At 45.9% G+C, this 286735-nt stretch overlaps 7 protein-coding genes and 1 long non-coding RNA gene across 17 annotated transcripts; 6 read left to right on the top strand and 2 right to left on the bottom strand.

The window, feature by feature from the left end:
* The first annotated feature begins 3966 nt into the window (after positions 1 to 3966).
* On the top strand, positions 3967 to 16244 carry BNC1 (basonuclin 1). Its single transcript, XM_044438921.1, has 4 exons — positions 3967 to 4072; positions 4687 to 4922; positions 10676 to 12585; positions 15557 to 16244. Exons 2-4 carry the CDS (start codon positions 4776 to 4778, stop codon positions 16242 to 16244), a joined length of 2745 nt encoding a protein of 914 aa, XP_044294856.1. The 5' UTR covers positions 3967 to 4072; positions 4687 to 4775.
* Positions 16245 to 48269: 32025 nt separating this feature from the next.
* Positions 48270 to 90485, top strand: HDGFL3 (HDGF like 3). Its single transcript, XM_044438975.1, has 6 exons — positions 48270 to 48655; positions 80933 to 81009; positions 84954 to 85092; positions 86009 to 86167; positions 88997 to 89143; positions 90347 to 90485. The coding sequence occupies exons 1-6, from the start codon at positions 48572 to 48574 to the stop codon at positions 90350 to 90352; spliced, it is 612 nt and encodes a 203-aa protein (XP_044294910.1). The 5' UTR covers positions 48270 to 48571; the 3' UTR covers positions 90353 to 90485.
* A 5185-nt stretch (positions 90486 to 95670) lies between these two features.
* On the bottom strand, positions 95671 to 126031 carry TM6SF1 (transmembrane 6 superfamily member 1). Its single transcript, XM_044439022.1, has 10 exons — positions 125904 to 126031; positions 116581 to 116684; positions 115433 to 115530; positions 114477 to 114580; positions 113463 to 113545; positions 111463 to 111584; positions 103789 to 103893; positions 102162 to 102254; positions 100375 to 100494; positions 95671 to 96001 (listed from the first exon to the last, which is right to left on the bottom strand). Exons 1-10 carry the CDS (start codon positions 125993 to 125995, stop codon positions 95810 to 95812), a joined length of 1113 nt encoding a protein of 370 aa, XP_044294957.1. The 5' UTR covers positions 125996 to 126031; the 3' UTR covers positions 95671 to 95809.
* Positions 126032 to 129245: 3214 nt separating this feature from the next.
* LOC123027604 lies at positions 129246 to 130246 on the top strand. The gene is made up of 3 exons (XR_006415533.1): positions 129246 to 129556; positions 129671 to 129673; positions 130199 to 130246. It is a non-coding gene; the product is annotated as an uncharacterized LOC123027604 (long non-coding RNA).
* Positions 130247 to 135087: 4841 nt separating this feature from the next.
* Positions 135088 to 148684, top strand: BTBD1 (BTB domain containing 1). The gene is made up of 8 exons (XM_044438842.1): positions 135088 to 135513; positions 139916 to 140072; positions 141184 to 141289; positions 142384 to 142581; positions 143206 to 143398; positions 144644 to 144731; positions 146475 to 146621; positions 147960 to 148684. Exons 1-8 carry the CDS (start codon positions 135116 to 135118, stop codon positions 148116 to 148118), a joined length of 1446 nt encoding a protein of 481 aa, XP_044294777.1. The 5' UTR covers positions 135088 to 135115; the 3' UTR covers positions 148119 to 148684.
* A 3230-nt stretch (positions 148685 to 151914) lies between these two features.
* On the top strand, positions 151915 to 192094 carry CUNH15orf40 (chromosome unknown C15orf40 homolog). 5 transcript variants are annotated; one of them, XR_006415555.1, is made up of 5 exons: positions 151987 to 152013; positions 153663 to 153786; positions 155092 to 155219; positions 156813 to 156956; positions 191697 to 192094. XR_006415555.1 is itself a non-coding variant. In XM_044438851.1 (4 exons), the coding sequence occupies exons 1-4, from the start codon at positions 152002 to 152004 to the stop codon at positions 156903 to 156905; spliced, it is 357 nt and encodes a 118-aa protein (XP_044294786.1). In that variant the 5' UTR covers positions 151915 to 152001; the 3' UTR covers positions 156906 to 159276. The 5 variants fall into 5 exon arrangements, 1 of the variants encoding a protein (XP_044294786.1); XR_006415556.1 differs by lacking the exon at positions 191697 to 192094 and adding an exon at positions 167414 to 169115; XR_006415553.1 differs by lacking the exon at positions 191697 to 192094 and adding an exon at positions 165665 to 167407.
* RAMAC (RNA guanine-7 methyltransferase activating subunit) lies at positions 176411 to 186119 on the bottom strand. 5 transcript variants are annotated; one of them, XM_044438849.1, is made up of 4 exons: positions 186048 to 186119; positions 182272 to 182416; positions 179883 to 180050; positions 176411 to 177460 (listed from the first exon to the last, which is right to left on the bottom strand). In XM_044438849.1, exons 2-4 carry the CDS (start codon positions 182406 to 182408, stop codon positions 177262 to 177264), a joined length of 504 nt encoding a protein of 167 aa, XP_044294784.1. In that variant the 5' UTR covers positions 182409 to 182416; positions 186048 to 186119; the 3' UTR covers positions 176411 to 177261. The 5 variants fall into 5 exon arrangements, with proteins under 5 accessions (XP_044294784.1, XP_044294785.1, XP_044294781.1 ...); XM_044438850.1 differs by having other exon boundaries at positions 185913 to 186052; XM_044438846.1 differs by lacking the exon at positions 186048 to 186119 and adding an exon at positions 185873 to 186040.
* A 6086-nt stretch (positions 192095 to 198180) lies between the features above and the next one.
* Positions 198181 to 283364, top strand: HOMER2 (homer scaffold protein 2). Of its 2 annotated transcripts, XM_044438844.1 has the most exons (9): positions 198220 to 198496; positions 226011 to 226167; positions 251059 to 251190; positions 258918 to 259010; positions 260570 to 260709; positions 265843 to 265999; positions 269537 to 269647; positions 273617 to 273697; positions 275397 to 283364. In XM_044438844.1, exons 1-9 carry the CDS (start codon positions 198375 to 198377, stop codon positions 275583 to 275585), a joined length of 1182 nt encoding a protein of 393 aa, XP_044294779.1. In that variant the 5' UTR covers positions 198220 to 198374; the 3' UTR covers positions 275586 to 283364. The 2 variants fall into 2 exon arrangements, with proteins under 2 accessions (XP_044294780.1, XP_044294779.1); XM_044438845.1 differs by lacking the exon at positions 226011 to 226167 and having other exon boundaries at positions 198181 to 198496.
* Positions 283365 to 286735: the final 3371 nt, after the last annotated feature.

Genomic DNA, 286735 nt, shown 5'->3' with positions numbered 1-286735 from the left:
CGGAGGAAAAAAGGCCGGGTCTCAGTGGAGTATGGCCCCTGGTGATGATAACAAGGACTTCTTCACACGGTGCATCGTCGCACTATGGGACCTGCTCCCGCAAGCTGTAGTGGCTTTCAGAAAGGATGCCAGAGATGGCCGTCACTGCCGAGGAGCCCTGAGGCCTGCTTGCCACCCCAAGCCTCAGAGGCACCGTGCCTGTGTCGACCAGGTGCTGGGGACCATGGGCAGGAGGGACTGCTGCATTCACGCCCGCTGGTGCCCTGCTTGTCCAGAAGAGGGCAAATGGCGACTCACCCAGACACTGGCGTGTGTGTTGCCATTACAACTCCTCCTACTCCTCCTTTCAGTCCTTGCTGGGTTGCCTTGAGGGCCTCTTTGTGGACTTTCCTGTATACAGAGCGCTGCTCCAACTCTGATCTGATGGGACTGGGCACAATTCAGTCTGTGGAATATGCAGCATCTTTAGATGCCCAGCAAGGTAATACAATTGAGCCCCAGTTATATTTGGCAAGGCCCTGGAGCAATTCAGTAGCCTCTTCTCATTTTATTATTCATTTATTTGATATATATCCCACTTCTTTCCTTTTAAAAAAAGAACTCCAAGCCTCTTACATCATTCTCCTCCTCCTCCTCTCAGTCTTATCTCCACAACAAAAACCCTGTGAGGTAGGTTGGGCTGAGAGTCTGTGACTGGCCCAAAATCACCCAGTTGGTTCCATGGCTGAGGAGGGACTGGAACGCAGGTCACCTGAGTCCCAGTCCCATGCTCTTAACCACTACACCACTCACATACTCCACTGTTTGAAACAACTTTATAAAAGGAAATTTATGGCTTTTTGCAGCTCTCTTAAAATGTGCAGACAGCTTTGCTAACCGACTGTCTACATTAAAGCAAGGTAATTTTCATTGCTTGATTTATGGTATGCACTGGGGTGTGTTTCCTACCAGCACAAGCTTACAATTTTTTCCTCAAGGATGTATCTTTATTATATTTTTCACTGTGGTCCTAGTCTGTACACTTTTAGACTGGCCTTTTATTTCAACCTGCTACATGGGACCTGTTTGATTTTATTAATCCATATTCCCTTTGATGCAACACTCTCCCCTTCTCTCCCTTGAGATCCGGGCTGGTAGACATTTGGCCCTTTGAGAAACTGTCTTGGGCACGACCACAAAATGGCTGTCACGGCTACCTCCCGTCTTCCTTTCCTAAATATGTCTCTCATCCCCACTGAATAGCCCAGGGGGCAGAATGGGGAAGGAAATTAGAGTGACTGAAGGCTCTCACTTTGCTTTGAAGTTGCCAGTAAGAAAATGCATTAACCTAAACAGAAAAAGAAAAATTGGGAGCCATCACAGTGTGGAATGTGCCACAAAGGAAGCCGAGAGCATACTGGGGCCTGTGGACACCCCGTTGCCCACCCCAGCTCCGGAGTGGCCGGATGCATGAATGGCAGACCAGGTATTAGTATCAGTGAAGCTGATCATCCACCCTACTTCAGCAAATCTTCTGGTTTTTCTCATGTAGCTTATTTGTTTGTTTATTTAGACCTCATCTTTTTCCTGCAAGGAACACAAGGCACTTTACAGAATCCGTCTCCTTTTCCCATTCACATCCTCACAACCCTGTGAGGTAGGTTAGGCTAAGAGTTCCTGGCTGGGACAAAGTTACCCGGTGAGCTTCATGGCTGAGCAGGGAGGCTAGAACCACGAGCTCCTGAGTCCCAGCCCTGTGGGTGAGCCGTTATGCTACACTGGCTCTAACCACTAGGCTTCAGTGTATATCATAGATCCTGCCAATCTGAGAAAGAGCCAGAAACATTCCGAAACTTTAAAACTTTAAAGTCCAAAATATCAGAATCGTATTAAATAGTTAAATACCAGGGGTAATATGCTCTATGATGATGTCCTTTGTAAGCTATCCAGAGACTTTTAGTAATGGGACAGCACAGAAAATTTTTAAATAAATAAATAATGTGATCTATACAATTGTGTGATTTCAGGCTTTAAAGTGCAAGTTAAGATAGTATGATATCATTCAGCGCAACACTGTCTGGGACAGTTTAGGTAGCAGTGTGGTGAGTACATGTTAACTCCCTGCTGGCTTACGTATGATGCGTGTCATCAAACAGATGCAAATTACTCACTTGGTACTTATAAATTATACTTGGTAGGTATCCGTCATGTCCACCTGTCGACAACGCATGCATATTGTTTGCAAATACTTCCTTTTGGTATTTTTAAGGCAAGTTATTTCTCATTTCATTGTGCTGTAATTTTAAACCTTATAAAATGGGAAGGAAAAAGCAACAAAACATTTTAACCTTCTTCAAAAGCAAAAACAATAGTCAAAAGAAAAGTATTGATGACACGGAGAGTAAGCTGAGTATGAGTGTTTCAAGTTTAAACAGTGAAACAGTTTTAACAGTGAAAACAAAATGTGTTGATACTCCAGTAGGTGCAACAGAAACCAAAAAAAAAAAAAAAAAGGAAAGGAAAGGAAACTTTGTTAGGCATTATGATCAGGACAATTGAAACTTGGTTTCACTGTAGCCCCTGGTAGTGAACAATCGCCACATCCCTGGTGTGTGGCACGTTCTGAAATTTTGTCAAATGATGCAATGAAACCTTCAAAACTTGCTCATCATTTGCATTCAAAGTGCAGCAATCTTATTGACAAGCCACGTGAGGTTTTTTTACATAACCAAATGAAAAGTCAGAAAATTCAGATGAAAAAAGACAAAAATGATAAATCACTGCTTCAAGCATCTTATTTAGTTGCCCTTCGAATATCAAAAACAAAAAACGTAAAGAATTGGTAAAGTCTTGCATCTTATATGTCACTCGGGAAATCTGGGGTCCTCAAACATGAATTTGAATTAAATATTGCTCTCTAAAAATCTTGGTTGTATTTAATTGCATTTAATTTCAATATTTTATTCTTCTATTAGCATTTCACTGCTTGGTTTCTGGATATTTTAGAGAATTTTCATTTTTGGGGATTAAATTTAAAAACGAATACACAAAATACTATATTATGTATATAATGCTTTTTATTTCTGCATTTTTTATGATTACTAATGAAATTTGCTCTGGTGCGCACCCAACAACCACATGGCCCTGGAGTAGTTTGTGCACAATGGAAGGCTTTGAGCAAAATCTAATTTGCACAAGTTGGCATACACTCCTTTAAAAACAATACTTAAAAATGGGAAGAATATTTATGGAGAATTTGAAAATGAAAGGGAGAGAGGAAGTTAGGAAATTTATTTGAGACTGAAAGAGTTACATATGATATGGAATGTAAGACGAATGTTTCATCAATCAACAATGTACATGATTTTAATGCGTTGTTTTTATTCTTTTATCTGTTTTAACTTTGGATTGTTCAGCACTCCAGAAATTGTTTAGGTAGGAAAAGGGGTATAAGAATGCTGTAAACAAAATAAGTTATACACACACATGTCTGCAGTCAACCAGATTCCTTAAGCTGTATGGATTCTGCAGACTAACAGACCATTAAAAAAAGCTCTGTAATTTTACACAAGTAAAATTAGAAAAAAACTTCCCAAATACAAAACACTAACCAAAAATGTGCATTTCCTGCATTGGCTAAAGCATGAAAATATGCATGGCAGGGGGACTGATGTTTTCGGAGTGCAAATTTGTGCAAATGTATACAAATATATTTGTGCAAAAAACAGTTCCATCCATGAGCAGACAATGAAATGAAAAGCCCCATACAAACCATGATAGAACAGATTTTATATTTTTCATACATCCCTAGTCTAGACTTACATTAAAACTAGATTGATCTGTATATATGTGTGTATGAGTATTCCTAATTCTTCATTTTAATCATTTTAATGCACAAATGATCTGTTTCTCCTGCACACATTCTTTTCTCCTGCAGGACAAGGAATTTACTAACTTCTGAATGTTTTAAACTGTTCCTTGATCTTTCAGGCTATCAGGTGCACTCTGGTAAACTGTAGCTGTCAGCGTTTTAAACCTGGAAAAATAAACCAGCGACAATGTGACCTGTGTCGGCATGGATGGGTCGCCCACGGTAAGAAACCAAATGTCTTGAATCTGGGTTTTAGTCTCCACTCATCCCCAAAGCTCACAGGGTGATTGGGGGCCACTCTACCTCTCAGCTCAACCTACCTCACAGGGTTGTTGAAGGGTAAAATGGGGAAGAGGAGAACTTCGTAAACTACCTTGGGTTCATTGTAAAAGGAGAAAAGTTGGGATATCAATGCAAATGTGGTGATGATGATGATGATACAACTAATAAACAGGCATTCCCTATAGAGACACTCTAGGCAGCTGCAAATGAATGTCAGCGTCGTACTTGTTTTGCTATGTTTTTATGGTAGTTTTACTATGTATATATTTGCTGATTGGTGGTTTGGAGTCTATATAAGCTAATGGAAGTACACCCTGTGATAGTCCCAGTTTGACAGATCTGAAGGGAAAGAAAACCACTGTTGTTAGAACAGCTCTTAAAGCTGCAGCCTCTCCGAACATTGCTTCGTATATGGAATGAGTAGCGATATTCCCTGAAATTTCAATGACCTTTCCTGTCCTGTCCTGTCCTGTCCTGTTCTGTTTGTTTTTTCCAATTGTTTCATACCGAGTTATATATATGTTGTAACTCACGTTTTGTTTTCTTTTTTTCAGCTTTAAGTAAGCTAAGGGCTCCAAACTTGTACCCAACGAGCCAAGTGGAGATAGTCCAGTCTAACGTCGTCTTTGATATCAGCAGCCTCATGCTGTATGGAACTCAAGCAATTCCTGTCCGCCTGAAAATTCTCTTGGATCGGCTTTTCAGTGTCCTGAAGCAAGAAGAAGTCATCCACATCCTCCACGCTCTGGACTGGACACTTCAAGACTACATACGTGGATACGTCTTGCAGGTAGGACTGTTCTTCCTGATCCAACATCCCTCTAATAGCCAACAGGTGAGTGCCAGAAGAAATGGAGAGCGCAAATGCCAATGAGAACGGAGACATCAGCATGCTTGGGGGAACCCAGAGGTTTGCAGAGGGAAAGCAAAACATTAAAAAAGCAAGCCAAAGGAGGACGCCTGGCCCAGTGAGGACTGAGCACCCTCAGCGGCCATTAAAGGTTGAATGTCGGTGGGAAAAGAACAGAGCATGGAGTGAGTGGTGGATAGAAGAGTGTCTCAGAGGAAGGCATGCTTGACCAACTAGTTAAAATGCAAACGAGAAGAACTCCTGTTGGAAGGTACAGTACTTTGCTACTGGTTGCCTTATAGCTTTGAAAAGCAGATGGTGGAATAATATGGTACAATATTGTAATCTTTGCTGAATTTGACCATATGGCGTTAGTATTTAATTTCACTATATTGCATTGTTTGCTGAGGAAGCCCATGAACTATAGAAGGTCCCAGGCTCAAACCAGCCACTGACCCCAGTGCTAATCACATTATCTCAGTCTAAGTAACACTACAGGGTTCTCTGAGGACACAATGGGGAAGAAAGCAGCCGCGCAACACTGAGTTCCTTGAAGGAAGAGTAGGAAAAATGCCATGTATTCATCAGAAGAATTCCTGAAGGATTGCCCATTTGTTGCTTCCTCTCTGCTCAGGCTCTGCTCTGAGTCACCCCAAATCCTCAAAGTTAAGGACAAGGCAAGGAGTAGAATATTTTCAGTCTTGCCTAGGAAGACTCTCCAGATTAACCCCCTGAGTCTCACAGGAGAATCAAGGCAGCTTTTCCATTCTGGATTGCTTTCTTGGAGGCTAGTTTCCTAGCTAGTGGTAGCCCTAACATGATGCAGAGTAGGAAGGCCACATGAGGCAGCAAATGCTGGGAGGTGGCAGCCAGGTGTTAGAGGAGGGACCTGTGGGCCACGCAGCCTGCCCTGTGCCTGCCACCTGCAGGTTTTACGGACGGTGCTGCCCCATTGCCATTGCCAGTGGGAGATTCAGCTGCCAGCCCAGTCAGCCTGTTTGTATGCGATGCCATATTATCCTTTGCCTTGAACTTGCCCTGTTTCTTCTTCTTCCTTCACAGTGGGAGACTCTTTATTCTGCTGGCAGTTCCTGCTTCAGAATTTCATTTTAAAATGTAATATTTCATTCTGTTTAAAGTATTTCTAGACCCCACCCTTAATGAGATAGCTTGCAAAAATTGCAAACATTGCAGAAGAGAGAACAACTAAAAACATTGGGACCCAGTGTAGTGCCGTGGTTAGAGAGCTGGAATGGGACCCTGGAGATGCAGGCTCTCTCCCCCACTTGAAAGTCACTGGGTGACTTTGGGCCAGTCACTGACTCTCAGCCTAACCTACCTCACTGGCTTCTTATGAGGATACAATGGAGAGGAGTGCGAGTACCTAAGCCACCTGGGCTTCTTGCAAGAGGAACCCGCCAGATGGGCAAGGAGGGTGGCAGCACTCACTGCAGAAGGCTCAGGGCACAGATGGGCCCTTTGAGCTTCTGGGCTCTCGACATTTGCCCTTCTAAGCCAAACCCCACTTCCAGGCCTGGGAAAGGCATTCACTTATTGCAGTGAGAGTTCAGTACAACCTGAGCTCACAACTGAACCTCTACTGAATTATCATTTTTTAATCAATGGAACATCAGAATGCTGCACTCTAAAAGAGCAGCATAAAAGTCATCCAACAGCCAGCAAGCAGCCCAAAGGCAAAGGTACAGCTGAGGACCAGCCCCAGGTGTTCCACAACTTGAGGTGAAAGTAAAATGGGACCCCGCTTCATGTGCAGAAGCCAGCTGGACTAAGAGCCGGCTCTTACTTCATCACTGGCCATGGGGCAGCATCCGCCCCTACACTGAAAGGACAGTTGGCTAAATTAGGGGGCACTGAGCAGGCCACCTGGCACACACCCCTCTGTCCTGCAACAATTGCACCATCACACCTCCACCCCTCCAGTGGTAGGGCCAACCCTGTTACAACTTGGAGGGGCTCAAGTAATGGAGAACATGGTGGGCTTGCAGCTCTCCAGCCTACTGGGGCTTTTGCGGCCCATCCCTGAGGATGTTGCCATGGCTGTCATGGCCACTGCTCCTCCCCCCACCCCGAGTGTTTTCCTCAGCTCAGAGCCTTTTCCTACAGGTAATGTGGAAGCTGAATATGGGAGCCACCATTCGCCAGTGTGCCTGTTCCTCTCCTCTCTACGCCATGGGCCCAATTTGCCATGTAGCTGGAGCTCACGTGAAAACTTTAAAAAGCGTAGCCAGTGAGAAGTGGCACCATTCAAACTGAGACCACAGCAGAGAGCAAAGCGTTTGAGCCCCCCTAGCCTGCACCCAGGCTGCTGACGTAGACCAGACACTCTGCCCTGTTTTTCTGAGCCTGATTGCCTGAGCCGCTGGGGTGGCGATCAGCACTGCTGGGTTGTTTTGTTTTGCTTGGTTCCAGGCAGGAGATGGACCAGAGAGACACCATGTGGTCAAAGCGGGCACGATGCCTCACACTAGCCCTCAGCCTCCGCTCATGCACTGGCTTCGCTACAGAGAATATGGTGCCCTGTAACTTAATCAGGAAGCCCAGGGGAAAGGAGAAAAAGAGGGGGCAGCAGTTGGGCCACGTCCAAATGGCCTTGTTTGGGGAAGGGTTGGTTAATTAAGCTCAACCACTATGAATTGCCAGTTCCTTTGGAAACAGCATGTAGATCTGGCAACTTTTGCATCATTGAACCATGTGGGCATGGCCAATGGCATTATGCCCTCCTGCTAGAAGTGTGACCGTACCCCAAAAGTGGGAAATAATGTGAGGAGATGGTTTGATTGCGAGGTATTTTGAAGAAGAAACCTGCAGCCAAGTAACTGACTAGCTCATCCCAGCCGAACTGGCAACTTTCTCCTCTTCCATGGGAGCTGTGATGCAAACATTCTGACAACTGGAGTGTTTGTGAACATTCCACTGCCATCCCAGCAACTCAGCCCACCTTGGCAGAGCTTTGCTACCAAAAGGATAAGGCCATACTGATATTTGCAAGATGTGTTTGTCTGTCTGAGTGATTCCATTTTGGGCTTGACCCAGGCAGAAGTTAGCCTGGGTATATGCAGGCAGCCCTCCTTCCTCCTCAGCCTCTGTTCTTTTAAAATAATGTTATGATTTACATCATGACAGAAATAAACATTTAATGGCACTTAATAATCTTGCTTTTTAATGTTAGGTTAAAAAAATAGATATGGGCTCAATTACCTTGAACCTCTTTTGCATGAAAAATTGATGATAATACGTTCACCATCATCTTAGGAATGTCTTGCATGGCCAGAGCAAACTCCCAGTAGGCCATCAAATATATGTTCTGTGATAAAATATTTATTGCAGTTATTGGGAAAAGTTTGGTATGGCTGGAATTTGAAAGAACTCCAACACTCTAGTGTAATTACAGCTGTGCTGTGTGAACACTGGTGAAAGATCGATTCGGGTTCATTTGTTCTCTGATCTGAGTAGCTTGGAAGATTATTAAACTTGCAGTAAAAGAATACTTGACTTAGATGTGGAACTAAACCTCCTCATTGCTCCATCTCTTCATGCTATACTTACATGAAATGCCGCTCTTAATTTGTGTGGGGCAATGGCAGAATTCTTTGAAATCATGTGCCTTACAAAAAAAAACCCCTAATGTTATGGAATGATTGAAAGCCAAGGGTAATGTACCAGAAGGCCACCAATAAGTCTCTCCTCTCAGTGGTACCAATTGGGTAGTTTGGGCTGGGGAAAAATCCTTGATCTCAGAAAGCTAACATAGCCATTGTCAACTGGAGCCTGCAGAGCTGAATCAGCCCCCGCTGAAAGATGGCATTCGGTCTTGAATTGGTTGCTCATATTTTCTCCCTCTCCTCCCTCTGGGCTTCCTGAAATGAAACCCGTGCCAAAAATGTGTTCAACATTGTTGACTGCTCGTGTTCAGTTTGATAGAAAATCAATGTGCTGGACCAGAAATGGCCTTCAAAGAAACCAAGAAATGGCTTGTTCAGGGAAGAGGAAGGTTTGGGGGGATTATCATGGGTGGAGTTTGGGAGTTGTTGTCATATTTGAGGTTGCCCGGCATGTGTGAGAGGGTCCTCCTTCACTGTACAGCCAGCCTTCCTAGCTTCCCACACTTCAGCCATAGCCCAAGGGAAGACCCCACGATGTAACTCCTCCTCCACCAGATCAGGAGTCTAGAAAGCCAGGAGGCTGCAGAATAATGAATAGATCACCTTGCAGGTCTTAACACAGAGAGGGAGAGAGGGGGAAAGGGGTCTGTCCCTGCCTCAGGCTTACCATCTGAAAGTCATGGCACAAAAGAAAACAGTAATGAGGAAGGTGGAGGGGAAAGCAGCAGATTCAGTATGTCCTAGTGGTGAGAGTATGGAATGAGACTCCAGAAAGACAAGTTGCAGTCCCCACTCTGCCATGACACTTTACAGAATGACTATGGGCCAGTCACTGCTTGTTTTGTGAGGATAAAGTGAAGAGGAGGAGGAAGATATAAAAGCTGCTCAGGGTTCCTTGTGGGGAGCAAATATAACATAAAATATAAACGTAAAAATAAAGTATAAATGAATGCTACAGTTTGTCTAATAACCACTTGGAATGGAAACAGTTCAGGTAGCCTGATAAAATGGCTACTGCTAGGAAACAGGTGAGGAAGAAGAGAGAAGATCCAGCTAGCCTCTCAGCCAAGCTGATGGAATAGCCCTGCTCGGCCTCTCCCTCTGATGCAGCCTGATGGGACAGCTTTATGATGGCACATGGGAACTGAACTCTAGTTATGGAACTTGGGGTTCTGGTAAAATTCAGAAGAGGTCCCATGGGTGTGACATCCACCTGCCCCTGAACTTGGGTATGGTGGTGTGCTGAGAAAGCCGCTTTCACATGTTCACACAGAAATACCCCCGGAAAGTATTCCAAATTAGATATGGCAAGGAAGCTTGATGAAGTAAACCGTAATGCACAAATGGAAAATATATTATGAGGTGGCAGATGGCTCATCTGCTGTGTTTTGCTGCAATCAACTAGCACAGCTACCCTTCTGGAAAAGGGTGCAAAGTGGGTTGAGACGAGGAAGGCCAACAGCCAGGCATAGCTCTTCAAATCACCTGCCCATCCCGCATCCCCCGTTCCGGCAAGCAGGCCTCCAAGTGTGTTCCACAGCAGGTGGAGGAAACAGAATGCCACACTGAGCGGCCAAGCTGAGCCATGACTGTCCTGTCTCCCATGTGACCAGGAGACTGGGTGGGCTACACCTGGCAGCAGGCCCTTGTACGAGGCACGGGCAAGAGCATGGGGGCAGGTTGCTGATGGGCAGCACTGTGTGGCGGCTACCCCACAGTCTGCCCTGTGCCCTCAGGTGTACCAATGCAGCCAGCACCGAAGAAAGATTCAGTGGCCAGGCTGGTTGGCTTCTGCCCATGTGTTGGGTGGCATCATCTCGTCCATCCCTCAGGCAGCAAAATGCCTCGGGACAGCCCAGAATGTATAAGCCACCAAAACAGCCTTCCCCAGCCCAGCACCCTCCAAAGGTGCCATCTTACTCTCTGGCCTCGCTGGCTGCGGGTGGGAGTTGTGGTCCAACATGTCCATTTGTAAGAGCTCTGTGAGAGAATCCGTCCAAATCTGATGCCAGCACAAGTGTGCCGGTTTTTGTCCTTTGCGCTACCGTGGGGGTTTGCCTTGTTTTCCAGGATGCTTCGGGAAAGGTTCTGGACCACTGGAGTATCATGTCGAGCGAAGAAGAGCTGGCAACTTTGCAACAGTTTATGCGTTTTGGTGAAACGAAGTCCATTGTGGAGCTGATGGCAATCCAAGAGAAAGAGGGACAATCCATTGTGACCCCTGCCACTGGAACCAATATGGATATCAGGGCATTTATCGAAAGCTGCAGTCAGAGGAATCCAAACCTTTCTGCTCCCTTAGACAAAATGAACCCCGTTAACATCCATCACTTTGAGAATGTGGTCAACAATATGGCGTTTATGCTGCCTTTCCAGTTTTTCAGCCCCATGCCCCCACCGTTGATAGGCTCACCCCCAGAGCGGCTGCCAGTAGAGCAGCCGCGGGACCACGGCGATGAGCTGAAGCTGGATGCCCGCATGCCGTTTTCTGAAAACAGCTTCCTGACATCCAGTTCTGCATTTCAGGCTGAAAACGAGAAGGCTACAGCCAACCCAGGGACCACTTTGAAACCAGAGGACAACACTTCACCACGTGATTTGAATTCCCCAAACATGGTAGAAAAGCTCGAAATGGGCCAGGTATCTCCAGAGAGTAAAATTAAATCTATCGACAAAAATGGGACTGGGACACGGAAAGGACGGGTTTTTTGCACAGCATGTGAAAAGACATTTTATGACAAGGGAACTCTCAAGATCCACTACAATGCTGTCCACCTGAAAATCAAGCACAAATGTACCATTGAAGGCTGCAACATGGTGTTTAGCTCCCTACGCAGCCGAAATCGTCACAGCGCCAATCCCAATCCACGACTTCACATGCCCATGAACCGAAATAATCGAGACAAAGACCTTAGAAATGGGATGACCATCGCTGGACTGGAAGAGAGCAAACGGACAGACTTTGCCATTTTATCTCCAGACAACAGATCTCTCCCCAGCTATGGGAACTCTTGCAGCGATGCAAAGGTGCAGCCAAGTTTTCACGGTCCTGGGCAACATGGCGTCCTCTTTCCAAACTTGAAAACAGTGCAGCCAGTTCTTCCATTCTATCGCAGCCCCGTCACTCCAGCTGAGCTTGCAAACACGCCAGGTACGCTTCCTTCTCTACCTCTACTTTCCTCGTCAGTACCTGAACCCCTGGTATCTAATGATTCACCTTTCGATGCACTGCCCAAGAAAAAATCCCGTAAGTCTAGCATGCCCATCAAGATAGAGAAGGAAGCTGCTGAAACATCTGGTGGAATTCATGAAGTGGCCAGTTCAGAAGATGACATGCCTCCCCAGGCGGTAAGTGAAGGGCACTTTAAGATGTGCGCATCTAGGGTAGGAAAAAACCCAAACTACCCGATGGAAAACCAGTCCCCTTCAGGTCCATCATGGAGATCCGTCTCTGAGGTTGGAGGGCCAAAACATTTTAAATCTAGCGAGCCAAGTAATGTGTGCACCAAAGTGGATGAATTGCATCGGCCCGAGAAAAAGGATAAGCCAGAACAAAGCCAGTTGCTCAAAACCGTTTCTTGTGAAAATGCAGGCAAAGATCCAAACCAGCCCAGTGACATGATCGAAGCGATGATCGGACCCCGTGACTATGCTAAAGGGCAGTTGGATTCCAACGTGCCTCTGCCTTACTGCAGTGAAATGCACCACCACTTGCTGAGCGGGGGGGTTGTCGGCACTCTGTCCACTAGCAGCGTGGCCATACCTGGTTGTGAAGCTTTTAAGGATATGGATCATGCCAGCCAACATGCACTGGGGCTTCCACGGGAAGACAGTCGCTTCCACTGTGGCATCTGTAAGAAGACCTTTAAAAACCCTTACAGTGTAAAAATGCATTTTAAAAATGTACACCTAAAAGAAATGCATATTTGCACCGTGGAGGGTTGCAATGCTGCATTTCCTTCTCGTAGAAGTCGAGACAGGTAAGAAAATGACAAACGGAACCTCTCTGTGTGTGTATGTGGGTGTGCGCATGCGAGAAAGAGAGAGAGAGAGAGAATTCTTTTTCTGAAGTCATATAACAGGACTAATTTGAAATGCAAATCTGTTTAAAATCTGTTTTACAGAATGGTACAGTATATTCTCCTCCCCTACAATCATATCTTCCTCTGTCATGCCCCATACCTTATCAGAACATGATATAATAAAAATCCATTGAACAAAATAGTTTTACCCTGGCCAAGGCAGCATTAAATGAAGCACCAGTACCGTCATGGCTGGGAGACTACACTGGCTGATTCCTTGTTCTTTCTAGGAGTCTATTTTTTCCTACACAGAGAGTACATGGTCTTGTGCTTACCATGTATTTTCATAGCTCTCCTTATATTTTTTAGGAAAATCTGCAGGAGTGTATGCAGGTGTAGACACACATGTGTGTCTTTCACATACACCTAGGTGTGCTCTTTATTGCAGTCGTAAGTTAAAACACAAGGTTTTGAGGTTCAGAGTTTTAGTACTAGTGTGCAAAATTCTAAACAACTTGAGGCCAGAGCGAACAACTTGCTTTTTATCCTGTGCCATCCTGCCTCGTCATGTGTGTCACTGGAGGACGTTCTCCTGGAGGTTCAATCAGGACCTGTGACATGACTGGAGTCCACCAGGAGAAGAGCTTCAGTGATGCAGGCAGCACTGCTGGGCTGTTTTTGGCACTTGCTAAAGACAGTCTTATTCCTGGAAGCCTTTTCTTAGTGTTAATGGCAAGCCGTGGTATCAATGTGATTCTGTTTTAAAATGCATTTGATTCATTGTTTTCATTTCTTTATTTGGTTTAACTTCACTGTTCCAGAATCTGTTTGGATGTGAAATTGTTTAAAAATACTGTAAATAAATAACAGAACAAAACACACAACATACAATTTCTTGTGCATAGTCAGCCAGTTAACTCTTATGCACATTGCAAATAGAAAATATTAGCCAATATTAGCTCTAGTATGTAGGAATTTATCTGGTAGACAATGTATTGCCAATCTTTCATCTGGATGCCCTGGTAAATAAGAAACATAGAAACAGAGCGAGTCAGAAGGGGCATCCCGGGCCATCTAGTCTGACCTCCGGCACCAGCCGGCTCCACTCACAACATGCCCACCATGTGGACGTCCAGCCTATCCTTGAACACCCGCACTGATGGGGCCTCAACAACCTCTCGTGGAAGCCCATTCCACACCCTTGGGGTCCTAACTGTCAGGAAATGCTTCCTGGCATCCAAATGGAACCTTGGCTCCCTGAGCTTTGCTCCATTGGAGCGCGTCCTGCCTTCCTCTGCAGGGGATAACAGGTCTCTACCTATCTCCACGTGACATCCCCTCACATACCTGTATGTCGCCAACATATCCCCTTTGAGTCTCCTCTTCTCCAGGCTGAAGAGACCCAGTTCCCTCAGTCTCGCCTCATACCCCATCCCCTGCAAACCGGCCACCAACCTTGTGGCCCTTCGCTGCACTGACTCCAACCTGGCTATATCCTTTCTGTAATGAGGGGCCCAAAACTGAGCACAATACTCCAGTTGCAGGCGCACCAGAGTCGTGTAGAGTGATAGTAATACCTTTCTTGATCTAGAAGCCACACTTCTGGCTATGCAACCAAGGGTGGTGTTCACCCTCTTGACCACTGCATCACACTGCTGACTCATGTTTAGCCTGCAGTCAACCAGCACCCCGAGGTCCCTTTCACAAGTGCTTCTCTCCAGCCACTTGTCACCTAACCTGTACTTATGACACCTATTCCTATGCCCCAAGTGCAAGACCTTGCACTTACCCACATTGAACGCCATCCTGTTGTCTCCTGTCCACTTTCATAGTCTGTCCAGATCCTTTTGGATCTGGAGTACCTGCTCCTCAGTTGTGGCCACTGCTCCAGTTTTAGTGTTGTCTGCGAATTTGATCAGCAGACTGTTCACCCCTTCTTCCATGTCATTGATGAAAAGATTAAACAGGATCAGCCCCAGGACAGAGCCCTGGGGGACCCTGCTTGTCACTGGCCGCCATCCCGATGATTCCCCGCTAATGGTTACCTTCTGCTTTCTGTCAGTCAGCCATGCCCTAATCCACCGGACAGTGCAGTCCTTAATTTCCCAACCAGGATATCATGGGGCACTTTGTCAAAGGCCTTGCTGAAATCCAGGTAAACCGCATCCACTGCGTCCCCTCCGTCTAGCCACCTCAAAACCTTGTCATGGAATTCCACAAGGTTAATCTGGCAGGACCTGTTTTTGCAGAAGCCGTGTTGCATGGCCACCAACCTCCCTTCCTTATCTAGGGTGACTAGCTCTCTCACTGTTATAAGCCTCTCCATCGTATTTCCCAGAATGGACATAAGGCTAACAGGTCTATAATTCCCCATGTCTCTTCTACTACCCTTTTTGAAAATTATTCAGAAGAGGGTAAATTATCTGTTGGTAAAACAGATATGCCACTAATATTATAACACCAGAGTTCTCAAACCAGGAACATAAACAACCAGTTCAGATATCTTATGTTGGAGGGAGATGCTGGGCTCTTGCGTGTGACTGTTGGCCACCACCAGCCCAGTTGGCTACAGGCCAGTAGTGGTGTTGGTACTGGTATCCTACTCCAGCAGGTAGCAAGCTCAGGGCTGCACCTAGAAAGTCTTTGCTCCAGGCTGGCTTTCTCACAGGTGTTGAGGCTGAGGCTCACTGGGAGAACACACGGTTTTGTACAGAGGGGTCCAGTTTCAGTCTTTGGCATCTCTCCAGTGAAAAGGATTCAGTGGTGTGACTCACTGGGGTATGCTGGGAAGTGTAACCCAACATAAGTGGAGAGGATCAAGTGGGGAAAGGCTGCATTAAGAGCTTGTACACAGCCGTTGTCATTTCCGTTCCCAATAAACACGAAAGTAGTGCGTCAGAATCCCTGATTGTCATTCTCCTTTCTCTAGACATAGCTCCAATCTGAACCTTCACCATAAGCTTTTAACCAAAGATCCCTTGGAAACTGAGAAGAACCATTTCAATGCAATGCACATTCTGAAAGACATGGCTAAAGAGTGTCACCCAGATGACTCTTTGAAAGGACCTGTTGGGCAACAGACATCTGTCATCTTTAAAGGCATAAACCGAACTGGCAGCCTGGTTTTCCCAATGAGCAAGATCAGAGAGCCTTGTCCTGAAAGGTATAGCTATGACCCAGCAAACGATGGAGCTGTTCTGGATTTAAGCACTACTTCAAGTGTCAAGTCAGAGAGCAGTGCCCATTCTTCTTGGGATTCTGATGGAGGCAATGAAGGTGGTCTAGAGGCTTTGGAGGACAGTGATGAAAGCTGTGAAAGCCCATGTTTGATACCCAATGAAGAACTTTATCAGGATTGTTCTCTAATGGACAACCCTTATCTAAGTTTCTCAAGCATACCTTCCAGTTTCCCAATAACCTGTCACTTATGCCAAAAAAGCTACAGTAATAAAGGGACTTTTAGGGCCCATTACAAAACTGTGCACCTCCGACAACTCCACAAATGCAAAGTCCCAGGCTGCAACACCATGTTTTCTTCAGTTCGGAGCAGAAACCGGCACAGTCAAAATCCCAATTTACACAAGAGTTTGATCAGGTCAACAAACATCTCCCAGTAACATCTCACTGTTCCAGAGCAATTTACATTCTGCTCAATTTGCATCTTTCTGTTCCAGAGCAAGTTACAATATTCATCATTTCAAGTCCTTTCTTTTTTTTAAGTATTAGAATGAGATATCTCTCACTTGCTTTCTGGTTCCTCTATGCATTGTATGGCGCCCATAAAAATATGGGGACGGATTCTACTTCTGTTTACACATGCTTTTTTTCACTTAGCAAAGAGTAAATTAAAAAAAAATGGGTTTCACATTTAGATGTTGATCTTTGCTTTAAGATAATACAGTAACACTGAAAGAAAAACAAGATGACTTTATAAGCTAAAGGTGCTCCTGATAGTTTGCAATCTTAGACACAGTGAAAATGCTATTTCAATGTTTTGTTCTGTTTACATGTTAAATGTACACGTCTAGGTGATAAAGTAAAGACCGTTGGGCTGATTATGGAGTGCAAGGGTTGGACACTGTCATTTCCCTCTTTTGAGTACAGTGTAAAGATGGAACCACCTTTACAAGAAACATGAAGCCTCCATCATCAATGGCATCCCCCTCATAAGTTTGCCCCTTTGCTTTCCAAAATGCATAATGCAACTTGAGCAATACCTTTATCATATTCTGTTGCATTTCCCCAACTCTGCAAGTGTCAGCCAAATATTAAAACAAACAAGGAGGACAAACCAAACTCATGGATGCCATTTTCAGCCGCAGCATGGGTCCTCTGCCCTCAGATTGATTTTACAGTATTAAAGAAATGTGGGGTTTTCCCCACATAAGTTATTATTGAATGCCAGAAACAAAAATTTAGATTCAGAGAAATGTAGCATTCAGTTTTGGAGTTCTCAATGCTAGTAGAAATGTTGCTTGAAGATATAGCATAGGGTTTCATTTCACTGTGGATGATCCATTATTTTTGAGGGGTAGGGTATACAGGGTCCCCTTTCTTTAGAAAGAAAAAGGACAGGTCAATTTTTTTGTCCAGATGAATACTGGGTTTGCAGCAAGATGGATCTGTGAACGCAGTTACGGAGCCCCCTCAGCAGTGTGTGGATCTGCCTCAGAGACCCTGCATGATCCCATATCTGAAAAAGGTAAAGAGAAGATGAGCTCTGAGGAGTAGACTGAAAGAACAGAGAATGTTCTCCTTGTTGTGGCAGTGGTGATCATAATTTTTAAAGGACTCAAGTTAATTTTGGGAGCCTCTGAAATGTGCTATTATGTAACCTAGAGAGGCTAATGAGTCATAAGATGCTTCCAAAGATCTTTGAACCACATGCAAAACTTTTTTTAAAAATGCAGTGTGTATTTTTACTGTACTTTTGGATTGCTACATTTAAAAAAATGAAATTCTGAGGAGGAATATTCAGCATTTTTCATTGTTTGACAGGAAGCAACTAAGGCTGGTGGGTCAGGGGAGATGGGAATTATTAATAAACTGATACGCATTGTTTTGGTTGTTGCTGTTTATCCCAGAGGGGAAGATCCTGGTCTTTGTTGCAACATTAGCATCAAATGGCTCTGCTGACACTCTCTTTTATATTAAAGCATTGCTTGGTATAAATAACAATAATGTTCACTGTACGTACCAGTATTCTGCATTATGTTCTATGCACTTAATGAGATTGGTCTTATTTAAAAAAAGATTTATAATATTTAATTTGTATTCACATCATAGCATTGCTATGTTTGTGTATGTGGTGTGCCAGTGTCTTTGTTGGAATCATTTTGAGTAGCTGAGGAAAAGAAACACTTCTTTTTTCATTGGCTAAACCATTAGGGTCAAAGTTTGGTTTGGTTTTCCAGTGAAATGTTGATCCTTTGTGATACCCAAGCATGATGCCAAATGCACATCTTTGTGCAAGTATATACAAACCATAGAGTGATTCGTAGTTTCTAGGACTCCCTGCCACTGACATGCCCCCTGCCCCCGCCCCCCCCCCCATGCAACTTAGCTGAATTTATTCTTCTTTGTTCTTAGATTACAATCTTGTGTAGGGCGAATAGGAAAAGTTATCCACATATCTCAGCCCTTAATTTAGCCAATGCGAAAATGTTTGTAGCGAAGTTTCCTATTTTCACAAAGCAGATTGAAATGAACTGTGTGCATGTGCTGGGGTGATGCGCACCTGTTGATGGCCACGGTTTAATGTGCTGGAATTTGGGCTCAAATCAACCCGAGTTCATTTCTTGGGACAGTGAATGAGTTGTCTGATTTCCAAGCAGAGCTGGTTTTCAGCAGCGAGTCTGCCATGTGCAGAGCCATCAGGAATCTGCACTTTCCGTGTCTGAAGCTGCATGGCAGCCTGGAGAAAGAGGGAGAGGACTTCTCAGAAAACTGACGACAAGCTCTTTAAGAGAACGCAGGATGAGTATCTGGATTCCACCATGATAAAAGGGACTTATGCCCTAATCTTTTAAGAGCAAAGAACGGGCAGGGGAATGAGAGAGGCAGAGGGAGGAAAGGATGGTCTACGCTGCCAGCAGAACTCCCTTGCCTTCCCAGGTCACCCTGGATGCGAAGGGGCAAACACCTGCTAGCCTGGCTGCTGCAGCCTTTGCAGCAGCCCCAATATTTATGCGAAGGCACTGTGGCTGCCAATGCGAAGGCAATGGGACACGAGCCATTTATGCGAAGGCAATGGGACACGAGCGAAGAAGGCTGGCAAGGGAGGGTGGGATTGGGGTAGTGATGACTTGCTGCATCAGATCCTCCTCTTCTCCTGTAACTGTGGAATTGGCTGCACACAGGTAAGAGAGAAGGAGAAGTGAATGCTGTCTGTTCACACTGACCCCTGAAAGTCTGGGTCCTCATGTCCTGTAAGAGGAGAGGTTTATCATGAGCAAAGCCACCCCAGGGGATGGGATGATGGTGTGGAGAGGGGGCTCGGTGACAGGAGAAAGCTCAGCTGACTGGGTTCTGTTTTGGATTGATGATGCAACACGTGGGTCAAAGGGGCACATCTGGGGAAAAGAGGGCCTGGGACTTTCTCGAAGGTGAGCGCAAACCATGTGGGAAGACTAAGTGTGGCTCCTCCAGCTAACAGCACAGGATGCCTCCACCACTGGCTGCACCACAAACGGCCCAGTCCAGTTGCTGCAATCATCCCCCGACCAGGGACTCAGTGAGTGTGCTTCTGCCGCTGCCTGGGGCTGCCACAGGGCTGGTCCAGCTGAAGCGGTGGGAGAAATGCTTCTCCCCTCCCGGCCCCCGGTCACTGTGGCAGGGCGAGGACCCAGCACTGAAAGGCCCAGGAGGCTCCACCGCCGATGGGGACAGGCCAAGCATTAGCCCTGCCAGGCTGTTTGGTGGCCACAGGAGTGGCCCAAAGATGCCGGCTCCAGACTGCGAGCACTGGAGGGGCCGCATTCGGCTCAGTGGGCCACTCATCGTGCAGGGACAGGTGCTTTGGCCAGTGTTCTGCCCTTGCCACATCCGAGACTCCCATCTTGTGAACCAGTCCCAAAAAAGACAGGAAGAGTGACTGGCCACAGTGGCATGTTGCGATATCAATCATGCTTGGAGCACTAGAAAAGGGTTTGACAAAATCAGTAGACAAACATGAAATGATAGCCTATTTTTTTCTAAACTACATGGATGTGATTGTAGAACTGTTGTCTGGAAAACACTTGTATTTGATGCTTATTTTGTAAGAGAAATGTGAACAGTTTTACCTTTTCCCAGCTGAATATACTGTATATTTCATGTTGGAATCCTTCTCTGGGCACCGTTTTGGACCTGAAGACTGCTGGGACAATCTACCTTCTGGTCATTTGGTGGCTGAAAGGAAAAGCAATGGGCTTTTGCCTTGGCTCTGTGCAACTTCTTCTTGAAGTCCGTGTAGCTGCACATGGCATTGCAGCCGCAACATAATTTTCCATTTATTTCAAGTTCCTTTTTGTTGTTGTTGGTACTGTTGTATAAGTGTGCTTGCTCAACCTTTAAGATTTTGTTTTCATTAAAAAAAAAAGCAAGGAAAAAAATTGTGCCGTAAATGAAAGTTACAATGCCTAACTCCTTCAGGTTTTTTTCCACTGTTCTCCCGAAGTAATACCATTTTGTATTTCTCCAGAATTTTCTATGTGTTAATAAAAAATGTACCAGAATTTTTCTGAGTTGCTCTTACCAACCCCCAGCCCCTTCCCGGGGAAATCCCTTTGCCAAATTAGCATTCCGTGGGTGCCAAGGCATCATTGCTTTGAAGGCACTTAAGAGGCTGAGCTGCCCTGCTGGATCATACCTGAAGTCAGTCAAATCCAGCATTTGAGGCCGACGTCAATCAGACAGATTTTTAATATTTGAAGGTGGGACTAAATGAAACTGATGCAGAGCCATCCATCCAGATTGCTCGGAGTGCTTAGTTCTTAAAAGTCCGAGTCCACACCCGTGTGTTCAGCCATGCCTGGGGTAATAAATTGGGACCGCTCCTGCGCCTTTTCTCAATAGCTCTATGGCAGGTGGGTGCAGTGTGGCCGTCTCTGTGCCAGGAGTGGCTGTGCCACTGGCTTGATCGGTGCTTACTGAAATCTGCATATGGTTGGAAACAACTGGGCCTTAAAAAGAAAACGAAAAGATGGAAGAAAGGAAAATGGTCCTTGTCATTCCTAGCTAATGTCCAGGCCAATCCCTGTGGAAATGGATGATCTACCGGGTTTTGTCCAGAGCTGTGAAGACTTTAAAGCCTAAAATCTTAGTTCAGTTCAGTCTAGAAAGCAGCCCAGGTGAGCCAGTGTGGGGCTGTGGTTCGGTGTGGGGCTGGGGCTCAGGAGATCGTGCTTCTGGTCCCCACTTGCCCATGAAATCCACTGGATGACTTTGGGCCAGTCACTGCCTCTCAGCCTAGCCTACCTCACAGGGTTGTTGTGAAGATTAAGAGGAAAAGGAGAATGATGTGAGCTGCCTTGAAAGGGAAAAAAGGCTGGATACAAATTGAATGAATGAATACCGTATTTTTCGCTCTATAAGATGCACTTTTCCCCCCTCAAAAGTAAGGGGAAATGTCTGTGCATCTTATAGAGCAAATGTGTGTGTGCCCAATGCCTGGGACACTGCTGGCCTGCCTGCTCCACATGGCACCACCTGGCCGGCACACGCTCGGCGTGCACTGCTCCACCCCCCCCCCCCCGCGCAGGTGAGAGCTGTGCCGCTCAGGGGGAGCAGAGCGGAGGAGGAGGAGCCACAGGCTTTAACCCGCCGGCTGCACGGAGAGATGGACTGCTCACCCCTACCGCCCGGGAAGACCTGCTGCCGCCACGTCGCCCGGAAGACCACCGCCGGCACGCTGCTGGCCCGGCTGCACCACTCCTGGCCAGCACGCGCTCGGCTCGCCCTGCTCCACCCCCCTCCTCCAGTGCAGGTGAGAGCTGTTAATCACAGGTCGGTGTGTGTTTTCAAATGGCAACCCGTCTTTTAATGAAGCCCATGGGGAAGTGATGGGGCATGTGCCTGTGATTATCAGGAAGCTTTCCATGGATCCCTCCTCTAAAAACTAGGTGCGTCTTATGGTCAGGTGCGTCTTATAGAGCGAAAAATACGGTAAATGAGGTGCACACCTCTAATACCCAGCTGGCAGTCCAGCAGCTGTATTCTGAGACAACAGATACCACTTGGCCATCTGCAAAAGTAGCCCATCCATGGCCCCCTGCAGCAGTCAGAGCTGGAGGTCGCTGGGCACCATGGAGTGCAGCTGGGGAACGAGCCCGAACTGAGGAGAGGCGCTCTGTGCCCTGAATGACAATCAGGGCTCGAGGGGCTTGCCCCCCTCCCCAAATAGCAAAGCCCCGGGAAAATGCAGCCCCACCTGGGCAAGGTGACATCTACCCACCCAGGCAGACGAGCCACCCTCTGCCATGAGAAGGAAGGCCTGTGTGTGGAGCCGATGGAAACAGAATCCCGAGCGCATGGCACGGGCTGGCCTGCGTGGCCCTCCTCTTCTTGGACGCTGCAGCTGGGACAGGGAAGCCACGCGATACTGAAGGCAGGAACCGCTGTGGCATTCAGGAAAACAGCCCCTCCACTGGCGTTTTGCTTTGACGAAGCAAGCTGATCATCCCAATGCATGAAATCACGAAAGGTATACAAATGTATGTGGAATTAATAAGCATACACACAACTGAAATTGGAGCTGAAGTCCTGATAGCTTTGAAAGGCCACAACATCCTGTTTGGTTTTACTGCAATTCAAAAATGCTTTCTGAAAATTAATAACTTTGGGTGGGTGGGTGCTGTCATCTTCACTTTTGTTGTTTCTTCCAAGTGATAATCTGTGTGTTGGGTTACTGATTCCACATAATAGTCTAATGTCACCTTTAAAGTTATCCGTAATTATACTAGCTAAGCCACTGGTATTTCTCAACTGGAAGTGAGAAATGTAACTAATTCATAACGAGAAAGGGTGCACCGCTTTGTGCTCTCACATCAAAGGAAGAATCCCAAGGCAGAGAGATAAAAGTGCTCAGTTCGTGATACAAGAAGGCTCTCCAAGTGAAGCCAAGCCAAAAAGAGACAGAAGCTTCCCCATCTTTACTTTTTTGTTTGTGGGATGGGGGCGGGGGGAGTTTGGTGTTCATGCAAACAATAGACTGTGGACTCCAGAGGGCACAGGTAGAACAGGTATACAATCCGTGCTAATTTCTTTTCTTGCCTTATCCTCTCAAGTTATCCTGTTGTCAAAGAGGAAAGCTTTTATGAAAGATAAGCAAACAGACTGCTAATCAGGTTACCTGACTGATCAATCAGCCACAAGTTTAATTGATTAATCAGTGAAGAGATCAATTATGTTGAGGGCTCTACAATTATGTAGAAAGCCTACAGCTTAAGGATACGTTTGTTTGTTTGTTGGTTTGTTTGTTTTTTGGGGAGGCACATTTTGGTTTCAGTATGTCAGGGGTGGGTAACCTCCAGGGGTCCACATTTTGTTATCTCCGTGTCCAACTGTGCAAAAGGTGTCAACCCCATTTTCCAATACAATGCAGGGAGTGAGCGTTTTCCCCCATTCCTGCCTTCCTACCACTTCTTCCTTCTCTTTAGGCCTCCTGAACCCCTTCCTCATATTGCCCTGTATTCCAGGAGCTGAAGTTTGATGCCCACAAGTAAAAACGCTGAGCAACTTTGGATAAACAGTGAAATGCAAAAGATTAAAAATAATGAATATTAATAAATCATCTGCAAGGGTTTTGTCACGTGTGCTTTTTTGTTGGCCTTCACCAGTTTTGCAGGGATCATGATACTTTGCGTATAAAGACCATCTCCCCAGGCCAATTTTAATGTATGTTCTTTTGCTGCCGTGTACATTTTCATAGTGGCTAAAGCTCAACAGATCTCGAAACCCTTTTGTGGGGCGATCTAGCCCCCCTGGTGTGTTAGACCATAACTTCGTTCCCCAGTGACTTTGTGTGACTGTGGATAAATGGGAGTTGTGACGGGACTCATTTGGAGAGAAGGCCGATTTCCTCACCCCATTCCCTGATTGGCGCAATTCTGGATTTCCAGTGCAGTAACAACAAATATCTCACCATAAAATATGGCACTTTTCCCATTTTTATTTTCCTAATTTAGGTCACAAAGCTCTATGTATTTAGAAAAAAAATGAAGTCCCATCAGTCCTAAAATGGCTGGCTGGGGTATGGCTGGAGTTGCAGGGCTGTTTACTTCTGAACATGCACAGAATTGCTCCCTTAATCTGGAGCATAGTTAACAGCAGGCCCTTAAACTAGGATGCAAAACTTCTTAAACTCCTTCCACCTCCAACACCTTCCCACACAAAACTCCTCCAAGCATACTAGCAGGATCACAGCTCAGGTGCCTGCCCATCGTGTGGACAGACACAGTAAATGTGCGCGACACGATTCTCCATTTGCTCCCAATTGATTGTCCATTCATGTTATGGTCTATTAAGCAATGTCTGCTGTCACGCACACGCCACAGATTAACATGCAGGCACATGCTCAAGCGGAAGCATTATTCCATGCCTGCTTGTCTGTTTCAACAGGACACTGTTGGCTTGGAATGTGAGGGAGAAGAGAGGGGTGCACAGAAGATGCCGGACTCTCTCTGCTCCAAAGCAGGGCTCCCTTCATGTATGTACAGCAGGCCGTTCTAACCAACCTTTTCTGCTTCACAAGGATGCTACTTGTATTCACTAAACTGTATCAATTAAATTATGTTTTGAATTATGTTTTGAATTAATTACATTAGTAGCTGCCCTGAAATAAAATGTTACAGCTGGGTTAGATCATTAGACAAGAGAAATACAAAGAGATGCTTCTTAACAATGTATGTTTGCATTTGGGGACCCAATCCAGATTAGCTCTTTTAACGACTGTTGGTATTGGTAAGAAAGTCAAGACTTTGCTTACCTGTTTTTTCAATGAAATAAAGGGGACTTCACATTCTTAACGTTGCCTGACTCTTAATTTTAAATTATCGCAAGTTTTTCTGAAGGTGGGGTGGCTGCATGTCCTGGCCTGTGGGGGGACAGGTCCTCATTCAGTGCAAGCCTGGCCTGCTATGTGGGCAGCAGCCGCCCACGAGGCACTGGTGACCTTCCATCACCCAATGATGAGACGCACTGTGCCCCTCTGCAAAATGCAATTGTTATTTCTAAATGTGCATCTATACCTATAAATAACTCTTTGAAAAATCTTGTCCTTTTTTTTTTTTTTTTTTGGTGACGCATTTCCTTTTTCAAGGATAGGAGCCTGCCATATTGGTAGAACTACATCCCCTCCACCCCATCAGAAGAAGCCCCACAGGCCACAGAAAAGCACTGTCGTCTGGGGCATACTGGGAACTGCAGGTCTCTAAGCTGACTAAACATGCAGGGGAATGTGCTTGAGATAAGCATATTTTGTGATCATATTGGTGTGTTTTTCAAGATTAACTAGCAGCTGCTTTCCAGGGTTCAGACAGGACTACTTGGGCATATCTGGGGCGGGGAATGTGTGATCCTTCTGCATGCATAATGTAAAATTATATCATGGAGCTATGGCCTTTCAGAGCAATAAGGCAGAGTTCTGTAGCACTTACTCCTGGTGTATATCCAAGGCGGTAATGTATAGACAGGTGTGGATTAGGTCCATTCATCCAAAATATAAAACTAAGGACCTTACTGGCTGTTACTGCATTTGTGTGGCATGCAGTCACACCATGGTATTACTTACATTTAAATTTCCATGTGGGCCATGCTTACCCAGGAAGGGAAGTGTTGAACTTTTCCTCCCCCAGCCAAGATAACATAAAAACAAAAAGCAAATTCAGAAAACTGAAGGCAAAATCCTTATTTCAACAATACCACAAGAGCTACCATCTAAAACATCAGGAACATCTGTCAGAACTGTCTGTGCACGCTATTGACAGTGGCTGCTGGTACACGATACACTGAATGTGCTGAAAAGTATGAGTTGCACACCTGCACACTCCTAAATGACTCACGCTCATGGATTGTAAGTAGTCTTGTGGGTTGCCGTGGCACTGTGACAGCTGGGGTGCAGATGGGCCCTTCCGAGTGCTGAATAGTGGAAATGCTTTTCAAGTGCATGACTCCACAAATCGAAGGTTTCTCCAGCTCCCCAGATGGCCTTGCCCTGTTTTCAGCATATTTCAGCTAGATTCCTGTGGGAAAATGGCTGCCTCTTTTTCTGGGAGCTGCTAGTTAGAATATCAACCAGAATGTGCTTCCCTCTGCCCCTCAGAAGAGAAAATGCATCCCCCAGAGAAGATGCAGGTTTGCATAGCCAGATGTATCAGCAGAGATTCAAACTTCAAATAAAGGCATGATTTAAATAGAAACACAATACTTTTCACTGCAGTGGGGAAGACTGACTGAATGACCTGTAAGCAGTGATGCAGCAAAGCAACTGTAGGCCCTGGGCTCCTCGTATGCCTAGGTGGCCACACATGTCACTCCAGTTGTGCAGCACAGAACTAACTTGGGTTCCCTCTGGCCCCAATCACCACTGCATGTTTTTTGAAGTTCTTCTACTTTCCGGAGAATTAACAATAATAAAACTTCCAACCCTGTTAAAAATACTTTATGTTCAGTTTTGTCTTTTTAACTCATTCCCCCATAATGGAAAGAACTGTGAGCAGATGACTTGGGTTCCCATTCAGTCTACCGTCCAGATGCTAATTGTGGAAAGCCAAGTTCAAGACCCCTGTTCGTCCAGATTCTTGTCCCGCTTCTATATTATGGGCTTCCTTCCCAAGGAATGGTGAGATGGGCTCCTCCTTTGCGTTGCCTTAGCGGGGCGGTAAAGATGGAACTTTTCTGCTGGTCTTTTCTGGCTGCGCAATGCCTTTTGTTCTAAAATTAATGCTACCCTTGAAGTTTAGCACATGCTTTTGGCTCCTATGGTTCTTTTGCTTTCCTGATGTTGTAACAAGCTGTAAAAATACTTTAAAGTACTGCACCAGGACATGAGCAGCAGGAGACAAGATAGAAGCACCTGGACCAGGGCAACAGAACTTGAAGCAAGACAGAGGCCAAAGTCCAGGGGTTAAATCCAATAGCAAAGTCCAAGTGCCAGAGCAGGCCAGGGGAAGGAACCAGGGCAAGGACCTGGTCATGAGCAAGTCAAGGGTCAAGAACCAGGAAAACAAACAGAGGTGTGGGCACCTTAAGGCAGGATAAGCAGACAGGCAGGACACAGAAGAACCAGACGCCACTGGTCGGGCAAGGTGCAGGAGCCTAACTGCACCACAGCTAGCAGAAGGACCTGCACTGTTGAGATGAGACAGTGAGGTGGATCTGGGTGAGGCAAGATGCAGGCACTACAGTAAACAGGAATGCCTGTGCTGCTGAGGCTGGCTCTGGAGGGAAGAGCTTGCTTCTGCGGATACGGCTCTTCCGCCAGGGCTTCCAGCTCTGAGAGCTCCAGCAGGGTCTGGGACAGGGCATTCCGGTGATGATCATCAGATGAAACCTCAGAGCAGCCCAGATCCTGACCATTGTATATCCTGCCAAGCATCCAGGAAAATAGAAGACTGGGTGGGAGGGTGGACAGTGGAGATGCTACGGTGGAAGGGGGTGGCTCTCCGTGTTTGAGAAGCAGTGTCCCACTCAGTGCCAGCTGCTGGCGAGCAAACTGGCAGACAGTTCTTGCCTTCCGCTTCTTCGAGGCATCTGCTTTACCATTGTGGAAAACAATGCTGGGCTAGATGGATCTCTGGCCAATTGAGTAGAATGCAGGATAAAAAGTAATAAACATATATATCAATTATTGGAACTCAGCAATCAGAGATGGCAAAAGTATCATTTTACTGATTGCTCTCCACACTGTATAGCCACACATTCTGCTTTACTGCCTTATATTTGAAGGACTCTTCCATCAAAGCTCAGTTTAAAGTTATAAAACCCTAAGCTGGGGGATAACAGACTGAGCAGCAGGCGTGCAGTTCACCTGGACACAGTCTTCTGCACAATGGAGAGGTGCCACATAACGCCACTTGAATAAGCGCCGTTCTCAGCAGGCCAGGGTCTCTGCTCAGCCATTGCAGAACGCAGGACGTGGGGTGATGAACTCAAGGTTCCAGACGAACATCGGGAAAAGCTTGCAGACTGTTGGAGCAACATGACCATGGAACCCATGACCGAGGGTGGTGGCAGCCCACCCCATACTGGAGGCATCCAGGATGGAGCCGGGCGGCCGTCTGCTAAGGATGCTGAAACGCGGAGTGTTGCATTGACTCCAATGCAAGGGTTGGACTCAGCAGCCTTATCGGCCCCTTCCAGCTCTATCATGCTGTGATTTCCAAGTGTGCACATCTGTCTTATGCCGGGGAGGCGCAAGTAAATTAAAATGTGAATTAAAGTTACTTTATCACATTTAAAAGGACGTGTTATTTACACAAGCATTTGAGGGTTTTGAGTTGAGAGCATTGCTGCTGCGCTTCTTTTGAGCATGAACTCATGATTTTATCAGCACTTTTTCATTAATATTTGAAACCATCCAGCACTATCCTTGGAGGAAGACTTTCTCATTTATAAGCATTTTAAATAATAAATAAATAAATACGCAGGCTTGATTCGAATCTCCTGTCTTCTCTTTTGAGCCATGGCTTGCTTCTCTTTTGTGAATCAGTTCACAGCCTCGCTCATTTTAAAGCCCAGGCCAGAGCAGCAATCCATGGTGTGTGTGCGCGCGCGCGCGTGTGTGTGTGCGCGCGCAGAGAGACTGAGCGAGTGAGAGCCAGCCAAGCAACTGTTTTCTATCTCTGGAACTCTTGTCTAGCATGTACCCAGCTGGGTACAGCCTCTAAGCCTGCCTGTCTTACAACAACTACCTTGTCTCCCAGGTGGGGATTTTGCTTGATTCTGGAAACAAAGAAAGGAGCTTTTCTTTCCCCTCCTTGCTGTGTACCTCTGCAGAGTGTGTTTTTGTAGTTTCAATTTTCCCCCCACCAGCAGATCCAAAAACAAAAAAGACCACAGGAGTGCCAGAGAGCTGGTGTGCTTTTGTGTGCCATTATGTTGCTGTAAATACAGCAGCTGGAAGCAGATTTGATGCTTCTTCCTGCCCAGACATGGGCAGATTCAGGCATGCTGAAAAAATCCATTCATAAGAAGGCAGGGTTGCCAGGTGTCCTACTTTATAGTCCCTGTCCTCTATTTGAACATGACTTCTATTTGATATGTTGTCCGGGCTACATCTGGTTTGATGTCGAAGAAGGGAGACTCAAAGTAGCCTTGAAGCTGACTGTCAGGTGTGTGCAGCCTGAATGGCAGCCTGAGCAAGCACTTGGGCAGCAGTGTAGCTACAGCTGGACCTTGTGGCCAAGGACCACTGCCCTCCAGCCCATCGGGGACCCAAAAGGCCACCCTGAGGGCAGCGGGTGACTAACTGAAGTGAGCTGAAAATGCAAAACTGCACAAGAATGTGCATTTTGGAAAAACAGTGCAGCCGTTCTGTCATTGTTGCTCTAACTTGGCCAAAATGCACAAATGTTTTTAAAGGGTGGCCTGACAGTTGGGAGCATGTGAGTTGTGCTCCACAACTCAAGTCCTCCCCTGGCCATCCAGAGGGGAGGCCAAGAAGGCCCCTGACTCCAGGGTCTCAAAATACAGGGCTGCACCATTGCATACCAGTCTTCTAAACAGCCTATTTGAGGGATAGTCACTATTTCTAAATTTGTATCTAAGAGCTATAAGTTGGCGAATGCAAATGTTATGCAAATTGGTTTATAACTTTTTATTAACTTCTCTTCCTCAGGGATGCATATGCTCCAGGAACCCTCTTTGAAGGAGGTAAGGAGGGTGTCCACCTGGAGGAGGGCCTTCTCTGCAATGGCACCCAGATTATGGAATGCGCTCCCCAGAGAGGTCTGCCTGGCACCGACTTTATACTCTTTTCAGCACCAGGTAAAGTGCTTTTTATTTGACCATCATTTTAATTATTAAGGATTTTAGATGTTCTTCGTCGTGGCCTCTGCGCATCACACATAAGTGCTACGCCTGCGCAGTGCCTTTGGCCGGAAGATTACAAGCTAATGGTTGTTGGCGGGAAAAGCTCCACTCCTCCTCCCCCATGGCCTATAAAGAGCGGAGCATCCGCCATTTTGTTCAGTCTTTGCGACTGCCGTTCACTGTGCCTCGTGCTGCTTTCGCTATCACTCTGACCGTTGCTCGTCTAGCTTGTTCTTGTTCTCAATTATTCTCTCCCAGTTGTTATACTCCTCTTAGTTCTTGCTAGTTCTTATAGTTCTTGTTAGTTTCACAGTTCTCTATTGTTCTACCTTCTCTTTCGATCTTCTATTTAAAAAAAAAAACCCAAAAATATATTTTTACCCTCTGCACTATCTTCTGTTTCTTCTTTTCTTGCAATGGGGCATAGGACTGACAAATGCTCTCACTTCCTGGCCTTCTCTAAGCAGGCCAGGAAAAACGGTGAGAATCGCCTGCGGAGGCTCCTGTGGGATTGGGCTCTCATGCAGTCCGACCCACTCGTTGCTCCGAAGCCTGGCTCTGCTATGGTGGCTCCGCCCTCATGCCCTTCGGACGAAGGCGCGTCTACCATGGGGGCTCCACCTGCTTCTCCGAAGAAAAAGCGCGAGAAGCACAAGCATGCTGAACCCGACAAATCAGCAAAGAAAGCCAGGAAGGACAAGCCTCCGAAACCGGCGCAGAAGTCGAAGGACCTGGAGCGCCCTCGACACTGATTTGGGTTCGACGGCCCCCTCGGTACCGGCGGCAGTCACTGTACCGACTCCACCTGATCCGGTGCTCCAGGCGGCTATGAGGGTCACCCCTCCAGGGTCCCCTCAACGTGTGGCTGACCTTCCTGCTGAGCCGCTTCCAGCTCTTCAGCGGCGGTCAATTTCTGATGGGGAGATTCAAGGTTCTCCCGCCAGGGCTAGGTCGCCCACACCTATGCCCACAGCCACAATGGAGGCAGTTGTGGAGATGTCCCCGCCTAGGAGCCGAAGGAGTCGCTTGATGGAACAGCGATCCGAGGGATGGCACCATTCCTACTATCAACCCTGGGGCAATCCACAATCTGTCGGGTACTGTCCCGTGCCTAGGGGTCGGTCTTCACCACCTTTCCGTGACCGTCCACTGTCCTCGAGTCCAAGGCGCGCATCCCCAATACCTCCTCGGGATGAGAGTAGCCAGTCCGTCTCTCCGGTGGAGTCCTCGTCTTCAGCCCCTCCATATTATGGTGTGGACTCCGACGATTCGGAGGTCGATTCAACCTCTCCTGACGTCGCTGTGACCTCCCAGGGCCCTGCGTCACCGGATGAATCCCATGTCTCCTTCGCGGAGCTGATGTCCCAGCTTGACCAGTCCCTTGACATTGATGCCGTCCAGCGTCCGGGACCTACTACGGACAAGTTTTACGATGTCATCCACGGGGAGCAGTCCACCTCAATCGTCCTGTTGTTGATTACCACCTTACGACAGGCGATGACACAACTCTGGGAGTTGCCTTCTCACCCTCAACCCATGTCTCGGAGGTACGAATCCATGTACTGGGTTCGGGAGGAGGACATTCCCTTCCTCCTCCGCCACCCCAAGCCGAACTCGGTCGTGGTGGAGTCCTCCCAGGGTAGAGAGGCAAGAGGCCACACCGCACCGAGGGACAAAGAGGGACAGAAGATTGACTCCCTGGCCAGGAGAGTCTACGCAGCCTCAGGCCTGGGGCTGCGTATTTCCAACTATGAGGCGACTTTGGCGAGGTACCAATATTTCATAATGCAATGTCTCCACAATGTCATCTCTACCCTCCCGGACCACCAGGGTGATCTGGCGAAGGTGCTTATAAAGGAGGCGATGCAGGTCACCGTCCAGCAGTTGTCCACAGTCAGGCATCATGTGGGCACGGACTCGAGAGCCTTGGTCGGTGCCATCTCTCTCCGCAGACATGCCTGGTTAAGGAATTCCAACTTCCCAGAGGAGACTAAACGGAGGACTGAGGAAATGCCCTTTGACGGGTCCGGGCTTTTCCACTCCAGAACTGACCACAAGCTGAAGAAACTCCACGAGTCCCACATGACGACCTGGCGGATGGAGCTTCAGACTCAACCTAGGCGTAAGTGGGCATGGACCCGTCCATCCTATAGACAATCTTATCAGCTTAGGCAACAGCCCCAGCAACGCTATCAGCAGGGTCATTGCCGCTATGATGGATATAGGAGGCAGCGTTGACGGGACTGGCGAACCATTCCTCTGACCCCTTCCATACCCACCCCCCTCTCATCTGGGAACCGGCTGAGAAGCTGACTCCCCATTTGGGAGTCCATCACATCTGACCGGTGGGTATTATCCATCATTCAGCACGGCTATTGGGTAGAATTCGACATCGTTCCTCCATCGAGTCCGATCCGGTTTACATCACGCTCACCGGTATTGCTCGATGAAATACAACAACTTATTTGTAAAGGAGCGATTCGTCAAGTAACTCCACCTGACGCACTCCACGGATTCTACTCCAGATATTTTACAGTCCCGAAACGGGATGGTGGCCTACGTCCGATTTTGGACTTAACGTAATCTGAATCAATTCATGTGACAAAAAGGTTTTGAATGACCACCCTTCAAAATATTTTGCCGCTGCTAAGGAAAGAGGATTGGTTCGCCTCATTGGATTTGAAGGACACCTATTTCCACATTTCGATTCACCCCAGTTATAGGCGTTTCCTTCGCTTTGCTGTTGCACCCGATTTATACGAATTTACGGTTCTACCTTTCAGTCTGGCCACCGCTCCGAGAGTGTTCACCAAATGTATGGCCCCTGTCTGCACTTTCCTACGCCTCCAAGGCATACAAGTTTACCCTTACCTTGATGACTGGCTTCTGGTGTCCTGGTCTAGGGAAGGACTCCTCTCATCCATCCGTACAATCTGTGCCTTATTAGATGATCTGGGCCTATGCATTAATACCGAGAAATCTTCTCTTCTTCTGATGCAGATGCTTACATTCATCGGAGCCCATTTGGATTCAACGATGGGAAAAGCCTTCCTTCCTCAGGACAGACAACAGACTCTCGCTCGCCACATCCATCGAATGCAACGAGACGGAACGGTTCCAGCAAAGTCCATCCAGAGGCTTCTGGGACATATGGCTTCCTCTGATGCTGTGGTGCCACACGCCAGACTTCGACTTCATCCTTTACAACTATTTCTCAACAAGATGTTCCACCCACAGAGAGACCCACCATCGAAGTTGCTTCGAATCCCATCCTCGGTGCTCCATTCTCTACTATGGTGGTCAGTCCTGGCCAGTCTGACTGTTGGGGTTTCCTTCAGGCCCCGATGCCCATCGATAACCCTCGGTACTGATGCGTCTCTTCTGGGGTGGGGAGCAGTATGCTCTGGCCTATATACCCAGGGCACGTAAACTCATTGGGAATCCACGAATCATATCAACTTCCTGGAGCTGTTGGTGGTATTCAAAGCCCTACGTTCTTTCGTGGATGTTCTCCAACACCGGGTTGTTCAGATAACATCGGACAACATAGCCACCATCTTTTATCTGAACAAACAAGGCGGAACGAAGTCCCTGACTCTGGCCAGACTTTCTATGCAGATTTGGGACTGGTGCATTTTGAGAGACATTACACTAATGGCAGTCCATTTGGCTGGTACGGACAATGTGGAAGCGGACCTCCTCACATGCAGGCACATGTTCATCTCCACAGAGACTTTCTAAGTGGATAGTCCATACTATCACTTTATCCTATCAGCTGGCTAAGATTGACTAACCCACAACTCCTCGAAGTCATTCGACTAGGGCTATTGCTGCCTCATCTGCCTTCGCATCAGGAGTCCCGATTGATGATGTATGTCGAGCTGCTACTTGGGCGAACCCTTGCACTTTCGCCAAACATTATCGTTTAGATGTTCGGGCTCGACCAGATTGCTCCTTTGGCAGAGCCGTTCTTTCATCTGTTCTTCGTTGAGGACACCTCCCCTCCTCCATTATGGTAAGCTTGTTAATCTACCCATATGTGTGATGCACAGAGGCCACAACGAAGAAAAGCAGGTTGCTTACCCGTAACTGATGTTCTTTGAGTGGCCATCTGTGCAGTCACACAACCCACCCGCCGGCCCCGCTCGGTGTCGGTGAGTGGACATTTTCGTCGGTACCGAACGTTTCCATTTTTTCATGGTACCAATATCGTTTATAGTAGTGATATTTTTTTCCACATGGGGGCATACGTTCAGTCATCAAAGACTGAACAAAATGGTGGACGCTCCGCTCTTTATAGGCCATGGGGGAGGGGGAGCAGAGCTTTTCCCGCCAAAATCCGTTAGCTTGTAATCTCCGGCCAAAGGCACTGCGCAGGCGCAGCACCCATATGTGTGACTGCACAGATGGCCACTCGAAGAACATCAGTTACAGGTAAGCAACCTGCTTTTTAAAGATTTGATTACTCTTTCTTTCTTTCTTCTTTAGTTTATGGAAGTGTTTGTTCTATGTTTTGCTTGTTATTTATTGTTTTAATTATGGTATTGTTTATTACTATTTTAATTATTGTAAGCCATCCTGAGACATTTTATTAGAACAGACAGGATAAAAATGTTTTAAATAAATAAAATAAAATAAATGTGGTACCCTAGTCCAAATACTAAGAAAGCTGGCCTAATCCCCTATTTGCACTGAATGACAAACCAAAGCTGGGTTGTTAATGAATCATAGATTGCTGCTGAATCATGGATTGTTGTCAAAGTGTGGATTGTTGTTATGTGAAAACCCTACCCTATGGTTTAACTATGAGTTGTTAGCCATGAACACAGGAAGAGAACGCATGGTTTGTTATTCGCTTCTAAACTCTGGGTTCTTCATGGTTAACAACCCATAATAACACTGTTGGGTTCATACATAACTACAATCCATAATTTGACCACAACCCATGATTCAGTGACAATCCATACTCAACCCTTACTTCGTGCAGTAACAACTCCAGTGTAAAAATTTCCACCATGCTCTGAAGGAATGCTCTAAGAAGTCTTATAAAACATTAAAATGCAACTGCCCAGACCTGGACATGTCCAGACCTGGAAAACTGAGGCCTTTCCGGAGCTGAGCTAAGGAAGTGCCTGGTGAGCCTCATGCTGGTCTCCTTAGGAGCAGGAAAAAGCTGGTGCTAGCCCCTGCCTAGAGCAAGGGCTGGCAAGAAGCAGGACAGGGTAGAGCCTCCACCTGTCACACAGGCCCTTGGTCTGTACTGCTTCTGTTCGGCGAAGCAACCGCCTCCTTAGAGTTCCAAGATTCACTGCAAGGTTTTGCTAAAAAGTAAGGCTCCTGGTGGTGGCCGTGGCCACCACTGCTGCCGTGACTACTGCGGCCAGCGGGCTTTCTGCATCAGAAGAGGGTGTCCCTGATGTGGGGACAGAAAGCGCATTAGGGCAGTTTCAATTGGTCATATCTATTCAATTCATTCAGGAAGAAGGTGACTTTTATCGAAACAAGCATTCTCTTTGAGGATGCAAAGGAACGCCCTGCCTGAGTTGCTGCACTGGGATGCGGCTGGGGTTGAAGCCTCGCTTTGTTCTCCAGGAAACACAACACTAGTGGATTTTTTTTGTCAGCTAGAAAAATGGTTACATTAATAAGTTAATTCCATATCTATACCACCCATAAGTGAAGCTTTCTGTGTTGCGTCTGAGAAGTTGATCTCAGAGGCTAGAGTATTCAAAGAATGTTCCATATCTGTATACAGAATTCCCTGTATACAGATTTCAAATTACCTGGAACTGAACAAATGACACAGTACAAAACAGATGAAATGCACAAGATAAAAATGTAAGGAAACGAGGCATTATCTAGATCTGTGAGGGCTTTCTTCTCCCTCTTCCCAGTTTTTTCTCTCTGAAGAAATCTTTAAGGAACTCACATGCATAAAGTCATGTATTTTACTTTTCCCTCTGGAAAATGGCTTGAACTCCCGGCTGACAAAGAAGGAACTTGGAAAAATGGCTTGAGCTCCCAGGACTGCCGTCGCAACAGGATATACTTGTCGGCGGACAGCAGCCTCTGCTGGGAGCAGTGCAGCACAACACGAAGCTCTTCAGCAACCCGAAAAGAACACAAAGAGCGGGGGTGGGGGGGCATCTCACGCAGCATCCTGCTCGGGCGGCAGCCCACCGGCTGCCCGCAGGAGACCCACCAGCAGCGCACGCACGCAGCTCGCCCTCCCCACCACCCAGATTGCCAGCACTCCGGCTCAGACGCTGCCCGTAGCACGGAGCCATCAGTCCTAGAGCCATCGATGGCCTTCTTCTCCAGGAAATTGCCCTGTCCCCTTGCAAAGCTGTCCCCCAGCTCACAATTAAGCACCCCCAGATCTTGCCACCTCTCTTCACAGGAGACTGGCCAATACGTTCCAATTTTGGTCAACTTCCCCCTCAACGTGCTAGAAACCGGCAAAAGCCATGTTCACAGAACTTCCTGCAGGGCATCAAAATGCATGTTCCCTCCGTCAGCACGGAAGGCGGAGCATCTGCCTGTCCAGCTAGGTTTTGTTCATGGAGAAAAAAAGGCACTATCTTGTTCTTCACCTAAGGCCAAAAATGTTTTAGGCGGTTCCTGACTAACCCGGATCCAACCCCAGGCATTTTCAAGGCAGAATTGGCACTGTCAAATCATTCCCTACTTTTCGCATTTCTCTTCGCCATAAAATTACAAATCCCAATTTGAGACTAGTTTGTGTGGAGAAGAATGAAACTGGGTATAACAAATGAATTGGTTTGTATGCCCCATGGCCAGTTTCGTCCCATGGCCCACCTAATATTCCCCATGACTCCCGATTTCCAGTGCTCATCTTCCTATATATTGTGTGCATACATGCATACATGTGCACACATGTGCCTCTCAGTGACATGCAACATACCTCGGTGCCACACGTTGCGGAGAGGGGTTATTTTTGTTGTGGTAATCCTTTGAAGTGTGTTCAGCAAAGGTTGGCTCTCTTCGCTTTTTGATAGGCTGGGATTTATATGCTTAATTAAATTAGAAGCAAAGAAATAAACAGGCGCATCACAGGCAAAGCCGTGCTGGGTGAATACCAAGTAAGGGTATTGGGTGTCCCAGCAACAAAAAGATGTCCACAGAATTGCAATTTGAAAGATCTAAGGTGGCCCCGTGTCTCCTATTTGATAGAGAGCAGAGGACAAGCCTCTGTTTGAATGCGCCCTCTGTTTGAAGGACTATCCTGGACCAAGTAGCGAGCACCTGGACAGCCAACTCAGCATGCACACAGCTCACCTGGTCACAATCTGCATCGTATTTGCATTTAAATTATATAAATTGCTTCTAAATTGGCACCTGCACCTCCAATGCAGCATAAGCCAATGCCATGCCATGCAAACATGTCATTTTGATGTCGCACAAGTGTCCACTCTATTAAAATATCCAACAGGTGCAATATTTTATATTTTCTAGTTATTTATTGTGGGCTTTTCCATTAAGTAGCTGATGGACTTTTCCAGAAGTAGCTGAAAGGACAGGATAGAAAAGCTTTTCATAAATAAATAACAACTAAGTGAGCCGCCCAGAGAGCCCTCATGCTATGGGGTAGCACACAAATACACCCCATAAATAATGATTGCAACACATAACAGTCCGTCCCCAGCTGCACACCTGAGCAGAGACCAGCGCAGGACACGGTCCCTCTCTGACCAACTCTTGGGCCTTGCGCGTCAAGGGAAAGCTCCTCTGAGTAGGCTTGCCCCCCCCCCCCCGCCATAATTAGTCATATTCCAAAAGCGGGTTAAGGACTTCCGAGCCCTGGGCTGATGCCGCAAAGCACATACGGCTGCCCCATGTGGGGCTGAATCATCCGGGCTGCGTGGCTTGCAGTTCAGTGCATCCAGGGGAGCAGGCTTCCCCGCCATCAGCCCTGCCAGCCTGCTCAGCGGCCAGGAACGCTGGGAGTTGCAGTCCAGAGCATGCCGAGGGCCTGGCCCGGAAGAGCTGCAGCGCTGCCAGGTTCACACTGAGGGACGTTTGGGGGGGACGTACCCTGCAACTGGCCACATCTTCCCTAGGAGCACCCACCTCTCCCTTTACTCGCTTTATTTCCTGTAATATACAGATGTGCAAGAAGTGCATTGCCAGATGTTTTAGACTTCAACTTCCAGCTTTCCAGACAACTGCCCATGATGGCAGGGGATGATGGAAGCAGAAGTCCCAAAAGCCATCTGGGGATCTACCTTTCATCCATCTTTGCGGTAACACACCCGAACCAAAACAACATCAAAAGCTGAGAGCCAATGTGGAGCAGTGGTTAAGAGCACGGGGCTGGGACTCAGGCGATCTGGGTTCGAGTTCCCGCTCAGCCATGGAGCCAACTGGGGGACTTTGGGCCAGTCACAGACTCTCAGCCCAACCTACCTCACAGGGTCGTTGTTGTGGGGATAAGATGGAGGAGGAGAATGATGTCAGCTGCCTTGAGCCCTTTGTAGGAAAAAGGCAGGGTATAAATTGATAGATAGATAGATGGATGGATGGCTGGATGGATGGATAGATAGTGTGCCACATCAGGGCTACAAACCAGCAGATTTCTGCCTGTCCTGACAGGCGTTTTTGCCTCAGGTGCCTGGTTGAGTGGGGTGAACTTGGAGGGTTCAGCGCTTTTCCTGCTGCACAGCATGTGTGGAGCCAGTCCGCACCGTCCCTGGAGCACCTTCTCAGGCAGAGCTGCCCCCATCCCGTTGGCACCCCAGCGCCGCTCCCCGCAGCTCCCTGGTGCTAAGTCTGCAGGGCTCTGAAGCTGGAGGTGCACAAGCACCTGCCGTGGCAGCTCCCCAGCAGGCTAACCTGCACATGAAACATGGTTTAAGACGGCAATCCCATGCATATTTACAGGAGAGATTTGTCCTGCACGGAAGTTCTTTTTCATTTCAAAATGCCCCGAGGCACTGGATGCATTCATCGTTCATTCATCTCAGTACAAAATAAATGAAAGCAATTCTCACTCATTGTACAAGTTAACAACCAAATCATTCTTCAAGCATAGTAACATTATTTCCTCCAACAGTGAACTCTGACGGTTGAATGCTGACCGGGCTGAAGCCAAGGCAGGGCTACTGGTCTATATTGTGAGCTGTAGAGAAACAGAAAATAATTTGAACCATGCAAAAGGGAACAACCTTCCCCCACACTCCACACAACAAAAAGTGCAGACCCATGAGGACATGCGAAGTGTTGGAAATGTTGCTTATTAGGTTGAAAAATAGATTGAAGACGGGTGTGGAGGGAAGTCTTCCCCAAAATGGATTCTCCCCCCTCCCCCAGGTTTTAGACTACAATTTTCATCATCCCTGGCCAGTATGGCAAATGGTTAGAGATGATGGGAGTCTGGAGCAGTGGTTTTCAACCTTTCCACAGCTGAGAACCGGCAAAAACAGGAACATCACCTGTTTGGGGACCGCTGAGGCAGAAACAAAAAGCATCATACACATCATACAGTATTCTGTGTATTAGTTTCCAAACACAATTCCAAAAAAAAACCAAAGAAAAAATTCCCCAAAACAGCCAGAAACCCAGCAACAAAAAATGCCAACAAAAGAACAAAATACCAAAATCGGCACGACATGGCTCCCAGCCAGCTCCCCTCTCCCCAGCCTCCCTGGTGGAGCTGACACACTCCCGCAAACTCATTAAGTTTAATTTTTAAACATTAAGTTTAAAATCAAACCCACCAACCATTAAGAGGCGATGGAGCACAGCTAGCCCTCGTGCAGGTCGACGGTGAGTGGGGTGCAGCCCCCCCCCCCCAGACCAGCAGGAAAGCTCCTGCGGACCAGCACCGGTCCCCAAACCAGAGGTTGAAAACCACTGGTCAAGCGAACATCAGTTTGGAGAAGGCATGTTGCTATCCTGGAGGAGGTTGTGCTGCGTTTGCTCAGTGTTGCCCTGAACAGGTGTACCCCTTTTTTTCTTGAATAAGTTTTATTCTAAATAAACCTAATACAAAGAAAAACTAAAAACAGCATCAATCATCGGAAACATCGGACTTACTGGGTCAGCCCCCCACATTTTTTCTTTTTATGTTAACTTATGAACATAGTTAAATCTATGCAAAGCCCCGTTTCTCTAGCCAATAATAAAAAGAGTCCCAAGTTTGATAGAAGTCAGTATCTTCTTTCTCCTTCAGTGACAAAGTCAATCTGTCCATTTCCGCACAGTCCACGATCTTTTTTAGGATCAGTTCGTCGGTAGGTGGCTCTTCACTCTTCCATGTTGGGCAAATGCAATCCTCGCCGCAGTAATTACATGTAAAGTCAAGTGCATTGCCTGTTTACTAATATCATCAGGTATAATGCCTAATAAGAAAACTTCAGGTTTAAAAGCTAGAGATTTTTGTAACATTTCCTCAAGCCATTTATGTATTTCAATCCAATCCTTTTTTGCTTTATCGCAAGTCTACCACATATGATAGAAGGTACCCAATTTATGTATACATTTCCAACATCCATTTGACATATTTGGAAACAACTTGGCTAGTCTATTTGGCGACAAATACCATCTATAAAACATTTTATACAGGTTTTCTTTATATGAAGTTGCTAATGTTACCTTAATATGTCTTTCCCACAGCTTTTGCCATTTTTCTAATTCAATATTATATCCAAAGTTTTGTGCCCACGTTATCATAGTTTCCTTAACAGGTGTACCCTTGTTCAGTTCAGACCACCTGGGATCCTGGCTACTTACCGCCAATCTTGAGCTACCCTCTGACGGGATTCCTCCACGGAGGGAAGGGTAGCATCAGCTGGAATGGAATGCCCAGTTAGCTCCTTTCCCACCCTAGTAGGTGAGAATATACTGCAACATTTTGTTGCAGTACTGGTTGTTGTTGTTGCTGTTGTTTTTAATATGCTGAATCTGGTAGGCTTAAACTGATAGGTTTCTGCTTACTTAAGCTTGGACTAAAATTTCAGCATTTTTTAGGATGTTTTCTGATAAAAGCAACCAAGCATAATTTCTGAAGAACAACACTGGGACACATAGCTTAGAGGCCTACAAAATACATAAAGTTGGAGAACAAAACAAAACAAAGCAGATAAATGTGGATCATTTTGCATTTAGTTCCAGATAGGATCACTGGAATAAGAAAAGCACAGGGAGAGCTATAATGTTTCTTATTCTGTTCTCTCTTTCCAGCCTTGGACCTTTTAAAATGCTATTTCAAAAAGCATTTTTGATGGATGCACCACTGGGCATGTGACAGGAATCCAATATTTATGAAAGAAAACCACAATGGGGAAGAAGTCATAAATCTTGTCCACATTTTTCAGGTTTTTTTCCCTGTCAACTCCCACTGCATTTCTCATGCATATCTATCTATGGCTTCTGGTGACATATTATGATATATGAATATTTCACCAAAAGAAAAGACAGTCACGTACATCCAATGCAGTTTGCTTTCTTTGCCACTGTGTAGATGTGGATGACAGCACGGGACCCTCACAGCTATTTCTGCATAAGAGTGCTTCATGAAAATCGTCCGTGTGTGGACCCCCAACCTGGAGCCAGCTCACCACCATAGACAGCATTCCGGTTTAACTTGTGGTATTCCTGGCTTCATATGTGAGGGGGCTTTCAAGGAATTGTCCCCTATAGGTTCCCTTCCCTCCTACTTTGCTGTCCCCACTCAACCTGGCAGTGTCAGGCGGCTGTGGGCTGTGTTTTTGAATTTCCCAGAATCCTTTGGGGTAGCTGATGCAGAGTTACTTTCGGGGCATTGTGGGAAATTTGGAAAGACACCTGATAGGCAGCTGCCACTTTTCTCTGGAGGTAACAAGACAGGTGTCACTCTCTTCCCCCTGGGCCTTACAGAGAATCTCTAGAACTGCCCAAAGTTTCCAGGTACCTGTTTTCCAGGTACCTGTTTGCTATTATGTACCAAAAGATGAATTCTGTGTTTAGTGTCAGATGCACCAATTGAACTAAGTGCAGTCTGGGGGTAGCATGTGGCTGCTGACCCCCCAAACCCCTCACTTAATTTAAACTAGGATACCCTAGTTTAGTTTAAAACGAGCTGAAAGTTAGGCTAGTCACTTAAATTCCTCCCAAAAGTGGGGGAAATGCAAGAAAGGGGATTGCTCTGAGAAATATTTGCACTGTGGTGTAAATGCAGTTTAGAAATAATGGCAGCTATGTAAGTAAAATCCCAGTACAGCTCCCTGTGGTAGGGAAGAGCACTGCCTGTGTGCCTGCTCTGTCTGCTATCGAAGAAGATGGGCAGCTTCAAGACCCCTGTGCTTGGCCTTCTCAATCTGAGGCTTCGTCTTAAGCTGGACATAAACTAGGCAGCTCTTCCAACACAGGCTGTCCTCCGGCAGCCCTTCAAATGTTTGTTTGTTTGTTTATCTCCTTTTGTTCCGCCAAAAAGGCGGTTCCTCAGGATGGTTTACAGAGGCTTTTAAAATGGGTTAAAACAATGAAACAATAGATTGGAATACAGTAAAAATAGAAGACCATCCTCTGTAAAGAACACATGACCCTCTTAGTTGCCAACCAAGGCTTCTGCGCCCACTGGCCCTAGCCAGCCTAGACAATAGTGAGGGATGATGGGAATTGCAGTCCAGGAACACCTGAAGGACCACGTAGTCCCCATTCCTGCTGTTGATGTTACCAAGCAATACCAATGTACCAGTGTACCAAAAATACCAATGTACTATTACGATTACATGAGAACCAGTGTTGGGCTCTGGACCAGGAGATCCGTGTTTGAGTCCCGTCTCAGTCGTGAAGCTCACTGGATGACTTTGGGCCAATCAGTGCCTCTCAGCCTAACCTACCTCACAGGGTTGTTAGTAGTGAGGATCAGATGGAGTCGTATAAGCTATCTTAGCTTCCTAACAGACGAAAAAACACGGAATATAAATGCAATGTAGCAGTAGTAGTAGTAATAATCAGTGCTTTTTTTGTAAGAAAAATGGTGCTGAAACTCATGAAATTATTTACCTTTCGCACATAGTCAATCACTGTACACACACCCACTCATCAGTTGTGTAACGAAACATAACGGTTGCCACCCGCAGTAAGCACTCAGCGCGCAACCACACGACCCATCACAAGCTGAGCAGCGCCATCACACCCAGCACGGATGAAGTGCGCATGCACCGGATTCGACACACAAGCAGCCCACATGCGCCATTTTAACGATTTTGCCACCAACCTGCTACGCTCGACAGGGTGATCCGAATCCACGTGCACCAAACATCAAATTTTCAAAAGTTACTTTTAAAACTTGGAAAATCTGTCGAAAAAGGTGCTGGAACTCTGTTCCAGTGTGTTCTATGACAAAAAAAAGCACTGGTAGTAGTAGTAGTAGTAATAATAATAATAATAATCAGTGCTTTTTTTGTAAAAAAAAAGAGAAGGTGCTGGAACTCACGTCGCCACCGGCAGTAAGCACTCAGCGCGCGACCACACACACCGATCCCAAGCCAAGCAGCATCCCAAGCCGGGCGGCGCGGACACAAGAGCAGCCCACAGGCACTATGTTAATGAATGATGTTTGCTGCTGACCCGCTACGCCGACAGGCGATTCAAAATCACTTCGTAAAATCCATTGGAAAAAAAGGTGCCAGAATGCCGTTCCGGTGCGTTCTATGACAAAAAAGCCCTGATAATAATAATAATAATAATAATAATAATAATAATAATAATAATAATAATACATTGCAATTATACTCTACCATTTTCCTTTTGCAAGAAACCTAAGGCACTTTACAAACTTCTCCTGTGTTCCATTTTACCCTCACAACAGCAACAACCCTGTGAGGTAAGTTAGGCTGACAGACTGTTCCCGGCCTGAAGTCACCCAGACACTTTCATGGCTAGTGGGGAATAGAACCCCGACCACCTGAGTCCCAATCCAGCACTCTTAACCCCTGCTCCACTCTGGCTCCCCACAGAGCCAGCTGTGGCAGGAATGATTGGTTGCATGTTCAAGAGCTCAGCAAGAAGCTGAATCTGCTCCTGGCCCCGGTTACTGCAAGCGTTGAGAACTGAGCATACGCCACAGCCTAACATATTTCTCCACCCATTTGTCTGCCCCCACATCTCATCTCGTTATGGCTAATGGGGTGGGATAAAAATCTAATAATGAAGAAATTATTTATATTCCTATACTGTCCATTAGCTAAAGCTCTCTGAGCAATTTATGGCAAGCTGGATGACTTCGGCCAAACCCTGACTCAGTTTAATCTACCTCAGAGGTGTGGGTAAAATAGAAAGATGCCACCTTAAGTTCCTTGCAAAAGAAAAAAGTGAATAAATGTAATACATAAGTAAACAGTAAAGCAAAACAATCTACATACAAAAATATGAAACAATTTTGCACAACCAACAATAAAATCATATGTTACCATAAGTTGTCAAATGCTTGAGAGTAGAAGAAAGTCTTAAGCTGGTACTGGAAAGCTACAGTGTCGGCCTCACCCGGGAGAGGCTCTCCGAGTGACTGGCGGGGCCACCAAGGAGAAGGCCTCCCGCAAGTTGCCATCCCCACAACCTCTTCTTGGAGGCACTCGGAGGGCTCCAGATTGCAGGGGATGTCTGACTTCATAACTACACACATCCAGACCTAAACTTCATGTCTTGGTCACCTCTGCATGGCCAATGCTGAGAATTATTGGAGCTGTAGTCTTAAGTGTCTGGACGACACAGGGTTACACACCCTGATAAAACTTTGGAACTGTGGACATCGAGGTTCTCAAACTGAAGAAATCTCAGGGCCAAAATACACATTGCATCTGATGTGTCATGTGTGACTATGTCACCTTTTTTACTGTAATTAATTCCTGATGCAATAGGACAATTCTCACCAAGAATACATGGGAAGGGAGAGGGCTACCTCTTCCCCCACAAATGCAGGCTGCAATATTGTGTGCCTGCCAAAGTGGCGAGTCCACTTAGCGGGGGAAAGAGTCCCTTTGTGCCAATGGGAACATTGTCCCCTAAGGATGCTAGATGTTCATTTCAGGTACTACAGGGAAGGAGGAGATACCCCTTCCCTTCACACACATTGCATTTTATGGCCTTTCATATACTATAGGCCAGGCTATGGTCTGAGAACATATAAGGCATCCACCCTGTTGAAGCTAAGCAAGTCTGAGGCTGGCTTGAACTTGGAGGGGAGACCGCCTGTGGCTACCTTGAGTTCCGCAATGAAGAAAGGTGGGATATAAATATAATAAATAAATATTGTTGCATTTTATTGTCTGTTTTATGTATTACTGTAAAGTGCTCAGGCAACACTGGCTGTGGGCCACCACAGAAATTATTAGTAATAGTAATAATAATAATAATAATAATAATAATTTCCAACAAAGATCTTTCCTTCCTCATGCCTGCAATGAATTAAGAATAAAAAGGGAGCTGGAGCAACACAGTCAGCTTAATGTGCAGTGAAGCCCTTAGCTGATTCATTGTATGAGCTTAATTAAGTCAATCGAGTCAAAATCAATTAATCAAATCTCTACAGATTTGAATTATTCTGAGAAAAAGAATAATTCAGAAGACAAAAACATGCTTCCTTTGTTTTTCAGTGGGACATCCCGTCAACTCTCATGTACAGAACGGAATGGCAAGTGTGATGCTCCAGGCCGTCTGGGACTAACCCAAGTCGATCCTAACTGGATGGTCTTAGAGAACACCTTCCCCATGCCTCGGACCAGCCTCCCCAGCCCGGAGCCTCCCAGTTGCGTTGGACTATAATTCCCATCACCAAGATAGACCAACACGTCTGCAAGTGAGCAGCTTACTTCACATCTCTCATCCATAAAGACCTTACCCTACAGCACTGGTTTCAGGTAAGAGATACTGACATTGTCCAACACTTTAAAAGAAAAATAGAACTTAGGCAAGGAAAGGGATCTTGCATTGAGCAGGGGGACTGGCTGCAATGGCTTTATTGGTCCCTTCCAATATAATAGCTTGACTATTATATGATTCTGTGAAAGGAAAGCAACACAACCTTGGCATACTGGGGAGAAAGATTCCAGCCCAGTCCAGTCCCTGATTTGCACATGGTGGGGGAATCCAAAAGTGGTTTCCTCCACATACCATCTGAGTTGGTACAAGCCACTGGACCACCCCAGTCTACAAGAGTACAACGCAGAAGCAGGACTTGTTGGGTGTCAGCTCCTTGAGCTCCCTAAAGAGATGTGACAACGTATTTCTCCCTTGCCTTTTAGATTAAGTATCAGCTACCATATCCATCCCATCTCTGTAGAAAATTCAATAGTTTTGGTGGGGGTGGGGAGGTAGGGCCAGATTTGCCTGTCCCAAGCAAGCTCAGTCTAGGAAAATGTGATTAATAATATCCATTTGCTTCAGCAACTCAAATATTGTGAAAAGCATTAAATGTGTATACAAAAACAGCTACCTCTCACTCATCTCCATCGCAGCATTTGGCAAACTTCGCTGCTAGGAGTTCCATTTCAAAGATGAGGAATAAAGATGAATACAGAATTGCTGCAACCTGTCAATTTCAGGTCACTTGATGTTTCAGGAAAAATGCCCAGACCATCAGTTCTCTTTTGAGGCCTGTGTACCCCACAGCTTTGCAACATGTTTACTAAGAATTAAGAACCACTGTCTTTGACTTAGTGCCTAATAAATCTGTTTACAATTGTAGCATGAAACTGATCGAAAGCATTTCCTGTTCCCAGGGAATCCTGGGAACTGTAGTTCTGGGGGCAGTGCAAAAGACCTGTAACAGGAACACCCTTGACAAACACATTCCCAGGATTCTTTGAGGGGAAACACAAAAGCATTAAATCAGCCTTCTCCAAGATGGTGCCCTCCAGAAGTTTTGGAATACAACCCCCATTATCCCCTACCACTAGCCAAGCTAGTGGTAGCTGATGAGAGCTGAAGTCCAAAACAACTGCAAGGCATCATAAGTGGTGTACACAAGCCCATATACACAGGAAGGGGCTTAAAATTATGCCTGTGTGAAGTGCTTTGCCAGCTATTTACTGAGTCTGAGTCTGGCCTTTAATTCTGGGCTGATCTGGGGTTGAGATTTCTCCCAAGCCTGGGAGGCATTTTTTATTTAAAAAAATGACCTTAGGGGAAAATGTTTCAAAGCATCCCTGTGTATGTACCTAGCATCCCTTCCTTCGGATGCAAGAAGAGCTGCAGTATTGATGTATGTAGACAGAGGTTCTCTGAACCTGTGGAAAGTGAAGATTGACCTTGAAAGGCATCAATTTATTTTAATGCATCTTACAGAATATACATAACTATTAAAATACCAAATGCTCCTCATCCATACTGTCTTAGTGTTACAGGATGTTAGCAACTCAAAGCCACATTTCCCTGCTCCCCAAGTATTCTCCACCCCTGGCTGCCAAAGCAGAGGCCAAAGAATCCAAACAACAAATGTTTCGGGTAGGTGTGTGGATGAGACTGTGTGTGTAACTCCTTACCCCTTTTTTGAAATGTCCATCCAGAAAAAACTCTACCCAGGCCTTTCCATTTTCTCCCCAAGGCTTTCCATCCTTTTCTAGCAACTGGACAAGAGGATGAAAATCTGTCCAGACCTTTAAAGGAAGGAAGGAGGGAGGGAAATCTGGCTGGTGGGTTTGTGCCTTTCTCTCGCACATCCTCAGTCCAATGAGGTTCTTGAGGCTGCAAGTTTATTAGGCCTTTCACAGAGAACAGCCTCTCTCCACCCGAGAATTCAGAGGGGCCTAGCAGTTCTCTGCTCTCTCCCCCATTTCCCATTTTGGAACAGAACAATGGCCAATTTCTGCCAATATTCAGGTCGCCTGTTGTTAACAGGGACACCGCGTTATTTTTATTTTTTTCCTCCGTGACTTCCTTTGTGCGTCCAGGCAGGAAAAGCGGCATTTTTCTTTTGCCTGCAATAAAACTAAAAAAAAAAAAAAACCATTTTATTAAACGGCAAGATCCAGCAACGTTCCACCGCGGGCCTCTCTGTTCCTCCTCCGCGTCCGCGTCCAGGGAAAGGCGAGCCGACCCGCTCCCACCCCGTCTCCCCGCGCCGCGTCTTTGTGTGCGTGTGCGCGCGCGGGGGGAACGACCTTCTCGGCGCTCCTCTCTCGCGTGCGCCGTTTCTGTTTTCATAGAAACCGATCCGCGTACCTAGAAAATAACAGGAAGGGAAAGTAGGCAGCAAGCAATTTAAAAAAGAGAAAGAAAGAGTGAGGGAGGGAGAAAGGGCGTGTGTGGAGCGGGGCAGATCCTGTTTTCGGTCGCTGCCCGAATAATTTTGGAAGAGAAGGATCCATATTTTTTTCGCCGCTGCACCAGCAGCGCGCCGAGGTCGGGGATGTAGCGAGCTCGGCGCGGCGGGAGGCGGCGGCGGCGGCGGCGGCGCTGGCTGCATTCTTCTTCTGGCAACATTGTTACCAAGCCAGGGCTGGGGGAGGGGGATCTCCGCCTCCCCTGGATCCCCCTCCCAAATACCCCCCAGCCTTTCTTAGCCCCGCCAGCCTGCCGGATCCCTCGATTCTCGGGCGCTGCTGCTGCTCAGTCCAGGGCCGCCCCCTCCCCCCTTTGCGCGCGCACACACACTCACACACACACTCACACTCACACACACACGGGCGCCCCTCTTCTTTCCTCCACCTCCTTCTCCTCCTCCTGCCGCCGTCGCCGCTTCTGCTGCCGCGGTGCCCGGGGCCCGGTCCTTCTCTCCGGAACCGATCGCTTTATAATTCGTGCTCTTCCCCCCCTTTTCGCTTTCGGGAGGCGGGGAGGCGCGGCGATCGCATCCTCTCCTCTTTCTCACCCACCCCTCCCTCTCCTTCCCTCCCCAGAGTTTGCAGGATCGGGGGCATAAGGGGAAGGCCTGGCCGCGGTGCTGGGGGTTGCCTCGGACTTGGAGACGGGGAGGGGAGGGCTGGACCCGATGGCTCGTCCAAGGCCCCGAGAATACAAAGCCGGAGATCTGGTGTTCGCCAAAATGAAAGGCTACCCGCACTGGCCGGCCAGGGTGAGTACTGCCCGTGGGGGTGGGGAGGCGGGAGGGAGGGCAAGGAACCGGGCGAGGCGGGGGGAGCGATCCGTGGGCCTCGATCCCGGCAAACCTCCCCCACCTCCGCCGGCCCAGCCTCTCCCGCGGGGCCCATCCCTTCGCCGCTCCTCTCCATCCCCCACCCGTCTTGTCTTCCACCCCCACCCCCAAAACAAGGTTGGCCGCCGCCGCCGCTTCCCCTTTCTCTTTCCAGGGGCGTGATGGAGCCATTGCATTTGGGGAGAGGGGGGGGTTGCAAAAAAAAATCTCCATCCTTTATTCCGCCCCCACCTCCACCCTCCTCAGGGGGACGAAGCGAGGGAGGGGGATCCCTCTCTGCTACTTTCCCCATCGGATCGCGTTCCCCCTCCTCCTCGATCTCTGGTCTTCATCTTTTATCAGCAGGCGACCCCCCCCACACACACCCCTTGGTCGCGCGAACGGGAAAAGATGGTGGTAGGAGCGGTGCTTGTACCTGAAGTATTGCTATTAAGGGGGAGGAGGCAGGGAGTGCTGTTGAATGACAATGGTGCTGGTGTATTATACTCTCTTCTTGCCCCCCCGCCGCCCCGCGCTCCTCCAAACTCACTACTGAGAGCCATCACTACCGCCACCCCGCCCCCTTGCTCGTTTGCAGGCAGCAGAAAGAGCGGGGTGGGGGCAGGGGAGGGAAAATGGTGGCTTTCCCTGTCCCCTAATAAATTATGGCTTTACGCCGTACAGGCGAAAGTAGGCAATGTCACTTACAAGAAAGGAAAACATTGACCAGCGGGGAGAACGCTTATCCTCCTGCCGCTCGGCTTTACGTGCCCGGGAGCAGTGCTTCCGCAAGCTCGGGATTGTGGCCTAAGTTTAGGAAGCGACCTGCAGAAATGCAAACAGGCGCGGAGTGCCGGGCTGGTACCTGCACAATCGTGGCCAGGGCGTGGGGCCCGACCCGGCACCGTGGCAGTGCTTGACTTGCGGTGAGTGGGCCGGCGGTCCTCTGCCTCGCTGCCGTTTTTGGAAGGCTACAGTGGGCGTGATCTGACCGAAATTAGGAGAAATCAGAGGGTCTTCTGTGTGCATTTCATTCAGACGCCCCCCCCCCCCCGTACATTTTCACCATAATTTGATCAGGCAGTCCTGGGCTTGCTGTGCGCCTGAAGTTGACTTTTAACCTTGCCCTCAATCTCTCCCCTGCATGGAACCGTGAGTGCACAGAGGCCAGGGGCTGCCAACTTTTCACCCAGTCCATGTAGACATGCTGTTTTGAAGCAGCTCCACCTCCAACAACCGGGAAAAGCTTCTCTCCAGGTTGTGCTGCAGTTAAAGGTACGAGAGAAGGCCAGGCCAGGCCTGGGTTCATATCTGTGCTTTTCTGGACGGTTGGCAACCCTTGGAGAAGTGACTATAGCAGGGCATATCTGGCCCCTGTTTGTGAGTGGAAATGAGTGCTAATTGCATGTTTAGAATGCACTGTTCAGCCTCATAGGCCCACGGTGTTAACAATGCAACCATGCCTGCATTCAGTATCCATAAATCCAGAGGACAGGAAATCCAAAATATATTTTGGGCCCACTTCCATTCCTCAAACTGAATATCTACTTTTTGCCTTTGATCATATAAAAGAAAGAATGGCATTTGATCATATAACAACTATCTTCTGAAAAATCGAGGCACCTGCCATTTAATTACAAATTACTTTATTGAGATAACAGTGTCTGTGAGTGTCGCAAAACAGAGAGAAAAGACTGTTCCCACCCTCCCCAAAAGCGCCCAGACCCCATAGTAAAGGCCTTCATCCTCTGTCCACCAGCAAGATTTCCCAATCAGCCCACTTTTCCAATTAGGCAGGGGTTGTAGCTTGGCAGCAGAATGCCTGTCTTACATGGAGAAGGTGCCAATCCCAGTCCCTGATCTCTCCAGTTAAAGGGGTCAGGTAGCAAGGGATAGAAAAGACCCCAGAGATAGTGGGATAGGAGACCAAATGGTCTGACAGCAGCTTCCTAATTACTGTCTGGACTTTCTTACATCATATACATCCTATTAATTTTTATCTCACATGGCTAGGAATGAGATGGACCAAAGGCCTTTCTGATTTCAGCACCCTGAGCAGAAGCAGAACCTTCCATCCTGAAACATCTTAAGCAAATTAAGCCATATAACAGAAGAATACATACAGTCTGTGCCCATCTGGACTAATTCATCATGTTTCCACAAAACAACTCACCAGGCCTGTGTGCCACATAGTTTTTGCAAAAAAATGGATTTTAAATGGTTTAGAAATGATGTACTAGAGCCCTCCTGAGTGTGCAACTAATATATGCACACCAAAAGAGCTAAGAGAAAGTTTATTTAGCACATTGGTATCCATTGTCCTTATCTAGCATCTCAGCTCAAGCGGTGGCCCTGCTGATGTTGCTGGACTAACGCAACCAACTTCCTTGACCATTAGCCATGCTGGCAGGCTAATGGTCAAGGACAGAATTTGACAGAGTTTGCAGTCCAACAACAAGTGGAAGGCCAAAGATTCCACAACTCTGCCATAGAAGAAAGGGAGAAAATTTTAAACTCATTTTGGGTTAGAAGGACTGACTTCTTCATCACAACATACCATTGTGTGGTGGAATTCATAGAAACATAGAAACAGAGCAAGTCAGAAGGGGCATCCCAGGCCATCTAGTCTGACCTCCGGCACCAGCTGGCTCCACTCACGACATGCCCACCATGTGGACGTCCAGCCTGTCCTTGAACACCCGCACCAATGGGGCCTCAACGACCTCCCGGGGAAGCCCATTCCACACCCTCGGGGTCCTGACTGTCAGGAAGTGCTTCCTGGCATCCAAATGGAACCTTGGCTCCCTGAGCTTTGCTCCGTTGGAGCGTGTCCTGCCTTCCTCTGCAGGGGAGAACAGGTCTCTACCTATCTCCATGTGACATCCCCTCACATACCTGTATGTCGCCAACATATCCCCTCTGAGTCTCCTCCAGGCTGAAGAGACCCAGTTCCCTCAGTCTCGCCTCATACCCCATCCCCTGCAAACCGGCCACCAACCTTGTGGCCCTACGCTGCACTGACTCCAACCTGGCTATATCCTTTCTATAATGAGGGGCCCAAAACTGAACACAATACTCCAGTTGCGGGCGCACTAGAGTCATGTAGAGTGGTAGTAATGCCTCTCTTAATCGAGAAGCCACACTTCTGGCTATGCAAATAAGGGTGGCGTTCGCCCCCTTGACCACCGCATCACACTGCTGACTCATGTTTAGCCTGCAGTCAACCAGTACCCCGAAGTCCCTTTCACAAGTGCTGCTCTCCAGCCACTTGTCACCAAACCTGCACTTATGACAGCTATTCCTATGCCCCAAGTGCAAGATCTTGCACTTATCCACATTGAATGCCATCCTGTTGTCTCCTGCCCACTTCCACAGTCTGTCCAGATCCTTTTGAATCTGGAGTACCTGCTCCTCAGTTGTGACCACTGCTCCAGTTTTAGTGTCGTCTGCAAATTTGATCAGCAGACTGTTCACCCCTTCTTCCATGTCATTGATGAAAAGATTAGACAGGATCGGCCCCAGGACAGAGCCCTGGGGGACCCCGCTTGTCACTGGCCGCCATCCTGATGATTCTCCACTGATGCTTACTTTCTGCTTTCGGTCAGTCAACCATGCCCTAATCCACCGGACAGTGCTTTGGTGTATCCCAAAACTCCTCCGTTTCTCCACAGTAGATGCTGTTTGAACTTATGCAATATTTCTCACATATGTTTCTGATCCATTAAAAAAGGAAAAAGGTTATTTGGTCATAGGAGGTCAGAAAGGTTGGTTTTAATACTTTAGCATGAAATGATGTAAACCACTGTGAGTTCTTTAAAAGAGAAAAAGTAGGCTATAAGTCCGATAAAATAAAACATATGGGCGGAGTTGGTCCAGTAGACATTGTTTACTTGAACTTCCAAATGTTTTTTTTTTTACAAAGTCCCTCACCAAAGACTCCTGAACAAAGTTGGTAGTCATGGAATAAGAGAAGTCCATTTCTTTAGGATCAGTACCTGGTTAAAGAACAGAAAACAGAGTAGTGATAAATGGTAAATTCTCACTATGGTTGGAGATGAACAGTGGAGACCCTGTGGTGTACAGTGGCTTTGTATTGACACCAGTGCTTAGATAGTGAATAAATGAACTGGATTTGGAATAAGCAGTGATATTGCCACATTTACTGATCATGACATAATCTTATTTGGGGTGGTTCAAACAAAAAAGAGATTGTAAAGAGCTCCAAAGGGTCTCTCCAGACTGAGGCATTAAAATGTCAAATGCAGGTTAGTAGACCTATGGAAGTCGGGCCAAAAAATAACTTCATGTCTATCCTGATGGGTTCTGAGCTAGCCATGACTGACCAAGCAAATGAGATTGGGTTTATGATGGACTAATTAATGAAACAATCAACTCACTTGGCTGCTATGTCAAAGGCAAATTCCATGCCATTCTGATCAAAAAGAGTATTGTCGAGCTGGAAAAGGTGTAGAAAAGGGTAACCAAAATGATCAATGGTCTGGAGTAACCGTAGTGTAAGGAAAGATGATCACAGCTGAGACTATTTAGCTTTTAAAATGCAAATAAAGAGACGCAGGTTAGAGATGTATCAAATTAAGTATGGTGGATAGGGGGACATTTTTTTCCCTCTCCTGGAATTAGAACTGTGGGTCAGGCCATTGAATTGAATGATGGAAGATTCAGGACAGATGAAAAGGAGGTCCTTTACATAGCACATAGTTAAACTACAAAATTTGTTGCTGCAGGATGTAGTGGTGGCCACTACAGAAGTAGATAAACTCATAGAAAGTAAGGCTATCAGTGGCTACTCCTCATGAGGGTTGTCTGTTCCTTCTCATATCTGAAGGAGTATTCCATTTGCTGGACGAGAGACGGGGCATGGTGCTATTGCCTAATTCTTGGTGTCCCCCAGACCGCTGTAGGAATGGAAAGCTGCAATAAATTGGCCTTTGCTCATCTTCCGCCTGGATTTTATTCTTAAGTTCTTATGTATCCATGGTACAATCTAACCAAACTTGGGCCCTTTGTGTCTCCTTGATTTCAAGGGAAGAGAGGAGAACATATAGCTACTTGGACTGTAAAAAAACTTTACTGTGCTTTTACTAACCAAACTATACATGGGCAATAATCTAATCAAGCAGAGACACACCAAAGCCTGTTGAAATAACTTTATTTATTATTGCAGTGATTCAAATATGGCAGGGAAAATCTACCGGTAAGTCTCGAAAGTCTAGTAGTTAGCTTGCCAGTACTAAGGAGAATTAGTAAGAAAATAAAGGAATCCAGATTAAGGAATCAGCAGATGAACTTTGAGCCAAGAAGAATTGTCCCAGTGTAGCTCCTTTTTTTAAATTTAGAAGCTGCCAAAATCATGGGATTACTCCACTACTCTTGTTCCTATGGTATCTATTTCTCTGTATTCCACACTGGCAACCTGTTCTGATGATTTCTAAACCTGGAGATCATAAGGAAATTTTTCTTGGGCCTTTATCTCCATTAATATTACTCAGAGAGTCAGATATAATTTTGTTTATGACTGAAAACCTACTACAAAACAAGGCTCTGTGTTTAGAGCACAAGGAAGATACATGCTGTATTAAAAATACAGTCCCAATGAATACAACTATTCACTAGGATTACAATGGCCAAAGGGCTGTTATCTAGAACAGGAAGTGATGGAGACAGGAGTCAGAACTTGTAGAACAACCTTCCCAATCTTCGAATAGCCAATGAAGCTGAACGGAGCTTGGCCACACTTATCCTTAAGTAGGATGAATAACAGCTAGTGTGGAGAAAATTCAGCTGAAACTTTCAAGTGATGTTTTATGGATCCCTGGCCAGTATGATCATTGTATCCACGAGACAATATTCAAGGAACAGAAGAACCAAGCTACTCCTGAAGATACATGATTCAGTAATCTTGCTGACACAACTCAGACATGGAGAGAAGGGGGGATCTTAGCAGGACCCAGGCCGCAGCTCTGTTGTGGGGGGAACTTAGAACTAAATGGTCCCTGAGGATATTTATGAGAACGTATTTCCTGAATCTGCTTACCTTTTCTCCAGAGTGTGTAAGATTGCTAGAGGCCATCAGAGTAGCTATGCTAGAGCAGAAAAAGTGACATTCTGAGCAGGAATTTACTGGGGAGAGAGGCCCTCCCCAAGCGGGGGGAGAATGGGGTTAAAAGGCTTAACTCCAGCTTTGTGATTCCCTATAGGATATGCTTCTCAAGAAGTACCAGCCCCAGAGTTCTAGGAGCAAGGGTGGGGCAGCTGGCAGGAACATAAACACTGATCCAGAAATAGTGAGTAGGGTGGCCATGAATGGCTCAAAAAAAAAAAAAAAAAAAAGGAAAAGCATCTCCATCCAAGAGGGAACCAGTTGGTACAAAATTGGCATATGTTATTACACCTTTATTAGAAATCAGTTTTGACCAGGTGACCCATATGTCTGCTTGCTCAGACTGCTTTCCAGGCATTACCCACAGATGGGTGACTTCTCCCTTTCTGCTCTTAGGGTTCTTTATGTTTAAAGAGACTTTATTCTTAAAAACTTGGACAGAACAGTCCTTCAAACTGAAGACACCTTTAAATCAAGATCAGTCCTCTGGTAGCACTTCAAATAAGGGACTGCCCTCTGCAAAAAAGGATGCATGACCACTGTAACTGCAGGAGCCAGCATGGTTGTCTTCTTCATGCTGGATATCATAGTAATCAAAGATTAAGAAAAGATAGATGCTGGAAAGATAAAAGACAGAAAAGTCCCAATGTGGGCTGTATTGTAATATCAGAAGTAAAATAGAAATATTTATTGGCTGACAGTTGAAGCTCTGAGCTTCACAATGGCATATAAGGTTTCACAAGTACGTTGATGCAGAAGGTAGATCTCCAGATGTTTTTGGACTTGAGCTCCCAGGAGATTCTACTACCATGGCCAGCCACCAGGAATGCTGAAGACCATGACATTCACAGACCTACTTTCTGCCCCAACTTGTGCTAATGGACTGTTTGTGGCCATCGCTTTTGTGTGGTCTAGACTGCCAATGGAATGCAAGCCCTTGAAGACTAGCAGTTCAATGGCGAAATGAGCTACGCAATCTAAAGTTAAATGCAGGAGACCAATGGAGTTTTGCCTTCCTCCCCTCCCCCAGCCAGCTCATGGTCATCCAATGGATATCATGGCTTAGCAGGGATTTGAATTTGCTCTGCTAGTTACAGTGGGGCTTATGCCGTGCTTAACTTTAGCTGGACTGGAGCCAAGAGTGTGACAGATCCATGAAGCTCCCTTATTCTGAGTCACACCATCTAGCCAAGCATTATCTGCTGTGATTGGCTTGGCATGATACCTGGTAGAGGTCTTCATGCACTGTGGGCGCCTCCAGATGAGGCTTCATCATGTCATTGCCCGGCTCTCCTTCAGGGAATTTTACAAGGGGTTCAGATGATGCCTGTCATTCATCACTGGGTTTTCCTACGATTTCTCAGATTTTTTTTCTTTCTGCAGAAAATCCATAAAAAGAAAAGGTCAGCATAGCTGTCACATTAGGGACCCTCCATCGGGTCACCTAAGACCTCTTAAATGAAGATTCGAGGGATCAAATCCATGACTTTCTTCAACCACTGGCCAAATCCAGGCTTCCAGGGACCCAATCAAGCCCACCAGGGCTCCCTAGCAACCCACCTCCTCCTACCCTAGAGCTGGCTCATTTACCTCCAACTGCCCATCAGCTGATGGTTTCCCAGATTTTTGTGGCTCCTCTGCCCCAGCACTGCCATTCTGAAAAAGATGAAATGATTCCCCTAAGGCTAAGGGACAGGAAAAGTATCAAGCCAAAGTATGCTGCTGTATTTCTGCCTTCCCGTGCTCCACTGGCATGCAACCCCCGAGAGTGTCTGTGAAATTGAATTTGGCCTTGTTCTGAAAGGGGTTCAACATCCTGGCTTTATGGGAAGCATGCACTCCCTGTGGAGTTTTGACCCCTTCCCTAGTGAACAGGGCAAGTCCTACTATTAAAGTAGCAGCTCACCCAAGTCCTCGAAGGATATAAACATCATTCATTATTTCATTTAAGTTTGTTGTAGTTTTACTTCCTGGGAGAAGAAGAGCTACTTGTGGGATTTTCTCTCAGGTCCCAGAATAACTCGACAGTCCTTGAGTACTATGCAGTTTGACTTGTGGTGGACAAGATGGAGGGAGGTTCAATTGTTGCTCAGTCCCAGGTAGTAAAAAAAGTGGATCAGCCTTGGCTAATAGCCAGGACATCATGCGTCCAGACTTTAGATCCTCTGAAGGGTTCTTCTGTGTTGAGCAAAAACAGGCATGCTTACTCAGTCCCTTCTCACTGTTGTTGTCACTCTGCCGGATCTGGAGGGTAACCTCTTCAGCAGGGAGCCTTCTCTGTACACGCAGTTCCTTGCAACATGTGGAATCCTGGAAAATCGGGCACACAGCACCCGGAAGCCTCAGTGATGGTGCAACACGCTCCACTGGGTGAGGGGGTGTGTGCTCCAGCACGGCCACCACCTCTGGCCTCTGCCTGCCCTTCCCTTCTCCAGAGGAGGCAGCGTTGCGTGGCAGTTCTTGGGACTGTCTATACAGAGGACTGCCGCACTTTGAGGAAGGACCGCTCAAGGGGTGGCACTCTCTGGAGGGGCTGTGTATCTGGCCTCACCCAGGGGGCCTTACCCGAGTGAGAGGTGGGTGGGTACGCAGCCAGGTGGGTGGCCTCTTCCAAGATCCCCTCCGTGCCGTTTCTTGCCATGAGCCTTCTCCCAAGCCTGGGTGGGTGGCTCTCTCCAGAGGGCATGCCCACCTGATCCTGGATTCTCAGTAGAGGACGTCTGGTGGTCCCTCCTTCAATTATCTCAGCTTGCCCCTCTCCCATGGCAAAGGGAGGCAGGCAAAGGGAGGCGCTGCCAGCAGAGGCCCTCCCATCGGGAGGCCCTTTAACCCACTCAGTCTCCCCCTGAACAGGGGATTTGTCCTGCCTCATGGAGAGGGTAGGAGGGGCCATGTGTGGAGAAGAGCCCCCCCCCCCCCCCAATGCAGTGGAACCACCAGAGCAGGACTTTGGAAGTGGCCTTCAGGGCCCTACTGAGCAGGAGAAACAGAAGGGCCACGGTAGCTGGGCTGGTTCACTACATTGTGAAGTAATTCACATTATTGGATTACCGTAAGTTCAGAATAAAGCATTCCCTAAATTGCCACTGGCCTAGCTGTTACCTCTCCAAAGTGTGGAGACTAAAGGGAACAGTGATCAGGGAGCAAAGTTTTTTTGTCCTTGTCCCACGCTTCTGTTGGTTTTCCAAAGAAGCAAATTCTTGCATAGGAATACATGTTTCTGCAGGCAAACCACAGAGGAAGGCCACTGTACGCAGACTTGGTTTTCCAGCTTCCTGCAGGCCTGGTAGCAGAATACTGGACTATGGGCCCTCGGTTTGATCTAGCTGAGCCCTTCCACTTTCTTATTACGCTCTGATCCATGAAGACGGGCCTCACTTCTTAGTGTGGCTGTGAACTTACTCAGTTACCTTAGGTGAGTCCCTGCCTAACGGCATCAATCTGCCCTTCCCAGTTTACATGATGGAGACGTGTTGCTATTGATGCAACGCAAAAATGAGAAAGCCCTTGCACTCTGAGGGCCAAGTTCAATTTAAGAGGAGTTCTTGGGAGGCACAGGACTGGAGCCCAAGATTCAATACACATCCACAAGCAAACTGTATTTTAAAGTTCTTTCAACCAATAACCAAGCCTTAGGAAAGGCACTGCAACTTTTTAGAGTGAAGAAATGCACAAGAGCAGAAACAACCCACGGAATGATCAGTGGTGAGGAAAAGGAGTGGGAGTTTAGGAGAAGGGGACGTGGGCATCTGGAAAGTCCTGGTGGGCCAGATTTAACCCCCAAGGCTGTGGTTCCCCATCATGATTGTTATGCCACTCTTAGCCTCTGGTTACAAACATTTTGTTTTCTAATTGTTATGATGTTTTTACTGTAATGTGTATTTGATATTGTATTTCGGTTGTGTTTTATGTGCTGCTGTGGAGGAAAACAATGAAATTCAGGCATCCGTTTTTAATGTTCTGAAGATGTTATTTTCACTCGCAGACTCACTCCTGCTTGAATTTCTCTTGCTAGTACTAGCAAGGGAAACTTTTCCGTTACAGAGATCCCCTTGCTAATATTAGGGCTAATGCTGGCAAGAAACCCTGGTGTTTCTGCCTTGGACCTTTCCTTTCGTTGGTTTTTTTAATCGGAAACTGATGATAAGGGGTGTTTTCTCTTGCCAGTGCAGTAAAACTCAGCAGTGTCCCAGTGGGTTTTCTCAGTGGTGAAAGAAGATGCAGCAGGCTCAGCGCCCCGGCTTTACCCAGTGCGTTGTACACAGCACCTTGCAGAGCTACACAGACAAAACAGTTAGATCCCCGGGGGCCCCCCAGGAGCTTGAAATCTCCAGTCTCCTCACCATTCTGTTTGTCCAGTACTCCTCACAGTTATGGCGTGCCTGTGGACATGTGCAGCTGTAGTGGGACTGTCCCTTGATGCATTGTTCTTTGGTTTATTACAGCACAGGAGTTCAGTACAACTGCTTAAGCATATTAAAGCAAGCAGGGCTCTTGCAAAGCTGTTTCCTGGACTGAAGCCCAGAAAAGCAATGTGCCTTTTAATAACCAGCCAAATAATCAAGCCATCATTGGAAATGTGAAAACATCACAAGAGCCTGGCTGGATCAGACCAGGATCCACGTAGTCCCGCAGTCTGATCCCACAGCGGCCAGCCAGCTGCCCATGGAAAACCCACAAGCAGGAATTTAGGGCCACCGCATCCTCCTCCTCATGTTCCATAGCACCTGTGACCTGGAGGTAGCATATAGGCCTCCAGGCTAGTAGCTACGCATAGCCTTCTCAATGAATTTGTCTAATTGCAGTTGAATTTGTCCAATTGTCCTCCATTGGTAGCCTTCATACATCTTGTGGAAATGATTCCAAAGTTAACTATATGAGGAAAGTCTGTTATCAGCCTGGAGTATCCTATCAATTAACCTCATGGAATTGGGCTCCAGTATTATAAGATGGGGGAGAAAGGTCTCTCTATCACTTTTTCCATACCTCTCATGTCTTCTCTTGCCCACTTCTTTTCCAAATAAATAGCCCCAAGTGTTGCAATCTCTCTTCATAGGGAAGAGGCTCCAGGTTCTTAATTTTACTTCCCCCCCTTTTTTGAACTTTCACCAACTTTACAATATTCTTTTTATGTGCCGTGGCCAGAACTGAGCAGAATTCCTAGTGTGGTCACCCCACAGATTTGTTTAAGAGGAATGCGATGTTGGCAGTTTTAGTTTTAATTCCTTTTCTCATTTGCCATTTCCACAGCACCTGCACACTGAGTCTTCACACATCAGGCTGCCCACCACAACCCCAAGATCTCTTTAGTGGTCAAACACTGCTAGCTCAGATACCACCAGGGCAGATGTGAAGTCTGGATTCTTTGCTTCAGTGTGGATCACTTCACACTTGCCTTCGCTGAAGCACATTTCCAGTTTTAGTGCCCTTTCTCCAGGTTTGAATGGAGAACTCGTCACAATCTCTTTTTGTTTTAACCATGCTGAATAATTAGATGTCATCCACAAACTTGGCCACCTCACTGGGACACTCCTAATTCCAAATTATTTATGAATAAACTGAAAAGTACTGGTCCTAAAAAAGTACTTACCTTGGGGTCCCCATGGTTTGCACATCTTTACTGGGAGAATTTACCATTTATACTCAAGGTTATTTATCCAGTTACAGGGAGCCATTAGAGCTAAGGGGCAGGATAGAAATCAATCAATCAATCAATCAAGCTGAGCTATTAGAGGGCCTCTTCTGAGTCCATGACTGCTAGGTTTGTTCAGAAGTCTTTGGTGAAGGACTCCGGCAAAAGCCTTTTGGAAATCCAAATAAACAATGTCTCCTGGATCATCCCTGTCCACCCCTGAATAATCCAAATGTTTATTGACACTCTCAAAGATTGGGGAGAAATGCCTGAGCTTTGTGGAAACCTTTCCCCCCTCCCAACCCAAAGAAGGGCTTGGCCTTCTATATACTTGCTAATCTTTATTAATACTTTCAACCAAGTTACTTAGAATAGACATTAAACTAACCTGCCTATAATATGTTGGATCCTGTTTAAAAACTGGCACGTGTGTAAAAATCAAGCAGATCATGTGTGTGAGAACAAACAGGAGTGGGCAAGTTTCACAATGGATGCCACTACCTTTGCTAGGCTCTGGTTCCTGCTGTCCCATCAGCATAAACAGTTGGAGCTTCCTGTTTGCTCTTCTTTTCTCTCTCTGCTTTCCTTCTGCCAGGACCCTTTTAGCCTATAAATGAGTTTGATGCTAGGATTTTTCTGTAATTGTTACAATTGGATTTTAAAGTAATGATGTATAGTTCTGATCAATTTTGATTGGTTCTATAAGCCAGGGTACAAATAAATAGCTACTAAATGTTGCCATGATGGCTAGAGGAATACTCAGGTTAAATGGTGGTTGGAACAAGGATGTCAGACCAGAAAAAAAATTGGCCTGATTTAGAAGGGGGTGGGAATTCTTTTCTTGAAAGAATTGAACTTCCATGGGACTCCCATGGTTTCCAGGAGAACATCAAGAGCAGGCTCTCCTCTGTGATACATCCCCTTCCTACCTCCATAGTTTGGAGCCATTATGTGGTCAGCATAAACAAATAAATGGTCCTTTAGCATGCACTTGAAAGGATAATGAATTTATTGCAGCCATCAAATTATATCTGATTTACAGTGATGCTATGAATGAGTGCTCTCCAGAATGCCCTGTTCTTGCCAGTCTGTTTCTTCCTTTATGGAATCAATCCACATTCGGTCTTCCTCCCCTTCTGCCTTTAACTTTCCCTAGCATTATTGTCCTCTCCAGTGAACCTTGCCTTCCCATGAGGTGTCCAAAGCATGACAGCCTCAGTTTCATTATTATTGCTTCCAGGGCAAGTTCTGGATTCTAGGACCTACTTGTTTGTCTTTCTGTTGGTCCTGGGTGTTGGCAAAGGCCTTTGATTTGAGCAGATCTATTTTGTTCTTGTCAGCTTTTTTCGTTGTGCAGCTTTCACACCCATACATGATGAAAAGAAATACAACAGAATGGATGATGTTGGCCTTGGTCTCAAGTGAAATGTCCTTGTCTGTATGAACAGCATTGCAAAGATTGCATTAATGTAATGTATGAACATAGGAGTCCTTAAATGTTGGCTTGGCTTACTGTTCGAATGTTATTTGTGGCTGTCACCAATTCCCTTCCCTTGTTTTCCAACCTGCTCAGAAATTGTAGTCTCCAGGGTAGCAATCCATGTGTGTCCTGCTCATGAGAGGTCAGGGTGCTGATGGTGAGCTGACAGGTGCATACGCCTGTACGTGAAGCTCTTTCCAATAACCTTAACAGTACTCTCTGGAATGCCAAGTATTACCTTCTTCAACTTGAAGGCAGTTCTGCCATCCCCTTCTTCCTTCAGCTTTCTCCTAATTAATAATTCTTAAAGTTCTCTCTTTCTGCCTGATTCTCCCCTGAGCCCTAAGGATATAGTCAAAATAAATGTTAAATGAATGCAATACAGAGTTACCATTCATTTCAATCAAGAATTCCTCAGCAGGCAAGTGACATATTTCATTCTATCCTACAAATATTGATAGAGTTTGGTTTTGGTTTTAAGTCCCATATGCTCTGGAATAGGAATGACATGCATTCTGCAGAAGAATGCTTGTTTGTAAGCCATCCAGAGATGCATGGTGATTGGACGGGTTAGAAATATCCCAAATAAATAAAAAAATAAAATAAGAGCATTTGGCTTTTATTACGGTTTGTCTATAGTAGCTATCAGTGAACATGGTCCATTTCTTCTGTGACTAACTCAATGAGAAAGTTACCTTACTTGGAGACATTGAGTAAATCATAGCATGCAAATCATGAATAAAAACAAAACAGAAGAGAAAGGCAGTGAGCTCTAGATTCAGGGCAAGTGTTAAAGGTTAACATGGTTGGGACCTGCTGAAGCCTGTCACTTGGCAGAAGGCCCAGCACTGATCAGATCCGCTGAGCACGAACACTTCGCCCGTGCCACACGACGCAGCACAAGTGAGTTGAGCTGTACTCCTGCTGTCACCAGGTAATGTGCAGGTATCTTAGGAATTTTTCCAGCCTGCATGCACAACTGCACAGCAGCTTATAGTTGTAATTCGTGTGCATAGTCTGCACTGCTACAACAGACCTGTGCGCTTTCCTTGTGTGTGCTCTTTGTTGCTTCATGTCACATCCCATGACATGTACAAACCTGACAACCTAGCAGGGGATCCTAGGAATTGAGCACCACTCATGCAGATGAGCATTATATTCAAGAATCATCATGAATTCCAATAAAGCCGCATTTGGAGTTACCCAAAACTTTATTTGCTGCTACCTTTTTTTTGTTTGTTTGTTTTGGTAGACAGACTATTTCCCAGTCTCAGCCACAGGGAACGCCTTGATTTATAAACAGGGTTTTAAGCAGCTACAGTTGCTGCCTGAAAAGGGAAGATCCTAAGTGTCAACACACTCAGGAGAATTAACACACCAGGTCATAGGTATGTTAACCAGTGCTGTTACTTCATTGAATGGCTAAAGCACTGAAAGACAAGCACAAGGGAACGATGGAATGTTGCTTGCACATTTTGCATCATTTCTCAGGCTTTACAAGGGTTGGAGCCTTGCTTTTTAAATGAAAGCTGGTGATCTGGAGACTGGCTCGTCCCCAGGCTTCAGCTGTCCTTCCTTCCATCTTCCTGTAAATGCTCATGGGTGTGGGTGAACTCTGTGATGGCCATCCTCATCATGCGACCGTTAGCCATCTCTCCCATCCCTTAGGTCTTGCTTCGGCACTTCCCCATTCTTTGCCGGTGAAACTGCCTTCACATACCAACGTCAGCAGCCCAGTCCTACAGTGGAATGGGCAATGAAACCACAAAACCCACCTTATGTAAAGAACGCGTCTTTCTGCCTGAATTTGGGACTGGCGGGGATTGTCATTTCAAGTAATAACTGCCTTGCCCCCCAGTTTGCAGCTGGGTGACATTCCTCATTACTCCCCCACCTCACCTGGGAAGCACAGGTTCGCTTTAAATTAAAGTGAGCACAGGAAGAGTCCAAGCTAGGTGGATGGGACAGGAAGCCTGTGATTTGCATAGTCACAGCCATTTGCTTTAATAGGTAGGTGTTGACAGGCTGCCAGGCTGCCAGACCGAGGGCCCGAGAGGTTGCAATGTTACCTTGCCAGAAAGCTGCCCCTTTCCCACTTCCTGGTCCACATTCTGCTATTTGCAGTGGAGCCCCTTGCAGTGGAGGAATCCAACCTCCAGGTTTCATTTACTGGACCTCCCTGCCCCCCGCAAAGCTGGGCTTTGCAAGAAACTGGACAACAGAAATGGGTGGGGCAGGTGTGTCCAGCACAAGGTGCTGTGAGAATCTCATTGTGGCTGAGACGGAATTTGCAACTCCTTGACCTTTTAAGTGGTTGCTTCTGTGTGAAACAGGAGCTCTGCTCAGAGACTCTTGCTGGAGGGAAAGGAGCAGAGAGTAACTTCCTTGTGCTGCACTGGTCCAAGCATACCTCCCATTGAGAGATCGCCCTTGGGCCAGTGAAGAAGCCTCTAGGATGGTGACCTCCCATTTCCACTGAGAGAAGAACATGATTCTCCCATGCTTCCTTTGGCCCCTTCTTTTGGTGCTGGGGCTGTGAAGGGAAGGGCCAGTGGAAGTCCCAATTGCTGCAAATGAGGAGGGGTGGGGAGGGGGTGGCGAATGCTGTGCTGCCCACTGAAACCTACATCCAGACCCATCTAGAGCAGCGGTTTGCAAACTGTTCAGGGAATCACGAGGTTCCTCAGAGAAGGACATCATAGCAAAAGCAACAGCCTGTCTCTAATGACCTTTCTCTTCAATGGGCGACTGCAGGAGGCCAGCCGGGTGGGGAGGTGGGAGGTTTCAGGACACATTTTTAGATTGCCTAGGGAGATAGCGAGGCCCATGAAGCCTGCTTCATACTCTGCAATGATCGATGTGCAAGCTGCTCTCCTGAGTGAGGCACCAATATACCACTCTTTATTTTTTCAGACATAGCTCGTACTCTGTGAGAGCATGCTAATGAATACAGAGCAGGATCCACTGTGCTTCCAATGCGATCAAGTGCTGCACCAGTACGTTCTATTGTGGTTGTAGGAGAATAAGCAGCATTTTGGAAGATCCCTGGTTGTTTATCATGTGTGTTTACAGTGTGAGCGCACGCCACACGTCACAGTATAGTGGGAAGTCATGTTTCCATTGACTGCTGCTGCTTTTTAAATCCTGTTATTGCAAGCAAACTTTAGCAGCACTGCAGGGTATAGGTTCAGAAATAAACTTGTGATAATTCACATCTGTGCAGTTGTGAATCTAAGCTCATGCCATTTCCATGTTGTGAGTTCCATCAAAATTATTGCAAGAAAAGTGCAGGTCAGGGAAGAAGGAGGTTGAAAAAGCTTAGTGCCATTTCAATTTTTTTGTTTTTTATGAGTGCTTCCAAACAAGGGTTTTGATGTGCAATAGCCTTGCCTCTTCATAAAATTTTATTGGGGGAGACAGTTTCCCAAAGATGTTGTCTGCTTTGTTGGCTTTTTTTTCCCAGATGGAAATCTATTTAAAAAAAAATAGAAAAGCTGCTCAACGCCTTTTGATGGAAAGCACCCTCAGTCTAGTAAATGCATGTGCACCTTCTTGGCTGTGTAAAAATACAGGCTTAAAAACATGTGTGGTTATCACAGCTATGCAATTGCGTTGGTGCACAGTCAGAGAAGATCGCCTGCACAAACATCATAGATCTCATCGCCTATCAAGGGCCAGATGAAGAAGAGAACATGGCAGAGGGGAGAAGGCGGGAGTCAAATGCTTTGAAATTGATTGTATAACTTGAAAGCCACTCCCACTAGCATTGAGTTATAATGCTATTAGACTGGAGCATAGATAACTTGGTAGCACACAGAAAGGCTAGTGTAGATTGTCCCCTGTGTGTATGTCCTTCCTTCTTGCTGCCTTTCCTCTTTAAGTCAAATTGGCTGCTTTGTGGGGCATTGGTGACCCAATCTAGTTAATTTCCCCACTCCTGGGTCCCCCTTGGCCTCCTTTCTCCTTATCCCACGCAAGGAAAGCACAGCACCTCTGGTTTCTCTCTTTGGTCACACACCTGTCTTGAAATGTTCGATGTGGGCAGGACATGTTACAGTGGCAATAAACCATTCAGCGCCGCAGTTCAGAAAGAGGCGGCATCCACACAGGAAGCGCAGGAGTTGATCCAAGGCACCGTGGGAGTGGCTAGGATAAACATTCTTTCTAAAGCATGCAAAGCAGATATTCAAGGGAACGTGGATGAAAGCTTGGTTTGCCCACAGGACCTACGTTCTGTGTTGCTGGGTTTGCTCAGTTGTGATGTAGCAAATTAAAGGAGAAATGGAGATGCAGGGAAGACTGGATTTTAGCTTAGTACTGTTGGCACTGCTGTGGCATTGTAGTCAGAGACCCACAGTAGGTAGTTTCTAACAGAGAGGGCTGGGCAGAAAGTAGATCTCCAGATGTTTTGGACTTCATCTCCCAGCATTCCTGACCGTTGCTCATGCTGGCAAGGGCTTCTGGGAGTTTATGTTCAGAGCATCGTAATCTACCTTCTGCCCGCCCTTGGTTTATTGTACTCTGAGGGCAGTCAGACATGAGCAACGTGGTGTTCTAAAACAAAGGATTCTAGTTTTCTACTTTTGTAAAAAAACCAAAACAGAGGAATGATTTTCTGGGGCAGTAATGCATGATGATAGAGTAAGTGTCAGGTGTGTGGATCTTTACTATAGATTCCTGACGAGTATTCTCCAGCCTCTCTCCCTGCGATGCATGTCTAGAGAGGTCATTAGCAGGCATGATGGGAGCTGGAGGAGAAATGGAGAGTGAGGTAATGAGAGCCACCCAGACCTCAAAAACTGGCAGGATAAGTGAGGGAAGAGAGTTTTAATGACCCGTCCCCTGAGCAGTGGGGTGTTAAAAGCTTATTACCCTACCAAGCTTAAGAAAATGTCCATCTGTGATATGAAGGACAGCTCCAGGTTTGTAAGTGGTCAACACCACCACTTTTGCTAACCAAAAAATAACTTTGTGGTAGACCTTGCAGTGTGACTGCTGTTCCTACTTATTCCCTTCCAGAGGTCTCTGACTTGAGTCGGCTTGGATGTTACCATTGGCTTTTCCTTCCGTTGCTCACAGCAAAAATATTTTCATATTTCCCTCATTTTATCCAAGAAATATATTGCATACAACACTACTCAGAGCTGAAAATTCTTTCTAGAAGTTAGTATAAACTCTTCTGTACTGAGCTGACACACAGAAGTTGCCCACTGGGTTTTATATCTGGAGTTCTGAAAGTTCACGTTCCTCTCTCTGCCTTGTGGGTAGGCACTGCCCAAGGGGCAAGTTCTGGCTTGCAGGACAGTCGTTCCTGGTTCTGTCCAGCTGTTTGCCCTGCACAGTTCTTGGTCGGAAAACTCCTTGCCTCCCATTGGGCAGTTGGGTGAGGCAGACCTCCCTTGCCAGAAGTCTGGGCAACTCACTTGTAGAGGGTTTTTGAGACTAGGCCCAGAATTTCTTGTTGCCCATGCCTGAAATGGAGAATTTGCAGTTGGCTAATCATCTGCTTCTTAAACCAATTAATGCATTAAACAATCATGTCTGTCTGTCTTTCTGTCTATATCTTTGACTTCCACATACTTGCTTCACAGAAAGGAGTGTCTGTTGCCATTTAATGAGCAAAAGATGCTATATTTTATTAGATCAAAAAGACATCATTAATGCTTTTTTCATTCCACATTACAATGGCACAACAGAACCAAGAAGCATAAGAGCATAAGAAAAGCCATGTTGGATCTAGCCATCTAGTCCAGCACTTCATACACAGGGTGGCGGCCCACAGGAGCCCTGGAGCAGGATGGGTGCGCGCCCAAGCTCCTCAGCAACAGGTGCATGCAGGCAGGCCACCTCTGGTGAAGGAGGTCCCACATGGCCAGCAAGCCAGTAGCCACTGATAGCCTCCTCCTCTTTAAATCTTCCCTATCCTCTTTTCAGCCCTTCCAAATGGGTGGCCGTCTCTACTTCTCTTGGCAGCAAATTCCATAGTTTTATGTATACGTTGTGTGAAGAAGTAGCTCTTTTCATCTGTCCTAAACCTCCCACCAGTCACCTTCATGGAATGACCTCAGGGTTTACTGTTTAAATCTCCCCCTCTCCACTTTGTCCACTTTATGTGTTATTTTAAACACCTCTATCGTGTCTCTCCTTATTCGCCTTTTTCCCCAACAAACAGCCCCAGTTATTGCAGCTGCTCCTCCCAGGGGAGCTGCTCCAGCCTCCTGATCATTTTTGTTGCCCTTCTTCACTTTTCCCAACTCAATAATATCCTTTTTCAGATAAGGGGACCAGATTCTATGTGCGAATATGGTACTTTGTAGCTCCACTGATTATAATTTAGCCCCATTGATTAATCAACCCATTCTTCAGCTGATTGATCTAGGAGATCTAGTGTTTAATGCAAGACTAAAACAAGAAACTGAGAGAGAGTGAAAAGGAGAGAAAAAGAAAGTGTAATCCTTATATTCAAAAGAATGGTGCTAATGAAGGAAAAAGAAAGACAGAAAGAAAGATGTGATGGGACTACTGTGTGGCTGCATTTTACTTAATTTAAAATATGTATTCCACTTTTCTCAAATTTCAAAGCGGCAAACAAAAACTGAGGACAGCAAAATGTCCTAAATGTCAGTACAGAGTTTTAAAAAGACAGCGGGGGTGGGTGGGGGTGGATCAATAAACCACAGGCTGAAAAAACAAGAACAACAGATCCCAGAAAGTATTCCCCAACACCAGCAGGAAAACAAATAAAACAGGTGAACTTCAAATAGCTACTTTTAAACACCTCCCTAAAAAGCCATATTCCCATCTGTTGGTGGAATGAATCTAACAATGGGGCATATGAGCAGTGAACCGTTCCCTCAGAGGGGAAGACCCATATTATACTCCATCAACTTTCCACAAGTAATTTTGCTGGCAAACAGAGTTGGATCATTGGAAGAATGATGCACAGAACACTTAAATTATGAAAGCTTGTTCAATGTATAGATAATTGAGGGGAGACTTCACTGGGGGCTTCTCTTACTGTTATTTTTAAAGATTGTGTTCTGTTGTAATTTTTGATATTGTATTATTATTATTGATTTATTTCATTTCTATACCACCCATAGCTGAAGCTCTCTGATCAGTTTGCATTAAAGTATAAAAACAATAAAATTTAAAGATTAAAAACATTAAGAATTAAAAGTTTATTTAAAATAACATAAAACAGTTAGAAAACAACAAGAAGACAATAAAAAAGACGTGGCCAAGAGTAAAAGGAAGTCACCTGGCTAATTGTGTCAGACTGCTAAATGACCAGGGAGATCTTTAAAGGGCTTTGCAAAGAGGGCTGACTTAACCTGGTGCTGAAAAGATGCCAGATTTGGCACCAGGCTGGCCAAAGCAGAGAGGTTGTCCCAAAGATGGGGGGGGGCTACCACCAAAAAGGCCCTCCCCCCACTTGTCCACCTTCCAAGCCTCTTGAAGGGTTGGCTCCCAGAGGAATGCCTTAGAGGCTGAGTGGAGTGTCCAGGTATATCAAGGTTGGGAGAGGTATTCCAACAGGTATTGCAGTCCCAAGCCATGCGGGGCTTTATAGGGCTATATAGCACTCTGAATTGGTTCCGAAAGCAGAGAGGCAGTCAGTGCAGGCAGGCCACAACTGGTCTGGAATGTTTGGACCTCTGGGTCCCAGTTATTAATCTGGCTGCCGGATTCTGCACCCGCTGCAGTTTCCGAACCATCTTCAAGGGCAGCTCCACTCAGAGTGCATTTCAGTAATCTAATTTAGAGATTAGCAGAGCATAGATCATAGAATCATAGAATAGCAGAGTTGGAAGGGGCCATGAAGGCCGTTGGGTCCAACCCCCTACTGTTGTGGGATACCAGTTTGCACCATTTACTGAAGCCAGGCCATCCCCGTCCAGTAGAGGCGCAGGTGGGCCACCAGCCAAAGCTGGTAGAAGTCACCAGTCCCTCCTGAGCCTCAGGTGGCAGAGATGGATCAAGGAACAAGCTACCAACCTGCTCCTTAAGGGGGAGTGTGGCCCCGTCTAGAACAGTTGAGCACCCCACATCCAGTCAAAGGAAGCATTCACCAACAGCATCTCTGTCATGTCTGGACTGAGCTTCTGTTTGCTAGCCCCCATCCAGGCCATTATCGTAGACACTGGCTTAGCACATTCCCAGCCTCACCTGCTGACAATGAAAAGGAAAAAAAAGCCACCTGTCACCAGCAGACTGACGGCAACACACTCCGAAACTCCAGATGACCCCCTCCGTGCTTTCATGTAGATGTTGAATAGCATGGGGGGCAGAACGGACCCCTGAGAAACTCCCTGCTGGAGAATCCAAGGGGCTGAGTAATATTCCCCACGCACCACCTTCTGGAGATAGCCATCCAAGAGTGGAACCTAATTTTGCAGGTTCCAGCTGCAAGAGGTCTGAAGGAATCTGGTTAGGTTGTTAGGCTGCTCAAAAATCTGTGGATTTCCCATTCTGTGCACAGCAAATTGTCTTGTAGTCTGGATCCTCTAATTTTGCAAGAAATAACAGACACCCACCTTGAGGCTGAGTGATAAACAGGGCGGCATTGTGGAGTCTCAGCAAGCAGTTCTATCCCACATGGTCATGTGGGCGGTTGCTACTTGCCAGAGGCAAGTATTAAATCAGGCCTGCCTTTTGCTTTCTTATTTGGCAGAGATCTCTGTTGCTTCCCTGGCCATGCTGCTTCTCGTAGCTGCTGGCTGGAACTCAGAGCTCAAACAGAATCCCAAATATTTATTTGTGGTACTGCTGCCACTGTCTGTGTCTCTTGTTGGGCTGTGCCACTTCAGAATGTATCCGTGCCTCCCCTCTTGCTAGGCAGGAATGCCCGTGCTTGATCTACCATCTTCGCCCTGAAGTGAAGCAACACACACACACTACTATGTCACCCTGACGTGATCTGTTTCCCATATTTGTGCCCAAGCGGCCAGGGAAGAGAAGGGGTAGGGCTGGCCATTTCTTGTTCTATTTATTTATTGAATCGGTGAAAAGGCTGCCCACTCACAACATGCTTCGGGCATTCACTGCCCCCCCCCCCGCCCCCCAGCATGGATGCATCCCATGGGCTCCTCTGGTTCTATGTTTCATTTCTAAGTGCATGCAAAGTGTCTTTGTACTTGCAATCCTGTGCATGTGTAGACAGAAAAACTTCCTACAACTCCCGCCATCTCTGTGGCTAGCAACACTGACCAGGCCTTGCCTGGAATGCAGGTCCTTTTATCTGTCTGAACATGGAAACAGAGCGACTCAGAAGGGGTCTCCTGAGCCATCTAGTCTGACCCCCGCCTCCACTCATGACATGCTTACCATGTGCATGTCCAGCTTATCCTTAATAGAAATCGTGCATAGGATTGTGCCTTTGAGTTGGACATCCTAAGTATAAGCACAGGCTCCCAGTGCTTATGGTAAAGGGCCTGTTTCTTTCACATAGGGTACTTTGTTTCATATGATGCTGCAATCTTCACAGATCCTATCTTCATTCAAAGAATTTTAAAAATTGCCCTGAATCTATTTAATTTTTGTTTTGCAGGCAGTGATATGTTAAAATGTAGAGGTACGCATTTAAACAGCTCAGAACTGTGATTCTGACATAAGATATAGCATATAGACAAAGAGAAGGTCTTGTATCTTTAAGAAGAGGGAATTTTAGCATGTGCAGCTTTTCTCATCTTCCCACGGTCCTGCTCCTTCACAGGTACTATAAAGCAGAGGAAGGAATTTTGTTCTCCCGTGCAATCATCCAAGTTTCACACCAGCATTTTTCCACTCCCTACTAGCTTTCATTTGTGCTTATTAAAAATGCATTTACTTATTTGATTTCCATCCTGCCTTTCATGCCTATGGTGGCTTACAAAAATAATCAACTACAATTACAATGGGACTGATTCTGTCCCATCCAAACTAGAACATTGCTCTGATGTATCATTTCCCTGCCCCAAACTACAGTTTTTGTACATCATTATTGGTGTTGAAATCACCTATAATCACATTTCACTGCACTCTCTACTAATACAGTAGTTTGTCTGATATAGTACTTAGTGTGTTGGACTAAAACGTGTGTGCGTGTGCGTGTGCGTGCACGTGTGCACGCGTGTGAGCAGGTGCCATTCACTTATTGATGCAAGTTATTGGCTGCCTTTGGGTCAGGGATCATCTCTCAGTACCACCAAGGGATTACAGCATGAGTGTTTTGGAAGAAAAATAGTACATAAATCTAAACAGTCAATAAAATAGTAAATATTTGGCTAGTTCCTTGCTTAGCTGTGCAATCCTTACTCGCATCTCCAAGGGCTTATTGCACAAAGACAGGTATGTGCAGAAACTGTCTTTTAGGTGAACTTCTGAGTGATGCCTATTGGATGAAAATGAGCTGCAGTTCTAAGCATGCAGCAGCCGCAAAAGGGAAGCTGAAATCTTCAGTTGGTACTAATTGCTTCCTTCACTTATTTTTCTAGTCATTTTTTAAATTTACCACTTTGCTGTCTTTGCAAATCTGCAGTCTTTTCTTTTTCTTCTGAGTGATTCCTCTTTCTCATATAGCACTGCCACTTTTTCCCCCTCATCTCTGAAAACAGAATAATCCTGTCTTCTTAAGCTTTTACATCCTTCTAAATAAAATGGCTGGGAAGGAAATGTGCATACATCAGCATTTGTGGAGTAAGTGAATGCATTTGAAGCCCTGTGTTTTAAGCAGCAGGGGGAAAAAACTAACACTCGTGTTCATTGGGCTACAGTATCATTGACAGTTTGTAGATGATACTGTACAAAACAAAACAAACACCACCTGAGTGAAGTGTTTCAGAAAGGAAATAAAACAATTGAGAAATAAACCATGACAAAACGTTGAAGGAATGGCTGTAGTTTACTCCAAAGCAAGAAGTTGTTTTCCACAAGCAGAAACAGTCGGACATCTGGTCACCTTAGCAGCTTAGCATATGCTACAAACATTGAGTCTCTTTGGAGATGGTTGAAGCAGCTACTGGGGTCCCAGCTGAACTCTGGAAATTGTCGTTCTGTTTGGGTGCTGAATATTCCAACTCTGGACCGTCAGTTCCAAGACTAGATTGTACATGTTCTACTTCGAACACATTATACGAATGCAAGAATTAGTAGCAAAGGTGATGGTGTTAGGGAAAGTCAAAGACAGAGGGTGAAAGAGGAGACCAGGTATGAGATGGGCTGAATCCATGAAGCAGTTCCCAGCCTTGGTCTTAGAAGAGTGCAATGGAGCTGGAACAATGGACTTTTTCATTCACAGGGTCACCATAAGTCAGAAATTGCAAGTCACACATAACACATAACAACAAACGGGGGGTGTGGACTTGTGAGACTCTGCAGGGGCGTTGCAAGTGCTTGGACCCCAGAAGTGAGCCATGGCTGGTGGGTGCTGAATCGCAGCCGAAGCAATTTCTTAATCTGTTTGCCCAAGGTAGGAGCCTCAGGCCTGGAAGCCAAATTGGAACTGCCTGTGTCCCAGTCTGATGATCCGCATTCCCCAGAATGCCATGCCCCTTCCCTAGCGCCACCTGCTTTCCCCAGGCTGCTGAATAGTTGCGGGTCCATTGGCTTGTGTGCACTTTCTCCCCTGTTCTAAAAGGCTGAAATGCCTTTCCTAAGGTTTCATTGCTGGCAAAAAAAACCCTTAAAGCTACTATAGGCTGGTCTTTTTTGTATTTTTGTCCCCAGCCCACAGCAGAATGTGGCCATGAAAGCATCTCCAACATGAAATTTGTCCCTCAAACTGAAAGGGATTCCTTACTTGCTGCTCATCAGCTACCGGTCTCAGACCTAGAATGCATGAGCATCCCAGTGTTCAGGCTCCGGAAAGCACCTGGTGCAAGTGTGCATCCGAGGCTCATGGTGCTCATCAAGGTGCCCATTACTGAAAGGAAATGGACACTGACAATGAGAAGGAACTGACTGTCTTGCTTGCAGCTCTTAATTGGGTGGATGTGCACTATGAAGTTAATCATTTGTGGAATTTTACAGGACATCCAGATGTGATCATCTTCCATTTGTACCATTCCTATGTCTTGCCACCACTTTCTTTATCTTTTTTTCTTACCACGGGGAAAAAAACTTTCAAGGTGGGAAAAATAGAAAAAGTGCACAACTAGTTGTGCTAGGAGACCTCCGTCTGGAAGTCGCTGATGGAGCAATATAGTGTCCGGTCCAATGCTGCCAACCAGCCCTTTAGCACGGAATAGTACAATGAGAGCTGGTTTCAGGGAGATGGGAAGGAAAAATGGCATCCTTTGTGGATGGCACGCTATTCTACGCACTGGCCAGAGCGCTGAAGGACAAGCATTCCTGGAAGGAGATGGGATACACCACAATTTTGTTGCAAATCCCCACTGGTCACTTTGAATTTGGAGGCCTTTTCTACCTGCCACCGTTTCTGCAGTGTCCAGTCCAACCTCAACAAGGATCAGGGATTTTTTGAAGTGATCTGATTAAGCTTTTAGCTGTCTACACAGAATCAGCTGCTGCCATTTTTCCTTTCCCCTTCTGTTCTTTTAGCTGGGATAGTGAGAGAGATTGAAGGGCTAACTAATCGCTCAAAAATACCTTGCTCTGCTTCTTCAGTAAGCTGCGGTGCTTCATTTTCATTCCTGGAGTGCTTCCAGGCAAGAATTTAATGTTGTCATCACTTTGCCTCATTCACGGAATTTTACACGGGGGTCCAGGCACTTCAAAGATGGCCGCCTTCACACATTTAGGGAACACCTGGAAGAGTTAAGGAGGCCACGCTCGCTAGTCTCATCCTGAGTCTAATGTCTCAGTGTCTGTGCAGTGGGCACAGGGTCTGAAAGGAGAGTCTTGCACTGAAAAAGGAACTCTCTTCACTGGGGGCAGATACCCAGAAGCCACAGTCCTATTTCTCTCCGTCACACCCCCTACATGCAGAAAACATGGAAGGGCAACCATGTTTATAATTGTAATTTCCTCACAATCTTGGCTATTTTATGCACTATGGTATTTTATTTAATACTGAAATACAGGAGAATCAGCATTGTTTTTATTGGTATACACAGAATAAGAATTCTGATATATGTGAAGATTATTGGGTACATGGGGAATATTTAGAAATCAAATATGTTAACATGAGTTTCAAAATATCTTTTATTTCAAGATAGTTTCCTGAAAACTAGACCACTTTGGGATTTGACTATTGTATATTTGACAGTATCTTTCTGCTTACCTGCTACATGCCCCCCTCCCCCCAATACACACACATTTGGCTTTGATGGCTTCACCTTTTGTGGGAAGGCACTACTCAAATCAGAGCAGGACAAAAATCTGTGTAGTATGAAAGTTAAACATGTGCTCTCCTATAATTTTCTGGCTGCTGATCAATATTCCAAGCCTTGCCTGCACGAAGCTGCCTTGTACTAAATTCAGTCAGCACAGTAAGGCTTGAGTAGGGACTGAGGGTGGTCTATCATTAAACTGTGGGTTGTTGTTGAAATAGTTATGCTGTTTGAACCCAGCCAAGATAGACCGAGGTGAACAACCCACAGCTCACAAGAGACCATAGGTTCTTTTCATGGGTTGTTCGTAGTTTACAAGCCATGAGTTGTTAGCACAGCTGGGTTTGCAAAACACAGTAAGGCAGTGTGTCTAAACGCAGCCAGTATGGTTAAACTGTGCTGCTGGTTTCAGAAAACATGACAAGACATCTGGCTTATGTGGTATAATGGCTTATTGTGTTGTTTCAACCCAGAGATTATCTCTTGTTCCATCAGTAACCACAGTCAGAGGTTGCCTGAACCCTCTCAAGTCCAACCATCAGTCTAATAGCTCCAGGGCGACTTCTTTTCTTTTCTTTTCTTTTCTTTTCTTTTCTTTTCTTTTCTTTTATAACTTTCTTTTATATCGTTTATATTTTTTATTTATTTTATATTATTAATTTTAATTTTATATTGTTATTTTTGTATTGTATTGTGTTGTGTTGTAAGCCACCCCGAGTCTTCGGCAAGGGGCGGCATAGAAATGTTCTAATAATAATAATAATAATAATAATAATAATAATACTGCCTACACTGGGTGGCAGAGGCTGACTGCTTAGGGTCTTTCCCAGCCTGACCTGTAGACCCCAGAGATTCATGCTGGGGCATGTTGCATGCAAAATATGTGATCTGCCACACAGCTGTGGCCCTTCCCATTATACCAGTTTTCCATTGCTAGTCTAACACCTCCTGTGGTGATGAGGGGAGACAAAATAGATGGTGAGGGGAATCCAGTCTCTCATCTGGATGGATTATACCCTGTAGGAGAGGAAGCGGCAGCAGCCAGGGGAACATGGCCTGTCATTAGGCAATGTGGGATAGACTACTTATGACAGAAAATAAATACAATCTGGGCTCAGCTTCAGACAAAAACAGGGGGACATTGTTAAAGACCAACACATTTTAATTACATTTTATATTTTTGTCATGGGGTGGGCATTGCTTGTAGTTTGCACCTCGGGCATCAAATAGTCGTGGGCTAAAGCAGCAGAGGGGAGGGAGAATTTGACCCTGCTGAAGGCGTAATGGCTCTCCTCCTCTCCTGAGAGGGGCTGCAGAACGGTTGTGCGTGTTCTGGTTTCTTCACAGTTCTCTGCATCTGCTTGGAGAGACATCATGGAAATGGCTGTGCGCTGTGTTGTCAGCATGAATATTATATCTGTACACAGCAGGTTGCTGTGCCGTGAGGAGGGCGGACAAAGTCAATTTTGCTGCTTAATACAAAATCTCCTGTCTGTGGGTTATTCTTACAGCCAGCGCCTCAGAAGCTGTTTCTCTCCAGAAGCGATCTGAACGAGCCATGCGGGCTGTCTTGAGAGAAGGCGGCGGTGGTGCGGGGGGGGGGGGCGCTTCTGTCATTAGCTGAGAGGGCGACAAGCAGGCGCTGCTGCTTTCATCCCTTTTGTTCCTGGTTTCTTTTTTTATTCCCCTTAGGGTCTTTCTGACACTGAGAGAAATAGCCAACCCAGCTCAGGAGACCAGAGCTGTAACAAAAGTGATGTGGGGGGGCTGGTTCGCCACTGATTTTAGCAGCTGAGGTGGGGGGGGCAGTCTGCCATAATGGCTGCTCTTCTCGCTGTTTCTGAGTGGAAAATAACAGCAGGTTTCTGCCAACGCTGAAGTAATTCAGCTAGCGAAATAACAGGTAGTTAGTGGTGTCAGCTCTCAGATAAGATGGGGCCGTGGGGTTTTTATTCAAAGCAGGTAGATTTGCTGTGAGGGCTCCAGCACCGACACCCCCTCAGTCATGTCACTCGCTCGCTTGGTGAAGCGCAGACCACACGCATACAAAAGGGACTTCGCTGTACTCCGCCAGTCCCCCTTGCACATTGAGCATTCGCATGAGGACGAGAGCATGGCCGTACCTGCCAGCGCCTCTGCTGCATGAAGGAGAATGGCTGAGTAGAGCCATTTTTAGAGCATTGTGGTTTCCCCAATTAATCCTGTAAGGTGCAGTCCTCCCCCCACCACACACCTCGCAGACACAGCACCACCATGTTTTCAGGGGGACCATAGGATTGTTCAGAATCCCAATTTAAGTCTTGGAAACAGGCACATTGTCCAAGCAAGTGTTAGGGTGAATTAATAGACGTGGAGGTCCCATTACATGATACCATTGATTGATAGATAATACATTTTAATCCAGCGCTTCCTCTCAGAAGCTGAGAGGCAGCATGTGTATCAACTGACATGAAGTCAGCTACAATAGAGAGATACACTGGACAGATACAGATGGAATCAGTGTACTGATGTGTGTTAGTGAGCGCGTCTGCGCACAAACACCCCCCCACACACACACACACCCATGTATATATCAATTTTATAGTACTTTATGGCAGTATAGCCACATGGCAGGTATTTAAAACAATTATATGCTTTTTAAAACAATAGCTTAAATGTGAGACAGCATGTCTTGCAGGTGGTTGCAAGAGTGTTATTTTCCTCAAACTTATACATAGTAGCAGCGCCTCAGTACTGGTTCCCAGGGTAAACAAGACACAGTTGAAGAGAAGACTGTCCCTAAATCCCTAAAGCTGTAAAAGGACCTTTTATTTGTTGTTTATTTAAAACATTGAAAGATCTGCCTTCCTCCTGTTCTGATTTCATAGGGGTTTACAGTCAAAATGTATATCATCATATAAAATAAAATACTGTAAGAAAAGAGGAAGCATAATATTTAGAAGCAGTTCAGTGTTTAAAAGCAGAGGGTAAAATGAGAGCAGTTTAAATGTCTGTGTCACTGTAAGGGGTATTAGCTTTCTGGGCATGGGCAGAGGCTTCCCAGGGTCGCCATGGGGAATGTGGATGGACCTCATGCCCTAGAATTATGTGGTTGCTTCTTTCTGCATGGACAAATTTCCAGTGGTGAACCAGGCAGATATCCCTGCCTTAATTCATTCACAGAGCACACGTGCTCCAAGAGAGGGAGAATTCTCAGCAAGGTTTGGAGCCTGCTAATGAGTATATATAGTCAGGATTAAATTGCAGTGAGCAGCTCTTGCCATGAGATGGGCCTGTGTATGAGGTACAATTCAGCTCTTGGCTGGTGTGACACTATTGGGTATCCCAAGAGGGTGAGTCCCAGAGAGCAATCGAGCCCTGCATGGTTCTTGGGCCAGCGCGATCTCTGGCAACTCCGTTCCCCACCCCATTTTTTAAAATATAGGCCCCTCTAGTACTACGGAGTTGCTTGCTGCCAGATTTTATTTGTTTTGCCTTTCCTTTTTGGAGGCGATACCCACAGACTTCATGGGGGCCTCCTGTAGCAAGAGGCCCGCACAGGAATGAAAATGACCCAGAGAAGCCCCAGAGTGAAAATGGCCCTTGCAACTCCAGAAGCTGCCCATTCCTGCTTCAGAGGCTGGAATGGGCTTGGTGTCGCTGCAGCAGCCTTCCCAGGTCCCAGTTGCCTCACCCCGTGCCTGCACCCACCTGTGCCTGACTGCTCTTGGCAGGTATCCCACATCACCCCCTCTGGCAGCAGACCCAAGTGCCGAATGCCAGTGGAAGCGGTGGCAGTGCCGGGCCACTGAGAAACAAGAGGGAGGGAACCCAGGAGCACCAAATGTCTTTTTAACTTCTCCCCACTTTCCCATGCTTAATCACCACTGAATGCTGAATATCATTTGGAAAAAGGAAAACAGAAATGAGACTGGGGACTGCTTGGATGACATGATTAGAAGAAATGACGGGCAGCCGTGATCCTCCTGAATGGGAAACAACAGGCCCGCTTGAAGGCGTTCTGAGACCAAAACTCCTTTCTCCAGGCCATAATGATATCAAATTTGGGACAAACCTCTCCCTTTCTCTTAAATCTCAAACCAATTACAACCAAATTAAAATATGGAGATTATGATATTTTGGAGCTTAGGACTTAAGTATTTCTGCTTGATTAATCAGCCTTTTACCTGATTAACTGATTATGTAATCCATTGAATTTAAGTGGATTTGCATATTACAAAAAACTTAATATAGATACATTTTGAGTTGTTGGAGGAAGACCAGGATAATTTACAATGTCATAATGAAAGTTACCACTCATGGAATGATCTTTAATAATATATTCTTTAAAATGCCTTATTACAGCAGTATACTAGAAACAAACTAGTACACTTTTGCTCTTGTTTAATAAAATTGGTCCCTACCAGTTAATCAGATACAGGTGAGCAATGTGATGCTAGGCTAGAAGGAAAATTACAAGTAAATGCACATTGATACTAGGTAAAATGCACAGGGAGTCAAGTCCATTAACCTCAGTAGGACTTACAAAAACAGATATTTAGGACTGTCCTGTTTATTGATTACTCTGCTGATGAAAAGCTTACAGCTCTGATAATTGTATCAATTGAATTAATTTTGCAAAATGTGTTTCAGTTGCCCAGTGATCTTCTTGGGATGTAGGATTGTTCAATACGTTGCTGTGGTGTTTCTCTCAGCAATAGTTCAGAAAGTATGGTTCTGTGATATCCACTATGGTCATGTTGTGAAGTTTTACTTCTTATCACCCTTCCCCTGCCATGCTGGTCAGCGGAAGCAGGAAAGGTACTACAAATTACTGCTTGCTTTAGTTACAAAATGCTCCTAAGAACACCTGATCTTGGTAATTTCCCTTTCCCCTCTTAACTGAATGATTTGTAACCAATTCAATCAACTGTGCAAATAAATAGATACAATTAGTTTGCCAGTTCCTAGTCTTTTCCTATCTTTCCCTATTTATTTGATTTTTATCTGCTCTATTGTTATCTGAAATATACATGCCTCGCCTTTATTCTTGCAAGGACACTGCTGTGCATTCACCTGGAGGACCAACTGGCATAGGCTCACCCAGTGAACTTTGAGACTGAGTGGGGCATTCAGCCAGTTCTCCTTCACTCTGACCTCTATGTCACACTGGCTTCTTTTGATGTGGAGACCCGTTTCTTTATTTTTGTCGAGGGAAATATTGTGGAGGATTTTGTTTCCAATTTCTACCCACCCATGAAAATCAAAGAGTGGTCTTAGTATAGTCACTCTTCCTCGGCCCTAATTCACAGGATTGTTGTGGGAATACAATGTGTGTGGTGGGGTGGGGTGGCAATGTACGCTGCCTTGAGTTCCCTGGGCAAAGGGACAGATGAAATGTGACAAATATTTAAAAGAATAGCTATTCTGTGAATAGCAGCAACCCTAATTTCCTTTAGGTAACCAGACAGGGAGGGGCTTCTTTTAAATTTTCAAGAGACTTGGCCTTTTCCTCCTGAAGGCAATTAGTGTGTGCACTAGGAGGCAGACTACAGAAAAATTCTATCACATGTTGGTTGTGTGGATTTCCTTTTGCGCATCGTCATGTAGAGAGCGTTAATGTGTCTGACCGCATTGCCCATTGTGCCGCAAATTTCGAACATTCTGGCTCTTCCTTTTCACCATCAAACCCATTGGGCAATTGTGATGGCCAACATCTGTTTCTGTCCAACAGATCGATGAACTCCCTGAGGGAGCTGTGAAGCCTCCAGCAAATAAGTTCCCCATCTTCTTTTTTGGGACTCATGAAACGTAAGTGAACGAACAGCCTTGAACTGTGTGTGAAGCTGAATGTTATGCACGTGGTTCTTATGTCCATGAAACTCTTTCCTTTCGTATGTCCTGGCATGGGCTTCTTCACGAGAAGTGCTGCTTGTGAAGAGGATATGGATCCGAAAACACTCCACTCCATCCTCTGCTGGAATATTGATTTAATATTTTATAATCCCACTCATCCTCCGAGAAACTCAAGGAGGCATCCATGGTTCCACCTCCCCCTTTAACCTTCGCAACTTGTTGTGATTCTGTCTCACCCAAAGTCACCGAGTGACTTTTTATACTTGAGTGGAGATTTGAATCCCAGTCTCTTCCAGTCCACCACTCCACCATAGTTCCCATACCAAACATTAAAATTAACCCTTTCCTCATTTACTTCTTCCCTAGTTCCTTTCTCTGGAATCATCTATTGCTCTGTCACTATTGATGGAGAATCCCAGTTTGTTGCTGCCACGTCCTTTGAGTTTGGTTTCTTCTGTGTTGTCTTCCCATGTTCAATCAGAGCTGATTTGCAGTTCTTCCATTCCATTCTGTAAGAAAATGCACTTGCAGCGATAGTCTGTTAGCTTGCTTGCTTGCTGCTGAGTGTGTAGGTGGGAGGGTGGAGTTAGTGATGAGCGATCTCTTAACTGACCTCTTAAGAGCCTTTCTTAATCAATATAATGTGGATTCTCTCCCAATAGCAGGGGAGGCTGTAATTACTGCTCCCTTATTTTTCCTCTTGTCATTTCTATAGTAACCTAGCACTATTTTGCTATCTGTATAAACAATAAAAGGAGCCATGTGTTAGTCTCTCCAGTCATCTGTCAGTGCCACAGGTGTGAAAAATGGACAGCTGTTACTTAGCATGTATACTAAGAGTATGTGCACCTTGGGTTCACTTTGCTTTTTAAAATGCATCCATTTTAACATCTTCAGTCACTGGGCAGACCTCTGTAACCAGCATATCACCCATAGAGTCTGAGGAGAGGGGAATCCAAAGGCCAAGAGGGAAACTCCAGAGGCCTAGTGAGACCTTCCTCTCTGCAGTGGGTCACCCTCCCTTGGGGTAATGGAGTAGCCAGTCACCTCAGAGAACTATAGGGGTAAATCACAGCAGGGGGCATGACTAGAGATGGTTGCCATTGGGCATCCAATGCTTTCATTGAGATAGGGTGGACACAATGTGGCCAACTCTTGACAGCTGCTTAAGTTTACTTGAAGGCATTGCTGCTTCAGATTAAGGGTTATTCCAGTCCATGTGAAGCCAGGTGCATTGGCTAGTGTAAAATAAAAGCAAAAGTAATGGAAGAAACCAAATAAATACATTCTGGTGTGACCAATAGTTAGTCTAGTATAAGAATGACCTGCCAGAAACAGAACAAGTGGTTGGGGGATAGGATCTTCAGGACTCCATCAACCTCCTAGGACATTGATTATACTCAGAATTCTCCCTGTTGCTCAATTACTCCTGAAACAGCCACCATTTCCCTGGAGAAACCTCTGCAGAGAGTCCTGTGCTTGCAGATTCATTGGCCTGGACAGCTTCTAATCCACCAAGAGAACAAGTATCATTCACCAGATATGTGTTGCAGCATGGACTAATTAACATCATTCTGATTAACTGCCATATCAGAAGCTGGACTGTTTCTGTTTACATTTCTCAACTGTCCCTCCTAAAAAGATAAAGTACCATCCTAATACCTCATTTAACCAGAATAGGTAGAAATTCTCATAGGCCGTGTTGCATAGAATGGTAGGCCAGGATTCTAGGGAATGCTAACTTACCATGAACAAGCTTTGCTCTCATTCACACAGCTCGCTTGTCCCCGCTTGGTTCTACCAACTAGCACAAGCAAACCAGATATTTGTTACCTCAGCCTTCATCCAGGATCCTGGCTTAATGCTTCTGAACAAGCCACAATTTCTAAGCTAGGAACAAACATGGTTTACAATCATGGTTCTTCAAGGGAGCATCAAGCCAAGATGGACTGCCCAAGCAATACATGAAGCAATCTCTTTGGTTTGTTGAGAGACTAAACTGCCTCGCTCCCTAGCAGGAAGAGCCAATAGGCAACAAATAGGCTGCATGCTAAAGCACACAGCTCATTCACAGCACTCCAGTATTCACCAGAAAAACTGTGCACATGTGGCTGTACCAGCTAAAAAGTAGCTGGGAATCCATGTGCAAGGATGGAGTTAAAGAGTGTTATAGCTGACAGACATATCCTGCAAAACGGCCTGTCCTCCTTGGGCTGTACCATTTTAGAGAGAAAGTGGGAGATCATTTCCCTCTGTCACATAACCGTTATGAAGGCAGGAATACCTGTGAATATGTGCGGATGGTATTTCACTCATCATTAAGTAAGCACAGGAAAAGGGCAAAGGGGGTTTAGAATATCAGGCAAACCTGTAACAATTCAGTAGCTAAAAAACATCACCAGTGCAAACGTACGTGGTGAGCCCTCATAGTGCAGGCAGCTGCAATCTGTGGTTTGACCACAGGAGGGCAGATTTGCCTAAATGTGAAACCACAGCAATATTGCAGATTGTCTTTACCATAGAGATAGAAACAGAAAAGAGTAACACACATACACTTACTGTCTCTGTTAGGGTGATAAGAATGCATGTCTGCATGCCAAGTGGCCGGATTAGTGTTGATTGGCATCAACACTGCTAATAACACAGGAAAATAGCAGCAGCAGCAGCTTCATTTCTATACTGTCCCATAGCTGAAGCTCTCTGGGCAGTTTACAACAATGCATGACACAAAACTATACAATAACATAAAGCAATGTCAAAAGGATTTAAAATTAATTTAAAATAGCTTAAAATACCATTAAAAGACCCAGCAAGAAGAAGGACCATCAAAATAAGAATCATCAAATCATCTTTAAAGGCATCTGTATAGAAGGCATGATAGATAACATTGTCACAATACAGCAGAATTTTCCAACCTGATGCTTTCCAGATGTTTTAGACTTCAAGTACCAGCAGCCCCAGCCAGCATGTCCAAAGGTCAAAATGCTAGCAACTGTAATCTGGCAGGCACCAGAGAGGAAAGAATACAATAGTCTATTGACAAAACAGGAGTTAATGTACAGACATAGGTAAATACTCAGAACCTCACGTTAACGCCGTGGTTTGTGAACCCCTGAGCTGAAATTATGTCTGAGCTATGTGGAAATTATTTGGGAACTCATCTCTTGGAACAGGAACTGCTTGTGAGAGGAGCGCCCCAAGCACTCACCCCTAGACATTCCATCGCATACCATCCCAGTACAGCCATGGGCCACTTCAGTGGGTTGACTTCAGCAGCTCTCTTAGCCTCAGGGTCCAACCAGAAGGACACCATTTGCACAATTAGTAATTGTGTGAATGACTTGCAGGTGGGGCCCAGATCCCGATTTGGGGAAGCCTCAATGGTTTGCTCCCCAAAGTGGTTATAAACAGGGATTCAAAAGCCACACCTGCTATTTGCATTGGAAAGAAAAAAAAATGAATGGGAGTTTTCTTTAAATTTACCCAACAGGCAGGGTGCGGGAAAGCCAGGCAATGTAGACAGGAATTATAATGGGCAGCAAAGTCTTAAAACCCTCTGCACCCAACTCACTAGCATTCCAGTTTGGATTGCTTTACTGAGATGTTTAGATCGATAAACCAGTCACAGGTGCTGCTCCAACTCTGGACTGAAATGCTAAGCAGACAGAAAATGAATGTTGGCAAACAGTTCTAAGCCACTATTGATCAGAATGTTTGCAAATTCAAACCATGGTTAGGTTCTGAAATCAGGTTACCACAAATCGCATGCAATGTCTAAAATGAACCACAGCTAGTTTCCATGGGTTGCAACTACCATTTCAAGGAACATGATATTTTGGCTGCTTTAGATGGAACGTAAATGGAATGTCTGTCTGACTGTTGCCTTTGTTAAAACACAGTGCATTTTTGGGGCCTAAAGACCTCTTTCCATACAAAGAATATAAAGACAAGTTTGGAAAATCAAACAAACGAAAAGGATTTAATGAAGGGCTGTGGGAAATAGAAAACAATCCTGGTGTCAAGTTTACAGGATACCAGGTAAGTGTGGCTTCCCCTCCATTTCTCCACATGCCAGGATTAACTTACCTTAAGGATTAATGTACTAGGATCTCTGCCAGGATTAACTTACCTTAAGGATTAATGTACTAGGATCTCTGCCAGGATTAACTTACCTTAAGGATTAATGTACTAGGATCCAGATGTTAGCAGTAAACATCATATGCGAACAATGCCACTGGTTGTCCATTAGTGTGTGCCAGATCCATGATGGTAAAACTGGGTCCTAAGAGGTTGTCCATGTTCTCTGTTCATGATTTGGTGCTGGCCCAATTTCCATAACTGGCCCTTTTAGTGTTGGGGCTAAGAACATACCTTGAAATCTAGGACATTACTGCAGATGGTTTAAAAGCAGGGTTGAGAGAATGGCATAAATGCCTGGGAGAGCAGGAAAAACTGAATGTGGTAGTGGGGACAAAATGCCAATTCTTGACAATTGGAGCATTCATTGTTATAAAAAAAAAAAAAGATGGCAAGTTTCTAGTCCATTTGGCTGTAAAGCTATATCTGAAAGTTTGTGGCAACCAATGCTGAAATCTCAAAGAAATGGGTAAATAGATGTTAAATGGGGCAGGAGTTCAACATCCTTGCTGTTGTCTAGAAAAATGAGATTAAATTATATAAGCATCACAAACTGCATTATGTACCTATAACAGATGCTAAGATCAATTTGTAAAATTTATACAGGATGAAGTATTCAGCTTTTCATATTCCAAAATTTAGATTATGTCTGCAGATTTTTATAAACACATGTTAACATTATGTACTAGAGTACATACAGTTCTACTCAGAAACCCTGCAAAATGACTGGTACATGTTTGGATAGCCTCTGATAAATTTCTCACTCTGAAAAATTACAAAATCTAGGTGAGTTTTAATTGTCTGTTTTATTCTAAAGGCAATTCAGCAACAGAGCTCATCAGAAACTGAGGGAGAAGGAGGGAATACAGCAGACGCCAGCAGTGAGGAGGAAGGCGATAGGGTAGAAGAGGATGGAAAAGGCAAAAGAAAGAATGAAAAAGCAGGCTCAAAACGGAAAAAATCCTACACTTCAAAGGTAATTTATTAGCATCCTCATTTATCTATAATTATCACAATCTACAAAGTATGTCCTATAACCTCTTGCATTAAGTTACGGAGGGTTACGAAACACTTCATGCATATAAACAATTACATCCTAATACCAGCACTGCCTGAATTTACACACCCAGAAGAGTCATGAGGTTTCACCACGGCTGCATCCCAGACTGTGCACTGCTGGGAAATCCATGCAGGAGTTTAAACTTAGGATGACAATCTCCAGCCGTTATGCCAGCCACAAAGAAGTAAAGACCACCTAACACAATGCATTTTTGCAAGGAGGATTGGTTTACACATGCATTTGTATGACTTTGTTCTTCCACACCTAATTCCACTGTCCATGCAGTGCTCTTTTCACACATAGAAGCTTTAGCTTTACTCCTTGGTTGCTTCTTTGAACAAATTTGATAATACTGAATTTGTGTAAGCTTTTTGTGCAATACTAATTTGGTTAGTCGCTTGGAACATGGCAATGGGAAGGCAGGGTGTTGGTCTAAAAATCAACTGGTCAAACCAAAAGTAACAGGGATGCCTGGGAGCACCCTGGAAGTTGCACCCACACCTTTAAATCCACTAATTTCCCCTCTCTCCCTACACTACAATCCCAGTCCTTTTATGATTCCCTGCTCCATATGGTGTGCAGTATCTTTGCTCATTACAACAGAGTGGGAGGAAGGAGTGCAAAAGGCAAGGGCAGGGGGGAAACAAAGGAAGTTCTTCTCATTTTAATTTTTTTATTATTTTTGCTACAAATAAAACAAATAATCATTCAAAAGACATCAGACCTACTGGGTTATTATCTTACTCTCTCTACAATTACTGTATATTTCAGCCCTAAGTGTAATCGCGCATCTCTAGCCATTGATAAAAGAAGTCCCAAGTTTGGTAATAATATGTTTCTTCTTTCTCCTTGAGAGACAAAGTCAATCTATCCATTTCTGCACAGTCCAATATCTTCTTTAATATCGATTCTTCCATTGGTATTTCCTCATTCCTCCAGGGCTGTGCAAATGCAGTCCTCGCTGCTGTGATTACAAGGGAAGTTCTTCTTTGTGGTCTCTGTCCATCACACATACGGGGCTACATGTGGTGCCTGCGTGGGACCTGTTGTCAGATAGATAGAGGGAGATTCCCTAGCTGGGCGTTTTTGGTGGGAGCTCCACCCCTTTCCCCCAGTGGAGAAAGGCAGGGCTCCCGCCATTTTCTTCCATTTATTTTTGACCACTGCCTCGGATGCCTTGGATCCGTTCACTCCCTAGCTCCCCTCATGAATTAGAACTTTTCCCTTCATCTCTACTTCAATATCTTTATCTTCTCATTTCAGAAATATTTCTATTCCTATTCCAAATCTTATCTTTTTTATATTTATATATATATATATATATATATATATATATATATATATATATATATATATATATTTAAAAGTCTGTCAAACTTTACTTCAGAACTCTCCTGTTGTTACCCTTCCAACTGTCACTCCATACTCCTGCTCCCACTAATTGTTTCATATGTGGGACACTCTAAAGAAAACCCAATAACACTTCAAAGACTGGCCCACTGGATAGTGGAGACGATCAATCCAGGCTACCAACTAGCCAGACTGGAACTTCCACAACAGCCAAAAGTGCATTCCACCAGAGCGATGGCAACATCAGCAGTGATACATGCAGGCATCCTGGTGGAGGACCTATGGAAAGCAGCAACCTGGTCCGATCCATCTACATTTATCTGGCACTACCGACTCAGTGTTCGAGCATGAAAAGACTGATCCTTCAGACGGACGATCTTGTCAGCAGCTCTGCAATGACAACACCTCCCATAGTAAGCTAGCTAATTGCCCATCTGTGTGATGCACAGAGACCATGAAGAAGAAAATAAGATTGTTTACCTGTAACCAACATTCTTCAAGTGGTCATCTGCGCATTGACACAACCCTCCCACTGGCCCCTCATCGGTGTCTCATAGAAAGAACACTTACCTTAACATGGACACTCTGGTTCTGAGGGCCAGCCGACAGTCTCACAAGAACTGGAGAAAATGGTGGGAGTCCCACCTTTATATAGCATTGGAGGAAGGGGAAGGGGCTCTTGCCAAAAATGCCTAGCTAAGGAATCTCTCTCTTATCTGTCCGACAGCAGGGCCTGTGCAGGCACAGAGTCCATATGTGTGAGTGCAGAGATGACCCCTTGAAGAACATTGGTTATAAGTAAGCAACCTTTGGCTTGTCTTCGATTCAGCTGCAGATCCAAAAGTATAACAGAAATCACCAGGCTATGACCTGGCTATCCTACCCATTCTTCTACTTCACATGCCCCTTCTTTCCTTTTTAAAAAGTGAACAGGTATGAGCCTTCCTTGGGTTGGGTTGAATTATGGTTAGGTTGAACCGGACTGGACAAACCTCTCATGTTGTCCTTTTTCCTGCCCGTTGTCTCACCGTTCCTCTTCTTCTTCCTCACAACTTTGAAGGTGTACTTTTGCCTCCATTGACCATATTTGCTCATTTCTTCTAGCAAAAACCAGACCTGGCCACTTCACAATTCTCACGGGCTGTTTCCAGCTCTGTTGACCCCTTGCATGCCCATTTTTGAAAGCCTATATTTCATCTACAGGGAATTGACAAGCACCGTTGTGCTCAGGTGGCATTATCTTAGCATTTATAAGTGGAAAATGCATCAAGAGTATTAATGCTTCGCCCATTCCCCCCTCCCCGAACAAGACTTCTGATTTTCTCACACCCAACTCATACCTTTTAAAAGCAGGGGTCTGTTTTGTTTTTATTTTTCCTTGATGGATGTACTTAGAAATCTTCCAAGCAGTCACGGAAATCTCCCGGAGATGAAGATGACAAGGACTGCAAAGAGGAAGAAAATAAGAGCAGCTCCGATGCTGGAGAAGCAGGCAATGACACAAGAAACACCTCTTCAGACTTGCAGAAAACTAGTGAAGGGGTAAGGCATGTCATATGGTATGAACAGGCCTTGGTTGTTTTAGTAGGTTTGGACATGCTATTACTTGTAAACCATCTAGGAAGGCCTTTGGCAGTTAGAGGCACATATAAATATGTGAATGAATGAATTTCTGACCCTCTACAAAATGTTGAACTGAAACTCCCATAATCTGTCGCCATTGGTTGTGATAGCTAGGGCTGATGGGAGTTGTAGTCCAACACTGGGGGGTGATGACAAGTCGCCCACCCCTGAACAAATGAACAGTGATGGCACCAGGTAGGTAACAGTTAATGAATGATAGCTGTTGACATAAGCACAGGACATCTGGAGTCATGTGTGACATCCTTGTGCTTCGGACTGATCTCATATCTTTGGAACGAGGGTCGGTTCTGAACATGGGCCTTCCCTCCAAAGCTTCCTATGACTTGCTAACATTTAAGTCAGAACTACTCTCCTCGTGTGTTCATCGCTGCAATTGATGGTTCGATGTGGAAAAAAAAGATGATGTCATGGGAAATAAAGTCAGACAAAGTATTTTTCTGTACACCAAACAGATAAACATTTTTCCTATCCTAGAATCCCCCAAAGCATTTGAGGGACAAAAAGGGAATTCAATTAGAAAGGTATTGCAGACGGAAGTGCAATCCATTCTCTTTCATTTGCACTGTATGCTGGTTCTGATCCATGGAAAGCTGCTGCTTCTACAGGCAGATCTCATTTTATTTATTTATTAGATTTATATCCCACCTTTTTTCCTTGCAAAGAACTCAAAGCAGCTTACGTCAGTCTTCTCCTCCTGCTCTCAATCTTCTCTCCACAATAACCCTGTGAGGTGGGTTGGGCTGAGAGTCTGTGGCCCAGTGTCACCCAGTTGGCTCCATGGCTGAGTGGGGCCTGGAACCCAGATTGGCTGAGCCCCAGTCCCACTCTCTTAACTAGTACGCTTCCTTAGCTCTCTGCACTTGGTGCCTGCATTTGTTACATAATGGTGGCCATTGAATGGTCATCCCCAAATGATAAAATGTTCCTGTACTATTTTTTATTTTTTTCTTTAAAAATTTAAGTATCTCTGGTTGAAATCAGTAGAATATCAACGTACTGTTGGTGCCTGAATCATGCCCACACTTCAGAAATGTTGACATTAACATTAATTGAGTCCTTTGAATCTTTTTAAATTTCCATTTTCTTTCTGTTTCTCCTCAGACTTAACCAACATATTGACTGCTGCATATTAAGGGAAGACACAAGAAGGTTACATGTTTGGTTGTCTAATATTCTTGGATTTGATAGAAGTCAGCACATCTGTTCATCAGCAGCATATCTGTTTGTATGCACATTTAGTCACATTCCTACCCATCCTGTTCTCAGCAATGACTTTCAACTTCATTGTTAACCCCCTGCCCCCAAGGGCTCCCTTTTCTGAACATCCTTTTATTTAATCGCACAACAATGCTCTTTTCCAGCATGTGTGATGTGCAACATTGCCAATATCTAAACATGCCCATCTTTAGATACCTTTTTTTTTTCAAAAAGAATGGGCAAATCCTCCAAATTTTAAATCATTTCTTGAAAGCTGCCTTTCTTTTAAGAAGAATAAAGATCAAATGCTTGGAAACAAGTGCTCCCTCATAAATAATCACAAGAATCTCTATTCTGCTTACAAACCATTACTTTTTAAATTACTCCTTATCCATTCTTCCTTGTGTATTTTTAAACTTGGTTTAAAAACAGGGATGGCCAGGTGGCAGCCCGCAAGCTAGATCTGGTTTCCTGACCGATTCCACGTGGCTCCTTGTGCCCCCAGCCGCTCAAATTGCAGCCAAGGTATGGGGGAAAATTGCTCACCAGTTCATTTGTAGGGAAAAGAAAAATATTTTCAAGTTACTAGACATAGAAGATACCCCCCTTCTGGATTTTATACAAGCATGTAAATGTACATATTTGTATGTAACACAGCATCTGAGCCCCATAACTGTGAAGCCCTTAAGTCAAGATGGCACCAACATTCATATGGAGCCTGCCGGTTCATGATGGCAAGACCGTGGGGAAGCGAAATCAGTGTACTCCACCCCACTCCTGTACATATACTCTTAACAAATGAGATGAAATTACTCCCCTCCTGGAATATTAAAGGTGGCCATCTCTGGTTTTAAACCTGACAAAATGTACTTGAGTTACGATCATACTCAAAAAGTCAATATTGTAAGAAAATACCTTTCCTTATTAGAAATACCTAGCTAGCTATACTCTTAATACTTCTCAAAATCATGATGTAACGTAAATTTCTCTGACTTAGTTCCTATATGTGGAGTTAGTGAAAGTCTTTTGTGTTTCTTTAGATGAATACAAGGAGCTTTTTTTCAAATGCCAATACAAATTTGAGCTTAACATATTTTTTGGAAGCCTTCCATTTTTAAGCTTAATTGTGATACAAAAGTCCTATGGGAAACAAACCCAAAACATCCAATTAAAAACAAAAACCCAAAAGGCTTAAAACGAAAAAGGGGAAAAAAAAGATCCTGTCATCATTTTTGGGTTTTTTTTCTATTTTCAAAACTAGATCTAGACTAGCAAGTAAGCATTCCAACATCCATTATTCTGTGTACATTATTGTTGCTATTGTGAGAATAGAGAATTTTATTTATTTTTTAATGCCAGCTTTTATTGTGAAAACATATGGGTTTAGTCCGGTTTTATCAATCCTTGTTATGCTTGTCCTTGGAACATCTTTCGCGTACTCAAGGTTTGTAGTTGAAAAGTTTACTGTACAAAAAAACAGGAAAAAAATCAAAAAACAAAAAAACTATTGTTTTTACAGAATAAATTTATTGGAATGTGTATCGGGAGTAAGGTTTGAGGTTGTAAGCAGCTAAGTTAGCGTCGTATTTGGCTTCATACGTGTAAATGTGAGGTATTCATGTAACTCGAGTATTAAAGCAAAGCATTCTGTTAACACTGAGTTGGTTATAATAGAACACCAATGCAGGGGAAAGCTTTGTTGTTTCTGTCCCATTGCTTTTCTTACCTTTGACACTCCGGTTACATCCAAAATTTTAAGAACCAGGCCCAAAGGCCATAAAAAATCTTATTTGTCACCTAACCCTTTGTGTGCCCCCCCACCCCACCCCACATTCTGAGTAGGATAAAGCAGTGGGGAAAAACATACAGGTACTGTAGATTATCTAATAACTTGCACAAGTGTTGCTCTTGGTTTTGTAGCCTTTCCCGTTTAACTCCACTGCCGTCACCCACCCATTTTTGAGCAGACATCTTTAAAGAAATAGGAAAGCATGAAGCATTTGCTAACATGTCCCTTTCCAAGGAGCATTTTCGGAATTGACCTGTGTGTCAGGGAACCCCCAAGCCTCTGCCACAGAACCATACGCATTGCACTCATGTGGATCACATTCAGAAGTGCATTCAGGTCCCACCAGGAACTGGCCAAGTGTCTGGGGCTTCCCTGTCACTCCGTGTGAACCAGGCAGACCCCCACAGTACACCAAATTCCTCATCTACAGGCTGCTCCTTAGAGGAGAAGCAGAGAAAGTTTAGTGATGGGAGAGCTGTCTTGAGCAAGGATTGACTGCTGCTACCAGCATTCTAGAGGATTCTCTGATATGTTTCAAATCAATACCAGAGATCCATGGAACACAGTTGGCAAAGTGCTGGTATGAAAGAACATCTGGCTCTTACTGAATGGTCTGGAAATGCTTGATGCTATAGTATTCTTGAAGTTAAATAGATGTGATTTTGGTCAAGAGAAGAGGTTGCTAGGAGCTCCATATAAAAGCAGAATGCGAAGCTTGAAATATATGTATTTCTCCTCATCTGTTCCTCCTATACATGAACTCACTGAGCAAGCCTTCCTTGTATAACGCATAATATTTCCTTACAGAAATTTAAGTCCTGTTTAGGAAGGCTTATACAAGACTGGACCATTTGTACATTTAGCTCAGTATTAATCTGCTCTATTGAGTAGCAGGTTTCTGGCAGGTTCTGATCTTTTAAACTAGCTTGAAACTGGGACCTTCTAACAGTGCACTTTCTCACCAAGGTATGATCATTTCTCTTGCCAGCATGGGGGAAAAAGCACTGTCTAATGTTTCTTTTATGGGGTGGTGGGACTTTAAAAATTCCCATACAACTATTAAGCTTTATTTCAGTGCATTGTATCCAGCTATATTTACTGTATTCCATAACTAATTATATACAAGCTGTGATATAAAATTGCTCAAATGTTTGCTGGTAAGTAATACATGTTTGGGGATGCACAGTGGATCAGTCTGAAAAAGAGACTGTTGCATTCAAGTTTTGTGCATGGCATGACATGAGACTGCATGCTCACGAAATGTGTGAAAAGAACTACACACACTGTTACTGTGTGTGAATCAGATATAACAAACTGCTCTACTTGGCAACTTGATAAATAAAAAGCGAACAAACTCCTAATGTAAGCAGGCAGCCCAGCAATCCCTTCCCTTGGTTACAGGAAGTCAGTGGCAGAATGTTAACTAGAGTCACTGGAAGGGTGAGAAAAGCTGAGTCTCGCAAGGAAATGATTAAGAAGCTAGAACTGGGAGCAGCTATTTTGTAATGGGGTCTGGACTAGACAGGGCCCAAGCATCAAACTACAACCGTGTAACATCCACATGACAAGCTCAAGGAACTGGATCGGAGGTGGAATCCCTGCATTTTTGTACTCATCTGTCGCCACCATCACCCCCGTACTGCCATATTCCATCTAAGCTTTGCTTTTAATCTTCACAGTGAGGAGAAGGAAATGAATTCTTCTGACAACAATATATAGTTCCTGTTATAATGCAAAATGTTTCAGGGTGGTTTGGGCTTGGATGGGCAAAAAAGAATGTTAGCTTACGGAAGACCTGTTCTGGGTGCATCTGGAAACTACTAGAGCTGTTTCGTGTTGATAAACAACAAAACAGCTGCCTCGATTTCTAGACTGTCCTTGGGACATGTCTGTGGGCAATGTCATGATGAGTGCCTCCATTTTGAAATGTACTACTGAAACCTGCTGAAATTCCCTTTTCAACAGGTGGTCAAGGGGCTGCACCAACCCACTTAAAAGGAAAGGTTACAACATCTGGAATTCATTAGCTTAGGAATATGGTGAGTAAGAGGAGACATGATAGACATAACAAAATTATATCTGGTGTGGGAAAAAATGGATTAAGAGACATTTTTACCAGCACAACACCTGCTACTACTTAGCCAACTCTCTCCAGGCTTATTAGTCATTCACATGAATTAATGCTGCTTTATAGAGGAACATAAGTAAAAAATAGATCTCTGCCCTGATCAGCTTGCAAACAAGTGTGGCAGGAGTAAATAACAAAGGGTGGGAAGGAGAAACTTAGAAGCACAAGAAGCAGAGGGACACGTCCAGATTTCATACAGCTGGGCATGGTAAGGAAGGGGTATCGTGGCCATGGAGGCCACAGCACCGCTCTGTAAGAATCTGGTCCTTGTGGTGCAAAGCTAGTTGGGTGGATGGTGTACATTTCAGTCATTCTTCTGTTGCATCTGTAAGTGCCTTGTGGAGTCAGAGCAGCTTTTCAAGTCTGCTCTCGGCTTGCTACTGTGGTGGCCATGTCTCGCATCTGAATCTGCTCATTTGTGCTCTCCTGTGTTTGCGTGCACAGCCAGGAATGATCACTTTAAAATACTTCAAATCAGTCTTCTACAGCCTGGGGAACATTTGGAGGGCTGCAGTGGGAGGAGGCTGCTTTGAATAAAGCAACTTAATAGAACTGTTTCACAGTGATCTCTTCTGGAGGTGATATGCTGTGTTTGTACAAGGGAAGGTGAAGGAAAGAGAGCACTGCTCTTTGATTGAGGGGGACAAGGGACATGGACAACCAGCACAGGAAGCTGTCTGATCCCAAGACAGATCATGGCCAGCCAGCATGATAACAGGCATTTCAGGCTGCAGTTTTTCCAAACCTACCTAGAGAAACCTGAGAAAAATCGAGGCTGGACCATCTGTATCCAGAACTGAGCTAAGTGCCCCAAGGTGAGACTGCAGAAATCCTGCAAATGCCATGTAAGATCAGGTTTATTCACACTTTAAAATGGACCTATTAATCAATGTGAATTAATTAATTTAGTCATGGATAGACTGACCAACCGACCGACTGACTGACTTTATTTTGGTCAAAGACCAGCTAGTCATGGTTAATTTAAACTTTACTGAATTCAACTCCTGTCTCCTCAGTATGAAAAAGCTTAATCTAAACCACAGAATGCCCATTGTGTGGGGGCATCTGGTACAATTTCATAGCAAGATCAGTTCTACTGCCATGTGTTGTGCACAAGCCCTTGGCTGTATTAAACTACAAACAGAGACAGTGAACTTTCAGACGAAATCAGATTCTGCTCTGTAATAGCCTGCACCAAACTAGCAGTGAAAATCAAAAATTCTTATGATTTTAACTTGCTGTAGTCCTAATCAAGGACCATGTCGTGTACTTACAGTTACCCATAATGCTGTGAAAGCAAGCTCCCATAAGTGCTATGAAAGACAGAAGTAGTCTTTATTTTCAGCAATGATATATAACACCCGCTTGTGACACTTCTTCCCAATTGAGCTGCACAGAGTTTGCAATGCGAGTCCAGTTACACCAATTTAAGCACGTAGCTCCAATCACCCTATTCAGCTTTCTCTTCGGGCTTTGCCTTCAGGAAAAACTCTGGACTGCAGACACACCTATAAGCCAAAAGCTGGGGCAGGACTCCATATGTTATGTTGAGTATCAGGAACCACATCTTTCCTTCTTCAGGGACTCGGTAGACGTATGGAGTTCTAGCATGAAGAGAAGCACCGATGTGTGAAAACTGGGCCTAGACAGCAGAAGGAGAGGTGTAAATATAAGATACAGTTTAGAATTCACATATCTGAACTCATCAATCTTGTCTCTCCTTTAACACACAGACACAGAAGCAAACACACACACTCTCTCTCTGGCGGGAATGCACCTTTTAAGCTGGCTCCCACCATCAGTTGTGGTTGTATGTACTTACATTAAAAAATAATTTGCATTTAAAAAAAAAACTGACTGCATAACCAGTGGGGTGCATTTTCCAGGAAAGTTTGCATAGGAAAAATGCAATTTTAGGCTCATTTACATATGAATAATTTCAGTTTGCATCCAAAAAATATTCTGATGTCCTAGAAAGGAGTGGCAACTTGTGGTTCTTCAGAAATTCTGACCTATATAAATAAATTCAATACATTTCATCTATTTCAACAGAATTCAGGTTGTAGGAGCATCTCCAGTTTTACTACAACTCTTTATGAATTCCATTATATGGGTATTGCAGTGTATTTCAATTCATTTTAGTGATTTGCTTATTCTTTCACATATTTGCTAAAATAATCACCTGAAAAGGATTAGTTGAAGTTGCAAGCTCACCTAATATTGTCTGTATAATTGGCATACATCATTTTTTAAATCTATGAAATGGAAAGTTTTCCATGGGAAAATTAAAGGCTCAAAATATTTCCATCAGACATTGCTGTGCATGACTCATCGGCACTACCCTTTAACTGGTCAGAAAGTTGACCTAAGGTTGTAGATCTACATATAGTGAATCACTTTTTCCTGAAACACCATTTTCTACCTATCTTTAGAACAGCTTGTGGAGAAACTGTGGCCCTCCAAGATACTGCTACGTTTCCAGCTTCCATCGGCCCCGGTCAGCATGGCCTGTGGTCATGGCAATGGGAGCTGTAGTCCAGCAACAACTGAAGGACCACAGGTTCCCTGTCCCTGCTCCAGGATTAGCACATTGGAAAACCTGGATCTTTTGTACAAGGCAGAGTCAATGTTTATAATAAAATACTAAGATGCAGTAAAATCAATTAGCCAAAGAACAAGGCAGTGTGTATTTATTTTGCACAGCCCAGTCACAGAATCTGGCTCTGGAAGAAGTACTCGGCATCCTGGGAACTTCAAATTTCCATTAAAGAAAAACAAGTTTCCTGCCCTCAAGGCTACGAAGACAGGCATAGAAAAGTTGGTTGCTGAAGAAATGAAAGCTGGCTAGGCAGAGAACTTCCAGTGGGGTGTGTGGGGGTGATGGGGGAACGAATAGGCAGCGTGGTCCTTTGTTTCCTGTCTACCTGCATAGCAGGCAAAAGCAGGGCGGTGCACAAACACAGAATATGAATATGCTCAGCTGACTAGGCAGGATTTGGATTAGAAGCGTGGTCATCGTGATCTTGGTTAAATGCAGCCGTGAGCATCGCCTGAGCGGAGCAAATACTTGCAACATTGGATTCTTCTGTTTGGAGAATCCGAATACTGGAAATGGTTCGGTGTTCTCAGAATCTCTTCCTGACATACTGTCAGGGCAAACAGGCTTCCTATTACATGCAGCCTTGGCACAATGCTGAAAAAGCTGTCCCCACAGTGCCCAGGAGCTGGCCTGCTGTATCTCAAACAGGACAATAAAAAATATTTTGTTACCATTATTACAATAGGGGATTATTTGCTGTCTCTTCAGGACAGGGCTGCAGAGTTTTGTTCCCCCCCCCCTTCAGAGAAGGTGGGCTGAAGGCTTTTGTGCATATTCCCCTGAGACCATTCTGGAGCGCAGAGTAAATTTACATCTAAGGTTATGCACAGAGAAGAGATTGCTGAGCCAAAGAATATTTTTAGCATAAACAAACATTTAAAGATAGAAGCAATAGTGGAGCACTCAGGATTGTGCCATGTCTGTTTTGTCTCCCATCTGTTATCCTCTATTTCAAGTGACAGTTCATTTGTCTTTTAACAGTCTCGTGCCCAAATGTTATGGACCTGAATGCCTGTCTGTAGGCGAGTGGGATCGTGCCACCAGACTTCGCAGGGCCTTCGCAACTGAGCGAGAGATAGGTTTGTCCAGTGAGCTGGAAGTGGCCAGTATTGGCTTTGGTTCATGAAGGCACAGCAATGGAGAGAGGTCAGAAGAGGACAGCATGGCTAGAAAAGAGAGCCCGCAATCCGTATGTCATGTGAAATGTGTGTCTGTGATCAAGGACATGTGGCCTTAAGAACCACTGCCCCCCAGGGCCCTCCCCAGCTTTAGCATCTCGGCCCCTGCATAATGGTCTCTTATTAGTAAAGATTAGCTGAATGGGACCACGGTGGAGTTTTCTTGGCGATGGCTTCACAGTTGTGGAAGTTCTTCTGCAGTGTTTAGAAGCCCCCATAATTCCCAGTTTTAGATGAACTTTTTGTTCCACAAAAGAGGGTGTGTTTGGTTTGGTTTGTGCCCTGCCATTTAGAAACGTTTTCATGCTAATGCATGTTAAACTGCTTCGTTGTTCTCCCCCTTTGAAAGTCACCTTGTGGGGGAAATTAATCTTTAAAAGATGGGATGTAAATAATGTCTCCAAAATAAGAAACAAAAACAGCAGTGGAACCCTTCTCTCCATGACCGTAGCGATGGCAGATTTGCGCCAACATGTGATGCGACACCATTGCATTCAGATTCCCCTTGCACACGGGCATGCAAGCAGCAGAAGTGTGAGTGGGAAAGCTGTGAGTGTGATGGCACCGCATCCAAGTTGTCTTTCTCTAAATATTCTCCAGGGAATGTTAAGGGACTCAGAAGAGAGGGGTCAGAGTTTCATATGCATTAAAAGATATGGATGCAAATGGAAGGTATGGACATCTTGCATGAAGAACTTGGTGAGGGAGGAAAGTAAGCTCTGCAGTTTATAAAGGAAAGGTGTGGGCGGTAAGTCATGGACTGGTCATGCATGAGCAACATGGTTTGCCTTAGGCCTCCTTCTGCGACTCTTTGGCTACTGAAAGGGTGAGGATGTCAGCCTTTGCTTCTGAATGGACTTCTAGGGCTCAAGGCAGAGTAACTTTCAACTCTCCCAACTCCTCTCTCATATACTTATGTTTCCACTCAGTTGAAGAGAGAGTTAAATTCTGCCACAAGCTATTAATGAGAAACCTGCGCTTGCCATAGGTGCACGTGAGGATGCTTGCTGCATGTGACAGTCTCTGCACACACTTCCTACATGGAAGTAGCTTCATGCAGGAGATGCTGACTGTGTTAAAGACATCTGAGTGTCTTTTGCCTGATTGCTTTTTTGCTAGAAGTGGCTGGGGCCTTTCCTTCCTTCCTAATGCAAACCTCTGTCTCCCAGGCTTGATCAAAACGAGTCTTCAGGTGCTGTTGCCTTGCCCTGCTTTTGTGATTCTACAAGCTGCCTCAGCACGTCGTCATGTTCCTTCAGGTGTGAATTCGCCTCCTTTGCCAGCACATTTACACAATGAGGAAAATCTGTTAGATTTTCAGACCAAGGGTCCATCCAGTCCAGCACTCCTTTCACATGATGACATACCTGCTACCGGCAGGATTCCCCCCAGGCAGGATGGGTGCAAGAGTTCTGCCTGCCAGAGCTCCTCCGTAACTCGGGCACACGTGATGCCCCTCTGGTGAAGGAAGGAGAGCACAGCCAGCCAGGCTGGCAGCCATGGGTAGCCGCCGCCACCTCCTGAATCTGCCTGATGTTTCTGCAGAACCATGGGTGTGAACCCTGTTCCCAGGACCCTGAGGCCATGTGGGGGCAGGGTTCTGATGGCTGCTGTAATGTGTCTGAAGGGAGAATCTGTGTGGCACCATTTGGCACCCCCTGAGTCACTGGCACGGTAGGAACGCAGCTGGTTTTCCCTTGTTTTTTATTTTGGTGGCACAGTCCTTGCACGCTTCCTTTCAAAAAGCCGCATTTGCCAGTTTCCACCACAGCAGTCTTTTCTCCTCATTTCCAAAAAAAGGTGCACATATCCAGAGAGGGACACAAATGGGACAAGGGAGAGGAGGAGGGAAACTGGACAGAAGAGGTGGTTGGGCAGAGAGACAAGAGGCAGGGGACAGCTTGTCACATAAAAGGGCAGGGCGGACAAGAGGAAAGCTTCAACAGTGTTCACAGCCACCATGAAATTCTGCACTTTGAGAAAAAGCAGAACCCAGTTGGCTGTGCCCGTGAGGCGGCTTTTGTCAGATTAGCCCCTCTGTGCCTTCCTCTCCTTCTCTGACACAGACACACTGCAGAGCTGCTACAATTAGCCACTGGAGAGGAAGCATCTGGTTAGCTCTGCACATTGATGCTGGCACCATTTCCTCTCGTACAATGTGGAACTGGTGCAGGGAATAGGTTAACCCTACCTCCCCTCAAGCCCCAACGGTAAACAAATGAAAAACTTTGGGAATACCTGGGCTAGTCCGCCAGCATGAATAATGGTTAGATCAGGCATCCAAGAGCATCCAGGCACAAGCAAACTGTAGACCGAGATTATGTAGTATGGCACAGAGTAGAACATGTACACCAGCATCTGTACACCAGAGAAGAAGCTGAAAGATCCGTGTACTTTCCAGACTAGCTCATGCATTAGCCCTTCCTCTGTTTCTATGCCATTTGATCCCAGAGCTGCTGCATCTTTCTGCGTGAGGCTGTTTATTGGATGTTAATCCACTGTGTATACTTTGGTTTTGTCGCAGAATTGAGATCCAAGAGCTATGCTAAGGGCCTTTCCTGATTTTCTGCTACATGACCTACAGGCAGCATCGTGATATCACACAAGGGGGGGTGGGGGGAGTGGTTCCTTTCACTCTAACAGAAAAAAGTAAGTAACCGTTGGTAGGGAATTATCCATGCACAATAAATGCCCCAGAAGTCCATAGTTGTTGCTATGTGCCATCAAGTTGTCTCCAACTTATGGAGCCCCCATGAAAGAAAATTCTCCAAAATGTCCTGCCAGCCCAGCTCGCTTCAGCCAAGTTCTAGACTTTAACTTCCTTTATGTATTTGATTCACCGAATATTTGGACTTCCCTTTCGCTTTCTGCCTTTGACCTTCCCTAACATGATTGCCTTCTCCGGTGAGAAGCCAGAGACTGACCTCTAAATAAAAGCTGGTGGTTTGAAAAACAAAACCAAAGGGTCTGGTCAACACCATTGCTTGGACAACCCCATAGGACTGGGCCAATCTCCTAGTGATGAATAGCTTCCACGTTCCAGTACTAGATGCCGGAAACATCAAGGGGTGGCTACCGCTACCCTGCCCACTTGCCAGCATTATCTGGAATTGCTGTGTTGAAGGGAGCTGGGCTCCAGCCTCTCCTCGCCTCCCAGAAAGAGTGTCCTGGTCAAAGGGAGGCCAGCCTGGTTCTGCCCACCGGCCAGTGACAGAGGAGCTGCAAGGAAGTTAGAGTCCCATTTCCTGCCAGAAAGAAACGGCTACTAGTTTCCCCTCTCCCTGCTAGAAAGAGCACCCAGCACCCAACATTTATTCTGAAATGTCCTACTTGCTCTGGCATAAAAGCCAAACGTTACGGTGGTATAACATGAAATAAAAACACAGAAAGTTTGGAAAGCTGCCAAGATATTAAATGCACCGACTTCCCAGTGGCTTTGGGACTGCAGCATCCTCTGCTCCGACCATCCAGAGGGGGAAGGACTAGCGCTGGCCTGTGAGCTTGCTTTGGCACTATGCAAGCCACCTTGAGAATCATTTGATGCAAATGCAGGGAATAAATTACAAACAGTAAAAACACAACTGTGTTGGAAAGAGAAGCCAGGCTAGACAGTGCTTAGCACATTTTCCTCCGACTTGGTGCTCGCCGATGCCAAATAAGCCAGCCAGCCCAGCCTTTCCCTACAGAGGCAGGATCTCGCTAAAGAGGGTTCGACCACGGAAGCTGAAGTCTCAAGTTTAGAGAGAGAAACAGAAACAGGAAAAACCGAGACTTCAGAAAGAAATTCGATCCCACGAGAGAGCTTCAGCTGTTGGGTGGCACAGAAACTAACTCACTAACTAAATGACTGCCTTCTCTTCTGGTTTCCTGTCAAGTGTTGCCCAAGTCACAGGGCACTGCAGCCTTCCCCATCTGGGGAGCGGGGTTCCAAACGACCATGCTGACTGAGAATGATGTGAGTTGCAGTCTGACACAACCCAAAGGCACTCTGTTGTGGAAAGCTGCTGTGCAGTGCCTCGGTTTACCTGAAGTTTGGGATAGGCTGATGGATCCTTGATGTATGGCTCATGGAGCTGGCTGTAAAGTCGGCAGAGTTCCATTGGACAGTCTAAGGCTACCTAAAGAGAAACCAAACCTTATTTAAACAAAAAGCAGGTGCGGCATAAATGGCTGCAGAGGCTGAGCTGCAGATCAAGAAGTCCCTGGCTGGGATCTTGCCTCTGCTGTGACCCCCTAGGTAGCTGCAAGCACCTCACGCTCTCTTAAGGTGGCCAGTCACACACTGCCCCCAAAGGGGCCACAGGGCTTTCTCTACAGGAGGCATTTAACACCTCCCCCCAAGACTGCTCCTCCCCCATTCCTTGCACGAGGATCACACCCCCTTTCCTGTACAGCCGTTCCCCCTCTTCATCTGTTTCTGCATGCTCCAGTACATGAGAAGGCACTAGAGTAGAAATGGGAGCACGCGCAAGGCCTTTCTAGTGAATAGTGTGGCATCCAGGAAAATAATGCATTATTTCTGCCCTTTTAAAAAGCTGCAGGGATGGCTGGAAAACACAGGAGAGGCCCAGAGGATGACGAGGGTCCTGCAGTCTTCCATGAGGGAAGGATCACAAGCACCCAGTGATACCTCCTTTATAGATCTGCACAGAACTGGTGCAGGCGAGCCTCCCAGGGGAGGGTGGTCTGCAGATAGAGGCCCTGCAGCTGGAAAGCCCCTCTCCAGCTATCCCCTGCCTACATTTGGAAGGTGGTGGGAAGGCAGGGTGGAGGGCCGCAGGCAATGGCCAACGGTAGGTTGGGCCATGATGCAGAAATGTGCCCAGATAGGGCTCTGGCTCATCCCTAGTACATATGTTAGCTTTTAAGGAGCTGCACTGCCCTTCTTTGTTTTGGCTGCCCAGACTAAGAAGGCTGCCTCTCTGAATCATCCGCCATGTATCCTGCTCTTCTCTTCAGGATCTCTGGATTTGCTGGACCCACAACCAGAACTTTATGGACAAAGAAATTAGGGTAGTGGGCTGTAGGAACTGGGCTCATTCCTCCTGCAAAATGGCCTTCAAGACACGTGGAAACCATTTCCGGCCTGGAGGAGAAAAGGCAGCCAGAATTTGTGGCTGGGATGCCAGGAGACAAGACAGGGCATGGATGAGAGTCACTCGCCTTTGTGTGAAGGCAAGGGGAGCCTGCTGAGGAGGAAGAGGGCAGATCAGCCACCGCTAACCCCAGAGTCCTTCCGTAGCCAAAGCAGGCAGACCATGTCAAGCCCTCCAAGCCACTGGCTCTGAGGCAAGAGGAACCACCTTTGAGGCATGTGTGGGTTATCGAAGTTTGGAGTGGAAAAGGGGTTTGCAGTTCGAAATCAACTTCTCATGAATAGGCTGCAGTTCCTTCATAGCCAGTATCATAACTATGGTTCTTCCTTTGGCTACTGCCCTTTCAAACTGGTCTGATCCACTTGCGCAACCTTAAAGCTTTTAGTTGGACAGCCACCGTCTTGGTCTGCCTGGAAGGAGTGGAACAATGACAGCCTTTGACAGGGCAGCCTCTGATTCCACAGTTTCCATGGCCATAAAATTCCATTTCTCCATATTTGTATATGATTTGTTACCAACTTCATTCATTGCAAAGTGAACGCATGATATATCTTACCATGCCTCTAAACAGGCAAAATCCGGTTGCAAAGATGAAGTATGCAGCCAACAGCAGGTCTACAGGCCTTCTCAGAAGATTCCTTTGTTGCACTTCTTGGATTGCCTGCAACACAATTCCCGGAGCACAGCTACATTAGAATTTTTCTACACAAACGTACTTTAGCTTATTATGGCTTGTGCCATAATAACTTTGTTAGACTGTTACAGTGCTGTAAGACTCCTGTTTTGTTTTGTTTTTCCAGGACCAATTTAACATTTTTTCTACACAAAACATTATTCTTTATTCATAATGCTTTAAGGGCTTCGCAGTTTAATTGGCTATTAATTAGCTATTAATTTGTTCTATCTATTCTAGTTTCATCACAGAACTGAGATCTAAGCACTTCATAAGGAGCATTTCCTTTTCTGTTTTTCTTCTACGTAACTTCTAGGTGGCAGGATGGTGCCATGGAATAGCACAAATATACAAGAGGACACTACACTTCCTTTCACTTTAAGAATTAATGTTGCATTTTCACTGTTGTAAAAAACATGCAGGTTAGGCATGGAAGCACAAACTTTTAAGCAACTGTGAATAAAGAAGAACAAGCGCACAATAAATGCTTCATGTAGAAATACCCTTTAGTCTTATAGTATCATAACAGCCTGACAAGGTTATTATAGCATAAGCTTTCTTAGACTAAAGTACACTCATGCTATAACAAAAGTCTGCATCGTAACAAATAAATTAGCCTTCAAGGTGTCACAAGAGTCTTTACTGTTCTCCAATATAACATTATTTTTAAAAGTTCTCAATCTGGCTTGCCAACTTCTCTCCCAGGTGCCATACCCAATCTTCAGCAGGGAATTAAAAGTGGCATTTTCTGATGGGTCAGCACTAGAAAAAAGCAGCACATCCGGAGATAAAAGCCCTTCTCTACCCCTGGGAAGCCAAAGTCACTTTCTCCATACAGAGGGCGATGCAGGCTCGCCAGCCCAGGTTTCTCTGCCGGAAGAGGGGGATGCTATCGCATCAGCAGGTGCAGCTTGCCTGCCAATGGGCCCCTGGAGGTAATACACTTGCTAAAGCCTTTCTCCCATGGCTCTTAATTCCCAGCCAGGTTCCTAGTGGGACATGAGGCTCCTTAGATGGCCACTGGGGGCTTCTAATGATGAACGCCAAACCTGCGAAGTGCATGAGAAGAGCAACCGGCCGGCCACATAGGGCTTTCAAGACAGGTTGAATACGGTGCCCTGCTCAGGTGATGTCTTCTTCCCTTTGTAGCCTTTCCAGGGAAAAACATCCATTAAGAAGGAAAGTTGTAGATGCGGAAGGAGAGCGCCACAAGCTCTGCCTGGGAGCACCCTGGGACAGCCCTCCGCAAAAGACACACAGTGGAAATATGAAGACGCTCGCTCCAAGACGTGTCGCTGAAAGTCTGCAATCGAACGTACATTTCTGCCGGTGCCACAAGCCACGGGAGAGGGTGAAAGGGGGCCCAGTCAGAGCCGTGGGCAGCTTTGCCCAAACGGAGAGCAGGCCTGGGGCGTGTGGGGAAGGTGGCACAGCAAGGACGCTGGACGGAGGCACGGCAGGAAGACGGCGCCGCCCTCTTGGCCAGAGAGGGGCAGGAGGAGCAGGCCTGGCCAGGAAGACAGGCGCCCTGCAGCCTGCCATCTGAGGGGCCGAGCTTGACCGGGGCCAGAATTCGCACACAGCACCCTTGGCCTGAGCAGCTTCTGGAGCTCCAGCAGGCAAGCACAGCCCACTGCTGACCCCACACGGGTCTCTCTGCAACCAGGTCCAGGAGCTCTTTCCTGCAGTGGAGAATTAAATGGCAGCCCCTGGGAGAATTGCCAGTGTAATTTCCCACAGTGTTCCTAATGGTGCTGTGGATACTTAAAATCCAGGCTTAAAATAGCAGTTCCCAAACTCACACAAGTGGGGGACTTTCTGGTGCGTATCCCTGTGCTAATTCTCCCTGCCACGATTTCCTGGGAAGGATTCTGCTGCAGGGGCACTGACATGGGAGAGGGTCTTCGGGTGGATTCTGCACCAGGGCCCCTCTGTAACCCTGCTGCAGGCACCTGTAAAAAGCATGCAGTCCCCCATCCAGAGCAGATGGGGAACATCAAACTCTCACTTGCCTCAGAACCAACCACAGACCAATCATGGCTAACAGACCTGCTTGAATTTTGCCTCTACCATGGACATGCCAGGTGAGCTATTTCCTTGGCTTTGGGCCTCACCTGAAATACGGGGATGACCTTACGGCATTGGTATATGGACTAGGACAAGATAAATGTATGCAGAGAGTTCGGAACAAATCAAAGAGCTAAATAACAGCCACGCTGTTGATGTAAGGGCATTCCATTTATCAAAACATAAGCTCATGTTTGTCAAGAGCAGAACTATTCTGAGCTAAGTGGATATTTTGCAGAAATTGCTTCCTTCTCAATAAACAGAAAACAGCTACCTGCTTGGGAATAGTGCGTAGAGTTCCTGGGACAAAGCCAACCCAAGCGATTTCACTGCTCAGTTATTTTAGCTCTCAACAACAGGACACAAGAGCTATGCAAAAGGAAAACCATTCTTATAAACATGGACTTCCTCTCATCATAATCTCCTGACATGAAATGATACTCAGTTAGGAGAAAACCTACTTAAGTTCAGCAACAACACACAGTAAAGTTATAAGTGATGACAGGAAAGATTTGCACTTTCCACAACACTTCCAAGCTGAAATTAAATCAAGCAATACTAAACACTATTAAGGGCTGGAAATAAGAGTTCCTGACTCAGGGATAGGAAAGCGGTGTCTGCGGACACCAATGTGCCCCAAGCATCTTTCCTGAGGTAACTTCAGCTGATTAGCCTTCATCTGTGTTCAAGCCACGGTGTAACCAACACAGTCTATCCTGGAACACCATCTTGGATTCTTGGTCAGCTCCCAGGTAATAAAGGCGATCAAATACCAGCAAAGCTTCCTTCCTCCTGCTGATGTGTCACACCATAATCTCTGTGAGCGGTGTGGGCAGTTGCACAATTTCTCAGGAGACTTCAAGTGGGCGCTGAGGGGGCAGAGTGGCTCTTTCGAGAAAAGACGACCACGGAAATATAAAATCTCTTGCCAGCCAAGGGTGGGGGAAGGGAGAGCCAACACTGACTGGGCCCGGGAGGGGGGGCATTTTGGAGGGGACAGCTACGTGAGCATAACATTTGTTTATACCTTGGACGTGCTTGCAGAGAGCCCAGTGAGCCAAAACTACAGCAAAACATGCATCAATGCCTACAGAAGGAGAACGTGAGATATAAACAGTGGGGAGGCCTTCCTTTACTAGTTCCCTTCATAAGGCAAGTCTGAAGCAACACAGCTGCTGCTTCTGTCACACACAGATCTCCATGCCTTTGACACAGATGCGGGCTAACTCCAGCTCCCATCAGCCCCAGGAAGCACATGACTGGTCAGCACTTAAAGGACCATGGGTTCCCAAACTCCTGCCTTGGGGTCTTCAGATGAAGGCATGTAACGAGTGCTCCCACCATCCAAGGATGGTTCCACCGGCCTTCTTAAATGTGGCAGCTCACCTGAGCAATGTGTAATGCGCATGCACATGCATGCCCGAGTACACACGCATGTCTATCTCACTTCCCAATTTTTTTTAGGAAAAAAGTTACCAGCATTTTTTTAATGGCTTGGTTTCCTAAGCCATTTGTTTATTTTTAAATGTATATGCCACCCACTAGTCACAATGGATTCTCTAGGTGGCTTACAATACACTGATAATAACAAATGCTAAAAACAACTATAAAACAAATGATAATAAAATATAATAAAATCACACTAATTTCAACAGTAACATAATTATATAAGGCAAGCAGGACAACAATGTATCAGCATAAGTAACAGTTCTCAAATTAGTTAAAATACTCAGAGAACAGAAGGTCTTCACCTGACGCCAAAATGATAACGATGTTAATGCCAGGCAAATTTATTTGGGGAGTCTCTTCCATAACTGAGGGGCAACCACTGAGAAGGCCCTTCTATTCATTGCCCCTGCACCTCCTTATGGGACGGTTCTTTCGGAATGACCTCCTGCACAGACCTTAATGGGTGGGAGGAGACAGTTCTGTAGGTAGCCATGTCCTACGCCATGTAGGGCTTTATACATCAAAATGCGCACTTTAAATTGGGCTCGGGCTACAACTGGCAACCAGTGCAGTTTGCGCAACATTGGTGTTATGCAGGTATACAAACTGACCACTGCTACTAACCATGCCGCCCAATTTTGGGCCAGTTGAATTTGCTGGACTGTCTTCAAAGGCAGCCCCACATGAAGCACATTGCAGTAATCTAGTCTGGATGCTACCAGTACATGCGCAACGGTGGCAAGGCTCTATCCAACCAGGTATGGATGAAGATGGTCTATTTGCCGCAGCTGAAGGAAGGTGCCCCTGGCCAGTGAGACGACCTGGGCTTTAGTGATAGTCCTGGGTCCAGAAGCACCCTGCAAGCTGCAGAGTACAACTCCATCCAGTACAGGCTGAAATCCCTCCAACCTGTCAGAACAGCCACACACCAACAGAATGACCTTCTTGTCTGGACTGACCTTCCACGGATCGACCCCTCATCCAGTCCAAGCAACAGTTCAAAGCAGAGGCAGCCTCATCAGGATTAGATGTAAACAAGAGGTAGAGAAGCAGAGCTGGGTATCATCAACATACTGCTGACTCCTCAGCTCAAACCTCTGGATGACCTCTCCCAGCAGTTTCATGTAGATGTTAAACAGCATGGGGAATATTACGGAGCCCTGTGGAACCACATGGAGTAACTGCTATGGGGCAGAGCACCTATCCCCCAGCATCACCTTCTGGACATGGTTGGCCAGGTAGGAGTGGAACCACTGCAACACGGTACCCCAGACTCCCATCCCAACCAACCGGTCCAGAAGAAGGCCGTGGTCAGTAGTGTCAAAAGCTGCTGAGAGGTCCAGGAAGATCAACAGGGTCTCACTCCCCCTGTCTGTGTCCCAGCAAAGGTTATCATTCAGGGCAACCAAGGCAGTCTTTGTCCCAAATCCTGGCCTGAAACCTGATTGAACTGGATCTAGAAAATCTGTTTCATTCAAGAATACCTGGAGTTGCCCAGCCACCATCTGCTCCAACACCTTGCCCAAGAAAGGAAGGTTTGCTTCTGGATGGTAGTTGATGTCCAACCCTGGGTCAAAGTTTGGCCTTTCAGGAGTGGTCTTAATACCCCCTCTTCCAAAGAGGCTAAGACCACTCCCTCTCTCAAGGAGGCATTGATGGCACCCTGGACCAGGTCGGAACCCCCTCTACAGCTCCTCCAATAAGCCACGGAGGGCAAGGATTGACTGAGTGCGTGGTAGGATGGGCAAAGCCAAGTACCTTGTCCACATCCTTGGGCTGCAATAACTGAGACTCCCACAAAGGAACGGGGCCAAAGAATAGCACACTGGAAACATCCTGAGACTGAACTCAACTAACTGTGGCGTCCAGCTCACAGCAGACCTGAGCCCTTTTTCTTTCTCTGCCAGCAGGTGCCTTCCTGTATTGGAGGGCTTTTGGGGGGCAGATCTGGTAGTCCTGGAAGGCAACAACAGTGCCCTAAACAGTCCCAGGATCAAGCTTCTAGTTTCACTTCCCATCATCCCCCTCATATGTATTGCTCCAGGGCACTGTGGGAAATTATAACAACTAAACCAGGCTACCTAGTAGTACTTTGAGCCCCATGCTTGGCAGGGAAAAGGCCACTAAAAGCTGAAGCCCAGGGAAAGGGGGGCAGAGAAGAGCCATTCACGGTGGGCCCTGACAGAACTCTGGGAGTCTGGCAACTGCCCAAGGATGACTGGTGCCCACTCTGGCCTTCACTGTATGGCTTTCTTGAGATTTCGGAAAGGGAAACCACAGCCAGAAGTTTATCATGTCCTGAGAGAAGGATGTGTATAGAATAACTTTTTGTCCTTGCTTATCCAAACTCAGGAATTCAGACAAAACTGGAAGGCCTGTTAAACTGGAATTCTAAGTCACTGTCATCTGCAAACCCGAATCCATGTCTTCTGCACCTGCAACTCTTGAACTGAAACTGGTGGTGTATTCATGCACCAAAGTGCTACTAAAACACTTTGTCAAAGGGAGGACCTTGTAACAGCTTAAAGATTAATCAGTTATGGCCTAAGCTTTTGCACAACACCAAATGCAAGAAATGTTCACCTCAAGCTGGAGAGAGAGAGAGAGAGAGAGAGAGAGAGAGAGAGACAGAATGAACTACGAGCCAAAAGGTTGTGAGAGGCAAGAGGGATCATCTTGATCTCATAATTTCTTTCCCACTTCTTCCCTGGTTAGGTTTCCCAACAGTTCAACAGCCCTTATTTGGTGGCAAGCATTCTCACAATTTATAATACTATGAAACTGCTTTACTTTCCTACAGAAAATGCAATTTCATCACTGGGTTAAACTTTTTAAAACTAACAATTTTAGAAAAGAAAAGAAAAGAAATAGCAGCCCTTGACTAACACATGATCAAATGCAACCTATTTGTTGTTATTAAAATAAAGTGCTACATTTTCAAATGCAAAGGAAGTGGGTGTGCCATATGGATTAGCTATAATTGGTGAAATGGTCACACTCCAAGGTGAATTAAAATGACACATTTAAACACAAAAGGAAACTTCTGCGCATCTTCTCTCTGAAACACCCAGGCCTTTTAAACAACACGTGTTTAAAATGAACAAAATCTGGGCTCACATTGTGTAGGCTGTGCTTTATTTTGCAACTGCTAATTGACTGCATTTTCCTCCACCTGAAGAGAGATATTTTTATGCAGCATTTTAGTGTGTTGTAAATATTTTAGTAAGTGTTTTTAGTGTGATCTGCACTGCAGGCCTCCCAGGCAGGTCAACAACACCCAACTCCGTTTCCTTCAATCTGCACTTCCCAAGTTGCCACCAGCAGTCCAGTTAGAGTGAGAAAGGAGAGGGGACTTTCATGCCGCTTCTCTTTCTCAGCTGGCCAGTTCTTTAGATGCCAGATGGCATTTGGAAAAGGAGCCTCCCTATAGCATATGGGGCAGGCTACTCTGAATTCAGCATCGCTTGGAAATGAGGACGCAGAGACGGTGCAAGGTACAAGGGGTCGCCCAACACACTGGCCCTGCTGGCCAGGGCTGATGAAAGATTGGAACCACCCCAGGGATGAGAAGAGCCCAAAGAGGTGCGCCTGGTGCTTCTTTGTGTTCTTTTCCATGCCAGGTGAAGACCGTTTTATTTTCCCAGCATTTTAGCCATTTAACTTTTTGACTTTGTTTTATATATTGCACTTTATTCTGTACCAAGGCTATGCTTCTGTGCTGATTAAATTGCAGTTGCTGTTATGGCTTTGTTGCTTTAAATCAATGTTAGTTTGTTCGTTTTTTAAAACTTTTGCTTAATTTTAACTTCTGTTAAGAACTCAGCCAGCCTCAGCTATTGGGTGGTATAAAACTTAAATGGACAAACAAACAAACAAATAAACAATGTTTTACAAACACACACCCCTCTGGAGGATTGCAAGTTGCCTACCCATATTCTGGTTTCCATTAAGCTATTTTTGAGCCAGACAACAAATGCTCTTTTGAAACCCAACAACACCCCCTTCCATGCATTTCCTTAATAATGCAGATTAAACTATTACCTTGGCTGGAGAATCACCCATTGCAGAAGGCTGATGATAGATTTTGAATCCAGCCCATATTGGGAGACAAATGTATGGCATACTTAACAACGATGCAGCACAAACTCTCGCTCCGTATTTTCCTATTATGAATAACAACAACACAATAAGGTCAGGGCTGTCATCTAAGTAAAGCATTTTACAGCATGATCCTCTGCAGGCCTCCTCAGAAGTAAATCCAGCCAAGTCGAGTGGGATTTACACTCAGGACAACACAGGTATAACTGCAGCCTCAGGCTTAAGAGCTACAATTATGTAGATCCACTTACCTGGGAGTAAGCCCACTGAACTTAACAGGACTTAATTCCAAGTATAACCAGACAGGATTGCTCAATAACTTGCTCACTCATCTCTCTTTTAACTAAGTAATCATTTAAATAGCTTCAGAGATTGCCAAATTCTCAACATAATAGCTGTTTGAAATATTGACGGGTCTGCTTAGTGAACAAGGCAGTAGACAACATTGCCACGAAATATCAGCCGTATCTTTTTCAAGTGGTAGAGCCTGGAGAGGTAACTCATTTGTGGAGTCATTATTCAACTGGGAAGGAGACAGACTGCCATCTGGGCTAAGAAAGTCCTTAGAAGGTTCCAGCTGGATCGGCACTCTGCTCCCACTATAGCCAACCAGCTGCCAATAAGAAACCCGCACACAGGACAGGAATGCAAGAGTACCCTCCTGCCCATGATCCCCAGCAACTGGTTGGCTTAGGCATACTGCTTCTGAGACCTGAAGTAGCATATAGCCATGAGGACTAGTAACCACTGGCAGCCTGTTCCTCCACAAATCCCCCTTGGCTGCAGTAGACCAATACTTATTTCTGTATTGGACTACTATTATTTGGTCAGCACTAACTGGTCTAGTGGGGACTGCAGGTGGCACAGTGGTTTAAACCGCTGTGCTGCTGGGCTGGTTGATCGAAAGGTCTCCGGTTCAAATCTGCACAACAGGGTGAGCTCCCGTGCTCCGTCCCAGTTCCTGCCAACCTTGCAGTTCGAAAGCATGCAAATGCAAGTAGATAAAAAGGCACCACTTCGGTGGGCAGGTTACAGCGTTCTGTGCACTTCGGTGTTTAGTCATGCCGGCCACATGAGCATGGAGACTGTCTGTGGACAAGTGCTGGCTCCCTTGGCTAGGAAACAGAGATGAGCACCGCCCCCGAGAGTCAGGCATGACTGGACTTAACGTCAAGGGGAAACCTTTATCTTTACCTTTACTTTTACCTTTAAGTGTTCTAGTACTCACTGCTTGTTTTCATTTGCAGTCATTTATACTATACTATACTATACTATACTATACTATACTATACTATACTATACTATACTATACTTAAACACGTCCAAGAGTCAAAGCTCTCTGGGCATTTCTTGGAAATTAAAACCATAGGCATCACAAAATCCCTATCCATAATTCAAACCTGCTTGCAGGTTTGCCCATCTATACTGTGTATTTTCCCTCACCTGACACAGTTTTCTACCTTGCAGCCTTTTAAAGTCATTGCCTACACAGAACACGCTTCCCAATGCAGGAGCGATTTGTACCCGTGGATGACCCTGGCTAGGTGTTACTCCTTCCCAAGGGTGGAAGTCCCAGGAGGGCAAAGTTCTTTCTGTGAGGAGCAATTTACAAACATCTGAACCAGCCCTAAGTGAATTTTCTTTGAGGGTTAAGCACTCAAAAACAAAAGGGAAGAACAAAGGGAGTATTTGTGATTGTCCTCCTAAAAGGCAAACAATACAAATCCATGTGTACTTCAAGCTTCAGAGTAAAAACTATGGCTTAAGTCTGCTTTCTTTTGTTTACTGAAATTTCCAAAGAGGTTTTCAGTTATGCAACAATGTATTTCATTTAACTTGTGTTCTAAATCATTATTGCTATTGCACCAAATGCAAGAGCCTGAAAACAAGTCAAATTTCTGCTGGTAAAGTGAAGCAAAGCTGGTGAAGTGACATTTTCTTACCCACAATATTTCCCGGCACAAAGACTACAATACTCATCACAATGGATCCCAGCCAGTATAGCCCAATAGTCCGGTAACTTTCCCTGCAGTGGAAATACAGAATGCTCAATTACTATCTATACATTTCTGGAGATACATCATACCATTCTGCTCTGCATATCATGATATGTATGGGTTGCAGAATGCTGGGTTGTTGCATCCTACAAGCATGGCTGAGCCAGTTAACCATGGGTTGTTAACCACAAACAATCCCGAATGAGAACAAAGGGTCCATTGTAGTGTTTATTGATTTTGTTGTTGTGTTCAGCTGTAGATCTTAAGTGACGATGCTTTTGTGCTGAGTTTCTGCTCCACCACCAGAGTTCAGCAGTTGGGGACAGTTTTGTTCTAAGTCTAGAATGTAGAAAGGCCAGAGATGCTGAGGCTGTCGTCATGAATCGCACAGCATTTGTCCATTCCGTTGTATATACGCACTGGCCAAGCTTTTCCTTACAGGTTTGCCAACAATGTTGGCAGCTAGAACAAGGGCACTCGGGTGTTGCTGGGAAACCCAAGACAGTCCCCAACGGTTTAGGGGTGCCAGTTCATGAAATTGCGATTCCCCACGTCAGCTTCATCTCAGGTCTTGAAAAAAAAAAGTGCCATGAACATGAGAACAAATAGCTGAGGGGGAACCAAAACTATTTCTGCCTCCTTGCTTTCTTGGCAATTAGACCAGGTTTCTGCTGCTTTACGCTGTGCGGGGGTTTTCTCCTAGCTGGTTTTGTTTCTTGTTTTTGTAATTTGCCAGTCTATTTTTGTTGTGATAATGTGATTTTATTTAGTTGTAAATCGGTTTCTTCAGTAGACAAGCAGGGCATACAAATTTCCAACAGAGGGAAAAAAGGCAAACAAAGCAAAAGTCAAAGGCATTGTTATTTCCAGTTGCTCTGCAAGACTATTTTGAGCTGATGTTTTCTAAAGTGGGAAAGATCAACCAAGGCCTCTCCCCAGACAAGAGTTAAACCAACTTACTCCCACGCAATAGCTGCCACCATCAAGAGATACATCAAATAATGGACGGAACCATCCCAGTAGCAGATCATGTGGCCGTACGCAGTGTTCAGGTAGGGCTCTCCCTAAGGAAAGTAAGTGCATTTTCGAACTGGATCACAAAATCAGATCAGAAACACGGGAATAAGAATAACGTGTGTAAAAACAAACCTGGTAACATCCATTCAATCCAGAGGTAAACATGCCTTCTGATGGCATCTCCAGTTTCAGTTCACCAAAATTGCTATCGGAGTTCATACCAAATATGACATGTAAAATTATCAAATCCTAACACACCAGGCATCCGGGCAGCATTTTGTTATTTGCCTTGCGCACTGCCTTGTTTTTGCAAAATTCTATGGAAACAGACGGAACATGGATGCCTAGCGCAGCACAAGGGTACTCTTGGTGCAAGGTTCTTTTGCTCGAGCTGAAATGCAATTTCACCTTCGCTCCATACAAGTCCATTAGGAATCTTTGCAAGCGAATGCAGCAAGATTTGGATGAGCTCAAAGGAATCCTCCCGCTCCTTTGAGGCAATAATGTGACAATCACTTTAATGGATTTAGGATCCTGCCCAAAAATGCTATTTAGACACATAGTTATGCTGTTTTTTACCATCTGCTCCAATGAATGGCTGAGTCCAAGGAGTCAATACCCTGGACAGCATTGCCTGGTGGGAGGAAACGACATCAGCAAATGTTCAGCACTAGCACCCAAAGGGCACGCCCGTCTCCCACCGCTTCAGAGGCTCCTCCTTCCCCGTCCTCCACCCATTTCCCCAGCCTTGGTGAATCTGCTCCTCAGGCCAAGCCACCCCCACTGCAGCTTACGACAGCTAGTGATGAAGGAGCCCAGCCCTCAGATGTCCCATAACAAAAGGCAGGATACAGGAGGGAAAGGAACTGGGAGGGAGGGGAGAAGCAGGGGTCCTCTACCTCTTTCAAATAATGGGTCATGAATCCATCTATCACTCCATCATGTTCGAGCCCAATGATCAAATTCACAATGCTGGTGAAAGCAAACACGGCATAAACTGTGATGGTACAAGAAGAAAAGGAGGAGTAGACGTTAATACATACCTAATTAAGACTGGTTTTTTTGAACTAATGGTTCACTCTACTCTTAAAGGTTGATGAAGTGCAGTAACTAGACCAGCCCCTGCCCCCACCCCAATAGCCAGGTGCTCACTGGACTTCAACTCCCATCAGTCCTGTGCAACATGACCAATGGTCAGCAGTGCTGGGAGTTGTCGTCAAACCATGTGGAGGGCCCTGTACTGGGGAAGGATGGATTAGGCTGCTGGGTATGGATCTTGCTTTAGGGGTGAAACTCTTTGGGGACCATTGCATGTGCCAGGGCTGCTTCCTGCGGAGCTACCTTGCATAATGTCATGGATGCTCCCCAGAGCTTCTTGGGATGCAGCTGGGGCAGACCTTTCTCATATGACCTTCCCCAGCCCTAGCATTTGAGCTAGCAGCTTGGTGAAACTTGGATTATGCCGTCCAGGCTTAGCTATGCATAGGCTTGGCTCGGCCTGCTTTCCCACCATAAGAACGAGCCTCAACAAACCTCAGGCTTGTACCCTCTCTCTTTCATGTTAAGGAGCTCTCCCTCTTAAATTCTTCACAGTTCCCTGTAACATCTGATCATGAGGAACTTTGGTTTCTTAAACTATGCTTACCATAGTTTAAAGAAACCAACATCTCTCAAGTTTTAACATCAGAGGAAGTTGTGGGTCTTTTCAAATTTAAAGCAGGAACTTTTCAAACTCCTGCTCAGGGACACAAAGGAGGATGGAGAGCACAGAAGCGCATGGCTCACCACAGCCTGTATGCAGACTTCCCCACAATTCCTGGCCACCACGGACCCACAATTCCTGGCCACCATGGACCCACAATTCCTGGCCACCATGGTGAATTATGGGAGCTGAAATTCAAAACACCTGGAGGGCACCAAGCTGAGTAGCTGGATGTCGTACCAAACCACAGACTCCCATTACGTCAGAGATGAACCACTTTAACACCCATACAATATTATACAGGAGATGCTCCTATTTAACGTACTGCTGCCCAGCAATACATACCATAAAAGAGAGGGTCTCGTGGTGGCTTTCTTTTCACCAAGAACCGAGCAGCGAGGCCCACCAGGAGCAGAACCAACAGTCCAATCCCTACCACGACCCAGGAGCTGCGGCAGTCAAAACCGAAAGGGGAAAAGAGAGAGAGATTGAAGGAGACTGGGAGAGGGGATCTCCATGGCCTCTCGCTTTCTGCAAATAAAACCAATCTGACTGTTGGAAGCCCGGTGCTGCTTCCTCCACAACACACCCGCTAACAGTGAACAAGCTTCCCTGCAACTCCCCTTCAGAGCATGCACCAAATTTGCCCTTGAAGCATCATCAGCATCCTTACACTGCATCTATCTCCCATCTTATTCTCTCTTGCAAGGAACCCAGAGTAGCTTACATGATTCTCCTCTCCATTTTATCCTCATAACACCCCTGTGAGGTAGGTTAGGCCAAGTCTATGACTGGCCCCGGGTCATTCAGAGTTATGACCAAGTGGGGAATGGAACCAGCCCCCCCGAGCCCCATGCCAGCACTCTGCCCTCCACACCACTCTGGTTTTCATCCTTTTAGTGCAGAAAAATATCTCGCTGCATTGTAGGCTTGCTTGACTTTTCCTTTTGCAAAATCAGATGATGATTCTGTCGCTGAGTGGGCAAAAGGTATTGTACAAACTCATTAGGAAACATACCGTGCATGTCACTTCCTTGATTCTTTGCAAAAAATAATGCCCAAAAAAGGGTGGGGGGAGGTGAACTGTGCTTTTTTTTAGCGTTGTTAAATTTCAGATAGCGAGCCAGGGGTTAAAAACACGGGGAGAGCCACGCCGGATCAGACCAAAGGTCCATGCAGTGCGGCCTCCTGTTCCCAGCGTGGCTAACCAGCTGCCCCCAGGATCCCACAGGCAGGTCACAGGCGCCCTCCCGCCCAAGCTGCCCACATGCAGCATCCACTGGTACTGACTGTGATGCCAGAGGTGGCTATGCCAAGACTGATGGACACGGGTAGCCTTCTCCCCCTTGAATTTTCCCTGTCCCCTTTTAAAGCATCCAGCTTGGCGCCCATCACTTTATCTCATGATAGTGGATTCCACAGCTTAACTCTGCACTGAGTGAAGCAAATCCTTCTTGTTCTCTGTCCTGAATCGCCCACCAATCAACTTTGTGAGAAGACCCCTTGGGTCCTAGCATTATGGGAGAAGGAGTAAAATGCCTCCTCACCATGCATAATTCTGTACACCTCTATCGGGTCTGCCCCTACTTGCTTGCTTTCTAAACCAAACAGTCTCAACTGATACACCCTTGCCTCGTGGGTCAAGTGTTCCAGCCCCTAATCCTTGTGGCCACCGTTCTCTGCACTTTTCCAAATCTCCAGTACACTTTATGGGTGCCACAACCAGAGCGTTGCACGATCTGTTGCACGAAGGAGGTTTCACTGCAGCTCAGTGGATGGACAAAGCGACCCTGTGATCACTGGACAGCTGAAAAGGGGACGGGAAGGAGAAATGAGGTGCGGGAAGGGCTGAAAGGAGAGGAAGGAAACGGTAGTGTGCAATTCTATGGAAGTTTAAACAGGGAACAAGGTGAGCTCCATGCAGCCAGAGTGACTGGGCATGCACGAGGTGTGGGTCTTTTTTTCCGTCTCAACACGCAAGCAATTGCTCCCCAAGCTGCACTGCAGTTGCAGGAGCTCAAACCTGACCTCTGCCTTGACTCTTGGGCAAGTTACGTTTCTTTTGGGCTCATCAGCTTGCCTTCCAAGAAATGAGTGTTTCCTAACCGGCGGTGCTTGCCATGGTAACCTCTTCGTGAATGGGCAAGGATGCCCCCTCCATGGAAGCCATTTCCTGAGCGCACCCATAATGAGCTCAGCATTCCAAGCACTTGCCTCTCAAGTCCCATACTTGTCCTGCTCTCATGCTCAGTGCAGAGCTCTGGCATCTGTTAACTTTTTCTTGGCCCTTATTAAGTTTCCTGCAGTTCAAAAGCATGTTAGGAAGGAGAAAAACTCTACTTCCGACAGCCTTGTTTTCCAAACTACTGACAAAGCTGTTTGAGCTGAGCATGCTTCTCTTGCTTCAGCAACCGCAGGTGCACATTTCTGGAAAGCAACTCAGGTTAGCACGGAGGTGGCAGATGTTTATTTAGAAAGAAAGATTCCATATTCAAGAATTGAATGGGTAAGTTGGCTTTGCTGCCCTGCACCAAGCAGCCTGGAACTGGCCCTCCCCTTCCAATGGCAACAGCAGCATGATCAGGGCCGCCTCCGTTTATTATTCAGGACACACTGGGAAGTCAGTGCAGTGGAGGGTGGGGAGGAGCTGCCTTGGGGAATACCAGGTTCAACCCCCCCCCCCCCCCCGCCAGGACGTCCACTGGACCGTCTCTTCATCTGGCCTACCTTTCAGAGCTGTTGTGAGTGCCCATTTTATATATGGTGCCCTGAGCCCCTTGGAGGAAGGAGTAGAAATGTGGCAGAGGCCATCCTCGTTTCCGCACTTGGGTCTCACTGGACGTCGGCGTTCTGCAGCCAAATTCCTCCAGTGGTGGACTACAAGCTACAGCATCACCCAGCATGGCTGGGGTTGGGGATACTGGGAGTTGTAGCCCAGCACATCTGGACAATGCCGGGTGGGAAAGGGTGTGATGAGTTGCTATGGCTGCGCTCCAGAACCTTTCCAGGACTGAACTTTCAAAGAGACTCAGTGGACAGAGGGAAAAGAGGCTTTGTGCACCAGCGAGCACCCATAGCCAGCCAGCGCTGGGGTCGGATCTGGTGGCAGAGCCACCTCCTTGCGACTGTCCCGCTGCACCAAACCACACCATGGCCCCAGGTGAAAACGGCAGGTAAGTGGAGGGGAGCCACTCCGACCTCAGTCGGCCACCGTTCCACAAGGAGAGGCTGACTGAGCACACGGCCAGACGGAAAGGGAACGAGGCCAGGCAACTCTGAAGATCCACAGGGCGGCCCCTCTTGGGCTGTGGGCCCTGGCAGGTGCCCATGGGTGCCAGCACTGGCAGCAGCACCACAGCCTGCTCCCTGCCAGCCAGCAGCCAGATCTGGGGTTGAGGGCTACTGGCTCCCAGGTCAGAAGGCATCTGACTTCGGCAGGGCCCTCGGCCCTGGCGCTTGACCTTTGAAAACTGAGGATGCTGGCGCTTCTTCCTGAGAAGGCAGCTGCAAGCTATTGTTATGCCTCTCTCTCCACACAATGTCCCTTGCAGGCACCACAGCACAGTTCTAAAAATACCACCAGGGCTTATGCAAGCAACAAAAGGACCAGCTTCCCGTTTTCTCTCCCTCTGCGGCCTGCCCACCGGGGTCTTCCGAGATTGTTTCCTCACACGACACTGGAACTGAGCATTTCCCATGTCTGGCATCTCTATCGAGTAACCCACAACAGCCACCAAGGATAACCTGCCCCATCCATGAGGTTTTCCTGCACAAATGAAGTGAAATGTGCCAGATAGACAAAGGTGTAAGAACGGGTATTCCTTACTTCTGAAGCACTCTAAACATGACACGCATGTTTACAGCACAATCCTAGTCTTATTTCTGAGTAGACATATACTTAGTGGGATTTACTTAGGAATGCCCTGTGTGTTTAGGACTGTGTGTGCAGGATTTCAAGCTGGCTGCTCAAACCTGTGCATATTTACTCAGGCAGAAGCTCCAACTGTGTTTGGTGAGGATATTCCAATTAAATCTGCAATGCTACATTTTTATGTGGGAAAAACAGGTCAACAGCTGTAATCCTTTTTAAAATCTGGATATTATTTATTTATTTGTAAGTTTGTTATCCTACTAAGTATTTTTTAAAAAATTCTAAGTGGAATGAGCAGGTTCAACACTTAACAGGCAGATTTACCACCCTTATTTAATTATAAAGACCACATTTCATGAGATGCGGCTTTTCTCAGCACAGTTTGTAATGTTTTGCAATAAGGGATATTGCCATACACAAAGAAGGCGTGCAGTTTCTGTGCATGTGTGTATTCTTTTCATGTGGCATAAAAAGCGGGAGATAAAATTGAAACTGATCGTCCAGCGCAAGTTTTCAAGTTGACTCTAGAAAAGCGTTTTTAGAGCATTTCCGCTTAAGTCTGACCATTCTTGGCTGGGACTCATGAGCGATTTGCAGCTTCTGAAGTTATAGTAGCTAAAATGTGATCCCTTGTGCAATATTTATTCAGAAAAAAGCAAGGAAGTCACAAACATAGATCTCATTGAACCCATGAACATGTAAGCAACCATCACAGGCGAGCCAACTTCGAGTATCTCTCGGCTGTGCATCTATAATATGGGGGTCATTAAAGCCACCCTACCTAGTGGAACTTACCTGAAGCGCTGCATATCGGTGATGACAATTATGTCCTGTTGACAAGGATGCAACAGCGAATCTGAAGTGGGATCTCCCTCGTTCACCTCCCTCGTTCAGATGCTGGTATAAAACAATGGGCTGGATCTAGATTTAGTCAAGCTTAGGACAAACTCCGTGAAATCAATGGGACCAAAGTTGTCTAACTTTAATCTCATTGCTTCCTGTGGGTCTACTCAAATTATGACTAAGTCTGGATGCGACCCTATGGCAACAACAAATTTCAAGCTGAAAACTGCAAAATAGAAGCCCGCTAAAATTCTCATAATGTGAAAATGTATCTTCTCCTTTGGCTGGCAACTTAATTAAAACTTGGATTCTGTGCATTCAACACCGCGTTAACAGCAAGAAAGGGAACAAAAGTACCTTTGCTGTGAACACAGGAGGGTCAGAGTCTCTTCCCACATTACACTTTTAAGCTAGTACACCCACAAACTATCTGAGGAGCACGTGAAGGTGACAACCATCCATCCTGTAAGGAGCTAGGGCTGGCTCAGCACAAAGGCAGAGTTTGCCCTGCGCAGTGTACATGAGATCTGGGTGGCGCCCATGATCCTCCTTCCATGCTTGCGTGTTGGTTACGCTCAACGGCCGCTATCAGAGCAGGTGCAGGGAAACCTAAATGCAAACTGAAGCCACTTTAAAGTGGGCACCCAAATTATGGCGTGGCGGAGGCTGCGTGCCCCTTTCTGCCACAAGCATGGCGGGGCCCTGTATGTGCTTGCACAGCATAAGCAGATGATACACAACCCCTCCACTTGCTCCTCTCCCACGTCAGCATATGCACCATGGCTGCCACATAACACAATCTTATTTATTAATCTACTTCCCAATATCTGAGGCGCTCTGAGCACTTAACCAAGAGTTAAAATTAAGCAAATGTTAAAAAGATATACACATCAGTTTAAAGAATTAAAAACCAAGTTGGCAGCAGGGCAAAATAAAATGGAATATATAAAAACAAAGTTTGAAAATTAAGCTACTGTAATACTGGGAAAATAAAAAGTTCTTCACCTGGCACCGAAAAGTGCACCTCTTTGTGGACTTTGATTATTCCAAAATCAGGGTGCCACAACCGAAAAGGCCCTCATCTTGGTAGCCACCTGCCTCACTTCCTTTGGAAGGGGCTCCCAGAGAAAGAACCCCAGTGATGATCTCAGGGTCCAGAAAAGTACGTATGAGATGAGGTGATCCTTCAGATTACCTGGCCCTCAGCCAGTTAGGGATTTGGATGTTAGTACTAGCATTCTGAATCAGGCCCGGAGTTCAACCAGTGTAGTAGTGTAGAGGGCTGGTGTAATGCGTTCTCATGAGCCAGTCCCCATGACAGCCTAGCTGCCTTCTTTTGGAACAGTTGATCAGTTCTGGACCATTTTTAAAGGCAGCCCCATGTACAGCGCATTGCAGTAATCCAAGCAAGAGGTTACCAGGGCATGGATAAATGTAGCTAGGCGCTCTCTGTCCAGAAAGGGTTGGAGCTGGTATATCAGTTTAAGCCGATAAAAGGTGTTCCATGCACAAGTCCACTTGTGCCTCAAGGGACAACTCCAGAAGCACCTCCAAAGTGCGAACCTTGTCCTTCAGGGGAGTGCAGCCCCATCCAGAACAGGCTGAACATCCCCCAACTGGACAGATGGACCACCCACTGACGGCAGCCCCTTCTTGTCTGGACTGAGCCTCAGCTCGTTGGCCCTCATCCAGTCTACTGCCGTGCTCAGACACCGATCCAGGGAGGCCGCTGCCTCACTTGGCCTTGAGGGAAAGGAGAGGTGCAGCTGAGTGCCATCTGCATATGGTGTCGCCTCAGCCCATCCTCGGGTTAACCTCGCCCAGTGGTTTCATGCAGTTGTAAAGCAGCACAGGAGCTATTTCGGAGCCCTGCGGTACCCACAGCATCACTGCCATGGCACAGAGCAATCATCTCCCGGCATTACCTTCTGCAACGGGCAGGTCAGGTGGGAGCAGAACCACTGCAATGCAGTGCTTCCCACTCCTAGCCCAGCCAGCCTGTCCAGAAGGATAAAACTGTTGATGATACTGGAAGCCACTGAAAAGTCCAGGAGTATCAACAGGGTCGCACTCCCCAGTTTTCTCCCAGCAAAGATTATCCCACAGGGGGACCAAGGCACTTTCTCTTCCAAGCTTGAACCCTGACAAATGGATCTAGGCAATCTATACTGTGCAGCTTCACCCACTCAGCCACCTGGCCTGTACATCCTCTGGGTCCGGGTTAAGCTTTTTCCGGAGCGCTGATGAAAGCCTCTTGCACCGCTCCCTCTCTCAAGGAGGCCGGGGCCAAGTAGAAATCCCTTCCTTCGTTGCTCTAACGCGCCATGAGGGGGAAGGGCTGAGCACACATGACCAAGTATCTTATCTGCTTCCTGGGGAACTGGATAAGGTACCCAATACAACTGGATCAGACGGTGCTCCGGATGCCTCTGCTGGTGGAGCTGCATCAATCGCGGCGTCCAATTCATGATGAACCTGAGTGACTTTATCTTCCAAGGGCCATGCACATTATCTTCCAAGTGAGCTGCCGAGGGCTCCACAATTTCTTTGTCTGGGCTGGGATAGGATAGGCTATGAGCCACTTAGAAAAGCTCCGCTGGACCACACTGAGACGATGCAACGCTGGCAGGAAAGAACCTCTTCGCCACCCTCACCGCCACGGAGTAGGCTCGGGGTCGAACTCTGACCCACATTCGAGCAGACTCCGCACAAGATTTCCTGTACCTGCACTCCTGCTTCACTGCCCTCAACTCAGGTGGGCCAGGCCTTGCTAAAGGGAAGACGGACTTGGGAGTGATCGTATCAACCGCCCGAGCCATCTCTGCATTCCACAGAGTGACCTGGGCTTCGGCAGGAGCGCCAGCCATACCAGTCAGAAATCCTCCACTGGAACCACCTGGATCTATTAGCCTCTTGGGCAGAACATTTTAAAAGATCCCCCAGCCTTGTAGAGAGGAAAAGGAGCTGGAAGTCTAAGCCTGGGCAGAAAGTGATCTGACCATGACAAGGGGGTTGGTGTTAATCCCCCCACTTCCAGATCACCGCCCTGCTGCCCTGTTGAGAAAACCAGATCAAGGGGGTGTCCTTTGTTGAGACAGCCCCATGGTTGTCATGGCAGCCATGAAGTCCTGAGCTGCTCTGGATACAGCAGCCCCAGCAAAAGTTAATATCCCCCCAGAACCAGGACGGATAAACATCAATGATTAAAAAAACCAGATTTTTATTTAAATAGGATTTTTAGTTTTCTGTGTAAGATACATTATAGTCCAAAGGTTATTCATCACGAAATAAGGATTAGTTTTTAATTAAGTAACATGAGCTTGTATTCATGTAATTTTTAATTTTTTGGTAAATGAATTTCATTAATCCATTCACAATGTCATGCTCTTCCTGAGGTTTCCATAAGATCATTGGGCCATTTTTCTATCTAAAAGATATTATCACAAGATGCTTGGCTTTACAGTACTCAAAACTGTGAATTTTGTCTGCAGGAATCACATGCCTCTTCTTTACAGCAAGACAGTTATAAAACAAACATACAGAGTTGAGGGGAAAAAAACCCTTAAACCCATTGTTCCTTTGCAGATCTACATACACAGAATCAACCCCTTACCTCTGAAGTGCTACATTTCAAAAAAAAAAATCAATGAATAGAAGGATGTTGGGAGTGGAATAGATCTGCACAAGAAGCTAAGTGTGAAGAGGGAGGAGCAAACAGTAGAAATGAAAGTGAAACCTTTTAAGCAGACTATTCCAACAGTCTTTCCGTGTTTTTTTGTACAGCCTGAGGTTTATCATAGTATTATCACAGTTTATCATTATTTATTTATGTAAACTGTCCTGAGGCTCTGCGAAAGGATGGCATATAAATATTCTACATAAATAAATATTCTCCCCTGGCAGAAGAAAACCTATAATGGCAGGAGGCTATAAGAGAGACCCAGTTTGGGAATATTTTACTGAAGTTCCTCTACCTACAGGTAAGGCAGGTATGCTTGCAAAGCCATGATTTCAATCTAGTCTCACTAACTAGTGATTTAAATCAACCCCCCCCCCCTGCAGAATCATCATCCTGGGCCTTCATCACCAAGTCCAAGACCACCTCCATCAGCTCAAGCACAGAATCTGAAGGGCAGTGGGGTGGGTGGTTCCCCAGAAGAATCCTTCATCTGTCCAGGGCACCCAGCCCAAGGTCCAACCACTCAAGATCTACAGCTGCCTGAATGAGAAGCCCCGAATGGGAAGCAGTATTCCTGTAGACCTCTGCCACTCCCCTTCCCTGGCAACGTGAATGCTAACCCTGGCGTCGATGCTAGTGCTGTACCCATTACTCAGCAGGGCACAACTGAGAGAGCGTAAGCCCTCCCAGCTCACTCGCCCAGGTCAGTGAGTTAGTTCAGAAGGTTAATTTAAGAACACGGGGGCCTGCCTTCCAAGGAGTCAGACCATGGGTCCATCTAGCCCAGTGCTGCAGGCACTAACTGGCCGCAGCTCCCGAGGTTCCGGGCAAGGTCCCTCCAGCCCTGTCCGGACAGGCTGGGATCTCCTGCCTGCACTGATGAGCCACGCGCAGGCCCCACGCGCAGGCCCTCCACGTTTGCAACACGCGGGCATCCCCAGTAGGTCTCCCCCCCAGGCGACTCCCCGCCACGGAGCTCCGCCGCCATCCAGTCCGGGTTAGGCAGATGCGCTCTGCCTTCCTGGCGGAAACCGAACAGGCAGAGCGGAGCCCTGACACGCACGTTCCCCGAACAGCACATCGCCAACTCTTTATCCACCCTCGCGGGGACAGGTGATCGTGTGCGCGCGTGCAGCTATTCAGTGGCCCGATCGCCCTCCCCGCCCCCTGTCCCGCGCGAACAGAGTTCACACGTGCACGCAGAACAGGCACCGGGGCGCGCGCCGCGCCCTCCGTGCGTGCGCGCGCGGATGGGCGGCCGGGGCTCTCGCTCACCTGCCGGTGGCGGCCAAAGCGTTGAAGAGGTACGTGACGGGGATGGCGGAGAGGGACAAGACGAAGACGCCGGTGGCCGCCGAGGCGCTCATCCCCGCGGCTGGCGGGCGGGCGGGTGGACGCGCTCGCTTCCTTCCTTCCCTCCCTCCCGCCGAGGGCGCGCCCCCGCCTCGCCTCCGCGCCGGGCTTTCCGCCCCTGGCCGGCGCCGCCCGCCTCGCCTGCCCTTCACGCCCCGCTCCCGCGCGGACGGCCCATTCGGCGCCCCCCCCCCCGGTACGGCTGAGTCCGCCCGGGCGGGGCTCGCCGCCCGCGCCACGGGACGGAGCGGGACGGGGACGGGGCCGGGGCCGAGGCCGGGGCCGCCCGCAGCGCCGCGCACGGGGGCCGCTGCCCGCCTGGAGCGCGCGGCCCCGGGGGTCCCGTCCGCCTTGCGCTGGCCACGCCGGTCCGCCTCCGCGCTCGCCCGCCGTCGTGGTCGCGCCCGGGCAGCCCGGGAGTCGGCACGGGAGGCGGGCTGGGAGGCCGAGGGCCCTGCGCGCTCAGCGCCGGTTCCCGTGCGCGCCCTCCGGCCCTTCCTAGGAAGTTGACACGCGTCTGCCGAGGCTCGGTTCGAGGCAGGGAGTCTTGGCGGATCGAGCGCGCATTTGCAGGAGAAAGCCCGCGACGAACTCCGCGCCCCTGCCTTCCCCGGACCGAACATGTTGGGAGACTGGGAAACGGGCTGTTTTTGTTTTCTTCTTTCTAGTAGACACAGGGTTGCCTCTCAAGCTACAAGAAGCTTTGTTAAAAAATGGACCCACCCTTTTCCCACGTGCACCCAGCCTCGGAATGTGGCCCTGGGATAGCTGCCTCCAAATTGAGACCAGCCATAAGAGACTCCCAGCCATCATCCCCAGACAGATTTCCTGCACGTGCCTAGGCAGAAGCAAGGCCCCTGGAGTTCAGTGGTGCGTGTGGCCAGGTGGGCGATTGTGTGCATGGAGCGGCCACAGGACAGCCCTCCCTGCCGTGGCAGCCCCAGTCGTGCTGAATCACCCAGCTGCTGAGGAGCTTGGGCAGGGGGAGTGCTTGGCACTGTGTGCAGGGAGTGCTGGGCTGGATGGACCTTTGGTCTGATCCTGCAGGGCATGGCTTATGTTCTTGCATTCTGAATCCCCCAGGCAGTGTGGCAGCTCCCACCATGTACGACAGCCATACTACAGGTCCACATCCTTGGGCTGGTATCGGCCTCACTGAATTAAAGCACACTGCATCAGAAGCAGGAAATGTTATCTTGGATTGGCAAATAGCTCACTGGCTTGAGCTTTGGCAAGATGCTGTCAGTAGCCAGCTTTCCCCAGCCTTCAGTTATGCTGAACTACAATGCAATCAGACCTAGCCAGCATGGCCAGTAGTTGGGGATGATAGGAGTTGCCATCTGAAATGATTGGAGGGATGCAATATATCCTATTCTCCTGCCCTCTTTCTGTTCTTGCTTCTCTCCCTCTTTGCTTACCTGTACCAACCCAATTAACTCCCAGGCAGAGGGAACACGAGGCATGAAGGTTACGGTTGCTCCTTCTCAAGAGCATGAGCACATCAGCCAGGAAGATGAGCACAAGGATATGGCCTGCCAGGGAGAACTAGATTGGTGGGTACCAAGCACAGGGACTATTTGGTGGTGGCCCTGCAGCTTTACAATTTACTTCCTGGAGGAATATGCAGGTCTACCTTATGGACATTTGGTAATTGTAGCATTGTATGATTTTTTTAAAAAAAATCTATTTATTCTTGTGGTTGATTTGATTATTATTATTTTGTTCTTGCTGCTGTATGTTTCAACTTTCTTTAAAATGACTTCCAAGGACAAGGGTGCAGGCCAAGTAAATGAGCGGGGCAAAAAATGCCAGCATTTGCAGCTTCAGTCTCCAGGTAACTAAATCTCCAGAGAGGCATTTCAGGGGCACACCTGAAAAGCCGGGAAGCCACCAAGTCAGCAGTGGAGGAAAGAGGGAACCCAGGGGCGGGCTTTGTGCCCCGGGCCACAGGTTCTGCGCCCTTGCCGTAGGATGGTCCTTCCCGTGGGGATCCTTCAGCGTGTTGCTCCCTCTCTGTGTGCATTTCTTTATTTGGGCTGCCCACTGCGCACGTCCTGTGGTACACAGCCATGTGCCATCGGACATGTATTCCTGGCACTGCATGTGACAGTGATACGGGGCAGAAAAATACTCCACAGAATTTTTTCCAAACAACTTTTTCTGGTGCTTTATTTTCAGTGTTTATTTTTCCATTTCATAAGTCCTTTCATGACAATGAACAGATGCCAATTGCGAGTCCAGTATCAAGCAAGTTTTGCAGCTTTCCAAGCTGTGGATCACCGCATGCTAACATTTGGGCTGCTGAACTACCGTCAATCATTTTCAGTACCTTTGTTTGTTTAAATTTGAAGGGAAAAACAATGTCTGCTTTTTTCTTTAAGTTCTTATAAGTATGAAATAAAACAATCTACATACGTGCTTTACTTCTTTTTTTTCCAAACCTTTCAGGTCAAGTACTTGTGGGAAAAAATTAACATGGCATTACTTTATTGTCTGTTTCAGCTTTGCAGTTTAATGGTGCATGAGTGTCCTGACAGGTTTAGACAGCAAATGCATGGCTGCCGGGGGCACGCTGGAAGTTGCAGGGTTGTTACTATCTAAAAATGCCAATGATTGCATCCTAAATTAGATTACAGTAGGGCAAGGGAGCAAAATCTTTTTCAGTGCCATGGCAGTGTCCTTCTGGGAACACCTGAAGGTAGATTAGGACTCCAGAAGAGTTGGATTTGGCCCCAGTCCACAAAGTTCTGCACCCGGACATAGTGTATCAGAAATCATCCCCATGCGAATGGAATCACTTCTGAGACACACTGTTTTGAATGGCAGAGAAAGCCTTTTCTTGCAAAACAACATCTCTAGTATGCGGCTTGTTCCTGCTTGTGTTTGGAAACAGCTTGCTTCTGCGGATTTATCTGTGCGACAAGAGAAAGACCTGGCTCACATCACTATTCTCACTTGGTTTGGGGTCTTCGATAGCCCATGATTGACAGACAAATGGTCAAGGAATACCTAGATGGAATAAACACTTTCAAATCTCCAGGGCCCTATGAACTCCATCCAGAGTCATAAAATAGCTAGTGGAGGAACTTTCAGAGCCACTGGCTATTATCGCTGATAAATCTTGGAAAACAGGAGAAGTGCCAGACGACTGGAGAAGGGCTAATGTTGTCCCTATCTTCAAAAAGGGGGAAAGATGAACCTGGGAACTACAGACCAGTGAGTCTGACATCAATCTCTGGAAAAGTTCTGGAGCAAATTATTAAAAAATCCATCTGCAAGCATCTTGAAGAAAATGCAGTGATTAATGGAAGCCAGCATGGATTTATCAAAAATCCTGTCAGACTAATTTAATCTCATTTTTTGACTGGGTAACCTTCCAATTGGACAAAGAGAACACTGTGGACCTAATCTATCTATACTTTAGCAAAGCTTTCAACATAGTGCCACACGACATTCTGATAAGCAACTTAGCAAAAACTGGACTAGATGGAAAAACCATTAGGTGGATCCAAAAATGACTGCTAAATGGGACACAAAGAGTTCTCATCAATGGCACCTTCTCAATTTGGATGGAGGTAACTAATGGGGTGCCACAGGGTTCAGTCCTGGGCCCAGTGCTCCTCAACATCTTTATTAATGATTTCGATGAGGAAGTACAAAGATAATCAAATTTGCAGACGATGCAAAAGTGGGTGAAGTAGCAAACACCTAGCAGACAGAACGAAGATCCAGGGCGATCTTGATAAACTTGAACACTGGGCTGAAAGCAACAGAATGAGATTCGATAAGGACAAACGCTGAGTCCTCCACCTAGGAAAAAGAAAGCAAGTGCATCGATACACGATGGGGAATACATGGCTCAACAGAACTGTAAAAGAAAAAGATCTCGGAGTACATGTGGATGATATGCTAAACATGAGTCAACAATGCGATGCAGCCTCCAAAAGGGCAAATGCTATTTTGGGATGCATTAACAGAAGTGTTACTTCCAAATCACCAAGACATAATAGTTCCTCTATATTCCACACTATATTCCTCACTCTCCTCACTCATCTGGAATACTGTGACCAGTTCTGGGCACCAAGATTTAGGAAGGATGCAGGTAAATTACAAAGGGTCCAGAGGAGGGCGACAAAAATGATCCAGGGTTTGGAAACACTGACCTGTGAGGAGAGACTGAGATAATTGGGCATGTTCAGCCTTGGGAAGACTGAGAGGGTCATGATAACCCTCTATAAGTACCTCAAAGGCTGTCACAAAGAGGAAGGTCAAGATATCTTCTTGCTGATGCCAGGTGCCATTGTATGCAAGTGTCTATCTTTGGCCTTCCCTTGGGGGTGTGGGTACATAGAAGGAATAATCCGTTCAAGTTGCGACAACCCAGATTCAGGCTGGACATCAGGAAGGGCTTCCTCACTGTCAGAGCAATAGGACAGTGGAACCAGCTGCCTGGAGAGAGACATTCCTGGACAGCCATCTGAGTAGGGTGGTGTAACGTGGCGTCCTGCAACAGCAGCGGGTTGGACCCGATAGTCTTCTTGGCCCCTTCCAACTCTACTATTCTATGATTCCATGATAACAGTAGATGATGGTCCAGGTTTCTCCTAGGCCATTCAGTCTGCACATGAGCCCTGCTCTGTCTCCCCAGCAGCAACCCCAGTGGACTAAGTTGTGTGCTGTTGTTCAAGAGGAGGAAAAGACCAGACTCATTACCCCTCCCCACATGCACATACCCCTTGCTCGTCAGCTGGCTACTTAAAAGAGCAACCTAATTCTCTACCACCAGTCTTACCCCTTCAGCTGACGTCCCCCTGATTTTACCCTGACAACACTGCAAGGTAGATTAGTCTAAGACAAAGCAACTAGTCTAGCAGGAAAAACTTCTGCAGCCTACAGAAAAGGTTTTGTCACACCAGTGCCTTAATATGGCATTCTGTTTGCAGGACTTTTGCTTCCTGTAGGATGTTTGAGCTGCATTTGAACCTCCATTGAACGATTTGCTACTTACAAACTAAGCATCAAATCTGAAAGTTGGCATTGCCAGGATACACATATGCCAGCCTTCCCCAATCTGGAGCCCGCCAGTTGAGTTGGACTGTACTCCCCCCAGGTATTATGGGAGTTGCAGTCCGGCCTTTCTGCAGGGCACCAGGCTGGAGAAGGCTAATATATCACATGTGTCTGGGAAGTCTGAAAAATCGCCCCCCTTGAAAAGGTTCACAATAAATTATTGCTTGCCACATGGAAAACCAAGCTTGGATTTTTCTCTTTGGTGAAGAGGAAACACATGTAGCCAGGAAGAATGGGAATGAGTTCTCACAACATTCAAACATTGGTGACATGCTTTTCATGACTGTCCTCTTGGGGCAAGAAAGAACAGCTTCTTCAGGGCGAGCAGGTCTATCAGCCAGTGGCACCATCCAGGCAGGACTGTGGGACTGGAGGCCAGGGTCCCAGTTGGCAGAATGCACAGGAAGGCATCCAAATACACCAAGTCTGGGTCAGCACATTCCCACTAAGTGAATTAATTCACCTTACCATCTTATTGTTAACACCCTTATGCTCAGAGTCCACCTGATATCAGTACCTTTTAGTCACAAATTAACCTTCCATGTTCAGAAGCAGTATACCCCTCAGTACCAGTTGGCAGTGGTCCATTTGGAAGGGCAGGACTCACCAGGGCCTTCTCTGCAGCCACACCCCAAGGGAAGGCCAAAGACAGTTGTGTAGAAGGGTATTAACAAACCAGGCCCTTCAGTTTTCATCTCCTCCAGGAAGTAATTGGTCTTCATTGGCCAAGCTACCTCCAGAATATTTCACAAGAAGAACAACAAATGGGAGAACTACTGTGAGGGTTGCAGAGAATGTACTGGCCCCTCCTGCTGAAAGACAAAATAGTGCTATGCTGTATTCCTGCAAAGCCCAAGCACTTCTCTGAGATGGGCAAAGATGCGGGGAAAGAACACCTCTGCCAGCTTCATACCCTCCTGGTGGATTTCCTGGAGAGGACTTTTTGGTCCCTGTTGAAGAGACACTGCTGGACAGGTCCTGAAGGGTTTTTTTTACTTAAGAACTATATAACTGTACTCATTTGCCACCTCATGGCTGGGATGGGGCCATAGCAGCCTGCTCTCTAATCCAAGGTGTCAGACATCTCACCCATGGGCCAAATCCAGCCTGCCTGGTCACTGATCTTTGGATAGCTTCCTGGGTTTTGTGCAGTTTGTCCCTCATTCCCAATGGCAGAATGTCATCCCCTAAACTTCATTACTGCCAATAAGAGCTAGAAGACACAATATACTGGTATTTCATTCCTCGGACTGAAGGAGGCTCGGCTCCACTGCCCATGTTATTGCTGGACCATTCCTTGCTCAGAGCAAGATACAACAGAAGAACTTTTTAAAAAATGCTTGTATACTGTAAGAGCTTTGACAACAAAATAATTACCGTGTCCTAACAACATAATGGATTTGCGTTGCCATTGCTTTTCTGCAGGCCTACATAGCAGTATGTTGAGTTGTGGATTGTTCGATTGTTCACAACGTGGGGATTCCTCTCCCCAGGCCGAGAGAGAAGGTACAGCAGCAAGGGGAGGCAGGACTGGTACCAAGGACTGGCACCATACCGCCGCTGGAGCTCACGACAGGATGCAGGCAGACAAGTGTCACCAAGGATGCCACTGGAGGGAAGAGCTTGCCTTTGCCTAGCTGTGCTCCTGGGTCTCCCGCTGGGCTCCTCAGGAGGCTGAATGCTCTAGCAGGGCCTGGCCCCGTCCTGCAGTAACTATGGCAGCTGGGCCATTCTGACCACCAGGTGGAGCCCTGGAGCTGCCCAGAGATGACAAGAGGCCTGCAGAGGATGGCCGACTTTCCTTGCACCCAGCGGGGCAAATCACAGGACAGAGATAGCCTTCCCCTCGTTTCTGATGCCAGCTAGAAGTGCCATCCACAGAAAGTAAACTAGGGGTGCAAGTTGGGAACAAAAAGATTTGAACAAGCAACATCCCTTTAAAAAAACAACAAGCCCCTGGCTTTCTTGGTGACAGAGAAAATGGTGTTTCTAAGGTGGCACCAGGCATTTAAATTGTGCCTTTACTTTTTAGAGTAGATCCTCTGCATTATCTTGGAACAATGCAAAACAGAGGGGAAACTATATTCCTTCGCAGTAGCAAATGCTTAGATATGCTGGGCAAGGAGACTGTGCTCTGACAGGTGTTCCCTATTTTGCAATGGATTATATTGCAGAGCCTTGTAGGCCCTCTACATCTTATACAGGGAGAAAAGTCTGTATTTCAACTGGAATTGGAACCTGTGGGAGGGACTGTTTTTCTTTATATGCTTAAAAGTGAAAATAAATGCCCAGCCCAGAAGAACATCAGAAGAGCCTGGCTGGATCAGACCAGGATCCGTCTTACCCCGCATTCTGTTCACACAGTGGCCAACCAGCTGCCCATTGGAAAGGTACATGGGTGCAAAGCACCTTCCTATACATGTTCCCCACCAATGGATCCAAAACAAGGGGCAAGACTGTTTATGGGGACTGGCTCACGGGAACACATTACACTAGTCCTCTTCCAGCTACGCTGGCTACTGGTTGAAGCCCAGGTCTGTTTCAGAGTGCTAGCACTAACATTCAAAGTTCTAAACAGCCTCAGGCCAGGCTATCTGAAGGACTGCCTCCCCTCATAGGTACCTACCCGTAACCTGAGCTGGCCTTCAGGGGCCCTTCTCCAGGAGCCCCCTCCAAAGGAAGTGAGGTAGGTGGTCACCAGAAGGAAGGCACCCCTGGTTTTGGAACGAGTTCCCCAAAGAGCTGCGCCTGGCGCCCACTCTGTATTATTTTCAGTGACAGGTAAAGACCCTTTATTTTGCCAACTTTTAAACAATCTAACTTTTTAACCTTGTTATATATTCCATTTTATTCTATACTGCCACTATGCTTTTGTGTTGAATTGTTATTTTAAATTAATTTGAGTATGTGTGTGTGTCCTAAACTTTTGTTTAATATTAGCAAGGTTCTCTGGGCTAATATTAATATTAGCCCAGAGAACCTTGGCTATTGGCCAGTATGAAAATGAATTAAATAAATAAATAAACTGGTGAGCTAGGTATATTGACTCTGATGTTGAAGATGGCTTATAGCTATCAGGACTAGTAGCCGTCAATAGCCTTCTTCATGGATTTACTCAAACTCCCAGCCAGTCGGCATCACTACTTCTTGTGACATTGAATTCCATAGTTGTAACTCTGCACTGGGTGAACCCCTCCCTTTTATTCCTGACTCTCCCACCAAGCAGCTTCATGGGATCCAGTGGGATCTTGCATTATGGAAGAAGGGGAAAATCTCCCCTTCCTCTTTCTCTGCATCATGCATACTTCTATGCACCTGTTATATCTCTTCTTGGTCGCCTTCTTTCCAATCTAGGCAATCCCAGTTACTGTAGCCGCTCCGTATTGGGAAGCTGCTGCAAGCCCTTGATCATTTTAGTTTCCCTTCTCTGCACATCTTCCAACTCGATAATGCCCCTTTTCATGAGCAGCGGGCCGACCTGTGCACTCTATTTTAAGTGCCGCAACATCATAAATCTATATAAGGTCAGCATGATCTTGGCAGTATTATTTCCCATTTCTTTCCTGATCAGGCACTAAGTCTGCATTTTTCACAGCAGCCGCACAAGGAGAAAGAGCGGAACGCCTATTTTCCATCTTTTATTCGGAGGATGACAGGTTGGTGTCCCCTCGCACCTACGTTAAACCCAGGTCGGTGCCCACTCGCAGCTACGACTGTAATTACGATTTCTCCGAGGCGCTCTTCGCTCTGCAGCGTATTTTCTACATTTCTTAATGTGATCCAGGAAATGACCTATTCCTACAATGGAGTGGTTCTCTAATTTCTAGTAGCTCTGTGGACATTCACTTGCTGGGTGCTCAGGCGCCCTGCTCTACTACGTACGCGACGCTCGCGCTGTGGGCGGGGCAAGCTCTCAAGGCGGAGAAGGCGAAGCAAACGCCTCAGGGGTTTGCCCGGCGTTCCGTACGTGGCGCTTGCGCAGAAGCGTTTCGGGAAGCGCCCGCCCATTGTGTCGACAGGTCGGAGGTGCGCCTGCGCCTGCGCCTGCCTGAGACGGATTCGCCATGGCGGCCGCGGGCGGCCCTGAGGCGGCAGCCGCTGCGTCCGAGGGGGTGGCCGGAGCCGGGCTGGCGGCGTCCCCGGCAGCCGCGGCCGCTCCCGTGGTAGTGCAGCGGGAGCCCGTGTACAACTGGCAGGCCACGAAGCGGTCGCTGCGGGAGCGCTTCGCCTTCCTCTTCGCCAACGAGCTGCTCAGCGACGTCCGTTTCGTGGTGGGCAAAGGCGGCCCTCGAACCGGAGGAGGCGCGCCCGGGCCCGGCCAGCAGCGCATCCCCGCGCACCGGTTCGTGTTGGCCGCCGGCAGCGCCGTCTTCGACGCCATGTTCAACGGCGGGATGGCCACCACTTCGGCCGAGATCGAGCTCCCCGACGTGGAGCCCGCCGCATTCCTGGCCCTCCTCAGGTCTGTCGGAGGGAGGAAGAGGAGGGCCGGGGTGGGGAGGGCAGGGCCTTTACTTTTTTTAACCTGCGGGGGACAGTTGAGTGTTCGTAACGTTTTTCTACTGCCCCACGTTTCTGTACAGCGTTTGTACACCGCTCCACAAGGTCCGTCATTCCTTCTGCCCTTCAGGCGAAGGGAGGCTGTCTATTATGTATTACTTTCCACTGGTTGTGTACAGTTCCATAGATGTGTAGGATGTGACGATGAACAATGAAAAAGTCAAAACATAAAAACAGTGCAGTGGATACAGGATCCCATTAAAAACATGGTCCATCAAACAGGGAAGACTTTATGAGATAAAGGTATGTCCAGCAGGAGCCAAAAGCAACACAGTGTAATAGCCTCTCTGACCTCTAGATGCTGGGAGTTCCATGGAAATGGAGCTGCCCTACTGTGAAGGCCTTTATCCTTGCAGATTCCAGTCCAGTTCTGCTGAACCATCAGGAGACTGGTCTCGTTTGACATTGGTGATTAAGTAGGTTGATTAGAGAGGGGATGAGTCTGATGAGAATGGTTAAACATCATGCTAATTTCATAGGGAATGTAATTTCCTTCCAGGCCTTCCCCAGTCTGATACTTTTCAGATGCTTTGGAATACAGCTTCCATCATCCGCACTGCCCATGACCTCAAAACACATCCGAAGGATGCCAGGCTGAGGGAGGCTGCATTCTATAAAAAGCCAATTACAAATAAATGCAATGTTAAATATAAGTCATATCATGGGGAATGTGACCTTCAGACCTGTGGTATAACTTTTGATTTGATATATATAATCAAGGTAGCATGTCATCCAATGTGGCTGCCCATAACTCTGAGCATGGAAGGTGGGAAAAGCTCATGGAAAATCGGAATTGCCTCCACACTTCCCTCTAAACTTACTGGTTCTCTAAAAGTTTCTTCCTCTTTGTGAGGAAAGGCGGACACATCACCAGCATTCATCGGGGGGGGGGGGGCAGCAGTAACTCACTTTATTTGTTTATTATATTTCTATCCTGCCTTTTTTCCTTCCAAGTAGCTCAAGGTGGCTTACATAATTCTCCTCTTCTCAGTCTTATCCTAACAACAACCCTGTGAGGTGGCTTGGACTGAGACTGGCTCAAAGTCACCCAGTTAACTATGGCTGAGCAGGGTCTAGAGCCCAGATCTCCGGAATCCAGTCTTGCACTCTTAAGCATTATATCACACTGGATCCCTTATTCCCTCCCCATGCTATCTCCAAAGGTGGTCTACTGTTTTTAGAGTCCAGGAAGTATGGAAAGAACCACCCTAGTGATTAAAATAGCATTTGGGATAGTTATAATTGGTTTTCCAACATGTATTGAAAGCAGTTTTTGAGAACACAAAAGTGATATTATAATATAATACCATTTTAGATACTATCTGCAATTAAAACATAATGTAATAAAGGTCAGAAATGTTGCATTAGGGGAAAAATCTGAAAGGCCTCATGAGAAGGGAAGCGCTACCGCCAACAACGAAAGCATAGAGCAGGGGTGCAGAGCAGTGTTATGGGTGACACGCCCACTGACATCTTTGCTCTGCCCATTTTAGCCTTTCTCCTCATTGGAGAGGTCTGGTGTTGAGCAATAACAGGGGGTATTCTTCCAGATTTGCACCCTGGAGGAGCCTGTGGCTCTTTGGGACAGGGATGCTGCTCCCTTGGCATAGAGGAACAATTCTAGAAATGAGATGGTAATATGATGAGCTGCAGTGGGGTAATTCAGAGGAAGGTAACTTAAGGCCCTCCTGGTGATTGGGCTGCCCACTCCCAATGGCTGTAACCAGCATAGCCAATTGTAATGGATGATCAGAACTGTAAGCTGAAACTTTTGATAGGCCACAACCCCCCTGCTGTATTTGAAAGGCTTTTTTGCTTACCACTCATTTATAGGGTGGGGGAAATCATGCTCCAGTGAATTAACAGAATGTAGCCTTAAACCCTGGTACAAAGCAGTGTGGGTGAAATGTGTAAATGCTAATTTATTTATTTATTTATTTATTTAAAACATTTCTATGCCGCCCCATTCGCTGAAGCCTCGGGGCGGCTCACAACATAAATTAAAATATAATACATTAAAAATGTAAAACAAATTAACAATATAAAATAAGTTGCCCTGGCCAGATAAAATAAGCAAATAATATTAACAATTAAAATGACATTTAAATAAAAATTGATTTATACTTATCACAAGAAGTTTTTATAATAAAGTATAAATTGTAAATGCAATAATGTGTGGTATAACTGCGTTTGCCATGAATTGGGATGGGTTGTAGGCTTGCTTCTGTACCCAAAGCAGCAACCATGGGCTTGCTGCTTCCAGGTATTGGTGGAATGCTGTAATCTGTTCAAATCTGTTATATGCACTCCCTGAGATTACTTGGCTGATGGAGTCTTTTTTCCTGTAGGGCAGACTTCAGTAGATTTGCTGGTGTTAAGCATCTCCTTGGCATCTGCCCTGTGCAAGAATAGAATTGCATTCTTGTGATACTGTTTGATAAGGTAGAGGAAATTGTCTAGATGCAGTGCCTGAGTCTTCATTCAGACCAGTTATTGGAGAATAGAGTGGTGCTAGGTATTTGGAATAGAACATGGACTTGGGTGTGGAGGGGACAGCTCTGCTTCATACAATCTGGAGAATGCAATCTTAGAGCCTGAGGTGAAAAATACTGAAGTCAAAATACTTAATTTATATCTGGGCAACAGTAAAGGTCCTCTGAACCAGACTTCTAGGATTCCTTGTAGCATTCCTTGTTTTGTTTTTGTACCTGAAGGCAGTGCCTGACCTTTCAGGATGGGAACACTGCTCATTTTTTGCATATACTCAAGCTTCTCTGCAATTATTTGAGGTAAACTTGCGTTGCACATGCTGAGAAACAGCAGTTCTTTAGCAGAATGAAAAGTACTAGGAACTTGAGGCTTGCAGCCTATTGCTGTTTATGTTAATATGAACATATATTTAACAGGGATTACATGCAAATAAGAGTTTTTAGAACTGCAGTCTTGACTGCTGTCAAGTGTAGCAAACAATTTTTGAGTTGGGCTTGCTTCTTCCAAAGAAGCTTCTGAAATGGCACCTAAAGCTGCTAGTTGGTTTGTTGACTTGAATGGGAGGGAAATAAGATGCAAGAGGATCTGGATAATGGATAGGCTAGGGGAGAATAGTCTGGTTGATTAAGGGAATGAGATTGTAAGTCTTGCTCTGTTCATTAGAGTTCATCTCCAAGAATTTCTTTCCTCAGAACTAACATTATGTGCTTGTAAAATACTTTAACTTGGCTAGGATTCTGAGAATAAAGTGCAATCTGAATATTAGTATTCTACAATATCATTATTTATATTTACATAAAGGTTTCAGACAGTTTGATTTCATTGGATGTAATAGAATAGTCCAGTTAGGACTTCTTTTGCATTCAGGTTTTCTGCACTGGATTGTAAGTAGCCATTTTGTTTCAGTATTTTAATAGGCTGCTTGCTCTTGTTGTTCATCACACCTTAAGCCAAGGTGCTCTGCTTTACTATTTTTCCCTGTTAACCCAAATAAATAAATAAATAGGCCTCAGTCCACAATTTCAAGTTTATAATTTGGGCTGGGGTCAATATGTTTTCTTAATGTTCTAATTTACTGTATAATATCCTTTGTACGTCAAACTTCTGTCCCCAGAAGAAAATTACAAGTGTTGAGGCTTTTGAGCCTATTTGTTTTGCTAGTTTTCTGCAGAAACACAGCTGTTTGCACAAATAGTTCTGTCTTTGTTTTATGTCAACTACTGAATGAAGTAGTGCACAGTCATTTTGAAAAGGTGACCTTTCTTGTTTTGGTGGCTTTAAGTCATCAGTAACATCTTGTGGCTAGACTGTGTGCATGTTTTTGAAATGATGTTAGAATCACAGTAAATTACAGTGGTACACTTGGTTTAGATTTTATTGTGTATTCCTATTCAGTGTAGTTTAACAAATGAGACCTGCAGCAGATCTTATTGTGCTATTTAGAGCAGGTGGAAGGTGTTCAATTTCAAGAGCAGGAAGAGCATAATATATGACACCTTATGGGCTCCCCATCCCCTCAGCCTTCCTACGCTATGATCTATAGTGCCAAGGGGCTGCTACTCCCAAGTGTGAGCTTTACATAGCTGCATAGGAGAGGAAAAGATGCACACCTCATTTTCTTTTAATTCATAAGCATACATGGTTCTGAGTACCTGGGACATTTCCCAGGTATGTAGAAGTCATTAATATATTTTTGGGTGGACCTGTTCATTGCTAAACAAATAGGAACTCAGCTACTTCAGTCTGCTATTCAAGGGAATGAGGGAAGGAGTATGCATCACATAACCCATTTAACTCTTATCTTTCATTTCTAGGTTTTTGTATTCAGATGAAGTTCAGATTGGTCCTGAAACAGTTATGACCACTCTCTATACAGCAAAGAAGTATGCTGTCCCAGCTCTAGAAGCTCATTGTGTAGAATTTCTCACTAAGCATCTTCGAGCAGATAATGCCTTTATGCTGCTTACTCAGGTAACTGTCTTATTGCTGAACTGCTGTAGATCAAGATGTATATTTAATGAGCTAATTAGAAGTGCCATATAGCTGCCTAATTGTGTGGCTCTAGTCTGTGTGTGTGAATTGATATCTTGCAGCAGTTCTTTTTGATGTAGGTGTGAATGATGCCCAGAATAGGAATTAAAATACAAACAATTCCTCCATTGTCTACAAAAGATCTTGCTTAAGCTTGGGCTATTCCATTCCATATGAGTTGGAGGATCTGGTACAAGCCATGGCCTAGCAAACTTTCTTGTCCTTTCACATGTGTGACAATTTACTGGCTCTTTGGCTCAAGTTGTAGTTGTTCTTACATTTAATTGAGAGGTTTGACCAAGATCACCAAAGCAGAATTAATATAATGCTTTTTAGGTAAACAAATATGTCCCACATTAAGGGATACTTTAGAAATATGGCATGAGGTAGCCAAAAGTGGTGCTTAAAATGTGCTGTGCTCCCAGATATATCTTCAGAGAAGTTATGGAAATACACCTCTGGAATTATCAACCTCTAATATTTAAAAATCAAATCCAGCCACCTCTGAGCATGTTGGGAGTTGATAATGTTAATCCTAGAGACTGATGCTTAGTTACCCAATAAGGTTGCAACCCTGTGCAGAGGAAGTTCCATTAGTGGCATAAGCATGCACAGCAATTTATTGTACACCCAGGGTTTATGTTATCCCTACAGCAGTTAAGAAACTGTGATAAAGGTATGGAATTGTGCCTTTTCTTCTCTGTAGGGAATTCTCTTCCTCTACCTTAACAGTGGTAGTCTCATAAATAATAACATTAACCACAGATAAGGCTACTCAGGCTAATTGTTTACCAAGGTATGAAACCAATACTATTCTGGATTCAGATCTAGCTTAAGTGGAAAGCTTGACTAGATTGGTTAGATTGACACAGGTCTAGGCTGGGAGGGGTTGGAAGGGGTATACAGAACACTTGCATATTAAAAAGCAGTAACATTAACTTAGGGTTGTTTGACTAAAAATATATTTCATCATGGAAACCGTTTCTATTCATTGACGTGTCTGTCTTACAATACTGAATTTGTGTAATAACTCAGCACGTTCTTTGGATAGGCTCGTTTATTCGATGAACCACAGTTAGCCAGCCTCTGTCTTGACACAATAGACAAAAGTACTATGGATGCAATAAGTGCAGAAGGCTTCACAGATATTGATATAGGTAAGTCACCCCTAAACTTTTAAGGTTTTGCTGGAGGGAGTAGACAAGGTGTGGGGTAAGCCATCCAGAGACTTTTAGTATTGGGACGGCATATAAATTTTTTTAAATAAATAGCACATTGAAAGTAAACTAACTGAATTTACTCTCCAGGCAACACATCCCACAAATGAGATGCCACAATTGAAAAGGCCTGGCAGGCAGGGTTACTCATATAGCTTCCTCAGAAGAGGCTGAGATAAGGTGAGGGAACCTCTAGCACTCCAGATGTTGGTGGACCACTGCTTTCATTATCCCGACCCTTCATTGGCCATGCTGGCTGGAGCTGATAGGAGCCAAAATCCAGCATTTGAAAGATCACAGGTTCCCCTGCTCCTGGACTAAGCTGTCAACTGGTCTGATGGAGTTTGTTTTGATTGTCCTTCATATTTGTAGATCCCAAAAGATCCACATCTTTTGTGTATAAACATCAATAAGATAGCTCCTAAGATCAGTCTAAAATTAACCTAAAATGATTAATTATAAATTAGTCTGATTAACCATTTTAAGAGGGACTAATTATTAATAAATTCTGTACCCTGATATAATGCAATTTTTACTCAGAAGGCATTCCCACTGAATTTCTATTCAGTTAACCCCCAAAGAAGTGTGCATAGGATTGCAGTGATAGACCTGGCAAATTGTGAGTTGTTTAACTGGCAAATTGGGGAACACACACTGCCTGGGAGCTGCTTTAAACCCTCCCTTATAGCATGACTGGGTAGGTGACAGCTCCATAGAACTCCATCCATTCTCTTGCTGTAGCCAATGGGGAACAACACCCATTGTAGTTAGAGAGCCTCCCAATGGGAGTGAAGAGTGCTCAGTTTGCCACCCACGGGCTTGAGGGAGATCATCAGGTGTTTCAGTCTTCCTTGTTGTCTGTTTTTATTATCTGTTTTTGGCTGTTTAAAACTTTTAAATATTTTTCTGATATTTTTCTGATATTTTTATCATTTGTTTTTATGAACTGTGTAAACTGCTCAGGCAGCTTCAGCTGTTGGGGCAGTATAGAAATGAAATAGATGATGACGATATTTGCTAATGACATTTTTTAGATACACTGTGTGCCGTATTGGAAAGAGACACACTTAGTATTCGAGAGAGCAGACTTTTTGGAGCTGTTGTTCGCTGGGCTGAAGCAGAATGTCAAAGACAGCAGTTACCAGTCACATCTGTAAATAAGCAAAAAGTACTTGGAAAAGCCCTCTCCTTAATCCGTTTTCCACTGATGACAATTGAAGAGTTTGCAGCAGGTAACATTATGGCTTGCTTCATTGTTGTAAAAAAAATAATAATTTACATTCCATTTTGGACATGGTGGCAAATGCGTGTTTTTAGGATCCAATCCTATGTTCTTTTTTATGAACAGGTAAGTAGCTTTTCTGCATTTCTCAATATGTTCTTTGACAAATGTGCTCTTTACTCCCTCGACTAGGCAACGGAGATGAGCACCACCCCCAAGAGTCAGACATGACTGGGCTTTAATGTCATGGGAAAACATTTACCTTTTTATTTATGTGCCTAGTGGGTCTCTATGGATGTTTCTGCCTAACTGGGGAAAGCAGTTTAACTTTATTTCTTTTCCTCTTAAACAGTCTTGTACCTTATGGTAACAAGCAACTAGCATATTCCACAAACCAGTTCTGTTTGACTGTCTGGAATTACACCCCTTAATAGCAGTGACATTTTTTACTTATCAGCTTTCTTTTGAAAATTGCAGGCTTTTCCCTTTTACTGCCCAGATTAGTTAATCCAGATTGAATTGTACTCTGGATTACAGTGGGGTCCTGTACATTAAAAGTTGCCTCAGGGAAATTTTTCGGTTGGCTTTCTATTCTGGAATATGTTCAGCTCAGTTTCCCTGCCTTTTTTTCCAGGTCCTGCTCAGTCTGGAATTTTGTCAGATCGGGAAGTAGTAAATCTCTTTCTGCATTTTACAGTCAACCCTAAACCTAGAGTTGACTATATTGACCGACCAAGATGCTGTCTTAGAGGAAAGGAGTGTAGCATAAATAGATTCCAGCAAGTGGAGAGTCGCTGGGGTTACAGTGGAACAAGTGACCGGATCAGGTATTGGTCACCCATTTTCAGAGGACATCATGTGATTTGGCTATCACAGTTGGGAGAAACTTTCCAGAATACTTTTTCTCAGTCAGGAACTGACCCTGAAATCTTGCTTGTTTCAGTGATTTTATTTCACCTGATGGATTCCAGGAAGGCATACTATTAAAATATAAAATAATAAACAGTATATCAAGCTTCAGTAAAACTAAAAGGTAGTGAGACCATAATACAACTTGGCAGAACAGCTGTAATCAAATGGTGAGAATATGCACACCAAGTAAGCATGGAGCCATACATTAGCAAAGAGGCCCTTGCCTTCCTAATACCTTCCCATCCATGAACCAGTGGTATGGCTTGAACAGCACCCCACCCCAACCATGTCAAAACTGCTTCTGAAAGTAGCCTCAGTTTCAAAAACAGCTTGTCTTGTAACATGGGTGGCTGCTCTTCAGCAAACAATTCACAGCTTTCCTTGGGGGCACAGGACTCATACAACTGTTTGAATCCTGGCCTGGGTGTTTTCTGAAAAATATATAACAACTGCTTTTCCAGAGACAGTTGCCTAAAGAGCTTGCCAATGTTTAGCACATTATGGTCTAGATTCCTTTGCAGCATAAGACGCATCAACTACCTGCCTTCTTGTGTATAAATGTGAAGATTTGTTCTAAAGATGATGGGATTCAAATAATACTGTATAAAAGAATAATTCAAGGGTATGAAAGAGTATTGCAGTTTACACATAATGCCTAGCAGAATTTTAGAAACTCACAATTATCTCCACATCCCTTAAAGCTAGTAAACTTAGCAGAAGCAGGTTCTGATTAAACAACAGCAGTCCAATTTTGTTGTTCTCTGAACACATGCTAGAAATTAAAGATGTTGACTAGGGGATAGAACTGACCTAGTAAAAGCTTTTCTCGGAGGGAATTCAAAACAGGGCTTGGGAGCACTACAGAGGGGTGCCTATTCCTTGTCCTTGCCCATCAGACACAGAATAGCCACAGTTTAGCCTTCTAGAGATCTTGGTGTTTGGTAAAGCTGGTAGGAGACAAAACATTCTCCTATCACAACAGAAGAAAAACTAATTTTCTTCAAGAAAATTCTAAATCAACTCTAATCTTAAACCTTATTCCTAAAACAGTATTTATTTTTTAAAAAACAAGAATGTCAATTTTTCAGAAATCTTAAATTGGTCAATCATTTTTTCCCTCTACACTTAATAGACATTGACTTCAGTGTTTATTTTTCAAGGTTCACAGTCAACAGAAGAATTTCAATTGTGGGATTTGGATTGTATGGATCTATTCATGGCCCCACCGATTACCAAGTAAATATACAGGTAACCATTTCCTAAGTGTCTAAGGAGTGACATATTTACCTTAGCCATCAACATGTTAAATCATTCACTAATTTAACCAAATTGACCACAGATGTTCTACTTAGTAGATATCCTTGCATTATTTCAAGATGTTCGATCAAAGGGGTGATGAGGTAGAGTTTTCCTGTGAGGCCATGCGCAGTGGGCTGTCAACACACACGTGCCAGATCTCACCTAGGACACTTGTAGAAGTCTGCTCACTTTCCCTCTCCCCACAAACATTGCTGCTCAGAGATGGTTATTTTAATATTTCTGGAGTATTCAAGCTGGGGAAAAAACCAAGGTCATAGAAAATCATTTGAGTGTTTTGAATATTTTGAATTACTTGATATTAAGAGTGGCATGAGGGTTCTAAAGAAAAATATCTACTTATGAAAAGACTCACATAAAAATATTGTAATAAGAAGCCTTTTTCCTGTAGAACTTAGAAAACAAATGTATGTTAAGTATGAAATACTCCTTTGGAATATGTCATGATTTTTAGAGCCTAAAATGTGAGTGTTCCATTTGGACTTCTTCATAAGTGATTAATAAAGTAGAATACACTGTATTGTAGCAATTAAGTGGGTTCTGTCCTGAAAGGTGACCAAAAAATAAATTTTAAATTGCTGAACAGGAAATTAATATGCTTCCAATTTAAATTTCAAAATGTGCCCACAATTACTTCAGTTGCATAATAGTTTAATTCACTTGAGGCATTTTGTATTGATGCTTAAGGTTGTTTATCTTTGTTCCAAAACATGAGTTGCGAAATGCCAGATTTTCCCAGCATGCACTTCTGCAGTACAGATTTGTTTAGAGCTCTGCATCCAGTAGCTATTTTTTCTCTTGAAGGAAACTAATTTCTATATTAGAATCTGAACTTCTTTGCTTATTTACATATTAAATTCATTAAATTTGCAAGGTGATGTGTAGAGAGCTTGAAGTCAGCTATAAAAAGGGTGCCCTTCCTGAAGAGGCTTTTTCTCTGATTCATATCTGCCTTACTTATGATGGTGGGGTACCTAAAGAAAAGCTTCTCAAATTGGTTGTAAGCAGTGCTTTTTTTGTAAAAAACAAAACAAAAAGGTTGCCGGAACTCACCTCTTGGGGTCACACTTTTACACTAAAAAGGATTTTCAATTCACCAACTTTTTTTTGAAATAAAGAACTTATTTACCTTTTGCATGTAGCCAGTCACTCTACACACACATAAACATAATGGTTGCCGCCGGCAGTAAACACTCAGCGCGCGACCACACAACCGATTCCAAGCTGAGCAGCGTCCTCACAAGCCACGTGGACACACACAAAGCCCGCAGGCACTATTTTAATGCTTTTTGCTGCCGACCTGCTACCCGACAGGGTGATTCACAATCACATGGAAAAATCCGTCAAAAAAAGGTGCCAGAACACCATTCCGGTGCATTCTATGACAAAAAAAGCCCTAATTGTAAGCATGGCCCAGGAAAAATCTCGGAGCCAGTATTGATCTCTTATTAAGAAACAAGCCTGGATACTCTAATGTTAATCAAAGGTGACAAGTAAAGCTGCAATTTCAGCATGGGCTGTGAAACTTTGTGGTGTTTCCATGTGAGCCAGGACCTAGAAGATCTGAACAGTTTTCATTGACACAAATTCAGCTATGATCTTTTCAATAAAATGTCTGCAAATTGGTTTCTGAATTAAAGGTTTCTTTCTATGATTCTTTGATTCTTGCTACAGATAATAGAATATGAGAAAAACCAGACACTAGGACAAAATGACACTGGATTTAGCTGTGATGGAACTGCCAGTACCTTCAGAGTTATGTTCAAAGAACCCATAGAGATTCTGCCAACTGTGTGTTACACTGCTTGTGCAACCCTAAAAGTAAGAATTTTATTTTGTAGATACTCTAAATCAGGGGTCTCAAACTCGTGGCCCACGGGCCAATTGCCAGGATGGGTGGGGCACGGGGAAGGGGCCCTGCGGCCTTCAAAGCACTGGCGGCACCCGGGCCGGCTGCGGGATGAGCGGCCCACCACCACTGCAGTGGTGGAATACTTGATGCGGCCCAGCCTCACCCAGCCTCTACTTCCAGCGGCCCCCAGGTAAGTTGAGTTTGAGACCCCTGCTCTAAATAGAAGCAACTTGAACTGGCATTTATATTCTTGCTTTGCAAATGCACTCTGCATGGAGTCCAAAGCCTACAACTGATGCAAATACTCAGCTGCTAACTAGTATACAGTATCAGGATGACAATGACGTCTCTTGAAAGACATGGACCAGTTGCTAATTGCTTCCTTGGCTCAGTTTGAGGTGTTTGGTTTTTAACCCTTAAAACGCAAAATGGCTTACTAGCTGAGTGTCTGAGAAACTACCTGTCTCCTAATAAGCCTGCCTGGGTAGTAGAGATCAGCAGGAGAGACCTTTTTAAGAGAGCCATTACCCAAAGAGTCCCTTCTGGCAGACACATGCAAAAGGGTTTTCTCCCATTGTGCAAAAACCAGAATCTGCTGTATTGAAAATTATGATTGAAAAAGCCAAAAGAGTGAAGTCCAAAGAGTGAAAATTTGTTTTGTGTGTTTTTTTTAATTTAGCATTTTAAATTGTGTAGTTTTTAATTTTTATGGTTCTTAAATTCCTAATTCTTATGGTTCCTAAATTCCTTAAATTCCTACGAGTGTTTTATTTTATAATTTATGGACAGTGATTTAAAGGCTTTTTAGTATGTGCTAATAATATGTATTTATAGAATCCAGCAACTACATTCTTAATATCATGATCTATATGCCATTGCAAATGTTTCTGTGAATTTACCATAGCTTAGAGAACATTCCAGGGATGTGGGTGGCACAACAGGTTGAGCTGCTGGGCTGTTGATTGGAAGGCCAGCAGTTCAAATTCTGCAGGACAGGGTGAGTGCCCACTGTTTTGTCTCAGCTCTTACTACCTAGCAATTCAAAAAACATGCAAATGCGAGTAGATAAATAGGTACCACTTTGGTGGGAAAGATCACATCATTCTGTGCTCCTTGGCACATGACCACGAAAGCATCTTTGGGCAACGCTGGCACTTCCGCTTACAAATGGAGATGGGCCACTGAGTTGGACATGACTAGCATGCATGTGTGGGGGAGCCTTTACACCTAGAGAACATTTCATGTTTACTGCTTACTGCACAAAGTATTGCTGAGGAGTAAAAATAACTGTTTGTTTTTATATTTAGGGCCCAGATTCTCATTATGGCACCAAGGGATTGAAGAAAGTAATCCATGAATCTCCTGCTTCAAGCAAAACATGCTTTTTCTTTTTTAGTTCTCCGGGTAACAACAATGGTACTTCGATAGAAGATGGACAGATACCAGAAATAATATTTTATACGTAACTTCATATAATGGAAATGAAGCAAAATGTGGGATTGATTTTCCTAAGAAAAGACAGATGGGAGATAATGAATACTGTGAAGTTTTGTAAATATATAATTTCAGTCATGGTATGAAACTGAAGTATTGTACATGGAAGGTACTCAAAACTAGTATTCACTACTTCCAGTCGCAGTATGCAGCCAAATTTTTGAACTAAAATATTCTTACCTGTACATAAGTATTTAACTTGATCACTTTGAATGTGCTACCATAACCTGGAAGCTGGAGCAGAGTATTCATATCCTTTATCCACTCCACAAAATATACTTGTTGCAGATGGTAATATCTGTGGAAAGTATGACTGTGTTCCTGTACAAAACAACTCATTAAACTGAGCTTACATTCTTTCAAACTAAAAGTGAAATTATGACAAAAAAAGAATTAAGGTCGATACAAATTGTATCAGTGATTATACTCAATACAGTGTATATAAACTTAATCAGCTTTGTTGTGTACTGGAGAAAAAGTTACTCAGCAGTCAGTTGTATGAAGCTATTCTTAAACTATAAAGTGAAGAGTGGAAGAACCCTTGTCTAGTTCTGAATACTTGAGTTAAACAAATCTTGAATACTTCAGATTTACTTGGACACAGTTACATGCATATTCAAATATACTATGATAAGTATATAAGAATATTCACTAATCGCAGTTAATGTTTATAGTAGCCTACTCATGGATTTGTAGTTATTATGGAAATTATTGCCAATGGCCTAAGAAGACTTTGTTTTCTTGTATGGCAAATGGTGTTGTGAGCTGGCGTAGCATAGTGGCTGGAACCACAATTCTGTACATTTCTACTCAGCCCCAGTCATTCATACTGAAGGTAAAGGATTGTTGCAGGATTGCAAAGCAAGACTGAGCTATGAATTGGGATGGCTTTTTGTCATGTGTGCTCTCTGCAGTCTTAAAACTTTAAACCACTTAGGTGGGAAATACTATGACCTTGCAAGATACACAAGTCAATATTAAGAATCTTACCAGATGGGGCAAAAATGCTGTATAAACATTCTGAGTATAGGAGGTTTAAAAGCAAAGTTTGCTATAACCACACTAGTTGTCATGGAAGCCCCTTCTGTGATGCTCTGTACCTCTTTCAGTTCTGCCCATTCTATACAAGCCTTTTGGAGTCATTTACACTGCCCTTAATAGCAACTTTAGTATTACCATGCTGGAATTCTGATTCTAAATATTTTTACTGATGCCTGCAGTAGTGGCCAGTAGATGGTGATTTTCACTTAAGCAGCAAATCTCCAATTGCAAGTGGCAGCTTTCACAAAAAGGAAACCAATAATCCTATATGGATTTGTGCAGATAATTCAGAATTTGAGTAGATCCAGAAGTACAAAAATACAGTGGAGCTGGAAGGGATTAATAAGGTCATTGGGTCCAACAATCTGCTCAATGCAAAACTCAAAGCATTTCTAAGATACGGCTTTCTGTCAGCATCTTGAATGTTTCCCATGTGGGTCAGCCCACAACTTCCTTGGGTAATTGGTTCCATTGTCATATTGCTGTAACAGGAGGTTTTTCCTGATGCTCAGGTGGAATCTGGCCTCTTGTAATTTACTTGAGACCATTATTCTGTGTCCTGTACTCTAAAATGATTAAGAGATCCTGGCCCTTCTCTGTGACAACCTTTCAAGTATTTGAAGATTGCTATTGATCTCCCCTCAGACTTCTCTTCCCAGGACTAAACATACTCATTTCTTACAGTCTCTCTTCATAGGACTTTGTATCCAGTCCCCTAATCACCTTTGTTGCCTCCTCTGAGCCTTGACCAGTTTGCATATCTCTTAAACTGTGATACCCAGAACTGGATGCAGTATTCAAGCTGGGGGCTAACCAGTTCAGAATAGAAGGGAACTAGTAATTTATGTTATTTGGAAGTGACACTTCTATTAATGCAGTCCAAAACAGAAAACTCCTTATTTGCAATCACATCACATTGTTGACTCATACTCAGCTTGTGATCTACAGAATTTCAAGTTCCTTCTCACTTGTTGTCTCTCTTGTAACAGTCCCCCCCACCCCCGGGTGCCAAAATTGGCATTTGTCCCTATTAAATTTCAGTCTGTTTTCAGCCTGGCACTTGGGCCTATCAAGATCACTTTTAATTTTATTTCTGTCTTCCAGGGTATTAGCTATCCCACCCAATTTTGGGTCATCTGAAAATCTTATAAGCATTCCCTGCACCACTTCATCCAAATTATTAATAAAAATGTTGAAAAGCAGTAGGCCTAGGACTGAACCCTGTGGTACCCCTACCTGTTACCTCTCAGTCTGAACAGGAGTCATTCATAAGCACTCATTCTGAGTCCAGTTCATAGCCAACTGTGGATCAACTTGATAATTCTTCCATTCAGCATTTAGCTAGTTTGCTAATCAGGATTTCATAGACATTTTGTTAAAGCTGTGTTGAAGTCAAGATATAATGTCCATCTGGTTGCTCAATTACAGCATGAAATCAGATTAGTGTGGTAGGAATAGTTCTTGAGAAATCTCTGTTCCCAAGTTCCTCGTTTTTTCCCTTTTTGAAGAAAAGGACAATGTTATATCTCCCACAATCATCTTTGTTATATGTCTTTTCTTTGACATATATTGTCATTTTTGAAAGGAAATACTGATTTAAAATAAAATCAAAGTGAATATGCATAACACATTAAGTGTTTAGCTCTGGATACATTCAGAGCTATTGTTCAAAGAAGTGAGGAAGACTATTGACTGAGAGGAGGTGGTGGCCTCTCCCAGATCCTGTTAGATGAAAGTTCTACCACTTTCTTCCAACTAAGCATGGGTAAGATTGTGCCCACAGTTAATAAATAGATCATGGTCTTGTAAAGAATGCCTTGCCTGGAAGCTATTTTGAAATCTTTTTAGCTGCCCATAAAAAAACCAGCACAGTCAATCCCTAAACACGTAGTAGCAAATAAAGGAATTAATGCATTTTCAACTGAGGATTGTAGTTTTGTGTGTTTTAGGTGGGAAAGGGAGAATCTTAGATATGCGTAAAATAGCCCTGCAAACAAATAGCAAGACATCTACATTCCATTTGATTCAATGTTTCAGGAAAACGGCCTTTAACCGCAGCTGATTACAGCCTTGTGGTCTTTTGTTATTAATGCTGCAGTTTAAAAATGGAACAGAGGCTGCTTCATGTTTTCAAAACAAAATCGTTCTCTCACTCCCTCATATTGTTGTAAGCCGCCCCGAGCCTTCGACGAATGGGGCGGCATAAAAATGTTTTAATAAATATGTACATCAATTTACTTCAAATGCTCCCACCACACTACCAGGCCCAAATCCATTGCTCAATTACACAAACTTGAAGCTCCATTGACCTGCATGGCAAGGGACGCTGGTGGATCCAGTGCCTGTGGGCAGTGTTTCCGCTCCGGCTTTGAACTGAAGCGTTTAAGGAGCGATTCACAGTGCTGAACCCCATTCCCAAAATAGTTCGGGCTGAAAATCGGAGCGGATACAGTGCCCCACAGCCATTGGAGCCATCAGTCGCGTGCTGGGGCAGGGTACGCTTTTCGTAAGGGGCAATGTTAAAACAGGGATGAGGAATCGGCGCGGGCTGGTGCCCAAATTACAAAATTGCTATTACAACATCCCTGCCTTCTCCAAAGCTTTCTTCAGTGCCGCTATCGCTCAGAGAGAGCGGCACTGGGATCGTGAGTGCCACTCTAACCTTACTACATCTATGAGAAGCGGCCGCGGTTGTGCCGGAAGTCCTCCGCGATGCTGGCGCTGACCCTTCCCGCGATCCGTCGGGCTGCGCGGCGATGGCCGCCCGCCTGGGCCGCGACTGTTGCGAGGGGGCGGAGCGGCGGTGGCGGGGCCATGCCTCGGAAGGTCGGTATGCCGGCGGCCGCGCTCCGGGCCTCCGGGCAGAGTTGCCCTTGGGCTGGCCTTCCCTTAACGCAGGGAGTGCCTGCGCTTGCTGTGCGTCCTGCCCCGCTTTTCCCGCAGGGCCGCTGCGGCGGCCGGCGGGCCTTCGCCTCCATGCGCCCATAGTGCGCGCAGCGCGGCGGCCGGCGGGTGGGCGGGCGGGCCGCCGTGGCAGAAGCAGCGCTGCCTCCCTCCCTCCCCTCGAACGTTTTAGTCGTGGGAGGGCGAGTGTTCAGCGTTCAGGCGCGAGGGGTGAGCCCCTCGTTGGGAACGAGTGCCAGCTCAGGCGGTGTGGTGCCACGAAAAATGGGAGCGAGTTTATGCATTTCTTCTATAAATAACGTTCTGGATACGTGATGTATATTTTATTTCGAGGGCCAGTGTATGGGTGGCGGCTGGAGTATTCTACTGGGATCTGGTGTAATGATTAGAGTATAGGACCAAGCTTGGGAGATCCGCGTTCTAGGCCTCAGTCGGCCAGTCCTTAACTTTCAGCCTAACCTATTCCACACGGCTGTTGTTATGAAGATAAAATGCAGAGGAAAACTCTGTAAGCCACTTTGGGTACCTTGCAAGAGCTAAAAGAGACAGTATATACATATAACAATAAGGCCTTTCCATAACAGGGTCGTTACGGTTACTCATTAGCTACTAGTTGTAAGTTACAGTTTAAAATTGAAGCAACTTCAGTTTTATTTCGTAATGCCAACCAAAAACTAACAGTATTCTCTTGTACATGTCTACTGAGAAATAAGACCCATTGTGTTCAATTAGGCTTAGTTAGTTGCAAATTGCATCCTGAATTAAAAAAAAAAATCTAATTAGACAGTGACACAACTATATGTGATAAGGGAGAGGGAATGTTCAGGGAATTAGGAAACTCTTTACCAGAAGACTTGGTTCACTAGAGTCTGTTTTGTCAGTGTTAACCTCAGTTGTTAGATGTACCTATACAGAAACATAAGTATACAGGGGAAATGTAATCCCTAGGACAAAGAATGGGAGAAGTCCAGCCCATGTTTGTTTCTGGTCTAAGCTCAAATGATTGGACAATAATAGAATGATTATTCACAACAGTGTTAGTTGACAGTAGTACAAGTTTTCTTGTTTGGATATGCTAAGCACATCTGTCTCCCTGGGTGTGACAGAGTCCCAAGGATCACACTGGAGCCTCCCTTTGAGGTTTTTTCCCTTCATAAATGTTCACAGACAGATCAGTGACAAAGTGTCCATGTCCCGGGGTATGTCTCATATCTTCTCCATGGCTTACTTTGTTGTTCTCTGACACGGCACCCCATGTGCACTGTGGGGTTGATGACTTACATTGCTCTAAGGATTGCTATTATTGATGCAGTTAATGCATGTTCTAAAGCACATGCTGCTTATTATCTGGGTGTTGAACATCTAAACCTATTTGTTTTATCCATATCAGTAAATTCTTTTGCCCGTCTTAGCTGTTGTGGAATGTCCATCTGGCAAATAAAAAGTTCCCTTTATTTTTTATTTTTCGGAAATATTTTTATTCAAGAGTTAGTAACTTGTTTTTTCTACATTTCAGTATAGCTCTCTCTACTTTTTGGTGGATAATGTTTATTTCTTGGATCTATTTTAAGGGGAAGGCACAGATTAAGGAAGCTGTAAAACCTGTTCCTTCAGGCCCTGTGGCAACTGATAAAAGTGGTTCTGTTATCATCTCTATACATGCCAAACCTGGATCTAAGCAAAATGCTATAACAGGTATGTTGAGAATCTTTAAAAAAAAAACAACCCTTCATTTCTAACGAGAGGAAGTATTACACTAAGATTATGCTATTTTGCCAGAAGGATTCAAAAGTGCTCTGCAGGGTCTCCTCCATAAAAGCAGCAGGAAAAAAAAAAAGATGTAAACCAAGGTTTAAAAAAACTGAAAAGCTTAGGGGGAAACGGTCTTCATCTAGCAGCAGGATAACATGAAAGCTTTTTCCCCACTAGCCAAGGTGCTTTAGGTGGTGGGGCATCTGAATTAGAGCCTTTGATGGTGATCTTAAACTTATGAGCAGGTGCTTGCAGAGGAAGTTGATGCTTCAGGTATCCAAGCCATAAAGAGCTTTAAAAATCAAAATCAACACCTGGGAACTGACAAGGGTCTGGTGCACCAGTCTAGTATGATTGTAGCATCCAGTCTTAATAATCTGGTAGGCACATTTTGAACTAACTGGTATTCTTTACCATTTCAGAAGAGGCTCCATGTACAAAACAGTGCAATAATCTAATCTTAAGGTTACCAGAATATAGAAACAAGTCCAGCAATTGCTGTCCAGATAGGGACACAGCGTGCCCACCAGTCCAAACATGTAAAAGTTCACCTGTGCCACTGAGATGCTTCAAAGGTTGTCCATAATGTACCCCTGTACTGCAGGCCTGCTGCTTTGGAGGAGTACAAAGCAGAGCAAATGCCACTTGCTGGAAATCCACCTGCCAAAGAGCATTTCTGTTTTATTTAGTTTGAGCTTCAGTTTATGAACAATAGTCCAGTTCATTAGGCAGGCACTAATTTAGCTCTTCAGTCACTTGACCTGAACTAAATGAAAAAGAAAAGTCAAATCAGTTGTCATGATCATATGGATAGCACCTCACCTCAGCTTGTTGTGTTAGCAGACACTGGTGACATTGCACAAGCATTGGTTTCCAATAGCACAACATCAGTAGCACTAGCAGGAGCTCAGTGGTATATCCTTCAACTAGTTTTCAGATTGGAAACTGCCTTATAGTGAGTTAGGCCCATGTAGCCTAGTATTGTCAGCACAAACTGGCAGCAGCACTCCACCAGCAAGTGGAAGTTTCTGTAGCTTAACAGAAACATGCAGAGGACTGACCCTGGGACCATCTGTATGCAAGGCCTGTACTCCACCACTGAGCTCTGCACCCACTCTGCTGTTCTGTATATATGTCAGCTGCACGGAGATCTTAAAAGGAGTTTTGAGAGAAGTGTTTCACAGCTGGAGCTTAACAAAGAGCACCACAAATACCTTGAAGATAAAAACCCTGGACTGCTCGTTACAGATCTGACTACAGAGGCCGTGGGTGTGGCAATTGCTGCACCCCCGTCTGAAGGGGAGGCCAATGCAGAGCTCTGCCGCTACCTCTCTAAGGTCCTTGAAGTTAAGAAGAGCGAGGTTGTATTGGAGAAGGTACCGTCTCTTACATTCCTTTTGCTGTGTTGCTGGAGTTCATCTTGGGCTCTTGAAACTTTTTCTGCTGATCATTATTACTATATTACATTTATACCCTGCCTATTTTCATCTTACAAGGATCCCAAGGCAGCTTACAAGGTTCTTCTCCTTTTCATGTTCTCCTCATAACAACCCTATGAGGTAGGCTAGACCGAGAGTTAGCAACGTAACGTCATCCGGCGAGTTTCATGGCCAAGTGGGGACTAGAACCCAGATCTCCTGAATCCCAGCCCAGCTCTCTAACTGCCACACCACACAGATAAGTGGCAACAAGTCACTTTACCAACCTTTATTTTACCAGCATGATGTATAGCAGTGAACCCTTTCAATCCACCTGAAATTAAAGCTGGCACAGAGAAAATCCCTGTTCCATTGCCCTGCAAAAGCTCATCTTGAAGAACTAGAAATGACTGGGTGTTTTTACACGCCTCAGGGCAGAATGAAGGAGGGGAAGATGTAAGAGTTCATCCTGTATAAATCTCAATGAAAGATTACAGGGTGGTGCTATACAGTAGCACTGCTGTGATGTTATTGTTGTTTGATATTTGCATTTAACAATTTTAACATTGTTATTTGATGTTTTCATTTAACAGTTTCCATCCTGCCCTTCTCTGACTTGTTGCATCACCCAGGACAGCATATTGCCACTTAAATCACAATATCATACAAACAGTACATTCAGTAAAACTCAACAGAGGCAGGAATCATACATAAAATATAGCCCTTAAATAAAACATCAAGTACACTCCAGTGCAATGCCCGAAGAAATATTACAGAAAGAAAGAAGGAGAAACAGAGAGGAGGTTTTCTGAGCTCCTTGAGGCAAGGTGTTCCATAGAGCTGGTCTAAGCCTTGAGGCTGCATCTCTCATCTCCATCACAAATACTTCCACCCTCCATGGGACACAGGCAAGGCAGGGCCCTCTCCCTTATCTATATTTTATGTATTTATTTATTTAAAACATTTCTATGCCGCCCCATTCGCCGAAGCCTCGGGGCGGCTCACAACATAAAATTAAAATACAATACATTCAAAATATAAAACAAATTAACAATATAAAATAAGTCGCCCTGGCCAGATAAAATAAGCAAATAATATTAACAATTAAAATGACATTTAAATAAAAAGGTGGATTGATTGTGAAAAATTGGGGCATTCAGTTTATTCTCTGATCACTTCTGCCTGTAAAGTAACAATAAAAGATTGCTTGGGAAATACCCTATAACAGAATTGCTATCACTTCATCAGGATGTAAAGAGTCATAGTAGCTTTATATATTCTCTCAGTTCATCAAAGCATGAGGGTTTTTGTAAAGTGATGTAACCATTATTTTTTGTCATCTGGTATGTTATTAGCTGTATAGTATCAGGTTTCCTTAAATATTTTGATGAATCTCTTGGAGTACTACAAGTACAAATATTTCTGTATTCTAACAGATAGTAGTTTTGAGCAGATTTCTCTCTCATTGTTCTAATTTCAGTATAACTCGGTAACTGTGGATGATTTGATGTGAGAAACTCTCTAAAATTCTTTGCTTTGGTATTAAAACAGGGAGGTAAATCTCGAGAAAAAGTAGTGAAAATATTGGCACCACTGACTCCAGAGGACGTTTTAGAGAAGCTAAGAAGAGAAGCTTTCAGCTGAAGCAGTAAACAAGCCATCTAAGCAAGTCTTTCTCCAGGATGTGAAGAACAAGTAAGCTTATGCACGTAAGAACACATAAAAGGTAGCAAGGAATCTATCCATGCTTTCACAGGCCACTGCAAGAATTAATTTAAACCATACAGTGAGGTATGGTCACAGTGACATCCTAAGGCCATGCATGAATAGTATAATTTCATTTGGAAAAGCCTCAAAAGGGACTGGAAGACTCCTTTCATAAGACATTATGGTGTAACTTGGGTTGCTGTTTGAGGTCCTCCCAATCACATTTTTAACCCACCTAAACTGGCTGGGAATCTGTGGTAGCTTTTTTCAGAGCAACATTGATGGACATAAGTGGTGTATGTATATTCATCCCATTGGAGTCCACAGTAAACAGATTTTGTAATCATTTGTCATGTATTAGTAACCTTGCAAACCCCTATTTGACCAAAGGCAACTGTGAACCAAGTGTGTACAGCCAGGCCACTGATTTCACCTTTCTCAAAACTATAATTAGTCCCACTGCCTGGATGACATTTCAAAGATCTCTCTTGTTTCCATGTTGATAACAAACTTCTTCACCCTGTTGTACTAAAATTTGAGCTGCTTGTCAATTGGCATAATATATTTGATATCTTTATATGAAGGAGACTTGACTTTACTGGTATCTTGTCCACTCCTGTTAAATTGAGAAAACTACTCTGTCAGTCTCTCACCACTCCCCTCAAGTTGGGGAAGCTTTCTTAGGATGGTCTGAATTCTGATTTTGCTACATTCTGCCTAAGCATGTCCCAGGTCTCCTTTGGAATTAATGTTTTCTGACTGAGTTTTAGAGCTGGGTCTTCTCCATCATTGCTCTCCCATCATATTCTGCTTTCTGCTTTGATTGTGGCAAGGGTGCCTTAGGTGCTGAGCCACCTGTTTTAAAATAAAGTCGGTCTGACTGGCTGTCAGGCTGATGACGTGTGTTAGAGCCTCCCTCTTAATCCACTGGGAACACATCTAGCCTGTGGTTTGTCAGATGTGGCCACAGTACCCAAGGGCCACCGCCAGGACTTCCTGTGTAGCCGTCAGACTGGAGGGCTTTTGCTCCTGTGCTTTGTATGAGCAAAGCTTAAGGGCCTTCATTCAAGAAAATGCTGGCAGCAGGAGGAGGTTTAGAATCTCCCACCTTGGAAACCACGGGGCCTAGGGCAAGGCAGCAGTTTGTCCCCCCCCCCCCCATCCCATTGGCCATAATGGTTTAATATTGTTCCATGCTAGGATCATCAGGAAGCTTTTCAGTACAACCCTGTGCATGTTTGCTCAAAGTTCAGTCCCCCAGTATTCAAGGGGACTTGCTCTCAGGAAAGTGTGCTGCAGGCCAATACCAAATCTATCTTGCAATTCCACATTTCCAATAATCAGTTCAAAACCACAACCTACGCAAATCCACTCTCTCTATCCATGCTCAAACCTTCCTACAACAGCCTTCAACATTGCTGTGTGTAGCAGCAATGTCGCTCAGCAGCCTTAAACATTTATAATACTTCGCCGAGACATCACTTGAGTGACAGGCTTGTGTTGATGTGACTTCATGGCACTGCCACAACAGTAGGGCTTGTATCTGTTGGGAGTGAGAGGGGCAGCTGCTCTTGGCATGTATTTCTAGGACAGGTTGATCTGGAGGAGGAACAGGGGAAGAGCTTGGAATATGGGCCACGTCCAGACATTAAGATGAGAAGAGGAGGACTTAACTCAAGGCTAGACTCCTCAGGGGCTCTGGCAGCCCCTGAGAATAACCAAGACATGCTGCTATCGGGAGGGGGCTTGGGACAGGGGAGTGTCTCAGAGACAGATGAAGTCAGCATGACTCCCAACCCCATGGCATGACCTCAGCAGAAGAGGGTCACCCAATTATTTGTTTTATTTAAAACATTTGTATGGTGCCTGTTGAGCTATAGCTTCTCTAGGCGGCTCACAATTAAGCAATTAATAAAATAAAAGTTAGAGGATCAATGTGCAGAAACAAGGTGTGCTCCTTTTCAAAAAGGAAAATGGTCAGTTATCTGAAAGATGGTTTAACCTGGCGACTTGCAATAGCAGGGAGTTGGACGTGAAGGCCTATTTGGCCCCTTTCAACTCTACTATTCTGTGATTCTATGAAAAAGCCCCTCCTGAAAAGATGGGACTCAGATATACTCGGAAGGAGAGTTTCTAGAAGTGAATACCAGATTGGGTTCAATGAACCACTCTGCACGCTCAGAGATTCATTCTTGGTGAATGTGCTTCTGGAAAACAGCTTTGGTCAATAAATAACTTTTTGCAAGAACACTCTGTGGCTTTAAATGTGTGAAGGAATCTTTAAGAAAATAAACATTTACTCTTCTGCCTTGTTTTACACGACTATCTCTCAAGCACCTTTTAATATCTTTATTTCCAATTTAAATGGCAGCTGTGGTTTGCATGCATGCAAAGATTTTGTTGAAGGGATGAGTCCAGAGAGGGGCTCTGAAGCAAAACAAAGGAGATGTGGCACTTTGAAGGTTTTCAGAGAAGGAAGTCACATATAAGAGCCGCTAGTACCACCTTCTGACTGAAACTTAATTAAAGTGTGGGAGGGGAACTTGTGACCCTACAGATGTTTTGGCTCCTGAACCCCAGCCAGCATAGCCAGTGATGGAGGATCATAGGAGCTGAAGGCCCAAACATCTGGCAGGCTACAAGTGCACAGGCTAGTGGCAAACCAGATACCATTGCATATTCTGGCTACTTTCCCTGTCTGCACGTTGTCCTGTGATTCCTTTTTTTAAAGGGCCACAGAAACTCTTCTGTTAGTAAATATGCATGCTGCCTAATCCTCATACTTCCAGGGAAGAGGACTGGTGAGGGCCCTTCTTCCCTGCCTGTTAAAATCAGCAGACTTACCTCAGGTGGCCCTGCATATCTGTGAGAGCATCAGGAGGTAATGGGATACATCTGGCGGTCCTTGGCCCTTTATTTCTCCCCTGCACTTAACTCTCATCTTGAAGCTGTCTTTCCTTTAAGGTCCTTCTGGTAGCATGCAGCTTTAGAAGAACTTACTTTGCTTTATGCATCATAAATGGAAGAATGACTTGGTCTGCCTTTTAGAACCAAGCTGGGGTTTTGTGACTCCATGCTAGCATTTGCCCTTTAACAAAGTGCACCTCTCAGTACTTCTAATGCTTCTGACAGCTCAGAGTCCAGAGTACATTTCAGGTCTCAGCAGCCCACCAAGTTACATCCTGCTACACGGAAAATTGCAGTATGACTACCAAGGGGCACTTCTTTCACCCAAGAGAATGGTCAAGCAGCAGCTTAGTTAATCCTTGATGGTCATTCGTGTGTGTGTGTGTGCCCGCGTGTGTAAGAGAGAGAGAGAGAAATAGCATTTCTGACCCCAGTAACCTGATGCTGCTTCATTTTCCTCAAAAATCCAGTACTGAGCCTGCTACTGACTGAAAGGCATCAGCAGTTGTGTTTCACATGGGGCCCATTGAGTACATTTGATTCAGTTAATTTTTGCTGAATCAAATAAGGATGCTCCATTTTAGCTTAGTCACCTTGCTTCTCAAATCAGGTTACTCCTCCTGCAAGGCTATTTGGTGCACAAGGACATTTGAAAGTCGTGAATGCTCTCAAACCCTTCTTGTAGACTGGAAGTGGCCAGCTCATGGTCTGCATGATGCAGTTAGCCTCTGGAGTAATCTTCGACAGTTGGCCAAATTTTAAGGAGAGGAAAATATACATTTTTCAGGTAGTAAAATGCTGCGCTAGTCCATGTGTTTCTCTCTTGTCTTTAAATTATATGTGTTTCTGTTGTTATTAATATTCCACCCCTTTCCAGTGCATATACTTCATTGTATCTACACGTTATAATGCAAAATAAAATTTAAGGTGATGTTCAGAGGCCCTACTTATCGGCCTGCCACTAAGATCAATAAGGTTGATGGGAACTAGACAAAAAGCCTGTGTTAACTTAATCCTCTGTTGCAGAATTTCTTCCCAGGAGATACATGTCTGGCTTAAACTGTAACCGCTTTTGTAACCCACGTACATGGCTTTTAATTGAAACAAATATTAGTTTTTACTTCTGTAAATGTTTGGCATTTTAACTACTTATTTTTAAATTATTACATAGAATCATAGAATAGTATGGTTGGAAGGGGCCATGAAGGCCATCGAGTCCAACTCCCTGCATTACAATTAAGTAGCTTCTATAATTTGGTACTGAATTTGTTGTTTTGAACATTTAGGCACCTTGGGAAGACTGGTCTTGAAGGTAGCCAATGGTGCAATCCTGTGCATGTTTAGATAGAAGAAAGGCCTACATTTCCCAGCCGCCCATGCATGGGATTTCACCCTAGGAGATACCTTGAATAAAATCCCTGTATAACAGCAATAGCTGTTCATAGATCCTGACTGACTGTGAGGAAGCCTATGTCTGTGAAAACAAAGATACCACTGGCCCCCAAATCGTTGTTTAGTGGATAAAGTGGTCCTAGAGAACACACAGACATTCCCATTCCAACTGGCAATTAGGAGATGAGGGGACTCTTTCTGCACCAGACAGTTTTCCCAAGGTTATTGCAGGCTGCATCTCATTGTAGCTTATGGTGGCTTTCCTATTAATGTAGTTGCTGTGCAGAAATCGCTACTGAAGATAATGAGTCCTCAGTGTGAGATTGGAGCACTCGGTGCAAATGTACTTTGGATTGCTTGCAACTAGTGTAGCGCTCCAGGGGAAAATAGTACCTTCCCCAGCGTATTGAACTTGTGGCAAAACAAACTTCACAGTGTACTTTACACAGCATAGTGCATCTATATAGCATAGTGTATTTCTGGAAAGGGAAGCCTCATACGTAAACAGACTTGCAAACTACGGGCACACGGCATTTACATTTATTGGAGAGTTTTAATCCCATGTTTCTCATAGGACACTCTAAGCTTCCAGGCAGTACACGGGGGAACAATGAGCAGATGCGGATGAAAATACTCTTCATGCTACCTCTGTCCTGTGGAAGAGTGAGACAGTGGCCCTCAGAAAGGAGAGGAGGATTGAGATGACCCTGATCCGATCTTCATCTGTATGTAGCACAGGAGGCAGGAGGGACAGTGCATTGTGGCCTCACGTTACAGCATGGGCAGAACTTCCTTGGCGAGCAGGTCCACCCCGAGCCTGAGAGTCAAGGGTGAAGTGCCAGTTTTGCTGCAATGCACTGATATGACTGACCCTCTGGAAGCTAAGTGGCTCCTGGCCAAGAAGGCTGGTCAACTGTTACGGGTGGGAGAAGTAGGAGGAGGAAGGGCACAGCTGACCAGTCAGAGGCGTGGAATGGAGCAGCCCACATGGCAGCCTTTGGCATTGTCTGTGCGCGTCTGCAGAACTTTGGCAGACCAGTGAGACCAACAGTGAAGTGCCTTATAAACTGAGAAGCACGGTGAAATCACAAGACCGCCTGCTGCTAGAGCACGGATGAACTTGTTGGGGCAGTCATGCTGGAATATAAGATAAAGCTCCTGCGATTTGCTAAGGACTTCCAGTCGACATAGCACCTTAATTCAGTGTGGCACGTTAATTTGGGCATGCCTGTTAATCCAGAATGTTGAGGCAGCCCATTCTGCATCAAGCTTTGTTCGGAGCCGATGACGCATAACAGCGGGTGCAATGGCTTGCCCAGGCCGTCACCTCCAAAACAGAGCTGGAACTCTGCTGTGTGTCAACTGGCTAACCTCCTTACCCAGCAGCGGACCCCTCTTTTCCCCATTCAGAAAATGCCATGCCATGCTTAGGATACACGACCTCAGAACTGACTGGAGAGTTCAGGGCACGCTGCACTGGGTGGCAGGGTAGGCAGAGCTGCAAACATACATGGAATGGCCTCACTCCCTTGTCTGCTCGGTCTTGTCTAGGGAGCAACGTCTTTATGTTTACTTTTCGCTTAGTGTCAGCCAGAAAGGCAGGATTTAAAGAGGGTAGGTAGCCAATTGTACATAGCCCAAAGAGAAGAGGCAGAGATATGTGAAATTTGCATAGGCTCAATTTATTTGTCTGCATATCCATTAGCAATAATTACCATAATTGGAACAGAAGGCAGTAAGGCTGTGCTTGTATGGTCTGCTGGGCTGCTCTGGCTGCTGCTGGGGCCCTGCTTCTCTTCCTTGGTTTCTTCATCTTTGAACCAAGCTTGGACTTGGACAACCTTTCAAATAGAAGACCATATTTGGAAAGTAGAGCACATGTCCCGTCCTGCCCCCCCCCCCCCTTATAAATACTTAAAAGAAATGCAACCGGGCATCCTATCTCTAATTGGGGCAGTTGGTGATAACACCATCAGAAAAGGTGGGTGGAGAGGAGCTTCTTTGGCACATCTGAGACAGCAGAGTAAAAATCATTTAAAGAACCTCATTGACCTTTACCTTGAACCACATAACATTTTGCAGTTTTATACATTAACCCAGCATTTCCTGTAGAAAGCCTAATTTTTCCTCCAGCACTAAGCTGGATGGGCACTTCACTGTTATATGAGAAACTGTTTTCTAGGGTGTATGAAAGGAACAGCTGCCAGCCCTTAAAGGAGCCCAGTCTCTGAATGATTCACCATTCTGGTTGTTTGCGCTGTGGGAGCAGGGTAGACCTTAGCTGAGTCTCTTCATCTAGAAGTGATTGATTCTGGTGGGACAAAACATGCTCCCCCCCACCCCCATGGAGGTTGGGCTGAAGCAAGGGCGGAGCAATAGCCCATGAGTAGCCTCCTCTGAGGATGGATGATAATCAGGGAGTGATTGAATGATCCAGTTGCACCTGATGCAAAGATGCCAGGCAGTTACCCGGCCCAGCAAAGGATCACTGAAAGGAGCCAATCCTGCGAAGCAGTTGCTCATGCAGCAAAGCGGTTGGCCATCTCAACCAGTACTCTACCAGGGGTATCTTGGGCTGTCCAAAGGCTAGTTCTTAAAAATGAATTTATCCTTTGTGAGGCTTAGTTTAGGAGTAACAGCCTTGACCTGAAAGCCAGTTCTCCACACCATCTCCACCCTGGTAGCCTGTCAGAGTATGTGACCAAAGTAGGACATGATCTCCATGAGTTTGGTTTCTTAAGCCCGACAGGAAGAGAAAGAGGTTGCTGTTTTGAGTCCCCCAGAATGCCAGATATCTGGCGCAATAAATAGGCAGATTTATCCATAATTTTAAAAAAGGCCGTGAAGACCCGGCTGAGCTTAAATTAGGCTTTGCAGATTCCTCCCTAGCACTCTGTTCACCAGGCTCTTAGCAATTCTGGTTGGCTCGTTTGAGGTAATTTTACAGTATTTGCTACATGTCACAGTGTCTGTGCTCCACCAAGGGGATGCTTGCAAAGTACATGTCGGGAGCACACTGAAATGTCTCCTGGCAGCTGGCTTTCAGCTCAAGCGCTTGTGTCAAAACAGGAAGGACAGGATCTGTGATGGGGATGATATTATCCTCGGGTTTTCAGTGACCACGTACATCCCAGTATTCATGGGAACATGTAGCAGATTGCTTTTGTACATTTCTTATTTTCTTTCCCATTTTTGGAGAGTAATGTCTGTGACAGTTCTCTTTTGCTGAACCAGAATGCTGTGCAAATAATCCCAACAAATAGGCAATTAATGGGTCTATCTGGAGTGTTGGCTCTCCCCCCTCCCCTCCAACTACTGAGAACATTTTGATCAAGATGCCACATTTATTTTTTAAACACACAGTTCTGTTAAGACCTTAAGGCTTTTATACATATGGGCAGGCAATTTGTGGGATGGAAGATCCTATTAGGGTATGTAGGGGAACTTAAGCGGCTCTGATCCCTTCTGGACAGCTAAGAGACATCTGTGCCCTTGAAAAGCTTCCTGAGCTCTCCTGCAGGAAATAAAGGTTTATGTACCACAAGAGGGAGAAGGTGGGAAATGTGAAAACAACCCGGTTGGAGCATTGGTCCAGTATTGTCCACCGCACTGCTGGAGAACTTCAGCCTGTGCGGCTTCCCAGCATGGTTCAGTGAAGGCCCCTCGCAAAGCCTGGCCCTTCAGAGAATGGTACCGCTACTCAGTGATGTAGGAAGAGACTTTTTCTCCATTGACTTTTCTGTGCACAGAGGAAGAATTTGTCCTTTCCTCCACGCACAGAGAAGAAAGCAAAACAACCTGGCCGTGGAGAAAGAGTCCTTGTCTGGGGTGCCTGCATGGCCCTTGGGGCAAAAAGTGATTCCCCATCCCGGTGTCACTGGCTCTCCAGGGCTTCCTACCTGGCTCTAATCAGAGATGTCCTGGGGCCTTCTGCTTGCAGAGTTTGTGCTTCGCCATCAAGCAGTCCCTTCCCCAAAATTACGAACGCTCAAGCGCCATTGCTGGCACCTCTCCTCAGATGCACCCAGCTCTGGTTAGCCCAGCTTTGAGCTGTTTCCAGAGCTGCCACCATTCTGGGAAACACCTGTGCATTCCATACTCTATTTGGATGATACTTGGTATTCTTTGTGCTTGCCACACACCTTTGGTGGCAGGGCTTTTTGACAGGAAAAATTAGAACCACACTGTGCTACATGATTGTAATTTGTGCAACATTGCACAGGCCGGCACAATTTTTTCATGCTCATACATGCTTTGTTGCTTAGAGTCACATTCTTCTGTGCTCAAGAGGTGTTGTGAATTTGAACAAAACGTGTGTGTGTGTACAGAGAGAGCGAGCAAGAAGGAAATGCACACACAGTGCAGCAAGCCTCACCCAGCTCCCTTTTTAAATACAGGCTACATCAGATCCTGGAGCAACCAAAGTCAAAGAGAAATAGTAAAACTTCTGTTGCATGAGTCATGCGCCCCAAGGAAGAGCTCTTGATGGCACATGGTTTCTACAGTGAATCCAGTGCAAATACAGCCAGCCCAGAGACCTTGAACAGAGACAACTAGGAGCCCCAACTAGGAACAGCGTATAAGAAATAATAATTTTATAAGCCGTGCCGCGTGTTACACATCATGCATCCGATGGAGTTACCGGATGAACCCAAGCAGAAGCAACTTGCATCCCTCTTCAAGGAACATTCATCTGACTTGCCATCTCTTTAGGACAGATAAGATGTACTCAAGTTTCAGTTCCTACAATCTCTCTCCTCTCCCAAAATCTAATTAGATCCATTAGATTCATCAAAAGCTCTTGGTATTTGCCAAGCTCTAGTCATTTCCCCCAGCACGTGTGGTGTGTGTACGTGGGTGGAGGGGAAAACTGTTCTCTTTTTTCAGTGAGGCAAAACTAACACCCTGTAATTACCATGAGATGCTGGCTGAGTCCCTCTGCTGGACCAGCCAAGCAAAGAGGTGAGGGGGCAAACATGAATGCAAAGTGTGGTGAAAGCGCCTGCAAATCCCCATTGTGCTAATTGTAGCTCTGATCAGAAGTCATTTGCTGTTACAAAACTGTGCGGCCTCCACAAGCACTGGCAGCATGCAGTGGTGGCTGCATGAGCTACTTTTGGAGACGAGCAGGGATGCTCTGTAAACGGAACTCTTTTCGGGATACCACATCTTACTGTTTGAGGCAGGAAGTCTTCTTTGAAACCAAGGTCTGATCCAGATGCTCCTTCTCCATTCTTGAGTGTATCTGTCTTTCAGTCCTTTAAAAAATATTAGTTATGTTTTTGGTGTCATGACTGTAGAAAAGTTTTCAAGCCATGATAGCAAAAATAACTTCAGCCAAAGAAGCCATTGAAAAAACCAGGGTTTCTTTTAGACTGAGGAGAGAAACTTCCAAATAAGACTATGGCATAAGTCCAGTGGCGCTCCCAAATAAAACCCAATCCAAGATTGGGGGGAAAAAATCACCCAGATGATTTTAAACCACCCCCACCCCCCCATATTCTGGCATCTCGTTTTTCATGCTTTTCCGGCACTCACAGGAATCCAGGGGCACCTTTGGCCACCTCCACTGGGCTTGCCAGCTGCAGCCTCCCCTCGGTCTCCGTGATGCAGGCACCAGCAGCAGCCTCGGGGCCGGCGGACAGCAGCGCATGCCGTGCAGGGCTGCCCTGCAGCCTAGTCCAGAAGCGCTCGGCCCTTGCCAGCTGCAACCCCTTCCAGCACGCAGTTCCTTTGTTGAAGGAATTTCACTGGCCGCCTGGGCCAGGTTCCAGGACCAGTGTACAAAACCCTAAAGAATCTGGGACCAGAATACCCAAAAGAGCTCCCTCTTCCTCTCTGGCCTGCTTGGTCATCAGAGGACTTTCTCCCAGAGGTTCCAGCATGACCTCTGACCTGATTTGAGCCCCCCCCCCCCCCGAGAAGAGCCTTCGGTGTGGCACCCCCAATTCCGGGAACTCCCTGCCTCTGGAAGGCTGGCAGGCTCTGGAGCTGTGTTATTTTCAGTGCTTGATGAAAATATCTTTGTTCCAAGAATCCTTCCTTGCTGACCAGCCACAATTTTACTGTCCCCCTGCTTTCAGTGTATGCTGTTCCCCTGTTTCTATGTGTTCACCTGATTTATCGTGTTACTGTTCCCCCTCCAGAATCTGTCTTGATGCAGAGCAGTAGCCCTGGCTTGTTGAGAAGCAATAATGTTCTTCCCTTGCCCTGAAGCAGCCTGCCTCCTCTGGGAGGGAAGAGGACAGCCATATATGGAAGCCATGCATGGAGTACTAGGCAAAGGTTACAAATGCAAGACCTAAATAGTACCCCTTTTTGTATCACTGAACCTGGTTTTGCTGACAGGAGCAATGAGTGGGCTACGGGAGGCATTGAAACCGGCCCCCTTCTTTTGGAAGCTTATTCAGTAGCCCCTTAGATCTCTGACATTTCTACAGATGCCCCAGCACAAACCCAAACCCTGTCTTTGTAGTCCCAGGGGCTAGGAACTTGCCTTCAAAGAAAAGAGAAAAGAAAAAAGCCTAGATTCTCCAGCACCTGAATTCTGTGCGTCCTGTAATCTTTTCATGGTCTTATGCAAGCCTGTGCTTTGCAGGATTGTGACCCACGGAGGACTGTCCATGGCTTCCTAGCACATAGCAGATTTCCCGGGTGAAGGATCATTAGAGCCACTTTGAGCATTATGCAGCAAGTGCGTTGACGCTGCATAAGCAGCAGCGAGTGTGCCCAGGCTCTGCAGTGTGCCTCTTTTGCACCGCTAAGGGTGCCCGTGTGCCTTCGTAGCGTGCAGGTTGCAGCAGGAAACACCAGTGTAGCTCAGCCAAAAACGAATAGAAAGTGGAGTGCAGTTCTGAAGAAGGTCCTAGGACAGCCTGTGTGAAGCCGTTGGAGTGTCCTGTGGCAGCAGCCCCGGCTAGGCTCCAGAAACCCCCACTGTGGCTTTCTTGGGCTGAGGGGGTGGCCTCCCCCTCCCCCGGCAGGTCCAACGGTGAAGGCTTGCACTGGATGTGGGTGAAGGCTGTTCTGGGCCGCTCCTCCCTCTCGCTCCCACGTCATCCTGTGCAGGGTGGCGTTGACTCCAGAACCATGAAAAGAGAATGAGAAGAAGGTCTGCTCTCCCGCAAGAACCTTCATGACAAACACATGCAGTCTGGACTGGGTTTGTGCCAAGGAAAGCAGCGGTGCCAGTCCTTCCATGTCAACTGTTCATCGACTGTTTTGGCTCTGAAATAGGGTTTTCTTTTACCTGCATTCGATTTCATCTGCCTTATTGCTCATGCGACTTCCTTGGCTTGGGAACATGGTCATTCACATACTCTGCTGCATGACATTCCCAGGCCAAGGTGTTCCATGTCTTGATGCCTCTGCTCTTACCTTGCCTCTTACCCAGCCAACTTATGCCTTACTCCCCCTTGTCTGCTCCTCAGTTAACCAACAATATCCACAAACTAATCAGTGAAGTGGTGCAAACACGAGTTGGCCGTTTTCCACCCTGGTCTCTTGCACATTTCTAGAATACAATGCATTGCCTTTAAATCTGTTTCTCTGCTTATTCTGATGGTCTCATAGTAGAAAGTTCATGTCTTAGCTTAAGGGCTTTGGTCAGCTGTTGAATGACCTTCATGCAGCTTCCTAAATCCATTTAAATCTCTTGAAACAGAGAATCTGCTTCTTTTGAAATGTTAAATTTCTCACCATGGAGACTTTTGGGGTCATGTGAAATCCATGTGAAGCAGAAAGATGGAGCTGGATGGGGAAAGAAACTCAGGGTTGTGGATCTGCTGTGGATTTGCCAGAGAAAAATGACAAATACATGCGGTAAATAAATGATTCAGCATTCTTGGATCTTCAGTATTCTTTTCTCAAACTAAATGTCTAGTCCTTATTTATCTTGTTTAGAATACTTACATCTTGCTTTGTTGTCCCAAAAGGTTTTCAAGATAAGCTGCCTTTCTGGCCTAAGTCTGCCCAGAGCAGCAAAGAAAAGGATAAAAAAAGAGTAATATAACTCAATTTTTTTTTAGCATCGAAAACATACAGTGCTTCCTGCTCTTGCAGTGTTCCAGCACCTCTTTCAGTCTGGGGGGCGGGGGTTCAGCCTCCAGGCCTGAAGCTCATCGCCCCAGATGAAGGGGCAGCTTCCCTGCAGGCAAGAGAAGAGGGCTGGGCAGCTGGTCCCCCCTTAGCCCTGCCAGAGGTGACTCTCCCACTTGACTGCATACAGGCGAGGGCAAAGTCTGCTCAAAAAAGAGAAAGAAACAGAAGCAAATTGGTGACTGAATAAACTGCCCCATGTATGTGTGGGAAACAGGAATAATTCTTTATTAAAACCTTTTCTAACCCATCTACCACTGGTGTCTTGGTACAGCTTACAATGAAAAACGAGTAAGAAAAAACAAAACACAGTATCCAACAACTTAAGATAATAAGATATTATTAAGTATAAGATACTTAAGTTAATAAAATCCCAATTAAAATCAACTAAACATTAAAATGATGGGAAAATAAAAAGGCTTTTGTCTGCTGCCCAAAAGAATAAAGCATTAGCGCCAGTTGAATCTCTCTGGGGGGCGTATTCCATAGTTGGGGTGCCAAAGCAGAGAAGGCCCTCCCCTAGGTAGCCACTCTCCTGATCTCCTTCAAGGAGGACTCAGAGCAGGACCTGTGCCTCACATCTCAAGGGTCAGGCAGGCACATAGGGAAGAAGGTGCTCCTTCAGGTAAGAAGGACCCAAGCCATTTAGGGCTTTGTGGGTCATCATCAGCACCTTAAATTGGGTCCAGACTTCAATTGGCAGCCAGATAGAGGACCGGCATTAAAAGAGAGTACTTGCCAGTCCCCATTAACATCCTGGCGGCTATTTTCTGAACCAACTGACGTATCTGGACCATCTTCTAAGGCAGCCCCTTCATTATTGAATAAAGATGGTCACATAGAATGGCACATTAGTATCAAGAATGCAGCAGATTAGGTGAGTTGTATTTGCTTTTCTTAATTTGCCTAAGTGATGCAGGCTACAGAATTCAACTTTCAGATTATCTTCACAAATGTTTGTTTGTTTGTTTGTGGTGGAAAAGAGACACAACCCAGCTTCATTATTTTGAAAATGGGGAGGGCAAGAAGACAAGCTATGTGATAAAGATAGAAATTTCAGTGTATTTCTTTCCTAATTTTTGTCTGCACCGAAGCCTGTTATATCAACAGAAGGAAATAGCTTGTGTTTTGAATAAAAAAGATCCTTAGGCCAGAACATGCCACTCTGCTTCCCAGATGTTTGGTGCATACAAAATACATCGAACGTGGTTACAAACACAGGCAGGTTAGTTGCACAGACTTCAAACCAGCACTGCCTTCTAGAAGGCAGCTTGTGTGGAAGTGCTCTGCATGAAGTTCTTAATTTAGCACTCATTTGCATATAATTATATAAAGCCAGTCAGCAAGGCCAATGCCAGGCATGTGAAGAAAAACATTTCTGTGTCTCCTGCACGAGTCAAGATCCTCTCCTTCAAATTTAAAAAAATAATATTTCATGCTTCCATATCTATTCTTTCACTAAGAAATTGGTGGCAGGGTCATCCCAGAACTGTCGGATTTGAACAGGGCAGTTGAAGGAAAAGACACAGCTTCCAAGATATTCCTCTTCAGCCATGAAGCTCACTGGGCCGGCCAGTCAGCATGCCTAGCCTCTCTGATGGGGAGGCATGAGCCCCGAAGGGGCTGAGCCAATGTACTGGCTTTCTTGGATGAAAGTTTAGTATTTCAGGTGAAAAATATTCCAGAGTCTGGGAATTTGCTCCACACATTTAACCCTGTCCCATCCAGGTTTAGAATTTCTGGAAGAACAAAGGGTAAGTTAACCTTTCTTTGGAAAGCCCTTTGAAATATCCAGCAATAAAACAAACATCTCCAGAGGAAGCTGCAAGAAACCTTTTGACAGATCTCTCAACATGCTATTAATCTGACAAATAGAAATGGATGACCTTCAAAATGTGTTTATCTGTATCCTTTCTTTCCTCTGACAGATAAGTTTAGCCCAGGGGAAAGTGGTGGTGAACAGGCTATCTTACAGGCTCATGACAAATATTCTTACAGACTGGAAGTTCATGACCTTGATAGTGACGACAGAAATTCATGCATTCTGCTGTGTGATCACAGGCTTGACTTAAGGCAGTGGGTGGGAAGGTCTCACTGCTGGGATTGCTGTATTAAGAAACTTGCAGGCAGATCGTTACGGAGAAGGGAGGAAGGGCAGGCAGGCAGGCCTGGTTGGGATTAGGCAGTCTTACCATTAAGCAGAGCAGAATGGTGGCCGTGGGCAGCTGATTTTGGAGAAAGACTGACGCTGGAAATGAATTTTAGGCTGCCTTTAAGGGTAGAATTCTATCAAGGCAACATGCAAGATAAAAACTTCAAACAGTGCAAAGCATGTATAATAAAAGTAAGCAATAAAAGGGAGAGGTGTTTGGATGTGGTAAGTGGTACAGAGGGGGATTCAGTAAATATAATTCTGTCCATGACACATTTTATCTGAGCAATTTGAACCCCACAATTCATTCCAATAACAACAGTGCTAACTATGCGAGATCTCCCATGGAAATCAAGAAGGGACAGGCCTGGTTGGAATCTGGATGGGAGACTTGAGCCCTGCATTGTGCAGGGTGTTGGACCCAATGGACTTATAAGCTCCTTCCAAGTCCATAATTCTATGATACACCCTGCTCAGAGACAGAAGACAAGGAAGGCTCTTCCCAGCATATCCTGTATGTAAACATCCCAGATCAGCCACTATTAGAATGGCAACAGAATACTAGACAGGATGACCCGTTTTCCCCACTCCAGTAGAGCTCTATTGAGCATGAAGCTGTGGAGATTAGAATATGTCTTTTCACTTGCTGTGGCCTGGAAAAGGCAGATGGGACCGTGTTGCTGCAGAAGATGGAGACAGATCCACAAAATTGCTAGGTTTTATATTCTAAAAACTAGGGAATCATCTACGATGTGCTTCTTTGTCCCAACATCCTAGGTGTTTGTCTACTTAAAAGTAACAGCATGGCTGCTAGGCAGGTCCTAGATGAATATAGAATATTTCTGTCTCGGGTGAAACTGGGGTTCCAAGCTCAGAACACCCTCTCTACTCCTTGCAGCCAATGTAAAAAGAGCCATGTTGACCACTTCTCCAAGGCTGCAAACACAACCTCAGAGAAGGACTTGAGTGGGTATTCCAGGGGTGGGAAGGGGAGGAGACAGGAGCTGCCACCACACAAAGTATCCCGGTGGAGCCTTGGGCTGCTTCCCTCCCACTCAAAGTTGGTGGTCTAAATGTTTAGCAGTCAGAGGAATCTGGAGGCGATCAAGTCTGGAGGGCTACCAGCATCCCAGTTGGACTGGGCTCTGTGTCTGAAGACTAAAGGCAAACTTAATGGCTACACCAATTCAGCCCTTGTTTCCTCTCCCCACCACTACCCTCAGCCTACTTCATTTAGCACCCGATGAAGAGCATCGGAAGACTGGTTGCTTTTACAGTGAAGCCATTGCCTGGGGTGGGTTTGTAGAACTCCCAGGAGTGGACAGATACAAACTGGTATTCACACTGGTTGATTTTCAGTGTCAGGCTATAGTCACTGTAAGGTCATCCAAATAGATGATCATTCTGTTCTTTAATCAACTTTTCAAAAAATGTCAAATCTCTTAAAGAACCTTTCCCTGCTTGTATTTCCTTTTTCAATCTTGAAATCAGTTGGTGATAAGCAAACCACTGTATAGTTTCCCCTTCATCTTTTAGTTGTTGCCAAGATTTAACTCCTCCTTGTTGATCAATCATATCTCCATAAGTTATAAAATCATTATTTTCCCTGAAGTATTTTCCCAGTGCTTCAACTGGGGACATCAAAAGAGGGATTGGAGGACTATTTTCTTTCCTCATGGAATACCAAATTTGTATTAGGCCATCTCTTAATGCATGGTTGTTATTTGTCATCAGGGCCTTTCTAAGTGACTCTTTAACCCATAGGAGGTCATGCATCCCTTTTCAAGATCTGCTATTTCTACCTTCACTCGCCTATCATTAGCATTTATAATCCAATCTGCAAAACAAACCAGGCCAGCTGCATAGGAGAATAGCTTTAAATTAGGCACTGCAAGGCCTGCTTTTCATCCTGAAGGATTTCATATCTAATCCTCAGCTTTTTGCCATTCCAGATAAAGACATTTAGTTGTCTTTGCCAGTCTTGGAGAGTTTTTCCTGGCATAGCAATTCGTATCATTCTGAAATAGAAAGTTCATCTTAGTACATTCATTTTTATAATGGAAATTCTTCACCAAAATGATTCGTGTTGTTTAGTCCATTTCTGTAAATGTTTTTGGATCTTCATCTACATTATTTGATAATTATCTTGAAATAGTGTGTTATTATGTCCCATGATATTTATCCCTGCGTATTTAACTGGGTTTGAGATTATTTCACATCCTGAAATCTTTTTTTATGCTTTCCTCTTCCTACTTTGTCACAAATTTTAGCATTTTTAGATTTTTTGTTTTTTCTTATTGAACTTATAGCCTGAATAGAGCCCAAATTTTTCAATTTGCTCTATAATATTTCTGAATAGACTGATGTGGATTTAGAATAGTCAAGACTATATCATCAGCATAACATTTCATTTTGTATTCCTCTCCACCTGTTTTAAAGCTTTTGATTTTTGGGTCTTGTCTTGTCTTATCTCTTTTGCTAAAATTTCCAGTACAAGAATAAATAAAGGAGGCAATAAAGGGCATCCTTGGCATATTCACTTCTCCATTTGAAAACTGTCAGTTAATATGCCATTAATTAAAACCTTAGCATGTTGTTTAGTATAAATTGCTTGAATCCAATTCAGAAAGCTTGAACTACAGTCTATACACTGGAGAGTTTTCATTGAAAAGAGTCAAGACAGATTATCAAAAGCTTTCTCTGCATCTAAAAAAATAAATGCAGCTTTTTCTTCTTAACCCATTCAATTGCATCAATCACAAAATGTGTATTATCTTTCATATATCTTTTTGGGAAAAATCCAGTCTGATCTGTATGAATCTTTTCTATACATTTTCTTAGTCTCTCTGCCATTGTTGAAGTAAAAAGTTTGTAGTCCACATTTAATAATGAGATAGGTCAGTAAGAATGGTAACATAGGATCATTAGCTTCTTTATGTATCAATGATATATGAACTTCCTACCATGCTGGTGGTAATATTCTCTCCTTTAATTTCATTGTTGAAATTCATTACTTGTTGAAGTGGTAATATTAATTTTTCCACTAAGCACTTGCAATACATAGCAGTAAATCTGTTGGGGTCAGGTACGTTATCTTTTTAAAATTTTCTAATAGCTTGCGATAGTTCTTGAATGGTAATAGTATCAGTCAGTATTTTCCTCTGCTCAGGGGTGAATTTCTCAAGACATGTTTCTTTATATACTGGTCCTTTCCATCTTCTGCGGTCATTTTTTAAAATATAAATTTGAAAAAACCTAGTAAATTGGTCATGAATTTTCTTTTCAACATATGTTATTCCATTGTCTTTTTTCACCCATTATAGATCTTTCCATTTCTTTCTTAAAACAGTATCTTCTAGGTTTATTTGCATGTAGTGTTTTTGTTTTAAAAATCTCAACTTCTTTTGTATCTCCTCTGTCTTTGTTATTGTTATATCTATTTGATTTCTTAATTGTCTGAGTCCAGTTAAAATTGATTTATTGGTTTTTTATGACGATCCTCTAGTATTTGAATTTGTTCCAGAATTCTTTTTCTTTGTTCTGATTTCTCTTTCACTTAGACATTATTGCTAAAAAATATCCTTTCATATACAGATACCCACACTTGAAATAACAAATCAGGTTTGGACAGGGGGAAGGTTGAAAATCAGAACTACATTATCGAAAACAGCAAAGCATGTGGCACCTGGAAGACAAACACCATTACTGTGGCAAAAGATTTTGTGGACTGACATCCACTTCATCAGCTACGCAGCTTTCTCTCTCGCATGGACAGTGTCACAAGTAATTTGTTGCTGTTTGACTTCCCTTCCCTTCCCTTCATTCCACATACGGTTGCCAAGTTAGATTAACACTTCATAGGTGGACTTTCATCTACGAAAGCTTACACCCTCATACTGACCACCTCCGTTCTTCTCACCACTACAGACAATATTAGTTACTTCTCCAAATATTAAGGGGGGGGGCTAAAATATTAAGAGGGACAGTTGGGTAAAACAGAGGATGAGTTCTTAAAAAACAGGCCATCTCAGTTTCTGCCTCTTGCAAGTGCTCCTTTGTGTTTCTCAAAAATAGTATCCCAACTCACAGCTGAAACTTCTAGTCACCCTTTTTGTGTTTCTCATTTTCTGTGCTGGCTAAAGAGGTGTGACTGATGAAAGCCTTTTTCTTCCTCCTGTCATGACGTGGCTTCCCCGTGTGTGTCTTGGCATTTATTGCATGGCAAACAGAGCTGTTTATGTACCCTGCTGAGGATCTTAAGGAAATGGCATTAAAAGGCCTTCTTTTTCCCACACAAATGAGCTTATCAGATGAAACGACAAAACAGAAGCTTTTCTAGAACCCCGCTTGATTCCATGGCAGGTAAGGATTAGCATTTCAGACTTCAGTAAACTGTCTTTTGTCAATCAAGCTTCTTCCAGCTAGGTCAACCTCACCAGCAGTGAGGTGGCCACCTCAAGCAGCTGAATTTGAGTGTCATGAAAGGGCAGAGATGTGGTTTTACTCCCAGGCAGAGCCGCTTATGAGATTTCCTGGCCCAAGTAACTTGGCTAGCCTTGGACTTTGGCTGGGGAGGGTGGGCTGTATTTGCTGTACATAAATCGTTAGAGTTTTAACTTTAAGCTGAACAAATGTTTTGTTTTATTGTGTAAAGGTAATTGATAATTGACAGGACAGCTTTATTGATTGATGCTTTTTTAGGTTTTCCGTGGCCTGTGAGTTCATGCAGCTGCAGTGCTTACTGGCTCTAGAATTTTTTAAAACATCCCTTTATGATAGCAGTGCAAAATGTGTGCCTGCCCCATATTGTGAGGGAACTTCATCCTTGGCCATCGGCTGCTGTTGGTGAGAGTTGAGAGTCAAACGCCATGTGGAAGGGAACAGACACGCAGTGGAGGGTGGAAAAAATCTATCCAGGAAGGATAGGGAGAAGGATTCATGAGAACCCACTCTGAATTCCGCTTTTATTTGTGAATCTAAACAGAACACTTTCACGTCCCCATTAGACCAGAGTCATTCATAAATAAATCCAGAATATCATGAAATCAGCCCACACTGTACATCATGATGACCAATTTAGTAAGGAGCCAGATAGCAGGAACAAGATGCCATTTAGAGGACACTATTTAATTATACTGAATCTTGCATTAAAAGGACAAAGTAAATACTGCATTTTTATTACTATTTACCCCTTAACATTTTAACTCAGTTACGTGTGAATTTAACTAAGTAAAACCAACAATGCCACAAGGATTTTAAAAAGCTTCAGAAATAAGCTGGAAAGCCATGAGCCTATGTATAAGCAGTATAACAAAATACAACTGAAAATGCAACCTGCATTTCTATCATGGTCTAATACTGACGTTTATCATTCATCTACTGTTTAGCAACACAATGGTGTGGGACAGAATTTCAGGAAGAACAGCTGGGCTTTGCTGAGGGTTATTGCCACTTCTTGTACAAAGCATAGTTCTTCCTTCCTCCAGCCATGTACAAGTGATATGCTAGAGTTGCAAAGGAATGCGAGGTAGCAAGTTTCCATTTGGTATTTTAATTTTACCATCTCATGCCTCCTTTCAATGAACATACACTACAGAAATATATCAAGATGTATTTTTTTAAAAAACACACAAAACACATTCTTCCTGCATAACATATAAAAATCTAACACTGAATAAAGGAAAAGTTTACATTGGACAGACTGAAAGCCGGTTATTATACAGTCATTCAATGCACCTTGCCACACTAATAATAGCCATACTGTGAGCCCTGAAAATGGGAACCGTATTGTGGTCCGTGTCCATGCTGGAAGTAGGAAGGCTGTCCGTGTCTGTGGTGTTGGGAGGTGTTCCCCCAGCCTCTTTCTTGCCAATGACTGGATCTAGAGCCTCCCTGATGGTCATATCTGTTTCCTCTGCCTGTAAATTGTCTGCTGTCTCTGAATCTGCAGTGGAGAAAATTGCATGGATATAACAGGTTTTCAAAGACCATCATCTCAGCAGGATGGCTTAAAAGGAGACATTTTTAAAAATCCTACAAAGAAAATGGTTCATCTAAATCAAGGTTAAAAATTGGTACAAAACTAAGTTTCCCTTCAAAAATTAACTTGATGTGATATAAATCAGTAAAAGCCTGTTAGCCCTGACAATTTCAAACTTAAATCAGTGCTCTCTACCACACACAGAGCTGAAAGAGGCTTTTCTATATAAATGAAGAAAACTGACTCAATCATGTCTCAGAAATGAGTATTTACATGCAACTGGTTTTTACTATTGCTGAGGACAGCCTTGTCAACCCTGGTGCCCTCCAGATGCGTTGGACTGCAACTCCCATCACTCCCAGCCAGGACGGCCATCTGGAGGGAGCCAGGCTTAAGAAGCTTTGTTTAGGAAACCTCTGTAATCGGATTAATGGGAAGTGCAGTTTAGAATGGGCGTTTTCCTCTTGTTCATTAACATAAATTATTGCTGGAAACCAACCTACCCTGCCTCTTAGTAATCCTTGCATCGGGCCCACTGGGAGCCACAGTCCAGGATACCAGGAGTGAGGAAGGCTGTACCAAACCAGGTGCCCGGTGGGCGGCTCCATTCTGCCCCGGCCTTGCCATCCCAGGCAAACAGCAAAAGGGGCGAGTGGCTCTTTACAACTGCTATGCTACACTTGGCCAATGAGAGCTCCCCTTATGGTAACGTTTTTATTCTGCCTTTACTCCACTGAGCCCAAGGTAGCATACATGACATTCTCCCTCCATCTCATCCTTTCAACAGCCTTATGAGGCAGGTTAGGCTCACAGTCCATGACTGGGCCAAAGTATGAGAGAATTAGAACCCAGGACTCCTCTGCCTTAGTCTAGCATCCTGTCCACTATCCCACACTGTGTAGGCCTGAACAATATTCCTGAAAGGGAGGGAAGCCAAGAAATAACAGGCCAAGGACACCAGGTGAGCTTGACTAAGGTGAGAAAGCTCCTGGCTGACACTCTGAACGACTGCTGAGGAAAAGGAAGTGAGGGGAGCCTCAGGATTTCATCTCAATCATCCTAGAGTGCAGTTCACAGAATAATGGACTCAGGTTACAGGAAGCCAGATTCCATCTGGACATCAGGGGAAAAAAACCATAGAGCACTATGACAATACATTCAATTACCTAGGAAAGTAATACCAACCTTTCCCTAAAGGGTTAAAGTGACACCATCACATTTCCTCCTGCAAGAAAAGGGTTAAACCAACCAATGCCGGGCATGTGCAGAAATGTTATAGGTTAGATGCAGACTCTGTGTGCCCCAAAGCCTGCAATCTACTTCAAACTTGAAATAAATCCAAGTTTGCTCCAAAGATGAGCATTATATGAGTCTCACCCAACTGTCGGGAAATTCAGTAGCATTTGAGTCCATATACAGTACCTTCATTCATGTAAAAAAATCTGATTTTGGAATTGAACATTCAAGTTTAACTTATCTATATACCTTCTCACTCACACGACCTACATACTTGGAAATCCAGTACAAGTGATACCAAATGCAATCTACTGCATATTGTCCTTTCCATTCCCCAAGTGCCAGCAGCCAAGATTAAGTTCAAACTAAGAAAGGGCAGTTTGTATAGCCTGCAAGGAAGGACAACTCAGAATATTTTTGGTAGATATAAAATCCCAAGAGCTTAGTAGTGGAGGATGATGTATAATCAACAATCTTAAAGAATCACAAGAAATGCAGATCAAGCTACACAGAGTATGTCAAATGTTATCTAAGAATGCAAATGATATTCTTTTTAGACAATTAGGAAAAATGTTTACCTTGCTGCTTGGCACAGTCTTCCTTGTTTGTTTGTTAATAATTATACCACAGAAGGCAGTCTATTTGGCTTATTAGGAAAAGCCTGGATCTCTTCTCCATTGCAGGAAAAATTATTTCATGACCAAGCAGTAGCTCCTATGAGCAATTCTTCCTGGAGTTACAGTTCATTCCTTTTGGCATAAAGAGCACTTTGCCTCAGACCTACACAGAATGCAAAACTATTGGCAGTGTCACTGAAGCAAAGCCCTATTTTTTCCCCCGGAGAAAAAATTACTCTGGGAACACTCTCAGAGCATCAGCAGCCAGTTGGCTCCATAAGGCATTTTATCTGGCCTCAGTTGCCAACCAAGAAATCATGGGTGCTGTGCAGAACAGTGCTTTCAGCTACTTATCCAACCAAGAGGCCTGTTTGCAGAGAAGATCTGAATGATCTCAGCCTGTCACCTAAGATCTCTTTCACAGACTGGCTCTACCCAGAGCAATACATGGAGTCAACGAACATCCATTTACTAACAAAATCTTTTTAAATTTTTTGTCAGTGAAACCAAGGCTTCTCAAATAAAAATCATACCTCTCTCTGTGTCGCTGGTTGCCAGCTGACCTGTTTCTCCATCCTTCTATTACGGGAGGAGGATCTGCTGGGCGCTGAATGTATTTCGTATATTCCTCATCTTTGGAAGTAAATCGATGTGCAAACATCTGTTCATACTTCTGAAGGATTTCAGATATGGTGGGTTCACTTAAAAGGTAGAAAAATATTTTAAGTTAAATATGTATGGAAGATAATAGGTTAAATTTGCTGATGAGCTGGATTTGCAAGATGGCTTGAATATGGCAGAATGAGACAGGCATTGGTTCCATACTGCAAGTGCAGCCTTTCTAGGATCGAAGCAGTAATCTTGTAACACCCTATCATGTTGTTTTCAGCAACATGAACAAGAATAAGTGACTTTTGAGCAAGCACTTTATATGGCCACCATTAGTTTATTCCTAGAAACTAGTCTGATTTATTGGGGTGCAAAACTCCTTTCGGACCAAGGTCTGAATCATATTTTGGAGACGCTTTTGGGGGCAAAGTTCCAGTGGTGCCCTGCACCAAAGACAAAATGCCAACGTGCTTTAACTTGCTGCTCTTGCTGTCAGTAACTAAGTCTCTTCATAATGGGGAAGCACCAAAAATAGGCAGTTGTTCAGGTGTGGGGGACAGAGCAGCAGCATGGGCATCTGTGAGCCTGAGATTTCGCACCCTGGTTTATACTGAGGCTTCTTCACCTGTGACCCAGCAAACTGCGTGCAACTCATGTCAGCCATGACCTGTAGCTCTGGCAGCCTCCCTACAGTTGGAGACACCAAGATATCACCTCTCATGGCATCTGCTGTTATTCCTCCCCGCTCCTCCCCCATTTTCATCCCCAATCAATCAGGTTTGCAAGGTTTACAATACAAGCACCTGTGAAACCTGTTTCTCAGAAGGGAAGCTATGCAGATACACAATTACTTTCAGCATCTGGGGTAAGAAGGTATTCTCTGTATCTAGGGGTATCCAAGGGAGGCAAAAAACCCAGAAGGCTTGCAGAGCTCCTGGCAAGCTAGTATGCTAGATATCCTGTGATCAGTGTGATGGTTCACAAGTTGTGGAGGCTTGTTCTTGCATTGGATGTTTCAGACTGTAGCTCCCATTATCTCTTGCCATGAACTATGCTGGCTAAAGCTGATGTAAGCAATCCAGTAAGATCTGGAAGGTCACATGCTCCTCACGCCTGTTCTGAGGACGTTCCTGAGCAGGTTACAAAGACTGAGTGATGTTTGGAGCAACCCTAAATGAACCGATCCTTAGTCACATACATTTTCAGGGTAGCTGTCAGAATATCAAGATTCAGCATCTGTGAGAAAGGTACTCAAAGAGACTGTGTCAGACAAATTAAATGCCTACATTGAATTAAGATCTCCTCTGACAAGTGAGCTTCCTATAAAAGGTTAATAATGCTCAGTTAATGTGAACTTTGGAGGAAATGAAGTATTTATAAAGCCAGAACTCCACTGGTTGCAACAGTATTTGGGGCAATGATTCTCAAAAACCTTGGGGCCATTTGGGAAGCACAAACCTGTGCAAGACTACTGCTTGTTTCAATGAGCACTCTGATTAGGCCAAGAGTCAGAGCACTTTGGCCTAATACTATATTTATTATATTAAGGGAACACTCCCTTGTCATATAAATTCTAGGTGTGCACAAAACGATCCTTTTGCAAGATGCTATAGGTGTAAGAACAAATATACTTATGTAGCACTTCAGAGTGCTCCACGTACCTTATTTATGCTCCATACCTTTCATATAGGATTAGTCCTAGGGCAGCTTACAATTAAAGTGAAATTGAAACTCACAATAATATCACAGTATAAAAACACTCAAGGCAGTAGCCATTTTTAGTAACCACTGAAACAACCTTGTAAGGTAGACCAACACTATTATCCCCATACTCACAGGTCAGCCACTATGCTAGAACGGTTCTGTTGTTTTGCAAGAACTCATCCTTCAGGGACTTGGACAGAAGCACTGGGCCAATACATAATTCTTCTATTTTCTATTTAACACTTATACTCCTGTGCTTAAAGAATAAAATGGGCAAAGAACCTGGACAGTTTCTCACTGTGCTAATACGTAAAGAGCACTGATCTAGGCTCTTATCTGATTGTGACTGATTTCGAAGCAACCTGGCCTTGCTTTGTGCATGCCTCCTCATGCTCAACCTTCCATTTGTGTGTTCTCTTCTCAACTATGGATGTGTCTGTAATTAAAACAGTCATACACTGACAAGCATATGATCACAATAACAATTATTTAATAAATACATTAAGTGAGTTGGCTTTTGCCTGTTTGCATTGGTTTATGGCTCCATAATGCAATCTAACAACTCCGCATAGACAAGCAAAATGTGTAAGAGGAAAGTTGCTACCAGACCTGTTTGACCAGCCTTCTAGTATGGGAGGTGGATCTGCAGGGCGTTGGACATACTTCTGATATTCCTTGTCTTCTGAAGTATATCGATGAGCAAACATGTCCCAATAACTCTGAAGAATTTCACTTGTGGAAGCCATTTTGTAATCTGCAGATATAAAAAGCTGTTTTGACAAGTTTGAACTTAAGTACCTATATTACCCATGGACTGAAGCCACTGATAATCTAGATATTAAAAACTGAGTAAACAGTATAACATAACAAAAGTTTTATCTTCTACCCCACCATGAGTGGTAAGTCAGCTATTCAGCCTCCTTCCTCACTAGTCTGAGATAAGAGCCCCAGCCCCGACAAGTGGACAAAGCCAACCCTGTTCCCTCAGCAGTGGTAGCTGGTCAATTTCGCAGCTGATGGGGTTCTGGTGAGGATCTGTGTGCACTTTAACTTCACTGAGCAGGGAGCTGGACCTGATGGCTATACTGGCCCCTTCTACTGCTCTTATGATTTTGTGCTATGTGTTCCATTTTTCAAGACACACTTGGTTACATCACTGCATTTTTTTCTTGTGCCTGCAAATGCCTTGGGAGATAAAACCCTCCACCTAAAGAATAATCCCCACTCAACTTCAGGGATCATACCTTCCAAATCATTACTATCTTACAGAACCATGTGGGTAGGAAAGTGCCTCTGGATGCATTTCCTTAATTAAAGAATAAGCAAGCCAAGTACCAACTCTGCATCCCACTTGAGGGATTCTATCTGCCACATAATGATTTAAAAGAATAAGCTGGAATTTAACTTGTAAAGAAGTACTGCTGCCCCAAATGAATGTAATAATCCACTATTTTACCATTCTTTAACTATCCCAGCTTCAAACTGAAAGGGTGGTTAGGTGGCAAATAGCTACAGCTAGTACAAAATCAAACATGTCATATTAAATTTTGAAGAGTAAAAAAGGTACATAGCATCATTTATTAAACATTTTAAACCACTCTTCATCCTAATGGAAACTGAGGTGGCAGACTTTGCCACAAATACAACAGAATGAAACAACATTGTAACAAAAATAAATCGGGAATAAAAACAGCAAAAGGGACTGGGAATTACGCAACTTTAAAACACACAGGCAAGTAATTTTTAATCTGGCAACAAAAGGATAATGCTATCAGTGCCTGTCCAGCTTCTTTCCAACAATGGAAAAGCCTTTTACTTTATTCCTATACAACAAACTTATTCCACTGGAAATCTTAAAATGCAGGCAGGTTAGTATAGAGAGGTATTTGGATCCCAAACTGTCCTGTGCTGGAAAGATAAGCATGAACACATGAAGTGAATCAGAAGTGGCCAGGTAGCCAATGTTAACCCATCTTTAAGGGTTGTTCTAATATACTCCCATACAGCTGTACCTGTTAGCATTCCAAAAGCCATATTCTACACTAGCTTCCAAGTTGTTATCAAGGACAGCCCCATATACAACATGAAACAGCAATCCTACTGGGATATTACCAAAGCACTGAACACTGTGGCCAGAGAATCTTTTTGCAAAGCATGTTTGAAGCCAATGAACCAGCTGTTGAAAGGTACTCAGTACCATGGTCATCCCTGGGTTTCATGTGAAAATGCTGGGTCAAGGAGTGCCTTCAGCCTACACACCTATTCATGCAACCTTATCTGGAGCAGATTGTATGCCTCATTCTTGAACATGACAATCACCTACCCACAATGCACCTGTCCTGTCATGATTTGGCTTCAGTTTATTGGCACTCTTGCAGCACATTAAAGATTTCAGGCACAGAAACAACTGCACCTAACTCAAATGGTGTGCACAAACGGAGTCCCGCTGCAACCCTAGTGATGACACTTCAAACCTTTTCTTGTCCTCACCTATCAGCTTCATAGAGATAGATGCTAAAGAGAATGGGAGACAAAATGGAACTTTGCAGAACCCAATAATATAAGAGCCAAAAACTTGAGCGAAAAAAAATTCAAATACATAAGCCAGGGGTGTCCAACCTTTTGGCTTCTCTGGGCCACAATGAAAGAAGAAAATTGTCTTGGGCCGCACATTAAATACACAAACACTAACAAAAGCTGATGAACATATATATTTATATATCCCTTGTTTGCAATGGTAGGTTGAAATATTATTGATAATAGCTGCATTTCACTTGCCAAGTCACCACGAGCACATGTAATGTCTGATGGTGTCAATTCGTCTGTCTGTGCTTGGAAAATAACGCACTGGAAGCCACACGTGTGTACAAATAGCATGCGCATGTTTATTTTACATGGCATTGCAACACAACGTCATCTACAAAGTTCACATTTGAGATCTACACAATCAATTTACCAAGAAATTGCAAAATAATTTCATAATGTTTTAAGTAAGTTTACGATTTTGTGTTGGGCCGCATTCATAGCCATCCTGGGCTGCATGCAGCGCATGGGCAGCAGGTTGGACACCCCTGTCATAAGCCATTAATATAATAAAATAAAAATGAATATTTGCTTTAAGTATTCACGTTAGTACTACACTGAGGTATGCCAGATTAGAAGTGAGAATTAAAAGCATGAATTAAGTATGTCTGCTCAGAAGTAATTCCCATTAATCTTGCAGTCTTATGCGAGTGTGCACTGGGAATCCCACTATCTGAAAGTCATCTCCAGTACCAGTGTTTTTAGCCAACCTGAGAATGGTTTGTCAGGGCACAAAATCAGAAACTAGCATGAATGTCAAGGCTGCCAGAGAACTTTAACTTCTGAGCAGGAACAAAATGCTCCTCTTTCACCGGAACTGTAACAGCCAAACCCCAACTCACATCACTGAGATGGTCTGGTTCTAGTTTATCACAAGGAATAATGACTGCATTGCTGGACCAGTTCCTGACCCTCTTGGACCATAATTTTATGCACACTTACCTTGGATTAAGTAATAATGAACACATTCAACTCCGAGTAAACATGTTTAAGATTGCACCATGGATCCAGCATCCAATGAACATCAGACAATCAGATGTAACTGGACGGGGGGGGGGGGTTCAAAGAGCAGTGTGAGACTCATGAAGGTTGCTGCAGCTCTCAACTCACTGATACTCCTGGATAATGCATTTACCATTAGGGTCTTTTCCAGGAGTGGTGAAAAAGATTTGGACCTACTGCTTTATGTTCTATTGCTTTGCAGAAATTTCAAACTTTTGCAAATAGTGGCCCATAAATTTATTCCATCTTCCCCTACCTATGTTTTTGAAATGAAGACAGCTTTGTTAAACCAGGGGTGGATTTACGTGTAAAAATCCCACTTATTCAGTCCTGGCATATCCTGGGCTCAGAATTCTTTTTAAAGTGTATGGCTTTTGCACAAAGCTCTGGGAGAAGGGTCTCAGCCCTGAAGTTTGCCCACCTTTGCAGATCTTATTCCAGAATCTGTCATAAAAGTCGTGGATCTAATGTGTGTGGGAGGGTGGGGAGAGTGAAAAGGTTTAGAAGAAAATCCCTATTAGAACAGGAGGACCCCCTAATCTCTTCTTATAACATATGCATGTAAATGAGCCACAGGTCCTCCTACCAAGCTCAGAGGCACTCTTCTCATTTTCAACCACCTTACCATGAGCCTGTGGATGGCAGAGAAAAACAAGCAGTCCCACCTTGAAAATCCAGCTCAAATTAAACCGGAGACTGCGGCTTCGAAGCCCTACAGGCACCGGGAGGGAGGGAGCCGTGGGGCCACGTGACCTGCCACCCCAGCCCTCGATGAAGTGAGGAAAATAAGAGCCCCTCACCCTCAACAGAAGATGCGCGCCCTCCAATTCTACCGCGTCCGGTAACTTCCTACTTCCGGTTGAGCCCCCGCCCAGCCACATAATCCGGTCTCGCTCGGTGGGCGGGGCTTCAAGCCATTCATGAAGGTTGGTCTCGTCCATTTTACCTCCGAAAAGGTCGCGCATGCGCAGGGCGTCTTTTCGCCCCTCCCCCGTCGATGGAGCCAAAGGCGGCCTCCGTTAAACAGTAATAGACACACGTGATATTGAGCGAGACTCCGCGCTGCTTAGTGACGGGATGGCGCGGCGACCTCCCTGTCCGAACCAGCGGGGTCGACCCCGGCAATCATTCAGTCAGGATCTAAGTAATTCCGCCGCCTCAGGCGCGACGAGAAGGGCCTTGCTCCCTTTGCGGAGCCCCTAGCGGAGGGGCTGGCGGCCTCCAAATAATCACCGAGGCGGGGGCCTGCAAGTAAAATACAGCACTCTTGCTGACGAGGCAAGGAAAGCCCTTGGCCCCGTGAAAGGGCTCGGCCCGTCAAGCCGTAATGAAATACCGAAGCGAGAGAGGCGGGGAACCGCCACTGTGCGGAGGTGGAGGCGGGGGTCGCCGAGGAGCCCCTCGTCGGAGTCAAGGGGATTTCCTGGGGTGGTGCGGAGTGCTGCAAAAGCGGGGCTCAGGCCCGCGGGGTTTTAAAAACACACTTTAGCATATGCCGGTTAGTGCCGCTGGTCCCTCTGCGTGAGCCCGTTTCCGAAGGGTGAAAGGGGAAGCGCGGGAGGGGGCTCGATTTCGGGGAAAGGGCTCCGGCGGAACGATAAAAGGCGGGGCAAGTGGCGGGACCCTGCGGGGGAAGAGCCAGTGCAGCCCGGAGCGCCGACGCAGCGGGAGCCGCCAAGGCCCCCGGGGGGACTGTCGCCCTCCGGGGCCTCTGCCCCAACCGAGCAGTCACAGATGCATAACGTTGCTGCTGCCTCGGGTGGAACAGGGGAGGGTGAGCGGCCTCTCTGCTGGGCTTGTGGGGGGTACGTTGCTCCTCCACACATACAAAATGCCAAAGTGCATTATTGCTGCTGCCTGGGCGAAGTGCTTATACCTAAATATTGATACACTTGTTGATGGGACAGGGCAGAGAAGGTTCTCATCACTATTCGTGGGCTTGGCAGCACAAACAGTAAGAAATCAGTACCAATTTTGATATTGCTGCTTGCTGAGGAGCAAAGCCAGTGTCTGGTGCTGCATTCAAAATGTTTTGCACCGCTGCTAAGTTCAATTTGATGGTTGTTCTGCTGCAGTTTTAAACTTGTGCTTTTAGTGTTGTGTTTTATGGTCTTGTGTATCATGGTTTTAATTTGAGTAATGAGTGACAGAAAATTGGTATAAAGGCGACTTTCTGTGCAAGCTTGGCATGAGTTGCTGGGGCATACTGGGAGTTAAGGGCTTTTTTCTCAGCCTAAGCATGCATGGCATTGCAATTTAAATAAAGTCGGAAATGTCAACATGCAGTATTGTTGCTCTTTGAGGTGAAAGCTCTTCCTAAGTATCAAAATGCAACGTTGTTGAGGAAACATGGGTGTCAGGAAAGAACCTCACTACCAGGGTTGGATTAACATTCACACAATAAATTACAACATGATCCTGTAAGCATGTCTACTTGAAAGTAAGGCCTGTTTAGTTCAATGGACCTTATGCTCAAGTAATTGTATACAGAATTGCAGTCCAACTATCAAAATCAGTACTTGCAGCTCATTCAACTCAAGTCATGAGTTTATTAAACATCAAACTAGCATAGTTCTGCTGCTGGTCTCAGTGGTTCAGGAGGCTCCACTGATGTTGGCCAGCTGCTGCTGAGTAGTCTCTATGATATTTGGATCCTATTAGGTACAGAGATGCTCTGTATCCTGTCTGCTCTGGGCAGTTGCAAGTTGCAGCTCTACTTCTTGTCTCTCCACTCATTTAAAACCTGTGAAAGTGTACTTCTGGACATGCTGTGTTCTGCACAGATAACCATGACCACTGCCAGCACCAGTTTAATACACCAAAAGGTTTGAAAAGGACTTTAGAATCTGATGAACATGCGCAGAGTCTTTTTCCTTCACTGTGCAATAACCATCTGCTTATAATTGGCCCAGCACAGTTCTGGGGTTGTCTGGAACGACTGTAACAAGATTGACAAGCAGTTCTGGGGCTAAGCCCAGGGATGTCTTGGCTATGAAAGAAGCTATTCACTTAGCCCTATTTCTGTAAGGAAAAGCTTTTACAGCACAATCCCAATTAGGGCTCGCTAGAATCAATCATCCTTATTCATCTGCATAATATGTAGGGATAGGGGGTGTTAGAAAAGCTTGCTTAGAACAGAAGGTACAATTCCCAGTTACCCCAAAGACTGAATTGCCAGTACGATGCCTGCTAGAAGAGCACTCCTCTTAACAGTGACCTTTAAATGTTAACCGCCTGTGTTTTAAAAAGTAGGGGTTTTTTATTATTAAAGAAGAGACGTTTTTGAAACAACAAAAAAAGAATGCTTCCAGGGTATTTCTTGCTATCTTGCTGGGGATGGGAGTAATCCTTGAGCGAGGATAGGATTGCACTCCTTCCTCCCCAGCATTACCTGTTCCCACACCCCTCTCCTTGCAGGGTTCTTGTTTTGCTGGCATTCTCCGCACCCCACACATAGTTTTATGCTTTGCCTGTGCAGGAGAATTTACCATCAGTGTTATCTTGCTCCACATACTCATGGGTAAGGTTGTTCTGCATAGATATACTCTTGCTCTCATATATTGTGTACATTACAATGTCAGCATTTCATGATATGAAGCATTGTTTTCTAAACTTGTGACAGCTCTGCTTTTTGTTTATAACTGGAAACATATTTCAGTCTCATGTTCCAAAACAAAACCAAATTACTTTCAGATTCTGAAAAAGCCAAAGCAAGCTCCAACTCCTTGACTCATGCAGAGAAACAATGGGCAGCCTCCTGTGGCATCTCTGCTGTGAGAATGGTTGAATGGTGCAGTCACAGCTGGTACAGAGTGGCAACAGACTGATTGCATAGCCAGAGGAGTAGATTGGGCAGAGGAACAATAGGGTAGTTTTCTTCTTAAAGATGGTTGCTTTTGGGTAACAGGAATCCCAAAATTTCTTCTCATTCCCCCCACCCCCCATGCTCTGGCTCATGCTTAAAATTTATTAATACGAGGTTAAATAACATAAAATTAAAACTCTGAAAACTGTGTACAGTACACAAAGCAGGGGGTACCTCCATTAATTTCTGAAGTTCTTATTTGGATTTTAGAACAGATGCTATAGAGTGGCAGCATATTGTAGACTGCATTTTAGTTTGTGATTTAGCAAACCCCTCCTACACAGCAAGAGAGACACAAAAATGTTCTCCAAGCAGATACTTTATTGCATTTTATTTTCCAGTATAGAACACCTTTTCTCTCTTTCTTTCCTTTTTTTTAAAAACAGGCAGTTAACATTTAAAGGTCACTGTTAAGAAAAGTGCATATTATCAGGAATATATTCGTCGCAGCCAAGGAACACCACTCACATGTATGGATGTGTGGCATAGGCACACATCACTCTGTGCCCAAACAGAGAAACTAGGGTTGTAAAGTTGAACAAATTCATTGGTTACACTTATTAATTAAAATCACTTAGGCACCTTCAGGGTTTGTACCAGCACTCCTGGTCTGCCATGACAAGTGCTTCAATAGTGTATGGAAGTTCCTAAATATTCACAGATAATTTGGCAATCTGACATTTTCACATGCTAAAATAATAGTTGAGATGGAATGGACCATCAAATCTAACACTCTCTTTTTTTCTTAAACTGTCAAAGGTTTTCTATTTGATGATATGTTTTTAGATTTTTTACTTTTGTGACCATCCTGGAGATCTTTGGGTACTGGGTAGCACATAAATATGTTAAATAAAATCTGATTAGCAGTGCTGCCATTAGTGCAGCAGAAACTTACTCAGCAGAATAAGCAAGAGAGCCACCAAACATGACTGGGCTGGTGGCATTTTGAAGAGTTTCTACATTGCCATTTAATGAACCCTGCCCCCAGTGAGACCGTTAGAAGCAATGCACACTATTCTGACGAGCCATACCCTTCTTAGGTTCTTCTTAGTTCAGGATCTAAAATTATCTAAGTGCTCCTGGGTAAAAGAGAGTAAAGAGTGCTCATCTGGGCAACTTCAGGGGTCCCAGGATACACCTATATTTAAACAAATTTAAAATTCCCACTTTAAAAGGTTTTTTGTGTATTTATTTGTTATATTATACTCTGTGTTTTTTTCCTTTGAAGGAATTCAAGGCAGTTTATATAGTTCACCCCTTCCTATCAGTTCTTATCCTCACAACAACAACCTGACGAGGTAGGCTGGGCTGAGAGGCTGTGGCCAGCTCAAAGTCACCCAGTTAAGCTCCAAAACTAAGCAGTGACTATAACCCAGAACTCCTCCGTCCCGCCTTTGTACTCTTAAACACTACACCGGCTCTCCAGTGTAAGCAGCTTCATCTTGAAGCCGCCATTTATATTTTCCAAAATGCCCCAGGAGGACAACCAGAGACTTTGATGTTGGCTTCCCTGCAGCGCTGCTACTGCTCTTGTCTGCTGCCCCCAACCACCCAAACAGGCCTTCTAGGGGCTAGAAGACACTTTGACAAGGGTCTTTTAAAATCCGGATCTGACCCCAGCTATATCTCCAGATTCTACCAAAGATTTGTCTAATCTTTTGCACATAGGCTTTAGTTGGGGGGAGGAAGTCATGTGGCAATTTGGAAGTAAATTTTAGACAGATGGACGAAGCAACAGGAAGGATGAGCCAGGCACATACCAGATGGACATGAACATATTTAAAGACTTGGGTGAAAGTTATTCTCCTACTAAAAGAACAAAATCCATACAACTCAACCTAAAGCAAATTCTAGTGAAACAGGCATTATTTTCATAGGAGCAATACAGTAAAAAAATCCACATCGTGACCATCTAAGGTGATATACTAGTTTCCTTGAACTTTAAAGACTGATTTAGAATATTGCTGTTTGTTTTTGTTTACAGTTGTGATTTGGGATTAAAAACTGTTTGACAAAACAGATACAGCTTTAGTTGGCAAGTCAATAAGATAGCAAGTTATATCTTGTATCTGTATTTTGCCAGGCAAACCAAAGATGCTTGAGTCAGAACATTAAAGTATTGAAAAGGACTGTAGTTAGGTGGCAAAACACATTCATTTGCCCCTGGGTCAGTCTGGGATCTTCAGGCAGAGCTGGGAAGGACCTCTGTCTGAAACCTGGAAGAGCCATTGTCAGCCAGTGCAGATCAGGGTAGGTAACCAGGGTCCCTTCAGGATGTTTTGAAGTGCAGTGCCCATGAGTCCCAACCAGCATGGCCAATGGTAAAGGCTTCTGGGACCAAGGATTATGGGACCTGCAGTTTATCTTGAGGTCAAGCTGCCTGCTTCTGGGCCTTAGACAAAACTAAGCCAAGAAGGCCCAAGGACTGGCTTGGTATAGCATAGCTTCCTATGTTCATAGCATTCTGTTAGTTTTAGCAGAGTCTGACTGGCTACTATGAGAATAGTAGAGAATGAGGAGTTATTTGTGCGGCACACCTGCTGACCAAACACAATTCAGAGTAGCCATTTGTCCTACTTTACAGAGGGTCGTCTGCTATTTGGAGAGCTGCCCCATCCTACTCCACTGGAATGTTAACGAGCCTTGAAGGAACAAAAGGAGCCTGAACATTTCCCACCAGGATGTCACACTGGGACAGCCAACTGCACAACTCCCCTGATCACAGCCTTCCTGTGTATGGAAGTGCACTGCCTTTCCACGTGACCTGCATTCCTGCTCAGTCTGCGCTTCAGGCCACAGGCTTCATTCCTATGTTGAGATGTCCCATCTTTTGTAATCAGAGAACTATTTCTAAATTTGTATCCATACTTACAAATTAGAATAGGGACATTTTATGCAGATCTGTGCCTGCTTTTGTCCTCTTTTTGGATGATGAATTTCCTGCATTAAATGGGGCTCCTATTGATCTTATTTCTCAGCAAACTCTACAGTTGTCCTGTCTGAGCCCACAGCAAGCAATGCACATCCCTGCAAGAAAGGACTGGAGACCATGATTTGCCCAAGATAGCAATTTCATGCAAACCCGTGCCAGTGCGGATGCAACAGGAAAATGAGGAAATAACGCTTTTATTAAGGAGCGGGTGGGATTAGGGGAGGAAGGAAGCACATGTGCACATGGCCCGTTCATTCCAAGCAGAGTGGCTCTCAGAGTGGCTTACAAGCATCAGAAATAAGTCAATCCCTGGCTGTTGTTTTAAAATCGAAAAGATACCGCACGAAAGCAGATGAAAAAAGAAGGCAAGTGCATGCCCTAGATGCCAGGCTGCAAAGTTCAGCAGGTCACAGGGTGGGAGTTGTGTCGCGATATGATCGAAGGTGCCTTTGGATGGCCTTTGATTCATATAACCATAGTGTGGCATTATGTGAATCCAATCCACCCCAAATTGCCTTCTTTAAAGGCTGCAATGTTCTACTTTGGGAGCCAGTGTGATGTAAGTATTGAAGGAGATGTGGTTGGAAAAATGCAAGTTAAAACCCCCACTCAGCCATAAAGCTCAGTCTGGGCCAGTTGCCATCTTTCAACATAGACTACATGACAGGGTTGTTCTCAGGGCTGGCTGCACATTTTTGAGAGGCCCTGGCGCTGTGCTACTCGCAGCATACCAGCTGAGCACTATTAGGTTTCGCAGAACTTGATTTCTGTCTAAACTTGCGTACCGTTGTGTGCCAAGCTGGCCTGCTGCCCTCAGGTGTAGTAGAGGAATGCTGTCACAGCACCAGAGCTGAAATGAGATTCAACTCCCCCAAGAAGGAGTTTGTACATAGCACAGGGAAAGGTACCGTGCTATCTTTGGCCTCCAGCAGCAAAGGCTCTTGGGCTGGCCCCATGATCAACAAACCCGAACAGGGTTTCACTTCAGCAGGTTGCAGGTGGCAAAGGAAGGTTTTTGATAAACCGACTATACTTAGGGTTTGCAAGCTGAGAAGCAAGAAAAAAAATTGGCCCCCTGGAAACTGACAATTATTAGAGCATGAATCTTTCCTACAAATTAAAGGTATCGTTCTGTACTCCCCACTTCCTGAAGTGGCAATTCCAGCAGCTGTCTTCACAGACATAAGTTTTCCTATAAAGGGAAAGGACTGGAGTCATAACGGTAGTGTGTAATGCCTGTTTATTTACACACACTTCTTGTTGAACAGTATGAACAAGCAAATAACCTTACAGCTTTCAAATCAGCACTGGTCACCTGCCTGCAAAATTTCCAGGCCCTCCTATCCCACCCCAGCAAGGTTCCACCTTGTAGCCAAATATACAGTATATCATTCATGCTTCTTAAAAATCATGTTTAAACTGGCTACTCTTATTTGAGGGAAAAAATGCCTGCAGGGTCCCAATTCAGAGTGTGTTCCTGACCCTGCAGGTATTTCCTGCCAACTCCCCTAATGCTTTTGGTTCCAAAAGATGCAGTTTCCTGGAACAAGTTCCTTGTTCCTTGGAGACAAGTAGCAGCTTGTGATGGATCATTTTGCATCAAAAACTGCAATGGGTCCCCAGTATGTGTCAGAACCCTATGGTTCCTTTTTTAATGTCATCAATTAAAAGAAGAGATGCCTTAATAACATAACATATAGCTTAATCCTTACCATGTCTCTCAGCAGCCATCGTTCAAAGTCAAAATATTTCATCTCCCACCCAGGTAGATGAGTTGCATCCTCCAGCCATCAGCCATCAAATGCTAGTGGATGCAAATGGCCCACCAGGGGTACAAAAGTCTGAAGACGAGGAGGGCTGGTCAGGTGGGTGCCATACCCATTGCAGTGGCTGTTCTGAGCGCTAAAATAGCTATCCATGGTGCTGAAACTATTTTGAGAGTGCAGTTCGGCATTATGGCTAGCTCAATTAAAATGCAGAATAAAAGCTACGATGGATAAAGAGCTCAGCACAGGACTCGCCAGTCTCTCCCGTAAGATGATCTCTGCACTTGACACAACGTCGTGGCATTCCCTCTGGGGTATTGTTTACTTTTCAATTTATATTAGACACATGCAGGACAATGTCCACTGAAGTTGAAAAAGGCAGCATTTAAAATGGCAAGCTGTCTCTGGTTGCTTTGAAACATAGCCCCGTATTTATTAGATGAGTTTGGATTATGAATCTCCCATGCCACTGAAGAAATGAATATTTTAAACAGATGCCTGCAATTTAAGGCATGGGGATTTGAGCTACAGATGGTGACAAGAGACTGAGAATTTAAAAAAAACACCCAAACTACATGCAAATTGGTATGTGAGAAAAATATTTTGTAGAACAAAATGATTCTGTGGCTTAATTAGCATGAAAGTGATGCTGTTTTCCTCTGAAATTGCACAGAATTTCCTTCATAGATACACTATCTTGTTGCTTTGAATTTTTTGCCCTGGCTTTCAACTCAATACAGATCATTTTATCATTCAGTACAGCTCATTTGTTTGTGGATCTGGGACATCCACTCCAAGGGCCAAATCCACTATTCTGCTGTTCTGATAAACCTACATTGCAGCGCAGTCAAAATCAGTCAGGTCTAGGATATTGCCTACACCTCTGAAGCTGTGCCAAAGTCACCAGCACTACCGTGACCTATAGCCATTTGCAGACAAACCATCGTAGAAAGGCTCGGCTTACAATTCCTAACTGGAAAGTGTTGATTACAATCAGGTTTGTACATATAGTCATGCAGGATGGAGGACAGAGCTCCTGTACAGGTGTATATAAGCGGGGACTTGAGCAGGTGTAGCTTGTGTAACTATGCCTGCTGGAATTTCTTCTTTAACACACCTTAAAGGTATTAAAGGTGCAAAAATGCTATCTTCTTTTGTGCCTGGCCACCCTAAAATATCATCACTGGCAGGTCATAGGAATAAGGCCTTTTATACAGGATGCAAGTATCTAAAAGAATGAAGACTCTACATTGTCCTTGACTCCTTCAGAACTACTGCAGTGAAATATGGTTTGAGTACTGTGGCCTTCAAATCTCCTTCAAACAAGTTTAGTGGCTTGAGTGTTCAAAAATACAATTTTAAAGCTGTGGAAGTACATTACATTAGAGTGTTGAGGATCTAGCAATCCTTATGAAAGAAAATTCCTTTGGGCTACATTCATCTCAAATGTCAAAATGGTACAGCTGCTTATCTTGGATGGCTTTTCAAAATTTGCATGGGATATTCTGGAAAGCCTCTCTCAATGCTACAGTTAATAGTAATCCTTGAAACTTCTTAGCATGACACATAACAGGGCTGATGAAATTCCATCTCAGGGCTCTGGTGACATTAAACTGCTTGAGCTCCACTTGCTACCCAGATGGAATTTCAGACTTACTCTGCACTGTTGGCAGATTTCTTGAGGCACGGTTGCTCCCATTCCTTTCATGTTGGCTGCCAGTTTGTTCCCTGGTGCACTTACATGCTTTTCAACTCTAGGCAAGGGGTGGGTCAGTTTTCTGGGGCCATGGGCACCTTTGGTAAACTGTGCTTGGTGCAACTTCAGCATGCCTGTTGCAAAGGATGAGTAATCTGCCCAAAAGGCCGACTACAGAGCAGAGGAGGGGTCTGAACCTTCTAACACCAAATGCTTCCTTTGAATTGTTTTGAGCACAAATGGAAACAGCAATCCCAGCAGTCAGGAAGAAAACGTGTTAATTTAAATAGCATTTGGGAAGGGCAGGGCAGCTTGGTGGGTGCTTGGAAAGGTGCTGAGGGATGCAGCGGTGTGGTGAGCGTAAGATCCCTGATCTAGACAATAGTTTTGCATGGGACTCATTAGATGATAGTATATATTTGTCTACTCCAAGTTGTAATAAGCCGGCTCTGCTGTGTTCCCTCCACCCCACAGACAGTTTATTCTATGGGCTTGTAAACCTATATCCTTAATTCCTTGCCTGACAGCACCACTGAGTTTTTTTCCATCAGTGCATTTACTATTTCCTTAATTTATACTAAAGTTAAAATGGGTAAATTAGTCACCTATAGCTCATGTCTTTTTAAAGAAGTAAGAAATCAGTGTATAAGAGCTGCCTAAGACTAAAATACTGGGCCTACTTTTATGAGAGAACATGGGGGGTTGCATCAGAAGGGGGCTGCATGAGGATCGTGCTCAGCCAGTCAAAAGGTTGCCATAAAGTAAATGCAACTAATATTTGTCCACTTGCATTAAATAGTTTTAGTTTATGCCAGGTAGCAAGCATATTGTGAATAGAAGTTGGGAATAGAGCAGAGACCCCTAAATCACAGGGCCCAAACAAAATCCCAAGGCATGGAAAGGCCCACATTTAAGAACTAGGCAGTCGTGTGTGTATGCATGAGACATTATCTGGTTAGTTATAAGCCACTAGCTCTGCTAAAAGCCATCAGGGTGGTGTGCAATTTAAGACAATGCAGCCTTTCAGCAGTAAACCAAGAACATTTAAAACAGTTAAAGCCAGACATTTCTAAATTAAGCAAATGATATTAAGCACATATTAAAATGGTACTTGATATATTTATTCCATTTCTGTACATTCCGATAGCTGAGGTGCTCTTCTTTGACATTGTCCTATGAACCACAGAACTTCATCCATGGAGAGCGATCCTATACATGTTTTCCTGCCCCTGTGTACGACGGGTGTATTCCCAGGTAAGTGAGTATAGGATTGCAACCCAACATAACTTTGTTTTACGCTGTAAAGTCTAAAGTATGCCTTACACATATTATTTACATTTTGGGGCATTTTTCAAAGGGCAAATCCCTGTACAAATATAAGGAGCCTGTCCCTTTGAGGAGGCTGGGCTAAATTTGCATGCCTCTTCTCCAGACTGTCTCAATAAATACACACATGCACACAGGAGCTTTTCGTGCCTTACGAGGCGGGCTGTTCAGACATGCTTGTCTGCCACTTGTCACGCTCCCTTGTTTGCTCGCCGCTCCTTTCTGACTGCAGAAAATCCATTGAACAAATGCACAAGGTGAAAGAGCTGCTCAATGGCTCCTCATCAGTCATGCTAGGAGCCCTCTGTCTGGCAGCTTGCTTTCCAATGGAAGTAGCTGCAAACGGAAGATGGTGTCATCTGGGCCGCCATGAAACCCTATGGGATTGCACGACGTCCGGAAGCACCCCTAAGTAACCCTGTCTATGGTCACATGGGCAAATGTGGCGAGGGGACAAGATGGGGGGGTTAACTGAAAAGGGCTGAAGCCCCCGTATTCCCATCCCTGGGACTGGGGAGATCCGGGCTCTAGTCCCCACTGTGCCATGAAGCTCACTGGGTTGCTTTGGACCGGTCACTCCCTCTCAGACTAGCAGGGTACTTCTGCTCTCCCCTCTCTGATTTTGTCCTCACCACAACCCTGAGAGTTAGGCTAGTGTGTGAGTGGCCCCAGGTAACCTGGCGCTCTTCGTGGATGCACAGTGACTTCATTCCAGACATCCCCAGTCCTAATCTGGCACTCTAACTGCTACACGGCACTGCCTCTTCTCTTTCCCACCCCCAGTTTGTTTTCAGGCTAGCGCAGCCCCCCCTCCCCCAAGAAGCAAATCCTGCCGAGCTGGGAGGTCAGCTTTCCGTATTTCCATTGGAGTAAAGTCTCGTGGACTGAGCACAACGGGAGCAAAAGCCGGTCTTAGCCTCTCGGGGTCGGGGGGATGCTGTGCTTGCTCGCCCCCTCCCCCCTTTTTTAACAAATAGTGAAATAGCAGTTTGCAAATTTACTTTAAAAGGGGAAGGGTCCCGTACTCTTGGGCGCCCTTCCGGCACTTTCAGGCACTCCGCGGGACGGAGCAACGGGGCACAGGATCGCGCGCAAGCGGCCAGCGAGCGCAGGGGGGAAGCCGCGGCCCAGCTGATTGGCGCCCGCGCGCCCCGCCCCTTCCCCGCTCCGGGTTCGCAGGAAAGAGGCGCCGCCGCGTGCGAGTCGCTTCTCCGCCCCGCGAGTGGGAGGCGGCTGCGGGAGAGCAGGTGGCCCTCCGAGCCGCCGCCGCCGCCGCCTGGTCCGTCCACGCGGGGCCCCGCAGGACGCGCGCCCGCCTCCGGCCGCCTCGCCCTCTCTGCGCCCGGCGCTGCGCGGGAGCCGCTTATGTAAAGACCGAGCGGCCACCGAAGCGGGGAAGGCGGCTGCGTGGCGCGCAAGGGTCGGCGCGGCGGCCCCGGCGGCGGCGGCGGCGGCTTCTCCTGCCCTCCACGTCCGCGGAGCGGCGCGCCTCTCTGTCGCCGCCCCTCGAAGCTGCGGAGGGAGTTTTCCCGGGCCGGCCGAATGTGCGAAGTCGGGACGCGCCCTGCGCTGCCGCCCGGCGACCGAGGGGGCGGAGAGACCCCTCCGGCCAGCGCGCTGTCGCCGCCGGGCTGCGCGGCAGGCGAGAAATGCCGAGAGATGGGGTACGTCTGCGCGGGCGGGCGGGCGCTCCGGCGGCGGGGACGCGGTGAGGGGGCGGCCGGGGGCCCGCGAGTGGGCGCCGCGGCTCCCTCCCCGCCGGCAGCGCAGGCGTGGGGCGGCGGGGGGCTCGCGGGAAGGAGCCCGGCGGGAGGCGGCGGGGACTTCAACTTCCCCGCGCTCTCCCGGGGTTTCCGAGCGCGCGTTCGGAGCGGCGCAGTGCGCGCTCGCCCCTTGGAGGCGACGGACTCCTCCGACCTGGGTGGCGGCGGGCTTGCTTGCGAGTTGGTGCGCGGTCGCAGCCTCGAAGTACTTTACTTCTCAAAGCAAGTCCTGTTCGGTTGGTGGGAGTTAGTCCCACCCGGGGACACCCCGATCCTGTGCACGCTCACACGAGGGCAAGGCCTCCTGGGTTCTAGGGACCTGACGTGGGTGCCTAGAATTGCTTGCTAGTGTTGCTGATTTCGTGTGTCTTTGTTGCCAAGTTCTCTTCCAGGGGGTAGGGAATCTGTTGTGGGGGTGCCTCTCCGCCCGGAATATGGTTAATGATCAGGAATGATGGGAGTTACAGTCCAACAACATCCCGAGAGCCAAAGGGTCCTCCCATCCCTAAACCGGCTAGATTAAGAGTTGGTGGTGGGCGAACTCAGTTTGTTTGCAAAGTGGGGATTTAATTCTGGGTCCCCCAGTCCTAAACTAACCCTCCATCTCAGGCTCCCCCTAATCATTTGGACTAAAACGCTCAGCATTCCTACCCCTTGTCCATGCTGGCTGGGACTGATGGGTGTTGAAGTCCAAAACATCTGGGGGGGCATCAAGTTGGGGAGGGCCGTTCTAATCATTAACAGCACATTGCCCAGCTGCAGCAACGTTAACTGCCCATTTCTTGGTATGTCTCTCTCATTCGCTCTCTTTTTAACTACATCTTTCTCCTAGCTTACAATTTAGCACTGCAATCCTATACATGTCGAGACAGGAAAAACTGTGACAGCTTCCATCATTCCCCAGCCAGCCATGCCGGTCGGAGAATGCCGGGGATTGTGGGACTTTTTCCTTTGCAAGCATGTGCAGGATTACATCCTAAGACAGGAATCCTGTACTTGGGACTCAGGCCCCTTGAACTGTTAGCAGGCCTTCTCTGTGGTCGCTGTTCCTGTTGCACATCTGAGATAAGCTCCACTTAATGCAATAGCGGATTTACTTCCGAATAGACAGGCACCGGATGGGCCATGCGCCACAGTGGGGAACATGCGGTGGCCACATCTCGCAGCTGTGGGACTAGCATGGGCAAGGTTCCCTCCCCACCCATGCTCCCGGCGCCTCTCTGGGTTGGTTGTGCTGCATACTCCCAGCGATGCTCCTCCCGCGTCCCACACAGGGTGCTGAAAAGGTGCTGGGCACTGGCAGGATTCTGAGCCACCAGAGGCCCTCGGTGAGGTGCGCTCCAGGCTCTCTCCTTGGCGTGGAAGCGGCTGAGCCTGCCCGCCGCTCCCACAGTGTTCTCTGGCATTGCAAAGGATCGAAGCCCCTCGCCATCCCAAGCACAAGCTACTTCAGGGCTGCCCCAGAAGTTCAGATTTTGCTGCCCCAAGCTAAAGTTTGACTCTGCATGAAATACTATTGCCAATAAGTTTTGGAAAAGTTAGTAACCTGCAGCAATTTTGATCAGCCTGCTTGAAAGGCACATCTGTTGGTGCTTCATTCATGGCTTGCTTGGAGCTTGGAAGAGAGAGGGGTAAACCAACACGCTTCCATGTTACAGACTTCTTCACTGTGCTTGCTAGGAGGTGACTTTTGCTTGCTACAGGCACCCGATGAGTGGCCCTCTTGAAGTTTGCAGTCATGCATTCTGTTTTGTTGGGAGGTGTGTTGAACCCGGTGCAGAAACTCATCTGCGAGACGGTAACCTTATTGATTGGCATCAAAGGGGCTGCCTTGCAGCCTGGGCACGGACTCTCTTACCAGGAAATGAGCTTCACTTGATTTCTATTGAACTTCCCTTCAAGTGAGCACCTGGAGGATGGCTGCTTTCCATGGTAACGGGATCTCCTGACAGTGCTAGCATCTTAAAGGTTTTGTCACTGAGAGGGGAGACCTGACCATGGGGAAAAACAGTAATTCTGAGCCTGGTGTCAGATTTCTGGCCACCTTGACTGTGAGCACGTGCAGTCTGTTTCATAGGTGGATTTCCCACTCTCTCCATTTGCCACTGTAGATTTGCTTTTAAAAGCAGCTTGATGTAGTGGCATCAGTAGCGGAAGTTTTCTCTGGAATAGCAAGAGGGATCACTAGCCTCACAGGGATGCTGTCCGGCGCTGGCAGGCTGGGTTGTGCAAGCTCCAGGCGTACACACTTGGTGCCCAAAGGGATGCTCAGTGTGGGCTCAGCTCGTGTGGAGGAGACTCCCTGCAGAACTTTGGAGTGGGAGCGCTGCCCTCTGCCAGGGGCTGCACCAAAGCAAGGAACAGCTCAGGACTTGACCGCCGTGAGCGCTTTGGCCAGAGGCGTGCAGCGAGCCACTGGCTCTCCTCTAAGACAGCCTGCTCCGATCTGGTACCTTCTGGAACTCCCATCATCCCCAGCCAAAGAGCAATTGGCTCTTTGGGGAAGGGGGCACCAGGCTGGTGAAGTTTGCTGCAGGGCAAAGAGGTTGCAAATCACACACAAAGTGACAGCAGTGCTTTTCTTTTAAAATCTTCATCTTCATTTAAAATCTTCATGTTCATTCTTACCTGCAGGCTGCAAACAGTTTTGCTAGCTGCTTTCTGCAGACTGAGCTGTTTCTGAACTTTAGACAAATCTAAGGTATGGGAAATCCAGGCTGTCCTCCTGGTCAGGGTTCGTTGAAGCCTGGTGACATTCCTTTCTCTGAAGCTGGGCTTTTCAGATATATATCAAAAATAATATAACTAGGGTAGGTCAATAGAGCCACTTGCCCTGGGCACAAGCTGGAGAGGGGCACGCAGCTGGCTGGCATCAGAGGTTATCTAATGTGTTTGCTTTTTCACTTGGAATAATTAGGCATGTTTTCAAAGCAGTAAAAAAGCCAGAATTGCTTCGAGGCTTGGTGAGAGCAGCAAGCCAGGCAGCCTGGAATTATTGCATCTTCTTTCTGTAGCCAAACACAGTAAAGCACATTCCGTAGCTGAATACCGCTTTGCCCAGGACCCAGTTGAGAGGAAAAGAATCAGGTGTGCATGGATGAGATGAGAGCTCGTGTTTCAGCTGCAGTGCCCTTAGAGATCTGTTGTCATTTTAATGATAGCAATACATTTCTAGCTCTCTTCCCCCCGGGAAATTCAGGGTTCCCTCCTGAACATGCACATGTTCCATCCCTCGTGTTTTTATCTCCAGTGGCCCTGCGCAGTATTGTCAGCTGAGAGACTGGTTCGCTCCAGATGCAGGGCTCCTCGTTGGCTGCTTAACTTGCATCAAAGCATGGCCCATGCCAGGCACATGCGGCTGCGTTCAGAGCATTCAGTCCCCAGCGGGGTGCTGGCATGCCGGACAAACCCGAATAATCCAACCCAGTGCTTAAATAACCCACAGTGAGCCCAGCATGCAGTGCAAACGAGGTCAGTGAGTAACCAGAGCCGCCCGGTGAGCTGGATGGCCGAGCGCAGGCGGAACCTGGTGTTCTCCAGTACGTGGGACTGCAGCTCCTTGCAGCCGTGGGCCTTGCTGGCTGGGAGTGTGACAGTGTGAGGCCCCCAGGCTGGGGACGGCTGCTTTAACCGCTGCAGCCCCTTCAGACCCTGCGCAGGGATTCGTGCGGTTTTCTTCTGGTGGAACCCCCAAGCGCTGTGTTCGTACGTGATGGGGAGCGGGTGGGTCGCGCAGGCTGCCGAGGGCATCAAGGCAGCTAGCTCTGGCCTTGAATCAGGACAGAGCCAAGGACAGCAGGCAGGGCGGGGCCAGCGGGGGGGGGGGTCCGTGGTCTCCCAGATAAAGGGCATCTCGGCCATTATCTGCCTGTGGCAGCGGTTGTGTGAAGGAAGGTGCGAAGTGAGTGACTGGTTCAGGCACCGCTCCAGCGATGAAAGGAGGAGAGAGCTGCATCCTGGAATGTGCATTTCAAGAGCAATAAGTGACAGGAAGGAATGAGAGCAGCTCTCAAGACAGTTTTGTGGAAGTGGTCAGGCCAGCACTGTTTCGCTTCACTTAAAAACAAACATCTAAATTCAGTGCCTGGACAATCCAGCTCCTAAGCCAGGAAAAGCTGAGCTCTGCAACCTGTCTCTGTAGTGCATGCCAGTCAAATTTGTGGGGGCCTTTTGCACTATTATTCGGTTTTTACTACTTTGTGGACTTCGTTCTGGTTTCAGAGGGCCAAGAGGCGATGTGGGGCCATAACCTTTGACCCCCCCCCCCAACCACAGGACAGTTCTTGGGATTCTAAGTCTGGAGCAAGTGTTGTTTTCATGCTTTGAAGTATCTCTTTGTAGTCATGAAACCTACTCATGAGGGCTAGTAGCTTGCTTCACGTTTTAAAATAACAAAATCTGAGATCCTTTAGGCTCTGGCTTTCCCCCCCAGCACCAGATTTTGAGTTTTTCTGCTTTCCTACAGAATCCTAGTATATGCACAGGCTGGGTTAAGAACACAGGAAGCTGCTTATACCAGGTCAAACTATTTGTCTATCTAACCTAAAAGTGTCTGCTCTGATGGGGTCTTGGGCAAACCCTGATCTTCCCCTACCACAGTTTGTTTGTTTGCAGAAATCCCAGCTCCAGCATCTCCAGTTAAATGAATGTTTGAGGCCAGCTGGTCAGAATAAAGACAGTAAATAAAGCTAAGTAGAAAGCTAGTTTGAGCCAGATATCATGTATCTTTCTATGCTCCTAAGTAGAGATGTCAAGAATTGATATTCTGTACTTAGGATTCCCTGCACAGGTAAAATGTATTCATACTGCCAATCACCTCAAAAAATTACAGGTGCATCTTCAGTGCCTGTGAGAGCTTCTGTACCAGTAAACCTGGGTAGATTTTGCTGGACCTTAGACTTGTCTGGACTGTCTTTTTGAAAGCATGTGGAATCATTTTCTCCAGATTAATCCTGTTTATTTTAGTATGGTTATTTCAAAGTAAGTCTTTTCCCCCTTCTAGCCCAAGGTGCCTTTGATTGGTAAATTATTGCACTCCAACATGAATCTTAGAAACTTTTTAGATGTCCTCAACAATATGAATGAAAAGTATCCTTTAATGTGCATATGCAATTAAAATATACACTTTTAGGCCAAATACACTTCTTATTTTACTAATATTAATCTGTCTGAATAAATATGGCTCAAGGTGGACAGGAAATCTTTGACTTTGACTTGTCCATCATATGAATGACTAAATATCACTTGACAAAGTCTCTAATGTGGAATGTCATCAAGTTACTTAGCCTTTCAAGTATTTAAAGTGGCTTGAAAGGTAGGGATTTACTTCCAAGTCCTTTATGCTTCCATTAACTGAATCCCATTGATTTCTACATTCAGGCTGTTTGTAGGAAGAGTCTCTATTTGCATAAGCAGCCAGATTTAGGCTTTGCATTTCTGTCTTGGTCACTCGGTATTTTTAGCCTGAGTTCTTTAGAAATGTTGTGAACCTAATCATATTGATTTGAGGGTAAGTCCCGTGTGATTTAGTAGAACCGATGTGCTGAGGATGGTGTACACTCTCTAATCTTTAACAGCTTCTAGACTGTCACCTTCAGACTGCAACAAAAAGAATTCCAGGCATGCACCTAAATATATAAAGTGTGAACATGACCAAAAAAATGTAAACAGGCTTACGGTACAGGAGCACCCATCATGGGGTGCAATTTGCTGCTGGGTGTAAATTGTAGAAATCAGGTTATTTGCTGTGTGATGTGTGAAAAGGGAAGAAACATAGGAAACCTTGTATTTGCTGGTCTGGGGACAACATAACCCACTGTCAAGGATAGCAAAGAGATGCAGCACCCCCTGATGGCCTGATAGAGAACGCGGCCCCGGCCACATGCAGGATTGGTGTCGAAGCTTCTGGTGCTTTCAGGATCAGGGCCAGTGCAGTCATGCAGACCCACTAGGAGCTTCAGGAGGGCCTATGAAAGGCTCTCCAGTCCAGCCCAGCTTTGCCAAAGCAACATGATTCTCTGTGCTCCTGGCTCTGCCTTCTCCTCTGGCCCTGCCTCCTTGCCTGGTATCTGACCCTTGCCCATTTCTCCTTCGCCTTTGCCTCTGACCCCGCTGTGCCTGGAGGGTATCCGAACATGCTTGCTCCTGACATTGCCTTCATCTCTGACCCTCTGATGTCTTGCCAGCTTCTCCATCCACCTCTATTATCCTGGTCTTCTGTTGGAAGGTACCCATCATTGGTGTTCCTGGAGCTGCCCACATCCGAGGTTGACGATGGGTCATCTCCGAACTTCCGATTGTTCTTGAAGAGTGAGTGACAGGCACGCTGTCATGGAGTTGCAGCCCCTGTCCATGGTGCTGAGCTAGTGCTAAGTGGAAATAGACCACACTCTCGCCATCCTGCTTGTAGCCTGTAAGGTTGGGGGAGTGTGAAGTAGAATTGGGTGGACTTTGACTGGTCAACTCCTGCACGATGGCACCGATGCCAGGTGACGGCCAGGGTGGCGTAGTGGTTCAGGTGCTGGATGTGGGAGATCCGAGTCCTAGTCACCACTCAGCCACGGAGCTCAGAGGAAAAAACAGAGAGGAAGACTGTGTAACCAGGAAGAAAGGAGGGATATAAATAATGTGCAGAATCCTTGTGGAACAGTTGGGACCATGGTATGCTATCACGGTTTCTCTTTGATGCTGCCTTGAGGCACACTGATCTGAGTGCTAGCTCCAGGAAAGTCGACATTGTAATTTCCCACAATTCCCCTTACCCAGTGTCACTCCAGGGCATTGTGGGAAACTAAAATAGTGTCTCCATCAGAGCAGTGCTGTTGGTCTGTCACCCCAGAGTATACTTTACCAGAGTCATGCTCAGACATGAAATACTCAGCCCCAAAATGCCAGTCATATAGTGTTAAATATTTTTAAAGCACTAAATGTATTAGAAGTGGGAGGAAAATAGATTTTAATCATCAACACTTCAGGCACGTTTGCTAATTACAAAAGCAGTTTGGCTAGCAGTTGCTGTAAAACAGTAAAATTAATTTTAACGAACTGTTGCAATGCTTTATAACTTAGGCAGGGTTGCCTTTCTATAAAAGTGTTTTACTGAATATTTCTCTTCACCTCTTAGCTGGAACACCACAGTCAGCCTACGGTTAGAAAACAGTTATTTCTGTTTTCAAGTTGTTGCTTTTAAGCCAAGTGATGGCAACTCCTGAAAACAGTTTTTAAAAGGCAATTGCATGAAATAGGCAGAAGGCCAGGTGCTCAGGCAGCATGCCTTTATGAAGAACTTGGCAAGTCCAGCTTCCTACACATTAGACGGCCAAGGAGGAACAAGGGATATCGCAGGGGCGTGGAACCCCCATCAGCCCGAGGCCTGAAATCTATTTTGGAGAAGCTCATTGGGGCCACATCCCAGTGGAGGGCGGGACCAAGGGCCAAATGGGTGTGGCCAAAATCCCCCAAAATGCCAGCATAATTTGGTTTAGAGTTCTTACTGACATAACCAAACCTTAGGAGAGACATTTTGACCTTTTAGAATGGAGGGATACACCCCAACGCCAGGAAATCAACACATATTTCTGGCTGGAGGAAAGGGGCATGGCTTCTGTGCCTTGGTCCTGCTTCCATTCTGATGGCCTGAGGCCTGCCTGCCGCGGCAGTGCGGTGAAGCCCTACCTCATGAGACTGGCAGGGAGCGGGAGCCAGCGCAGCCCTGCCCCAAAACCCAGCCGCAGGGAGTGCGGCCGGCAGGAATGTGTGTCCATGGTGCAGCGGCAAGCCTTGAGCAGTGGGGCCGCATGTCTCTCCAACTTCTCAGAAGGACTCGGCTCACCCTAAAGGGATGAGCATTGGAAGAGAAGGGCAGCTTCTTGGAGAAGCAGCTTTTAAAAAATCATGGAGCTGCATAATTGGAAGAACAATTAAACAAGCACAGGATTTGATCAGCCAAGCTTTTTATCTGTTATGCTGGAGTTCTGGCACCCACCTCAGTGTTCTCATATAGCTCTCTGCAGGGAGTAATCCTTCGAGGGTTCTTCTGTGATGCACATTTCTGTGTCTATTTATGCAACTCCAAGTTTGGAAGCTCACAGCACTGAATTGATGGAGTTTGTGCATAAATGCCAATCACAGAGTATTTGGCTTCCAATGGCATCGTTCTGGACAAATACAGAACTAAGTTCAATAAGGAGCAAGAAGAGAAGGTGAATGCCATGCGGGATGCCTTATGCAACAACTGCTTCCTCAAATATTTTAGAAGCAGGAAGACAATGAAAGTGGACCAAGAGGACTTCACATACAATGCACTTACTCTCCCCCTTTCAAAGTTCCCTGCATTTGAAAATCCCCTTGTTGAAAGAGTGTAGGGACACGGCCTTTTTCATAGTGGCCCCCAATGCACAGCATCCTCCAGAATGGTTGGTCCCGTCAACTATAGCCTTTCAAAGGACTTTGACGATTCAGCATGCATCCACTAAAACATCAAAAGCCACTGGGCAGCTACTTAGTCCTTGAATTGTTTTTTTCTGATAAGAAGAAAAGATGGAAGAATCGATGGGGAAATTTGGGGGTGGGGTGCTACTGACATCAGGACCCTCATAAAATTTCATTAGTGAGGCAGTGGAATTGCACAATAAACTTTCATCTGGGAGTACCCTGACTTTGTTTCAACTGCCTTTTAATTAAGACTATTAATTAAAATTGGCTGGTTTTACGGCGGTTCAAACTGCATTTTAAATGGTTTATTAGTTATTGTGGTTGGCTTTGTGGTGGGGCAGGGCTGAATGTTGATATTTGCAATGCATTCCTAACTTGTATTGTATTGCAGAAACCATGTTTTGCAATGGTATTGATCCCAAACAAAGACCAAAGAGCGGTTTGCATGTGGAAGGTGGGGATGTGCTGTGTGACAAACAGGAAGCATCTTTGCACTGTAATTCCAGCCGCTCCTTCGTGGGAGCCACGAGAGAGATCCTCTGGCACCAAACGGCTTAACATGCCTGAGTGTGGGAGGAACGCGCTGTGTCCTGACATGCTGTGCGTGTTCCACTGAGTGCTCCACAGCGCCCTGTTCTGTTTTGCAATCCGAGCTCAGAAGCCAGGGACCTGTGGCCCTCCTTTCACCCCCAGCTGTTGGCCACAGAGGTGGGAACTTATGGGGCCCAGTTCTCCAGGGCCTCATTATGCATTATTATTAAAAGCTTTTGCATGCCATCCTATTATATAAAAATCTCAGGACGGCTTACAATATTCATGTCTCCATCCCTGACAATGGATTGTCTGCACCTCTCCAGGTCACACATTCTGCACATCTGGCTTGAAGAATAGCAGCTGATGATTTGGGTCTTCCTCTCTTTGTTTTAAAATGACTTGGAATATCATTGCAGTATCTGAAACAAACTGCCCGAACCTTGAAATTGTGTTTGTTTATGCAAGCATTTAGAAGCAGCTGGTGTTACGATAGATGCACCGCAAAGAATATTTGCCACATGTGCTAATTGTGTGGGTTTTGTTCTAGACGGTCCCTACATAAATTGATGGAATCCGTTTTTCATGCCACCCCTAGTACTGCCTAATATGTTTACGCAGATTGTTCCCTTTATCCCCCCCCCCTTTTTTTTCTTTTACTTTAAAAATACCCCAAGCAACTTCCCTTAAAGAGCATCTTGGAATTACTTTAGTGGATTCTAATTGCGCTTAGAGTGGCGGAGGTGGGGGAACCTTATAATTTGTAGCTCTCAAATAGTCAAACACTTTTGCCCTAAAATAGTTCAGTCTGTGTGTAATTAAATTTCTGAATGTGGCAGGACAAGTGGCGCAGACCTCCAACTAGGACAGAAGGCTTTTAGCTGGAGTGTTCGGGGAAAAGAATTCTTAATGCACAAACAAAGAGAGAGGCCGTTAATGCCACGAAAGGTTCCTGAAGCACGGTGTTCAGAGCCCATGGTGGGAATGGTGGGTGGTCTGCTGTGGTACAGGGGAACCGAATGGACGTTGCAAAGATGGTTTGCTTTTTCTCCTCTCTGACCGGGAGCGCAAGCTTATGCATGCTTACCCAGAGTTATGGCCCATTGATTTCAGTGAGACGCTGCTTTTCTAAAAGTGTGCAGGGGGTTGGCGCCTAAAGCCTCTTCTGTGTTATCTTGGCCTCTCTGGTTATTTCCCTCCCTGTTTTCTTCCTTCTCTTGGCTGATGTCAGTGTTGATTGTATGTTCCTTGGGGCGAGCCTTTGCTTTCTTGTGTGTCTAACTCTGCAGAGGGCTCCCATAGCCTCCTGGCTAAGAATGTGGGCTGTGGATGGAGTAAACACTTCAGATCTTGCCTCAGGCAGACCTCTGTTTCCTCTGCTTCAGCTCTTCATGTACACCATGTGTTCTGTTGCAGGGTTGATTGAAAACTCATTTATGTTATATATTTAACATGCAATGGGTGTAATTTTAAATATATTTATTTTGTATATTTATATCCGTGCCTTTCAGAACAAACCCTCACAGAGCATTCAACAGAGGACAAAGTATTGCAGCATAGCAAACAATAACATCAACATTAAACGTGATAAAAGTAAAATTAAATTCTGGAAGCAGCAGCTGAAGCAGCCTTCCCCAACCTAGCGCTATCAGAAGGGCTGGGCTCCCACCTGCACTGCTCCCAGCGGGCTGGGAAGGCACGATTAGTTTTGCTTGCTAAGGCCTGCTTCAGGGTCTCCAGTGGGAGACCATGGACACTTCTCTAGGAAGGGAACTCCAGAGAGGTCGGGGGCCACCACTCTCTGGTTCATGCAGGGGAAGTTGCGTGGGCACTCGAAGGCAGGCGTGGGGAATATGGGCCCTCCAGCTGTTGCTGGATGGTAACTCCCATCAACCCTAGTCAGGATAGGCAAGGGTGAGGGATGATGGGTGTTATAGCCCAACTACTGGAGAGACCGCCCTCAAACCTGGGGCCCTTCAGATGTCCCAACATTCCTCACTATTGGCCATTCTGGATGGGGCTGTTGGGAGTTCGTGTCCATGTAGGGGGCACCGGGATGGAGAAAGCTGCTCTGAGATACTATATAACAGCAACACTGTTATTGATTACCACCATGGACATTAACAGAATTATGAAATGTTCCCACAATTTTACTATGCAGAGCAATAGGAAATCCCAAGCTTGTTGTGTTTGTTGACTTTAGCCATAGAGATTTGTAAACTTAAAGGCAAACAACAATTTAAGAGCAACATATAAACAAACAATAAGCTAATCAACAAAATAGCATGACTTACAATTCTTACAATTGATGATACAAGTATGGTTGAGGCAGCCTTGGATTTGCTGAAATCTGAGTGTTTCCGCAGTACTTGGATTATCAGCTGTAATTTCTGGATTTGTTGGAAGGGGAAGTACTAAGTTATAGTTCTCTGGAATGCAATTTCAGAGGTTTATATAAGATCAATTGCCGGATCACATCACTGATTGCATGCATGACTCAGAGGGAACGCAACTCACCACTGTGTAGGTGAGAAGCCTATTAGGGGTTGGTGGGAAGTGTCTTATTTAAAAATAGAGTGGGAAATGCTAGCTGTGTTGTACAGCTTTGCAGATTTGTGCAGAAAAGATACTACCCACAACATGTTTGCCCGCCCACCAGCACTTGCGTCAGCTGTTCGCGGATGCCCTGAGAAAGGTCAATGCTCCACCTTCTGTGCAGGTGTGTCCTTGTTTGGCCACTGATGTCAATTCTTTCTTGCCTAAGCAACTAGGCAAATGTCTGAGAAGATGAACAAGAAGAAACTTGCACAGGAAGGCATCTCGGAAAACAGAGCGAGTATAATGAGCAAGAATGAATGGATACCACTTGCCTAACACTGGCCTGTTTTCCAGTATGCCTTTTCTTCGCTCATGGTTTAGTTCCTGAATAAATATATTGATCTGTTTCAGACATCATGATAAATCAGGGTTTATCATGACAAGAATGAGCTGCAAGAAACCTCTGGCTCATAGAGCCAACCCCTCCTGCCTTCTCTCACAGCTCAGGGAAATCAGAACCTTTTGCTTCCGTTTTTTTTTTTTTTTTTTTAATAAAATGCAGTTCACCATTATGAATCTGACAAACTGCAGCTAATGTTAGTTGTGGTTAGAAACAGCTTCATCATCTATGGCTTGAAGTTATCTTGTTTCAAACAGGCCACAGCTAAGGTTATCACATTTTGCACGGTTTGTACAAAACAATAATAAACGGTGGTTTAAAGGGAGCCGTACGCAAATTACAAAGTCACAGAATGTCCAATTGTTCTCTTTTCACTTTTAGGTGGTACTCTTCCACTTGGAAATCAATGCCATTTAAAAACAAAAAAGTAACACCTGTTTTTGAGGACACATGCCTAGGATTGGGCTACAATAGTTATTTGAAGCTATATAGTTTGCTCACATCGCTGCTACAACAGCTTTGGGGTAGCATTGTTGGATGAGACTGGAAGTCTTCCAGGGGACAAGGAGGAGAGAAGTAAGGCAGTGCTTTCCTCGAAGAGTCCAGACAGAGCCTCTGTCTCTTCCTCGCAAGCAGGGGCAAAAGGCATAGCTGAAACCAACCATTTCTGCCTTTTGCAGGATGTGAGGAGCACAAGGATTCCTTGGCACTTCATTGGATTCCCATAGCCCTCCATGCTCAGAAGGTTATGGACAGCCACACGGGATGGTGCCCATAGAGTATCTTTCCTATATATGAAGCTGATTGTGAGCAGAAATTGTAGCATTCTCCACGGGTCAAATAGCTGAAAAGATTTACTCCTTACGTTTGTGATGAGGAGTATGGGGTACCTACAAACAGCTCAGGGGATCACCTCTGATGGAGGCATGTGGTTCTCTGCTGGTGGAATTTCATTTATTCCTCTACTGCCCCATAGCCAAAGCTCTCTAGGTGACAGGAATTCATTCCTCTATTTCATTTTAATTGCACCAAGAAAAATCCTGTGCACATTTAGTCAGGAAAAAGGGCTGCATGTCCCATGGCTGGCTGGGGAATGCTGGACTTTGCAGGGCCTTTGCTGCCTAGACATGCCTAGGACGGCATCCTTTGCAGAAATATACTGGAGCGCCTGCCAAGCTCAGTTTGAATCTCCTGTTGTCTCCACAGCTCAGATGCTTTTGCAGTGCACTCCAGGCCGCCTATACTTCCATTCTGCACCCGCACCACCGCCATGTACAGCTGGGCGTTGAGCACTGGAGCCCCAGCAGCTCCTTTACACGTTTCCAGCTTTGCTCCTTCTGCCACCTATGCAGTGGGCACCTCCCCTTCCTTACACCCCACATTGGGGTGCAAATCCATTTACATGCGAGGCAGCACTTTCCCAAGAGCTCCAGGTGTATGACTGCAGAGATCCGTGCCAGCAGGATCCTGCCCAAGCCGCCTTGTCCTCTGAACTCCCCAAGTTCTTTCCCAGCCCTGCCTCCCGAGAACGTGTGACTGAGTGCAGCTGCCCTCCAGGTGGTTTGAACTGCCAGCCGGTGGCCAGAAACCTGGGGGGAAGTCTGAGCCTGTGCTCCGCCTCCGAACTGTTGTTATAAGCACTCTTTCCGTCGGAAGAGAAAAATATTCCAGGCTTGCAGAGTGTTCTTTTTAAAACTTGATTGCAATGAAGGGAACAGAAAGGAATGGTTTCCTTCCCATTTTCCTGTTCACCTGAGCACGTGTTCACACCCCCCTTTGAACCCTGCTCCCGGCCGCTTGTTCCCTCCTCCTTTCCCCCAGTTGGCTAATAGGGTACTGAGAGTTACACTCTTTCCGCCCGCCTGCTCCGCGCTGCCCCAACACCGGCCCTTCTTCCCAGTCCAGCCCTGCCCCCGGTGGGCTACAATAGGCTCATTTTGTTCTGCCCGGCTGGTCAATAAACAATCAGGAAGCATTTGGCCCTCCTGCCTATGTGCCTGTTTCCCCACACCTTGTGGTTTTGGCCCCTCCCCTTCTTTGGGCTACGTAATTTTCTTTGTTACCTTTTAAAATCTCTTTACTTGCTTGTTTCAAATCATCCTTTCACACCTATCACTGTGACCTGTCTTCCGTGTTGAAACCCAGCATGGGAGATCCGTATTGCAGTCTCCACATATGATCAATGATGCATGTTTTCTAGAAAACTGGGAAATGTTCAGAAAGACTTCCAGTGCCTGAAGTAATGTGATCTGATCTAGCATGTTTGTTGGACTTATTTTTACTCCCCAGTACACATTCTTCTCCCATAAGTACACAAAATGTCTCATATTTAGAAAATGGAGCTAAAAATATAAACCATGCCAATTTTATGTGCAATATATCTATATCAAAAGTTTTCCCAAGAGTTACTAAATATTTGAACAGAAGTATTTGCTTGGGGAAAATTAAATTAACCATGGAACAGTTTAAATATTACATTCAAACACATTCAAAACTTTATGGAACTTTATTTTATTGGAATACTTGCAAAAATGTAAAGATGGTAGCATGATGTTTGCTATATTTAACCAAGAATAACTACATCTGAGAGAATACACTGTTTTTAGGATGTATACCGAGAGAGAGCTGCTATATCTTTATATCAACTGTTTAATTTTCTTTTGCCAAAGTAAGTGTAGCACTTCAGCTTCATTCACTGCTTTTGGTTCCTTCTCCAGTGGAGGAAATCCGATTCAGAGCAATTAGCTGAATAGTCTGCTTCAATGCAAGATGGCTGAGGGTCTTTGAAGAAGGCTGGGCAGGAGGTATTATGGCACTCTGGTCTGGTCACTCTGTGAGCAAATGCTGCATTAGACCCACCCGTGGTTGGATCCAGCAGCTCTCTTCTTATGCTCCTCAGTGAAACCTCACAGTAATCGGTCTTTGTTCCAATTTTCCTTTCGCTTCTTATTGAAGGATGCTAGTGCAGAGGGCAAAGAAACCCTGCCTGGTCCAGACCAGCAGAAGCCAGCTGCCTTGTGCGCAGGAAGGGGCTGCTGTACCTTCTTTTTCATGGGCAACAGAGCACCAGGGCCTGTCAGAATTTGCTCAAGTTATACACACTCATATGCTATGTACTGGCTCATCTAATAGGATGCATTGCAGAACAACAGCTCAGACAAATGCAGACATGCATGGTATAGAATTTTGGGGGGAAATGTTCTGTTTTGTTTTTTGCCTGACATTTTCTGCATATGGGCCTGGGGTGGAACAAAGGGAGCTGCTTTATCCTGGGTCACAGCTGTGTTCAGCTGGTCCAGGGTTTTCCACATGGCCTGGCAGCCAGAGCTCCCCTTTTAGGCTTCCAGGAGAGACTGTTCCTTCCCTACCTGGAGAAGCCAGGAGTGAACCCAAGACCTTCTGCGTGCAATGCAGCTGCTGCATCATCGAGCTACAAATCCTCCGAGGGGGGTGGAGATGGGACAGAGCAGAGGCCGAGGGAAGAGTGGTTTGCCCAGCGCTGGATGCCACCCACTAGCCTTGCGGCTAAGGTGCGTTTTTCACTGGGATTTTCCTTGCTTGTGCCTCATTTGCTAGACGTGTGCTCTGGGTAGTCAGTTCTGCTGCCTTCTGTTGTTGGGAATTCAATTCCTATCATTCCCAGCCAGTGGCAGAAGGTTGCCACAGAGGATTCTCTATTTTATTTATTATATTTATATCCCACCGTTCCTCCATCATGAGCCTCGAGGTGGCTCCACGCAGCTCCCTCCAAGCATTGACCAGACCAGGACCTGCTTGCCTTCAGCAAGGGAGGCGTTTCTTGGGACTGTTTAATTAGGCTTTGTGACCTGATGGTTGCTGACAGGAGTAGCTGCATAATTTATTCTCACCACCTCCCCCCCCCCCGCAGCCCATCCTCTCTCTCACACACTGTTCTCTAAGGTTTCGATTTAAATTCCACATATTCTTCTCTACATTGCTAAACTTTGAAGGATGAGGAAGAAGAAAGGAGAAAGAGGTGCAGCCCTTAACAAGCAGCTTTAAACAAAGCAAAATTCATCTCAACTGGCTGCCCATAATCTTGATATTTACTTTCTGTCCTTCCTAATACGCTCTTTTGAGCCAGAGCTGTGGCTGTTGACTGTGCTGTGTGAAGCAGGCTTTGTATTGCGCATTAACCCGGCTGAGGATGCTTAGAGGCGGCCTCTGCGCATGATCCCTGGCCTGCCGCAGCCTGAGACAGCTGCGCTCCCTGGCTTCCTCTGCCTCTGCATGCAGAGATGTCCTGGGGCTGAGGACGGCGTGTGCTCCAGGCCAGGTGGCATGCCCGGTTTCCTCCTTGTTAGCACAGGTTGGCGTTGAATGGACACATGATCTGAAGCAGCAGCTTCTAAGCTGTCACCAGTGCAAGGCTGGCTCGCTTCGTCCCCATCCCATGAAGCTCATTGACAGAATTGTGGCGTGAACAAGGTATTTTTAAAATAGGCAAGAATTTCTTCTACTGTGCTAACAGCCCAAAATCCCCATCTGCGCCCCAAAAATGTAAAGCCAATCCATGCACCTTGAACAAAGCCAGCCTACTTGGCATTTGCAGGCTAGGTCCTCAGAAATCCAAACTCATTTTAATCCGTCGTGGGTTTCTTTGACTTCCTTATTCCATTCAGATGACCTGGCTCTTCAATCTTAAAGTGCATTTCTAAAATTGACTTTTCATTCTTCCTCCTCCTCTTTTTATTAACATTCAAAGTGTTTTCCAGAGAAGCAGGCAAAGCACCCATGTGATATGAAAAGGAGGTATCTGATCAGAGTTGTGTGGGGCTGCCTACAGGGAGAATTTAATATTTGTTGTTGCTGCTATATTGTGTTTATATCCCATCATTCTTTCCCTTGCAAAGAAACTAAGTGATCTTACAAGGTTTTCCTCTTCATTGATCCTCACAACCACCTTGTGAGGTAGGTTGCTGAGAGTCTGACTGGCCCAAAGCGCCCCCATCGCGCTTCATGGCTGAGTGGGGGCAGAACCCAAGTCTCCAAGTCCCAGTCCAGACTCTTAGCCATCGCTCCCCACTGGCTGTTCCAGTGGACTCTGTCTCTAAGAGAAGAGTGAACAAGACGCAGCCAGCCTGCCTGCAGCAGGTTCAGTCTTCAGACTATGTGCATCGATGCAGCTTTAGTCTGAGGAGCGTGTGAACCAGTTAAAAATCCCAGAATCCAAGAAAGAACGTGCTCCGGCCCCTGCTTGTTCAGAGCACCTGCCTTGAGACATGACAGCTGTTAGGAGGCGGATGAAGACCATCCTGCTTACGGAAGCAAATGGGAGTTTAGTGAGGTCCCAGCAGTTGTGGGGCTGCGTCCAGTACCTGCCCTTATGGGTGGCAGTTGAGTGCATTGAACGTGAGCTGAGCGGGTTGAGCAAAGCGGTCCTCTTGGGAGCCCATCTGGGCAACACCTGAGGAGCTGTCTTGCCACCGCCGCCATCGCTGTCTTAGGACTGCTGATTCGGGTGGGTGTCGGAATGTGAGGAGGCGGATGGGAGAATGAGAATCCTTCATGTTGAGTAAAAAAAGGTATGTGCATATCTGAACAGATTTAAAAAAATAACATTGCAGTTCTGTATATTCCTTGTGTGGAGGTTGCCATGGTGATACAAGATGTGCTAATTGGCATTTTGGGCATCTTCCCATGTTCTTAGGCCAACATTGCCTTAGTACTTACACTTTCAATTAAGGACGTATATAAGGATGGTGCAGCCCTTTCACTGAGCAGAGACTGTAGCAAGTTGCAAATAAATGGCACGATGCGGCCCAGTGGGCCTTGGCAGGGGCCCCGTGACTCCCAAGGGATGACTTAGAAATACTGGGGGGAAGGTTTAGAACTTTGGGAAGGGCAAATGGGCTGCATTCAGGTTTTTAGGCGACCCTTTTTCATTCCTTCTGACAGCTTGTGGAGGGGAGTTGTATACTGCTCAGTACACCTTTCTAGGATAAAATCTTAGATTTTGTATCGTCTTGGAATGATAGAAAAATCAGCAAATGCTCCCGTCTATTTACAATATTGCATTGAGACCATGGCTGCATTTGTGCGTAATGATAAGCCAGGATTCCCGGTTTAAACTGGCTTACTGTGAGCGAGCAGCTTATGGGCGCATGCATTCTAGTTACTCCTTTGCTCCTTCTGTTCATGTGAGTGGGTGAACAAACAAGGCATGGTTTGCTTCATATAACATCCAAACCCAGTTATTGCTCCTAAAGAAGTCAGGACTGTAAACCAAGAACAAGCCATGGCTTGCTTCTGGCTTCATTCAGAATTAAGACTCAATGGGCTCAGTCACCCTGCAAAGCAAGCACCGTGGGTAGGTTGTTTGCTAACTGGAGGGACTTGCTGCAGTTTGTTCTTGCTCTTATTTATTTGCCTATTAAATGTCTACCTGCCCATTAGCCAGAATGACTCTCTTCTCCCCGCTCAGTCCTTCTGGCATGTATCCCAAGCACCCTTGTGGCAGAGCCCATATGGTCTCCCCATTCTGGCTCACTTCAGTTGAGGCCCCCTTTTGGAGCCCGTTCCTCGTTCACCACCATTAAAAGGAAAACCGGTGCTTCAGGACTATGCAAAGAAGGTCATCCTATTAGGTGTTTTATCCCCACCCGCAGGCTTCACGAGTGGGAAAGAGCGCAGGGTCGACCGACCCGCCGGTCTAGCCCTGCCCAGCCCATTCCACTTCCCTGCGGTGTTCCAAAGAGCGAGCGAGCAAGTTGGAAAGGCGGCGAGTGCCCCAAAGCGGGAGGACTGCCTCTCCGGCTTGGTCGTGCAGCCCTGCCACAATTAAGTGTGGAACTGGCACCTGCCAGTCCTCCTGCTTCCGACTCCTGCCCAGCCTTCAGCAGGTGCAGAGAGGGGAATTATGGGCTCCCTCCCCTCACGCCTTGCCGAGCAATTTCCCCTCCATTTACTTCCCAGTGTTTAAGTTTCTGCGAGTCTTCCCGACAATTTAAGCACCACCAATAACACCCCCTTCCAATTTTAAAAAAAACCCAACCCACAGTGAAAAACTGAGAGGACACCAAAGTGCTAGTTCAGTATGTCAGGGTGGGAAGATTGCATTGCCAAGTGGAAACTACATGCTCCCCCGCTCACCCTTTGGTGCCCTCACTTCAGCACTTCTGACAGCTGAAATGTGCGAAGGAATTGGCAAGGCCAGTCTGTGCTCTTCACTAAGTGTGAAAGACAGGAAGAACACCCGGCATCCCCCCGCTGAGTGCTCCCAAAGCACCAAAAATGCATTTTAGAACAGCGCTGAACAAGCGACAGGTCTCTGATGCAGTTTGGGCATCGGTGGACAGGCGGTCGCCGGGAGTGCAGGCGGGAGGGGTGTGAGAAGTGGGAGCCACTTTTACTGCTCTGGCTGGGTGGCGCTCCGGCTGTTCCCCACAAGCCACCACAAAATCACCCCGCTGTGTTCGGATGCTGTGGCAAGGACCCCACAACCAGCCTAAAAGAAGCCCTGACGTGTCAGGGGAACGGCTCGTGCAAAATCAGCCGCACTGTAGAAAGCGTGCTGGCCTTGGTTGACACGACAGCTCAGCCTGGCGGGTGACCCATGGAGGGCTGTTGTGATGTGCAGAGCAGGTCATTATGTTTTGTGGTGCTTACCACCTAGATACATGTATATAAGACTGCACCCAAAGTATTAATGGTTTGCATTGAAGATCAAAGCTGTATTATGGTCATTGATCCACATGAGCACAACTGAAATGCATTGCATTTTTGATTTTTGCAAAACCTCCGTCTGATGGGTTGTTAACTGGATGTTTAATTCCTGTAGTCTCATTCAGGGATTTCCTTAAACAACCCCATTCTGATCTCTGTGTAAAAGGGGCAGCTTGATGCATGTGTAACAGTTGCAGCCTCTCCAACTGCAAAAGGGCGTAAATGTGTAGCAGAAGGAACACCCTGAAATCTTTCTTGTTGCAACACAGAAGGTGAAACATAGATTGCAGCTAATATTAGAGCATGGCTATATTTAGGGAGATTCAGAAGATTTATTACTTCTGAATTTGTGACCACTTTAGTCCCCTGATCTTGATTTATGCACAGAAATAAGCATGTTTTATTTGCTATGAATTAGGTAATTTTATATTATTTTAAAACATATAAGCCTCCTTTTAGGGTAAGTTTTGCAAAGTAGCATTAAAATCAAGCTGCAGATTTGTTGTAAACAAAGTATGTTTTAGAAAGATAAAAACAACTGCAGTAATAAAGACCAGCAGGATATTTCAATATCCAGTTAAACATAACATTGAAATTTTTGAGCTCTCTCGTATATTCTGGAATTCTCATTCTTTAATGCTGTAGATAGTTGTTCATAGAAATCTTTGCACTATTCTTTTTGCATGAGTAAAAGCTGGTGCTAAAAAGCACTTCATTTAGTCCAGAAGTAAGAGAAAATACTTCGTAAGAATTCTGAATGGTGCTACCTGAAATTCCATTTTTTCCACTAGAAAAGTGAAGAAAAAGGATTTTAGGAGACATCCCACCCCACTGAATTTTCCCAGGAGTTTTTCTCCCCATTTTTCCCTGGGCTTTCACCTCTCTGCAGCCCCAAAGAAATGATACATGGTTGTAACTAGACTTGGTTTTCCTGAAAGTAAAGCAGGCTGTGACTCCAGTTGTAACATATCAGGTCTTCACCTCTTATGTTCTTCTCCGATCAAATAGATTTGGCTAGCGGGGGGAGGGGGCTGTTTTGCTGTGTTTTCAAAGCATTACAAAATGACACTGGGTGAATGCACACACCATGAGCAGGGATCCTTTTATCATGTCATCCTAAACAAAAAAAGGAAAACCTCTTTGCCCCCTGCTCTTAGACAGAAGCTGCATGGGAGGCACATATCCGCCACTTTTTAAAAGGAAAAGCTGCTCATTTGGAGCAAAGAATGAGGGTTCTGTGCTTCATCTTATCCCACTGCTTCTTTTCTGCTGCAAAGCTTCTCTGGCACCTGCTTCGCTACCTCATCAGGTTTCCTAGGGTGCGTTTATCTTCATGATTCTGCCAGAGCTTCCGCTGCCAAGGCCTTTGCTGCTCTGCAGGAGAAGCCAGCGTGCGGCTGAAAGCACGAGCTCGGGCCGCTCCCCAGAGGACTGAGGTGCCTTCCAGCCCATCAGGGACTGGAGCCACCCGGCAGCGTCTGGCCAAGTGGCAGGCAGCGGCTGCGCTGCCTTGCTCCGAGACCTTCTCCCGTTGCTATAACAGTGCCGGAGCATCCCATCATGCAGCCGGCCAGATCGATAGCTGTGCTCCCCTCAGGCTCCGGGATTAATGCCGAGCTCGCATTCTGGAGAAAATGTGCCATGCTCAATTTGTTGATCAGCACTCAACAGTGCTGCGGATACCCTAGATTCTAACTTAGAGGAACAACACAGCCCCCCTCACCCTTTTGTGGGGTGGCGTGTGTTAAATATATTTGCAACAGAGTGGAAATAATTGCCATATGGCCGTGTGATTTGCAAGCTGTCCAAGGATGCTAAAATACAATTGGTCTATCAGTTCCATTTGTCGATCCTTAACTGACATTATTCACATTCCCAGCAGTGCTGGTTGCTGGCAATCTAAAAGCCTTGATTGGCCTACCTGTCTTCCCTTATTAGGCTCAATATTTAAATGAAATGGAACAAAGAGCCTCATTCACATTTTCGTTTGAGTCAGAAGAAGGAGAAGTTCTAGATGCTTAGGATAAACTAATTGAGGTGTTGTCACTTAGCGTGTTTTTAGTTGCTGTGAAATGAGAGTCTGAGTTGTGTGTGTGTGATTAATTAAAAAATCTTTACAATCAACAGACAGAGCTAAAAGGCAGCCTATCTCCATTACTAAAGACAAGAATTGTAGCTCAGTGGTGAAGGACTGACCTTGAAAGAAAAGTACCCAGGTTCATTTCCTGGCATTGCCATAAAAGGCTATGATAGACTGTCTGAAGCCCAGGAAAGCCTCTTCCAATCTAAGGCAACTGGTCTGAGCTGGTATTAAGCAGCTTCAAGTGTTTATAAGCATGAGGATTTTCAGGACTTTTTGTGTGCTGATAACAAACTAGGGCAGAAGAAAAATTAAACCAATGTTAGAACTGGCCAATTTGAATGCGAGCTTAAAAATTCAGCCATCATGCTGAATTGCACCCAAGTTGTTTTTATGTGACACCTTTGTTGTGTGCTCATGACTGGAAGTTTTCAGGGCCTTTTCACCGTCCTCCTCCTCCAGGGCCTCTCCCAACTTTGCCAACCTTTTTGCAGACTTTTGAAAAGTGAGGAAAGTGGGATGCTTTCCTAGAAGACTCTGCAATTGGTTACAGAAGTGTAGTGTATTATGATAGTTCTGTTTTATGCCACAGTGCCTCCCTGTGCTATGAAAAGGAATGCCTAGGAAATGATAGGAAGAGTGTCAGGAAGACTATCCCAGTGTGAAGGACGTGCTAATCCTCCCAGAAAATAAACAGAAGGCAGCTCTGGAAAGCGCTGGGTTGTGTGTCTCGGGTAGAGGAGTCCTGAAGTCCATTCTAGTCTAGCAGTATGTCTTCAAATGTTGCAAGCCGAACCTCCCGGCACAGCCTGTTGCGCTTTGCCCCTCCAGCCTTCGTCAGCGGTTGCCCCGCACTGCTGGAACGTGCAAGCTGCCTGCTGCCTCGGTGACGCATGCAACATATTGTCCCTTGAAAATGTGGGTTCCTTGCTGGTGCTTTAGAAAGCCCCACTGCAGGAAGCATTGCCGGCATCTCCACCACGAAGGGGCCACTTCGTTCCTTCTGCAGTGCTTCTTAATGCTTCAGGAGCAAATTTAAGCCTTCGGATGCTGGGGAAGGATTTCTCGTTAGGCCTCCTTGTGGCTGGCTTCTTGGATTCATTCTGCGGCTGTCACCCCTAGTAACTGATGCTCAGGAGAAGGAAGAGAGTGTGGAGAGGAAGTGTCAGAAGCTTCAGATCCAATTATGGCACAACTGTGGGTAGAACACATGGCAGAGTGTCGCGATTTCATATGTTCAAGCTGAGTTACTCCTCCGGTGCGGTTTTCCCTCTCTCCTTGCCCCACTAGCAGGGAGATGTAGATTGCTTGGGAAGCCTTGAGAGTGGTGGATGAATTAGCAAGGCTGGTCTAGGAAAACTACAGGCTGACACAGGCCATTGTTACCTACGATAACAAGCTTAACATTTTCCACAGTGACAACTTTCTGCTGTGGTAGCTAAATGGACCTTCCTTGTTCAAAGAGGGTGTACCTCTGAAGGCCAGAGCTGAGATGTTAGAGCTGGCACAGGTCATGGGAGGATTTTTCAAAAACCAGCAACACACCCTTGCTTTTCCAAAGATCCTTTGCATATAAGAACTGCCTGTATCCATGATTGTCTAAAAGTATAATCTTCTACCATTTTAGACAAGAAAAAAAGGCCCATCCGTCCCAGCATGCTCCAAACAGGTGGGGAAGGTGGGCCTTTTTCTGTCTAAACTTACATAAGAATTGTGCCCTAAACTGTCATCATTAGAGTGGATTTGCAAGCATGTGTGTCAGAGATGGATTGTTTTCTGACTCTTAGAATTTTCTGACTCAGAAAAAAGGACATGCAGTAATTCGGTCTGCCTAAGTTAACTCCAGGGCCCGTCTTCAGGTGGAATGGCCGGCAGTTAAACACTGAAATGCTTGGGCTGCCTCCGGGAGCAGGGATGCGGCAGTGCATTAAAGGGCAGAGGAATCATGCATGTGAGAATTACTGCTGGACAAGAGTTTTCTGCATTATGAAAGATTTTCCCTCTGCAGGTGTTGATCGATGGAACCTGTTTGCTTGAATTAGCACTGAGCATTCTTTGATGGCTGGTGTCTGCTTGTTGCAGTCCACGCCCCTTTCGCTTGGCTGGGAGCTGCAGAGAAACAGTTGAGAAGTCGAAGTGTGATCGGAGAAAGAGAGAGAGATCTGGCATTGCAGCTGGAGGATGGGAGGGACTGGGGATTTGGGGACTGCATGTTTTCTCTGGGTGGGTGCCTGCCTGCTGCCTTTTGCCCAAGCCTGAATGTAAATGAGTAGACCTACTTGTCCCCAAGGGACACTCACCGAGAAAAAGGTTGCCCTAACGCCTCTCATTGGGGCAGCTGGGGGACAAACTGGCTCATATTTAATTGTAGTTAATTAATTGCTGCTCCATCTTACCATCCCTTGTATGGCTTCATATTATTGGAATTGGAATTGCTACTAATACAGTGGTACCTTGGCTCACAAACTTAATCTGTTCCACGACTCTGATCGCGACCCAAATTGATCATTAGCCAAGTCAAATTTCCCCATAAGGTTCAATGCAAATAAGGTTAATCTGTTCTGTAACTATTTTTTTTTAATCACAAAAATGTGAAGCAAAGTGACGAAAAACAACAAAGATCACGGCCATCTCCCACCTCAGTACGACTGCGATTGCACCCGCGTTCCCTGCATGAGCACGAGCGCTATCACGGGCACGATGCGGGGGGGAGACAGACACGATCGCGGGCGTGCTGGGGGGAGATGGGCGCGATCGCGGGTGTGCTTGGGGGGTGGAGACAGGCGCAATCGTGATCGTCACCCGATGCGGAGTTCACGGCCTGAGTGAAAATTTTTCTAAAATTTTTGTTCATGACTCAATTTGGTCATGAACTGAGGCATTTGTGAGCCGAGCTACCACTGCAGTGTATTTTAAAAATATTTAATATATGTCTATTAACTGCTTTGGGATTAATATTAAACTTCTCAATATTATATAATAATATATAAATATTTCAGATAAATGAATTGTTTAAAACAATCACACTACTCTTCTCTTGATAACATATCTGTGTGTTCTTTTGGGCACTGTGCTGTTGTTAACAAAAAGGCAAGGTAAAGGGAAAATCGCAAGAGTTGGGGAAAAATTTTGTAACTTTTTGTGGAAGCAGGACTTTGTTTCCCTAAACTGTAGATTCCAATAATCTTATTCTGGGTTAAGGTAACTCCTGCTCAGTAAAGCTTTGCAGTAAAGAAGCGCTCATTCTGCAGCTCTGGGTAATACTCGGATTTTGCACATGCAGTTTCCATCTGAGATGCAGTCAAGGCATTTCTTCCAAGCATGCAATTGTCCACATTTTGCCTGAATCTTGCCATGCATCCCCTTCAACAGAGCCACCTGGTTAGACACTGGTGTGATGTCATAGGCTAATAATACATTTCTTCTTGAGTCTGAATTATTAACCTTTACTGGTCTCCTTGGAGACATGCACAAACTAATTTTTAGTTACCTAGAAAAATGCAATTTGCCATTAAATTGACTAAAACCTGGGCATGGTGCATTTTCACTTGTACCCTATCAGCGATCTTAAGATCTTTTAACATTGCTGTTGTCTCTCAAAGGAACGGGCAGTGCTGAGAGAAGGTGTTTACCTCTTCCCCACTCCAATGTTTTATGAAGCACATTCACTTGAGAGTCCAGAAGTAATGACAATACACTTATTTCATTTCTGTACTACCCACAAACTGAAGTTCTCTGGTTGGTTTATAGCCATTTCATAAAACAATACAATACAACAAAGCACCATGACACTTTCAAATCACAAAATCTAAAAACAATTTAGCAGCTAAAACAATATAGGGTACCACTGACATAAGTACTCCCCTTGCCTCTGAATGCATTTAGATGCCTCGGCTGTCTTAACCTGGCTCCAGATGGATGACAAAGTTGGTGCCAGAGAGAGCTCTGTGGAAAGATTTTAGGACGCTGTGTTTTATTTTTTATTTTGTTTTTATTTTTTACATTTTGTATTGTTAAACCATCCCGAGACTGCAGTAATGGGACTGTCTACAACCGTTTTAAATAAATAAGTAAAGACAATTCTGTAGTTTGGGGGACACCACTGAGAAACTCCCCCCACCAGGTCACCACCCTCCAAGCTTCCCCCAGTGATGGTACTTGGAGGGAGCCCTGGATGTTTGTTGTGGCGCCTGGGTGGGTGAGAGGTTCTGGGATGTAATGCGGCAATTCCACACACGTGTATATATTGGGGGGGGGCTTGTAAACTGGGGGCAACGTCTGCACAGGAATTCATGAAGACTTTTGAAAATCCTCCCTGTTGGGGGTGGTGTAGTTTGGGGACAAAAATGGGTGTGAGAGGAAACGTTAACATCTCTTTTCCTGAAGTCCCGCGGTTCTGATCCAAAGCAGAGTCACAGATGCTTGCAGGAGAGTAGGTTTCAACTGTTTCTCTGCAGCTCCCAGTTATGTATCGGTCCGCCATGCGTGAGTGGCAAAAGATTTAGTTTGGACCTAACAGGCACAAACCATAACGCCACTGGGTGCCTGTTTATCTGGTGCTTGCCTGTTACTGCCTCTGCATGCAAATCCACAAAGTGGCAGCCTCAGTGAGGTGCTGAAGGCCTCTTCTGGCATCGCCTGGCAGGTCAGTTCAATAGCCTTTATTTATTTATTTAGAATATTTATATGCTGTCCTTTGGCAGAGCCTCAGGACGGCTTACATAAATAAATAAGAAGAATAGAATAAAACATAATACAAATAAATTCCAGATCCACCCTGGCTGCAGATTACAACATATATAGCTAATATTAAAAGTTGTTGAAATATTGTTGAAATAAAAAGGTCCTAGCCTGGCACCAAAAAACAAGTAACGACGGCGCCAGGAGGACCTCTCTGGGGAGCACATTCCACAGACGGGGCACCACCGTAGAGAAGGCCCTCCTCTGGCTACTCACCTTCCTAATGTAGGTCCTCTGCAGCCGATCTCAGGGGGCGGGAGGGCAAAACTTTAACTTGGGAGTGAGAAGATCAGTAAGAGTGGGCACCTTTTTCTGGGTGAAGAGGCTGGGGAGGCGATCCGTTTCTCTGCTGTGGGTAGACATGGGCGTTTGAGCATGTTCCAGGTGTGCACCTCTTGAAGGGCCCTGTTAGTCCAGAAACAACCCTCACTAATTCTGTGCATTCTGGGATTCTCGGGGTCTTTTGTAGTGCAAGTTCCAGTGGCAATGTCTGTGCAGGGATCCATGCACAGGTAAATTAATGGAGAAGGAAGAGCTTGAACACGAGAAGCTTGAACATTGCAGGGATTTCTTAGTGAGTAAAAAGCAAAATGGGAGGGAAAGGTTTCGTATTAGCATCTTAGAATCACCAGAAGTGGCAATGCCTGTAGGAAAAAGAGCTGGCCTCCAAAACTGCAGTTTTTGGTGTCTGGCTGTTTGTACTGTGAGGATTTTTAAAAAGCAAAGTCTCTGTAGTAGCAGTTCTGGGCAGGTCCCAGCACTCCTGGCTGGAAGGTGCTAAAATATCAGATGTTATGGCCCAGAACAAATGCAAGAGAACAGACTCAAGTGGTTAACTTTGGCTTCTTCACGGTCCCGCTGTGGAATCTCCAAGTTCTCATCCTGAACTGTTTTAGCATCGGCCTTGACTTGATCAATATCCTTTGATCAAGGACATAACTGCACGACATCTCCATCTTTCTCAAACTCATGATGCATCCCATTTCTCCTGTCCCTCCCTATTCCAGAGAGCAGCCCATCTTCACCACCAGAGCGCATGTCTTCCAAATTGACCCTGCCACCAAGAAGAACTGGGTTCCTGCGAGCAAGCAGGCTGTAACTGTTTCCTACTTCTATGACAGCACAAGAAACAGCTATCGAATAATCAGTGTGGATGGAGCCAAGGTAGGAGGTCGGCACAGATACCTCTGGCATGCTTGGAGAGCTGATCGGGGAAACTGGTATGAATGGGCCCCAGACCTTTTTTCCTCCCTTTTAATTCATCACTAGATTTGCTCATGTTTCATGAACCTCATAGTGGCTGGGAAGTCAGGCTGGATGTTTGAATGTCGAATGCCTGCGCATCTTTCCTGAGGACACCTGGCAACTAGAAGGCAGCTGAGAGAGCAGCTAAAGGGAGCCGAATGTAGAGCCAGGGTGCGTTTCCCCCTGTGCTATGCTGAAGCTGAGGAGAGATGACTGCCTTTGGGAAAGACCATTAAGGGTCTCATAGAAGCCATTCTGAGATTTCTGTAGGAAGAGTGTGTGGCTCTGGCTTGCAGGAAGCCACTGCTTTTGTGTGCTGCAAAAGTTCCAGTGGTGCCTACATTGGACTCTGTCTGAACACCGGAGTCCGTGGCAGTGGGCACTCAGCGGTGTCCAAGCAGAAACAGTACAGAGGAACATTTTGGAAATGTAGGGTTTTCTCCCTCCCTTCCCCCACAGGAAATAAATTTCTGGGGCATGGAAAGCTGATTCTAGTGGGAGACACTTCTCACTGGTGGCTCTAAGGGCCTGTTTGGGAAGGGAGGGAGGGTTGAGACATGCTGAATGTTGCTGTGAGCTTGGCTGGGCTCTTGGGGAAGCAGGTTTGCGGTTTCTCCCAGACTGGCCAAACTGTGCTTGGTGCAAGCCATCCCGATCCCCAAACACTTCTCAGACTGGCTGCTTGCATGTTGCTCAGCCCCAGTTTGGCAATGCAGCAGCAGGAGTCTGTGTCGCTGGCACGGTTTCCTGGGGCAGGTTTGTTCTCGCACCTGGCGTTCTCCAGGAGCCTTGGGTGACAGTCAGGCCCGGGCAGCACAGCTAGCGCGACTGGTTGTCCACTCCTCTAGAAGGCACCAGACTGGGGAAGGCTCCCCTAGGTGAAGAGGCCCCGACTTGAATTAAGTAGTACTTGGTGGTGTGGGATCTTGCCTCAAAGTCTTTCTGGGGGAGCCTGTATTGGAAAAGAAACGCAAGTAGCTTAGTGTGGAAGGTACTGATCTTGTGAATGTGCATTCAGGAGGTGTGTATGTCGGCATACTTTCTGTTGTGCATTTTAGAAGAGGGGGAGACGTCGCATCTGAATATTTAAATCCTGTCTACATTAGCAGGATTTGGATATTCAGTTTCTCAGTGATATTTTCGCTATCCAGGTGATGCATTTGGCAGGTGAATTCTAGCCATAAGGCAAAGTCAAATAAGTAAAAAGGAAATTAGGTGTACAGAGTAAGTGTCCGCTGTTCCTGAGAAATTAATTTCATTGTCTTCCTCATGAGCACCCTTGCTGCATGGAGGTGGTGCTGAAACTCAGGTCGAGATACCTGAGAAGAAATAGGTCAGCCTTCCTCACCTGGCACTCTCTGCAGGTGTTGGACCACAACTTCCATCATTCCCAGCCAACTCGTCCCCTGTAGTATGTACTGTGCTGCATGCATGGGCGTCTACCTGCAGGAAAGGTAGATCCCAGGCCTTTGAGGGCTGCCTCAAAGGACCACCTTGTCTTGGCTGCAGGTGCAGGTGCACCTTTTTTGCCCCCTCAACCTGGATGTGCTGCTCAGGGCCTCATTAGGGGACGGCAGCTTGTCGTCTTAGTTTTAAAAAAGAATCACTGGCGTTTGGGGCACTGATTTCCATTGGATCGTAGCACACAGGAAGTGGGGCTTTGCCCCCTCTCTCCCCAGCTGGGTTCTGGTACAGAGTTTCACCACCCTCATAAAGTGGGGATGAGGAAGCCCCCCCCCCCCCCCCCGTGACCCTTTCTCTACACCAGGAGCTGCAAGCTGGTTGGGGCGGGGCTGGATGACGAGGGAGGTGCTTGGGCAGGGCTCACCCTGGGATTCCCAGACCACCGGACTGGTCTATGGGGGAATCCAGCCCCTGAACCAAAAGAGGTGGATGCACCTGCCTTGCAGGGAAAACAGGCTGCCGTCCTCAATATTTCCCCGAGAGTGGTTTATGGTACCATGGCTTTGTTTATTGCTACATTTATTTTCTACTCTTTCCCATCTTGCGAGGAACCCGAGGTGGCCGAAATGGTCATCCTCTTCTCCATTTTATCCTCACAACAGCCCTGTGAGGTTGGTTAGCCCGAGTGCCAGGGACTGGCCTGCCATCACCCCCTGAGCTTCATGGTCAAGAGGGGTGAGAACCTGGTTTTCCTGAGGCTCAATCCGGCACGCTCACGGCCACGCCACGCCACGCCGGCTCTGGAGTACACGCTTTGCAAGCCTGCCTCCGTGGCCTCGTGCTGATACGCATTCCACCTTGCCAGTGGAAAAAACAAGGGTATTGTAGGTTAAAAAAAGTGTAAATGGGGAGATTGTGGGGAGGGGGGTGGGGAACCAGGGCATGATGAAAATTATTGCGTGGTGTATGGGGAAAACCATACACCAGGCAGCTCATTAAAACCGACCTACATTATTATACTTTCAGAACAAGGGTGACCTAAAAGAACTGGAAACAGCACAAGCTGTTACTTTCCTATCCCTTTGGGAAAGTCTGAAGGACAGGGCAGGTTAAAGACACTTTCTGTTTCCTTAAATCGTGTTATCTCCCAAAGAAAGCAACAGAAGAGCCAAATCACTGGGCTCCAGCAGATTAACCCCGAAGCATCACAGAGAAGAGAAATTGCCATGTTCTGCTCATATCTAAGTGTGCAATTTATTCAAGATACATGACACAAAGCGAGCACGAGGGTGTCCTTCGCGCTGCCTTTTTACTGACGTGTCCACCCCACCAGCCACGTCAAGGGAGGCAGGCACTGGCTGGATGCTCTCTTTCCTCTGAAGTACCGCCTTGCTCAGCTGTTAGGATCAGCAGGAGACCCCCTCGCGGGCAGCAGCACGCTTCCCAGGACCGCAGGGAAAGGCTTGCTCCCAAGCTCTGGACGTGCTCCCCTTGCAGCTGTGACGGGTCCCGCCTGCTCCGCATTCAGGAAGGGCATCAAGCTACTTCTTTTAGACTTGACTCTATAAGCGATATGTTGGTTGCTGCAAATGTTTACTATGTTCTTATTAGATTATAGCTTTTATTTCACAGCATTTTTCTAAACCACGTTACTATGCCACCTTTTCAGAAAGGTGGTGTGGAAGTACAGTAAAGACACAGACCATGTGCTCTTTCTTCCCACTCACTTGCTGAGCATCACTCTTCAAGGAAGAGTGGGAAGGACCCCGGAAGAGGGAGGACGCAAGGGTCCCCTTCCCTTCCTCCCACTGTGTAAGGGTTTTGCCCTTAAAGATGGCCCAATAATAATTTTAAATAAAATAAGAACTAGAAAATGTGCCACAAGCTGCCGTGTGGGAAGGATCCTTATGAATAAGCAAGTGAGATGTTATTCACCTGTTTTAAGGCCAAAGGGCCGCATTCCATTTTGGAGAGGTTTTCAGGGCTCCATTCCAGGGGTGGAAGAGGCCCCAGGCAAAAGCAGGAACACACACACCAAAGCTGCTGACATCTTTCGCTTTCAGCTCTTCCTGTGGCAGATAAGCCTTGTAGAGGCACGTCCGCCTTTTACAACATGGGAAAAGCTGCACCAGTGCTGGCATCAATGTGCCGGCCCGCCCCTTGCGATCAGAGGCGGAGCTCCTTCTCCGGGAGCCCTCTTTGAAGCAAATCAGGAGCGTAGGTATTCGGAGAAGGGCCTTCTCAGTGGTGGCGCCCCGAGTGTGGAACACGCTCCCCGGGGAGGTTCGCCTGGCACTGTCGCTCTATTCTTTTCGGCATCAGGTAAAGACCTTTTTATCTTCCCAGTGTTTTAATGATTAATTGGTTTTATCCTTGCTTTTATCATTATTGGATGCAGCGTGTTGTTGTTACGGTTTCTTTGCTCTTTGATTTTTTGTTCTTTTTAAGCTGGCCAGAGACTTTTTAGTAATGGGATGGCATATAAACACTTTAAATAAATAAATAAATAAATGACGGAATAAATAAATCCACGAGTCCATCAGTGGTTGGGGGAAAAATGAAGGCAGTGTGGTGATTCTGAGAACCTCAGAGGTTCATCTGGAGCTCCAGGAGGACTGAATTTGGCTTCCTGGACCTGAGGTTCAACAACTCTGCTTTAAGTCTTACTTGTAAGCTGCCTCAGACTGTTCTATCCTAAAAGTTGGGCTATCAGTAATTGTAATGCATAAATTGTGGAGTGTCAAGCAGATTTCCTTGTTCCATCCCAGCTCATCTGTGATTGGCCATAATGGAATGCAAATACCCGCCTCCTGCTTTGGGGCAGCCAGGTGGCACCATGCAAAGATGGAAGAGGAGAGTGGGAGGCACCTGTCGTCTGAGACTCCCCAGGCAAGCCACAGAAGTGGATCAAAAGAGGGATTCTTTCCTCTAATTGTTCATTCGGAATTTCCCCGAAACAAAGAAACAGAAACAAGAAAGCAAGCTTGAAACTAATAAATACTGATATGTACTTCTCCAACTACTTGCATAAATCCATGTGTGTCAGCTATATATAAGCTTCAACAAAAGACAAATCAAATATCCATATATATGCCCCTTTGAGAATGGTGTCCTTACATTACCCGCTCAAGTACTGTGAGCCTTCAGTCCAGTGTGTTAGAGAGGGTGAGCTTTTATCTCTCCGGTGTTGTTGTATTGCTCTTTTAGCTGTCAAAAGTGCATGGAAAATCTGTTTATGTTGGCCAAGCCTTAAATTCCAAGGAATGAGTAGATGATTTAAAAGCAAATGTTCATTAAAACATATCCGAGTGTTCAACGATGTGTGGCTTTGGTCCAAAAAGCAACTCTAGTGTTGCTTTTTCCACATCTCGTCACTTGCGGTAGGAGGCATCCGATTGTGCCGAGGCTGTGCAGGTCAAGTGGTTTGTATGCTGGAAACCCGCAGACAAAGACGTTGGATGCCTCCTGTTGCTCTTGCCACCAGTCATGATTTGTTAGTGACCCCAGTGCTTCCTATGTAGTTGTGATTCAGAATTGCTCCCGAACTGCTGGTCAAGGTGTAGGGAGAGTGGCGGTTCCCAGGGAATTTCTCTAGCATAGCTGCCACCCATCTGGTGCCATCAAGATATGTTGGAACGGCAGCTTCTATCATTCCCCTACCACCATGCTGGGAGTTGTAGCTCAGAACATCTGGAGGGTTCCAAGTTGAGCAAGCGTACAGCTGTGCTAGCGCCTGAACCTGAATCTGCCCCCTTATTTATGCAGTACAGTTTAATCCTGAACTTCTTCCGAGGAGAAAACTGCAGTATATGCAGTCATCAGTTGCAGCATGATCGCTGCTGCTGTGGTCTTCTTGCGATGACCTGGTGAGGTTCCCAGTAGAAATGTCCCTATTCTGAAATGACCTGCATTTGCAGACTGTTTGCGGTGGCAGCCCTTTGTGAGAGGCGGCTGCAGCCATCCAAACAGCTGATTAGGGAATGGCTACTTGAACCCAAGCGGGCCTTGTGCAGGGGTGGTCCTGGCTCCTAAAGCCACGGAGGCGGCAAAAGTGGACCACTGAGTAGCCCCAGATGGGAGGCCCGATCTTCAAGCAGGAGTTCAGTCCCTCTGGAACAACACCAAGTGCTTCATCTGCCCGGGCAACGGTGCAGTCTGGTTTCCACTCAGCAACAACCCAGAGTACAGGTTGAATTCTGGGTTGTTACTGAACCGTGAGATGTCATTGCATGCAAGAAATGAAAAGTGATGCTAGTGCGAATCATGCACAGCGGTGTAACTATAGTTGTTAACAACGGACAGGCCGAAGTTCACAACCCAACAACGAAGCATGTGTTCTCTTCTTGGATTGTTTGTACTTGACAACCCATAGTTGGACCATGGGGCACAGTTCTCTCATAGCAATAACGCACAATGCAGTGACTAGCCATACTCAGTCCATTCTCTGAGTTGTTGTTCCATGCAAACCAGGCACACCTCTGACTTGTCTGGATGGAGTTTCAGTGTTTTGGTATTTATCCAGTCCGTGCCAGTTATGCGTTGTGTAACGCCTTTTGTTCTCTTTGCAATCTATTGTGAACTAATTTGTTCAGATGACCCTGAGTTCTCTTGTTCTGAGAGGATGAACAATCCTTTCCCCCCACTGTGCATAAATACCGTGCCTTCTCTTGGTCGTCATCCTTTCATTTAGAAAATAGGACAAATGCTTCCGCCTGCAAGCTCCTGATCCTTTTGGCTACTGTTTACTGTGCCTTTTCCAGCAATGTGGTGTCCCTTTTAGGGGCAGGACAATCAGAACTCTGCTCCGTTTTCTGCACACTGAAGGTGAACATGGACATAGGCTGGGCTCCCTGTCCCCATCTTTGTATCAGCTCAATTGCTATCCAAGTACAGAAGAAACTCTTTGGAATTTTGTTTTTATATTAGAGTGAGCATCAAACTGTCCCATCCTTTGGCATTGCACTGCGGAGAATCACCTGACTTGCAGCAGCATGAAATACTTCAGCGGATGCCAGCTTGCTAATCACAGCACTAACCACACACCAGTAAATTACTGGGTCTGGTTGCGGCAAGCACAATGAAAGGCTGGGGAGGCGCATTTACGTTTCTGAAGGAGGGCCTAATGGAACTCGCATGGCCTCCAGCGCCAGAAGGGCTTTCTGCCGTGGTGTTTCCGCAGCGGTGTCCTGCAGCTGTGGCGATCCCCGAAGCATTGCTCTCCACTGTTCCTGGCACGCATGGAGTCCGAGGCTCCTGTGACTTCCCAGCATCTGCGTTCACTGAGCTGGACGCACGTGCGTCCTGTGCCTTTGCGGCTGCTGCCACTGCTGCCCCAGGATGTGTGTGTTCACTGCCATTGGGCATTCTGCAGCTTCATAATGGGGCTGGGAGACGTGTGCTTGGCCCTGATTTAGGCCAGGTGAAAGCCTGCCGTGGGCTTTTTGTTTCGCAGTGGATCTCCAAAGTTAGTTCGGAGGAATTCAGAAAATGTACACTACCGTAACAAAGCGACAGCCAAAGTAAGAGTGCCAGTGCAGGCAAGAGGGAGTGGATGTGGATTCTGCTCACCACACGTGACCTGGGCAAGACTCCGAGCTTGCAGGATTGTGAGAACCCTAAGCTGCACCAGCTGGAGCAGGCGCAACATACCGGCACAGGCAAACCTGTGCCAATGCTAAGGAGTGGAGCATGTGTGCTTGAGCTTGGACAACTTCTCAGAGGAGAAGGTTGTCCATGGCTGGCAGGCCTGAGGGCCGCCAGTCCCAGAGGCGGGTGCGCCAGCAGCACTGGGGTCCTGGGCAGCAGGGCAGCCAACATGGCAGCAGGATGCTCAGCCAGATGGACCCAGTGTGCAGCTCCCGGGCTCACAGCCAAGCCCTGCAGAGCCACCTCAGAGCAACCCGCCCCCGGTGTGCCTGCCTCCTCCTGGTGTTATGGCTGAACATGTCATTCAGGACAGAGCAGGGTGAGGAAAGCTTTTTGCTAGGCAGCAGCAGTAGTGGAAATCATCCAGATAACCACTGGTACAAAAGGTAAAGGTTTCCCCATGACATTAAAGTCCAGTCATGCCTGACTCTCGGGGGCGGTGCTCATCTCCGTTTCCTGGCCGAGGGAGCCAGCGTTTGTCCATGGACAGTCTCCGTGGTCATGTGGCCGGCATGGCTAAACACCGAAGGAACGCTGTTACCTGCCCACCAAAGTGGTGCCTTTTTATCTACTTGCATTTGCATGCTTTCGAGCTGCAAGGTTGGCAGGAGCTGGGATGGAGCAACGGGAACTCACCCCGTTATGCAGGTTCGAACCGGCGACCTTTCGATCAACCAGCCCAGCAGCTCAGCAGTTTAAACCACTGAGCCACTGCATCCCTAACCACTGGTAGATAATTATAATTACAATCATGCCGTGGTTGGGAGATGCTTCTCTGGCTTGAAAAAAAGGCGAGGAAGGGGAGTCAGGATAGAGGTGTTTAAAATAATGCCTGGTATGGAGAAGGTGGTGAGGGAGAGGTTTTTCTCCCTATCCTGTAACACTCAAACCTGGGGTCATCCCATGAAGCTGATTGGTGGGAAGTTAAGGACAGAGAAAGGGAAAGACTTCTTCACGCAACATATAATTAAACTGGATTTCACCACCATGGGACGTGGTGATGGCCACCAGTCTGAATGGCTTTAAAAAGGGATTGGACAGGTTTCATGGAGGAGGCAGCCATCTGTGGCTACTAGCTTTGCTGGCCATGGGCTTCCTGCTTCACCAGAGTGGGGCTGGCTGCATACAGCAGTTGCTGAGGAGCTTGGGCAGGGACAGGTCTTGCGCCCATCCTGCTGGAGGGATCCTGTGGACAGCTGGCTTGCCACCCTGTGTTCAGAGCATTGCACTAGATGGACCTGCATGGTTTTTCTTTCGTTGTTGTCACAGCAGCAAGCAAACTTCCTATATGAACAGGCTAGAGTGTATCCAGTGATACCCGCTGACTTTCTGTCCAGGCTTCTCCTCCACCTGGAATAACTAAGAGATTCTGCCTTCACTGCTACCTTTGCCTCCCCCCTAGAAGCATCAAGGGTGGGAATTTTAAGCAGCTTCTGAGGGCCCTCACCGCTGCAGGCATTCGCTGGCAGGAGTCCCTGGACTGGCTCCTCTGCGCAGCCATTGCAACCCTACTTGTTGACCAACCGCTCCTTCTGGCCCAGACATCGGTGGTGGCCAGAGGCAGAAGTGGAAGCAAAGGACGCCACTGGCAGCTTGCGCTCCAACTTGTCCCTGTCAAGCAGCCGCGTGGTGCCCAGGCTGAGAAAGAGGATGAGGAGCGATAACAGCCAGTGGCAGTGGCAGGGAGAGGGCCGGCTCCCTGAGGCTGTTCCTCCTCCCAAGGCCCTCGAAATCCTGGCCCTGGCCCTGTGCTCCCTTCTCCATGGTTTTATCCTGCCAGAGTTTTCAGAACAAACTTGCTGCTGGGGTGGTGAGTGATCTGATCTTCTTTTTTGGGATAAATTTGAAAACCAAAGCAAAACGTAAGCCGTTTGTGCATGCTTCAGTTGGTAGGTTTACATTTATATATGGGTGCAATCTTTTAATTGGATGATGCATGCTAGATTCATCTTAGAAGAAGCATTCTGCCCATGCATTTTAGAAAGCAGAAGTCACTTTTAAGACAATCAGGGACTCACAGGATAGCAGAGTTGGAAGGGGCTTAACCCCCTGCAAGACACCAAGCTGCACCCTTGCTCTCCAATGGCTGTCCCGTTGCCTCCTGAACGGCTCCGGGGTGGGAGAGCCCACCACCTCCCAGGGTCACGGGTTCCATTCCTGTACTGCGCTCACATTCAGGAAGTCCTTCCTGATACCTCGCCAAAACCTGGCTTCCTGCAACCTGAGCCCATCATTCTGTGTTCATGTCATTACCATTGGCTGTTCGTCTAAGCACCTGTGTTCATTTTTTTTTTCAATTAAAAGAACAGCCTTCCTAATTGATAGGGTTGTGGTTTTGGTCGATTGCAGCTTCAGCTCTGTACATCCTTTCAAGGTAGCTTCAGCTGAGAGAGAGAAAGCGGCTGGTTGAAGTCTCCCCCACAGACTGCAAAAAGGGAAAGAAAAAAAATAAGCTTGTGGGTTCTGGGTGGCTTGTCAACCACACTAACAAACCACCCCCAGGGGGGTTGCATGTATCTAGGAGCTACATGATAGCCACCACCCAGCAAAAATCCCTACAAGGAAATCCCCCATAGTGACTTCTTCTTATGCATGACTAGACCTCCCTTTAGAGTCAGATCTAATGAAGCACACAAGTTGAACCAAACAGCGAGAAGTGCTTTGGAGGAGTTTGAGATGCAGGATCTTCTCCTTGTGCAAACCCCAGCAATGAAACACGTTGTACCGTATTTGCTAAGGCGGTCATGTAAGATCAGCCGATCTGTCAGCGAAACCAGGTGCTTGCAATGAAGCAGAAACTTCCTCAGCTTGAAAGGCAACGCAAGATAAAAAAAACTTGTTGCTCTGCTTTAGTGGGTCTTGTGCCAGGGCAGACCAGAGCTATTATCAGGTTAGGAAAATATTACTGGGTCAGTTAAGTCTGCATGACTTTGAGGGTGGTTACGGCAGGGTGCGGGGGAGCAGTTTGTCTACATTCTTTTCAGTAACTCAAGGGGCTTCCATAGGTTATATTTGTTCTGATGCTGTTTAACTTGTATTTAACTGTTTAGCTCCTGTTATATGGCTGATGAACGGCATTTTCTTATCCTGGTATCAGTCCTTCTTTATACTGTTGCAGTACTGTTATCAAGAACATGAAGGTACCCTTAACATTTCCCCCTTCTTGTTAAAAGAAAACCTGTTTCAATACCAGCTACGATATAACAAAGATGTGATCTCTTCCAAAAGTGTCATGCAAAGCAGAATGGCCAGCAGATGCGTTTTAAGTATCTTGGTGCTTAAAATTACCTTAAGCGTCTTGGAGTCATATTCCAGTCTTTATTATCTTGGTCCACTCATACGCTTTTTGCTTAGACCGTGATTCAGCAGGACCAAGACTTGGTTAAACTTCATTGCACAAAAGGTGGCCACGCTTGCTATTCTGCCTTTCAGGTCTTCTGTCCGCAATTCCTGGCACAAATCCTCGTGGGCGTGGATTGTAGCAAGTGTGCGGTGGTTCTGTCAAATTTCTTTTGCATAAAACATTTGGCATGTCCAAATATGTGCCCTCAGCAGCACAGCACAGAAGGCCTGGCTTGAATTTTGATGTTTATTCTTGCAGGATAGTTCTAACTGGTACATACTTAGCATATGAAGAATCTTACAGGAGCAACTGGAAACATTCTTTGAAAAGCCAAAATTGTACTTCTGGTACAAGAATCCTTTATATCCTCCCTTCCCCTTCTCCCCAGGCTACGGCGAGACGAAAGGGTATCATCCTTGTGAGATAAATGTATAGATTATCAATGCTCTACAGCATCTGGGGCTTGCAAGGGTTCTGCAAGGAAGCTGGACTAATTGCTTGAGGTTATTATTTGCCCCAAATCATAGGAAACATTTACAGCAATTTGCTTCAATATTCTCCCCCCAGATATTTTGCGAGGAAGACTGAAGGGCAGGCCCTGTGTTGATAGTATGGTTTCATACGGTAGCGAAGAGCTGGAGGCTGGACTGGGCATGTTACCGTCATGCTATTTCATAGAGACAAAGGACAGGCGGTATTTGGCCTTTGATTGCTTTGTTCCCAGGAAGGTCTGCAGAGCCGTGGAGATGCCATTCTGTGCTGTTAAGCCCACTGCAGTCTTTGTTTTCCAAGCTATAAGATTTGTCAGCAATTCCCATAAAACTGTTGGGAGGTAGTAATGATTTTAATTTAGTCTCAAGTTTGTTTTAGTATTTCAGCAGTGAAAATGTATTCTTAGCATTCTCTTGTATGATTTCCTCTCAGTCCATTGCATCAAATATTGGTGATGTTTTTAACGCTTTCTCCCACCCAGTTCCCCCATTTCCCTCCTTCTGGGGGACACACTGGCTGCCCAGGGGCGCCCTGCACAACGAGTCGCAGGAGGCAGTGCAGCAGGAGAGCGGCAGCGGGCTCAGCCAATCCTCCCTCTGCCCCGATCCCCCACCCTTGCCGCCGCTTTGCCATTGGAGGGTCAGCATGCCTGCATGATGCTGTTGCAGCCCGTGTCCTCAGCTGCCCAACGGCCACAGCTCTGGCAGCCGAGGGATCCGTGTCATTTGCAGCCTGGGCCTGTGTCACGAGGGGTGCAGCACTGCAGCCAGGAGGATCAGCCTGCCAAGGGAGGCTGCAAGAACTGTCGGCCAAAAGGAGGAAAGAAATGATGCTTGCCCATTAGTATCCATGTTGATAGGTGGGCATCCGCTTGGGTGTTTAGTTAACTCCCCAGTTAATGAAAGCTATTGTACCAGGTGAACTAGAAGCAAGCATGACCATTTGCAAGCCTACCTTAGAGTTAACTTGAAATTTTGTATATCTGAACTGGTTTCTGCCAGGTAATGGGGAATTTCCACCCATGCATAATATCTAGATACCCCCAGCAATTCCCCCAGTGCAGCCACTGCACTAAGGCTTGGGGACTGTGCACAGACACGATGGGCACCTATCCGCAATCTCCTGAGAATCGATAGCATCCTTACCCAAATAGTTTATCTTTTAGCAGACAATGGCTCTGTTCATCCAATATAGCAGATGGGCAAGTGTTTGGCAATAAGCAAACTTTTCAAGTAGGACTAAACATAAATTCCCACCGAATCAAGGCAGTTGGATGAAAATCCACACACTCTTCTCAAGGCTCCATGAATACAGCTTTATAAGCAGAAGAGGGAACCCCTCCAAAGGAGCAAGCAGCAGCAGCAACACAGTCCGTCCCTACTCCGTCTCCAGCACTGAACAGGCAGTTTCTGCCGAACACTTTATATCTGGGCTCTGCACACATCCATGCTGTGATTATCAGAACACGTGTCCCACAAAGAGTGCCAGACAAGAAGCCTGGGTTTGTAAAGCACCCGAAGCCTTGGCAGTCTCTTTTTAAACTTTGCATAAAGGACGCTTTGCCAGCTTGCACTCCATTCTCAGTAGCAAATCGGGCTTTGCTCTCAATTGCAACTTCCACAGGAAACTTCAATGCAGATTTCAGCATCAGTATCAGCTTTCTTAATCATTTGGAGAATGTCCTCCTGCCTGACACTCTGTCTTCGCATATCCCGCCCCTCACCACACACACAGACCACACTGCTGCTTTGCAGCTTTTCCACTGAGCTCACCAGTTTGGGAATCTCCACCAAACTGTCCTGAAGATTCACAGTCCCCACTGCAAGCAGGGCCCTTAAAGAGCCCTTGTACCTGAAGCATTTTGCACCAGATCCCAAGGGGTATCCTTGGCTTGCATACGAGAATGCTTAGTGATGGGAAACAAGCCTCAGTCGCATTGCAGGAGCTGAAGTGACAAGCCAGGCTTGGGTTGCCCAGTGGCACCCTTCCGGCTCTCTGTTCCTGGTCCCCGTGTCCAGCTGAATTTCTAGGGAGGTCTTGATGGACTGTTACAGCAACAGTGAGAGTCCTGTGGTACCTTTTAAGTATGCCGCATATGCCACTATCAATTGCTTTGCTCTTACGCTGCTGAAGGGCTCTTAGGGGATAAAAATCCCCGTTTGCGCTCTGTGCTGATGCAGAGAGAAGCAAAGCTGCGACTGGCAAGAGCAGGCAGGCAGCATAACTTGTTCTCATCATGCTAAAAATACACCTGTTAGATTATAATGGTATTAACTGAAAATTAGGCTATGGAATTACTTGATGATACGATTTTTAGTAGCTTTGAGGAGCAAATAAGGGGGAATAATCATTGGTTCATATACAAGCATTGCATGCCAGGGCTTGCGTTCCTGTTTTTAAAATTGATTTGCCTTCTTCCTGTATCTGCCATCTGCCCAGGTGGCTGGCTGCTGATCTCAGCAAGGTTCACTCGTCTCTCCAACACTCCAGGGAGAAGTGCAGCTTCTCCAGCCACAGTGCTATAGCAACAACAGAGGTTTCAACCGCTAACCTCCCTAACGCTGAATGGCCAGGTGCTCACTGTGCTGCCCACCCAGTGATGATGCTCAGTGGTATTGTAGGTGGCCAAAGAAGGTAGATTGTTTTGCTGTCTTTAGGTACTTGTGGCCTCCTTGATGTAGAAGCATATTCCCCATCCACTCGAATAGCCATCATAAAGCGGATGCCATGTAATTCATATCTTTTGCAGAGAGCTATCTCCCAAGACGTAAGTAAACTATATCCTTGCTAAATCCTATTGGTCTTCTCCAACCTTCAGTCCTCCAAATGTGTCTGACTACAACTCCCAAGACTCCTAGTAAGCCATGATGACAGAAGGATGCTGGGAGTTGTAGTTTGGATGCCGTAAAATCCGTTCCACACATGTTTTGCAGATCATTTGGTGCCCTTTGTTCATGGCTGGAATTGGATTTTGCAAAAATCCACTTGTATGCATTTACATAAGTTTATAGTGGTACAAATTTGCACTTCCAAAAATACACAGATCCCCCAAAATATGCAAATCTGTGAAATTCATATTTTAACACTAGTCTATGGGGGACTGTGCTTTTTGTTTGTTTTATATAGTTGTTTAAAGCTAAATGTGGAAGCTAAAATTATGTAGTTTTTAAAAAATTGGTCAACTGGTCTGTGTGATTTAGGAAAAGTTGGCGCACTGCAGAATCCTCAGGTCAGATTCCTAGAAATTCTAACTCATTGGAGTCCATTGCGGATTTCTCTGAACCCCTAGTTGTAATCCTGTAGGACACTCGGCTGGGGAAGGCTGAATCTCAGAAGTTTTCAGTACTTTTCCTTCTTTTTTAAGCTTAAACAATTTAAGAGAAATACATACTATTTTCCTAACTTTTGTACAATAATTCCAATAAAAATGTCTGTATGCAAAATTTAAATTGAATTACATTTACTTATATTTGAAAAATATTTCAGGTCATATACTTGTGTTTTGGGATGAAACAGCATGCCTTTTTATCTCCATTTATTGTTTTACTTGTATTTCGAAAGCAAGCTACATTAGATAACTCTCTAGTGGTTTTTCTGGTACAAACTGAACATTTTTGATGCAAATAACCCAATGAAAATTAGCCACATTTACATAGATAAAATCTAGTCTACTTTTTTTCCCTGAAAGCCCATGTAATTGCCCATTGACCATGATGGCTGGGGAGGATGGGAGCTGCAGTCTGACACACCTGAAAGGCACCAGGTTGAGGAAGACTGAGCTTAGTTTAGAGAATTATTATTACATTGATTTCTCTATTGCCCAATAATCGAAGCTGTTTGGGTGGTTCACAATAGTTCAGAAAACACAATGCACAAATACAATAAAAACAACACAGGCATCCCTCCAATATACAAACACTTTAAAAGCAACTTAATAACTAGAATAAATGCAGTACAAACTAAATATGCAAAAAAGGCAGTGGGCACAAAGGCCCCATCCTGTCATTAAATACCTGCAGACCCCTGGAGAAATGAGCATGTCAGTAAACAAACACAGAAGGAAGACTTGGGAAAGTTGAAGGAGAAACTGATACAGTCTAATTGCAATTAAGCAAAAACTTGAAACACTAAGAGCAACCCCAAATTATGGCATGCTTTGCACACAGCAGGAAGGAAAAGTGGACTAGCTATCATTATTTTACTGGACCATCTAAGCTGCCCTATGCTCAGGCAAAGCATTTTCCGGTTAGGCCTGTATTGCATATTGCAACTGACAAGATCTCTGCCAGAGGGTGTTTTGAATCACCTGCTGCCTGGTCCTTCTCGCTGGAGGACCTCAAGATTCAGTCTGGGATTGCAAAGGGTGTGTTCTGCAGTGCTGACAGCCTTCCAAACCCAGCAATGGGGAGAAACAGGATAGACAAGCCGGAGCAGCTCTGCATTGTGTGCTTGTGCAGTTGCTGTGTTTGCAGCCAGGTGCACGCAAGCAACTGCTACGGCAAATGTCAAGGAGACGTGCTAACATCCTGCTGATCTGCACCTAGAAGCCCTTCTCTGAGGAATCGGTAGTGCCGGGACTGTATCCACCGGTGGGTGTCTTGAGTCACGCATGTGAGAAAGGATGCGGAAGCAGGAGGAGAGCAAAACTTCCAGTGGATGAGCGGTCCTCCAGTGGGATCTGCTATGTCTCTCGACTGTATCAAAAAGCAACCATGGAAACCCGAAAATGGATGGGAAGGGAGAGCAAAGTGCTAGTGAATGTGGCCAAAGGATGGAGCAGTAGTGGGGAGAAAAGATTGGGATGCAAGCTGGGATGCCCTGAATTTAAGTTTTGCCTCTGTTTCTTGAGTAACCTTAAGCCAAGACCATCAGCAAGGGCAGGAAGAGCTGAGCACCTGCCTGGGGCTCCCACTGGCAAGCCCCCCTGGAGTTGCTCCACCTCTTCGCCCTGCTTGTCCACCTGCCTCTCGCTCTGGCCCAGACATTGGTGGCGGCAGTGGTGTCCAGGAAGAGGAGCAGGAGATACCCTGGCCTTGGTATTCAGCAGGGAAGCCACACAGGTGTGCTGTCCAGGATGAGAAAGTGTTCTGTGGAAAGGCCTAAGAAACTTACTTTCGCATAACCTTCATTGAGCTAAAGCCTCCTTGATCAAAAAAATACAGTAGATAAATCTTGACTGCAGAGAGAAGGGAGCGAGGCAATCCTGCACAGTGAGGCTAAAAGAGCACTCGATGCGCGAGAAAGTGTTAGCTGCATGACAACACTGTGCAGAGCACACATGAATGCAGAATCCGATGCGCATGGGCGTGACCTGATCCTAATTAGCAGTCATCCATGATTAATAGTGTCAACAGTTGCCTAATGAGAGCCGCTACTTCCTAGAGGAGAGCCAGGGTACAGCTTTGAGTGCTGGATCTGGGTTCTAGTCACTGAGTGAATGTGGGCCAGGCAAGATAAAATGGAGAGGAGAGAAACCTTGCTAAGCCCCCTTGGGTTCCTTGTAAAAGGGAAAAAGATTAATGCAATATAATAATAATTACAGACATGATTATAAATATTCTTAGAAAAATAATGGGACACCGCTAGAGCTGTTCTTCCTGGGAAGGACTGTGGAGCTGAGCCCTTATCTTTCCTACCTACCACAAGCCTTACAAAAGCACCTTCTCTTGAACCTTCAAGGGAAGCTTTGATTGGCACCCATGGGAGCTTTCCCAAAAACACAGCCATTGTGATGTTCTCATCCTCTGGGTTACGTTCATGTCCTGCTTTTCCTCTGAGGACTCCAGGGTGGCAAGCACGATTCTCTTCCTCGTTCGCACAATGCGAGAGCCTGGCTCTCCTGACTCCCAGCCCAGCACTTTAACTCCACAGTGCCCTGGTGCTCCAGGCTAATGTCTCAGCAAGTTTGGCCATGTGAGTGATAAAATCCAGCTCAGCAGATGTGCACTTCATGTCCCCTTTGATGCTTTTTTGCTGAAATACTGCAAGCTGCTACCTCTTTGCTGCAAAATATCTCAGGGGGTGGAAATGCCATAAAAATGGGGGCAGAATGGGCCCGGGGGGTTGTGCTGTTCCCTGGTGACCCACTCTTCTGAAGGAGCCTGCCCTTCCCAGAGGAGCAGCTGTTTTTCAATGTGCAAGGGCTTCCCTTTCACAGGCCTTGGGTTGTGAAAAACAGGACTGCTTTTCCCCATGGAAAATGATGCATGTCATTCGCTAAGCACTTGGGATCCTTACATAAATACTAAGTATGATGATAGTTTGTGCAATTGTTACCTATTGTGCTGAGAACAAACTTCAAAGAGCAGCATTTTGAAAAAGTTTCTGGAATACCAAGAACTGACATTCGTCCTTTGGTTCTTCTGTATGGCATCAGGCCTTGCAGGCTGCAGCGCCTTTCCTCAGCCTGCTCTCCGCCACGGGTTGTGGACTACAGCTTCCGGCATTTGTGGCCATTGTTCGTTCTTGCTGGGGCTGATGGGAGCTGTGGTCTGCCATGCCTCAAGGGTACCAAGTTAGGCTGCAGCAAACTCCATCGGACTCATAATGTAGCCTTGAAACTCGGCAGGCATCTGTAACTGAGAACAGCTCATGGCGCTGGTCTTTGAGGATAACGCTGAACATGAATTGCGGTCTTTGAGCATATACAGGATGCCCTTGTTTCAGTACTGCAGGGGTTCTGGCCTGCCTCAAATCAGGGCCGTCTGAACGCATGGGCCTGATGGGCCCTTGCCCGTGGGCCCCATACTAATCTGTGCATGTTAACCCTTGGAAAATGGGAAAACTTTCAACATTAACAGTAGTTGTAGTTGTCGTAGGGGCCCCAGTCCACTGCTTTGCCCGGGGCCCATCATGCTGTTAGGATGGCCCTGCCTCAAACCCCAGCATCCCGGCTTTAGCAAAGTATGCTGTCACTCGTGCTCTTCTAAGCCAGCCTTCTTGTTCAGGCTGGAGCGGCGACCGCATCAGCTCTGTTATCTTGGTGCCCCAGCAGAACCTGCTCATCCTGCACGGGTTACAATCTCAAAATGGCAAAAGGCAAAAACCTTGCCTTTATACATTTTATCTGAGCTTCTTTCTCTCCATGTCTCTCTTTCTTTGCTACCACACTGTTCACCTTATGAACTGGGGCAAAGAAAAGTCGTAAGGTGTCATAGGGTGGGGAAGCTCTGTGAAAACTGACTGCAAGTAGGAGCTTGTTTTGTTTCAGAGGTGACTTTAGGGAAATTATTTAGCTGTTGGTGAGAGCTGGCTGCAATTATGGAAGCTGAGCATTTCAGAATAGAAAAGCCCAGGTTCAGTCTCTGTTTGCTACTAGCTTCTGTCAGAAACATTGGAGAGCCAATAGGGTGGCAGGTGAAACCAGTGTTTGGGTTCAGGGTAAAGGAGCACCTTCTGTTCTTCTGCTGACATGTAATGCGAAGTCTTGCATTACCTCCTTATTTCTGTAACTTTCCAGTGCACTCTTCCCTCAACAGAGAATTCCCCAGGGCAGCTTAGAATACATTTATTTATTTCATGTCTATATCATCCAATAGCTGAAGCTCCCTGGGCCTTTCACAACAATTAAGCTACAAAACACTATGTAGATGTTTAAAAATGAAATGACAACCAAAATAAAGCATTTGAAAATATGAGATACATTTACACTGCAATTCTGTGCAATTTTAGGCTTAAAAGGGGCCTGCAATTCCCAGCATGTCCCAACTGGGAATTTTGAACATTTTCTGTCTCCTCAAATGCATGGGATTGCACCCTAGTGCTCAGGAAAGTGAGGTCTTCTCCTGATGCCCCACTGGGCAGCTCATCTGGAAGCGAGCTCCATGACAGAAAAGGCGTAGTAGATCTTTGCCTCACTTCTTCTGGTGGGGCCTGCCAGAGGAGGACCACTAAAGATGGTCCAGGTAGATGACAATTGCAGTCAGAACCAAATGTTAAAACACAGTTAAGCGGCGCAGCACACAAAATCTAGCATAGAACAGGCATAAAATATGACTGACTAAGCCTTAGATTTTGTTGTTTAAAAGGACACACTGTGTGAGTTGGTTTCTCACAGTTAATGGGTGATCATAACAGTGGAACACCTTAGTCATTTGAGTGGTCATCTCAGGCTCTTGTTCATCTGCAGTGTTGGAGCTTTGAATTAATCCCTAAGAAGATGGTTACAGAGCAGGCTTGGAAAGGTTGCAAGAGGTCCTGAACAGCAGGACCCAGTGGACCTGTTCGTACATAATGACAAAGCAGGGCTCAATTAACCCATAACTTGTTGCCTTATCCAGAATTCACCCATGGTTTGCCAGCCGAGCGAGCAAAGGATGGGTTTGGCTTCTGTCCCCTTTGCCCTCTTCTTTCCTGTATCCCAAATGTCTTTCTGGCATTGTAGCAGAGAAGCCGATTTTTTTTTTTTTTTTTTTTTTTTTTGGGGGGGGGAGTTTTTTTTTTTTTTTTTTTTTTTTTTTGGGTGGGATAGGAAAGTGAGCAACGCAGCTTTTGCCTGTTCTCTCTGTAGACTAGTGAAGCAGCCCATGAATAACGCTCAGTTCCCAGTTTGCATGTAACAGCCACCCATGGTTTACAACCCTACCACAAAACCTGTGTTCACTTGGTGGGTTGTTTGTGGCTAACAACACATAGATAGTTCTGGGTTTGCAGGCAATGACAGTCCACTATTCAACAACCCAAAGCACCAGCTGTCACAATGTGCAAAGCAGGCCAGTGTTAACACCTTGGGGTGCTAGACTGACTTTTAGTTGAGGCTAGTAGGGCATCCTGGGTGGTCAGATGCTTTTTGCATCCTCTGTTTGCATACTAATGAATAACTATCATGGAGACATGACGGGGGCAGAGAAGCCCTTCAGGAGCAAAGCATGGCTGAAGGTTTCAGATCTGGTCCAGGTTCTTTCTCAGGCACCTGAGAGTTCTGGGCAGTGCCAGGCTAGATGGACCCGTTGTGTGACTTGATAGAAGCTGGCTGCAGTAATCAGGCCTGCAGGGTTATCTCCTCAAAAGGAAGCTTTCTCTCTAAAGCTGCGCTGGAGTGCTGCAGGTGTGGGGCACGGAACAAAAGTGCTTTCTGCTGTGGGTTATACCCTAAACGCTCATGCTGTATTTTTCTCTTACATTTTAACTGAATGATGTTCTCAGGGGTTGTATCTTTTCTGTTAACAAGCTTCTTTAGGTATTAACACTGATAGAAAAGTGGGATATAAACTGTAATTCTGTAATGTCTGGATCTTCTCACAAATATATGCCCTGCTTCATAGCTACTTAGTTTTGAATAAAATGTGTCACATACATTCTGTCAGGGATCTTTGCAGAAAACTTCTGAGAAGGCTGATGCCATTATCTTCTTATTATCAGCCTCTGTCCTGAGGGTAGCAGTCAGCCTGGGGCCTCACAAATGTGAGTGGTGGGCTTCCTTTCCCAAGTAAGGCCAGGGTTTTCTTTACGTGCAGCCTGGAACTGTGGGTTTTTCATGGGTTGTTTTGCCATGCTACAAAGAGAGCAGGCAAGATTGTGTCTGGCTGGGAGCTGTCGTCCAACATGTGTGGCTGGAGGAGTCTGCTATGTGCAGACAACTCTGCAACTATTGGGGGATGATTGTCCATGTTTTGCATTGAATCCCCATTCATAGCTGGTTCTAAGGCAAAAGAGAAAAAGAAAAAACCTTGCTCACCATTTCCCTACAGTTGGTGCACAGAACTCTCAGAGCAATAACTTAATCAATGACTAATCCAGGGAACAGGCAAGGGAAGTAGAAATCCAATAAGCTCACAGAACAATGGCCTGATTTATCAAGCGTATTAAGCCCCTGAGTGGGTGTGCAGTGGAGGGATTCCACTCTGCTGTCATCTACAGCGTGGGCTTGCAGATGACTGAATCTTCCCGGAATACCTCCCTGCAGTTTAATCTGGAAGAGGTCTATTGGCACCTGTTTCAGCAATGAATAAAGCACCTATTTGCATATTTGTTTGACAGAGCTCATATGTGGAGCTCTCTGTCCAGTCTTATTTCTGCCACCTTTAAGGGGAAGGTTGACCAGGGGATGCATGGTCAGGCAAGGCATTCCATTTGAGTAACGAAAGGGAGAAGAAGCTGGCTGTAACTCCCATAATCCCCAGCCATTAGCCATGTTGACTGTGGCTGGTGGTTGTAGTCAAAAATATTTGGAGGCCGCCACTAGTCCCTTTGAACTTAAATGGGAGTGTAAGAGGAGATCTGCAGGTTGTTTGGGCTTCAGGTTGCACTTTGCTGGGTCGGAGAGACAAATAATGGGTGATCCGTCTCCCTGCTTTTTTGAACATCTTGATTCACCTGTGTCTAATACTTTGTCAGCTTCAGAGACTTCTGTGTATGATGTTTAAAAATGCTTTCTGCACTCCAGTATTTTAAAGGGATGTTGAGAAGGAATAACTAAGAGAAGAAACCATTCTCAGTATCTGTAGTTGAAAAAGACCTGGAGGTGAAGGCATGGGAAAGACTTCTGCCCCAGACCCTGGAGGAAAGCTGGACGCCGTGGTGTCTGCTGACCCTCTACTGCTGCGTCAGTTTCCAAGCACCTTGGCTGCAGTGCAGGCCTATGAACCACGAGGCTCTGCAGCTCCCTTGCAGGGCTCTGCAGGGCTTCTTCCTGGCCAAGGGATGAAAGGGAGAGAAGAGGCTGCCCTGTGCTTGGGTGACGACCATGCACTGCTAGTTCACTGGACCCCAACACATCATGGGCTCGAAAGGCCTTGGCTCTGCATAAGACAGTGTTGTATTTTCTAAACAGAACTCTGCTTGTATCCTTCCAGCTCCAGCAAGCAACCCTGTTTTGATGGCTTGGAAGTCTGGAAAGGTTGGCTGAGCCTCTAAGGCCGGAATGCACAACTGCCGGGCACCCATTTCGACCCCTTGCAGCTGCTTCACTGCAACAGTGGCCTAAAAGGCCCCGACCTCCGACTACAACTTTAAGAATAAGTTTGCTGAGATTGAGTGGCACATTGTTTTGGTGGAACGGTCTTGGTGGAGCAGGGCGTAGACTCCAGGTCAGGGGCGCTACATGTAGCCCACACACAGCCGGCTTCTTCAGTGCAGAAAAGAGAGCGCAGGATGAGCCCTGCAGGGTCAGACTGAAGGCCTTCCAGGTCCAGCATTCGGGGTGGACAGTGGCCAAGCAGGTGCCTCCATTGGAAGCTGGCAAGCAGGACGCCAGGAACTTGATGTGCCTGTTCCCCAGGAACTGCTGTCCTCTGATATTGGAGGAAGCACATAGCCATCCTGACTGGCAGGCAGCGATAGCCTTCGCCTCTTTTCTGGCAAGGCCCCGGGGCCCTCGTTGCTCATTCTTTTACAAGTGAGTTATTCCAGGAGCCCCTACCGCTGTCCTTGCCACCCGTGGCATTGGGCATGTGTGAAGAATTCTGGCTTTACTGTACAAATTTAGCTCATGTCTCTTCTGGTCCTCAACCTTCCCTTGCTTTCTTGCTGCGGAAATGGGTGTTCTTTTGCTAGGAACATGATTGACAGAACGGTGTCTACCTCCGTTCAGGTTCAAGGTGGATTCCCAGCAGTTTGTCTTAATTGCAGCTTTGTTTCAATCACAGACCACCAGCCTCTGTTCATGCTTCTCTTACATCTTGGCAGCCTCAAAGGAAACTCTTCCAAATGCACTTAACAAGCATCAACCGGCACTGCAGTTCCTTACTAGTCACGTGTGTTTACTGTTGGAAAAGAGGGAGGCCTCGTCTACCCACCTGTCTGCCTGATTCCTCAGCAGAGGCAGATCCAGGCCTGAGGGGGCCCTTGGCACAGTGTCTTCTAATCCATCCACATTCTGGGTTCACACAGCAGGTGCATTGCTTGGCTTCCATTCTGCATTTCCCACAGTGCCCCAGAGTGATGCTCCTTTGGGCACTCAGAACGCTGCAACAGATTGTCACTGTGGGGAAAGGCTCAGGTCACACATCAGCGCTGGTGGGGCCCAGCTCGGATACGTGGGTCGTGGCAGCTGCCAGGATATGCCCTATGTTGATGCCTTCCAGGCCCCGTTGGTGTCCAGCTGCGATGCAAGTACTTCTGATGGTCCATTCTGACCCACTTGGGTACGTCACGCACCGTCCAGTTGCTTGGCCATGTCTTCTTTGGTGGATTTTCTGCAGCAAGGAAAAAGGTGGAAGGAGTCATGGAAAGGGGGGGCAGCTACAAATAGATGACAGCAACGTCTTGACCCCACCCATGAATTTCCTGGAATGAAATGAGGTCATTGCATGGAAAAGCTGTACTTGAAATTGCCCAGCATCACAACCCGAACCTTCACTGAAGTGGGAAGAGGAGCTGAAGGAAGAATTCTTAGCTCCTTCCATCGGCTGTTTAATTTATAATCTAGCCACACTCATAACAAGTGCATGTGCATTAGGCCTCTGTTTTTAACTGCAGTGGCATTTTATAGTTGCTACTATAATATCTGAGTGTTCTATTTTTGAGGGTTTGGAGACTTGAACCTGCACCTTTTCAGGTACATATACAGGGAGAGAGATCATGTAAAGTTGCAGGTTGTTGTACATCAGCTCATACTATCTGTCCATCTTGCCCTGTATTGTCTCCTCCAGAGCTAAGCACCCTCCTTAAACTTTAAATGACTCCTGTATTCCCTGATCATTGGTGGTACTGGCTGGGGCTTATAGGACTTGTAGCCCAGAACATCTGGAACACCCCCGGCTGCCAACTCCAGGAATGTTCTCAGGGGCAGCTGCTCTTCCAGGTCTTAGGAGGAGATCTTTCACCTCAGTGGCTATGTGACCCTTGTTTCCAGCAATACCAGGGGTGGAATCGGGGGTCTTCAACGCACCATGCAGTGCTCTGCTTTGAGCTGCTCTTCTTAAAGAGTTTAGTCATGTCCATTACTTTTTTGTTATTTTTTATAAGATACAAATACAAAAACCAAAGCCATATAATAAAGAAAAAGACACACAATACACAAAATAAAATTTAAAAAACAGCAGTCACCCTTAGTGCACCCCTGCACAGGGACTGCCTAGTATATTTTTTCCTTCCGTTTTCCACTCTTTCCAAGATTCCCCTTTCTATCCAAAATTGCAGGACCTCCATTGGAGGTTTATTGCCCTCTCCTTTTATTAATACATGTTCAATAAACCTACTGCATATATTGTTAAAATCATTCTTCTTTACCCATGTGAGTTACTTTAAATGCATGGCATTAATGCTTGGCCTAGAGGGGAATAACAAAACTAAAGGCATGTTAGACAAAAAAAAGGTCTACAATTCCCAGCTTCCTGCAGATCACCGATCACCCTTAATGAGTGTGGATCACTTTCCTCATGGACTAGAATCTGACATTTAATGGCATGTTTGATTTTGAATGGCCTGAGGTGGCATCTGCTGTATTTTGTTTGTCTGTCTGGTGTAGTTGCATTAAGGCTCTTTTAGTATTGCTTTTGTTACCCACCTCTTTCCCCTCCTAGGAGGATCCCAAGATGGCTTAGTCCTCCTCCTCTCCATTTTATCCTCACAACAACCTTGTGAGGTAGGTTACCTTGAACGTGAGTGACTGGCCCAACATTGCCCAGTGAGCTCCATGACTGAGTAGGGACTAGAACCTGGATCTCCCAAATCCCAGCCCAGCTTTCTCCCCTCCACACCGCACGGTTTCTCTGCTTCAAATCCTGTTTTAAATTTTGTATTGAAACTTCACAGTGTTCTTATTGTATCTGGATTTTATATCTTTTTAGAGTATTGCATGAATTGTTGTGAACTGCCCAGAGAGCTTTAGCTATTTAGGGTATTGGGCAGTACAAAAATGAAGGCAATAAAAACACACAATTACTTCTGCTGCAGAACTAGCTACTCTCTAAACTGATGTTTCTTCTATACATTTTCAAGTTGTATATTTCTTATTTGTGTATGTCTGTGTGTTTTGTTTTCAGGTGATTATAAATAGCACAATCACACCTAATATGACCTTCACGAAAACATCACAGAAGTTTGGCCAGTGGGCGGATAGCCGAGCAAATACGGTGTTTGGTCTGGGCTTCTCTTCTGAACAGCAGCTAACAAAGGTAACTGACTCTGAATTTCTTATTTTCTTCCACAATAAACTCAGTGACTCAGCAGCATAAAGAGAAAGCTATTGTGGGAGTCTCTTTCCACACACACAAAATTATATGCCTGGAGATATGCCTTCCACTTTTTCTTGAGAGCAACTTGTCTTTGCACAGGTGATTAATCTCCCTTAATTAATGAGTGGGCCAGAGTTGGTGGGAGGTGTTAAACCTTTAAGCTAGAAAAGTATCTGTGACAGCTTTCAATTGCATGGGGTGGCCTACCTTTTTATCGCTGCCTTGGGACCACATGCGATGTGAATCTAAAAACAAGGCTACTGCTGAAAACAGCAGCTGCGCTCTACTCCGCATTTCCCCTTCCCTTCCCTTCCCTTCCCTTCCCTTCCCTTCCCTTCCCTTCCATGTGCTGCTTGTTCCCTTGCTTCTGCAGCCTGCGGTGGCAGCCAGGCCCCAAGGATGGGGAAGCGCGCAGCATCTCTGGGCAAGGACATGGGGAGGCCAAGCTGCCCGTCGAAGGTGGTGGAGCGGCGAGGCCTGCAGCGGTGGCTTTTGGCAGTGGTGGCCCCTGCAGGTAACCCTGCCCAAGGGGATGAGCCCTAGTGCTAACACTGGAAGTCACCACCAGCCCAAGCCTCCTTTGGGGTCCCTTTGTGTGAGCATCTGTGCTGCCCACTTGCATCCTTAGGGGAGCACAGCTAGACTCCAGGTTGTACTTGGCTACTAGGCTCTTTATGTACCAACCTCTGGGCTACTAGGGTGGTATATACATGCAAATAATAAAGAATAAGCAACAAGATGCAGGCAGCCAGGGCCCTGAAATGGTGTTAGCATAACCCACACAATGTGGCACGCCTCTGAGGAGCCTTGCTCTGTTCGCTTCCAAAGCACACAGTCTGGGTTTTGATGAAAACGGGGTTTGAAAAAGGTTAAGCATTCAGGATAAGGTACAGAATGGCAAGAGGCTGGTCACATTCTCCGCACTCAACAACAAGCTGGCAATCAGTTGCAGTCGGCAGGCAGAAAGGGAAAATACCGCCTCACCCAAGCCGTGTCCCTGGTCCCTCGAGGTCCCGCTTTGCCCATGGCACGTCCTCCTCCTCGGGTGACCTGCAGCTGGCTGCAAAAGGGAGGGCCCTCTCTCTCCCTCGGTCCTGGGTAAGATGGATTCAGCATGGACTGGCTGAGTGGGCCACTCTGGGTCAGCCTAGGCCGACCAGAGCAGCAGCCATGTATCAAAACTTCAGCTAGATTTTGAAAATCTTCTTTATACTGTGGTGCACTTTGAAAGCCTTGAGGTGACTGGCTCTGGTTTCAAAGCAGATATAAAAATGTATAGTTCCACTAGCTGTGAAGAAAAGGTTTGGTTAGCCGCTAAACATGATAACAAACCCCAAACTTGCATATTCCCGGCTCCCAAGCTCTTCTTTTGGATGATGAAGGGCTCACGAGCACGGGCTCAGGGGTGACCAGGGGCTTCCCCAAGCTTTCTGGCTGAGCAGAAGGGCCTTTGCCCGACGCCTGAAAGACCACAGGGATGGCGCTGGCAAGCTGTGCACGGCCCCCCTCCCTGCGTGGCGCCCATTTCACCCAGCAGGGCCCTGAGGAAGATGCTGAGGCCTGGGTGGTCCCTAAGAGAGAAGGGGCTCTTCCAGGCAGCCTGACCCCAGGCCTTTAACGGTGAGGACCTGCCCTGGACAGGAACCAGCAGCCAGTGCAGCCTGTGAGCCAGAGGCATAATGGGGGCAAACAGCCCATTTTCAAGATTGTTCTTGTTCTTAAGGGCAGGCCCCCTGTGTGGCCCGTGGCAGCCCACGAGGGGCTCGAGCAGAGCACGGGCCTGGCTGATGCAAGGAGCATCAGCTAGTGCAAAACGCTTCCTTGCGGCTCTGCGGAAGGGAGGAAGGGAAGCGATGAGCGCAGGAGCAGTTCGGCTCATCCCCCTGAAAATCAACCGGGAGTGTCGACCGGTAGTTCCAAGGGCCTGGACAAACTCACTTGGGACCCCATTCCAACTTTCTGGCCACGTCCCCTGTCCTGTCCCTCCCCCCCTTTCCTCCGATCATCTCCTGCCTTTCTTTCCCCCTTTTAAAATACTGAAACGGCCCCGCTGAGGTTTAGTTGCTGGCAGTAAGAACTTTAAGATAAAATATTATATTTTTGTCCCGACTCCACCCACCCCTCAGAGGGATTCTCTGAAATTGAATTTGCCTCCAGCTGAATGAGGTTCTCACCCTGCAGTAAAGCATGTTGTCTTTTGTTTCCGAACAAATTTTCCATGGTAAGAAAAGAAGCAGCAGCAGTGAGGAAGCATGGGAGGATTACATCAGGGCCCTCCCAGGCCCTGGTAAAATTCCATGAACGAGGCCGAGCAGTCGCCTCTGAAAAGCCTTCTCTGGAAGCAGTCTGCATGCTGTAGAAAATTTATTACTTTCCCTGGCTCCCTGCTAGAGAACTTCATAAAACAGCAGTAACTGGTAATGAATGACAAGCACTTGGCACAATATGCTCTCTGTTTGTTGAAGCAGCCCTCTTGCCAGGCCAACGGAGTGTTTTCTGCTTCTAAAGGGGGCCCTTATCTGGCCACATAGCTGTCGTTTTTTCAAGGCACCAACCTCTTGAACTTTCCACCCTTGAACATTCCAAAAGTTCCTGGCCAGTCTTGTGCTTCTAACCTTGAAGGCCAGGAGATCTTAGATGCAGGAACAAGGAACAAGCAGCAATTAACTGGCTGCATTGGACAGCTGAATGCAAAGATGGTGCACACCTGGTTCTTGATACTCTCCATGTGAAATAGGTATGATTTTCATGAAGCAGCAGCTGTTGAAATATTGGTTATGGTGACAGAGGAGTGTAGGAGCCTGGCTGATGTGAGGTCAGCCCATGGGTGCATCTGGTCCAGTATTGCTGAGACTGCCCAGCCATGGCTCTGCAGGGCTCCAGGGTTTCCAGCCCTTTGTGTAAGTCAGGAATTGAAGTGGAAACTTCTGTATGCAAAACTTGTGCTGTGCCGCAGAGCTATAACCTTTCCCAGCACTCTGTCACAACGCCAGTTAATGCAACCAGTGCAAATTGCAATCGATGCTTTAGCCTTTGTGTTCAGATATTCAGCATGCTTGTTCACATTGCCTTGTTTGTAACCCACAGTGCTGTGGGAAGTATTCAGACTTCTGGGATCACTTTTGTTTTTTTACTAGTACCCTGAGACTCACCATGCGGAGCCAGCTGCAGAAGGCCTGTAGTTAGAACTAGCGGATCCTGAGCACAAGGATTTGTGCTGAGTTCCTGGACGAGAGTGAATTCACATACTTCCATCTATTGTCACCTGGCCAAGCTGTCTTGATTTCAGCAGTGTAATTTGGAGGATCGTGCCTTGTATTAAGCAATTGAGAGTCAGATCCTTTCTGATCTACTACAAATTACCCAGAAATCCACCTTTCCTACCAGTTAGGTAGGTTGGTAGTCGCATCCCATATTGCAGAAGAGGAGAAGTGGTTGAGACTGGTTTGCACAGGTTGCAGAGGAGGGATTCAGCTTGGAGGATGCTAGATTTGTAGCTCAAACCTCATAGTTCAGTTGCTAAAATGCACGCGCCATGTGTGTGTCCTGAGAGAGCGATGCTGTTGACATTTGTTTATGATCAGGGGACTGCTATAGGGTCAGTGATGGCGTGCCAGCTTTCCAATTTCAGTCACTGCCATCTTCGCTAGAACGCAGTCCTGTGGATGTCGAGAAGAAACAGGCCCTGACGCCAGCCGCCTGGCTGGGTCATGCGGGGAGCTGCAGGCCCCTTTCCCTGTCTCATATGCATGGGATTGCAGCTTTGGGAAGACAGGTGAGGGGACAAGGATTTCTACTGTTGGGTTTGTCACGAGATGCAGCTGGGGATGGCTCCCCCCCCCAGAAGTCCTTCCCCCTCGTATCTTGGAGCAGTCCTTGGGCTGCCTGGAGGCACCACGGAAGTTTCCTCCCACTCACCAGCAGTAGAACCAAGGGGCCTGTGGGGCCATATTGTGTGGTATGTGTGTGGGGAGATCTTGGCAGCTGCCCTGTGGCAAGTGAAGCAGGAGGCCGACCTCTGAGATCTTCCCCTCTAGGAAGCTGCCTTTGTCCATTGTCCATTGCAGGCCAGCTTCAGGTTTTGGGCCCCACTTCTCTTTGGAAGAACGCTGGCAGACTTGCCTGATCTGGCAGGACCCAGGTGGGTGGAGATCACCGCTTAATTCCAGCGGTTCCTTGAGGTGATGTAACATCTGGAGAATGGCTGGGAAAGAAGTGGCAGCTTGACGTATCTGCCAGGTATGCTCCAAGTTCCTGGCTGTGCGGAGTGAGGGGAACTGAGGGAATCCCAAGGCAGATGCTGCTAGAGAGCCTTGGCCGCTACCCAAGGATGCTCAGATGGTCCATATTGTGCCAGCCCTCGTCCATATTGGCTGCTCCGTAGATGATCGTTGACCCGATGTGGATAGCAGGTCTGCAGCTGCTCTGGCAAAGGCATTTCTTATCTTCTGGTACCTGATCCTGATGAGCCCAGATGCTGTTGATTAAATTTAGCCATGTCAAGCAGATGTTCTGCCACTGGATGCCTGACTTGCTGTCAGGCAGGGCTTTGACCCGCCCTCTTCAGCATTTCGGCCAAGCAGCTGAATCTTGCTCAGGGACTGATATAGTCCCAGAGAATTCGTGCCATGTGAAGATCCCTCTCCCTGAATCACACACCTGCTCCAGTACGCATGTATTTATTTAAAACTCTTCTATGCCGCCCCCATTGCAACAAAGCCTCGGGGCGGCTCACAACATAAATAAAACATAAAAATATAACAATTACACCATTAAATTAAAAACCCCGGTGACATCAAAAAAACATTTAGGATAGCCTGCGGTTTTCTTTGGAGCCCCAGCTCTTTGTCCCTCCTTCATGTGCGGTGGCACCAAAATGGTACTCCTCCCGTCCTTCCCGCGGGAATTATCCTTTCATGCTCACTGTTTAGGATGCATTTTTAGAGGGCATTCAAGACTCTCCTCATGCTGAAAGGACGCTCTTTTTGTCTCTTGCGTGTGTTTCTTCCACTGCTTAACAGGCCATATGTTCATTTCTGCTTCTGCCTGTGATGTTTTTCACTTCATTTGTTGCTTGCAAGATGTACTTGGATTCTAAACTTATGAGCCACTTTTCAAAAATATGTTTTCAATCTGGGGCAGGATATAAACAGAAAGCTCACAAAGGAATCCATGGTTCTTCCCTTTCCTGCATAATTCTGGGCACTTTAGTCCAGAAGTGGGCAGAGAGATTTTCTGTGCTTTAGTGTTTGTTCTGGTTGCCTGTTTTGCTGCTGACTGAAATCCACGTTAAACATTTTTAATGCTTTCCAGAGAAGCAAAGCTGGTCTTTGCCACCTGTTGCGTAGATCCTGCAACAGTCATTTCCCTGGTACTGTGCTGGCTGTTTACCAACAAGTTCAGCCTGAAATGTAACATTCTTTCAACCTATGTTTTGAATAATCTGTTGTTCCCTGGCCTGGAGTAACAGTTTTGCCCTTGCCTGAGAGCAGAGCAGGCTTTCCCCACCTCCCAACCGGTTTCGTGTGAATTGCAGGTATGAAAGTCCCCACCCAATTCTTTTCTGCAGCACGCACCCCTTTTTTCCTTGAACAAAGTAGGTAAAATCCGAAAGGGGTTCTTTTTCCTTTCAAAAGCTGTAATAAAGCAATGTTGAGAAACAGTGCTAAGTGGATCCTGGAGCGTTTCCAAGTACGTTTTATTTTGTGCTAGGTTGCTTCTCAGTTTGGTGTTCCTGAGCTGTTTGCACTGCATTATCCTACCCTGTCTTGTCTGGTCTCCACTGGAATCAAAGGAGGCCTTCTCCTTTACCTGCCCCACAGCCATCCCCAGTGGGGATGGGATTTTGGGGAACCCTGGAGGGTGGGGAGCCTTCACCCGTCCCTCACAGAGGCCTGTGGCCCTGAGCCCAATTGCAGCTTCACAGGAGTGAGGAAAAATAGCAGGATCAACTATGCTGCACTTTTGCTGCTATGCTGCCATGGAGTTTTTGGCCCTTTTTGGCAATTTGCGGGTGGCAAGAGCCTCTTAGTGAAATCCTCTCATTATTTATCCTCTCATTACTGGGAAAAACTCTTTCCACTCGGATATTGAAGGATAGTCTCTCTAGGTCCGAAGCATGTTAACAACTGTTGGCCTGCAGCCTGCCACCCCCTTCTTGGGCAAGGTGCTCGAGCGATGGTGCCTGGACAGCTCCGGGCACGCTTGCAGGAGACAGACCATCTTGATCCATGCTAGCCTGGATTTAGGCCTGGATATGGGACAGAGACTGCCTTGGGATGACCTTTGCTGGGAGAGAGATGGGGGAAGCATGTCCCCGCTAGTTCTCCTGGGCCTCTCAGCAGCTTTCGATACTGCTGAATAGCGAGCCTCAGTGCCAAGATCTGTAAAGCACTTACCAAAAATGTTGAGTTTGGACGGAAGGGGAAAACTCAGTTTGCGTTTAGTAAGTGCAGCATGGGCAGGAAAGAATTAGTCTAGGAATTTGGGAGCCTAAGCACTGCTGGTTTAAGATTTATCTGTGGTAATATATTATTTTGCATTTGTTGACAAGTGTGTGTCCTTAACATAATGCCTATTTTCTAGGTTGTCCATAGTTAGCTCGGCACCCTCCAGCTGTGTTAACTAAAACTCCCATCATCCCCAGCTAGCAAGTTCCATGACCTGCAGGTCTGCAGTGTACCAGATTGGGGAAGGCTAGGCTGTGGTCTGCTGTATGGCAGGCCAGTGGTACTGACGCAGAAATTTGCATCCGTGTCGTGCCCTAACTCCCAAAATAAAAGTTCAATGTGTGATAGCAACCGATCCATTATCTTAATGCCATCTGAGGCCATAGGTTAGTATAAGGCTGACAAACAAATTACATTCATGGCCAGTTGCAGGAATTTATTCGGTCTTTTCCTCCACAGAAACGTGTTCTCAAATGAATATTTGTCATTATCTGGCTTTCAGGCTGCCTCATGACAGCCATTTTCCTTTGATTAAATGGATGTTTTGATAGAGAAATTAAGAGTAAACCCTACAGAGAGGGAAGAGTCAGATTGGTGAATATGCCCACTTACCTGAAATAGCAATTTTCCCATTTTCCCCATTTACCTGTATTTTTCTCCCCCTGCTGCCTCTAGGGCTAATTGCCTCTAATTGGGCTGGGGACGATTTAGATCAGGAAGTGGCCAGAGAGTGGAGCACGGTTAGCATTTCATAATTGATCAGAGGTGCAGCTTCCTAAAAGCGTTAATTTTAATACTCATCGATTTCCTTCACGCTGTTTGGTTCCATCCTTTTAACATTCAGCTTTTCATCATGAAGCATTTATTTTGTGCTCAACATTCCCTGTTGGCAGTTGTTTATAGGCAATGGTCTTACTCTCCACTTTTGCTTCTCTTTCTCTACAAGATTTTTTTCCCCGTAAGCAGGGAATATTCTATATTATCAGTGAATTCTAAAGAAAACACTCTTTTAACTTGTGAATTTGCACTATTCCGCTCCTCTACAGTGCTACCTAAAGGTTATGTCATGGAAAAGCAGGAAAGGCGATGTTTTACACAAAATCTTGCCACTATGTCTGAACCCAGAACTGTGGGTTATTCATTAACTGAAAAATAAATTGGAGTAAGCTATTTTGGGGGGCTGCACTAATGTAGCTTTTTCTATGTGTGCCTGCTTAGTTTGCTGAGAAATTTCAGGAGGTGAAAGAAGCTGCCAGACTAGCCAGAGACCGATCACAAGAAAAAATTGAAACTTCCAGTAACCATTCCCAGGTAAGTTATTGATTTGCAATCAATCCAAGGAGAAGGGATGACAGATTTGAAAAGGAGATTTCTAAAGAAAAGAGCCATTTGCAAAACAAGTGTTTAAACACTTTTGAAATGCTATCAAAGCCCAACTACACTTTTATTGTTAGCAAATAAAGAGTAATTTAATAGGAGTTATTTTTCTATGCTTGTTATGCTTTCTCATTGCCTTTGGAGAGGCTCCACTTGCGCAGAACAGCAAACGGATGCACACGGCCTGCTTGCCCAATCCAGTTTGTTTCATGCGACATTCAAACCCAGAATTTTGGCCTGTTGCCCCCACGCTTGATCCTGGCTGTTTTGGGAGCAAGAAGCTGGGATCCCAGGCTCAGATGACACACAGAGTGAGCCATTTCTAATTTGTTTACCAGTTCATGTGAGCAGGAGAAGCCAAGCAGAAGCAAACGGGGCCTATCTGTGTTTTCATATCTCATTCACAGTAAGCCAAAATTTGTCAGCAATCCTGGGCTATCATCCTGTGCAAACATGGCTGGGGACTATTTACTTGTGTAATACTTTGTTCATTAAACAGAAGACAAGTATATGCAGCTTATTTATTTATAATTATCGACAGCAGACCGCGTTGTAAAACTGCTTCCTAACTATACCATTCCTGACCGTAGGTAGGGGATCATACAAGGGGGGACCCAAAAAACCCACAGGAATTTATTTATAAAAATTATGTATTATTTTTACGTGTTCAAACTTCAGTCACCTTCAAAGTACTCTCCATTTGATGCAATGCACCTTTCCAGACTGTTTTCCACTGTTCATACAGGTTTTGAACTTGTTGAGTTTGATGCCTTTTAGTGCTTCTGCCATTTTTTGTTTCACCTCTTTCAAATTGGCAAAACATTTCCCTTTGAGGACTTTTTTCATCCGGGGAAACAAAAAATAGTCACACAGGGTGAGATCAAGTGAATAGGGAGGGTGGGACACAAGGGTTGTTGTTTGTGTAAATCAGCCATCATGAGATAGGCAGCCATGTTGAAAGAGTTTCCAAAAATATCTCGTTGAAGCCAAAGACCACCTCCCACAGCAACCCAGCTGGGTTCACTGATGCACAGGGGTTCTTAGCGCATTCACCTCGCAGGCGAAGCCTGTGCGACCAGGGGCCCACCCTCCAGAAGGCAATTCCTGGCTTTTTGGCTCTACCCTCATATATTTGAATGTTAAATCCTTAAGGCACATGCTCACCCCGCCTTGCAGGACATGTAGCTTTCCTTAGAGAACAGTTCTAGCCTAGGCTTCTCCTGATCCTGGCATTTGTGTGCAGGGCCACATTTACAGCAACTTTCCCCATCCTCTGATATTCAAAGCTGAAGTAACACAGGCCAAGAACCTTTTGGCAAGAGAGCAGTATGTATAGACATGCCTTCTGGATCGTGCGCATGGTAATCTTCTGTAGACGGCAGTCTTTTGCTGGGTCACCTGGATAATTGAGGGCGAGCACCTTTGCTGTGCTGCAGCATATGGAGGTGGGCTTGTCCTGACCAATCTGTTGCTCTGCGGAATGTGCCCCACAGGAATCGGGGCGGGAGACCCCCTGCTCTACTCGGGCATCCAGTGTGAACGGCACAGACGACGAGAAGGCTTCACACGGTGGTCCCTCGGATGCACAGCTCCGAACAGAGAACGACAAACTGAAGCTCGCCCTAGCACAAAGGTGAAGCCGCTTTTGCGACCGCATGGTTGTTGCACGAACACGCACAAATGGACTCGCAACGAGGCACGACACTTCTGTCCCAGTTCATGATTGCTTTTTCCGCAGGCCCCATTCCATGCCCCCTCACGCACTGCCAGTTCTCAGCCAGCATCAGTGAGCGGGCTGCAGTGTTTTGGGGGGACCAGGCCTGCACCATGGCTTCCTGAAGGGTTTTTTGTGCTTCTGCCCACCTCAGGTGTTTCCCTGAGCCAGTGGCTCTTCCTTCTTGTGGTGCTGTACTAGCTGCCTACGCAACAGTTCAGGCTACTGTACCGTTGGAAAGAGAGAGAAGGGGGATTTGGTGTTTGCCTGTGGCAGGTGCTTCTAATCTTGCATTCCAGTATTCCTACACCAGGATGCCTGTGCTCTTTGCCACAGTGGAAGGTTCTCATCCCATGTTGGGTAGCAAGAAGCAGGCAAGAGCAAATCCTGCCCCCAAGATTAGTTGGTGCCATGCTCTGTATAAAACAAGCAAACCACAACACCCAGTGAATTTTAATTTCAAATTATGCTCTAAAGCAAATGCCTTTCAACTGGGATGCCAATAAAAGCAGCTGCCTCTTCCACGTTCCCTTCAAGCATGTCCGTGTAGTTAGCAGAGCCCTGAGGAAGTGCTGTTTGAATTGTTTACCATTCCTTTTTGTTTTTAAAAATATGCTGATGTTCAACATCTGGCAGACTCAGAAGCTTTGTTTTCATATCAGACCTACACAAGGGCAGATGATTTATTCATTCATTTGGGATCTTTTCCTATCACTTTTTCAACAAAAAGTTTTTGAAATGCTCCAGGGCAGCTAACAGATTTGTTTGCATGGAGTTCTGCTGGCTGGCTGTGCATGGGGAGGCAGAGGGGGCGGGGGGATTGCTTTTCTGCCCTGCCTTTTCCTCTTGCTGCTTCGGCAGTTCTCTTCCAGTCTGGAGTATCTCCCAGAAGCAACTTGGTGAGGGAGGTTAGGCTGAGAGTCCCTGGCTGGCCCAAAGACACCCAGTGAGCTTCATGGCTGAGGGGAAGCAAAGCCCTTCAGATCCCCAGGCCAACCCTCTAAGCACGACGCCACACGCTTATTCTGGATAACAACAAACAGTGTTTATTGAAGAAACGATGAAGCAGAAATTCACAGTGGACTGAAGTCCGGACAGAGTGGGATTGCACCTCCTAATCTCCTAAATTCATTTCCCTCAGGTAATCCCCTCCACCCTTCCAGTGGTCAGCAGGCGAATTCCCAGCTGCCGCCCCCACTGTTCTTCCACGTTCCCTTCAGCTCCCGCACCCACAGTATTCCTAGCACCCACACAATCTCCTCTTCCCCAAGACAAATCCTAAGCACGGCTCACGGACGGCATCCGGCATCTGCTACAGCCTCCACAGGACTCTTATTCTGCCTCAGAACAAATGAGCGTCCCTCCCACAACCTCTGCCTGAGGGCTGCCGTGGTTTCCTTAACTGCTTATTTACAGCAGGGGTGGCACTACGTGGCCCGTGGGCCTCCGCTAGCACCACCTGCAATTCAGGAACCCCCCAATTTAAAAGAAGCATTTTGGGGGTAGGACAGTAGAAGCTATTACAGAGGGTTCAACTTTGCTATATTTTGACCCTTTTGATGGCTCATTTGAGCTCCAGATGCTATTTTGTTGTTGCTTTTAAATTACCCTCCTCCCATTTTCGACAGCTGGAGGGGAGGGGAGGGGAGGCAAAGATGGTCCCTGGACTTCCCAGAGTTGCCCACCCTGGTCCACAGCATTTCTACCCCCAGAGCTGTTTGCAAAGATGAGTGGATTCTGACTGTCATGTCCGTGGCAGTGGAACAAAGGGAAGCGCTGCCCTGGACCCCCCTCCATGCATGTGTGTGCACGCACACACACTCCAACAAATCCAGGAGCAGAATGCAATAGCTCCTTGGCCAGAAGGATGGGGCTGCTTTTCCCACCGTTCTTCCCACTGCTTTGTAGCTGGTGAAGGACTGTGGGTTTGAATGCCGCTCTGTGAAAGAGGGAAGGAAAAGGGCCGTGTGTCACTGGCCACACTGGGCTCCTTTTCCTGCCATGCTGGTGCTCCGTATGCAGGGAGTTGGTTATATCGGGGAACATTCCAACAGGTGGTTCCTCCATGTGCAGGAAGAAGTGGCTTCGCCCACTGAATGCTTTTTCCCAGTATGTGGCATGGAGCAAGGTGGTTCTGTACTAGTTGTGTGTCCAGTTTTTGCCAGCCCAGAAGGCAAGCTGCCCTTGGCAGTCAAACTAAATGAACAAATCCAAAACGTGCCTCATGGATGGCATTTGACAGTTGTCTACAGCCTCAGCAGGACTAGCTGGCCTGTTGTTACACACAAGTAGATTTCTAAAGAAAACTAGGTAATGCTTTCGTGTGCTGGTACATGAAAGCATTACCATCTTAGATGGAGAGTCAGTATGGTGTGAAGGTTAAAATTTTGGACTGGGGACCCAGCAGATCCAGATTTTATTCTCCACTTGGCCATGAAGCTCACTGGGAGAATTTTGGCCAGTCACAAACTCTCAGCCCAACCAAAAACCCAATAGTGTTCTTGTTGTTGTGAGGATAGAAACATAGAAACAGAGCAAGTCAGAAGGGACCTCCCGGGCCATCTAGTCTGACCTCTGGCACCAGGTGGCTCTGCTCACGACATGCCCACCATGTGCACGTCCAGCCTGTCCTTGAACACCCGCACCGGTGGGGCCTCAAGTTGGCCCTCTTGAAGTCCCAGCTTCTAGTGCTTGCCCTGCTGCACGTTGCCAGTCCCCTGATCTTAGAGCAAAGGATGGAGGATAAAAATGGAGCTGTGTAAGCCCCAAGAGGAAAAAAGACAAGATATAAATCCAACATAACAAAAAGAGGTTCATTTACATGGGTTTATTTTTGCTAAGAAACAAATCCTGTCACCATGTCACTATTTAAAACTGATTGAAGACCTTCTACTGTATAAGGCAGTGGTGGTGGACCTATGGCACGTGTGCCATAGCATCACTCCAGCAGCCGAGCATCAGATAACAGCGCACAGAGGGGCCATGCGCATGCTCCGAAAGGAGTAGTGGTGCCAGACAATGAAGTCACAAGCCACGACTTGTCCAAACTTTCGCATGGCTGGTCAGTGCACTGCCAAGGATATACTGTATGTATATTTGCTTGGACAGGCTGTGATTTGTTTTCTCTAAACTAAAACCTCAGTTTTCAGGTTTTATTGTAGTGTTGGCACTTTGCAATAAATACGTGGATTTTGGATTGCAGTTTGGGCACTTGGTTTCTAAAAGTTTCACTATCACTGGTTTAGGGTTAGAAAAACAAAGTGTTCTGGCATGATTTTGATGCTTGGAATATGCTCACAATGGGCAGAAATGATGAGCAGTGCAGAAAAATCTACTCAAGGAAGGCTTTTTCAACATCGTCCTCTTTTCAATGGAACTTTGGCTCTATAAAAGGTTAGGGGTGTGCACCAGGGCAGGGTTAGGGTTAGAAAAACGAGGTCTCCTGACATGGTTTTGATGGTTGGAATGCATTTAGAAGGGGCAGAAATGATGAGCAGTGCAGAAAAAGCTGCTCAAGGAAGGCTTTTTCAACATCGTCCTCTTTTCAATGGAACTTTCCCCCTATATTAGGTTGAAATTTTTTATTTAAATATTAGGGTTAGGGGAGTGCACCAGGGTAGGGTTCGGCCAGTGGTGGTGGACCTATGGCATGCATGCTATAGCGGGCACATAGATCCTTCTTTGTTGGCGCACGAGTCAAGTCACCCCAGCATTGCCCTGGCCGCCTAGCATCGGATAGCAGCGCACATCAGGGCCATGCGCGAGCTTGGAAAGGAGTAGCAGCACCAGTTGATTATGTCACAAGCCGCAACTCATTAGGCACAACTCGTCCGAGCTTTCGCATGGCCAGTCCTTGTGCTGCCGAGGATATATATATACTTGGACTGACTGTGAGGTGTTTTTCCTAAACTAAAACCTCACCTTTCAGATTTTATTGTAACGTTGGCACTTTGCGATAAATAAGTGGGTCTTGGGTTGCAGTTTGGGCACTCAGTCTCTAAAAGTTTCACCATCACTGCTATAAGGCATCTTTTTCCTTCTGGAAGCATTTAAAGCAATGCAGATATTGTTCAAAACACTAATAGATAATAAAAAAAATTAACCTTCAGTCTCCCAAGAGAGAGGCTTCGTACTCAAAAACAGGAGAATAAAGCCCAAGCCTTCTTCCTGCATGCTCCAGCCATGGAAACTCACCATGATCCCTCTACAGCTCTGGCTCAAATATTTGAAATTGCAAGCCGGAACTAACCTTCTTTAAAAACTGAAAATTGTAAGCTCGGGTTGTCATGACCTATCCAAAAAATGACAAATACAACAACACACACATCCTTCAAGCTGTTGCAGTAGGTGGTCCATGGCATAAGCAGGAAGCATTTTCCGCTGTGGTTCTCCAGTGTCTGCCAGTTCCTCTCTCCAGCTGCAGCCCCACTGCTGTAATGCTGTTCTCAAAGGGGTCTCATGGGCCCCTGGAGAGGTTTTGGAGAAAGGGATCATTGGAAGGAGGAGGCGCACAATCGGAACGGTGCCTGCAGAGCAAAATGCCAGCTCCAGAGCCAGTGTTTTGGAAATTCACAGGACTGCAATTTGTAGCAATGGCAAAACCAGGCCATGAAGGAGTTTTAAAGACCCAGCAGGGTGTATGTACAGGTAATTTATGCCTTAGAAGACCTTGGGTGGTCTAGAGCCTGTACTCCATTTCTTGGCAAACTGCTTAATCCACTTTTGTTAATCAGGATTATACATTTTAAGAGCCAGTCCCCACATCCAGTTCAGTCAGTGCAACAGTGGACAACATCTGGCCTTCCAGATGTTTCTGGACTGCAGCATGCATCAGCCTGCATAGCCAGTAATAAGGAATAAGGAGAGTTGCATTTTAACTACCTCTGGAAGCCAGATGTTGCCCATACCCTGGATTTAATTATTTTGATACAGTTGAAGAATTCTGGTTCTACACTGCAAAATTTGGTATTGTCTCTCTTACTAGGTGTACAGAAAAATGACACTAGTGCTGAGAAATCTCAAAGTCACTTGTGATCTTTTTTCCCCTTCAAGTTCCTCCAATGTAAAGAAATGGGAAACAGAATTGCAGTCACTTAGGGAAAGCAACGCCAGACTGACTTCTGCACTCCAGGAATCTGCGGCTAGCATAGAGCACTGGAAAAAGCAGTTTTCCATTTGCAAAGAAGAGAACGATCAGCTCAGGAGTAAGGTACTGAATGTAACAACTTGATGCATCAGTTTATGTCCTTGCTATTCGAATTTTTTATTAGAAAAAGAACATACATGTGGGGTATTTCCTGATTCCCACCGGGAGTCTGATGGGAAGTAGGTGGTAACTGTTCTTAGACCTGTTCATCTTTTTTTCAAAGTCACCAATTGTCTTTCTGGGAAAATGCAGCAGTTCTTCCAGATAATTCACCTAAACATGGGTTGTAACTGCTGCATATGGATTGTGGTTGCACACATATTGCCAGTTTTACCAAACCATGGTTAACATGGCTGGAACTCTACGACTCAACAACTCTCGCTTGGTTGTCGTATTGTGTGAACTGAGCCAGTAGCCCAATATCCTCCCTTGCTTAAAAAAGGAAAACATCATTTGGATAATAGATATTCACAGTGGCCTTCGACTCTACCCTTAGAAGTGACCTATATTATAAAGTTGACTTCTCCGAAGAAGAAAAATGTTCCCATAATGTGACAAAAGATTCACTATAGTGAGATGAATGTCCTTTTCTGCTTGCAACTTCATTCACTTTGGTGCTCTTCTGCTCCAGTCACCTTTCTGCTGTGTTTTTGCTTTCTGTTGCAAAGCATAAACAACTATAATAAAGGATGGATGTGGGAGAAAAAGGACCAAAAGAGAATGGGTAGAATTGAAATCGCCTAATGCGACACACACACGCACACACACTCTTTCTGCGTGCAAGAAACCTGAACTATTTTACACCCAGTAACATCCTGTCTACAGATGTTTTGTTTTGGTTTTGCAAACTTGAATATTCAGTGTGCTGCTAATACAGAACTGGTAGGTTAAAATGTCCATTGTCCCATTCACCCAACTGTTCAAGTAGAGGACCTTTGATATGTTACGTTCTTGTTTGCATGCATTCTATGCAATGAATTAGAGGCATCCAAGGCTGTTTGCTATTTTCCTTTAAAAGTTACAAACCCCAAAATAACAGAAGAGCACCCTTGACCCGGGCTGCTTCTCTCCTCTTTGCATTGCAAAGTCAATCTAAGTTGACTGTCCCTGGATCAGCCTGAGATTATTGCCATTTCATCCCACTGTTTTTCTCTGGTGAGGAACCCAAGGCGGCTCTCGCAGTCTTCCTCCTCTTTTTATCCACACAACACCACCTGTGAAGTAGGCCAGACTGCGAGTCCTTGGCGGTCCTGAAGTCGCCCAGTGAGCCTTGTGGCCGAGTGGGGACTAGGAAAGGGGTCTCCCAACTCCCGGCCTGACACCCTCGCCATGCGTCCTTGTGGCCTCATGCGTCTTTGTGGCTGCATCATGCGCTTCTGTAGCAGCGTGGGGACCGCTTGGCCATGGCTTCTTCCCACACCGCTTCACTGATGCTTGGATGTAGAAACGGCATGTGCTGGCCCAAAGTGGTCCCATGTGGGAATGTGTCCCTTCCAGGCAAGCAGCATTCCCTGGGTGAGCAGTGATGTCATTGCTGCTGTCCACGTGATGCTGGAATCAGCCTGATACCAGGATTAGTGCAGTAGTGCCTTTTGAATTGCAGGCCTCATCTTGACCGTCCCCATAGCTTTTAGAGCAGTCCAAAAGCGTAAGAGAGAGAACAGAGTTCCATAGGTCTTTTAAGAGCTAATGGCTCTTTATCTATTTGTTTATTTATATTTCGATTTCTATCCTGCCTTTTTCCTACAAAGGGCTCAAGGCAGCTTACATCATTTTCCTCCTCCATCTTATCCCCACAACAACAACCCTGTGAGGTAGGCTGGGCTGAGAGTCTGTGAGTGGCGCAAAGTCACCCATTTGGCTCCATGGCTGAGCGGGGACTAGAACCCAGATCCTCTGAGTCCCAGTCCCGTACTCTTAACCACTACACCACACTGGCTATTTCCTATTGAAAACCAAGCCCCTACACAAATATTTGCATGAAATTATTGCTAGGAAAATCTCTTTTTTACCCCTCATTGCAGCTTAGCTCAGGGAGAACTGATGGGGCAAGAAAAGGGGAATGCCAGATGGTGAAGAGCCGCAGTACTTTGACCCTGTAAGCTCTGAATCTGCTGCATTATTGGGATGGTGTGTTGGAAAGTCACTGCAAAGACTATCCCATGTTCTTCTGGTAGCAAATGAATTGGTCTTTTCTTTGAGTTTATTCCTGGAGTATCTGAAAACACTTGATGGACCTTGGACAGTAGCAAGTATATATCATACAGCAAGATCTGCTGTTGTTAACTATCTTTCTGTACTACCCAATGTATACAACTTCTAGACCACCATAAAACAGAGCCTCCCTGGACAGCTTGCAACATGAAATTAATGGAGCTTCCAACCCCCAGAAGTCTAGCCTAATAAACAACCTGGTTGTGCCCTGTTGTGGCATCTTGCTTCATTGCATTTCGTACAGTGACAATTCGCACTAACCACTAAGAAGAAGCAGTTTGCTTCCCCACATTAGATGTGCGGATTGTAAATGCCAGGGAAGAATAATGAAGAGGTGGGAACTTTATATGGCATAGAATCAATCTGAGAATAGCTGTGAGTATTGTTGCTAAAATAATAAGATATTTATATCTGAAATAATAAGGTAGCCCAACATAAGCTTTTAATTGGCCTATGGATCCTGGCAGAGGGAAATCAGGTTTCCATCAGTGCTACTTGTAACAATAACACTACTGAAGTTTGTGTGTGTGTGTGTGTGTGAGTGCACACATGGTAACAGTCGTGTTTTTTCTTCTTCTTGTGCTGTGAACTCAGTGGCCATGTTCAGATGATAAGCCAGTGAGGAGCCGTGTTTAGCATGTCTGGGACTTGGGAGAGCTGGGTTCTACTCTCCTCTGGGTCATGAAGCTTCACCAGGTGACTTTGGACCGGTCACTGACTCTCAGCCTTGCCTACCTCACAGGGTTGTTGTGAGGACAGAGTGGAGAAGAGGAGTATAAAAGCTGCCCTGGGTTCCTTACTGACATGATATGAATCAGAAATAAGCCGCAGTTGCTTGTGGCCCCTTTGTCCAAGCAAGCAGATGGATCAAGCCTTCTCCTGTGAACTACAGTCTCCCATTTCTTTCATCCAGACCAGGAAGTTTTTGTTGAGGAGTGCAGGAGCTCAGGCCTGGAGGAAAATCCAGCCTCGAATTCCCTAGAATGCCATTTATTTTTCCATTTATTTTTTTTATTTATTTAGGACATGTATAGGCCTCCCATCACTGTCGTCTCTGGACGGCTTACACTTAAAATGCAGTATGGTGGTACTTTTGGCTCTGCCCTTTTGACCTTCAGCCCTCCCCACCCCCTGGACTGGGGCCCCCAGGAGGGTCTCCAAGAGAGTCAGGCCCTGTGCTGGAAGAGGTTCCTCCTCAGGCTGACCTTTGGAGCAAGCCAAGGAGTTGTGTCAGCCCCGGACCACTGCTTTAACGTGGGAGGTAGCCGAGTTCTAGGTTGCAGCGCCACACGAACTCGGCCATGCCAACAAGCGGTAGGCACTTCCTTAGAGTAAGGCGCCAGTGGTGGAACGGCTCCGTAAGCAGTCTGCATTTTCCTTTTGAAGATCGAGGAACTGGAAGAACAATGCAATGAAGTAAATCAGGAGCGAGAGCGGAACGTGCAGCTGAGCAGGCGCCTGCAGGAGCTGGAGACGGAGCTTCAGGACAAGGAGCTGGTATGTGCGGCAGAGAGTGTGAGCGGATGGGGTCGCCCCGGGTCAGCCCACCCAGCACCTTGGGGAGCATCAGCCTGGGGAAAGCTTGCTTGGGGGACCACAGGGCTGGGCAGGAATGATGCCTGGTGTCCTTGCAAAGAATGTGGACTCCCCCCCCCCCCCCCCCCCCCCCCCCCCCCCCCGGTGTCCTAAGAGCTTGTCATCCAGGGGACGGTGCAGAGGATTTCCCACTGGGGAGACTTAGCCACTTTGCAGCGGTTTAATTGTACTTTATTCAGATAAGCCAGGATCAGAAAACAAGCATTGGTTTTGGCTTATTCATTCTATCTAACTTGGGACACTTTTTATTATTGGCTAGAGAAGCGGGGCTTCACATAGATTTAAATATGTTCATAAATTAACATAAAAAGAAAAATGTGGGGGGCTGACCCAGTAGGTCCGATGTTTCCGATGATTGATGTTGTTTTTTAGTTTTTCTTTGCATTAGGTTTATTTAGAATAAAACTTATTAAAAAAAAGATTTTGGCTTATTCAGCCAATGGCTGTGCTTGCTGGGGACAATGAAAGTTGAAGGCCAAGGCATCTGAAGATCCAGGGCAATCTTGATAAACTTGAATACTGGGCTGAAAGCAACAGAACAAGATTCAATAAGGACAAGTGCCAAGTCCTCCACGTAGGAAAAAGAAACCAAATGCATTGATATAAGATGGGGAATACATGGCTCAACAGAACTGATAAAAGAAAAAGACACTGAATTATTGTGGACAACAATAATAGAGCAATAATTGTTGGTTATTTTGAGCCAACAGTGTGATGCAGCTGCAAAAAAGGGCAAATGCGATTTTGGGATGCATTAACAGAAGTATTACTTCCAATTCACAAGAAGTTGTAGTCCCTCATACTCCTCACTAGTCAGACCTCACCTGGAATTCTGTGTCCAGTTCTGGGCACCACAATTTAAGAAAGATGCAGAAAAATTAGAAAGGGTCCAGAAGAGAGCAACAAAACTGATTCAGGGTTTGGAAACACTGATATCAGGAAAAGTTTCCTCACTGTCACAGCGATACGACAGTGGAACCAGCTGCCAGAAGAGTGGTGGGCTCTCCCACACTAGAGACATTCAAGGAGAAACTGGACATTCATCTGAGTGGGATGGTGTGACTTGAACTCCTGCACTGAGCAGAGGCTTCACCCGATGGCCTTCTTGGCCCTTTCCAAATCACAGTAATTCTATGATTCTATGATCTACAAGGCACGTGGCTGGAGCCTTGAGATCCAGCAAGTAGCTGCTTGAGAGGGGAACTCAACTGCAGCACCTAGACTGTAAAAGGCTTTCCTGCAAGGAGCACGCTGGCATATCCCTCCAGTGCCAGGTGATGGCTCTTCTCATTCCCCTGGGCCTTTGAAGGACCCCCGTTGTGGCAGTTGGGGTGGGGGAGGACAAAGGGGGTTAATGGATTTTTTCCTGGCTCTGGAATTTTTAAGACTGGTCTTTCAATTGATTTATATGATATATTTTATTTTTGAAGTATTTTTATGTCTCTCCCCAAAAGAACTAGCAGTCAAACACAGCCCCTGCAGTCTACAGGCCTGCAGTCTTCCTTCCTACAGGCCTTTCCTTCCATTCTCAAGGAAAGGGGGTTGGGAGTTGGATGGCAAGGAAGACATGAATTTTCAGGAGGACTGGTGGAATGGCAGCTTCACCCATCCTCTCCGACTGGGGACAATCCCTGTGGAGCAACCTGTGACGTTTGCTTGACCTTCTCCTGTCTCCTTTGCTCCTCCTGCTTCCCCAGAGGGCAATGGGCATCACTTATTTCCCTGGGGATGTGAGGACGCATCCAAATGGGCCAAGGCTTGACTTGTCCTCAGCTTGTTTCTGTCCCCTCCTCTCAGTCGTGTATTTATAGCTTTGCTACTCAGAGAATCATCCTTATGGGGCAGCAAGATGCATACCATGAACAAATACACCTTTGGCCAAGCTGAGAGGTTGTGGCCAAACCATGGTTTGCAGTGTGTGAATGGACTTGGGCTTGCCCAGTGTTCCCACCCCTTTCTCCATCTTCTGCAGACTGCAGTTTCCTTCCTTTGCTTCCTGGGTTGCGGGAACTCTGTTTATTTGTTTATTCATTTATTTAATATTCTTCTACCCCATCCACGACATCTTGGGATGGCTTACAATAAAGAACAAATAAAATAAGCAAAACACAGCATCTGGCAAGTCAAGATAAAACCCCCAGTAAAACCCAACTAAGCATTAAAATAGTGGGAAAATTAAAAACGCTAGTATTAGTGACATCCAGATGAGGCAAACTGGTGGTGTTGGTCCCTGAACTGGAAGTGGAGGCCATGTTGTAAACATACTTCCCCGATGGATGTGTTAGTAAACTGTAGTTACTGCAAACTAGAGATGGGGAAAGGAGGGCACATGTATGCCCAAAGACTATATTTGATGAGCAAACCAAGATTTGGCCTTGCCAGTTTCCTCTTGGAAATCAGGAGGGAGAGTTAATTTTATCACTGCAGCTGCAGATGGACCCGTGTGTCTGTTTGATCTTGCCTTTAATATCCTGCTCTGACTTGGACTGATGCTAACAGCACAGAAGCCAAAGCATTTTTCAGGGATGACACGGCTAAGGCTCTTAACAGCCAGGCCTGTTAAAAGAGCTTCAAGTGCATGGAAATAGTTCTGGGTGATGGATTTTGATGCACAGTTCCAAATGTCTTTCGGCAGCATGCCTCAAAGAGAAAAGCCGTGCTTTCTTCTCAACCCTTTCTACGGGTAATAGCATTCATAATGAGATGCATTTTGTAACTTTCAAGATTCCAACTCAGCCAGAAAATGGACTCATTAATATTACACATTTCATCCCCGCTTGTTGTAAAGGGGCTGCCCTGCTTTGCTTTCCGACAGACTTTTACATTACCAGACCTCTGATTAGTGCAAAACAACTCAGACGTCTTGGGTTGCAGGACAGGCCGGCGTGAGGGCTGCTCACATGTGGGGCACCATGGAAGGGACACCTTTGAAATCTGTGCACTTTGAGAAGCACTAAAAGGCCAGAAGAAGGCAAGAGGGAAGGACATATTTTAAAATGCAGTCGCACTGCTCCTCAGACCAGAGACTTCTGCTTGCGGTAGAAGTCTCTGCTTGCGGCAGCAGGAGGTCCACCCCTGACAGCCGTGGAGATCTTCTCCAGCAAACCGTTGGCTGGTTCTGCCCTCTTGGATAGTGCTGATCATGTATTGTGGAAGTGGGTATGGACTGGATTCCAGACAGGGGAAGGACACCATCAGAACTGGCGGTCCTGATGGCCTCTTTCTGATGGACATAAGAGTGGTAGATGTAGAGAATTCTGCCAACTCTTGGTCAGGTCTGTATCGCTTGCCTAGGGTACTGTCTAGAGAAGGACCATCAATTGGCCTTCCTGTTTGGGTTCAGAGCCTTCCCTTGTAGTATATGTTTTCTGTTAATATTTCAATACATTTCTCTCCTGTGCAAAATAAGAGTTTTTATGTGTAGGCGTACCTGTATATTCTGATGACTTAATAAAGCAAAAACTAGCATTGATTCTCAGAGCTGGATTCTGCCAGGGCTGGGATGAAGCACAGAAAAAAGCCGGGTATAACTTTGAGATATTTATTTATTCATTGATTCATTTACTGTAGTTATATGCTGCCCTGTAGCCCAAAGGACTCTCTGGGGAGCTTAAAATAAAACCCAATCAGAAAACAATATGAACACAAAGCAGACACCAGCACAACCTTATAATTTGGTGAGGGAACTCTTGCTTCCCTGTGGCAGTGCAAATATGGTTTCGTTCATCTCCACCACTGCCACTAATCTAACGTGATCGTGTTGTCCAAAATCAGTTCCTGCAGGTTAGCCCGTGCCCTTTGAATGTGCTCTTTTATTTAATTGCCTTATTGGCATATGTAACCTATATATTTTTCTCTGGCTTTCTCTAGGAATTAGAGGATCTTCGGAAACAAGGTGAAATCATACCGCAGCTCATGACAGAATGTGAAACGGTGTCTCAGAAATTGCAGGTATCCGTGTGTATTAGCATGAAATAGACCTACTCAGTGAAGATAATGAAATTTGCTCACACTGAGAGTCAAAGCAATGGGAGGGTAACTGCAGCATTTTCCTTCCATTTACAAATGCAAGTCACATTCATCGTTCCGTCACTCCCATTGAGATAATCTCAAAACAGGCAGAAGGCATTAAAGCTCCTTTGCTACTCATGGAAAGCCATCTCTATAAGAATGACTCGATATAATGGTCTCCTTGTGCAGGACTGATCCTGTTCTGAGGCACACTGAAGCAGTTGCTGCCGGTCACAGATTCTGGATAGAATAGACAGGGCAGGATGGGATAGACAGGGCAGAAAACTGGTCGGCTGTTTAATGCATTGCTCTCTCCAATAATGAACTGAGCTGGAACTGCCCGTGATTTTGTAGGCACAACTGGGCCGCTAAGAAACAGGAGGGAGGTATTGGTATGCTCAGAAGAACTCCAAACGTAGTCAACTTACCTGAAGTCTTTAGGAGCAAAAAGGAAGGGGAGGAAGCTTTAAAACAAACATACAAGTGGTATAGCTCCGTGAGGACTTGAATATGCTCAGGAACCATAAAAAACAGAGTGACTGTCAGAAAAGAAGAAGAAACAGGCCATGGGATGGAAAAGAATGGGTGCTGTTTGGTGGGAATGTCAGGCAGGGAATGTGAGCAGGAATGGGTGGGATAGCTAATATCCTGGAAGTCAGAAAGAAGTGCTAAGCTGAAAACAACAGCATGAAATTCATTCAGGACAAATGCCAAGTTCTGCACCCAGGAAAAAGAAACCAAATGCATTGTTTTTTGGCTCAACAATCCTGCAAGTGAGAAGGATCTTGGAACTGTTGTAGATCACAAACTAAGTATGAGTCAACAATGTGATGTGGCTGCAAAAAGAGCAAATGCTATTTTAGGCTGCATTAATAGAAATATTACTTCCGAATCGCATGAACTACTAGTTCCCCTTTACTCAACAACAGTTAGGTCCCATCTGGAGTTCTGTGTCCAGTTCTGGACACCACACTGGAAGAAAGGTGCAGACAAGCTGGAAAGGGTTCAGGGGAGGGAAACAAGGATGATCCAGGGACTAGAAATAAAGCCCTGTGAGGAAAGATTGAAAAAGTTGGGCATGCCTAGCCATGAGAAAAGAAGGGGGATATGATAGCATCCTACAAGTACCTGAAAGGCTGTCACAAAGAAGGAGGACAGAATTTCTTCTCAAACATTCCAGAGTGCAGGACATGGATTAATGGAGTCATGTAGAAGGAAGCCATATTCCAGCTAAATAGATTTCCAGAGTAAAGTAGGATTACATCTGGGACACTGTTCTGTCAAGCTAAGTTTGAGGATTGGAGAAGCAGGTTCTAATCCACCGGAGATGATGTTAACTACACATTCTGAAAAGGCAATAAACGACAGTAATTCATGGAGAACAAAGTGTATAACTTCCATTCAAATGTAAAATGCAGCCCAGACTGACACAGTTGAATTCCAAGAGTCTCTTCCGCTAAATCTATATCCTTTTGCATACTTGTCAGATTAAAATAGCATTTCCCTTGACAAAATTTGCTGGAAGATGTGCTAGTAATGGACACCATAATGGAAATGTAGCGTAGGGGTGTGTGTGTGTTTGTATTCTTGTAGACATTATTGTTTAAAAAGTCTTCTTTTCTTCAACTTTCTTTTTAAGGCTGCTGAGAAGAGGAATAAAGACCTTGAGGAGAAAGTCAGAGCTCTGAGGATAGAGGTTGAAGAGAGCAAACACAGACAAAACAACCTTAAGACTGAGTTACAGACTTTTTTAGACGTACTAGATGGAAAGATTGATGAATTACATGATTTCCGGCAAGGACTGTCTAAACTAGGGGTTGACAATTAGAGAATAACAACATCTCCCCACCCCAGACTAACATTTAGTGTGTGTGTGTGTGTGTGTGATTTAATTATCAGTGTCTGTGTCAGAAAAAGCAAATATTCTCTTTCTTTGCAATGTGATCTGTACATAGAACTAAGGATTTAACATTTTCCCCTTCCTCTCTTTTTTTTTCTTTCCAAAAATTGCTGCTCAGCTGTTGTTACAGGAAATTTTTTAAGGGCTGCTGCAACCATAGAAACAGGGGAAACACGTCTTTTCCTAATCTTGATTATTGAGCCACATGCGGTTTTATTCCCTTTTTGGGTGGCTGGAGCAGACTGCAGTGAGGATGATACGAGATTCCTGTAGTGTCTCAGAAGGCTTGATAACGTGCACCTGGGAGCAGCCTTTGGCAAACAGGGAGGCAAGACTGCAGCCCAGGTGCTCTTAGTCATAGGAATGAAACATGCATGTTTTGTTCCAAGATGCTCCAAATGGTCTTTGTATACCTGTAGGGCCTTTTCATTCAGGATTTGCCATGCTCAGTAGCATACACTTTAAAAACCAGTGTATCGATTGCGATGTTTCCAGTGGTTCCTTTACCTTCAGATAAAATGGTTGTGTACTTTATGCAAAACTAATCAATAATTTATCCTATGAGGGTTTTTAAAAATGCATATGATCTGCAGTAGCCATCCTAAGCTCTGAAAATGGGCACAACTCCCAGATCCGCTCCCAGAGCAAAGGGTTAACAAATTTTGAGCAGCAGCGATCTATCAAAGGAAGACAGAGCACAGTTTTTACATGCAGGAGAGATATACCGTATATATTTGTGTGTGTGTATTTGAGGCAATTACTATGTTACCAACCATCTGTTACAATAAACATAACAAATTGACATGTGAGGCGAGATAACAGGACAGATAGATAGATATTGTTTTGAGTGCTGCCCAAAGTTTAAGAAATAACAATTTGGGATGCCAAATTTATAATAGGTATCCTAAATATAAGTGCCGGATGAAGGTGGAAATCAGAATGGCCAGCAGGTCAGGATGGGAAGTGAAGGTCAGGCAAGGGGTTGTGGGGGTGGCGTTGCCAGCTCTAACTGGGATTTTGCCTCCGGTGTTTCAGAAACTGAGTACCACTTCAGGCAGGTCGGGCGGTATCCGTCCTGGAATCACACAAAGGATGGCCTCAGCATAGGCAACATCACCCAAGATGGGAAGTGTTGGGGTGCCCAGCTAGTTAGAAGGATCCTGCTCTGTCCAACAAGCTCTGCTTCCTAAATCTAGATGCACCAAGGCTGATCACGGTCTTAATGGGATGAAAAGTCAACTGCTCATCCCATGATCCTGCATTCGGAACAGCAGGAAAAAATGGTCCCAGGGCAGGAGGCTGTCTCAGACCAAGCCTTACACTGAGTTCTATCAAAGTGGCTTTTCAAATATCACCTCTCAGTTGTAGCAACAATAGCTTGTTTTTAGTATTGCCCAGTTTCTGAATCCAGGTCTTCTGCCCTTCATGCCCAGGTGTGGGGGCACCTGTGTGCACAGAGCACATCCTACCTCCTTGTGAACCGGTTTCCCTTCCATTTGCTGTCCTGCGCATTATGTCCCTGGTGCCTCTGGGAGTCGGTCTCTTTGTTTATAGCTCGCTTGCACGCGCGCTCTCTCCCCCCACCCCATAGGGGTGCTTGTGTGCACATATGATTCCTTAGGTGTGGAATTCATTCTTTGTTCATGATCATAATAATCCTTTAATTGAAAAGTACAACCTAACATAAATCACTCTCTTTAAGCCACAGGTGGCTCTTGGCTGTCCTTTTCTTTCACCTTGTAAGGTATAAAAGACGAGAATTAGAGGTTTCAGTGACAGCATTGATTCTTACAAGGAGAACCAGTGAAGCAGAAGCTTTAATCTGTTTCCACAGATGCTTGCTACACTTTCTTAGTCACTAAATACATTAATTTTGCCTTATCCGCCAGCAAATGAGTCACCTCCGTTTTGCAGTTGTGTGTGCGTGCGTGCACATCCATGCATGCGTTTGCACGCATCTTTACTGGGATATGGACGGGGTGGCAGGGATGGAACCTCTTGCTGTGACTGGATGAGCTGCTCAGATTCTAGACTGGATCCGGACTGTCCAGTAGGCCTGGGGAATCTGGCAGGGGCATACGAAGGCAGCAGGCCAAGAGAAGAGAGCAAGGCCTAGAGAGGAGAGATGGACAGCAAACGCTCCCAAGAGGCCTAGGAGGGAGAAGGGAGGCGCTAAAAACCAGGATCTGTGTAGGGATGGAGAGCTCCTATGTAGATTTCAGATAGACTTGACCTGCATCCTTTTTGACCTGCGAAGTCTCTCCCATTCTTGTCTCTCGAAACATCCTGCCCTCCGTGCCTTTAATCTGAAATGGTTGCTGCTTGGAGCTCCTCCACACAAAAGCTCTCCTGTCCTGGCCCACTTTACAGCGTCCTGGCTGGTGTCCGAGTGCCACTTGGCTCAGAGGTGGCTGGAGAAGCAGCGCTGGTGCCTGCCTGCCTGCCTGCCTGCCTCTCTTTTTTCACCTGTCAGGTGAGCTAGCCACGCTGGGCTAAGCTGAAGCCATGTGAAGGAAAACAGGGCCATATGAGTCAGGGCTGAAATATCTGCCCCACCTCTGCCATCTGCTTAGCTTCTGCCACTGAAATACAGAAACAGGTATTTGCAGGTAGCAACTGCCTTGACATTTTAAAATGCATATGAATGCTGTACAAACTTATAGCCACCATAAATAACACCAAGGCTGCCTTACTGTCTTGTCTTGTCTTTGTTGGGGGAGACCCCTTTTAACAGTCCATGTTTTTATCCCCTCCAAAACCCCTTTCTCAATTTGCTGTCTGCTGATCTGGTATTACATGGTGAAATGCAGTATCTGGACTCCCGCAAGGAGGGGCCATGTGCTGATCCCACTGACTGATGACCTGTCTGTGCTTTCTTTCCCGGATACAGGTCTGTCCTAATAGCAGTTGTAAGATCTCTGTGGGGTGACTATTCATTAGAGAAGGCCAAAGTTGTACGGGCCATCGGTGGTGAAGCACCTACCTGCTTTGCACGCAACAGTTCTCAGGTTCAGCCCCTGGGATTTCCAGTGAAAGGGATGAGGGGATGGGATATTCTCTCCTTGAGATCCTAGAAATGCTGGTGAAAATAAACTTTGATGAGCTAAATGGAGAGACCAGCTAGGAAGTACCTTTCATTACTGTGCTTCGTGTGCTGGACAGAACGCCTAAGTGATCTGATGTGGTCAGATTGTTTTTAAGCCACAATAACTGAATGGGTTTGCCCCTTGTCTTTTAAAAAGTGTAAGATTGTGTCCATGTTCTAATGTAGCACGACTCTGGACCTAATACTCTCGGCCCAGCCATGACCAAGTTAATATCCTCCGTAATTATGATGCTGCCCTTGGCTGGCACAGGCTGGGGCAGAACCTCTGTCTTACCTTTTTGCAGCTTTCTTCACAAGAAGGGCAAAGAGGACGAAGTAGCAACATGGAGAAATGTGGGAAGAGAAAGGAAGGCAAAGGTGGGGAGGGGGAATGAGAGCAGAAGGGTGGATAGGCGGAAGCTCACACATGGGGTATCTCCCTCCTTAAGTGCTTCCCTTCATTTAAATGGCTGGAGCCGTTTAACATGCGCAAAGATGCTTCCTTGGAGTAGCTCCTTCAAACAGGCAAAGCGAACTGTCTTGGGGAGCTCCTTATGTGTACTGGAGCACACACACACGTATGTTTGGATCTGGGAAGATGAGCGCCCCAATGGTGCCTTCGTTATCTCATAAGCATCTGCGCGTCTTGTCCCTGGTTATGTCTCCTTTGGAGAACTCTGGCCTCTTGTTCTTGCACTTTTGCTATTTCATGGAACTTTTCTAAATTTGACTGAACTGTTTTAAATGAACAAGCTGTTCAAATCTCAATCTCTCCCTTTTTCCCTTGCTTAAAAATTACTGGGTACACTTTTTTTTTTTTAATCTGAGTGAACTCTTTACAAAGTACACCAAACTGGAGCCAAAGAAATATTTTCAATAGGCAATTTGACATGCTCAAATGAAACAGTTCTTCTCTTGGACCATCTTAGAACTTCCTGTATGATCTGGTTACCGGAGTCATACATGTAACGGCATGTTCCACTGTTAAGCAGTTTTAGGCTTTTGTTGTTTGTTGTCATTTGTATTCACTTTAGGATGTAAAATACGGGATGGGTTGTTGAAATCACAGGTCTTACACTCAGGTGTGTAAATAGCCTTTCACTGGGTCACCTGCTGCAAAGTAGAGATACTATTTCTAGGTGACAAGGTGGGGAAACTTTTGTGGTTCTGGAATTTTAGTTTATATATACCTATTGTGGGTGTGAGTGCAAGCAGGCTAATAGGAACGGTTAATGCTTGCAGTTTTGAGAAACTAATTTAAAAGATTAACTTTAAACATTGTATAGTGTATTTGGTAGTAATAAGTTGAGTGTCAACGGTACAATAAGGCATCCGTTAAAGAATATTAACCAAGCGCTTTGCGTAAATATTCTGTCAGTAGAGAGAGGACTAACACCTAGGTTGCTCAGTTCTTCTGAGGAATTTATAGAGTATCCAGTTGGACACTTTATTGTGATCAATAAAGTGGCAAGAATCAGCTTGAAAAACATCAAGGTGCCTATACATCCAAAAATGTTTATATGCATATTTGCAAACTGTTCCGCCTCCTTTTTCTTTCTTTCTTTTACTGGATTGGTTCCTTGTACTGCTTTGATCAGTTACCTCCCTGGTCTTAAGGAGTTTGAGCCAATCAATCTGTACATGCAGATGAATCACATGCTAGTGAATTCTTGAGATTGTAATTGTTTACCTGTTTTACTTATAGTCCCTCTTTTGTCTAAGGAGGCAGGTACAGTCCGTGCTTCCCCCTTTCACTGCCACGATAACGCTGTGAAGGGAGTGAGGCTGAGAGCCAGCGACTGGTCCAGAGTCACCCAGTGAGCTTCATGGCCAAGTGAGGACTAGAAGCCGGGTCTCCTCAGTCCTAGTCCATCACTGTAACCACTCTGCAATATTGTCTCTCCAACGTTATACCATCTCAGACTGCAAGTGGGTGGTGGAGCTCTAGTTTTAAAAAACCTTTCCCCCCACAGCGCTGCACACATAGAAGATGTGTGCGCATTGGGCAGAACGTTCTGCTTCTCCTGTCACTGCTAATGCTGTGGGTCAGTGAACTTAACACGGGAGAGGAGTAAATATGGGGACTGCGTATGAGGAATGTCACAGCCATGGTTGGGCGTGCTACTGTCCCGGCCACACCATGCCATGTGACTGGCCTGCATGTGCAGGTTGCCCTGTTTACTTGGTGTACAGGGGTGCAGGTGCCCCTTAACTCAGTGACACTTGCACAGAGTGTGCTTAGGGCCTTAGCCGGAGGGCCAAAACGTGTGAATCGCTGCGGCAGGGCAAGAAGTGAAAGCCACCTGTCTGTGGCCCTCTCTCGTGGTGATGACTTCGCCACTAAATAAGAACTCTTTCTCTTCCTCACAGGGGGAATTAGTGGATGATGAGAACTTTGGCTGCAGTTCACAAGAGAACTGTCTGCAGTGCTGGGACCGGTTTTGCGTAGGGAACTGGGTAGCTGGGGCCACCTGCTTTCACCCCAGTTCAATCCCTGGTACCTCCAAGCAGGGTTAGAAGAGAACCCACCTGAAGCCCCGCTGTCCATTGATGTCGAACAATACTGGGCCAGATGGACCAATGGTCCAAGTCATGGCAGCTTTCGAAGTTCTGCATAAGCTAAATAATTTGAAGTGTGTTGCTTAACCTGGTGAATAAAACCCAGGGAGAATTGGTCTGCATATTGCAGATAGGCGAGTACAGCAGAGCACACCTTGTCTGTGTTGATCTGGGTCTGAATCCAGGGGCTGCCTGATGCAGCAGCTTGTCTGTTCGGCAGCCATTTAATTGATTAGATTTCCTCCAAGTGCTGATGGTGGAGGCTGAGGGGACTTAATCTGGTGGTAGGCAGCATGCAAGTGGACTGTAGCTGCCATCTTTGTGCCTGGCAAAGTTGAGCTGTTCCAGGACACTGTCGTGGGGAAAGGGTTGCAGCCATAAATACAAGGTGGCCATGCGGTATGTTCCAGCGTTTATTTTGGGTAGCCTGTCTCATCTTCCTGGGATTTTGGAGAGCTTCCTATATGCACTTGACAAAGATTAGATTAATTCCTGCAAGGGTAACCACAGCTGTCGCCATCCTTATCTTAAAGGACTGAGATGTTTGGCTCTGAGCCAAAGCAGAATTTCTTAGAAATAACGTGGGGGTTGTAGTTGATGGGAACAATTATATAGCCATAATTTAATATAGAATTGGCATGCTTCAGCTCCCTGGATTTGGATTGCCTTAGGCAGAGCTGTTGGACGTCCGGCCTGCAGTGCCAGTTTGGCAAAACCCCTTCCCCTCCAAGTCACCGAGAGTTTGGTGTTTTCCCAAACTCTGTGCAGCTTTTTCACCATTCTAGAAAGTTGAAATGCCTCCTCCCAGCTACTGACAATCAGAGTCTGAAGCTATGCGTAAGTTGCACTGGCACCTTGGCCCTGGCTTTCTTCCCCCTTTGCCCCACCACCCAGAAGCTTCTCTGAAATTGCGTTCGACCTTCGGGCTGGAAGGGGTCCAACAGCCTGGCCTTGAGGGGGCTGCCAGCGCGTGAGCGCCGGCCTCGACTTTAGGAACTGCCATGCAAGCTGCAGCTTTTGACTGCACGTATCCTCTGAGTACTTGCGGGGAAGTGCTCACCTGCATTTTGTTTTCTGTCACTGGTGAGCAATAATTTTGTTTAACCATCTGGCAGCTGACAAAAAAATATTGTCTGCCTTGCCTCAAAAGCAACAAACTGGTTTCCTATGACTTACACAATGTCTACAAGTGTGCATGTGTGCGTGCATACGTACATACGTGTGTACATGCGTGCCTTGGCGTGAGGGGAAGTCAACAATGCTGAAAAAGCAGCATCTAGAATTTTAATTTAGTCATGCTGAAAAAGCATTATCTAGAATTTTATTTTAGTCCTTTGGTATACGCCAAAGCTTCATTTTCATGTAGAGCACACCATTGTCAAAACACCGAAAGAAATCCCTCTCCCATAGTCCACAAAATAGAAAAGTATTTTAAGTGTGATACTTTTAAATGTTTTAAAATATGATGCACCTTTTGTAATAAATTTGCAAGGTGCGGTTACTTTTCTAAGTAAGTTTTAATGAATGATGAATTAACTAATTTTGAGAGTGTGGGAAAATACTGCAGCAGCTTAAAATGTATATTTTTATTCAGATATAAAATACAGTCAATCAACCTGAACAAATTATTGCTGGTTGACTGGTGTGAAATTGTCTTACTTTGTTACTTGTCTGCTGTGAGCAAGTATTTTTCAATTTCCACCCCTCTTCCATGTTACTGAATATTGAGCAAATGTTAATATTTGGAATATTAATAGAAAATAATTAGAAAATAAATATCTTCTGGTAGCACTAAATATGATGGGGTTTTATATATTTGACAAAGCAAAATGTAATTTTTTCTTTAAGAGACTTTTGTGATTTTTATCTGATTTTATTGTATTATAGAATTGTCTATGTAAAATATATATAGTTTTAAGTTTAAAAAAAACAAACAAGCAAAACAAAACAAAAACTTGTGTCTTGGTTGTCTCCTGCTTGGATAAACTTTCAGTTCTTGTTTGTGTTCAAACTTGGATTTCCCCCTGTTTTAAAATAAAATATCCAAACTGGATTCGAATATCTGCCTTGATGCAGAGCACATCTTAAATAAGTGAGACTCCTGCAATATGTCATGGAAGATATTAGCCGCAGTAAATGGTGCCTTCTGTGGGTCAGGAAACAACTGTGGGAGAGAGCGTTGACTGGGGCTGCCTGTTCTCCATCCCTGTTGTACGGCACCCCATTAAAAGACAAATGGTGCGCTGCCTGGACCGCACTGGAATCGGGAAATGTGGAGCTCGCAGGCTTTGATGTGCCTCAGAAAACCTTAGATGTGTCTGCCCGCGTGTCCTTCCACTGTTTTAACAGCTCTAATTTTTAAAGAAATAGTTCTGATTGTTCAAACTGTATTAACTTTTGTATACTGGAATTTTACACTGCATTTTTTCTATTTGTTTTTATTGTAACTATTTTTACCGTTGTGTCTGTGCTTATGAATTGCTGTAAATTCTCCAGACAGTTTTGGGTTTTGGACAGTGTAGAAATGCAGCTGGAGTGAATAGCAGCAGCAGCAGCAGCAGCAGCAGCAACTTCGAAGCAAAGTGAGGGCATTCAGCCACGCTTAAATTAATTGCCCATAAATGCCTCTGGATGGGACTTGGAGTCCTTTTGAGGGGCAGAAAACAGGGTTCAAAGAAGTTGTTCAAGTGTTGGGGCTCAGACCATTCCTATGCTGTGTCTTTTAGGCAGTTTACCTTCTTTTGTGACTAGCCACACCTCTCATGGCAGCCATTTTGGGATGGTGCCTGTAGTTTCTGAAATGGCCGAATGTGGCCACTGGTCCAAAAATTGCCCATCTCTGGCTGAAGAGTTCAAAGGAGTAGCAGGTACATTGCTGCTGAAGATGGAATCCCACTTAATCTAATGATGTCCACAGAAGAATTGTCAGAAGGCAGGGGGCAGTTTCAGAGGTGAGTGCCAGATGTTTCTGTTTCATTTCCCGCCCTGCCCTTCCTCCAAGGAGCTCAGGAGAACACGCTTGGTTCTTCCCCCCTTTATCTTCAGAACCTCCCTGTGAAGTGGGTTGGGTTTAAAGAGGCTTGTTGTTCGTGGCAAAGTGGGGCACCTCTCCCTAGTTCTAGTCCAACCCATTAATGCCGCCTTCCTCAACCCTGGAGCCCTCCAGATCCCTGGAATGCACGTGCTCCAGTCGGCATGGTGTCTAGGTGCGCTATTCCTGTTTGTGCACATTAAGCTCATGGGCATGCTTGGCGGGCAGAGGGAATTGCAGTCGGAGGCTTCGGCTTGGCCTTGCCCAGCAAGGATGCCTTCTTCATGCATCGTAGGACCAGCCCCTTCGCCACAGGGCTGCAGGCCTAGTAACATCAAGGAGGGGCTGCTTGGGCTCGGTCTGGAAACCGTGCCTGGGGCAGGTATCAAAGTGGTGATAAAGGCAGCCATTAAGACAGCCATAAATAGAACAAGAAAGCAGCAGGGGCACAAATTAATCAGCAATAAAACCACTCGCTCTTCTGCAAGCTGCAAATCATGGCTGGCTGGGGGGAAGGCCAGTATAAAGAGGTTATTTCTGAGGACGATGTCCAAGTGCCGGAGCGCTGGGGGACTGGTCTGAGATCCGCGGGCAAAGTGTGCCGAGCACCAAGCGCTCTGCTGTGATGCCCCTTGGGAACATGTGGGGCCCTTGGAAGTGCTCCCTCCTAGGATCGCAGAGGCCGGACTGGGACGGCAGGGCTGACTCGCTTAGGACTTTGCGTGTTAAGAACAGCACCTTGAACGCAGCCCAGAAGTGGACTGGCAGCAGGCGCCATTCTTTCAGCCAGAAGCGCCGCTTGGAGACGAAGGCCCCACTAGCAGCCTCGCTGCTGCACCAGCCACAGCTTCCAGATGAAGCCCAAGGAGCCCTTGTGCAGAGCATGTGAGAGCAACCCAGTGCTGAGGTTACCTGTGCCGCTGTGACTGAGCTGAGCATCTTGAACTGTAATGCGGCTGGAAGCCATCCTTGCTGGCCGCAGCCCAGGTACAGCCTCAGATCCCGGTTCCCTCGGGGTCCACAGCCCCCGCTCCACTGTTCACTCTCCTTTGCTCCACGCCTGGCAAGTTCAGCCATAGGAGCAGTTGCCCGGCCAGCACCCCAGAAGGCACTCGTGGGAAGAGGGGGCGCTGCTCCTCTCGAGCTCTCTCTCCTCCGCTGCCAAGGGTTCTTTCCTCCAAGTGTCCCTGTGCCAAGGAGATGGGGAGGGGGGTTAAATGGCACTGGCGTTCCAGCGGGATGGCTCTGCTGGAGGAGCCCAGGCAACTGCTGTTGCTATGGATACCATGCGGGCTCCACGATGGTGGGCCTACAGGAACATTTCTGAAACGGGCTCCTAATTATAGTTTGCCTCATCGCCCACTTGAAACAAAGACAGCTCAAGGAAGTTTGTCAAAATGCTTTACTTTTATATACAGCTTGGAAGTGGAAGCAGAAGAGAACGCAGGCCCCGATCCTTGCACTCTCAAATATGTGCATGCCCTTAATGAGGCATATTATTATGCCTCATAATTTATGAGGCTTCACAACCAGGTGGGACACACGTTTTATGCCCTACACAATATATCTGGACATGTATTTCATTCAGATCTGCTCCTGTCCTTCGAAACTAAAAAAAGAAATTGATGGTAGGTGTCTTAAGAACATGATGGTGTTTTGTTAAGTTCTAAATTTTCAAAAAGGCACTTACTTTCTTGAAGCTCTGGCAACATGCCAAAAAGTTTGACTTGGTTTTTAATAATTATACCCCTAAGCCATCACATTAAAACAGAAAGAAAATCTCTGGATATATTATAGAAGCAAAAACAAGCAAGTTAAACATTGATGAAAGCTTGTTTAAAAGGTGGATTAACCACTGACTACAGTTGTTAAAGCAGGTTTAGTTCCTGCCACTGTCTCTTCTGGGGGAAGCCTGAATCCCATAGTCACTTGCAAATTGCCACTACAGCCTTGCTGAGAACTTATCCTTGCGTAAGCCCTTGTTGCACCTTGAGTAGGCCTTGTCCTTGACTAAGCATGCATGGGACCAGGCTGCATAAACTGAACGTCTTCCCATGAGGAAAAAGTCCCTCTAAAAGAACAACCACTCTAATAAAAAGCAAGCCTTTAATACATACATACATACATATGGTTAGTTGTTATCACCTGAGTCTGGCCCATTTTTCCCAGATAATGTTACAGTAACTCCAACAGTACAGTCCTACCCATGTTTACTCAGAAGTAAATCCTATCAAACTTAATGAATCTTACTTCCAGGTACATGCATATAGGATTGCTCTTCTGTTTAGTGGTTTGTTTAAAAACAAAACCCTCCAGGAAACAACTTTGGAGTTGCTCTTCTGGAAGTGTTTCTCGCCCGCACAACCTGATTCTGATTTTAACTGGCTTATCAAGAGAGAGGTA

The sequence above is a fragment of the Varanus komodoensis genome, unplaced genomic scaffold (genome assembly GCF_004798865.1).
Source record: "Varanus komodoensis strain SLA01 unplaced genomic scaffold, ASM479886v1 scaffold33, whole genome shotgun sequence".
Lineage (NCBI taxonomy): Eukaryota > Metazoa > Chordata > Lepidosauria > Squamata > Varanidae > Varanus > Varanus komodoensis.
The sequence above is the reverse complement of the archived record's forward strand: the minus strand, read 5'-3'. Positions and strand labels throughout refer to the sequence as shown.

Bases quoted from the DNA above. Each gene is read 5' to 3' on its own strand.
- BNC1 (XM_044438921.1), top strand. From the start codon at position 4,776: ATGCTGTATGGAACTCAAGCAATTCCTGTCCGCCTGAAAATTCTCTTG. The intron at 4,923-10,675 runs GTAGGACTGTTC...CTTGTTTTCCAG, and splicing joins TACGTGGATACGTCTTGCAG to GATGCTTCGGGAAAGGTTCT. The intron at 12,586-15,556 runs GTAAGAAAATGA...TCCTTTCTCTAG, and splicing joins TCTCGTAGAAGTCGAGACAG to ACATAGCTCCAATCTGAACC.
- HDGFL3 (XM_044438975.1), top strand. From the start codon at position 48,572: ATGGCTCGTCCAAGGCCCCGAGAATACAAAGCCGGAGATCTGGTGTTC. The intron at 48,656-80,932 runs GTGAGTACTGCC...TCTGTCCAACAG, and splicing joins ACCCGCACTGGCCGGCCAGG to ATCGATGAACTCCCTGAGGG. The intron at 81,010-84,953 runs GTAAGTGAACGA...GTTAAAACACAG, and splicing joins TTTTTTGGGACTCATGAAAC to TGCATTTTTGGGGCCTAAAG.
- TM6SF1 (XM_044439022.1), bottom strand. From the start codon at position 125,995: ATGAGCGCCTCGGCGGCCACCGGCGTCTTCGTCTTGTCCCTCTCCGCC. The intron at 114,581-115,432 runs GTAGAGGACCCC...TACTTTCCTTAG, and splicing joins TGACCCATTATTTGAAAGAG to GGAGAGCCCTACCTGAACAC. The intron at 113,546-114,476 runs GTAAGTTGGTTT...TTTCCACTGCAG, and splicing joins GTGGCAGCTATTGCGTGGGA to GGAAAGTTACCGGACTATTG.
- BTBD1 (XM_044438842.1), top strand. From the start codon at position 135,116: ATGGCGGCCGCGGGCGGCCCTGAGGCGGCAGCCGCTGCGTCCGAGGGG. The intron at 140,073-141,183 runs GTAACTGTCTTA...TTCTTTGGATAG, and splicing joins CCTTTATGCTGCTTACTCAG to GCTCGTTTATTCGATGAACC. The intron at 143,399-144,643 runs GTATTGGTCACC...TTATTTTTCAAG, and splicing joins GGAACAAGTGACCGGATCAG to GTTCACAGTCAACAGAAGAA.
- CUNH15orf40 (XM_044438851.1), top strand. The intron at 153,787-155,091 runs GTATGTTGAGAA...TGCTCGTTACAG, and splicing joins TAAGCAAAATGCTATAACAG to ATCTGACTACAGAGGCCGTG. The intron at 155,220-156,812 runs GTACCGTCTCTT...GTATTAAAACAG, and splicing joins GCGAGGTTGTATTGGAGAAG to GGAGGTAAATCTCGAGAAAA.
- RAMAC (XM_044438849.1), bottom strand. From the start codon at position 182,408: ATGGCTTCCACAAGTGAAATTCTTCAGAGTTATTGGGACATGTTTGCT. The intron at 180,051-182,271 runs GTCTGGTAGCAA...CTACCTTTTAAG, and splicing joins CTAGAAGGCTGGTCAAACAG to TGAACCCACCATATCTGAAA. The intron at 177,461-179,882 runs GTATGATTTTTA...TCTCCACTGCAG, and splicing joins AACCAGCGACACAGAGAGAG to ATTCAGAGACAGCAGACAAT.
- HOMER2 (XM_044438844.1), top strand. From the start codon at position 198,375: ATGTGCGAAGTCGGGACGCGCCCTGCGCTGCCGCCCGGCGACCGAGGG. The intron at 198,497-226,010 runs GTACGTCTGCGC...TCCCTATTCCAG, and splicing joins GAGAAATGCCGAGAGATGGG to AGAGCAGCCCATCTTCACCA. The intron at 266,000-269,536 runs GTACTGAATGTA...TTCCTTTTGAAG, and splicing joins ACGATCAGCTCAGGAGTAAG to ATCGAGGAACTGGAAGAACA.